The sequence below is a fragment of the Hemiscyllium ocellatum genome, chromosome 9, assembly GCF_020745735.1.
Source record: "Hemiscyllium ocellatum isolate sHemOce1 chromosome 9, sHemOce1.pat.X.cur, whole genome shotgun sequence".
Classification (NCBI taxonomy): Eukaryota; Metazoa; Chordata; class Chondrichthyes; order Orectolobiformes; family Hemiscylliidae; genus Hemiscyllium; species Hemiscyllium ocellatum.
In genome coordinates, this window is record NC_083409.1 from 116,225,877 (window position 1) to 116,463,357 (window position 237,481).

A 237,481-nucleotide genomic window follows, 5' to 3' on the forward strand; every position below is an offset into this window, starting at 1 on the left:
AAGTTTCCTTTTAGAAAAGGAAACTGCCATACTTACCTGGTATGACTCATATGTGACTCAAGATCAACAGCAATGTGGTTGACTTTTAAGTGTTCTTTAAAATGTCCCAGCAAGCCATTCAGTTATATAAACTGAAAATAAGGAATTTAATTGGATGGAGCACCTAGTATTGACCCCGGCCTCAAAAATAATAACAGCAAAACAGCCCTGTTGACCCTGTAAAGTCCTCCTTACGATCATCTGGGGAAGACTACCAAAGTTGGGAGAGTTGTCTCACAGACCAACCAAAAAAACAGTCTGGTACAGTCTGACTCATGGAATCATACATCACCATCACCATCCCTGGCTATGGCTTTTTGACTCTTGAGCCAACGCTGCCTTTGAGTATAATTATGTCCTGTCCTTCATCAGGATAGGTTCAGCAGAGATGGCAGCACATTGGTATATAACTGCGAGGGAGTTGGACCACATGACATCTGGTCAATTATGGGCAAGGAAACCACTTGCTGTTTACCATGTACCATCCTCCATCAGCTGAGGAATCAGTACTTGTCAATTTTGAACAACACTTGGAAAAAGCACCGAGAGTGATAAGTCCAGAATGTACTTTGGTGGGGGATTTCAAATGTCCACCACAAGAGTGGCTCAGCAGCAGCAGCAGCAATAGCAAGACTTACCGAGTTGTCGAGTCCTAAAGGATATAGTGCCTAGTCTGGGATCTGCAGCAGATGAGGGAACCAACAAGAGTGAAAATATAGGTGACCCCATCCTCACCAATCTGTCTGCCACAGATGTATCTGTCCACAACAGCATTGATAAGAGTGACCATTTCACAGCTTTGGAGACAAAATTCCACCTTTACACTGAGATTACCCTCCATTGTGTTGTGTGGCACTATCATCATGCTAAATGGGACAAACTTCTAATAGATCCAGCAATTCAAGACTGGACATACATGAAGTGCTGTAGACCAGTAGCAGTGGCAGAACCATACTCCAACGCAATCTATAATTTCATGGCCCAGCATATCAACCATTTCTGAAGCCAGGTGAACAACCCTGGTTCAATAAAGAATACAGGAGTTTATGCCAGGTGGCACCAAGCACACCTACATTTGAGGTGCCAACCTGGTAAAGCTATCAAACAGGATTACTTGCATGCCTAACTGCATAAGCAATAAGTGGTAGACAAAGTCATCCCACAATCAACAGATCAGATCTAAAATCTACAGTCCTGCCATATCCAGTCAACAATGGTGATGGGATTATTAAACAACACATTGGAGGAGGAAGCTTCACAAATATCCTCATCCTCAATGATGGGTGAGTTTAGCACATCACTGCAAAAGATAAGGTTGAAGCATTTGCAGCGATCTTCAGTATAAGTGCTAAGTGGATGATCTGTCTCCTCCAAAGAGTGCCAGCATCACCTATGCCAACCTTCAGCCGATTTGATTCACTTTGTGACATCACGAAATATCTGAAGAAAATGGATACTGCAAAGGTCTACAGACCCTAACCACATTCCAGCAATAGTGTTGAAACCTTGTATTCCAGAACTTGCCACACTCCTGGCCAGTACTGTTACAACATTTGTATCTACCTGACAATATGGAAAATTGCCCAGGTATATAAAAAGTACATAAAAAGCAGGACAAGTTCAGTCCAGTCAATTACAACCCCACCAGTCTACTTTTGATCATCAGTGAAGCGGTAGAAGGGGTCATCAACAGTGCTATCAAGCAGCATAACCTGCCCAGTGATGCCCAGTTTGAGTTCTGCCAGGGCCATCCTCTCCTGACTTCATTACAACCTTGGTTCAAACATGGTTTAAGGCGGCACGGTGGCACAGTGGTTAGCGCTGCTGCCTCACAGCGCCAGAAACCCGGGTTCAATTCCCACCTCAGGTGACGGACTGTGAGGAGTTTGCACATTCTCCCCGTGTCTGCGTGGGTTTCCTCCGGGTACTCCGGTTTCCTCCCACAATCCAAAGATGTGCAGGTCAGGTGAATTGGCCATGCTAAATTGCCCATAGTATTAGGTAAGGGCCAAATGTAGGGGTATGGGTGGGTTTCGCTTCGGCGGGTCGGTGTGGACTTGTTGGGCCAAAGGGCCTGTTTCCACACTAAGTAATCTAATCTAAAAAAAAATGTGCAAAGAGCTGAATTCTGAAGGTGAGGTGAGAATGACTGCCCTTGAAACAAAGGCCGCATTTGACTGTGTGCAATGTCAAGGAGTCATGGCAAAACCACAGACATTGGGAATCAAGGGATTCTACTGATTGGAATCATACCTATCACTTTGGAAGATGGTTGTAGTCGTTAGAGGTCAGTCATCTAAACTCTGACATCTCTGCAGGACTTTCTAAGAAGGTGTCATAGGCTCAACCATCTTCAGCTATTTCATCAATGACTGTCCCTCCATCATAAGGTCAAAAGTGGGGATGTTCATCCAATGACTGCACAATGTTCAGTACCATTTCCGACTCCTCAGATTACTGAAGCAGTCCATGTCCAAATACAACAACATCTAAACAATACCTAGGCTTGATCTCATAAATGGCAAAATATTTGCCCCCAATATCGGGAAATCGTGGATGCGTTGGTGATTATTTTCCAGAGTTTGATAGATTCGGGGTCGGTTCCTGAGGATTGGAGGGTGGCTAATGTTTTACCACTTTTTAAGAAAGGTGGGAGAGAGAAAGCAGGAAATTATAGACCAGTTAGTCTGACCTCAGTGGTGGGAAAGATGCTGCAGTCTATTATAACGGATGAAATTACAGCACATCTGGATAGTAGTAACAGGATAGAACAGAGTCAGCATGGATTTATGAAGGGGAAATCATGCTTGACTAATCTTCTTGAATTTTTTGAGGATGTAACTCTGAAGATGGATGAAAGAGATCCAGTAGATGTAGTGTACCTGGACTTTCAGAAAGCTTTTGATAAAGTCCCACACAGGAGGTTAGTGAGTAAACTTAGGGCGCATGGTATTGGGGGCAAAGTACTAGATTGGATTGAAAATTGGTTGGCTGATAGGAAACAAAGGGTAGTGATAAACGGCTCCATTTCGGAATGGCAGGCAGTGACCAGTGGGGTACCGCAGGGATCCGTGCTGGGACCGCAGCTTTTTACAATATATGTTAATGATATAGAAGATGGTATCAGCAATAACATTAGCATATTTGCTGATGATGCAAAGCTGGGTGGCAGGGTGAAATGTGATGAGGATATTAGGAGATTACAGGGTGACCTGGACAAGCTAGGTGAGTGGGTAGATGCATGGCAGATGCAGTTTAATGTGGATAAATGTATGGTTATTCACTTTGGTGGCAAGAACAGGAAGGCAGATTACTACCTAAATGGAATTAATTTAGGTAAAGGAGCAGTACAGAGAGCTCTGGGTGTTCTTGTACACCAGTCAATGAAGGTAAGCATGCAGGTAGTGAAGAAGGCTAATAGCATGCTGGCCTTCATAACAAGAGGAATTGAGTACAGAAGCAAAGAGGTGCTTCTGCAGCTATACAGGGCCCTGGTGAGACCACACCTGGAGTACTGTGTGCAGTTCTGGTCTCCCAATTTGAGGAAAGACATTCTGGCTATTGAGGGAGTGCAGCGCAGGTTCACGAGGTCAATTCCTGGAATGGTGGGATTACCTTACACTGAAAGACTGAAGCGACTGGGCTTGTATAGGGTTAGGGTTAGGGTTAACCTGCTGTGCTTTAACCAGCAACACATTTTCAGCTGGGCTTGTATACCCTTGAGTTTAGAAGACTGAGAGGGGATGAAAGGATTGGACACTCTGGCAGCAGGAAACATGCTTCTGCTGATGGGTGAGTGCCGAACCAGAGGACACAGCTTAAAAATACGGGGTAGACCATTTAGGACAGAGATGAGGAGAAACTTCTTCACCCAGAGAGTGGTGGCTGTGTGGAATGCTCTGCCCCAGAGGGCAGTGGAGGCCCAGTCTCTGGATTCATTTAAGAAAGAGTTGGATAGAGCCCTCAAAGATAGTGGAATCAAGGGTTATGGAGATAAGGCAGGAAGTGGATACTGATTAGGAATGATCAGCCATGATCATATTGAATGGCGGTACAGGCTCAAAGGGCTGAATGGCCTACTCCTGCACCTATTGTCTATTTGCAACACTCAAATGCCAGGAATTGACGATCTCCAATAAGAGACATGACATCAACTGCCCCAAGACAGTCAAGTGTTACCATCACCAAATCTTCCATTATCAACATTCGAGGGATTACCATTGACTCAACTAGATTTGCCATATAAATACAGTGGCTACATGAGGAAGTCAGAGGCTAGGAATACTGCAGCGAGTAATTCACCCAACTCCCTGAAGCCTATCATCTAAAGGCACAAATCAGAAGTGTGATGGAATACTCTCTTCTTGCTTGGATGGGTACAGCTCCAACCACACTCAAAAAGCTTGACACTGTCCAGGACAAGCAGCCCACTTGATTGGCACCACTTCTTCCAAATCTTCCACCACTGATGCTCAGTAACAACAATGTGCACTGTAGAAACTCACTGAAGATCCTGAGCCCACATTTTCCAAACCTACAAACTCTGCCACCTGGAAGGACAAGGGCAGCAGATATATGAGAATGCCATCACCCACAAGTTACTCATCATCCTGACTTTGAAACATATCACTGTTCCTTCACTGCCATAAGGTCAGAATCCTGGAGTTCCTTCCAGAATGACATTGTAGGTGCACCCACAGCACATAAACTGCAGCAGTTCAAGAAGGCTGCTTGCCACCAATGTCTCAAGGATAACTTAGGACAGGCAATAGATGCTGATCTAGCCAGTGACACTTACATTCCACAAGTGAATTAAACAAGTGACATAACCACGATGTCATCACCTCCCCCATCAGAGGGGGAGCAAGCTACCTGACGAACGAACAGTGCTCTGAAAGCATGTATTTCCAAACAAACCTGTTGGACTATAACCTAGTGTGTGATTTTCACTACTATAAGACACTATTTAACTCCAACTTCTTTACTAAGTACTTGCCCATCTGCCTAAATATGGCCTAGAGTGAACATACAGGGAGGCAATGGTAGTGTCACTGGACTAGCAATCCAGATCACTGTGTTAATATTCTAGGGACAGAGTTTGAAACCCACTATATTTGAATCCCAGATGGTGAAATTTAAATTCAATAAAATCTGGAATACAGAGCTGGACTCAGGGCAACCATATAACCTGGAAAACCCTGGCTCACTAATGTCTTTAAGCAAAGGAAATCTGTCATCTTTGTTTAGTCTTGCTTGCATATGACTCAAGTTTAACTGTAATACTATAATAATTGGAACAGGAGCAAGCTATTTGGACTCCTGGGCATGGTCCAGCATTCAAAAGGGCAGTGGCTGATCGATAGTCCTAGCATCCACTTTTCTGCCCTGTCTTCATAAATGTTGGTTCCCCTACTGATCAAAAAATCTATATCTCTCAACCTTAAATACACACAAAGACTCTTCCCCACAGTGCTCTGCAGCAAGGAGACGGTAATAGTGGAAGGGTACTTGTCAGCCTGGAGGCCTGTGAGTAGTGGAGTGCCTCAGGAGTCAGTGCTGGCCCATAACTGGTTGTTATTTATATCAATGATTTGGATGAGACATGATTAGTAAATTTGCAGATGACACTAAAATAGCTGTTATTGTGTACAGTGAAGATTGTCAGAAATGTTTTACAACATTTTTACACAGAGGGTGGTAGGCATGTGGATTGAGCTGGCAGCGTAAGTTGTTGAGGGTAGGAAAGGTTTAGAAGTATAGGGGCTAAGTGCAGGAAAATGGGGTTAATGTGGGTGGATATTTTGGTCGACATGGACCAGTTTGGGTCAAAGAGCCTGTCTCTGTGCTGTAGGATTCTATGACTCTAGAAAAAATGCCTCATCTTGGGTCTTAAACTGTTATCCCTTTATTCTAAGACTATATCCTCTGGTCTTAGATTTGCCCATGAGGGGAAATAGTCAGCATTTACCATGTAGATCTCTTAACAATCCTATGTGTCTCAATGAGCTTACATCTCTAACGTGAGTTTTGAGAAGATTTGTACCTCAGGTTGAGGTTCTGGATGTAAGTTTGCTAGAATGTTCATTTTCAGACGCTTTGTCACAATACTAGGTAATATTTTCAGTGAGCCTCCGGACGAAGTACTACTAATGTTTCCTGCTTTCTATTTATATGTTTGGGTTTCTTTGGGTTGGTGATATCATTTCCTGTGGTGATGTCATTTCCTGTTCTTCTTTTCAAGGGGTGGTAAATGGGGTCCAAGTCAATGTGTTTGTTGATAGAGTTTCAGTTAGAATGCCATGCTTCTAGGAATTCTCGTGTGTATCTCTGTTTGGCATGTCCTAGGACAGATGTGTTGACCCAGTCGAAATGGTGTCCTTCCTCATCTGTATGTGCTGATACTAGTGAGAGGGTCATGTCGTTTTGTGGCCAGCTGATGTTTGTGTATCCTGGTGGCTAGTTTTCTGCCTGTTTGTCCACTAAAGAAGAGGAAAACAACAAACTGCCATTCCTAGATGTCACAGTAGAGCAAACAGCCAATGGGGAGCTTCAAACCAGTGTCTACAGTAAAACAACTCATACGGACCAAATATTGAAATACAGAAGCAATCAGCCCAATATTCACAAACAAAGCTGCATCAGAACATTATTTCAATGAGCCAACACACACTGCAGCACTGAGGAACTACGCAGAGCAGAGGAATATCATCTATAAAGTGTATTAACAAAAAGGTACCCAATGAACATAGTCTACCAATTTCTCAGCAAAAAACCCAAACAAGCAGACAAAACACATCCAGGAACCCTAGCCACCCTCCCCTACATCAAAGACATCTCAGAAATGACTGCCAGACAACTCAGACCCCTTGGCATCACGGGAGTCCACAAACCTACCAACACACTAAAACAGCAGTTACTGATCTTGAAAGACCCTATACAGACAACAAGCAAAACTAATGTCAGTTTCAAAAATACTGAGCAAGAACTGTTACAAACACTTCATTGAACAAACAGGGCACAAAGTAGCCATCAGGATACATGAGCATCAACTAGCCACAAAACGACATGACGCTCTCTCACTAGTATCCTTACATACAGATAAGGAAGGACACCACTTCAACCAGGATAAGACATCCTCCCTAGGATAAGCCAAACAAAGATACGCACAAGAATTCCAAGAAGCATGACATTTCAACCGGAACTCTATCAACAAACACATTGATTTGGACCCCATTTACCACCCCCTGAGAAAAAGAACAGGAAATGACATCACCACAGGACATGACCATCACCAACCCAAAGAAACCCAAGCATATAAATAGAAAGCAGGAATTATCAACAGTGCTTTGTCCAGGGGCCCACTGAAGATGTTACCTAGTACGGTGACAAAACGTGGGGAAATGAACCTTCCAGCTCAGCGAGCAAACCTATATCCAGAATACAAGGCATTGGCCAAGTGCTGGAAATCGGCTTAAAATGCACAGATGTTTGGTGACTGGTCCAGACATGATGGGACAGAGGTGCTTTTCCCATTCAGTAATAAATCTATGACTCATTTAATACTTAGGCACCTTACAAACCCAAAAACATGAGAGTAAGTTCTACATTTTCAGAGCATAATCTGTCCTCCCTTTTTGTTATAAATCAACCACCCTCCCCAAGTCGTGTCTTGTTTAAGTCTTGTTGACTCTGCTTTCAACTGAGTGCATCCATTTTCATCACGCCCATTTCACACTTATGGCTCACCTTTACCACCAATAGCACTATCGTTGTCTTTTGCTTTGGGTGACCTCAATCTTTGCCACTCTCTCATTTTCCATCTCCGTTATGAGCATTAAAACCATTACTTTTGAGCCCTTCAGTTCTGAAGAAAAGTCACATTGGACTTGCAACATTAACTTTGTTCACTCCATAGATGCTGCCAAACCTGTTGAGTTTCTCTAGCATTTTCTGTTCTCATGCCTTATGTCTAAGTTCATTTAGAACAGACAAACAAATGCATAGACTTTACATCAAACCTGTTCCTATAGAAGGTTATAACTTGTCAATGCTTTTATTGATTTCCCAGCTCCTTCATCAGAAACTGTAACTAAGCATGTTCCTATATTTGCACACACTTTGTATTTTGATTTGAATGTTTCCCTTTTTTAGTACAGTCTATAGTTGGTATCAACTGATTGTGAAAATCCATCAATTAGTCCTCATTTCTGTCATCATCAGCAGGATATAGGAGAAAGGCCCCACATCGACTCAGCGCTACTCGATCAGTCACCTGTAGGATCTCTTCCAGACGCTGGAAAGAGCCACTGAGCTGTTGCACTTTAGGCATGGAGAATAAATTAATTAAGGGTATGTGAAGTTTACCATCAATCTTACACACTTCCAGCCTTTTACTATCTTTCGGTTTATAAGTTTTATCTCGTTTACTGTCATCAGTTTGTGCAGATCCCCTTTCATTCTGGTTCCAATTCTCAGCCCCTTGCCCCTCATCGTCATAACAAGTGTTAATGATCTGTCTTCTCACACATTCTGCTGCGTAGATAACTTCATTAAGGACAATATCCTGCTGGATTTTCTTATCTTTCAAACTTGGGTAAACAACTTCATATACCTTGGAAATAAAGAAGAGAAATTTGTAAATCAGTATAAAATCTGTAGCAGAATGATACAGTGTTGAATTAATCCAAATTTAAAGAAAGTATTATTCTTTCTGAATGACTGGAATAAATAAAGATTTCTGAAGAGGATCATGAAAAAAAAACTGTTGAAACGAGGTTGTTTCTGCTTGGGAATGGAACTGGGACAGAACAACCTGGGATGGATTAGTGTGAGTCTGATTAGCATGGGAATGAATAACCATGATTGATTATTGGCAAGACTTTTCTTTGCATTTTACGTTATTTTTGACTGCAAACTGAAAGGGGAAAACCCAGGGTTGTGGAAGGAATTGTTGCATTTTAAAAAGCAAGTTACTGAAACACATTATAAGTCATGTTTACACTGCTATTTTGCTCAAGCTGTTTGCAGACAGGCCTGCACTAGCAGATGTTACAATGTGAGATATAGTTATTAACAGGTTGCTGATTAGTTTGTAAAGTTATGACCAATTGTTGTTGCCAAAGGCCACTAGTCTGGCAAGAACTGTCTGTCTCCTGGGTAATGAAACAACTTGTGAGGGTGAATGATACAGGAAGTAGTCTTCCAACATATGCACTGAAAAATGATGCGTCTCTCTCCCTCTCCAGAAAAATACCTAAAAGCCCGAAGTAAGCTAGTTACTTTCTTTCACCACTTGCTGTAAGCTGTGATCTTTAATCAGTAATGAAGAGACTTTGCAGTTAATGTACCAATCACCTGTACATGCTGCAAAGAAATTAAAAGAACCAGAAAAACAGGGATTGTAGAACAGAAATTACTGGTCTAGGTATGAGTTCTAAATTAAAAAAAAGAGAATAAGTAATACATTAAATGAGCTGCAGGCAAAAATTCAAATTGGAGATTACAATATAATAACCATTAATGAGATATGGCTACAGCATGGTTGCGACTAGGAACTAAATATACCGGAGGTTACAGGATGGGCAGGGAAAATGGGAGAGGGAGTGCAGTAGCCTTATTGATTAGAAATAAAATCACTTCAGTGGTGAGGGAGGATATAATGATGAAAAAACATCAGCAACAACCATATGGGTGGAACTGAGGAACAACCAGGGATCTAAAACTGTAATAGGTGTTTCCATTAGGAGCTACTTATTCTCCCAGGCAGAGGTTTAACCATTCCTTGGTCTGCCAAACTGTTTTACTCACACTCTGGGTTCCAGCTCCACCTATCTTTTACTCCTCCCCTCTCCCTACCCCATCTTCAGCATTTATACTAACATTTGCCTGGCCACAATCAATTCTGAACAGGGTCACTGAACATGAAATATTAACTCTGTTTTCTCTCCACAGATGATGACAAACCTGTTGAGTTTCTCCAGTAATTTCTGTTTTTATACCAAGTCTAGTATCACAGAATCATACAGTGGAGAACAAGTCCTTTGGTCCACTGGGTCTGTACAATGGATAAAAAGATTTATATCTACACTATAATAGAATTCCGACCGTATGCAAGCAGGACATTTGACCCACTGAGTCCACACCGCCCCACTGAACAGCAGCCAATCCAGATCCAACTTTCGACTGTATCCCTGTAACCCTGCATTTCCCATGGGTAACCATTTAGCCAACACATCCCTCGACACGATGGACAATTTAGCATGGTCAATCCACCTAACCTGCACATCTGTGGATTCTGGGAGGAAACCCATACAGACACGGGGAGAACGTACAAACTCCATACAGTCATCTGAGGGTGGAAGTGAACCTGATCCCGGGCACTAGTCACACTTTCCCACACTAAGCCCATACTCTTGAATATTTTAATTTCAAGTATGCATTCACATCTTTTTAAAGGTTTTGAGGTTTCCCGCCTTTCAACTCTCCCAGGCACTGCCTCCATTACCCATTGGGTGAAAATATCTTTCCCCAGATACCCTTTAAACCTTTTGCCTTACACTTTAAAATTATATCCCTTTGTCATTAATCTTTCAATGAAAAGTAACAGCTGCTTTCAATTTACCTAGTCCATGGCCCTCAATCTTTGAAAACAGAGTAGGACCAACTGGAGCTTCTCTGCTCTGCCTGATGCTTTTGTTTCTTTGCTTTCTTTTCGCTCTTTTCAGCAGTCCCGGGACGGGGCAGGGTAGGGAAGCAACCCGAGTCCCGGGGGGGTGGTGGTGCAGGGCAATCCTGAGTCCTGGGGTGGGGCAGGGGTAATCCCAAGTCCCAGGGCATAGCAAGGGGGGGGAGGGGTGAAACACAAGTCCCGAGAGGCGCAGGAGGAGACCTGAGGCTGGGGGGGAATCCAGAGTCTCAGGACGAGGTCGTGGGGAACATGAGGTCCAGGACAGGTTGAAACGCAAGTCCCAGCATGGCACCAGAGGTAACCAGAGTCCCAGGGTGGCACGGAGGGGAAACCCCGAGTCCCAGGGTGGCAGCATAAGACATAGGAGTGGAAGCAAGGCCATTCGGCTCATCAAGTCCACTCCACCATTTAATCATGGCTGATGAGCATTTTAATTCCACCTACCAGCACTCTCCCCATAATCCTTAATTCCTTGCAAGACTAAGAATTTACCAATCTCTGCCTTGAAGACACCCAATGTGTCCCGGCCTCCACTGCACCCTGTGGCAATGAATTCCACAAGCCCACCACTCTCTGGCTGAAGAAATGTCTCCTCATTTCTGTTTTAAATTGACCCCCTCTAATTTTAAGGCTGTGCCCACGGGTCCTAGTCTCCCCGGCTAATGGAAGCAACTTCCCAGCATCCACCCTTTCTAAGCCATGCATCATCTTGTAAGTTTCTATTAGATCTCCCTTCAACCTTCTAAACTCTAATGAATACAATCCCAGGATCGTCAGCCATTCATCGTTTGTTAGGCCTGCCATTCCAGGGATCATCCGTGTGAATCTCCGCTGGATATGCTCCAATGCCAGAATGTCCTTCCTGAGGTGTGGGGCCCAAAATTGGACACAGTATTCTAAATGGGGTATAACTAGAGCTTTATAAAGTCTCAGAAGCACATCGCTGCTTTTATATTCCAACAACATTAAGGGCATGGAATGCTTTGTCTGCAATGGTCGTAGATTCGCCAACTTTAAGTACATTTAAATCATCATTGGACAAGCATATGGACGTACATGGAATAGTGTAGGTTAGATGAGCTTCAGATTGGTATGAGAGGTCGGCGCAACATCGAGAACCGAAGGGCCAGTACTGCGCTGTAATGCTCTATGTTTTATTACATTTGCTTTCTTAATCATAAAAGACAATAGGTGCAGGAGGAGGCCATTCGGCCCTTTGAGCCAGCACCACCATTCATCATGATCATGGCTGATCGTCTGCTGATTCCTGAAGAAGGGCTCATGCCCGAAACATCGATTCTCCTGCTCCTTGGATGCTGCCTGACCTGCTGCATTTTTCTAGCAACACATTTTCAGCTCATCCACTGTCAGTAACCTGTTCCTGCATTATTCCCATAACCCTTGATTCCACTATCTTTAAGAGATCTATCCATCTCTTTCCTGAAAGTATCCAGAGACTTGGCCTCCGCTGCCTTCTGGGGCATTGCATTCCATATATCCACCACTCTCTGGATGAAGAAGTTTCTCTGCAACTCTGTTCTAAATGGCCTACCCCTTATTTTTAAACTGTGTTCTCTGGTTCTAGATTCATCCATCGCGGAAACATGCTTCCTGCCTCCAGAGAGTCCAATCCTTTAATAATCTTACATATGAAAATGTGTTGCTGGTTAAAGCACAGCAGGTTAGGCAGCATCCAAGGAACAGGAAATTCGACGTTTCGGGCATAAGCCCTTCATCAGGATGGGCTTATGCCCGAAATGTCGAATTTACTGTTCCTTGGATGCTGCCTAACCTGCTGTGCTTTAACCAGCAACACATTTTCAGCTGTGATCTCCAGCATCTGCAGACCTCATTTTTTACCCGATAATCTTGCGTATCTCAATCAGATCCCCTCTCATCCTTCTGAACCCAAGCCCAGTCACTCTAATCTTTCAACATGTGACAGTCCCGCCATTCCAGGAATTGACCTTGTGAACCCAAGCTGCACTCACTCAATAGCCAGAATATCCTTCCTCAAATTTGGAGACAAAAACTGCACGTCATACCAGGGCCCGCTACAGCTGCAGAAGGACCTCTTTGCTCCCATACTCAATACCTCTTGTTATGAAGGTCAGCATGCCATTAGCTTTCTTCACTGCCTGCTGTACCTGCATGCTTTCTTTCATTGACTGATGTACAAGAATATCTGGATCTCGTTGTACTTCCCTTTACCTAACTTGACTCCATTTAGGTAGTAATCTGCCTTCCTGTTCTTGCCACCAAAGTGGATAACCACACATTTATCCACATTAAACTGCATCTGCCATGCATCCATCCACTCACTTAGCCTGTCCAGGTCACCCTGTATCCTCCTAAAATCCTCCTCGCATTTCACCCTGCCACCCAGCTTTGTGTCATCAGCAAATTTGCTAATATTACTTTTAATATCTTCATTTATATCATTAATGTATATTGTAAACAGCTGCGGTCCAGCACTGAACCTTGTGGTACCCCACTGGTCACCGCCTGACATTCTGAAAGAGACTCTTTGCTTCCTGTCAGTCAGCCAATTTTCAATCCATGTCAGTATTTTGCCCCAATCTTGCTCACTCATCTCCTATGTGGGACTTTATCAAAGGCTTTCTGAAAGTCCAGGTACACTACATCCACTGGCTCTCCCTTGTCCATCTTCAGAGTTATATCCTCAATATAATTCAAATAATCCTCAAAAATTAGTCAAGCACGATTTCCCCTTCGTAAATTCATGCTGACTCTACCTATCCTGTTACTGCTATCCAATTGAGTCATAATTCTATCTTTAATAGTTGACTCCATCTTGGGTGGCATGGTGGCACAGTGGTTAGCACTGCTGCCTCACAGCACCAGAGATCCAAGTTCAATTCCCGCCTCAGGGATTCTCTATGTGGAGTTAGTACATTCTCCCCGTGTCTGCGTGGGTTTCCTCCGGGTGCTCCGGTTTCCTCCCACAATCCAAAAATGTGCAGGTTAGGTGAATTGGCCGTGCTAAATTGCCCGTAGTGTTAGGTGAAAGGGTAAATGTAGGGGAATGGGTCTGGGTGGGTTGTACTTCGGCGGGTCAGTGTGGACTTATTGGGCCGAAGGGTCTGTTTCCACACTGTAACTAATCTAATCTAAGTAATCTAATCTAATCTTTCCCACCACTGACATCAGGCTAACCGGTCTATAATTCCCCGTTTTCACTCTCTCTCCTTTCTCGAAAAGTGGGACAACATTTGCCACCCTTCAATCAGCAGGAACTGATCCTGAATATAGAGAATCCTGGACTAGCACTCCCAGATCCCTGTGTACTTTGGCTTTATGAATTTTCTCACCGTTTAAAAAATAGTCCATGCCTGTACTCTTTTCCAAAGTGCAAGACCTCACACTTCCTCACGTTGAATTTCATCAGCCTGTACCACTCACCTAAACTGTCTAAATATTTTTGCAGCCTCCCCACCTCCTCAGTACTACCTGCCTGTCCACCTAACATTGTATCATTGGCGAACTTCACCAGAATGCCCCCGTCCCTTCATCCAGATCATTAATATATAAAGTGAACAGCTGTGGCCCCAATACTGAACCCTGCGGGACCCATGTCACCAGCTGCCATTCCAGAAAAGAACCTTTTATCCCAACTCTCTGCCTTCTGTCAGACAACCAATCCTCAATCCATGCCAGTAGCTCATCTCGAGCACCATGGGCCCTCACTTTACTCAGCAGCCTCCCGTAAGGCATCTTATCAAAAGCCTTTTGGAAGTTTAGATAGATAACATCCATTTGGGTTTCCCTGGTCTAACCTATTTGTTACTTCTTCAAAGAATTTTAACAGGCTTGTCAGGCACGACTTCCCCTTACTAAATCCATGTTGATTTGTTCTTATCCGAACTTGCATTTCCAAGAATTTAGAAATTACATCCTTAACGATGGATTCTACAATTTTACCTACAACTGAGGTTAGGCTAATCGGCCTATAATTTTCCATCTTATGTCTTGATCCTTTCTTGAATTAGGGGTTACAACAGCGATTTTCCAGTCATCTGGGACTTTCCCTGGGCAGCATGGGGGGGATACCCAAGTCGCGAGGTAGCATGGGATCACCCGAGTCCCAGCATGGCACGGGGGTAAACCAGAGTCCTGGGTGGTATGGGGGGGGAAAACCAGAATCCCTGGGCAGCGTGGGGGGAAAACCCAAATCCTAGCGTGGCACAGGGGGAAACCAGAGTCCCAGGTTGGCACAGGAGTAAAACTGAGTTCTGGGGGATGTTGGGGGAAACCAGAGGACTCAGGGTAGCACAGAGGTAAACCAGAGTCCCAAGGTGGCACAGGGTGATCCCAAGTCCCGTGGTGGCATGTGGTAATCCTGAGTCCCGGGGTGGCACGGAGGGATACCCGAGTGCAGGTGCAGCATGAGGGAAGCGAGTCCAGGTACAGCAGCACCAAGGTAAGTTGTGCTGGGTGCCAGTGAGGAGCAAACTGGAGGCTAGAGAGGAGCAGGACAGTTGTTGGACTTGTTCCAGGCGCAGGTGGCCTGACCATGTGCTGAGCTGCTGCTATTTAAAACTATTTACCAGGCTGTAATATAAATCCTTTAACTCTGTTCTATCTTATTTCTAACTTATTTTTTATTCACTATAATAATGCTACCATCTCTTCTTTTAATCCACTTTTGTATCTAAGATTTGTACCTAGATACTTGTACCTAAGATGGCACCATTAAAGGCAGCTATTGTAAAAAAACTTTTCATTATACCTCTGTACTTCTGTACAAGAGTACGTGACAACAAAGGATATTCTATCCTACATAGTTCTATCAGTATAGCTTGCTGTCTGGTTGGCATCAGACCATGTTCTATAAAACCATTCTTTGAACTCCAACTAAGCGACCTTTACCTCTTATTTTTCCAGTCAATAGGTAGAGTATTACAGAATTGACAAACATGAAATTGTCTGACAAGGCTATGAGCCAGCATCAGATTTAAAGAAGAATCCGAGGAAACAAAGTGATCTCTATAGCTGGGTGACTGCCTCTTCAAATTAAATAGAAAACATAGAGACTGATTTCTCATGACTCACCAGTTTATATAGCTTTTTGGAATGTTTCGTCTCTATTTGAGGTGCTTTTGATAACTGTCTCAGAAATATAGATACTTGAGTGCAGAATCCCAACTGCTCTGTCCCAAGAGGTCCTTTTCCTACACCAGTGAATTCCACTTTATAACCAAATTTATTTCCAATGTTCAAAGACCTGAATGTGAAACAAAGTTTAAATTACATAGAATGCTATTAACAGTTTCCATTTTAAATAGAAGATAGTCTTCAAATGCATTGTAACGCACAAGAACTGAAATTCAGATAACTTGTTGCCATTGACCCTGTGCTCTACTGCCCTGTTCACTGCCACTCGGTAATGAGCCCAGCTGATTTTCTTACTAGACATCAGATCCCAGAGAGAAAGCTGCTTGATGGATCATATTTTGTTTTGTTTCAGTTTTAACAAAGTGGTCTCTCGCTGAACCATAAGTATACAATGCTTCAGATTTGGTTTTAGTAATAAAACAGAAGCTTAACAAAACAACAAGAAATGAAGACATCAAGACATTGGAGCAGAAGTGGGTCACTCCTTCAGAGGTTGCCCAGTGAGTCTATTCTGCCATTGAATAAGATCATGGCATATCTTATAAGTATAATCTTTACTAATGCTGGGCTCTCACTGTCTAAATGATACATGCCATGTTGGTGTTGTGACTCATTTTGCCTCTCAAGCAAATAGGTTTTGGTTAGATGAGCAGAGAGTCTGTGAACATTGCAATTATTTTGGTGAAATCAAGGGCTAAATCAGTCCTATATTATTACCAGATACATGTGTTTGAACATCTGGTTTAGTCCAAATTTTTAATCCTAGTGACTTCTTTGCAGGTAGAGATCACAACACACCACCTTTTGGATGAATGCCTCTGAGAATATACTACTTGCTGAAGACTGCACCGATACTCAAAGTGCTCCAGAAAGTCTTCCAACATATATCAATGTCCTCTTCAACTTTCCAGGAACAATTGAATAATCAAAGATGATGCAACATCTTTAAGTAACACTCCAGGTCCTCAGCTACTTGGAAGGAAGCAAAGGATACCAGAGAGGGTTCAGAAAAGCTTACCAGGATGTTGTTGGGAATGGAGGATTTGAGTTATAAGGACAGGCTGGATAGTCTGGGACTGTTTTCCACTGGACCATACAAGGTAGGGGGTTTATAAAATCATGAAGGGTATAGATAAGGTGTGTTTTCCCTATGATTGGGAATTTCAAGACTAGGGTGCATACTTGTAATGAGAGAGTGGTAAAATTTTAAAGTCATGAAGGACAACTTTATTTACAAAGTGGTTCCTGTGTGGAATGAACTTCCAGAGGAAGTGGTGGATTTGAGTACAGTTACAATGTTTAAAAAAACATTTTGTAGGGGCATGAATAAGAAATGTTTGGAAGGATATGGGCCAAGCGAAGGCCATAGTTTAGTTTGGGATTATGGTCGGCATGGATTGGTTGGACCAAAGGGTCTGTGTTCATGCTGTATGATTCTTAAATATCTGATAATCCTCGTCTCCACTTTGCTATCGTTTTGCCATAACCCTTGATTTCCTTAACGATTAAAAATCAATCTCAGCATTCAATATACTTAATGACCCAGACTAGACAGACCTCTGTGGTAAACACCTCCAGAGTTTTAATATCATCTGACAGAAGAACTCCTCTGTCTTATCTGTCCTCATCTCTGTCTAAACATGATAACCCCTTATTCTGAGATTGTGCCTCTGCTCCTCGACTCTTCCACAAGGGGAAAGAACCTTGTCACACTAACACTATCAAGTCCCCTAATAATTCTTTGTTTCAATAAAGCTGTCTCTCATTCTTCTGAATTCCAATAAGTACAGGCCCACCTGGCTCAAACTCGTCACAAAGCAGTCCTTCTATATTACATATCAGGCTATCGAAACTTCTCTGGACTGCTTCCAACTACAATACATCTTTAATCAGATAAGAGACCCAAACTAAATCACAACATTCCATCTTTGGTCTGACCAGTGCTTTGGGAAAACCTTATGACTTTTACACTCCATTACCTTTGAAATAAAATCTAACATCCTCTGTGCCTTCCCTCTTATACACTGAATTTTAATGCTAGATGTGATTCATGACAAAGACTCCCAAACTTCTCTGTTCCATAGCTTCCTGCTATTTTTGTTCAATTAAATAGTATTCAGCTCCACCATTCGTTTTGCCAAAGTGTGGAATTTCACATTTTCCCACATTATATTCCATTTACCAAGTCTTTGCCTACTCATTTCACCTGTTTATGTCCCTCTGTATCATCTTCACCATTTGACTTCCTCCTTATTTATGTCATCCACAAACTTGACTTTAGTACATTCACTTTCTGAACCCTAACTCAATTAATATACATTGCAAATATTGTGATCCCAACACTGGTCCCTGCAGCACACCACTTGTTATAGGTTGCCATCCTGAAGATTCCCCCCCATTGTCCCAAATCTCTGTCTTTTACTAATTAGCCAATTCTCTACCCAAGCTAATATACTGCCTTTAACACCATGGCATTTATCCTGCTAAGTAGCATCTTTTAAAATGCTTTCTCAAAATCTAAATCTATTACATCCACTGCTTTCTTTTATCTGCTTGAGTCTGTGAGACATGACTTCAATTTCCTGAAGCCATGCTGACTTTGATTAAAGCTGAAAATGTGTTGCTGGAAAAGCGCAGCAGATCAGGCAGCATCCAAGGAGCAGGAGAATCAACGTTTCGGGCATAAGCCCTTCTTCAGGAATCTTTGACTTTGATTAAACCCTATCTCTGCCATTTGATCTTTATGGATGTTAAAATTTTCCCAATAATTGATGTTTAGCTAACTGGCCTACAGCTATTTGCATTTTGTTTCCTTTTCTAAATAGAGGCATTACATTGGCAGGTTTCCAAACGTCTGAGGCTTTCACAGAATTTAAGGATTCCTGGAAGATAAGAGTCATAGAATCATGAAATAATAAATACAGAATTCTATAGTCCTTAAAGAACATAGAGAAAGTAGGAATGAGATCAAACAAGGAGTTAAGAGAGCTAAAAGGAACAGAGTTAAGGGGAATCCCAAGGCAATTTTTACATATCTTAGAAACAAGAGGGTAGCTAAAGAAAGAGTAGGTCTACTCAAAGATAGAGGAGGTGTAGAACTAAAGGAATTGTGTGAGATCCTTAGTATTCACCAAACAGAAGGACATGAAGAATGTTGAGTGAGGGAAAGATGTGTGAGTACTCTCAGGCAAGTCGACATAATGAAACAGGAAGTGTTGGGTGTCTTGAAATGCATTAAGGTAGACAAGTCCCTATGTAAAAACAATGACTGCAGATGCTGGAAACCAGATTCTGGATTAGTGGTGCTGGAAAAGCACAGCAGTTCAGGCAGTATCCGAGGAGCAGTAAAATCGACGTTTCGGGCAAAAGCCCTTTATGGCCGGATGGGATCTATCATCAGATATTGCTGGAGACAAGGGACAAACAGATATATTTGCATCCTCTTTGGCATCAGGTGAGGTTTCAGAGGACTGGAGAATGGTCAATGTTGTTTTCTTTGGTTTAAGAAGGGAAACAGAGATAATCCAAGTAATGTCAGGACAGTGACCCTGAAGACAGTGGTCGGAATGCCATTGGAGTAAATACGGAGAGTCAGGATTTATTCACATTGAGAAGTGAATATACGTTTTAAAGATAGGCAGCAAGGGTTTGTACGGGGAAGGTTGTGTCTTACCAATTTGATTGCTTTTTTTGAGGTGGTGACAAGAATGATTGATGTGGAAAGGTCAGCGGATACGGTCTACATGACTTCACTAAGGCACATGATAAGGTACCTCATGGCAGGTTGGTACAGAAGTTAAACTTGCAAGGAATCAGAGATGAGCCGGCCAGGTGAATACAAAACCTGGTCATAAAACATAGAACAGTACAGCACAGAACAGGCCCTCAAAGTTGCGCTGGCTTGTGCACTAATCTAAGCTCCTCTGCCTACACTATCTCATCATCATCCATGAGCTTATCCAAGGATTGTGTAAATCTCCCTAACGTGGCTGAGTTAACTACAGTGACTGGTAAGGCATTCCACGCCCTTACTCTCTGAGTAAAGAACCTGCATCTGGCGTCTGTCTTAAATCTATCACCCCTCAATTTGTAACGATGACCCAAGGGTTGGAGGTGCCATTGATAGTATCGAGGGCTATTGAAGGCTGCAGCTCGACACAGACGGGATGCAGAGCTGGGCTGAGAAATGGCAGATGGAGTTCAACCTGGATAAATGCGAAATGATGCATTTTGGAAGGTCAAACTCAAATGCTGAAAATAGGATGAAAGACAGGATTCTTGGAAGTGTGGAGGAACAGAGGGATCTGGGTTTGCAAGTACATAGATCCCTCAAAGTTGCCTCCCAAGTGGATAGGGTTATTAAGAAAGCATATGGTGTTTTGGCTTTCATTAACAGGGTGACTGAGTTTAAGAGCCGCGAGGTTTTGCTACAGTTCTACAAGTCCCTGATGAGACCACACTTGGAATATTGTGTCCAGTTCTGGTTGCCCTACTATAGGAAAGATTTTTAGGCTTTGTAGAGAGTGCAAAAAAGGTTTACCAGGATGCTGCCTGAACTTGGAGGGCTTGCCTTATGAAGAAAGGTTGAATAAGCTTCGACTTTTCTCTCTGGAGAGAAGGAGGAAGAGAGGAGATCTGATCAAGGTATACAAGATAATGAGAGGAATAGATAGAGTCAATAGCCAGAGACTTTTCCCCAGGGCAGGATTGACTGGTACGAGGGGTCATAGTTTGAAGATATTAGGAGGAACGTATAGAGGAGACGTCAGTGGTGGTGGAAGCAGAGTCATTAGGAACATGTAAGCGACTGCTGGACATGCACATGGATAGCAGTGAGCTGAAGGGTGTGTAGATTAAGTCATTATATTTTACATTAGGATTAAACCTCGGACAAACATCGTGGGCCTAAGGGCTTGTTCTGTGTCCCCTCATACAAGCTGACGTCATCATCCTAGGAAAAAGACTTTCACTGTCTACCCTAGCTAATAATTTTGTATGTCTCTATCAAATACCCTCTTAGCTTTCTTCTTTCCAATGAGAACAGACCCAAGTCTCTCAGCCTTTCCTCGTAAGACTTCCCTCCAGACCAGACAATATCCTGATAAATCTCCTCTGCACCTTTTCCAATGCTTCCATATCCCGCCTGTAATGGGGCGACCAGACTGTACATAATATTCCAAGTGTGGCCACACTAGTGTTTTGTATAGTTGCAGCATGACAACTGGAATTCAATCCCTCTACCAATAAAACCTAACACACCGTATGTCTTCTTAACAAAACTATCAACCTGGGTGGCAACGTTCAGGGGTCTATGTACATGGACTCCAAAACCCCTCTGCACATCCACACTACCAAAAACCTTTTCATTGACCCAGTATTCTGCCTTCCTGTTATTCTTCCCAAAGTGAAACACCTCACATTTATCTGTATTGAACTCCATGTGCCACCTTTCAGCCCAATTCCATGCCTCTGCATTTACTCCAACAACCTACCAAGTGGAACCTCATCAAAGGCAGCCTTATTAAAGTCCAAGTACATCACATTAAATGCCCTACCCTCATCAACCTGCTTGGTCACCTTCTCAAAAAACTCAATGAGGTTTGTGAGACATGACTGCCCTTGATGAAATCATGTTGACTATCTGAAAACAAATTTTTGCTTGCTAGATGATTATAAATCCTATCTCTTTTAATCCTTTCCCAAATTTTTTGTACAACAGACGTAAGGCTCATTGGTCTACAATTACTTGGGTCATCTCTACTGCCCTTCTTGAACAAGGGCACAACATTTGCAATCCTCCAGTCCTCTCGTACTAACCCTGTAGACAATGATGACTCAAATATCAAAGCCAAAGACTCTACTATCTCCTCCCTCGCTTCCCAAAGAATCCTGCTTGCTGACCTGCTGCTCTGGTCCCCAGCCCCCTGCCACTCTAGTTTAAACCCTCCTAAGTACCACTAGCAAATCTCCTTGCGTGGATACTGGTTCTCCTTCAGTTTAGTTGCAATCTGTCCCTCTTGTTCAGGTCACCCCATATGAAAAGTGATTCCAATGATCCAAGAACCTGAAACGCTGCCACCGGCACCAGCTCCTTACGTACGCATTCATCTGTCCCACCTTTCTATTCCTTGTCTCACTAGTACATGGCACTGGTTGTAACCCAGAGATTACTACCCTTGAGGTCCTGTTCTTCAGGCTCTTTTCTATCTCCCCATACTCACGCTGCAGGATCTTATCCATCTTTGTACCTACGTTGTTAGTGCCAATGCGCATGACGGCCTCTGGCTGCTCACCTCCGCCTTAAGAATTTCGTGCAACCCTGAGACATGCTTGAGCATGGCACTAGGGAGGCAATGCAGCATCCTTGAATCTCGAACACGGCCACAGATATACCTGTCCATGCCCTTAGCTAGCGATTCTCCATCCACAAACACTCGCTTGGATCTTGTCCCAACCTTAGTCAATAGTAGAGCCAGTTGTGATGCCACAGGCCTAACTGCTGCTGCTGTACTCCCCTGAGAGGTATCCCCCAGCAGTATCCAAAATGGTACACCTGTTAGAGAGGGGGATAGCCACAGGAGACTACTGCACTGCCTGCCTGCATTTCCGGGCAGTCATGCAACTACCTGACTGAAGCTGTGGTGTCGGCAAAAGCGAGGATGCAGATGCTGGGAATCAGAGTCTATATTAGGATGGTGGAAGAAATTCACAGCAGGTCAGGCAGCATCCAAGGCGCAAATAGAGGTTTTGGGTAAAAGCCCTTCATCAGGAATGACCACATCCCTGTAACTAGTGTCTGTCACAATCTCTGCCCCCTGTATGCCACTCAGTGTGTCCAACTGCTGCTCCAACTGAACAACGCAATCTGAACGGAGCTGCAGTCGGTCACAATTCCTGCAGATGTAGTCTTCAGGGACACTAGACTGACCTCTGATCTCCCACATCTGGCAGGAAGAGTACACCATTGTCCTAATTGCTACCTCTGTCTCTTTACACTAAGGAACATTGGAGAGTTTTACCTTGTCTGTCTTACTCACTTCAGCCCAGTCTTCACCTAAGGCTGGGAGAAAGTGAGGACTGCAGATGCTGGAGCTCAGAGGCGAGTGTGTAGTGCTGGAACAGCACAGCAGGTCAGGCAGCATCTGAGAAGCAAGAGAATTGACGTTTCGGGCATAAGCCCTTCATCAGGTTATGCCTGAAACTTAGATGTTCCTGCTCCCCGGATGCTGCCTGACCTGCTGTGCTTTTTCAGCACTACACTCTTCACCTAAGCCTGCACTTATACCAAATGGGTACACTGACTGGTCACTTAAATTACAGTGCAATCTTTACACACAGACCAAATATCCTCTCGGCTGCAACAAACTTCCCAACAGACTCTGGGTATGCAGGTCTACAGATCAGTGAAGTTGGCAGCACCAATTAATAAGGTAGTTTAAAAAAGGCCAATTGTGTCATTTGCCTTTCAGACAAATGACACACTATTTCACAGATATTATGGGCAGAAAAAGAATATAGACAGAGTAAATAAAATTCCAAAGACCAAAAGACCAGATTTCAAGGGTGGTTAAATTGTCCCACACTGTTCTTGTTGACTTTTAGCAGAGATCTCACAGTTATTTTGAGTGACCGTCATTTTCTTCACTTTGATAGTTGATCCAGTGGACATAGGTGTTTTGTTTCTTTCTTCTAAGCTGTCATGTTTATTTTGCAATTTTTCTTATACGGAGTGACAGAAAGGTTGAGATGTATATTTTCAGTTTGTGGGCTGTAGATATCTCTAGCTACCATGCACTTATAGCTTTGTCACAAAATGCAGCTCAACTAATCAGGGGAACTACTCTCAGGTAGAATGTGCTTAAAACAATGACCAATTTCCATTCAGCTTATAGTTTCAGTCTCCAAGAAGAGGTCCCAATATGGTCCCTTGCAGAGTCATCAATGTCACATTTGACCAAGTTTAGCATCAAGGAGTCCTAACAAAATTAGAGTCAATAGGAATCAGGGGAAAACTTTCCATTGGTTGGTGTCAAAACTTTGGCACATGAAAAGATGGGTGTGGTTGTTAAAAGGTCAGTCATCCTAGCTCCAGGACATCTCTCCAGGAATTCTTCAGTGTAGTGTGCTAAACACCTTCTGTTGCTTCATGAATGACCTTCCCTCCATCATAAGATTATAAGCAGACTTAATCATTGATAATTGCACAAAGTTCATCTGTTGGGGTGTGGGGAAAAAAAATTGACAAATCACTTTGCAGCTGTATAGAACTTTTGTTCGGTCACATTTAGAATATTGTGTATAGTTCTGGTGGCCACACAAAAAGGACGTGGAGGCTTTGCAGAGGATACAGAAACAGCTAACAAAATGTGACCTGGTTTGCAGCATATTACATATGAGCAGAGATTGGACAAACTTGGCTTGTTTCACTTGAAAATGTGTTGCTGCTTAAAGCACAGCAGGTTAGGCAGCATCCAAGGAATAGGAAATTCGACGTTTCGGGCATAAGCCTTTCATCAGGAATCACTTGAACACAGAAGGATGAGGCGCAACCTAATAGAAGTTTACAAAATTATGAGAGGCATTGTTAGAATGGTTATGGGAGTATTTTTCCCATGATAGAAATGTCAATTACTAGGGGACATAGGTTTAAGGTAAAAGGGAGTAAATTTAACAGAGAAGTGAGACACAAATGTTTTTTTAAACAGAGGATAGTAAGCCCTGGAATGCACTTTCATAGGTGGTAGTGGTTAGCCAGATAAAATAGCAAAGTTTAAGAGGCATCTTAATAGACACATGAATAGACAGCATATAGAGGAATACAGATTGCATAGAGGCGAAAAGGTTTTTAATTTAGAAAGGCATTATGTGCCAATGCAGTATCGGTGGGCCGAAGGGCCTGTTCCTATTCTGTAACGTTCTTTGTCCAGCATCATTCACAGCTTCTCAATTACTGAAACAACACAAGATAACGTGCAACAAAACCTTGACAACATCCAGGCTTGGGTAGAAGTGGAAAATAACATTTACACCACTTAATTACCATGCATTGACCATCCCCAATAAGACAGAATCTAACCATCTGCCCTTGACAATCAATAGCATTATCATTGCTGAGTCCCCTATCAACATCCTGGTGTTTAACCACTGATCATGAATAGAAATGGGCCAACCATTCACGTACTGTGGCTGCAAGAGTAAGTCAGAGGCTAGGCATTCTGTGTTGAGTAACTCACCTCTTACGTCCTCTCTATTTGCAGCTCCAAAAAACACTCAGAAGCTTGATACAAAGCCAGAATTATTTTAAACATTCATGAACTCCACCAGCAATGCACAATGACAGCAATATGTATGATCCACAAGATGGACTGTAGTAACTAAAGCATCCCATGATACCATTTTCCAAACCCTCAATCTCTACCATTCAGTCCAAGGATTGAAAATGCATAAGAATCCACCAACTGCAAGTTCCCTTCAAAATCATGCACCATCTGACTTGGAACCAAGTCACTGTTACTTCATTGTAGCTGGGTCAAAATCCTTGAACTCCTTAACAACATTGCGCGCATCAACATTACATGGACAATAGCAGTCCAAGAAGGCAGCTCACATTCTCCAGGGTAATTAGGGATGGGTAATAACCACCCTCATGTCATGAATAAATAAAACAAAATGAGAATACTGCCACAGAATTGAAGAATTGTAAATTTAAAACAAAAGCAAAATATCATAAATGCTGGAAATTTGAACAATAAGCTAAAAATACTGCAAGTACTGTGCAGGTTAGAGACAGTTTTGTGAAGAGAAAATCAGAATTAATGATTCAGGATTGTAACCATTCACAATAACACATTGTAGTCCAGCTAAAGTTGTGTGGAGGGACTTTCAAAAGACTTTCAAATGAATGTTACATTATAAGCTTATAATGGTATAAATTGATTCAGCCATTGTAAAAGATCCTGAACTCTAAATCAAGGCAGCTTTAATTTTAATTCTTACTCTCCACTGAAATCCAATAAATAGCCCAACCAGACCAAATGACTTCTTGAATTATCTCCTCTATTATTTTCTATTCCATCCAATAGTCATTGGCTTCCTCATTTATTTTGTTTCAAGATCTACATTTAAAGTGACACGCAAATGAAGCAAAGGTGATGTGAGAAAAACACCATTCCGAATAGTGAGTAGTTGGTGTATGGAATGCCTGGAATTGTGATGGAGACAGGTTCAACTGATGCATTCAACATTTTCTTTTATAGGAGTGATGTGCACAGACATGGAAAAAAAGGCAGATTAGCACTAGATAGAACCGGACAAGACAACAGAGCTAGTGTAGGTGCAATCAGTCGAATGCCATCCATCTGCTTTGTAATAATTCTGAAATTCTGTGACTCTCTGATATTTGTATGCCTCTATTTAGCTTGGTTCCCTATTTTATAATCGACAATAGTATGGGATATTTGCAACCCTCTACACTCACCAAGCTTGGAATTCTGCCCTGCTCCACTCAAATTTATGGTCCCAGTGCCTGAATCGCATTATTCCTGGAAGTAAGGGGTTGAAATCTGCATTTGGAGTTGTAATTACAACTACTGCTGGATTCATGTATCCAAACACCACCTCTGAAAATCTCTCAACCTCTGAGATATTTAGGTGTTCTACTCTGAAATGGAAACAGAAAATGAGCAATGTCAGATGAAATGAATTTGACTTTAACATGAATAGTTAAACTGAGAAATATATCTCTTATTCCTTTATAGAAAAAGTGCATATTGCTGGTAAGGTCAGTATTTTGTGCTCATCCCGATTGGCTCTTGCTAAGGTGACAAAATCATAAGACATAAAAGTAGGTGTAGTCCATTCAGTCCTTTGAGTCTGCTCTACCATTCAAAGAAACAGAGAAACTTAGAAAACAGGAATAGGAGTGGGCCATTCGGACCTTCAAAGTGTTTCACAATTCAATATGATCATGGCTGATCTTTCACCTCTGTATCCAGATCCCACTTTCTTTCCATCTCCTTTAATTGCTTTAGCCATCAGAATTGCCTCTCTTTCTGGAAAACATTGAATGTTTTGGCCTCAATTGCTTTCTATGACAGAGAATTCCACAGGCTAACCACATTCTGGGTGAAGAGATTTCTCCTCATCTAGGTTCTAAACTGCCATCCTGTATTCTCAGACTGTGAAGCCAGGTTCTGGACTCACGGTCATCAGGAACATCCTTTCTGCATATATCTTGTCCAGTCCTGTTAGAACTTCATAGGTTTCTAGGAGAACTCCTTCTCATTCTTCTAAACCCAAGTGAATATATTCCTAACGGATCTAGCCACTCTTTATACGTCAGTCATGCCATCTCAGGAATCAGTTTGGTAATCCTTTATCACGTTCAGTTCAATAGGAAAAATATCCTTCCTCAGGTAAGACAAAACATAGAACAATACAGTGCAGAACAGGCCCTTCGGCCCTCGATGTCGCACCAACCTGTGGACTATTCTCAGCTCGCCCCCCTACACCATTCCAAAATCATCCAAGAGCTTATCCAAGGATTGTTTAAATCTCCCTAATGTGGCTGAGTTAAAGACACTAGCAGGTAGGGCATTCCATGCCCTTACCACTCTCTGCGAAAGGAACTTGACTCTGACATCAGTCTTAAATATATCACCCCTCAAGTTGTAGTTATGCCCTCTCGCACAAGCTGATGTCATCATTCCAGGAAAATGTCTTTCTCTGTCTACCCTATCTAATCCTCTGATCATGTATGTCTCTATCAAATCCTCCCTTAGCCTTAGAACATAGAACATTACAGCGCAGTACAGGCCTTTCGGCCCTCGATATTGCACCGACCTGTCATACCAATCTGAAGCCCATCTAACCTACACTATTCCATGTACGTCCATATGCTTGTCCAATGACGACTTAAATGTACTTAAAGTTGGCGAATTTACTACCGTTGCAGGCAAAGCATTCCATACCCTTACTACTCTCTGAGTAAAGAAACTACCTCTGACATCTGTCCTATATCTATCAACCCTCAATTTAAAGCTATGCCCCCTCGTGCTCGCCGTCACCATTTTTGGAAAAAGGCTCTCCCTGTCCACCCTATCTAACCCTCTGATTATCTTATATGTCTCTATTAAGTCACCTCTCAACCTTCTTCTCTCTAACGAAACAGCGTCAAGTCACTCAGCCTGTCCTCGTAAGACCTTCCCTCCATACCAGACAACATCCTAGTAAATCTCCTCTGCATCCTTTCCAAAGCTTCCACATCCTTCTTGTAATGCGGTGACCAGAACTGTACACAATACTCCAAGTGCGGCTGCACCAGAATTTTGTAAAGCTGCAGCATAACCTCATGGTTCTGGAATTTGATCCCTCTATTAATAAAAGCTAAAACACTGTATGCCTTCTTAACAACCCTATCAATCTGGGTGGCAACTTTCAAGGATCTGTGTACCTGGACACTGAGATCTCTCTGCTCATCTACACTACCAAGAATCTTAACATTAGCCCAGTACTTTGCATTCCGGTTACTCCGACCAAAGTGAACCACCTTACACTGGTCTGCTTTAAACTTCATTTGCCACCTCTCAGCCCAGCTCTGCAGCTTATCTATGTCTCTCTGTAACCTATAACATCCTTTGTCACTACCCACCGACCTTAGTGTCGTCTGCAAATTTACTAACCCACCCTTCTATGCCTTCATCCAGGTCATTTATAAAAATGATGAACAGCAGTGGACCCAACACCGACCTTTGTGGTACACTACCGGTAACTGGACTCCAGGATGAACATCTCCCATCAACCACCACCCTCTGTCTTCTTTCAGCAAGCTAATTACTGATCCAAACTGCTGTATCTCCCACAATCCCATTCCTCCGCATTTTGTACAATAGCCTACCGTGGGGAACCTTATCAAACGCCTTGCTGAAATCCATATACACCACATCAACCCGTTTACTCTCATCTACCTGTTTGGTCACCTTCTCAAAGAACTCAATAAGGTTTGTTAGGCACGACCTACCTTTCACAAAACCGTGCTGACTATCCCTCATCGAATTATTCTTTTCTAGATGATTATAAATCTTATCTCTTATAACCTTTTCCAACACTTTACCAACAACTGAAGTAAGGCTCACTAGTCTATAATTACCAGGATTGTCTCTACTCCCCTTCTTGAACAGGGAAATCACATTTGCTATCCTCCAGTCTTCTGGCACTATTCCTGTAGACAATGACGATTTAAAGATCAATGCCAAAGGCTTGGCAATCTCCTCCCTGGCTTCCCAGAGGATCCTAGGATAAATCCCATCCGGCCCAGGGGACTTATCTATTTTCATACTCTGCAGGATTTCTAATACCTCCTCCTTGTGAACCTCAATCCCACCTTCCCTAGTAGCCTGTATCTCAGTATTCTCCTCGACAACATTGTCGTTTTCTAGAGCGAATACTGTTGAAAAATATTCATTTAGTGTTTCCCCTACCTCCTCTGACACACAAATTCCCACTACTATCCTTGATTGGCCCTAATCTTACTCTCGCCATTCTTTTATTCCTTAAATACCTATAGAAAGCCTTAGGGTTTACCCTGATCCTATCCTCCAACAACTTCTCAGGTCTCCTCCTGGCTCTTCTGAGCTCTCTCTTTAGGCCTTTCCTGGCTTCCTTGTAACCCTCAAGTGCCCTCACATCTCATCCTAACATAAGCCTTCTTCTTCCTCTTGACCAGAGATTCCGCTTCCTTTGTAAACAACAGCTCCCACGCTCAACAGCTTCCTCCTGCCCGACAGTTACATACTTATCTAGGACACACAGTAGCTTTTCCTTGAATAAGCTCCACATTTCTAATGTGCCTATCCCCTGCAGTTTCCTTCTCCATTCTATGCTTCCTAAATCTTGCCTAATCGCATCGTAATTGCCTTTCTCCCAGCTGTAACTCTTGCCCAGTGGTATATACCTATCCCTTTCTATCACTGAAGTAAACATAACAGAATTGTGATCGCTATCACCAAAGTGCTCACCTACTTCCAAGTCTAACACCTGGCCGGGCTCATTACCCAGTATCAAATCTAATGTGGCTTCGCCCCTTGTTGGCCTGTCTACATACTATGTCAGGAAGCCCTCCTGCACACACGGGACAAAAACTGACCCATCTATAGTACTCTTACTATTGTGTTCCCAGTCAGAAATGAGAAAAGACCCAAGTCTCTCAGCATTTCAAAACTTCGCACAATACTCCAGAACTGGTATCGCCAAGGCATTGTACAACTGCAGCAAGACATCTCTGATCCTGTACTCGAATTGTTCGTGATGAACAGAGTCATAGAGGTCTATTGCGCATAAAAAGGCCCTTTGGTCAATTAAGTCCCAAGCTATTTTAAACCCATTTTTCAGCACTTGCTTATTGGACTTGTAGAACATAGAACATTTCGGTGCAGTACAGGTTCTTTGGCCCTCAATGTTGCGCCAATCTGTGGAACCAATCTGAAGCTCGTCTAACTTACGCTATTCCATTCTCGTCCATATGCCTATCCAATAACCATTTAAATGCCCTTCAAGTTGTTGAGTCTACTAATGTTGCAGGCAGTGTGTTCCACACCCCTACTGCTCTGAGTAAAGAAACTACCTCTGCCCTATATCTATCACCCCTCAATTTAAAATAATGGCCCTTTGTGCTAGCCATCGCCATCTGAGGAAAAAGGCTCTCACTGTCCAACTTATCTAACCCTCTGATTATCTTATATTGTATGTCTTGGCATTGCAAGTGCACATCTAAATATTTCTTGATTTTTTTTAGGGTTTTGGCCTCTATTTCTATCAGGCAGTTTGCTCCAGATTCCCACTATCCTCTGAATGAAATATTTTTCCTCAATTTCCTCTAAACCTCCTGCCCCTTATGTTAAATACATGCCTCCTGGTCATTGATCCCTTCACCATGGGAGAACAGCCTCTAATCTAAACACCCACGGCAATATAATTTCATATATCTCAATCATGCCTCCCCCCCCACCCCCACCCCCGCCAACAACCTTCTCTGCTCTATCCTATTTCAGACTATCAACGGTTTAGAGGGGACAAATTTTGCATGGTATTCAGGAGAGTTTATAATACCAACTCCCAGAAGGCTTTACAAGTTGCTGGACTTAATTATGGGGAGCAAAGTCAGGCACATATTTGAAGTGGAAGCAGGAGGGCATTTCAGTGATAGCAACAACAACACTATATTTGCTATGAAATATGAAAAAAAGATGGTCTGCAGAAAAGGATTTTGATTTGGGGGCAAGGAAGATTTCATTAAGATTATACATGATGTGGCTAGAGTGGATTAGGAACACCTGATTCTGGGTACATTCACAGCACAACAGTGGGGTAGTCAGATCAACAAGCTCTGCATGCACAGGAACGAGAGACCACATCCGGTGAGAGAGATAGACTGAGTGCGTGAATATATAATTCGGGGATTAGATTAGATTCCCTACTGTATGAAAACAGGCCCTTCGGCCCAACAAGTCCACACCGACCCTCCGAAGAGTAACCCACCTGCACCCATTTCCTTACCCTGTATTTACCCCTGAATAATACACCTAACTCAATGGGCAATTTAGCATGGCCAATTCACCTAGCTAGCACATCATTGCACTGTGGGAGGAAACCGGAGCACCCAGAGAAGACCCACGCAGACACGGGAGAATGTGCAAACTCCACATAGACAGTTACCCGAGGCAGGAATTGAACCCGGGTCCCTGGTGCTGTGAGGCAGAAGTGTTTACCACAGAGTCACCATGCCACCCTACAGATTGCCAATCTGAAAAGAATCCCTTATTCCCACTTGCTATTTCCTACCCATTAGCCATTTCTCTAACCATTCTACTATATTACCTTCAACACCACTGGCTCTTATCTTATGACATCTTTTTGTGAGGTTAAAAACAGCATGGGAATTAGGCGCAGAGGGGAAGAAGTGCTTTTTCCTTGCTTATTTTGGTGTGTAAGGTTTTTTTTGAACAGTATAAACTGAAGCAATTGGTCTGGGGCCCAGTCAAAACAAAAAAAAGTGACATCACAGGAAAATCACAAGTTCATTGGTTGGTAAAAGCTGCTAGTTTGACTCTTACGGTTTACTTTCAGTGTGAAAGTAAATGGGAGAAATGTGAACTAAAAGAGTTGTAGGAACTTTTTTAAGAACAAATTAAGAACTAAGTAAATAAAACAGAGATGCAGGTTCAGGGCAGTGTGCTTCATAGTGACCACATCTGTAGAAAGTTGTTAGCTTAATAAACTCCCGCTAAGAGAACCATGATATTTGCATGGCTGGTTTATGTGGAGATTTGACCTGAGCAGAAAACCTGGTCATCAGGTGTGAGGCACTGTCATTGTTGTTATACGTGGCACAGGTCTGGCCTATTCCCAGAACCGATGCCGCTGCAGTCACCCGGGCCATCTTCCAATTTGTATGGAGGTCAAAGATGGACCGGGTTCGAAGGGACTCGATGTGTAAAGATCTGGCCAACGGGGCAAAAAATACACCCAATGCCCCCACCCTCATCCTGATGGCCACCTTGCCAAGTGTCGCTATTTACTGAGGTTCTACCTGTCCCCAGTGTTGCGATGGATGGGCCTGGCCTCGCTGCCACTGAACTCTCCAAGTAGTTGGACCAGCAAGCGGCAGGTCAGGATAACCCTGAAGGTCGATGCCAGTGGGAACGTCCTCCACCCACTCTCCAGCTTACCCGACATACACAGGGCAGCCGAAAGTGAGCCGAACTTGCGAGAGGTCAGGCCACATGGAGACGGATTGTAAGGTGACCATCTGTCAAAACTGCAAGCAGGAAGGCCACACGATCAAGGAATGTAAAGAGGCCAAGAACTGTAATGTGTGTGGAGAGGCGGGCCTGCCCAAGACGAGGGGCCGCCACCTATGCACAGATAGCCGGAGGTGGCAACATGAGCCGAGAACCGCATAAGACCAGCAAGGTACCACAAAACAGCATGGGAACGGTGTCTGGTGGCACCCAGAAGGAAGGGCAGGCTGGAGCGGAGCAGAAGGCAGACAGCGGGGACGTGCTACAGACGATCCAAGCTCCTTCAAGACGGAGGAAATGGAAGAGGAGGGAACAAAGGAGGCAGAGGATTGGATTACTGTCAAAAACAGGAAGAAGAAACCTTGCCAGGCCCCCAAAGCCACCCAGCAAAAGGTGAAACGACATCTACACGACGAGGATACAGGCAACCCTTCAGATGGTGAGGACAGGCACAAGGAAGGTCGTCCCCAGAGGAAGAGACAGACCGTCACGGGGAAAAAGGAGGGCATCACCGCCCAAACAGGAAGAGATGATCCCTCTGAGAGAACAGGTAAAGACCACCCCCCCACCCAGTGAGAACCAAGAGGTACCCACCGGCCCACAGCTCCAGGTAACTGGGAGTAGCGGTCCTGTGACAGCCCCGCTGTCAGACAGAGAACTGGACTGTACGGACCCTGGGCCCAACCCGAAGACACTAGAGCGGGGAAATGACCCCAGCGTGAAGCAGGACAGCTACCTCAGCCCTGGGAGGGCCAGCACTTTGCTGTCACCACGGGGATGTACACAACTACCCCAGAGAGGCAAGACCAGCAGCAAATGGACACTGCTAACCTCGTAAACTGTTAAAATGGGGATAAAAATTGCCAGTTATCAATGTGCTACACAATGTGTTTTCTACAATGGCTTTCCTGGCCAACGTTAAAGCCAACATCCTGTTTCTGCAGGAGTGTGGGATACCACACCTCAGCAGCTACAGGAGATGGTCGAGCTTGTGGGCCCATGGGCCGTCAAGTTTGGTCGGGGGGCAATGAAACCCGCGCCTCCGGCCTGGATATCCTGTTGTGAGGAGGCAACTTCACCATCTCCGAAGTTAAGGAGGTGGTGGGCGGGCACCTCCTCGTCAATGGCGTCATGTACAGGAATGCTCCCCTGAGACGAATTAATGTGTATGCCCCAAAAACAGGAAGAAGAAACCTTGCCAGGCCCCCAAAGCCACCCAGCAAAAGGTGAAACGACATCTACACGAGTGAATGATTGGTTGTCCTGCAGCAGCTTCCACTGTTGCTGGCTACGTCCAGACCAGTCATTCTGGCCAGAGACTTCAACTGTATCATTGATGCAGATGGACGATCCACCTGGGGGGCCGTGAACTGGACGCCACGTCCAGAGCCCTGATGGAAATTGTCAAAGATGCCAAGCTGCACAACGTCTTCAGCACCCCTGCAGAGTGAGCGCAGTGTAGATACACCTGGTCATGGGCAGACAGGTCTGTCTGCTCAAGGATAGATTACCTGTTTGTGTCCCGAACGCTCTCAGTCAGATCCACCGACGTCAAGCCGGTGTTCTTCTCTGACCACTGCCTCCTGCTGGCCGACTGTCACCTACAGGATGAGCAGTGGGCTGGTAAGGGAACGTGGAAGCTGAACACTAAGCTGTTGACCCCAGGAAACATTGAGGAGCTCAAGAGGGATTACGCAGGTTGGAGAACCGTGAAGCCCCTCTTTGAGTCCCCAGCAGACTGGTGGGAAACAGTCAAAAGGAACATCAAAAGGTTCTTCATCTTCAAAGGTGTTCAGGAGGCGGGAGAGAGGCGGGGAAAACTGTCCCAGCTCCAGGAAAGTATGCAGAATCTGCTCCTGCTGCAGACGATGAGGGTCAATGTCACAGAGGACTTCAAGGAGGTGAAGGGCCAGCAAGCCTTGCTCTTTGCCTTGGAGACCTCCAAGATAATGTTCCGGTCCAGGGTCTGCTCCGTGGAGCAGGGCGAGACGTGCTCACGTTCCTTCTTCCAGAAGGTGCACAAAGAGAGCTCTGTGCTCAGCAGCCTGAAGGAAGAAGATGGCTCGATAACGTCATCTCAGGCTGACATCAGGAGGATCAACAAATCCTTTTATGCCAGTCTGTATGACTCGAAGCCAACCGACAGCACGGCCTCCCAGTCGTTCCTATCCTCTATCACAGAGGTCTTAGACGACAGAACACGGGAGTGGCTGGATCAGCCGCTATCTCTGGATGAGCTGACCAAGGCCCTCGGGTCCTTCGAAAAGAGTAAAACTCCCGGAAGTGACGGCTTACCGGTCGAGCTCTATTCTGCTCTGTGGGATTTAATTGGCCAGGACCTGCTGGAGGTGTATATCAGTATGCTTCTGGCAGATACCATGAGTGAATCCATGAGGAAAGGCATCATCACCCTCATCTACAAACGGAAGGGGGAGAAGGAAGAAATTAGAAATTGGAGATCAATCTCACTATTGAAAGTGGATTACAAAGTTTTGTCAAAAGGTTATCACCGGGTCAGATCTGCTCTGGGGTTGGTGATTCACCCTGACCAAACCTGTGCTGTGCCGGGCAGGAAGATCGCTGAGAGTCTCACACTCCACAGGGATACAATAGCCTACGTGCAGGACAGAGGGTTGGACACCTGCCTCATCAGCCTGGACCAGGAGAAAGCCTTTGACAGGATATCACACAGGTGTATGAGAGATGTTCTCTCCAAAATGGGCTTTGGGGAGGGAATCTGCAAATGGATCAGACTGCTCGACACCAACATTGTCAGTGCAGTCTCAATCAATGGGTGGGAATCAGATGGTTTCCCAGTCAGATCTGGAGTCAGGCAGGGCTGCCCACTCTCTCCTACCTTGTTCGTGTTCTGCATAGAACCATTTGCCGAGTCCATCAGGAAGGATGCGAGCCTGAGAGGGGTGACTATTCCTGGCAGCAGGAGCCTCCAAGTCAAGGTCTCCCTGTACATGGATGACGTCGCCGTTTTCTGCTCAGACCCACTGTCCGTGCACAGACTCATGTGCGTATGTGACCAATTTGAACGGGCCTCGGGGCCAAGGTAAACCGAGGCAAGAGCAAGGCCATGCTCTTCGGGAACTGGGCCGACCAATCCTCAATCCCCTTCACTGTCAGGACTGGTCGCCTGAAGATGCTGGGTATTTGGCATGGGGGGGGGGGGCAGGGCTTGCGCCAAGTCTTGGAGGAGCAAAGTGAGGCAGAAACTGGGCAGATGGAAGCTACGGTCGCTCTCCATCGTGGGAAAAAAACCTGGTCATCAGGTGTGAAGCACTGTCATTGCTGTTATACGTGGCACAGGTCTGACCTATTCACCAGAACTTGTACCGCTGCAGTCACCCGAGCCATCTTCCATTTTATATGGAGATCAAAGATGGACCGGGTCCGAAGGGACTCGATGTATAAAGATCTGGCCAACGGGGGAGAAAACACATCCAATGCCACCCTCACCCTGATGGCCACCTTTGTGTGTGGCTGCATCAAGCTGTGCGTGGATCCCCGGTACGCAAACACCAAGTGTCACTAGGTACTGAGGTTCTACCTGTCCCTGGTGTTGCGAAGGATGGGCCTGGCCTTGCTGCTGTGGAACGCTCCGAGTAGTTGGACCGTTCCGTATCACCTGTCCTTCGTGGAGAAGTTTATGAAGAAAAACACCTTTGACCACAAGTCCATGAGGAAGTGGTCAGCATGTAGTGTCCTTGAGACCCTTCGGGAAAAGGAGAGGGCGGATCTTATCGAGCGGTTCCCTGAGCAGACTGTCAAAGTCATTTGGCAGAATGCCTCATCGCCAGAACTTTCCAACAAGCACCAAGACATGGCTTGGCTGGTGGTGAGAAGGGCTCTGCCTGTGAGATCCTTAATGCACGCCCGGACTCTTTGACGCTCCGCACGCTGCCCTCGAAGTGGCTGCGGGGGGGAACGAGACTGTCACACACTTCCTTTTGGAATGTGCCTCTGCAGAAGAAGTCTGGAGAGGAATACAATGGTGTTTGTCGAGGTTCGTCCCGAGCAGTGCGGGATTCCGTGCTCCACAGTCTGTTGCCCGGGATGCACACCGAGACGAACATCAACTGCGCCTGGAAGATCACCGGTGGCATGGTGGCACAGTGGTTAGCACTGCTGCCTCACAGCACCAGAGACCCGGGTTCAATTCCCGACTCAGGCGACTGACTGTGTGGAGTTTGCACGTTCTCCCCGTGTCTGCGTGGGTTTCCTCTGGGTGCTCCGGTTTCCTCCCACAGTCCAAAGATGTGCGGGTCAGGTGAATTGGCCATGCTAAATTGCCCGTAGTGTTAGGTAAGGGGTAAATGCATGGGTATGGGTGGGTTGCGCTTCGGCGGGTCGGTGTGGACTTGTTGGGCCGAAGGGCCTGTTTCCACACTGTAAGTAATCTAATCTAAAAAAAAACCAATCATCAACTCGGTGAAAGACGCTCTTTGGGCAGTCCGAAACCTGTTGATCTTCCAGCTGAAGGAGTTGACCCCGACTGAGTGTTGCAGACTGGCACATTCCAAGGTCCAGGACTACGTGTTGAGGGACGCGCTGAAGCTTGGGCAGCTGCCGCCAAAGCGCGGTGGGGAAACACCACCGTATAACATCTGCCTGCCTAAGAAGAACAGGGGGCCACCCAGTCATTTGGGCTCTGCTGGCACCTCAGCAGAAGAGCTGGATAGTAAATGTACAGATGTGTATATAGGAAAAATAAATTTCGATGTCTGTATGTAAAGCAATGTAATGTGTGCACAAGAATTGTATAGAGATCCAAATAATTTTATGAATAAAGTATATTTTTGAAATTTAAAAAAAGCTCCATGATGCAAGATTCTGTGCTATTTGGTTTGTTCCCTGGAATGCACACTGAGACAAACATCAACTGCACCTGAAGGACCATCAACTCAGTGAAAAATGCTCTTTGGTCTACCCAAATCCTGTTGGTTCTCCAGAACAAGGAGTTGACCCCAACTGAATGCTGCAGACTGGCACATTCCAAGGTCCCCGACTATGGGCTGAGGGATGCATTAAAGCTTGGGGCAGCTACTGCCAAGGTGCAGTGAGGAAGGACCACTGTCTGAGATCTTCCTCCAGAAGGTGAATGGGGATCAGTTCAGTTGCTAGACCATTCTAGTTCCTTAAACATTTTGTATCATGCAAGATGATAGCAGAGTAAGACATTCAGCTGGAGCTCCTTTGCTCCACCCATTCTTTTTCCTTTCTTTTCCTTCTTTGTTCCCAATAATGACTTTGATTTACCTAGAGGAGAGTGGAGGGACTGGCAAGCCCCAGAGGTGAATCCTGGAGCAGAGGCCAATGAGGGAAATTGAATCCCGGAGCAGAGGCCACCGAGGAGAATAGAGTCCCAGAAAAAAACTTACCTTGGAGCACCTGAGAGCCAGTGCAGAGTAGACTGGACGTTTGGAGTGAAGCGGGGACAGTTGTTGGACTGGAGTCTGGTGTGACCTGCTGTGATTTTCCAGCACTACTCTAATCTTCAGCATCTGCAGTCCTCACTTTTGCCTAATTTCTAGGATAGCAGGACTGATATATGAAGAAAGACTGGATTAATTGGGCTTGTACTCACTGAAATTTAGAAAAATGGGGAGGGATCTCATAGAAGCATACAAAATTCTGTTGGGATTTGACAGACGAGAGGCAGGAAGAATGCACCTGATGTGGGGGAGGTCCAGAACTAGGGGCCACATAAAAATATGGGAAAAGCCATTCAGGACTGAGATGAGGAAGAATCTTGTGTGGAGTTTGCACGTTCCCCCCGTGTCTGCGTGGGTTTCTTCCGGGTGCTCTGGTTTCCTCCCACAGTCACAAAGATGTGCGGGTCAGGTGAATTGGCCATGCTAAATTGCCCACAGTGTTAGGTAAGAGGTAAATGTAGGGGTATGGGTGGATTGTGCTTCGGCAGGTCGTGTGGACTTGTTGGGCCGAAGGGCCTGTTTCCACACTGTAAGTAATCTAATCTAATCAAAGAATTGTGAATCTGTGGAATTCCCTACCACAGAAAAATGCTGGGGCCACTTCGGGAGATATATTCAAGAGGGACATGGACGTAGCCTTGCGGCCAAAGAGATCAAATGATATGGAGAGAAAGTGGAAACGGGACACTGAAATTTTATAATTAGCCATGATCATACTGAATGGTGGTGCAGGCTCAAAGGGCCCAATGGCCTGCTCCCTCACCCATGTTCTATGTTTCCATGTTTTACCTCTCCAAATGCATGTCAATCCTATCCCCCAGAATCCCGTTCAACAACTTACCCAGTACTGATGTCAAACTCACCAATTTATAGTTCCCATGCTTTTCCTTACATCTTTTATGAAATAAAAGTACAACATTAGCCAATCTCCAGTCTTCTGGCACCTCATCTATGACTATAGATGATACTAATATCTGTGCAAGAAGCCCCAAACTTTGGAAAGTTACATTAATAATTTCCTATGAGATGAAAATTTATTAGAGAAGATTCTTAGGGTCAGGATTTACTCACATTTACAAGAATGTATACGTATTACAGATAGGTAGAATGGCTGGCAGCATCTGTAAGGAGAGAAAAGAGCTGACGTTTCAAATCTAACTGACCCTTTGTCAAAGCTTTGACCAATTTTGACAAAGGGTCAGTTAGACTCAAAACATCAGCTCTTTTCTCTCCTTATGAATGCTGCCAGACGTTCTGAGATTTTCCAGTATTTTATCTTTTGGTTTCAGATTCCAGCATCCGCAGTAATTTGCTTTTATCGCTTATTATAAGTAGAATGGCTTTGTGGTTCATAAACCTGAATCATGAGGGAAGGCTGGTAACTGTTGTCTATATGGACTTTAGTAAGACTGTTGACATGGTCTCCTCATAGCAGGCAAATAGAAAAGGTGAAGTCACATGAGCTCTGCAGTGAGCTAGTAAGATGAATACAGAACTGGCTTAGTCACAGAAGACAGAGTAGCAGTGGAAGGATGGGGCTTTTCAGACTATAGATCTGTGATAATGGTGTTCTGCAGGGATCAATACTGGTGCCTGGAATGCAGGTGGCCCGATTAGTAAGTTTGCAGGCAACACAAAGATTGGGGGAGCTGCTGATAGTGAGGGGGAATGCTAAAGGATATAGCATGATATAGATAGGCTAGAGACTAGGGCAGAGAAGTGGCAGAGTTTAATTCAGACAAATGTGAGGTGATGTAGTTTGGAAGATCAAATACAGGAGAGAAGTATACAGTAAATGGCAGAACTCTTAGGAGCATCAAGAGGGATCTTGGCATACAGGTCCATAGTTCCCTGACAGTGGTAGCACAAGTAGCTAAGGTGAACAAGAAGGATTATAGTACACTTGCCTTCATCAGTCAGGGCACAGAGCATAAAAAGTGGCAAGTCCTTTTGTTTACCAGGATGATGCTTGATTTGAAAGTTATTAGCAATGAGAGATTGGAGAAACTTGGTTCGTTTTCACTTGAACATTATAGGATGAGGAGCAACCTGACTGAGTTCACAAAGTTATGAGAGGTATGCATGGAATGGGCAGTTGGAGTCTTTCTCCAGGGTAGAAACATAAGTTATGAAGGGAGATGGATTTGAGGTAAAAGGGGGTATGTTTAAAAAAGATGTCAGAAGCAAGTTTTAGAGAGGCTGGTTAAGTGCCTGAAATGCGCTGACAGAAGTGGTGGCAGAGGAGAATACAATAGTAGTGTTTAAGAGGAATTTTAACAAATATATGAATGGCCAGGGAATAGAAGGATATGCACAGCGTAGAGGAAAAAAAAAGGGTTTTAGTTTAGAAAGGCATCTTGGTGGGCCATAGAGCCTGTTCTTGTGCTGTACAGTTCTTGGTTTCTACCACCAGTTGCTTTACTATGTTGAATAAACCCTAAACGTTTACCAGATTCTCACCATATAACTCACTTATTTTCCTGCAGTGGGTAAAAACCAATTTCTCAAAGCTGAAATGGCAAGAAAAGGCAAAAGCAATGGAACGCCAGTTTCTTTCTTCCTTTAACTTTCTTAATCATTTAACATGGCACTCCATTGGAAGTGTTCAGTCTTCCTAAGTGGGTTAGTTTCATATGTTCCAAACACAAAAGGTCTCACTGATCCCCTCATTGAGGAACTGGGTTTGAGCTAATTGTTCAACTGAAAGCTTTTTTTTTTAAAAATCTGCTTTAGGTGGAAACTACAGAATTTAAACTGTAAATTTCACTTAAATGCCACTTCCAAAATTAAATTTGTAAAGAATCAAAATTTAGATTTTCTTCCCCAGTCAAATTTAGAACTGAGGTGAGGAGAAATATTTTTACACGAGGGGTTGTGAATCTTTTTGGAATTCTCTCCCCAAAGAGTTGTACATTCTATTCTTGAAAATATTTAAGGCTGAGGTGGATATATTTTTGACATAAAAAGAAATACATATTGGAAAAACTCAGCAAATCTAACAGCATCTGTGGAGAGAGAAGCAGAGTTAACATTTTAAGTTCAATTTGATTCTTCTTCAAATCAGAATTTTTTTCTGGATTTCTAAGGAAATCAGTGACTGGAAGAGTGGATGGGGAAATGGAATTGAGGCCCAAGATCTCCACTATCACAGATCATATGGCCTTCTCCTACTCCTATTTCTTATATTCTCATGTTACCATTACCATCCATTTCACAAATTGCTTAAAACTAACCTAATGGCAATCATGTAATTATCTTTAATTGCTGTAAAAGCCCAAGTCATTCACTAAGTCTTTTTATGGAGGGAAATCTGCAATTCTTATCTGGACTGGCCTAAATGTGACTTTAGATCCACAGCAATGTGGTTGGCCCCCACATAGCCAGCTGTTACTAGTGGAGCAGACGTGTAGAGAGATTGCAGATACCTGGAGGAATAATAAAATAGCACTGGTTGGATATTTTAATTTCTATAAGATCATAAGACATAGGAGCAGAAAGTAGGCCATTCAGCCCATCGAGCCTACTCTGCCATTCAATCATGGCTGCTAAGTTTCACAACCCCATTCTCCATGCAACCCTTGATTCCTTGACAAACAAGAACCTATCGATCTCCATCTTAAATATACTCAATGGTCTGCCCTCCACAGTCTTCTGTAGCAGTGAATTCCATAGATTCACCACTCTCTGGCTGAAGAAGTTTCTCCTTATCTCCATTCTAAGGATGTGCTCTCAGGTCCTCGTCTCTCCTACTAATGGAAACATCTTCACAACATCCATTCTGTCCAGGCCATTCAGTATACTGTAAGTTTCAATGAGATTCTCCCCTCATCCTTCTAAACTGCATCGACTATAGACCTACAGTCCTCAGGCATTCCTCAAATTTAAGTTATTCGTTTCTGGGACCATTCTCGTGAACCTCCCTTGAACACATTCTAGGGCCAGTACATCCTAGAATGTGGGGCCCAAAACTGTGCACAATACTCCAAAGGTGGTCTGACCAGAGCCTTATAAAGCCTCAGAAGTACATCCCTGCTTTTATATTCAAGTCCCCTCAAAATAAATGTCAACATTGCATTTGCCTTCCTAACTATTGACTAATCGACTGTGGCATCCACAGTGTAAAAGGCTCTAATAGGGTGGAATTTGTCAAATGTGTGTAAGAAAGTTTCCTAAATCAATACATAGAGGGTTCTGCTTAGGAGGGTGCAACCCTGGACTACTTCTTCAGAAACAAGGGCGGCAAGTGACTGCAGCGTCCGTCGTGGAGTATTTTGGGATCAGTGACCGTGAATCTCCTAGTTCTAACATAGTTATGAATAAAGATAGGACAGGTCCACAGGTTAAGGTGCTAAACTGGAGCACAGCTAATTTTGGGGCTCACACAGGATCTAGTAGACGTCAACTGGGAGAGTCTGTTTGAAGGAAAAGGAATGACTGGCAAATGGGAGGCTTTTAGAAGTGTGATATCAAGAATCCAGTGGTAATATGACTAGTAGGGTGAAGGGAAAAGCAGGCAGGTTTAGAGATCATTGGCTGACAAGGGATATTGAGGCTCTGGTCAGGAAAAGGTAGGCATATATTGGGTTTAGGCTATCGGGCTCAAGTGAATCCCTGGATGATATAAAAAGTGTCAGAGCACACAAGAGGAAAATCAGAAGAGCAAAAAGAGGGTATGAGATGGATCTGATAGATAAGGTTAAAGATAATCCCAAGCGGTTCTATAGCTTTACTGAGGAGAGAATCATGGCTGCAAAGGAAATAAGGGAAGCAAGTAGGGATGTTTTGGACCACATACATATTACCCGAGAGGAGGTGTTTGCAGCCTTAGAGCACTTTGACGAAAACCCAGGGAGATCTTCAGCTGGAAAAAGGAGGACATCAACAATGACAGCTACTGTATGGTTTTGAAATTAAACTAATGTAATTTTAGTAAGTGTTTTATTGGAGCAGTATAGTGTTATAGAGTGGAGGCAGATAATAAGCAGTTAAGAGAAAGGGAGGTTAGAGTTGTGAATAGCTGTTGTTTAATGTTCACTTTTAGAGTTAAAGAATGAGTTGATATTACTTTCCTGAAATAGTGGAATTTGGGAGTTCTCTGTCACTCATATTTTAACAGGTTATGAGACGAAGTGAGTTTTCCAGGCATTTGGTTTAATTAAGAGAAGGGTTCACCGCCGTGTCGCAACAGTCAGCATGGACCGGTTTGGATTGAAGGGCCAGTTTCCATGCAGTATTATTCTATGACTCAACTGCTCTCTGAAGTGGCATAGGCAAGCCACAAAAATCAAAGGACAATGGGGTTGGGCAATAAATGCTGGCCCAGCCAGCAACTCTGAGGTCACACAAATTTAAAACCAAAATTCACACGCACAATTTCCATTTCAGCTGCTAAATAAATGTACTCAAAATGATTAAAACAAGGTATATTTGGCAATTATTCCTTTTAGTTTAAATACTTACAATTCAATGCATGACACAAAGTCACAGTCCAACATGCGAGAGTCTTTTACAGTTGCTGATCCATGATACAAACTCACTGTTAACATGGATGCCCGGGGCTGTAGATAGTCGCATGGAAGGGGAGAGACGCGATACCTACAGGTGAAGTAGTGCAAGGTGAATTTCTCTTATTCATATTTCAGGTATGCAGCGATACTGATGCAGCAAAACTATAAGATAATATCCCATTTTGAAACAAGGTTGTTCTGCGATTACAATTAAACTTTTCTTAAAGAGCTTTCTACCACAGAAAGCTGTAATCGCTTAATTGTTGAATGCATTCAAAGCATAGTTTAATACAATCTGGAGCCAACATTTACCTTTGTGGCTAGGATCAGAGAAAGCTGGCATAATGCAATTTGGTGCCATAGGCAGCTGTGCCATAAAGGTGTTTAGCATATTGGACTAGCCAGGGAACTATAGACCGGTGAGCCTGACGTTGGTGGTGAGCAAGTTGTTGGAGGGAATCCTGAGGGACAGGATGTACACGTTTGGAAAGGCAAGGACGGATGAGGGATTGTTAACATAGCTTTATGCATGGGAAATCATACCTCACCAACTTGATTGAGTTTTGTGAAGAAGTAATGAAGAGGACTGATGAGGGCAGAGTGGTGGAAGTGATTGATATGGATTTCAGTAGGGTGTTTGACAAGGTTCCCCAGGGAGACTGGTTAGCAAAGTTACATCTCATGGAATACAGGGAGAACTAGCATCTGGATACAGAACTGGCTCAAAGGTAGAAGAGAGGTGGTTGTGGAGGGTTGTTTTTTTAGAATGGAGGCCTGTGACCAGTGGAATGCCACAAAGATTGGTGCTGGGTCCACCACTTTTTGTCATTTATATAAACGATTTGGACGTGAGCATAAGAGGTATAGTTAGTAAGTTTGCAGATGACACCAAAATTGGAGGTGTAGTGGACAGCAAAGGTGGTTACCTCAGGTTACAACAGGTTCTTGATCAGATGGGCCAATGGGCTGAGAAGTACTAGACGGAGTTTAATTTAGATAAATTTGAGGTGCTGCATTTTGGGAAAACAAATCTTAGCAGTGCTTATACACTTAATGATAAGGCCCTAGAGAGTGTTGCTGAACAAAGAGACCTTGGAGCGCAGGTTCACATCTCCTTGAATGTGGAATCGCAGGCAGATAGGATAGTGAAGGTGGCATTTGGTATAGAACATAGAAAAGTACAGCACAGAACAGACCCTTTGGCCCACGATGTTGTGCCGAGGTGTAATCCTAATGTAAAATATAATAACTTCACCTACGCACCCCTCAACTCACTGCTATCCATGTGCATGTCCAGCAGTCACTTAAATGTCTCTAATGACTCTGCTTCCACCACCACAGCTGGCAACACATTCCATGCATTCACAACTCTCTGCGTAAATAACCTACCTCTGACGGCTCCTTTATACCTTCCTGCTAATATCTTCAAACTATGACCACTCATACCAGTCAATCCTGCCCTGGGGAAAAGTCTCTGGCTATTGACTCTATCTATTCCCCTCATTATCTTGTTTTTTTAGATTAAATTACTTACAGTGTGGAAACAGGCCCTTCGGCCCAACAAGTCCACACCGACCCGCCGAAGCGCAACCCAACCATACATTTACCCCTTACCTAACACTACGGGCAATTTAGCATGGCCAATTCACCTGACCTGCACATTTTTGAACTGTGGGAGCAAACCGGAGCACCCAGAGGAAACCCATGCAGGCACGGGGAGAACGTGCAAACTCCACACAGTCAGTCGCCTGAGTCAGAAATTGAACCCGGGTCTCTGGCGCTGTGAGGCAGCAGTGCTAACCACTGTGTCACCGTGCCGCCCACTATACCTTGTATACCTTGATCAGGTCTCCTTTCTTCCTCCTCCTCTCCAGAGAGAAAAGTCCAAGCTTATTCAACCTTTCTTCATAAGGCAAGCCCTCCAGTTCAGGCAGCATCCTGGTAAATCTTCTTTGCACTCTCTCCAAAGACTCTGTAGCTTTCCTATAATAGGGCGACCAAACTGTAGATAATATTCCGAGTGTAGTCTCACCAGGGACTTATAGAGCTGTAGCAAAACATCACGACTCTTAAACTCGATCCCTCTGTTGATGAAAGCCAAAACACCATATGCTTTCTTAACAACCCTATCCAGTGGGGGGCAACTTTGAGGGATCTATGTACTTGCATACCCAGATTCCTCTGTTCCTCCACACTGCCAAGAATCCTGTCTTTAATCCTATATTCAGCATTCAAGTTCAACCTTCCAAAAGGCATCACTTTGCATTTATCCAGGTTGAACTCCATCTGCCATTTCTCAGCCCAGCTCTGCATCCTGTCTATGACGCACTACAACCTACAGTAGCCCTCTGTACTATCGATGATACCTCCAACCATTGCATAATCTGCACATTTACTAACTCATCCCTCAATCTCAACCAAATCATTCATAAAAACTACAAAAAGTAGAGGTCCAAGAACAGAGCCGTGCGGGACCACTCAATACTGACCTCCAGGCAGAATACTTTCCATCTACAACCACTCTCTGCCCTCTGTCAGCCAGCCAATTCTGAATCCAGATAGCCAAATCTCCCTGTATCCCATAACGCCTGACTTTATGAACGAGCCTACCATGAGGAACCTTATCAAATGCCTTGCTGAAGTCCATATACACCACATCCACTGCCCTCCGCTTCTTCCTTTCCCGCCGACCCAACCAGTACCCTTCTACTGACACCCTCCTTCGACTGACTGAACTGGTCCTCACTCTGAACACAACTTCTCTTTCCAATCCTTCCTCTTCCTCAAATCAAAGGAGTAGCCATAGGCATCCGCATGGGCCCCAGCTATGCCTGCCTCTTCGTCGGATATGTGGAACAGTCCATCTTCCGCAGCTACACTGGCACCACTCCCCACCTTTTCCTCCGCAACATCGATGACTGTATCGGCGCTTCCTCGTGCTCCCACGAGGAGGTTGAACAGTTCATCCACTTTACTAACACCTTCCATCCCGACCTCAAATTTACCTGGACAATCTCAGACTCCTCCCTCCCCTTCCTAGACCTCTCCATTTCTATCTCAGGCGACCAACTCAACACGGACATTTACTATAAACCAACCGACTCCCACAGCTACCTAGATTACACCTCCTCCCACTCTGCTCCCTGTAAAAACGCCATCCCATATCCCCAACTCCTTCGCCTCTGCCGCATCTGCTCCCAGGAGAACCAATTCCTATACCGAACAACCCAGATGGCCTCCTTCTTCAAAGACCACAATTTCCCCTCAGACGTGGTTGACGATGCTCTCTACCGTATCTCCTCCACTTCCCGTTCCTCCGCCCTTGAACCCTGCCCCTCCAATCGCCACCAGGACAGAACCCCACTGGTCCTCACCTACCACCCCACTAACCTCCAGATATATCGTATCATCCGCCGTCATTTCCGCCACCTCCAAACAGACCCCACCGCCAAGGATATATTTCCCTCCCCTCCCCTATCAGCGTTCCGGAAAGACCACTCCCTCCGCGACTCGTCAGGTCCACACCCCCCACCAACCCAACCTCCACTCCTGGCACCTTCCCCTGCAACCCAAGAAATGCAAAACTTGCGCCCACACCTCCCCCCTCACTTCCCTCCAAGGCCCCAAGGGATCCTTCCACATCCGTCACAAATTCACCAGCACCTCCACACACATCATTTACTGCATCTGCTGCGGCCTCCTCTACATTGGGGAGACAGGCCGCCTACTTGCGGAACGTTTCAGAGAACACCTCTGGGACACCCGGACCAACCAACCCAACTGCTCCGTGGCTGAACACTTTAACTCCCCCTCCCACTTCACCAAGGACATGCAGGTCCTTGGCCTCCTCCATCGCCAGACCATGGCAACACGACGCTTGGAGGAAGAGCATCTCATCTTCTGCCTAGAAACCCTCCAACCATAAGGGATGAATGCAGATTTCTCCAGTTTCCTCATTTCCCCTCCCCCCACCTTATCTCAGTCCCAACCATCGGACTCAGCACCGTCTTGCTGACCTGCAATCTTCTTCCTGACCTCTCTGCCCCCACCCCCTCTCCGGCCTATCACCCTCACCTTAGCCTCCTTCCACCTTGCATTCCCAACGCCCCTCCCCCAAGTCCCTCCTCCCTATCTTTTATCTTAGCCTGCTTGGCACACCTTTCTCATTCCTGAAGAAGGGCTTATGCCTGAAATATCAATTCTCCTGCTCCTTGGATGCTGCCTCACCTGCTGCACTTTTTCAGCAACACATTTTTCACCTCTTCAAAGAACTCAATAAGATTTGTGAGGCATGACCTGCCCCTCACAAAGCCATGCTGACTGCCTTTATTCTCACTATGCTTTGCCAAATACTCAAAGATCCTATCCTTCAGAGTTCTTTCCAAAACTTTGCTGACCAACAGTAAGACTTACTGTTCTGTAATTGCCAGGGATTTCCCTATTACCCATCTTGAAAAGAGGAATAACATTCTCCTCCTTCCAATCCTCTGATACGACTCCCACGGAGGGTGAGGAGGCAAATATCCTCGCCAGTGGTTTAGCAACCTCCTTTCTCGCTTCCCGGAGCACCCTAGGATAAATCTGATCTGGCTCTGGGGACTTAGCAATCTTAATGTTTGCCAACATTTCCAGCACATCAACTTCATCGATATGGTCAAGTCTGTATCCCAGCTCCTCTAAGTTTTCATTCACATTAAGGTCCCTTTTCTTGGTGAAAACCGAAGCAAAAAACTCATTTAGGGCTTCCCCTATCTGCTCAAACTCCACGCACAATTTCCCTCCGCTATCCCTGATCGGCCCTAGCTTCTCCCTGATCATCCTCTTATTCCTCATGCATGAGTAAAATGCCTTTCGGTTCTCCCTAATCCTTCTTGCCAAGCCTTTTTCATGCCCCCTCTTGGCTCTCCTCAGTCCATTTCTGAGTTCCTTTCTAGCTAGCCTGTAATCCTCTAAAGCTGCACTAGATCCTTGCTACCTCTACATTACATAAGCTGTCTTCTTCCTTTTGATGAGAAGCTCCTCTGTTCTCATCATCCAATGTTCCTTAATCTTACCCCTTCTTACCAGCCTCAGAGGAACAAATTTGTGCATCACTCACAATAACTGCTCCTTAAATAGTCTGCACATGTCTGCTGTGCCCTTTCTGTGGAACAATTGCTCCCAGTCTGTACTTCCCAAATTCTGTCTGATAGCGTCATAATTTCCTTTTCCCCAATTAAATATCTTCCCTCGGTAACTGCTCCTTTCCCTCTCCAAGGCTATGGTAAATGTGAGGTAGTTGCGAACAATGTCACCAAACTGTTCTCCCACCACGAGATCTGACACCTGTCCTGGCTCATTGTCGAGCACCGAATCCAAAATGGCCTCTTCCCCTCGTCGGTCCGTCTACATGCTTTTCTTTATCGGTCAGAGTATTGAGTACAGGAGTTGGGAGGTCATGTTGCGGCTGTACAGGACATTGGTTAGGCCACTGTTGGAATATTGCCTGCAATTCTAGTCTCCTTCCTATCGGAAGGATGTTGTGAAACTTGAAAGGATTCAGAAAAGATTTACAAGGATGTTGCCAGGCTTCAAGGACTTGAGCTATAGGGAGAGGTTGGATAGGCTGGGGCTGTTTTCCATGGAGCAGTGGAGGCTGAGGGGTGACCTTATAGAAATTTATAAAATCATGAGAGTATGGATAGGATAAATAGACAAAGTCTTTTCCCTGGGGTCGGGGAATTCAGAACTAGAAGGCACAGGTTTAGGGTGAGAGGAGGAAGATATAAAAGAGACCTAAGGGACAATGTTTTCATGCAGAGGGTGGTACGTGTATGGAATAAGCTTCCAGCCAGAGGAAGTGGTGGAGGCTGGTACAATTACAACATTTAAAAATCATCTGGATGGGTATATGAACAGAAAGGTTTTGGAGTGATATGGGCAGGGTGTTGGCAGATGGGACTAGATTGGGTTGGGATATCTGGTCAGCGTGGACGGGTTAGACTGAAGGGTCTGTTTCCATGCTGTACATATATTATCATTTGAGAATTTGGATTTTAAAGTACAGGTAATATATTTATCCAATTTTAATTTTATGAAAGCAACTTCCTTCAAAGAGGCCAGGAATACATTTGGAACAATGAGCAAAAGATATTATTTTCAAGAAAGTTCACTGATGCCCACTTTGGGTTTTGTAAGACAACACAGCCCTTCACCTTATTATAGCCTTGGTTCAAACATGCACAAAAGAGCTGAATTTCAGAAGCGAAGTGAGATGAGAGTGACAGCGCCTGACATCAAAGCCGCATTCAATGAGTGTGGCTTCAAGAAGCCTCAGCAAAACTGATGTCGATCTTGCTTTTGTGCACCTCCTGTGCAACTATAACCTTATATGCCTTGCTCGGTCTAAACACCCTATGATCTTATGTCCTTGTATGTTAAGATCTGAATGGACCGCTCACAAAACAAAACTTTTCACTCTACTTAGGTACATGTGACTACAATAAATAAATCAAATCTAAAGTTAATTCCATTTCTCTCCACAGATGCTGCCAGATCTGCTGAGCTTCTCCAGCTTAGTGTTTGTTTCATTATTAGTATTTCCTCTCTGCTTCTAATTTCAGCTATCAGTCAACAAATTGTGCACTTTTTTAGTTAGCTTGCATAATTCAAACCTAAGAAGGTAGACAAAGCTTCTTCTAAACAGGTCAAAAGGAATTAACAGAATAACTATTCTAACACGGTGAGAAACGTTCAGATCAGCATTTATCAAAAAGACATTACATCTTTTCCTTCAGCAGTTCTAAGTCAGTATCGACTCCAACAAGAACTTCAATGCAGTTGCAGAATTTTAAACGTGACAGCAGCGTACATTCAGCACATCCCAAATCTGCAACCTGAAAATAATAAAAGATAAAAAGTTCAATAATTAATTGCCCACATTTGGCATTTTACGGAACTGGCAAACCATTAAGTCAATAATTTTACTCAAATTCTCTAAAAGTCAAACTGGAGAGCCTTTCATAATTATTTTGCTACATTATAGGTACTGTATGAATGGAAATTGTTATTACATATGTAATACTAAATTGTTATATCTACATCTGCTTCAGGACCTATCACTTCTTCAACTACTACACAATGGAACAGCGATACAAGATTTGTATCTGCCTGTTAAAAGCTCGCCATTCACAGGCATCAAAGGAACAGTCATTTCCAGTTTGAGTATTTGCTTCTACACAATGAAGTATTAGTTAAAACAGGGACAGGAAAAATAATAAAACATCAACAGATCTGAAATCAAACCAATCGCAGTAATTAAGAGATAGGCATCCTCTAAAGGTTTATCATTCCAACGGCAGATTACTCGGAAAAATATAGATCACATTTTAAAAGGAAATATTGTATTTGAAAAGTGAATTAAATCACATAACCCTGAAGGTGAAAAGTTCAAACCAATTCAGCTCACGTTAGCTATAAAATAATTCTGTGAATGAAGAAGGGAGTGAGATTAATGGGCTGGGCAGGACATGCACAAAAGATTAAATGGTCTCCTGTGCTGAATCATTTTATGACTATTGACAGCAGGAAATGAAAGAAAAACCTCCACTTCTCAATGACATCTCATGGGAGTATGGCTTGCAATACCTCAGAAAGTAATTTGGACAACTGCACTTTTGATTGTTTTTTGGAAGAGTTATCAATATAATCCAGCTTCCCTCTCCACCTCATCCCCTTCTCTTCAAACGTTCCCTTTCAGGTAATCTATTCAATTCCCTTTTGAAACTTTCACTAAATTCAGCATATGCTCTGCTGGACTTAATCTTTAATATTTAGGAGAGAAAATCAAATATCAACTGCACGAAGGGTGCAGATGATTATATTTTTTAGTTCTGTAGGGAATCGAGGGATATAGGGATACTGCAACAAAATACAACTGAGGAATAAGATCAATCACCATCAAATTGAATGGTGGAACAAATGAATGGCCTAAGTATCTTGTTTTTATAATCTCAGGGTCTCTGCTAATCGTAATGGGTATATCAGTTCCTTGTAAAATGTCCTGATGAAAGCTTCAACGTCAAGATAAAAAGCTTCAACAAAATATGCCTTTTCTCAAGCAATAAAAAAATCTGACAAGGCCGGGCAGACTAGATACAGAGAGAATGTTTCTCCCTGACCAGAGGGACCAGAACAAAAGTTCAAGGCTTCAGGATACAGAGTAGGCCATTCTGGACTGAGATGAGGTGAAATTTATTCACACAGAATTAGTGAACCTATGAAATTCTCTGCCTCAGAAAGCTGTAGAGGCCAAGTTATTGGATGTAAACATATATATTGCTAGAGTCTAAAAGTGTCAAGAGTCATTGGGAGAGAGTGGGTGTTGACATTTAGATGATCTGCCGTGATTATGTAGAATAGCGGAGAAGGCTTGAAGAGCCAAATGGCTGCATCCTACTGCTATTTTCTATGCTTCTGTTAAGAAATAGAAAGCATTATTTTTGAAACCACAAAAATACTGGATTTATCCTAGGCTGTTCTGGGAAGCAAGAAAGGAGGTGGCTAAGCCACTGGCGAGGATATTTGCCTCCTCACTCTCCACGGGAGTTGTATCAGAGGATTGGAAAGAAGTTCCTCTTTTCAAGAAGGATAATAGGGAAATCCCTGGCAATTATAGAACAGACAAGTCTTATGTCTTTGGTCAGCAAAGTTTTGGAAGGAATTCTGAGGGATAGAATTTATGACTATTTGGCAAAGTATAGTGTGATGAAAGGGAGTCAGCATGGCTTTGTGAGGGGGCAGGTCATGCCTCACAAATCTTATTGAGTGCTTTGAGGTGATGTCAAGACAGGTCAACGAATGTCAAGCAGTAGATGTGGTGTAAATGGATTTCAGCAAGGCATTTGATAAGGTTCCTCATGGTAGGCTCATTCATAAAGTCAGGAAGTATGGGATACATGGAGATTTGGCTATCTGGATTCAGAATTGTTGTGGTTCTGTTCGCCGAGCTGGAAGTTTTTGTTGCAAACGTTTCGTTCCCTGGCTAGGCGACATCATCAGTGCTTTGGAGCCTCCTGCGAAGCACTTCTTTGATGTTTCTTCCGGTATTTATAGTGGTCTGTCCTTGCCGCTTCCGGGTGTCAGTTTCAGCTGTCCGCTGTAGTGGTTGGTATATTGGGTCCAGGTCGATGTATTTGTTGATGGAGTTTGTGGATGAATGCCATGCCTCTAGGAATTCTCTGGCTGTTCTCTGTCTGGCTTGCCCTATGATAGTAGTGTTTTCCCAGTCGAATTCATGTTGCTTGTTGTCTGCGTGTGTGGCTACTAGGGATAGCTGGTCGTGTCGTTTCGTGGCTAGTTGATGTTCATGTATGCGGATTGTTAGCTGTCTTCCTGTTTGTCCTATATAGTGTTTTGTGCAGTCCTTGCATGGTATTTTGTAAACTACATTAGTTTTGCTCATGTTGGGTATCGGGTCCTTTGTTCTAGTGAGTTGTTGTCTGAGCGTGGCTGTTGGTTTGTGTGCCGTTATGAGTCCTAAGGGTCGCAGTAGTCTGGCTGTCAGTTCTGAAATGCTCCTGATGTATGGTAGTGTGGCTAGTCCTTTTGGTTGTGGCATGTCCTCGTTCCGTGGTCTGTCTCTTAGGCATCTGTTGATAAAGTTGCACGGGTATCCGTTTTTGGCGAATACCTTGTATAGGTGTTCCTCTTCCTCTTTTTGCAGTTCTGGTGTACTGCAGTGTGTTGTGGTCCTTTTTATAGTGTCCTGATGCAGCTTCGTTTGTGTGTGTTGGGGTGGTTACTTTCATAGTTTAGGACTTGGTCTGTGTGTGTTGTTTTCCTGTGTACCCTTGTGGTGAATTCTCCGTTGTGGGTTCTCTGTACTATCACGTCTAGGAATGGGAGTTGGCTATCCTTTTCTTCTTCTCTCGTGAATCGGATTCCTGTGAGTGTGGTGTTGATGACCCGGTGTGTATTTTCTATTTCCGTGTTTTTGATGATTACAAACGTGTCATCGACATATCTGACCCAGAGTTTGGGTTGAATTTGTGGTAGGGCTGTTTGTTCTAACCTTTGCATAACTGCCTCTGCTATGAGTCCCGAGATTGGTGATCCCACGGGTGTTCCGTTGATTTGTTCGTATATCTGGTTGTTGAATGTAAAGTGTATAGTGAGGCACAAGTCCAGTAGTTTAAGTATGCCGTCTTTGTTGATAGGTTCCGCCTCCTGTTTTCTGTTCTGTATGTCCAGTAGGTTGGCTATTGTTTCTCTGGCTAGGGTTTTGTCAATCGAGGTGAACAGTGCCGTTACGTCGAATGAGATCATGGTTTCTTCTTTGTCTATGTATGTATTCCTGATGGCGTCCAAGAATTCCTGTGTTGATTGTATGGAGTGTTTGGATCCGCTGACCAGGTGTTTCAGTTTCTGTTGTAGTTCTTTGGCCAGTTTGTATGATGGTGTCCCTGGTAGTGATACTATGACTATGGGTCTGAGTGGGATGTCTGGTTTGTGTACTTTAGGTAGTACTTTGTGTACTACCTAAAGTACACAAACCAGACATCCCACTCAGACCCATAGTATCACTACCAGGGACACCATCATACAAACTGGCCAAAGAACTACAACAGAACCACATCAACGAGCACCCGAGCTACAAACCTTCGCACAAACCTTGGATCCAGAATTGGCAGGCAGACAGAGAGTGGTTATAGATGGAAAGTATTCTGCCTGGAGGTCAGTGTTGAGTGGGGTCCTGCAGGACTCTGTTACATAGAACATAGAACATTACAATGCAGTACAGGCCCTTCGGCCCTCGATGTTGCGCCAAGCTGTCATTCCAATCTGAAGCCCATCTAACCTACACTATTCTATGTACGTCCATATGCTGGTCCAATGACCACTTAAATGTACTTAAAGTTGGTGAATCTACTACCGTTGCAGGCAAAGCATTCCATACCCTTACTACTCTCTGAGTAAAGAAACTACCTCTGACATCTGTCCTATATCTATCATCCCTCAATTTAAAGCTATGCCCCCTCATGCTTGCCATCACCATACTTGGAAAAAGGCTCTCCCTGTCCACCCTATCTAACCCTCTGATTATCTTTTATGTCTCTATTACGTCACCTCTCAACCTTTTTCTAATGAAAACAGCCTCAAATCCCTCAGCCTTTCCTCGTAAGACTTTCCCCCTCCATACCAAGCAATATCCAAGTAAATCTCCTCTGCATCCTTTCCTAAGCTTCCACATCCTTCTTGTAATGCGGTGACCAGAACTGTACACAATACTCCAAGCGCGGACGCACCAGAGGTTTGTACAGCTGCAGCATAACCTCATGGTTCCGGAACTCGATCCCTCTATTAACAAAAGCTAAAACACTGTATGCCTTCTTAACAACCCTGTCAACCTGGGTGGCAACTTTCAAGGAGCTGTGTACCTGGACACCGAGATCTCTCTGCTCACCTACACTACCAATAATCTTACCATTAACCCAGTACTTTGCATTCCAGTTACTCCGACCAAAGTGAATCGCCTCACACTTATCTGCATTAAACTCCATTTGCTACCTCTCAGCCCAGCTCTGCAGCTTATCTATCTCTCTCTGTAACCTACAATATCCTTCGTCACTATCCACAACTCACCGATCTTAGTGTCGTCTGCAAATTTACTAACCAACTCTTCTATGCCCTCTTCCAGGTCATTTATAAAGATGACGAACAGCAGTGGACCCAACAATGACCCTTGGCGGGTAGGATCAAGGATAACCCCAAGGCCTTTTATGCGTATGTGAGAAACATGAGAATGATGAGAACGAGGGTAGGTCCGATCAACGACAGTAGTGGGAGACTGTGTATTGAGTCGGAAGAGATAGGAGAGGTCTTGAATGAGAGTATTTCTTCAGTATTTACAAATGAGAGGGACCTTATTGTTGAAGAGGAGAGTATGAAACAGACTGGTAAGCTAGATGAGATACTTGTTAGGAAGGAAGATGTGTGGGCATTTTGAAAAACTTGAGGATAGACAAGTCCCCCGGGCCTGACGGGATATATCCTAGGATTATGTGGGAAGCAAGAGAGGAATTTGCAGAGTCATTGGCAATAATCTTTTCGTCTTCACTGTCAACGGGGGTGGTACCAGGAGACTGGAGATTGGTGAATGTTGTGCCCCTGTTAAAAAAAGGGAATAGGGATAACCCTGGGAATTACAGGCCAGTTAGTCTTACTTCGGTGGTAGGCAAAGTAATGGAAAGGGTACTGAGGGATAGGATTTATGACTATCTGGAAAGACACTGCTTGATTAGGGACAGCCAGCAGGGATTTGTGAGGGGTAGGTCTTGCCTTACAAGTCTTATTGAATTCTTTGAGGAGGTGACCAAGCATGTGGATGAGGGTAGAGCAGTGGATGTAGTGTACATGGATTTTAGTAAGGCATTTGATAAGGTTACCCATGTTCGGCTTATGCGGAAAGTCAGGAGGCATGGGATAGTGGAAAATTTGGCCAGTTGGATAGAGAACTGGCTAACCGATCGAAGTCAGAGAGTGGTGATAGATGGTAAATATTCAGCCTGGAGCCCAGTTACAAGTGGAGTTCCGCAGGGATCAGTTCTGGGTCCGCTGCTGTTTGTAATGTTTATTAATGACTTGCAAGAGGGAGTCGAAGGGTGGGTCAGTAAATTTGTAGACGATACGAAGATTGGTGGAGTTGTGGATAGTGAGGAGGGCTGTTGTCAGCTGCAAAGAGACTTAGATACGATGCACAGCTGGGCTGAGGAGCAGCAGATGGAGTTCAACCCTGTCAAGTGTGAGGTTGTCCATTTTGGAAGGACAAAGAAAAATGCGGAATACAGGGTTAACGGTAGGGTTCTTAGTCAGGTGGAGGAACAGAGGGATCTTGGGGTCTATGTTCATAGTTATTTGAAAGTTGCCACTCAGGTGGATATAGCTTGTAAGAAGGCCTATGGTGTATTAGCGTTCATTAGCAGAGGGATTGAATTCAAGAGTCGTGAGGTGATGTTACAGCTATACAGGACCTTGGTAAGGCCACATTTGGAGTACTGTGTGCAGTTCTGGTCACCTCATTTTAGGAAAGATGTGGAAGCTTTGGAGAGGGTGCAGAGGAGATTTACCAGGATGTTGCCTGGAATTGAGAATAGGTCATACGAGGATAGGTTGAGAATGCTCGTCCTTTTCTCATTAGAACGGCGAAGGATGAGGGGTGGCTTGATAGAGGTTTATAAGATGATCAGTGGAATAGATAAAGTAGACAGTCAGAGACTTTTTCCCCGGGTGCAACAGAGTGTTACAAAGGGACATAAATTTAAGGTGAAAGGTGGAAGGTATAGGGGGGGATGTCAGGGGTAGGTTCTTTACCCAGAGAGAGGTGGGGGCATGGAATGCACTGCCTGTGGGAGTGGCAGAGTCAGAATTATTGGTGATCTTTAAGTGGCAATTGGATAGGTACATGGATAGGTGCTGAAGCTAGGACAAATGTTCGGCACAACAAATGTTCTGTGCTGTATTGTTCTATGTTCTACCACTAGTAACTGGACTCCAGGATGAACATTTCCCATCAACCACCACCCTCTGTCTTCTTTCAGCAAGCCAATTACTGATCCAAAATGCTATATCTCCCACAATCCTATTCCTCTGCATTTTGTACAATAGCCTACTGTGGGGAACCTTATCGAACGCGTTGCCGAAATCCATATACACCAAATTTACTCTCATCAACCTGTTTGGTCACCTTCTCAAAGAACTCAATAAGGTTTGTTAGGCACAACCTACCCTTCACAAAACCGTGCCGACTATCCCTAATCAAATTATTCTTTTCTAGATAATTATAAATCCTATCTCTTATAACCTTTTCCAACACTTTACCAACAACTGAAGAAAGGTTTACTGGTCTATAATTAACAGGATTGTCTCTACTCCCCTTCTTGAACAGGGGAACCACATTTGCTATCCTCCAGTCTCCTGGCACTATTTCTGTAGACAATGACGATTTAAAGATTAATGCCAAAGGCTCTGCAATCTCCTCCCTGACTTCCCAGAGGATCCTAGAATAAATCCCATCCGGCCCAAGGGACTTATCTATTTTCACAGACTGCAGGATTTCTAATACCTCTTCCTTGTGAACCTCAATCACACCTGTTCTGGGCCTCTGCTCTTCGTAGCTTTTATAAATGATTTGGATGAGGAGTTGAGGGGTGTGTTAATAAATTTGCAGATGACACAATGGTTGGAAGTGTCATTGATACCATAGAGGGCTTTTGCAGGCTGCAGTGCGACATAGACAGGATGCAGAGCTGGGCTGAGAAATGGCAAATGGACTTCAACCTGGATAAATGCAAAGTGATGCGTTTTGGAAGGTTGAACTTGAATGCTGAATATAGGATTAAAAACAAGATTCTTGGCAGTGTGGAGGAACAGAGGAATCTGGGTATGCAAGTACATAGATCCCTCAAAATTGCCACTCAACTGGATAGGGTTGTAAAGAAAGCATATGGTGTTTTGGCTTTCAATAACAGAAGGATCGAGTTTTCAGAGCTGCAAAGCTTTGCTACAACTCAAAAGTCCCTGGTGAGACCACACTTGGAATATTGTGTCCAGTTCTGTTTGTCCTACTATAGGAAAGATACAGAGGCTTTGGACAGGGTGCAAAGAAGGTTTAGCAGGATGTTGCCTGGACTGGAGCGCTTACCTTATGAAGAAAGGTTGAATAAGCTCAGACTTTTCTCTCTGGATAGAAAGAGGAAGAGAGACCTGATCTAAGTATACAAGATAATGAGTGGAATAGATAGAGTCATTAGCCAGAGACTTTTCCCCAGGGCAAGATTGACTGGTACGAGGATTCATAGTTTGAAGATATTAGGAGGAAGGTATAAAGGAGACATCAGAGGTAGGTTCTTTACACAGAGTTGTAAATGCATGGAATGTGCTGCCAGGTGCGGTGGTGGAAGCACAGTCATTGGGGACAGTTAAGCGACTGATAGAAATGCACATGGATAGCAGTGAGTTGTGTAAGTTAAATTATTATATTTTACATTAGGATTAAACCTCAGCACAACATCGTGGGCCATGGGCCTGTTCTGTGCTGTACTTTTCTATGTTCTAAAGGCCATCTCTGGATTGAGGTCAAATGGACAAAATCCTCTTTGTTCACAGATTGGTGACTCTCAAAAATTACAACCCCATCCATCAACGCTGGAAAGAACATTTCCAATAACTTGTCAATTATGAATTCTCAGTAATAGTCGATACTCTTGGGCTATTCCTAACATCATACAGTAGCATTCAGTTTATTCTTCAATAATTAGTTCATGATTTGGTAACGTAATTATTAAGCATACAAGGTAATTAATAAATATTATATTATATGGTTTAATAACAGTCAAAATAAGACACTCATATTGCACCACATGTGCCAATACCCGTATCTGCATTTAAAATCTGATTGAAGATTTGTAGCTCGGGTATCCGTTGTTGTGGTTCTGTTCGCCGAGCTGTAAGTTTTTGCTGCAAACGTTTCGTTCCCTGGCTAGGGAACATCATCAGTGCTGTTGGAGCCTCGTGTGAAGCGCTGCTTTGATGTTTCTTCCGGTATTTATATTGGTTTGTTCTTGCCGCTTCCGGGTGTCAGTTTCAGCTGCAGTGATTTGTATGTGGGGTCCAGGTCGATGTGTCTATTGATGGATGTTCTTGCCGTTTCCGGGTGTCAGTTTCAGCTGTAGTGGTTTGTATATGGTGTTCAGGTCAATGTGTCTGTTAATGGAGTTTGTGGATGAATGCCATGCTTCTAGGAATTCTCTGGCTGTTCTCTGTCTGGCTTGTCCTATGATAGTGGTGTTTTCCCAGTCAAATTCATGTTGCTGGTTGTCTGAGTGTATGGCTACTAGAGATAGCTGGTCGTGTCGTTTTGTGGCTAGCTGATGTTCATGGATGCAGATTGTTAGCTGTCTTCCTGTTTGTCCTATAACAATCTGCATCCATGAACATCAGCTAGCCACAAAACGACACGACCAGCTATCTCTAGTAGCCATACACTCAGACAACCAGCAACATGAATTTGACTGGGAAAACACCACTATCATAGGACAAGCCAGACAGAGAACAGCCAGAGAATTCCTAGAAGCATGGCATTCATCCACAAACTCCATTAACAGACACATTGACCTGGACACCATATACAAACCACTACAGCTGAAACTGACACCCAGAAACAGCAAGAACATCCATCAACAGACACATCGACCTGGACCCCACATACAAATCACTGCAACTGAAACTGACACCCGGAAGCGGCAAGAACAAACCAATATAAATACCGGAAGAAACATCAAAGCAGCGCTTCACACAAGGCTCCAACAGCACTGATGATGTTCCCTAGCCAGGGAACGAAACGTTTGCAGCAAAAACTTACAGCTCGGCGAACAGAACCACAACAGTATCTGCATTTCTGCTTGACAAGTGAAATATGCCAAATTTCCCTCGCCCAAAGTCAAGTCACGATGTAATGGTTTTTAACAGAACAAATGTTGCAAAGAGGCCCACTGTTACATGTAATGGCTTGATTATAGAACAAATGTGAGGGCACTTTGTAGTTTCATTGTCAAAGTTGGATACAGTTAAGGATTGTTGGAGTAGTTTTTTTAAGGGAAGCATTTTAAAATAAAACGGTCACTTTCTTTTAAAGTACGTAACAGGTCTATGTATAAATATGCTACTTTGGAATTTGGTTCTTTAATGAGTTTTGTTTTGCAATTATGGTACCATATTAGCAATCAAGAAGTTATGAGTTTTAAACCCATCAAAGCCATGAAGGGTGGCAAAATGGCTCGGTGATTAGCACTGCTGCCTCGCAGCACCAGGGACCCGGGTTTGATTCCAGCCTCGGGCGGCTTTCCTCCATAGCACGAGTATAGGAGTTGGGAGGTCATATTGAGGCTGTGCAGGACATTGGTTAGGCCACTTTTGGAATACTGCGTGAAATTCTGGTCTCGTTCCTGTCAGAAGGCAGTTGTGAAACTTGAAAGGTTCAGAAAAGATTTAGAAGAATGCTGCCAGAGTGTGCAGATTTGAACTATAAGGAGAGGATGAATAGGCTGGGACTGTTTTCTCTGGAGCGGAGGCTGAGGGGTGACCTTATAGAGGTTTATAAAATCATGAGGATATTATGGATAGGATAAAAAGACAAGGTCTTTTCCCTTGAATGGAGGAGTCCAGAACTAGAGGGCATAGGTTTAGGGTGAGAGGAGAAAAGTATAAAAGATATCTAAGGGGCAACTTTTTCACGCAGAGGGTGGTGCATGCATGGAATGAGCTGCCAGAAGAAGTGGTGGAGGCTGGTACAATTACAGCATTTAAAAGGCATCTGGATGGCATATGAATGAGAAAGGTTTAGAGGGATATGGATCAACTGCTGGCAAATAGGACAAGATTAAGTTAGGATATCTAGTTGGCATGGACAAGTTGGACTGAAGGGTATGTTTCGGTGCTGTACATCTCTCTGACTCTATGACTGTCAGTGTGGAGTCTGCACATTCTCCCTGCATCTGTGTGGGTGTCCTCTGGGTGCTCCAGTTTCCTCCCGCAGTCCAAAGATGTGCAGGTTAGGTAAATTGGCTATGGTAAATTGCCCATAGTGTTCCAGGATGGGTAGGTTAGGTACCATTAGTCACGGGAAATATTGAGTAAGAGGGTAGGGTAATGGGTCTGAATGTGATACTCTTTGGAGGATCGGTGTGGACTTGTTGGGCCAAATGGCCTGTTTCTACACTGTAGGCATTCTATGATTCAAAACAAATTGCAAAACTAGTTAAATTAGTAAAGGCAGGTACAGTTACAACATTCAAAGACATTTGGACAAGTACGTGAATAGGCAAGGTTTGTAGGTTATGAGCCAAACGCAGGCAAATGGGACGGGTTTAGTTTTGGAAAGCTGGTTGTCATGAACGATTTGGAGTAAAGGGCCTGTTTTCATGCTGTATGGCATGGTGACTATGACTCTATGACTCTGGCTGTAGAAATCGCAGCCATAGAGTTATAGAGAAGGAAACAAACCCTTCGGTCTCACTCTTGCATGCCAACCAGATATCGTAACCTAACCTTGGCCCATATCATAGAACAATACAGCGCAAAGCAGGCCCTTCGGCCCTCAATGTTGCACCAAACTGTGAACTATTCTCAGCTCATCCCCCGACATTATCCCATCATCATCCATGTCTTATCCAAGGCTTGTTTAATGTCCCAAATGTGGCTGAGTTGACTGCATTGGCAGGAAGGGCATTTCATGCCTTTACCACTCTCTGAGTAAAGAACCTAACTCTGATATCTGTCTGAAATTTATCACCCCTCAATTTGTAGTTATGCCACCTCGTACAATCTGACGTCATCATCCTAGGAAAAAGACTTTCTCTGTCTACCCTATCTTATCCTCTGATCATCTTGTATGTCTCTATCAAATTCCCTCTTAGCCACCTTCTTTCCAATTAGAACAGTCCCAAATCTCTCAGCCTTTCCTCATAAGACCTTCCCAGCAAAGCAGGCAACATCCTGGTAAATCTCCTTTGCACCTTTTCCAATGCTTCCACATCCTTCTCAAAATATGGCGACCAGAACTGTTCACAATATTCCAAGTGTGGCCGCACTCGCGTTCTGTACAGTTGCAGCATAATATTGCAGCTGCGGAACTCAATCCCTCCACCAATGAAACCTAACACAACGTATGCCTTCTTAACAGCACTATCAACCTGGGTGGCAACTTTCAGGGATCTATGTACATGGACTTCAAGATCCCTCTGCACATCTACACTACCAAGAATCTTTCTATTGACCCAGTACTCTCTGCCTTCCTGTTATTCTTCCCAAAGTGCATCACCTCACATTTAGCTGCATTGAACTCCATTTGCCACCTCTCAGCCCAATTCTGCAGTTTATCCAAGTCCCCCTGCAACCTGTAACATTCTTCCAAACTGTCCACTACACCACCGACTTTAGTGTCATCTGAAAATTTCTAATCCTACCACCTATGTCTGTGTCTAAGTCATTTATAAAAATGACAAACGGCAGTGGTCCCAAAACAGATCCTTGGGGCACATCACTAGTAACCGGAATCCAGACTGAATATTTTCCATCAACCACCACTCACTGCCTTCTTTCAGAAAGCCAGTTTCTAATCCAAACTGCTAAATCACCTTCAATTCCATGCGTCTGCATGTTCTCCAACAGCCTACCATATGGAATCTTATCAAAGGCTAGGTTATAGTCCAACTGGTTTAACAGAAAGCACTAGCTTTCGGAACACCGCTCCTTCATCAGGTGGTTTGGAGCAGCGCTCCGAAAGCTAGTGCTTCCAATTAAACCTGTTGGACTATAACCTGGTTTGTGAGATTTTTAACTTTGCACACCCCAGTCCAACACTGGCATGTACAAATCTTTATCAAAGGCTTTACTGAAGTCCACGTATACCACGTCAACTGCCCTACCCTCATCTACATGCTTGGTCACCTTCTCAAAAAACTCAGTGAGGTTTGTGAGACATGACCTGCCCTTGATGAAACCATGTTGACTATCTGAAATCAAATTGTCGCTTGCTAGATGATTATAAATCTTATCTCTTATAATCCTTTCCAAAACCTACAACTAAATCAAACACCTGGCCTGGTTCATGACCAAGCACCTGATCCAGTGTGCCCTCCCCTCTTGTCGGCGCCTCAACATATTGTGTCAGGAAACCCTCCTGGACAAAAACTGATCCATCTAACGTACTAGAATTATAGCATTTCCAGTCAAAGTTGGGGGAAGTGAAAGTCCCCCATAATGACCTTCATGTTCCTTTCACTACTACCAGGATTAATGTTGCCAATCCTCTCTTCCACCTCCGTGGAACTCTGTGGAGACCTATAAAAAAACTCCAAGTAATGTGACCTCTCCTCTCCTTTTTCTAACCTCAACCCAAACTGCCTCAGTAGACAAGTCCTCGTCAAAAGTTCTTTCAGCCACCATAACACTATCCTTGGCTAACAAGGCCACACCTCCCCCTCTTTTACTGCTTTGCCTGTTCTTAATAGAGTCATAGAGTCATACTGATGTACAGCATGGGAACAGACCCTTCAGTCTAACCCATCCATGCTGACCAGATATCCCAACCCAATCTAATCCCATCTGCGAGCACATGGCCCATATCCCTCCAAACCCTTCCCATTCATATACCCATCCAAATGCCTCTTAAATGTTGCAATTGTACCAGTCTCCACCACCTCCTCTGGCAGCGCATTCCACACACGTACCTGTGAAAAAGTTGCCCCGTAGGTCTCTTTTATATCTTCCCCCTGTCACCCTAAATCTATGCCTTCTAGTTCTGGACTCCCTGACCCCAGGGAAAAGACTTTGCCTATTTACCCTATCCATGCCCCTCATAATTTTGTAAACTTCTATAAAGGCACCCCTTAGCCTCCAACGCTCCAGAGAAAAGCCCCAGCCTGTTCAGCCTCTCCCTATAGCTCAAATCCTCCAACCCTTGCAACATCTTAGAAAATCTTTTCTGAACCCTTTCATTATTCACAACATCTTTCCGAAAGGAAGGAAACCAGAATTGCACACAATATTCCAACAGTGGCCTAACCAATGTCCTGTACAGCTGCAAAATGACATCCCAACTCTTGGACTCAATACACTGACCGATAAAGGAAAGCATACCAAACTCATCCTTCACTACCCTATCTACCTGCAACTCCACTTTCAAGGAGCTATGAACCTGCACTCCAAGGTCTCTTTGTTCAGCAACACTCCCGAGGACCTTACCATTAAGTGTATAAGTCCTGCTAAGATTTGCTTTCCCAAAATGCAGCACCTCGCATTTATCTGAATTAAACTCCATCTGCCTCCTCCCAGCCCACTGGCTCATCTGGTCAAGATCCTGTTGTAATCTGAGAAAACACTCTTTGCTGTCCACTACACCTCCAATTTTGGTGTCATCTGCAAACTTACTAACTACCTCTTATGCTCGCATCCAAATCATTTATGTAAATGACAAAAAGTAGAGGTACCAGCACCGATCTTTGTGGCACTCCACTGGTCACAGGCCTCCAGTCTGGAAAACAACCCTCCACCATCACCCTCTGTCTTCGACCTTTGAGCCAGTTCTCCTTGTATTCTGTGTCATCTAACCTTGCTAATCAGTCTCCCATGGGGAACCTTGTCGAACGCCTTACTGAAGTCCATATAGATCACATCTACCATTCTGCCCTCATCAATCCTCTTTGTTACTTCCTCAAAAACCTCAATCAATGTATGAGACATGATTTCCCATGCACAAAGGCGTGTTGACTATCCCTAATCAGTTCTTGCCTTTCCAAATACACACACATCCTGTCCCTCAGGGTTCCCTCCAACAGTTTGCCCACCAATGACGTCAGGCTCACTGGTCTATAGTTCCCTTACCACCCTTCTTAAATAGTGGTACTACGTTAGCCAACCTCCAGTCTTCCGGCACCTCACCTGTGACTATCAATGATACAAATATCTCAGCAAGAGGCCCAGCAATCACTTCTCTAGCTTCCCACAGAGTTCTAGGTACACCTGATCAGGCCCTTGGGATTTATCCACTTTTATGCGTTTCATGACATCCAGCACTTCCTCCTCTGTAATATGGACATTTTGGAGAATGTTACCATCTATTTCCCTACAGTCTATATCTTCCACATCCTTTTCCACAGTAAATATTAATGCAAAATACTCGTTTAGTATCTCCCCCATTTTATGTGGCTCCACACACAGACCACCTTGCTGATTTTTGAGGGGTAAAAAGTGAGGTCTGCAGATGCTGGAGATCAGAGCTGAAAATGTGTTGCTGGTTAAAGCGCAGCAGGTCAGGCAGCATCCAAGGACCAGGAAATTTGACGTTTCGGGCATAAGCCCTTCATCAGGGCTTATTTTTGAGGGGTCCTATTCCCCCCTAATTACCCTTTTGTCCTTAATATATTTGTAAAAACTCTTTGGATTCTCCTTAATTCTATTTGCCAAAGCTATCTCATGACCCATTTTTGCCCTCCTGATTTCCCTCTTAAATATACTCCTACTTCCCTTATACTTTTCTAAGGATTCACTCGATCTATCCTGTCTACACCTGACATATGCTTCCTTCTTTTTATTAACCAAACCCTCAATTTCTTTAGTCATCCAGCATTCCCTATACCTCCCAGCCTTCCTTTTCATCCTGACAGGATTATACTTTCTCTGGATTCTCGTTGTCTCATTTCTGAAAGCTTCCCATTTTCCAGCCCTCCCTTTACCTGCGTACATCTGCCCCCAGTCAGCTTTCAAAAGTTCTTGCCTAATACTGTCAAAATTGGCCTTTCTCCGATTTAAAACTTCAACTTTTAGATCTGGTCTATCATTTTCCATCATTGTTTTAAATCTGATAGAATTATGGTGGTTGGCCTGAAAGTGCTCCCCCACTGACACCTCAGTCACCTGCCCTGCCTTATTTCCCAAGAGTAAATCAAGTTTTGCACCTTCTGTAGTAGGTACATCCACATACTGAATCAAAAAATTGTCTTGTACACACTTAACAAATTCCTCTCCACCTAAACCCTTAACACCATGGCAGTCCCAGTCTATGTTTGGAAAGTTAAAATCCCCTCCCATAACCACCCTATTATTCTTACAGATAGCTGAGATCTCCTTACAAGTTTGTTTCTCAATTTCCCTCTGACTATTAGGGGGTCTATAATACACTCCCAATAAGGTTATCATTCCTTTCTTATTTGTCAGTTCCACCCAAATAACTTCCCCGGCTACATTTTCAGAAATATCCTCCCTCAGCACAGCAGTAACGCTATCCCTTATTAAAAATGCCACTCCCCCCTCCTCTCTTGCTTCCCTTTCTACCCTTCCTGTAGCATTTGTATCTTGGAACATTAAGCTGCCAGTCCTGCCCATACCTGAGTCATGTTTCGGTAATTGCTATGATATCCCAGTCCCATGTTCCTAACCATGCCCTGAGTTCATCTGCCTTTCCTGTTCGGTCCCTTACATTGAAATAAATGCAGTTTAATTTATTAGTCCTACCTTGCCCTTGCCTGCCCTGACTGTTTGACTCGCTTCTGTTCTCAACTGTACCAGTCTTAAATTGATCTCTTTCCTCGCTATTTCCCTGGGTCCCACCCTCCCCCCACCTTACTAGTTTAAATCCTCCCGAGCAGCTCTAACAAATTTCCCTGCCAGTATATTAGTCACTTTCCAATTTAGGTGCAATTTCTCCTTCTTGTACAGGTCACTGCTACCCAAAAAGAGATTTCAATGATCGAAAAATGTGAATCCTCCCCCCATACACCAGCTCCTTAGCCATGCATTCATCTGCTCTATCCTCTTATTCCTGCCCTCATTAGCTTGTAGCACCGGGAGTAATCCAGATATTATTACTCTCGAGGACCTTCTTTTTAAATTTCTGCCTAACTCTCTGTAATCTCCCTTCAGAATCTCAACCTTTTCCCTTCCTATGTCGTTGGTTCCAATGTGGACAAAAATCTCTTGCTGGCCCCTCTCCCCCGTGAGAACATTCTGCACCCTCTCCGAGATATCTTGATCCTGGCACCAGGAAAGCAATACACCTTTTTGCTTTTTCGCTGCTGGCCACAGGAACGTCTGTCTGTACCTCGAACTAGAAAATCCCCTAACACAATTGATCTCCTGGAACCCGATGTACCCCGCATTGCATTTGAGCCAGTCTCAATACCAGAAACTTGGCTGTTCGTGCTACGTTCGAAAATCCATCAACTCCTACATTTTCCAAAACAGCATACCTGTTTGAAATGGGTGTAACTAGCTGCCTACGTCTCTTACCTTTCCTGGAGTTACCCATCTATGCGACTGTATCTGAGACTTTCGCCCCTTTCTATAACTGTCATCCATCACATACCTTTGCTGTTGGAAATTCCTTACTGCTTCTAACAGTCTCTCCAACCGATCCATTCGATCTGATAAGATTTGCAGCCAGCAGCATTTATGGCAGATATAATCTGCAATAACCCTTAAACTCCCACATCTGACAAGAAGTACATATCACTCTAATAAAAGCCATTTTTTGCTCCTTCACAAACTACAGACCCAGAAAATAACAACGTCTTATTCTTCTACAAACACTGTCCCAGTTTAAATTAATAGTTATGGCTTATATTTTAAGTTTCATCAAGAGACATATCTCCAAAAACATGTAATCAAGGAAGAACCTACTCTACTCACCGCTGCAGATTCTCTGTAAGCCACACTTAAAACAACGATTAACTTATCTGATTCTGTGCTGTGAACTTTGCCCAACAGTTCCTCCAAGATTAGTTGTGAATTTCACTGTTTGATCATTTTCCCAGATGCACTCCCATGTCCAGTGATACACGAATTCAAACATCAAAGGCAGTAACTGTGCAGGTTCTCTCTCTCTTTCCTGCAATGGCCTCACTATATGCTTCCTTTCTCTGTTCTTTTCAAAACTGCTGTTGTTTTGACTTTTTTTTTCCAAATTTCCAAGACAATGCAACAGCATACGAAACAGTAATTGCTGCTCCTGCAATTCGAGGAAATCACCTCCAGCACCTAAAATACCTCAAAAAAGGAGCAGCTGTTACAGCCAAAAATTTTTCCCACCCTCCAAACCCTGGAACCTGCAACATCCATTCCTCATCCTGCTCTATCCATGACTCCGAAATGGCCACAACATCAAAGTCCCAGGTACCTATCCATGCTGCAAACTCACCTACCTAAAATACTTCTGACACACTTCAAACCTGCTTGCTGTCTGCCAGCACATTCCTGTGACCCTGAAATCCTGTCCCTGTACTTCCTACTCTCACCCTCCTGTGCACTGCAACTGCACCTCAGGTTTCCACCCCCCTACTAAGCTAGTTTAAACCCACCCGAAGAGCACCAGCAAATTTCCCACCCAGGATGTTGGTACCCCTCTGGTTCAAGTGAAGACCGTCCTGGAATATCTGGAATTAAGAGTCTAATGATGACCATGATTCCATTGTTAATTGTCAGGAAAAATCCATCTGATTCACTAATGTCCTTTAGAACATAGGACAGTACAGCACAGTACAGGTCCTTCTACCCACAATGTTGTGCCAAGCATTTACCTTAATCTAAGATCAACCTAACCTGCACACACCTCAATCTACACCCATCCATGTGCTTGTCCAGCAGTCGCTCAAATGTTCCTAAAGTCTCTGACATCTCCCTTATACTTTCCTCCAATCACTTAAAATTATGACCGCTCACGACAGCCATTTCGGCCTTGGGGAAAAGTGTCTGGCTACCTACTCCACACAGCTCTATTCCTGATTAAGGGTTTTTGCCCGAAACGTCGATTTTCCTGCTCCTCGGATGCTGCCTGACCTGCTGTGCTTTTCCAGCACCACTCTAATCTAGATTCCGGCTTCCAGTATCTGCAGTCCTTGTTTTTACCTACCTACTCCACATACGCCTATCAACAACTGTACACATCCATCAAGTCACCTCTCTTCCTTCTTCTTTCCAGTGTGAAAAGCCCTAACTCACTCAACCTCTCTTCATAAGAGAAGTTCTCCAATTCAGGCAGCATCCTGGTAAACGTCTTCTGCAACCCCTCTAAACATAGAATAATACAGCGCAGAACAGGTCCTTCGGCCCTTGATGTTGCGCCGACCTGTGGACTATTCTTAGCTCATCCCCCTACACTATCCCAAAATCATGCATGAGCTTATCCAAGGATTGTTTAAATCTCCGTAATGTGGCTGAGTTGACTACCTTAGCAGATAGGGTATTGCACGCCCTTACCACTCTCTGCATAAAAAAACTTGCCTCTGACATCAGTCTTAAATCTGTCGCCCCTCAATTTGTGGTTATGCCCTCTCGTGCAAGCTGACGTCATCATCCTAGGAAAAAGTCTTTCACTGTCTACCCTATCTAATCCTCTGATCGTCTTGTATGTCTCTATCAAATCCCCCCTTAGCCTTCTTCTTTCCAATGAGAAAAGACCCAAGTCTCTCAGCCTTTCCTCATAAGACCTTCCCTCCAGACCAGGCAACATCCTGGTAAATCTCCTCTGCACCTTTTCCAATGTTTCCACATCTTTTTTGTAATGGGGCGACCAGAACTGTACACAATATTCCAAGTGTGGCCGCACGAGCATCTACATCCTTCCTATGAGGCAACCAGAACTGGGCACAGTATTCCAAGTGTAAGTCTAACCAGTATCTATAGAGCTGCAGCAAAACCTCGCAGATTTTAAACTCAATTCCCCTGTTAATGAAAGCCAAAACATTATTACCTTCTTAATAATCCTATCAACTTCGGTGGCAACTTTGAGGGATCTATGTATATGGACCCCAAGATCCCGCTGCTCCTCCACACTGCCAAGAATCCTGTCTTTATCCTTGTATTCAGCATTCAAATTTGACCTTCCAAAATGAATCACTTCACATTTATCCAGGTTGAACTCCATCTGCCACTTTTGCTCTGCACCCTGTCAATGTGTTGTTGCCTGCAACAGCCCTCAACACTATCTACAACACCACCGACCTTGGTGTCAATGGCAAACCTACTAACCACCCTTTCATTCTTGATCCAAATCATTTATAAAAACTCCAAAGAGCAGAGGTCCAAGAATAGATCCCTGCGGGACACTACTGATCACCAACCTCCAGGCGGAATACTTTCCATCCACTACCACTTACTGTCTTCTTTTGGCCAGCAAATTCTGTATCCAGACAGCCAAATTTCTCTGTATCCCATACCTCTTAACTTTCTGAATGAGGCTATTATGGGGTACCTTATCAAATGGCTTGGAAAGGGTGGACACTAGGAAATTGTTTCCGTTAGGCGAGGAGACTAGGACCCGTAGACACAGCCTTAGAATTAGAGGGGGTCAATTCAGAACAGAAATGCGGAGACCTTTCTTCAGCCAGAGAGTGGTGGGCCTGTGGAATTCATTGCCACGGAGTGCAGTGGAGGCCGGGACGCTAAATGTCTTCAAGGCCGAGATTGATAGATTCTTGTTGTCTCGAGGAATTAAGGGCTACGGGGAGAACACTGGTAAGTGGAGTTGAAATGCCCATCAGCCATGATTGAATGGCGGAGTGGACTCAATGGGCCAAATGGCCTTACTTCCACTCCTATGTCTTATGGTCTTAAATGCCTTACAAAAATCCACATTTACCACATGCACCGTTCAACCTTTGTCAACTTGTCTCGTCGCATCCTCAAAGAACTCAATAAGGCTTGTGAGGCATGACCTGCCCCTCCCAAAGCCATGCTAACTATTTTTTCCAAATACTTATAAATCCTCTCTCTCAGAATCCTTTCCAGTACCTGGCTTACCACAGATGTAAGACTGACTGGTCTGTAATTCCCAGGGATTTTCCAATTCCCTTTCTTGAACAGAGGAACAACATTCGCCTCCCTCCAATCAGCTAGTACTACTCCTGTGGACAGTAAGGATGCAAAGATCATCACCAGAGGTGCAGCAATCTCATTTCTCACTTCCCGTAATAACTTTGGATATATCTGGTCTGGCCCTTAATATCAATCTGTTCAAGTGTATTAACCTGGTCTCTCACTATCAACAAGGTCCATCTCTCTCGTGAACACTTAAACAAAAAACTCATTTAGGGCCTCCCGTACTCTTCAGACTACAGGCACAAGTTCCCTACACTGTCCTTGATCATCCCTACCCTCTTTCTGATCATTCTCTCATTAAACATGATGTGTAGAACGAATTTTGGTTTTCCCTAATTCTTCCCAAGGTTTTGTTGCGCCCCCTCCTAGCTCTCCTCAGTTCATTTTTGAGTTCTTTCCTAATTATCCTGTATTACTGTAAAGCTGTGCCAGATTCTTGCTTTCTCAAACTTAAGTAAGCTTCCTTCTTCCTTTTGACGAGAAGCTCCTCTGCTCTTGTCGTCCAAAGCTCCTTCACCTTACCATTCCTTGCCTGTCTCAGTGGGACAAAGGTATCCAACACTCGCAACAAGTGCTCCTTAAACAGCCTCCACATTTCTGTTGTGCACTTCCCGCAGAACAACTATTCCCAATTTATACTCCACAGCTCCTGTCTAATAGCAGTACAATTTCCCCTCCCCCAAACTGTCTGTTCCTAACCCTTTCATGGCTATGGTAAAGGTGAGGCAGTTGTGGTCACTGTCACTGAAATGCTCTCCCTCAGAGAGATCTGACACCTGGCCTGGTTCGTTGTCTAGCACCAGATCCAATATGGCTTCCCCCATGGTCAGCTTATCTACATATTGAGACAGGAATCCCTCCTGGACATACCTGACAAAATCAACTCCATCCAGACCATTTGCACTAAGATGATTCTAATCAATATTGGGGAAGTTAAAGTAATTCATTACAACAATTGTTACATCTGCAGCTTTCTAACATCTACCGTCCAATCTGTTCTTCCATCTCTCTATTGAGGGATCTGTAGAAAACATCCAATAAAGTGACTGCATCTTTCCTGTTACTGACACCCACTCATAATGACTCAGTAGATAAACCCTCAACAACCTTCTTTTCTGCAGCTGTGATGCACTCTCTCATTAACAATGCTACTCCCCTCCACTTTTTAAAAGACAGCTGCAGCCATTCCTGCCCCTGTGAAATCCATGTCTCTGTTATGGCCACAACATCATAGTTACATGTACTGATCCACGCTCCAAGTTCATCACTTTTATTCCTGACACTCCTTGCATTGAGTCAAGAATAGGGGTGCTGGAAAAGCACAGTTGGTCAGGCAGTATCCGAGGAGAAGGAAACTTGACTTTTCGGACAAAAGCCCTCCATCAGGAATGAGACTGGGAGCCTCCAGGGTGGAGAGATAAATAGGAGGGAGGTGGAGCTGAAGGAAGGTAGCTGAGAGTGCAATAGATGGATGGAGGTTGGGGTGAAGGTGATAGGACAAGAGGAGAGTGGAGCAGATAGGTGGGAAGGAAGATTGACAGATGGGACAGGTCATGAGAATTGTGCTGAGCTGGAAGTTGTAACTAGGGTAAGTTGGGGGGGAGGGGAAATGAGGAAACTGGCGAAGTCCGTATTCTTGCAATGAAACAGACAGACTTTAATCCATCTGTTTGTCCTATAAACTGTGTATCCTTCTTGACAAACTCTCTCCAGTTTATTTCTGCCCATTTAACAACTACTGGTCTCCTCTAACTTGGGGCTCTTGTACCCATCCCCCTGCCAAACTAGTTTAAACTCTCCTGAAATGCTCTAGCAAATCTCCTGCCCAGGACATTGCTGTCTCTCCAGTTTAAGTGCAACCTGTCCTTCATGTGCAGGTCCCACCTTCCCAGAAGGTACTCCAATGATCTATGTACCTGAAGTCCTCCCTCCTGCACCAGCCTTGCAGGCAAGTGTTTAGCTGCACTCGCTCCCAGTTTCTTGGCTCACTAGCACATGACACCAGTAGTAATCCTGAGATTACTAATCTGCTCGTCCTGCTTTTTAGCTTCCAACCTAACACCCTGAAATCACTTTTTAGAGCCTTATCCCTTTTCCTGGCTATGACATTGTTGCCAATGTGCACCACGACATCTGGCTGCTCACCCTCCCCTCGAAGGGAGGAAACAGCCGTCCTTACCTGGTTTGGCCTATGTGACTCCAGACCCACAGCAATGTGGTTCACTCTCAACAATTAGGAATGCGCAATAAATGCTGGCCTAGACAACCATCCCCTCACCCCATGAATAAATTTTCAAAATTATGATGTTATTGCTACTTTGGAGACATGGTTAAAAGAGAGAAAGGATCAGCAACTTCACATTCCAGGATATCACTGTTTTAGATGGGACAGAAAGGGAAACAATAGGGGTGGAGGAGTTGCATTGCTGATTAGGGATCATATGTTGTGGGAGGACATATCAGAGGGATCTTACAGTGAGACAATATGGGTGGAGCTCAGAAATAGAAAGGTGGAATCACAACATTGGGAGTTTTCTATAGACCTCCCAAAAGCCCATGGGACAGGGAAGCAGATATGTAGTCAGATTCTGGAAAGATATGGAAAACGCAGTAGGTCAAACAGGTTTGGACATACCTTGTGGGTAACTTCAACTTTCCTTTAATGTCTGGGGCTCCATTAGAGCCAGAGGCTTGGATACAGAGCAATTTACTAAATGTGCTAGGTCGAGGCAGCTGCAAACGGATGAAGTCCTTGAAGAGCAGAGAAAAGTTAGGACGGAACTTAAACGTGGAATTAGGAAGGCTAAAAGTGGCCATAATATTTAACAAACAGGGTCAAGGAGAATCCCAAGGCTTTTTATATTAGAATAAAGAGGGTAGCAAAGGAAAGAACAGGCACCCTCAAGGACAAAGAAGGGAAATTGTGCATGGAGCCACAGGAAGTGGGAGAGATCCTTAATGAGGACTTTAAATCAGTATTCACCAAGGAGAAGGACATGACTGATGTTGAAGTCAGGGGGGGTGTGCGCGAATACTCTAGAGAATGTCAATACATTGAAGATGGTGTTGTTGGCTATCCTAAATTGCATCAAGGTAGACACGTCCCTTGGGCCAGATGGGATCTATCCCAGGTTACTGAATAAATAGCTGGGGCATTAGCAGATATCTTCACATTCTCTTTGACCACAGGTAAGGTTGCATAGAACTGGAGAATAGCCAATGTCATTTCCTTGCTTAAGAAAGGAAGCATGGATAACCCAGGAAATTATAGACCAGTAAGCCTGACGTTTGTGGTGGGAAAACTCTTGGAGAAGATACTGAGGGACAAAATATATGCACATTTGGAAAAACATTGACCAGGTAGTGACAGGTAACATAGTTTTGTATGGGGAAGGTCATGTCTCACCAACCTGATTAAATTTTTTGAAGAGGCGACTAAGATAATTGATGAGAGAAGTCTGTGGATACAGTTTACATGAACTTTAGTAAAGTATTTGATAAAATCCCACATGGCAGATTAGCACAAAAACTAAAATCACATAGGATTCAGGGAGGGCTGGCTAGATGGATACAAAACTGGCTTGGTCATAGAATATCGACGGTACTGGTGGAAGGGTGCTTTTTTTTTCAGAATGGAGACTGGTAACAAGTGGTGTTCCACAGGAGTCAGTCTTAGGTCCTCTATTGTTTGTAGTGTATTGAATGATCTAGAGGAAAATGCCAGTGATATAATTAGTAAATTTGCAGATCACACAAAGATTACAAATACTGTCGATAATTGCAAAAAGATTCAGCAGGATACAGATAGATTGGCAACTTGGGCAGAAAAATGGCAGATGGAATTTAATCCAGCCAGATGCGAAGTGCTGCATTTTGGAGGATCAAATTTAGATGTGCATTATACTGTAAATGGCAGAACCCCTTGGAATATTAACAGAGAAATCAGGGTATGCAGGCCCATAGTTCCATAAAACTGGCAACACAGGTGGTCAAAGTGATTAAGAAGGCATATGGCTTACTTGCCTTCATCGGCTGGAGCACAGGGTACAACAGTTGAAAAACCATGTTGCAGCTACATAAAACACTTGTTTAGCCGCATTGGAAGTACTATGTGCAGTTTTGGTCACCACACTACCAGCAGTATGTGACAGCTTTGGAAAATGTGCAGAGAAGGTTCAACAGGATGTTGTCTGGTTTTGAGGGCACTAGTTATGAGGAAAGGTTAAAAAGACTAGGATTGTTTTCACTAGAAAAATGGAGGCTGAGAGGAGACCTGACAGAGGTGTCCAAAATTATGAGAGGCATAGTCAGAGACTTTTTCCCAGGGTTAAAGTTTCAATTACAAGGTGCAGGTTGAGAGAGAGAAAGTTTAAGGGAGAAATGCAAGGGAAGTTTTTCACACACTGTGTGGTAGGAGCCTGGAATGCACTGCTATAAGAGGTGGTGGAAGCAGGTACATTGGCAAAGTTTAAAGGCACCAGGATGGTTACATGAACAGGGAGAGATTAAGGGATATGGACTGAATAAGGGCAGACCTTTTTTATAAAGTTGGTTAGAGCATGATGATCGGCACAGCTTGGAGGACCAAACAGCCTGTTCCTGTGCTGTACTTCTCTTTTGTTCTTTGTTCCAGCTATGTCCTGTACACGGAAAGCAGGACAAATCCAACCAGGCCAATTACTACCCCATAAACATACTCCTGATCATTGGTAAAGTGATGGAAGGAATCATCAACAGTGCTCGAAAGTAACCTACAATAACCTACTCAGTATTACTCAATTTGGCTTCCATGAGGCCACAATGGAGAGGGTGGCATAATGTAAAACACTAGATAAGCAATCTAGAGGTGCAGGCCAATGTTCTGGGGATATGAGTTTGAAACCTGCCATGGTAGATGGTAAAATTTGATTTCAATTTTAAAAATCTGGAATATTAGCAACTGTTGATTATTGTAAAAGCCCATTTAGTTCACTAATACCCTTTAGGGAAGGAAATCTGTCCATACCTGTTTGACCTACATGTGATTCCAAACCTACAACAACCTTTAACTAACTGCACTCTTAGGCAATTAGACAAGGGTAATAAACACCGATCCAGCCAGTGATGCCCCAACCCATGAATGATTTTTTTTTTCTTTAAAAATTGAGACCTTTGTGTTTAAATAAAGCATGCTGCATTCACCTAACCAGAATTTATAACAAGTTTAGTCAATATGACTTTTGCATTCTACAACGATAATAAGCAATTCCCACATTATGTGGTCCTCTACTTACTTTCCTTGCCTTATATTTCTCTACAAGTTCAAAGACCAGCTGATGTCTCTGCTTGTACAAAGGTGGGTTGAAGGTTATAGTCTCCATCCTTCTGCTTCTATCAGAGTTTGTTGAAAAACCTGTTTAATCACATTAGCCAAACATCCAAATATAAGTCAGATTCAAGATCAGGCAGTCACTACAGCTACTACGTGTCCTTGATAAGTGTGTAACTCACAGGCAGGGAGAAAGTTGTCGAGCATGGGAGCCGTGATTTACTAAGGACATTGAGTCTCTTGTCAAAAGGAAGAAAGCGACTTAGATTAGGATGAGATGTGAAGGCTCAGTTAGGGCATTTAAGAATTACAAGTTAGCCAGCAAAGACCGAAAGAGAGCTAAGAAGAGCCAGGAGGGCACATGAGATGTCATTGGCAGATGGGATCTAGTACATCGGATGGATCAGTTTTTTGTCTAATGAGTACAGCAAGGTTTCCTGACAAGAGGGGAGACCACATTGGATCTGGTGCTTGGTAATGAACTAGGCCAGTGTTTGATTCAGTGGTAGGTGAGCTCTTTGGAGAGAGTAACCATAATTCAGTTACATTTATGCAAGGTTTGTGAAAGTTTGTAGCTCAGGTAGAGGTTTAGGGTGTAGGTTTGCTCACTGAGCTGTAGGTTTGATATCCAGATGTTTCATTACCTGTCGAGGTAACCTCATCAGTGGTGACCTCCAAGTGAAGCGAAGCTGTTGTCTCCTGCTTTCTATTTATATCTTTCTCCTGGATGAGGTTCCTGGGGTTTGTGGTGATAACATTTCCTGTTTGTTTTCTGAGGGGTTGATAGATGGCATCTAGATCTATGCGTTTGTTTATGGCATTGTGGTTGAAGTGCTAGGTCTCTAGGAATTCTCTGGCATGTCCCAGGATAGATGTGTTGTCCCAGTCGAAATGGAGACTTTTTTCATCAGTGTGTAGGGCTACAAGGGAGAGAGGGTCATGTCTTTTTGTGGCTAGCTGGTGTTCATGTATCCTGGTGCTAACTTTCTTCCTGTTTGTCCTACGTAGTGTTTGTGGCAGTCCTTGTATGGGATTTTGTAAATGAGTTGGTTTTGTCCATGGGTTGTATTGGGTCTTTTGTCATCACAAAACGAAACAAGATAAAAGAGACATTTAACATCATCAACGACACCCTCACAGACATAAGGTTCACCAAGGAGGAAGAAACCAACAACAAACTCGCATTCCTGGACGTCACAGTCGAAAGAAAGGACAACGGAGAACTACAAACCTGCATATACAGAAAACCAACAAACACTGACCAAATACTTAACTACACCAGCAACCATCCCAACACACACAAACAAATCTGTATCAGAACTCTATTCCAACGAGCCACCACACACTGCAGCACAAACTTCAGAAAACAGAGGAAAACCACCTATACAACATATTCAAGAAGAAAGGACACTCAAATAATAGTACGCAGATTCCTCAAGAATCACAACAAGCAGACCAAGCACAGCCAGAAACCCTAACCACCTTACTATACATCAAAGAAGTTTCAGAAATGACAGCCAGACTACTAAGACCCCTCGGAATTCTAGTAGCACACAAACCCACCAACATTCTCAAACAAAAACAAACAAACTTAAAAGACCCAGTACAACCCATGGACAAAACCAACGTCATCTACAAAATTCCATGCAAGGACGGCCACAAACACTACGTAGGACAAACAGGAAGAAAGTTAGCCACCAGGATACACGAACACCAGCTAGCCACAAAAAGACACGACTTTCTCTCCTTCGTAGCCCTACACACGGATGAAAAAAAACCCACCATTTCGACTGGGACAACACATCTATCCTGGGACAGGCTAAGCAAAGACATGCCAGAGAATTCCTAGAAGCCTGGCACTCCAACCACAACGCCATAAACAAACACATAGATCTAGATGCCATCTATCAACCCCTCAGAAAGCGAACAGGAAATGACATCACCACAAACCCCAGGAACCCCATCCAGAAGAAAGATATAAATAGAAAGCAGGAGACAACAGCTTCGCTTCACTTGGAGGTTGCCACTGATGATGTTACCTAGCCAGGTAATGAAAAGACTGGATATCAGACCTACAGCTCAGCGAGCAAACCTACACCCTAAACCCCTCAGTTACATTTAGTTTAGCGATGGAAAGGGAAAGGTACATGCCACAGGTCAAGAGTTATCAATGGGGCAAGGGCAATTATAATGTGTTTAGGCAAGAATTAGAATGCATAGAATGGGGTAGCAAAATGCAGGGGATGCAGACAATGGAAAAGTGGAGCTGGTTTAAGGAACAGATATTGTGTGTCCTTGATAGGTATGTCCCTGTCAGGCAGGGAGGAAGTGATAAGGTACGGGAACCATGGTTCACTACAGAAATTGCATCTCTTGTTAAGCAGAGAAGGATGCTTATGTGTTGATGATGCAAGATAGTTCAGACGAGGCGATGGAGAGTTACAGATCAGCTAGGAAGGATTTAAAGAGAGAGCTAAGAGCAAAGAGAGTTCACGAGCAGTCTTTAGCAAATAGAATAAAGGAGAACCCTAAATCTTTCTATAGATGTATGAGGAATAAAAGGATGACTAGGGTAGGAATAGGGCCAGTCAAAGACAGAAGTGGGAAGTTGAGTGTGGACTCTGTGGAGATCAGACAGCTACCAAATGAACATTTCTCACTCAGGAAAATGAGAATGTCGTAGGTAAAGATATTAGACTAGAAAGGATCGGGGTTAGTTATGAACAGGTGTTATTAATTCTAGAAGGATGAAAGTAGAGAAGTCCACTGGGCCGGATGGGATTTATCCGAGGATTCAATGGGAAGCTAGGGAGGAGATAGCAGAGCCTTTGGCTTTGATATTTGAGTCATCATTATTTACTGGTTTAGTACCAGAGGACTGGAGGATTGCAAATGTTGTTCCCTTGTTCAAGAAGGGCAGTAGAGATGACTCAGGTAATTATCAACCAGTGAGCCTTACTTCTGTTGTAGGAAAGGTTTTGGAAAGGATTGTAAGAGATAAGATTTATAGCCATCTAGCAAGCAACAATTTGATTTCAGATAGTCAACATAGTTTCATTATGGGCATGTTGTGTCTCACAAACTTCATTGAGTTTTTTTGAGAAGGTGACCAAGCATGTAGATGAGGGTAGGGTAGTTGACATGGTATACGTGGACTTCGGTAAAGCCTTTGATAAGGTTCCACATGGTAGGCTGTTGGAGAAAATGCAGAGGCATGGACTGAGGATGATTTAGCAGTTTGGATTAGAAACTGGCTTTCTGAAAGAAGGCAGGAAGTGAGTGTTGTTGGAAAATATTCAGCCTGAAGTCCGGTTACTAGTGGTGTGCCACAAGGATCTGTTTTGGGAGCACTGCTGTTTGTCATTTTTATAAGTGACTTAGACGCAGGCAAAAGTGGATAGATTAGTAAATTTGCTGACGTCAATAAAGTCAGTGGAATAGTGGACAGTTTGGAAGAATGTTACAGGTTGCAGGGGGACTTGGATAAACTGCAGAATTGAGCTGAGAGGTGGGCAAATGGAGTTCAATGCGGCTAAATGTGAGGTGATGCACTTTGGGAAGAATAAATGGAAGGCAGAATACAGGGTAAATGGAAAGATTCTTGGTAATGTGAATGTGCAGAGGGATCTTGGAGTCGGTGTACGTAGATCCCTGAAAGTTGCCACTCAGGTTGATAGTGCTGTTAAGAAGGCATACTTTGTTCCCAAAGAAATCCCCCATCGCAACTTCTACCACCTGTTCTGGCTCGTTCAGCTACTACGAGCAGCTACTACGTGTCCTCGATAATTATGTACCGGTCAGGCATGGTGTAAAGGGCCTTGTGAGGCAGCCGTGGTTTAGTAAGGAATTGGAATCCCTTGTGAAAGGGAAGAAGGCGGCATATGTAAAGATGAGGCGTGAAGGTTCAGTTGGGGCGATTGAGAGTTATAAGGTAGCCAGGAAGGATCTAAAGAGAGAGCTAAGAGAAGCGAGAAGGGGACATGAAAAGTCTTTAGCTGGTAGGATTAGGGAAAACCCAAAGGCTTTCTATAGGTATGTCAGAAATAAAAGGATGACTAGGGTAGGTATCGGTCCAGTCAAGGATAGTAGTGGGAAGTTGTGTGTGGAGGCGGAGGAGATTGGAGAGACACTAAATCAATACTTTTCATCAGTATTCACTCAGGAACAGGACACTGTTGCTGATGTGAATATGGAGTCACAAATGATTAGAATGGATGGCCTGGAAATATGCAGGGAAGTGGTTCTGGGAATATTGGAGAGGATGAAAATAGATAAGTCTCCTGGGCCTGATGGCATTTACCCTAGGATCCTATGGGAAGCTAGGGAGGAGATAGCAGAGCCATTGGCCTGGATTTTTATGTCGTCATTGTCAACGGGAATAGTACCAGAGGACTGGAGGATAGCGAATGTGGTCCCCTTGTTCAAGAAAGGGAGTAGGGATAGCCCTAGTAACTATAGGCCAGTGAGTCTGACTTCGGTGGTGGGCAAAGTCTTAGAGAGAATGGTAAGGGATAAGATTTATGAACATCTGGATAGGAATAACGTGATCAAGGATAGCCAGCATGGTTTTGTGAAGGGCAGGTCGTGCCTCACAAACCTTTTTGAGTTCTTTGAGAAGGTGACCAAGGAAGTGGACGAGGGTAAAGCAGTAGATGTTGTGTATATGGATTTTAGTAAGGCGTTCGATAAGGTTCCCCATGGTAGGCTAATGCTAAAACTACGGATGTATGGCATTGAGGATACATTAGAGGTTTGGATTAGAAATTGGCTGGCTGGAAGGAGACAGAGGGTAGTAGTTGATGGACTATGTTCATCTTGGAGTGCAGTTACTAGCGGTGTACCACAAGGATCTGTTTTGGGACCATTGCTTTTTGTTATCTTTATAAATGATCTAGAGGAAGGGCTTGAAAGCTGGGTAAGCAAGTTTGCGGATGACACAAAAGTCGATGGAGTTGTGGATAGTGAGGAAGGAAGTGGTAGGTTACAGCGGGATATAGATAAGTTGCAGAGCTGGGCAGAAAGGTGGCAAGTGGAATTCAATGTAGCTAAGTGTGAAGTCATTCACTTTGGTAGGAGTAACAAGAGGATGGATTACTGGGCTAATGGTAGGCTACTTGGTAGTGTGGATGAGCAGAGGGATCTTGGTGTCCATGTACACAGATCTCTGAAAGTTGCCACCCAGGTAAATAGTGCTGTGAGGAAGGCATATGGTGTACTGGGCTTTATTGGTAGAGGAATTGAGTTCCGGAGTCCTGAGGTCATGTTGCAACTGTATAAGACTCTGGTGCGGCCTCATCTGGAGTATTGTGTGCAGTTTTGGTCGCCATACTATAGGAAGGATGTGGAGGCATTGGAACGAGTGCAGAGGAGGTTTACCAGGATGTTGCCTGGAATGGTAGGAAAATCTTATGAGGAAAGGCTGAGGCACTTGGGACTGTTCTCATTGGAGAAGAGAAGGTTTAGGGGAGATTTGATAGAGGTGTATAAGATGATTAGGGGTTTAGATAGGGTCGACACTGAGAACCTTTTACCGCTAATGGAGTCAGGTGTTACTAGGGGACACAGCTTTAAATTAAGGGGTGGTAGGTATAGGACAGATGTTAGGGGTAGATTCTTTACACAGCGGGTTGAGAGTTCATGGAATGCCCTGCCAGTAGCAGTGGTGAACTCTCCTTCTTTATGGTCATTTAAGCGGGCATTGGATAGGCATTTGGAAGTTATTGGGCTAGTGTAGGTTAGGTAGGATTCGGTCGGCGCAACATCGAGGGCCGAAGGGCCTGTACTGCGCTGTATCTTTCTATGTTCTATGTTCTATGTTCCCCAGTACCAGGTCCAATATGGCTCCTTCCCTTGTCAGCAATACTAACATACTGCTGTAGAAAACTTTCCTGGATGCTTCTTACAAATTCTGTCCCATTTGTTCTTCTACCTCAAAACTCACTGTTGGGAGGCGTGTAATACAGCCCCAACAGTGTAACTGCACCCTTCTTACTTCTCAGCTCTACCCATTGTGCCTCACTGCCCAAGACCTCCACAATGTGCTCCTTTAGCACAGCCATGATATCGTCCTTGACCAGCAATGCAACTCCACCCCCCCCTTTTACTTCCCTCCTTGTCCTGCCTGAAGCATCTATATCCTGGAACATTTAATTGCCAACCATCATGCCCTTCCTTCAACCAAGTCTCTGTGATTGCAATAACACCACACAATAACATGGGCGGCATGGTGGCTCAGTGGTTAGCACTGCTGCCTCACAGCACCAGTGACCCGGGTTCAATTCCCGCCTCGGACAGCTGTCTGTGTGGAGTTTGCACATTCTCCCAGTGTCTGCGTGGGTTTCCTCTGGGTGCTACAGTTTCCTCCCACAGCCCAAATATGTGCAGGTTAGGTGAGTTGTCCGTACTGTCAGGTGCAAGGGTAAATGTATGGGAATAGGTCTGGGTGGGTTGTTCTTCGGAGGGTCGGTGTGGACTTGGTGGGCCGAAGGGCTTGTTTCCGCGTGGAAGGGAATCTAATCACAGGCATCAATCCAAGCCCTAAGTTCATCTGCCTTACATACTATACTCCTTGCATTAAAGCAGATGCATTTCAGGCCACCAGTTTTTTTTGCGCTCATCTGCTCTCTGTCTACTCTTCCCTTTATTAATGCTACCTTCATGATTCTTACAATCTCCAGTCTCCACCTCGCTGCCTACTTGCTATATCTTCTGGTCCCCAGCCCCCTGCCACGCTAGTTTAACAGTAGCAAAACTCCGCCAAGGACATTGGTTCCGCTCTGGTTCAGATGTAGACCATCCACTTTGTAATAGTCCCACCTTCCCCTGAATCGGTTGCAATGTCCAACATATCTGAACCCCTCCCTCCTACACCATTTCTCAAGCCACGTGTTCATCCTGTCTATTTTTTCATTTCTACGCTGGCTAGCACGTGGCACTGGTAGTAATCCCGAGATCACTACCTTTGAGGTCCTCCTCTTGAACTTTTCTCCTAGCTCCCTGAATTCTTCTTTCAGGATCTCATCTCCTTTTCTACTTACATCGTTGGTGCTTATATGCACCAAGACAACTGGCTGTTTACCCTCCCCTTTTAGAATGCTCTGACCTGACATCCCTGACCTGAGCACCTGGGAGGCAACATACCATCCAGGAATCCTGTTTTTGGCCACAGAACTGTATCTACTCTCCTCACAATAGAATCCCCTATAACTATGGCCCTATGAGTCTTTTTCCCACCCTTCTGAACAGCAGTGCCCGCCACGGTGCCATGATCCTGGCAACTGCTGCCCTCCCCTGGTGAGCCATCTCCCCCAACAGTATCCAAAACGGTATACCTGTTTTGGAGAGACCTGACCGCAGGGTTCACCTGCACTGCGTTCCTACTCTTTTTCTGTCTTTTGGTCACCTGTTCACGGTCTCCCTCAGCAATTCTAACCTGCGGTGTGACCAGTTTACTAAACGTGCTATCTACGACCTCCTCAACATCGCGGATGCTCCACAGTGAGTTCATATGAAGCTCCAGAGCCGTCATGCTGTCAAACAAGGGCTGCAGCTGGACACACTCCTTGCAAGTGTAAGAGTCAGGAATGTCAGACACATCAAGCAAGAGGCACATGCTACAGGTCTGAGGTTCCCTGCCAGTAAGCTTAGCTTAGCTTTATATGAACTAACTAAAACCAAACAATGCACTTAAATATATGAAAAAGAAAGATAAAGAGAAAAGTAAAAGATTAGATTAGATTACTTACAGTGTGGGAACAGGCCCTTCTGCCCAACAAGTTCACACTGACCCGCCGAAGCGCAACCCACCCACACCCCTACATTTACCCTTACCTAACACTACAGGCAATTTAGCATGGCCAATTCACCTGACCTGCACATCTTCGGACTGTGGGAGGAAACCGGAGCACCCGGAGGAAACCCGCGCAGACGCGGGGAGAACATGCAAACTCCACACAGTCAGTCGCCTGAGTCAGGAATTGAACCCGGGTCTGAGGCAGCAGTGCTAACCACTGTGCCCCCGTGCCGCCCACCTTACAGTCTTACCATACAGAGTCTTTTTCTTCCAGTTTGGGGGGGAGGGGGGGGGTGGGGGGGGCAGGGCGGGAGGGAGATACTACATGTGTAGTATCTCGGGTTTAGCCATTGCCCAAATATAAATTAAGCTGTAACCTTCCCGGCAGCCCTTACTTCACTCCACCTTCTTCCCTCACCACTCTGTCAAAATTGTACAGGATTATTATAAAAACTGTCTTCATCCTCAAGTCAAGGAGGAGACTTCTCAACTGCCTGGGCAGACCATCTGTGCTGTTTCAGCTTAGTAAATTTCTCTTCCGTAATATAGCCATACTAATAAACTGTTTGTCAATTTCACTTCGAAATGTGCTTTGTGATCTCTAATGTATTGGGCAAATTTCTCCGACACCAAGGATCCAAGAATCTGAATCTGCCCCATGCACCAGCTCTCAGGCCACACATATCTGCCAAATCCTCCTATTCCTACTGTTGCTAACAGATTGCACTGGAACTAGTCCAGAAATTACAACTATGAGGTCCTGCATTTTAACCTTCTGCCTAGCTCCCTATAATCAGTCCTCAGGATCTAATTCCTTTTTTCTTTCGATACGTACAACAAGCTCTGTCTGCTCACCCTCCCCCTTAAGAATATCATGTAACTGCTCAGAAACATCTTCGATCCTGGCACCAGTAAGGCAAAAAAACATCCTGGAGTACGATCGCAGCCACAGAAATGCCTGTCTGTGCCCCTCTGTCCCATACTACTAACATTCGCTTGGCATTTGCCCAACCTGGACTCTCCAGCTGAGCCAGTCAGGAGGGCACAGGCTTAGCTGCAGTTGTTGAACTCCCCTGAGAGGCTAGCCTCCCGCAAGTTTCCAAAACAGTATACCTGTTTGAGAAGGGAATAGCTACAGGAGAATCCTGCACTACCTGCCTACCTTTCCTGACAGTCACCTACCTACCTAACTAAACCTCCGGTACTGTCACACTCGGAGTATTGTGTACGGTTCTGGTCACCGCATTATAAGAAGGATGTGGAAGCTTTGGAAAGGGTGCAGAGGAAATTTACTAGGATGTTGCCTGGTATGGAAGGAATGTCTTACAAGGAAAGGCTGAGGGCCTTCAGGCTGTTCTCGTTACAGAGAAGAAGGTTGAGAGGTGACATAAAAGAGACATACAAGATAATCAGAGGGTTAGACAGGGTGGACAGGGAGAGCCTTTTTCCAAGTATGGGGACGGCAAACACGAGGAGGCACAACTTTAAAGTGAGGGGAGATAGATATAAGACAGATGTCAGAGGTAACTTTGTTAGTCAGAGAGTAGTAAGGATATGGAATGCTTTGCCTGCAACGGTAGGAGATTCGCCCAGTTTAAGTGCATTAAGTTGTCATTGGACAGGCATATGGACGTACATGGAATAGTGTAGGTGGGATGGGCTTCAGATTAGTATGACAGGGCTGCGCAATATCAAGGGCCAAAGGGCCTGTACTGCACTGTAATGTTCTATGTTCTATATGTTCTATGAACCTGTGGTGTGGCCATATCACTGTAACTAATGTTGATCACACTTTCTGCCCCATTTGCTCCTTAGTGTCTTCAACTGGCTCTCCAATCAAACCATGTAGACTGTGAGGATCTGCATCTTGTTACACTTCTTCAGATATAGTTGTCAGGAACACTAACCAGCTCCTTGATCTCCTACATGTGGCAGATGCACACCACTGCCTAACTGGCATCTTTGCCCTTTCACAGTAAGGCCAAGAACAGAATCATATCTTGCCCTTACCTCATTGCTGATCACCTTGTCATTGAAGCAAAGACCACATTTAAACCACCAGCAGCACTTCCATCGTAAAGCTGCCTTCTGAAAAGGGCCACTCCCGTAGAGGTTGCCTCCCTTTTATTCACTCCTGGGCAACTGCTGGTGACTGAGCTGACTCCTCGCAGAATACTCCTTAGTCACTTCTCAGCAGCGTTCTGTTGCAACTCAGTGCTGCTGCCACCACAGTCCCTCAGAACTGGTTCCCAGAGCTACCACAAGCCCTCGGCTTCTTAATCAGGTGGTGATGGCCTAATGCTATTATCGCTAGACTAATAATCTGGAAACCCAGGTAATGTTCTGAGGAATTTAAGTCCAATAATATCTAGAACAAAAAGTCGAATGATGATCAAGAATCCAGTGCCGATTGATGGAAAAAGCCATCTGGCTCACTAATGCCCTGTAGGCAACAAAACTGGTCTGGTCTACATGACTCTGGGCTCCAGCAATGTCTCTAAATTGCCATTTAGGCAATTAGGGATGGGTAACGAATGCTGGCCTAGCCAACGTCACCCACATGAATCAATGAATGATGAATGAAATATGTGATGATGATGCTTCTTTAAAAAGATTATGTTGTCCTTGGCTTTTGTTTTTCCCCCAGGGAGGTCGTAAAAGTCTAAGTTGGATGGATTTTAGGGCCAAGTTGGTTACAGCTAACAGATACTGCTTCAGGCAAAAGGCTTTCAATTTTTTTTTTAAATTGTACAATGAAAGGGAGTGGCCAGTTCTCCCAGCTCAGTTTTATCTCTGGTTTGGTCTGGCTATTCACTGAAAGCAGTCAGGCAGTTTTGAGGCTGCTGATCCAAGAAACAACTGCATGAAAGAAGCAGGTCCTTGCTGATCATCTCTGACATCTCGTCTGTAGGACCCTGTGTTTGAATTTACCTTTTGTGCCAAGGGGTGTTTATAAGAATTGTGGCAAGTATAAGAATGGCATCATTAAGTGGGGATGGTCTGTTGGATTTTTGGCTAAGTTAAATTAGTCAGTATGCTATTCTCTTTTGTTTGTGTTTCATTCAGCAATCTTATAGATAAAAATTCTATTCTGTTTAAAACTTAGCGATTTGACCAGCTGCATCTCTCCTGAACATCCCTGTTATACTTGCTTAAAACAACTAGCAAAGTTAGGGTCTGGGCTACATTCTTGAACAGTTTTGAGAGGGTCTGGCCTGGTCCATAACAGATTGGGGCTCATCTGGGATTTGTTTTGTAATTCCAAACTGGGATTAGGGTTGTCGGGCTTGAAAGACTTGAAAGTGTCTTTTGTTCCCGGTATTGAATTTGGTTGGTTTAAACAGCGCTTGGGATAGCAATGGCTCTTTCAGTCACCAAACATTTTCTGAAGGTGGAATAAGTGACTTTGGGGGGTTTGCAAAAGGTGATCAAGGCCAAACTACTGGAATTAGCAGACAAACTGAAGTCTCCTTCCGTGAGGAAAAGAGAGATAATTAAAGCAATAGGTCAACATTTAAATTTGCTGGAAACCCCATCAGAATCTTTAGAGATGGCTAAATTTCAATTGAAAATGAAGCAAAAGACAAGGAAAGGAAAACAGAAATGAAACAGTTTGAACTACAATTAAAAGCAGAACAGTGCAGAAAAGAAATTGGCACTTCGACAGGAGTTCAAAAATTCACTTTCTGAAGTAGTGAGAACCACTATGGAAGAGCAGAGAGTCAAAACAGTAAGATTAGCAGCTGAAATGGCTGATGGTTATGAGTTGGTCCATAAATCAAAGTTTGGCTTCCAAAATCAATTTCAATTAGTGAGAGGTAGAATTTGGGGGAAAAAGAGAAATCCTCACCTGGAAAGGGAAAGGTAAGTCTCGGTGAAGATCCGAAGGATAACTTACCACAGGTAAAATGGAAACCCTTGAAGGGGAAACAGAAGTTGAAAAGCTCCATTGTTTTCACTGCAATAAAGTAGGACATGTGAAATCAGAGTTGGTGGGTTAAGAAAAGCACTGGGAAGCCAGGCTATTCCACAAAATACATAGGAGAAAGTGAGGACTGCAGATGCTGGTGTACCAGAGTTGAAAAATGTGGTGCTAGGAAAACACCACAAAATGTGGTGCTAGAAAAAAATGTGGCCCTAGCCCTAATCCTAACTCTCCTTCCAATCCTCCCACTTCCTCCAAACCAAAGGAGTAGCCATGGGCACCCGCATGGGCCCCAGCTATGCCTGGCTCTTTCGTCGGATATGTGGAACAGTCCACCTTCCGCAGCTACACTGGCACCACCTTTTCCTCCGCTACATCGATGATTATATTGGCGCTACCTCACATTTTTCTCACATCACCCTTCCTTTTTTTTGCACATCACTTTAAATCTATGCCCTCTTGTTCTTATGTCTTTTACAAGCAGGACCAGCTTCTCCCTATCCTATCCAGTTTGCTCAAGATTTTGGAAATCTCTATTAAACCTGTTGTGGTTCTGTTCGCCGAGCTGGAAGTTTTTGCTGCAAACGTTTCGTTCCCTGGCTAGGGAACATCATCAGTGCTACTGGAGCCTCCTGTGAAGCGCTGCTGTGATGTTTCTTCCGGTATTTATAGTGGTTTGTTCTTGCCGCTTCCGGGTGTCAGTTTCAGCTGTAGTAGTTTGTATGTGGGGTCCAGGTCGATGTGTCTGTTGATGGATGTTCTTGCCGCTTAAGCGGCAAGAACAAACCACTATAAATACCGGAAGAAACATCACAGCAGCACTTCACAGGAGGGTCCAATAGCACTGATGATGTTCCCTAGCCAGGGAACGAAACGTTTGCAGCAAAAACTTCCAGCTCGGCGAACAGAACCACAACAACGGACACCCGAGCTACAAATCTTCAACCAGACTCTATTAAACCTGCTCTCAGCCTCCTACTCTCAAAGGAAAACGGTCCCAACTTTTATAATCTATGCTCGTAACTTAAGTTTCTTGTTCCTGGAACCTTTTTATAAATTGCTTCTGCATTCTCTCTGATGTTTCACATCTTACCTCGAGACCGGTACCCTCAATCGTATACAGTACTCCAGCTGCAGTCAAACAGGTGTCTTAGACAAATTCAAAATCACCTCATTGCTCAACATCATCAATGCAACTAACTTACCATTACAGGACAGGTCAACCAGAGATACATAAGGTAACTCTTGGAAGGCTGGTTTTCAGGATGATGGATTCAAGATTGCTGACACCATTGAATGTCATGGGGCAGTGGTTCGATTTTCTTTTATTGCAGATGGTCATTACTTGGCATTTGTGAGGTGTGAATGTGACTTGCTGTTTTCAGCCGAAGTCAGGATATTGTCCAGATCTTGTTGCATTTGAACTGCTTCAGTATGAGTTGTCATGAATGGTGCTGAACATTGTGCAACCATTGGCAAATATCCCCTTTTCTGGCCTTATGATGGAACAAAGGCCTTTGGTGAAGCAGCTAAAGATGGTTGAGCTTAGGGCACTATCTTGAAGAACTCTTGCAGAACTGCCCAGAGTTAAAATAACTGATCTCCAACAGAGACAACCATTTTCTCAGTGCCGTGTGTAACTCCAATCAGTGGGGAGTTGCCCACTGTTACCCTCTGCCAGTTTTGCTTGTGCTCCTTGACGCCACACTTGGTCAACTGCAGCCATGATATCAAGGGCTGTCACTCTCACCTCACCTCTGGAATTCAGCTCTTTTGTCCATGTTTGAACAAAGGAGAAAGTGGGGACTGCAGATGCTGGAGAATCAGAGTTGAAAAGTGTGGGAACATTCGTCAGGAAAGTCTGTTTTAACAAAGTCTGAAATGAGGTGAGGAACTAAGTGGCCATGATGAATCCCAAACAGGACGTCATAGAGCAATGCTGAACAGATGCATATTTAGATGTATTTTGTGGTGTTTCCCAGTTTTTATTCAGGGGTATATCTCAGTGTGCAATATGGTTTTTCCCAGCATATTTTGCTGTGTTTCCCATCTTATACTTAAGAGTATTTTCCATTGTATATTTAGACATTTGTCAGTATATATTCTGATGTAAACTAAGGTTTTATCCAGTGCACATGAAGATTATTTCTCAGCATATATTTAGAAGTACATGGAACAATACATCGATGACATCACTTCTGCCCCCATCATGACCACTTTCGCCCCTCAGGAGTCCTCATGCACCACACGTGACATCACTTCTGCCCCCAAAGTCATCGCTGACATCACACGCTCAGAGACTTCCACCCCCCCCCACAATGTTCGCCACCACTTCTGCCCCCACCAACACCACACCACTCATCTGCATTCTGCTGACACGCCCCCCCCCCCCACAGATCCAACTGTCACCATCCCCGCCCCCCAGAATCCTGAGGGGAACATCATCCCTGTTCATGACTCCACCCCTATTTCTCCTACCACCACGCCCACTCCAGTGACAGGCTCTGTCCCACTCCCAGCTCCAGCCCTACCCCAGGTCCTAGCTCCCTGCCCTGCCGAGTTTTCACCATTCCCCCAGATCTCCCCCTTACTGAGGACAAACGATCAGTCCTCAGCAAAGGCCTTAACTTTATCCCCTTCCGTCAACGCATCAATGAATTTAATATGCATCATGATGTTGAACATTTCTTCCGCCGCCTCCACCTCCGAGCTTACTTTCACAATCAGGATTTCCGCTGACCTTCTGAGGACCCCTTCCCCCACCTCCAACACACTCCATCGACCTGGATACCTCTCTCTGGCCTATTACCCACCCTCGACCTCTTCATTTCCAACTACCGCCAAGACATTAATTGCCTCAACCTGTCCAGCCCCCTCCCCCACTCCAACCTCTCACCCTCACAACGCGCAGCCCTCCACTCCCTCTGCTCCAATCCCAACCTCACCATCAAGCCAGCGGATAAAGGGGGTGGAGTGGTAGTTTGGCGCACTGACCTCTACACTGCTGAAGCTAAACACCAACTCGAGGAGACCTCTTCATACCACCCCCTCAACCATGACCCCATCACCAAACCATCATCTCCCAGACCATACAGAACCTCATCACCTCAGCAGCTCTCCCATCCACAGCTTTCAACTTTGTAGTCTGGGAATCCAGCACTGCCTGGTTCCACCTCCTTCCCAAGATCCACAAGCCTGACCACTCTGACTAACCCATTGTCTCAGCATGCTCCTGCCCCACCAAACTCATCTCTACCTACCTCAACACTGTTCTATCCCCCCCAGTCCAGGAACTCCCCACATACGTTCGAGAGACCACCCACGCCCTCCACTTCCTCCAAGACTTCTGTTTCCCAGCCCCCCAATGCCTCATCTTCACTATGGACATCCAAACCCTCTTCACCTCCATTCACCATGACCAGGGCATCCAAGCCCTCCATTTTTTCCTCTTCTGATGTCCCCAACAGTACCATTCCACTGACACTCTCATTCATTTGGCTGAACTGCTCCTCACCCTAAACAATTTCACCTTCGAATCCTCTCACTTCCTCCAGCCCAAAGGGGTCACCATGGGCACCTCTGTGGGACCCAGCTATGCCTGTCTCTTTGTCAGCTATGTAGAACAGTCCACCTTCCGTAGTTACACCAGCACCACTCCCCACCTCTTCCTCAGCTACACTGATGACTGTATCAGCACCACCTTGTGCTCCCGTGAGGAGGTTCAGCACTTCACTAACTTCACAAACACATTCCACCCCAACCTTAAATTCACCTGGATCATCTCTGACACCTCCCTCCCCTTCTTGGACCTCTCCATCTCCACTAATGACGACTGACTTGACAGTGACTTGTTTTTTACAACCACATCGACTCCCACAGCTACCTGGATTACACCTCTTCCCACCCTACCTCCTGCAAAAATGCCATCCTGTATTCTCAATTCCTCCGCCTCCGCCATATCTGCTCCCAGGAGGACCAGTTCCAACACAGAACACACCAGATGACCTCCTTCCTTAGAGATACAATTTCCCTTCCAACGCATCTCATCCACATCCCACACCTTCACCCTCAAACCCCATCCCTCCAACCATAACAAGGACAGAACCCTGCCGGTCCTCACTTTTCACCCTACCAACCTTCACATAAACTGCATCCGCTGACATTTCCGCCACCTCCAAATGGACCCCAATACCAGAGATATATTTTCCTCCCCACCCCTTTCTGCTTTCCACAAAGCCCATTCCCTCCGTGACTACCTGGTTAGGTGCATGACCCCCAACAACCCACCCTCCCATCCTGGCACCTTCCCCTGCCACTGCAGGAATTGCAAAACCTGCGCCCACACCTCCTCCCTCACCTCAATCCAAGGCCCTAAAGGAACCTTCCATATCCATCAAAGTTTCAAGCTCCATTCCTGATGAAGGGCTTTTGCCCAAAACGTCGATTTTCCTGCTCCTCGGATGCTGCCTGACCTGCTGTGCTTTTCCAGCACCACTCTCATCTAAACTCTGGTTTCCAGCATCTGCAGTCCTCACTTTTGCCATAGAACAATACATCAGAGCAACAGGCCTAAAAGGAGAAGCTGCCAGAAAAGCTCAGCAGGTCTGGCAGCATCTGTGAAGGGCAATCAAAGTTAACGTTTCAAGTCCAGTGACCTCAGAACCAGAAAGGGTCATCAGACCTCAAGCATGAACTTTGAATTTTCTTCATGGATGCTGCCAGACCTGCTGAACTTTTCTAGCAACTTGCTTTTGTTTCTGATTTACGGCATCCACAGTTCTTTTGATTCTTATTTTTTATAGAGGAATAGGCCCTTTGGCCCACGATGTTGTGCCGAACATGACGCCAAGTTAAACTAACCCCTTCTGCATACCCATGACCCATATCCTTACATTCCTTCTTTATTCATGTGCTTATTTAAAAGTCCCCATCATATCTGCCTCCACCACCACCCCCAGCAGCATGTTCCAGGCACCTACCACTGTCAATAAACAAACTTGCCCCTCATGTCTCCTTTGGACTTTCCTTCTCTTCCATTAAATGCATGCCCCTTTTTATTAGACATTTCAACTCTGAGAAAAAGGTTCTGACCATCAACCCTTTTTAAAGATGTTTATCAGGGCTGCCCCAGCCTCCACTGGTTCAGATAAAACAACCCAACTCTGTCTAGACTTTCTTTATAGCTCATACCTGCTAATCCAGGCAGCATCCTGGTAAAGCCTGTTCTGCACCCTCTCCACATCATTCCTGTAACGTGGTGACCAGAATTGAACACAACACTCCAAACGTGGCGAAATAAAATTTTTTATAAAGCAACTATGATGTTAAAGAGTTCATTTGCTCTGCTGATATGCAAGAAACTGAATGCCCTGAGGGTAGGGTGTCTTATGGGTGGAATGTGGGAGGTTTATTTTCCCATCCCTTGTCATTGAGAGCCATTTGCATCATCATCTATTCAGAAGTCAGTTGGAACATTGCAATTGAAATTCTGACCGCATCCTATAGTTACAAAACAAATACAATTCACACCAGATCTGACCATGAAGGGATAGAGTCATAGAGATGTACAGCATGGAAACAGACCCTTCGATCTAACCCCACACCGACCAAATATCCCAACTCAATCTAGTCCCACCTACCAGTGCCCGGTTCATATCCTTCCAAAGCCTTTCTATTCATATACCCATCCAAATGCCTTTTAAATGTTGTAATTGTACCAGCCTCCACCACTTCCTTTGGCAGCTCATTTCATACCTATGTGTGAAAATGTTGCCCCTTAGGTCTCTTTTATATCTTTCCCCTCTCACCCTAAACCTATGCCCTCTAGTTCTGGACTCCCCGACCCCAGGGAAAAGATTTTGTCTATTTACCCTATCCATGCCCCTCATAATTTTGTAAACCTCTGTAAGGTCACCCCTCAGCCTCTGAGGCTCCAGGGAAAACAGCCCCAGCCTGTTCAGCCTCTCCCTATAGCTCAAATCCTCCAACCCTAGCAAGATCCTTGTAGATATTTTCTGAACCCTTTCAAGTTTCACAACATCTTTCCAATAGGAAGGAGACCAGAATTGCATGCAATATTCCAGCAGTGGCCTAACTAATGTTGATTCGCATTACATTGGATCTGGAGATGAAGTGGTCACTGCATCATATCTTGAGCAGCATGTGACTGTAGGGAGTGGCCAGAGTACCTGTAAGCATTAGAAACTAACCTGTATAAAGGGGATGTGTTTTCTTTGTTCGGGGCCTCTTTGACTCAACTTTGCACACCTGCGAGGAGGGTTGGGTGGGGGTCACCTAACTTGTACGGGCTTTGATAAACTTTAACTGTTTGTAGAAGTTGGTGTGCGCGAATTGCATCTCGGGATGCGAAACCTCGAGAAAAGAACCTAACACAGCAACATGACATCCTGACTCTTGTACTCAATTCTTCAACCAATAAAAACAAACAAGTCATAAGCCTTCTTTGCTACCCTATTCACTTGAGTGGCCACTTTCAGGGAGGTCTGGAATAGGACACCAAGATTGCTCTGTACATCAATGCTATTAAGGTTCCTGGCATTAATTGTATACTTTCTTTTAACATTTGATCTCCGAAAATGCAATAGCTCACACTTACTCAGATTAAATTCCATCTGCCAATTCCCCACCCATAACTGTAACTGATCCATATCTCGCTGTATCCTTTGACAACCTTCCACACTATCCACAATTCCCACCCTTCCACTACCCTCTTTTTTCCTATGGGCAAGCCAATTCTGTATCTAAACAGCCAAGTCACCATGGATCACATGCATCTTCTTGATAAACCTGTGAGGGACTTTGTTGAAAGCCTTACTAAAATCCAAGTCGACACCATCCACTGCTCCACCATCAACCATCATCATGACCTATTCAAAACAATCAATCAAGTTAGTAAGATATGACTTGTCCTACACAAAGCCATGCTGACTGTCCCTAATTAGGTCATGTATTTCCAAATGCGCATAAATCCTATCCCGAAGAATGCTCTTCAATAGGTTCCCAACCACAGGTGTGAGACTCACCAGTCTATATTTTCCTGGATTGTCCCTATTTCCCTTCTTGAACAGAGGACCAATATTAGCTACTTGCCAGTCCTCAGAGACCTCTCCAGTGGCTGGAGAAGATACAAAGATCTTGGTCAATGCCTCAGCAATCTTTTCTTGGGTGTCTCTCAATAACCTGGTGTAGATACCATCGGGCCCTGATAACATGTTCTTCAAGAGACCTAACACCATTTCTTCCTTGACCTCAAAATGCTGATAGTGCTGGACAGGTTTGACTCACTGAGGCAAGGAAAGGATGGTAGGTTGAACTTTAGGTGACAAGGGATGTGAAACATCTAGAGGAAGAAGGAAGCTTATTTAAGGTCGAGGAAGCAAGGATCAGACAGCGCTTTAAAGAGTTACAAGGTAGTCAGGAGGGAACTGAAGAATGGAGTTGGGACAGCGACAAAGGGGCATGAAAAACCTTAGCATGTAGAATTAAGGAAAACCCTAAGGCATTCTTCACTTATGTGAGGAACAAGATGGCCAGAGTGAGAGTAGGGTCGATCAGGGATAATGAAGGGAACTTGTACCTAGAGTCAGAGGAGGTAAGGGAGGTCCTTAATGAATACTCTGCTTCAGTATTCAGTACTGAGAGGGACCTTGACGTCTCTGAGGACAGCATGAAACAGACTGATATGCTCGAACAGGTTGGTGCTAATAAGGAGGAGGTGTTGAAAATTTTTTTAAAAATAGATAAATCCCCTAGGTCAGAGGATTACTTGGAAAACTATAGTTTGATTAGAGATAGTCATGCCTCACACACCCTATTGAACTCTTTGAGAATGATGTAACAAAACATATTGATGAAGATAGAGAAGTGGATGTGGCGTACATGGATTTTACCAACGCATTTGATAAGGTTCTCCAAGGTAAGCTTATTTAGAAGGTAAGGAGCCATGTACTTACAGGGAAATCTGACCGTCTGCATACAGATTTGGCTGGCCCATAGAAGACAGAGGGTGATGATAGATGGAAAGCATTCAGCCTGGAACTCAGTGAACAGTGATCAGTTCTGCAGGGATCAGTTCTGGGACCTCTGCTCATTGTGATTTGGATAAGTGACTTGGATGAGGAAGTGGAAGTGTGGGTTAGTAAGTTTGCCAATGACACAAAGGTTGGAGGAGTTGTGGGTTGTGTGGAAGGCAGTTGTAGGTTGCAATGGGACATTGACAGGATGCAGAACTAGGCTAATAAGTGGCAGATCGAGTTCAACCTGGAAAAGTGATTCACTTTGGAAGGTCAAATTTGAATGTAGAGTACAAGGTTAAAGGCAGGATTCTTTGCAGAGTGGAGGAACAAAGGGAACTTGGGATCCATGTCCATAGATCCCTCAAAGTTGCTACTCAAGTTGAGAGCATTGTTAAGAAGGCGTATGGTGTCTTGGCTTTTATTAGCAGGTGAAGTGAGTTTAAGAGCAGCAAGGTTATGGTGGAGTTCTATATAGCCTTGGGTCGACCACACTTGGAATAGTGTGTTCAGTTCTGGTCGCCTCATTTTAGGAAAGACGTGGAAGCTTTAGAGAGGATGCAGAGGAAATTTCCCAGGGTGCTACCTGGACTGGAAGAAAGGTTGGGTGAGCTAGGATTTTTTTCATTGGAATAATGGAGGATGAGATAGAGGAATACATGATGCGGCACGGTAGCTCAGTTGTTAGCACTGCTGCCTCACAGGGTCCCAGGTTCGATTCCAACCTTGGGTGACTGTCTGTGTGGAGTTTCACATTCTCCCATCGTCTGCGTGGGTTTCCTTCGGGTGCTCCGATTTCCTCCCACAGCCCAAAGATGTGCAGGTTAGGTGAATTGGCCATGCTAAATTGCCCATACTGTTAGCTGCATTAGTCAGAGGGAAATTGATCCGGGTGGGTTACTCTTCGAAGGGTCGGTGTGGACTTATTGGGCCAAAGGGCCTGTTTCCACACTGTAGGGAATCTAATCTAAAAGATGATGAGAGGCAAAGATAGGGTGAATAACCAGAGACTTATTCCAGTGGTGGAAATGTCTATCACAATGGGACACAATTTTACAGTGATTGGAGGAAGGTTTTGGGGAGAGGACATAGAATAGAATAGACATAGAATCCGTATAGCGTGGAAACAGGTCATTTGGGCCAACAAGCCCACACTGACCTTCCAAAGAGTAACCCACCCAGACCCATTCCCCTCCCCTATTATTCTACATTTACCCCTGACTAATGCACCTAATCTAAACATCCCTGAATACTATGGGCAATTTCACATGGCCAATTCACCTAACTGCACATCTTTGGAATGTGGGAGGAAATCAGAGGACCCGAAGGAAACCCATGCAGGCACAGGGAGAACTACACATAGACAGTCACCCGAGGCTGGAATTGAACATGGTTCCCCGGCGCTGTAAGACAGCAGTACTACCCATGAGCCACTGAGATTTCAGAAGCAAGATTGTTACACACAGTGCCTGGAATGCACTGTCAGCAGTGGTAGTAAAGTCAGATACATTAGGGACAATTAAGCGACTCTTGGACAGGCACATAGAAGATAGTGCAACGAAGGTCATTTAGGTTAGTCTGATCTTAGGGTAGGATAAAAGGCTGGCACAACATTGGGAGCTGAGGGGCCTGTACTGTTGTATGTTCTACATTAATATTGGGGCAGTTAATGTCACCACTCCGACAACCCTGTTGTTTTTGCATCTTACCATAATTTGTGTATATATTTGTTCCCCAATGTCTCAGTGGCTGTTATGGGGGCCTACAGTATAATCCCATGAGAGTGATTGCACTCATGTTATTTTTGAGCTCTACCTGTATTACTTCAGTTGAACAGTAAGGCAATACGGGCAGAGCTCAGAAATAGGAAGCATGCAATAACAATGTTGGGGCTGTACTACAGGTCTCCCAATAACAAACGTGAGATAGAGGTACAAACGTAGAGAGATCATAGAAAGGCATAGGAGCAACAGGGTAGTGATAATAGGAGATTTTAACTTTCCCAACATTGACTGGAAATTCACTTAGTGTTAGAGGATTGGATGGAGCAGAATTTGTAAGGAATATCAGGGGGTTTTCTACAGCAGTATGTAAAGGGAAGGAGCCATACTGGATCGAATGTTGAAGAATGAGCCCAGCCAGGTGGTTGAAGTTTGAGTGGGGGATTACTTTGGGAATAGTGATCACGATTCCATAAGTTTTAGCATATTCATGGACAAAGACGAAAGGGTCCTAAATTGGGGGAAAGGAGTTTTTGAGTACAAGAGTTGGTAGGTCATGTTACAATGAGAGGTTGGAAAGAAAGCGGTTGAGGGGTGACCTGAATGAGGCCTACAAAATCATGACAGTTGTAGACAGGGTAGATAGCAAGAAACATTTTCCCATAGTGGAGGACTCAATTACTAGGGGTTACAAGTTCAAAGTGAGAGGGGAAAAGTTTAGGGGACATATAAGCGGAAAGTTCTTTACGCAGACGGTGGTGGATGCCTGGAATGCATTGCCAAAGGAGGTGGTAAGGGTGGGAATGATAGCGTCATTTAAGATGTATCTAGACAGATACATGAATGGACGGGGAGCAAAGGGATACAGATCCTTAGAAAATGGACAGCAGATTTAGATAGAGGATATGGATGTGCACAGAGTTGGAGGGCCGAAGGGCCTATTCCTGTGCTTTAATGTTTTTTGTTTATTCTTTGGATGAGACCGCCAGTAAAAGCGGCACGGTGGCACAGTGGTTAGCACTGCTGCCTCACAGTGCCAGAGACCCGGGTTCAATTCCTGTCTCAGGCAACTCTCTGTGTTGAGTTTGCACATTTTCCCCGTGTCTGAGTAGGTGTGCTCCGGTTTCCTCCCACAGTCCAAAATGTGCAGGTTAGATGAATTGGCCATGCTAAAGTGACCGTAGTATTAGTTGAAGGGGTAAATATAGAGGAATGGGTCTGGGTGGGTTGCTCTTCGGAGGGTCGGTGTGGACTTGTTAGGCCAAAGGGCCTGTTTCTACACTGTAAGTAATCTAAATATCCCTTTACTCCAGTACACCCTCTGAGTGCAGCTGCGCCATTCTCCCCTGATCAATATAATTCCTTCATCCCTTTCACCTCCCTCTCTGCCTCATTTAAAACATCAAAACCCTAGAATGTTGAGCAGCCAGTTCTGCCCCTCTCAACCAGGTCTCTGTAATGGCCATAATGTCATATTCCCCATGTACTGATGTAGGCTCTAAGCTCATCTGCCTTACCCATAATACTCCTTGTGTTGAAATGAACACGCTTCAGCCATGCAACCTGACTGTGTGCATTAACCTGTCCTTCCTTTCAGACTTTCTGTCATAACATCTACATTGCCCTCAATCTCTCCACTTGCGGATCTGCTGATCTGGTCCCTGCCACTAGTTTAACCTCTCCTGAGTAGCATGAATGATCTTCCCTGTAACGACTTTTGTTCCCTTCCAGTTTAGGTGCAACACCACATCCCCCCCACTCTCCTCCCCCCACCCTACTCTCCCCCCCACAATCCCCCACTCCATTCTACCCACCCATTCCTCCCCAACTCCTCCCCCCCACCCCAGACTTTATTCCTTCATTGCCCAACCACCTGATGAAGCAGCAGTGCTTCGAAAGCTAGTGCTTCTAAATAAACCTGTTGAACTACAACCTGGTGTTGTGTGATTTTTTAAAGATATACACATGGCAATATGATGCTTTGCTATAACAGAAACCTGGCAAAATTGGCAACTTAATATCTCTGGATATAGAATTTTCAGGCGGGATAGAGACATTGACCATAAAAGGAAGGGGAGGTAGCAGTATTGGTTAAAGCGTCAATTATAGTTGTCAGAAGAGAAGATATGGAGTTGTTTGCCGGTTCGCCAAGCCAGTTGATTTTTTTTTGCAAATGTTTCATTCCCCCTTCTGAGTGATATCTTCAGCACTGTGTAGCCTCCGAATGAAGCGAACCGACAACTCCAACCACAACCCGAGCTACAGATCTTCACAAAAACTTTAAAGGGAAGATATTCTAAATGGGTTAACAAATGAGGCTTTATGGGTTGATCTTAGGAATAAAAACAGGGTAATCACACTACTAAGGAGTATATGATATAGATGTACTACAGCTTGCTATGGCAACTGCTCTGCCCAAGACTGCTAGAAATTGTGAATGCAGCCTATTATATCACGAAAACCAGCCTTCCAGCTGTATATCTCTATGACTCTACTGTCTAAACTTCCAGCTGCCTTTGGAAAGCAGCCAACATAATTAATGACTCCTCTCGCCCCAGCTATGTCTTTTCCAACCTCTTTCATTGGGCAGAAGGTACCAGCTTGAAAATACGAAGTAACATATTCAAGAACAGCTTCTTCTCCACTGTTATCAGACTTATGAATGGACTGATGTAAATTTTGCAAAATTGAAAAAAGATTTGACAGATGAGAGCTATACAGGACTGCTAATGGATAAAATCAGTGGCAATCCAGTGGGAGGCACTAAAAGATGGGCACAAAGCAGACATGTCCCGTTCAAAAATAAGAATGGCACTGCCAAATCTAGACTCCCATGGTTGTCTCGAAAAATTCAGGAAGAAGAGCTTATGCCTGAAACATCGATTCTCCTGCTCCTTTGATGCTGCCTGACCTGCTGCGCTTTTCCAGCAACACATTTTTCAGCTCTGATCTCCAGCATCTGCAGTACCCATTTTCTCCTCCGGAGTACAGACAATGCAAGGAACAAGTCAAAAAAGAAATAAGGAAATCAAAGAAAGGGCATGAAAAAATATGAGCAAGCAAAACAAAGAAAACACAATGATATTTTGCCAGTATATAAAAAGCAAAAGGATAGTGAAGGAAAAAGTGAGACCTATCAGAGCTGGAGAACTTATGTGAAGGTGCAGAGGATACGTGAAGAAGCTTAAATGAATTGTGTCTCCGTATTCGCAAAGGAAAGGGATTATGTGGATATGGTAATCAAGAGTATCAGTATTGGACAAAATAATCATAATGAGAAAGGAAGCGTTGGAGGAGTTAGAATCCTTTAAAGTGGTTAAATCGCCAGGGCTGGATGGATTGTTCTCTCGGATGTTGAAAGAAGTCAGGGAACAAATAGCAGATGCTCTGAGGATTATTTTCCAATCATCACTAGACACAGGTGAGGTACCAGAGGACTGAAGAATGCAAATGTGATTCCGATATTTGAAAATGGTACAAAGTGGTGGGTTAGTTGTAGGATCAATTCCAATAGATCAGAGAAATTGTCACTGAGAAAGCATGGACTAGTCAGCATCAGTTAGCACGGCTTTGTTGTGGGAAGGTCATGCTTTACAAACCTGACTGTGTTCTTTGAGGAAGTGAGGAGGAGGAGGACCGACAAGAGTTCTGCAATGGATTTTGGTAAGGCATTTGACAAGGTCTCATGTGGCAGACTGGTCAAAAAAGTAAAAACGCATGGCATATAGGGTAAAGTGTCAAATTTAGTCTAGGCTTGGCTTAGCAACAGCATCTGCAGTCCTCACTTTCTCTTAGTAACAGAGAAGAATGGTTGATGGAGGGCCTTGTGAATGGAATGTTATTGCAAATGGTGGTCCACAGGGCTCAATGTTGGGACCCCTGCTGTTTGTTTGATGCATTAATGATTTGGATTTGAACATGGGGTGGGGACACAACTGGCAAATTTGTAGACAACACAAAAATTGGCCATGTCGTGGATAGTGTTGAGGATAGCTGTAAACTCCAAAATGATCATATGTAGCTTGGTGGTGTGCGCAGCAAATTGGCAGGAGTTCAATTCTGAGAATGTGAGGTAATGCATATAGGGAAGTCAAACAGTAAAAGGGAACATACTATAAACAGGAATATACCAAGAGGGGCAGATGAAGCAAGAAATCCTGTTGTGTAAGTGCCCAGGTCCCTTAAGTTAGCAGTACAGATAGATAAAGTTGTAAAGAAGTTACATTGAATGTTCCCCTTCATTTGCAGAAGTACAGAATACAGAAATAGGGAAAAATGATAAAACTGTGCAAGACACTGGTAAGGCCACAGCTAGTGTATTGTGCACCATTCTGGTTGCCACATTACAGAAGAGACACAATTACTCTGGAAAGCATGTAGAAAAGATTTACTGGAACTGTAGCTACGGGGGGGGGGGGGGGGGGGTAAGGCTGTTTTCCTTGGAATAGAGAAGGCCAAAGGGTAACATGATTGAGTTATATAAAATTTTGAGGACTAGATATAGAATAAACAGGAGGAACCATCTTGGTAGTGAGTTCAAAGGCCAGGAGTAATAGATTCAAGCGAAATGACATAAGAATTAGAGAGGTCCCAAGGAAAAACATTTTTTTAGCAGAGGGTGGTGGGTGTTTGGACTTTGCTGATCGAGGCAGAAACCAGAAACATTTTCAAAAAGGATCTGCATCTAAAGTGCTGTAAAAGCTGCAGGGCTATGGGCCGTGTGGAAGAAGATGGGATTGTAAAGGGCATCTCGGTGTCTATGGGACGGCATGGACGAGATGGGCTGAATGGCCACCTTGTATGCTGTATCATATCTACGGTTCTATAAGTGTTTCTCGGTGTACGCTTCAATATACATTGTTAGTGTTTTTATTCACAACGTATGGGTGTACGCTATGGGGTTCCCGGTGATATCCACAGGTAAGGTGTACGCTGGTGATTCCCAGCGTGTATTTATATTTATATTTACCGTATATTGTCGGTCTGTGGTGGTGCTGCTGATCCCGAGCACAAAACAGCGCACGCGCACTCTAACCCCCGAGGACTTAACGATGACGGTCCGTATGCATCAGACGCCGGTGAACGTCATCGCGTCCCGACGGAAGCCGAGAAGGCAGAGAGCGGCACCGTTGTCGTGAAGTGAAAACAACTCGAAACGTCCGTGGGTGCTGCCTGACCCACTGTGATCTCGAGTATCACCGGAATTTTTCTGAGGCTTAATGGACGCGAAACGATACCTTTGATTTCTACCCACAGATAATACAAGACCTACTGAGCTTCTCTGTCAATTTCTTTTTTTTGTTTCAGGATTTTACTGATTGCTTTAATAGTCTTTGTGAGGGGATTAGTGTCTTTGCTCTCACACTGTCATACTTTAAGGACAATCAGACTACTCCAACAAACAAACAAACCAACTTCAACTCTCTCTCCATTCCCTGAAGGACATGCAAATCCTGGGCCTCCTCCAACACCAAATCCAAGCTACCTGCCAACTGGAGGAAGAATGCCTCACCATCCAGCTCAGGACCCACAACCACAGAGCATTAACATTGACTTCAGTTTCCAAATCTCCCCCTCCCCACCCCCACCTCATCCTAGATCCAACCCTCCAACTCAGCACCATCCTCTTGAACTGTCCTACCTATCCATCTTCCTTCCCACCCATCTGCTGCTCCAACCTCCCCACTAACCTATCATAATTAGCACACCCCTGCCCACCCGCATCCACCTATTGCCTTCCCACCTCCTTACCCCCACCCACACCTTCCCATTTATCTCTCAGCCTCCTCCCCAATCTACATTTCCTGATTAAACACTTATGCCGGAAACGTTGACTCTCCTGCTCCCTGGATGCTGCCTGACCTGATGTGTTTTCTTCCAGCACCACGCTTTTTGACTCTGACTCTCCAGCATTTGCAATCCACACTTTCTCCTAACTACCACACGATGAAAGCAGCTAACAAGTATAAAGGATCCCATACCTATAACCAACAGGATCAACATTATATACAAAATACTATGTGAAGACTGCCAAAAGTACTACATAGGGCAAACAGGAAGGAAATTAGCCACCAGGGTACACAGACACCAACTAACCAGAAAGAGACATGACAACCTATCATTTGTATCCATGCACTCAGACAATTCAACTGGAACAACTGGGAATTATGGTATGATTCGGCTGAATTTAGAATACTGTGGACAGTTCTGGGTGCCACATTACCAAAAGGATGTGGATGCTTTGGAGAGGGTGCAGGGAAGGTTTATGAGGATGTTGCCTGGTATGGAAGGTGCTAGCTATGAAGAGAGGTTGAGTAGGTTTATTTTCACTAGAAAAAAGGAGATGGGGGAGGGGGGGATGCGGGCCTGATTGAGGTTTACAAAATCATGAAGGGTATAGACAGGGTGATAGAAACAAGCTTTTTTCCCAGGGTGAAGGATTCAATAATGAGAGGTCATGCTTTCAAGGTGAAAGGTGGAAAGTTTAAGGGGGGTACACGCGGCAAGTACTTCACACAGGTTGGTGGGCGTTTGGAACACGTTGCCAGCAGAGGTGGTAGAGGCAGGCAAAGTAGATTAATCTAAGATGTGTCTGGACAGATGCACGAGTAGGTGGGGAGCAGAGGGATACAGATGCTTAGACAGTTTAGACAGTACATTTAGATCGGCTCAGGCTTGGAGGGCCGAAGGGCCTGTTCCTGGGCTGTAAATTTTCTTTGTTTGTATTTTTTGTTCAATCCAGAACTCCAGTAACAAACATGTAGAGTAGGACTCCCTATACCAACCTCAAAGAAACAGAACCAGCCACAAAACCGGAAATGACACCACCAAGCCCAGCAGACCCAGTCACATGAATAGAAAACAACATTCTACCGGAGACACACTGATAATGTTACCTACAGTGGTGACGAAACATCTAAGATCAAACTTACCAGCTCAGTGAGCAAGTCAACAACGTGAGTGACAAATCTTCTCGAATATTCAGGAAATCCTTGCTGCAGCATATGAGATAGACAACATTGGCCGAGACATGAGTATCTGCTGTGTGTGTGGTGGTTGGTGTTACAATGTGTGATGGTAGTATCCGTGTCGATGATCTGACACATCTTGCAGAGAGTCATCACTCTTGGGAATTCATAGAGATCAGTCTCTTGAATTACTGTGTATCAACCTCAGGAATTGAGAGATCACCGTCAGGAATTTGATTTATTTATTTATTGTCACATGTTCCTAAGTTCAATGAAAAACTTAGTTTACGAATAGTACAGGCAGACCATAGTAAGCAAGAACATACAGTGACAGAGTAAAAATAAAACTTAGAGGCACACGTTATGTCACACAGAGCCCGCACTAACTAGATCAACATTAGCAAGATCAGCATTATCTGAATGTGGAGGTGATAGATTGTGATCGTGTCATGCGATTTTCAGCATTACTTGAAGTTAGAGAGTTATTTGAATTGAGAAATCATGTTCAGAATTTCTTGTACAGTATATTATCCTCAAGAGTTGACAGAGATAACCCTCGGGAATTTGCTCTGATTGACTAATAGACGGGTCGAGGCGAAAGTGAGGACTGCAGATGCTGCAGATCAGAATCAAGATTCACCATTTGGATACAGAACTGGCTGAAAGGTAGAAGACAGATGGTGGTGGTGGAGGGTTGTTTTTCAGACTGGAGTGTGACCAGTGGAGTGCCACAAGGATTGGTGCTGGGTCCACTACTTGTCATCATTTATACAAATGATTTGAATGTGAGCAGAAGAGGTATAATTAGTAAGTTTGCTGTTAACACCAAAATTGGAGGTGTGGTGAACAGTGAAGAAGGTTACCTTGGAGTAAAATGGGATCTTGATCAGATGGGCCAATGGGGTGAGAAGTGGCAGGTAGAGTTTAATTGAGATAAATGTGAGGTGCTGCATTTTGGGAAAGCAAATCTTAGCAGGACTTGTACACTTAATATAAGGCTCTAGGAAGTGTTGCCGAACAAAGAGACCTTGGAGTGCAGGTTCATAGCTCCTTGAAAGTGGAGTTGCAGGTAGGTAGGATAGTGAAGAAGGTGCTTTCCATTATTGGTCAGAGTACTGAGTACGGGAGTTGGAAGGTCATGTTGCAGATGTACAGGATATTGGTTAGGCCACTGTTGGAATATTGTGTTCAATGCTGGTCTCCTTCCCATTGGAAAGATATTGTGAAACTTGAAAAGGTTCAGAAAAGATTTACAAGGATTTGCCAGGTTTGGAGGATTTGAGCTATAGGGAGAGGCTGAACAGGCTGGGGCTGTTTTCCCTGGAGCATCAGAGGTTGAGGGGTGACCTTATAGAGGTTTATAAAATCAAGAGGGGCATGGATAGGATAAATTTGACAAATTATTTTCCCTGGTATGGGGGAGTCCAGATCTAGAGGGAATCAGTTTTGGGTGCAAGGGGAATGATATTAAAGAGACCTAAGAGGCAACTTTTTTCAGTCAGAGAGTGGTACGTGTATGGAATGAGCCGCCAAAGGAAGTGGTGGAGGCTGGTACAATTGGAACATTTAAAAGGTATCTGGATGGGTATATGAATAGGAAGGGTTTGGAGGGATATGGGCCGGGTGCTGGCAGGTGGGACTAGATTGGGTTGGGATATCTGGTTGGGATGCACAAGTTGGACCGAAGGGTCTGTTTCCATGCTGTACGTCTCCATGACTCTATGGTGCTGGAAAAGCACAGCAGGTTAGGGAGCATCCGAGGAGCAGGAAATTCGGCATTTTGGGCAGGTGCCCTTCATCAGGAATGAGGCTGGAAGCCTCCAGGATAGAGAGATAAGTGGGAAGGGGTGGATTCGGGGAAGGGTACCTTTGCCCTAGCCCCACCTTCTCCCATTTATCTCTCCACCCCGAGGCTTCCACCCTCATTCCTCCGGGAAAGTTGGTTTTCCTGCTCCTGGGATGCTGCCTGACCTGCTGTGCTTTTCCAACAGCACTCTAATCTTTGACAAACGGTCAGTTAGACTCGAAACGTCAGCTCTACAAACGATGCTGCCAGACCTGATGAGATTTTCCAACATTTTCTCCTTTAGTTTCAGATTCTAGCATCCGCAGTAATTTGCTTTTATGCATCTAATCTTAACGGACGGGTCTGCCAATGAAAATACAGAAACTGGGATGGTATTGGGTCTGGTTCTGAGGACGGGTCACTGAACCTGAAACGTTAGCTCTATTTCTCTGCACGGATGCTGCCAGACCTGCTGAGTTTTTCTAGCAATTTCTGTTTTTGTGAAAGGACTAGGAGCCCCTCACTGGGGCGGGGCTTAATGCTTGGTGAGGGAGAGAGTGAGGATCTGTTGCCGAAAGACGGTGATTGATTAGTCTGGCCTGTCGCCGATGGACGGTGATTGATTGATTGGTATGACCTGCCGCCGATAGTCGGTGATTGATTGGTATGGGCTGTCATTTAGTGACGGTGATTGATTAGTATGGCCTGTCTCAGATCACGGTGAGGGGTGGAGTCTGGGTTATAATTGCCCCGCCCACCCGTATCCTATTGGAGCGAGTTGAAGGGACGGTGCGTCAAAACAGCCCTCCCCGAACAGCGGTTGCCATAGTAACCGGCAAATCAACAAGAAGGATAAAGAGCGAGAAGATGGTGGGAAAGCTTATCCTTATCGTGAAGGGCTTTGGGCGCGGAATGGGCAGACCGCTATCTTCCTCAGGATCACGGATCCAGGCTGGCAGCGGGAATGAGAGGCCTGTTGTCATGGTGTCGGGTGGTGGCGGCCCTGCAGTCCCTGTACCTCAGGGGATGGACATTCCCATTCCTTTGGTCTGAGCGATGTAGGGGCAGAGAGGCAGCAACTTAGGCGAGAATCTCTGGAGTAGAGAAGAATGAAAGGCATCAAAATGGGTTTGTGAAAGGGTGCTGACTGGTCGGCACTGAGAATTTGTTTCCCTATGCCAGGAGAATCTGGAACATGGGACACAGTCTCAGGATGATCCCTTCACTCAGAGGATTGTGAACTCCCTATCTCAGAGTGCTGCGGTCAAATGGTGCAGCGGACTGAAATGACCAAATAATGTACTCCACCTCATGTCAAGAAATATGTTCTTGAATGGTTCCCACACAATGTATAGTTGTGCTACACATATAAATAAAGCATGCATTTCAGACTATGAAAGTCTCAAATGTTTTCATTTGCAGCCAGGCTAGAAATAAGGCCCATTAGTATTAAGACGGTCACTCAAAATCCAAGAGGGAGTTCACAAATTTTATTTTTGTTATGACTCATTCAATTTGATTTCCTTACTTGACGAAAGATGTAGTTGCAAAGAGGGACTACAGAGAAGGTTCACTAGATTGATTCCAGAGATGAGAGGTTTGTCTTATGAAGAGAGATTGAGCAGTTTTGGGCTATACTTGCGAGAGTTTAGAAGAATGAGAGGAGAGCTAATTGAACTATACAGGATGTGAAACAGAATTGACTAAGTAGATTTAGAGAAGATGCTTCCTCAGGTGAGACAATTTAATAATCAGATTTGGAATAGAGGTGAGGGTTGTGATTCTGTAGAATTCGCTACCTCAGAAAGCAATGGATACTGGGACTTGAGTAAATTTAGGAGGAGATATATATTTTATTAGTGATGAGCTGAAGGATTATAGAGTGCAAGTAAGAAAGAAAAGTTGAGGCTGAGATGAGCTCAGCCATGATTTTATCAAATGATGGAGGAGGTTCGAAGGGCTGAATCGCTGCTGTTGCTTCTAGTTCTTATGTTCATGGGATGTGACTATCATTGGTAAGACCGACATTTACTGCCTATCCCTAACTACCCTTGAGGAAGGGGGAGATTGTGGAACTTGCTACCACAGGGAATAGTTGCGGTGAATACTATTAACACATTTAAGGGAAAGATGGATAAACATAAGAGAGAAAGGATTTACTGATGATGTGTGATAAAGAGGAATGGGAAGAGTGGAGCATGATGTCTGGATATCATAATTTATGTGAAGCATAATCTTTGGCATAAAACTGTATCATGTGATTGTGAGAAAGTTGCTATTGATTTCTTCTGCTGTCTTTCAGTCAGCATGTGCTCGAACTTGTGGTCCTGAGATTGAGGGCACTTCCTCAACAAGCCTCAGCCATTCACGTCGATATCGGACCAAGGCCTCAAACTCTCAGATCGATGAGACTCTATTTGGGAACCATCGTCAGGTAATTTAAGTTAAGAAGTCTAGTGTAAGTAGTACTATGACTATGCCATGCATACAGATTCAGCAAGATCATGCCCTACATTGTCCTCTTCCTGGAGGAGGTAATATCATAAAAAATAGTATAGGAATAGGTCATTCTGCTATGCCTGTTCAGTAGGACCAAGGTTGATCTGAATGTGACCTGAAATCTGCTTTCCTGACAACCTTCCAGAATCATTGATTTTATTGCAAATCAAAAATCGAACTCAGCTGTGAGCCATCTCAAATGAGAAACACCTTATTCTGAAGATATGACGCAAGTTCCAGAATACTCCCACAAGAGGATACATCCTTTCAGCATTAATTATCAAGCTTCATTAGAATCTTTAATGTTTCAGAGCTGAAAATGGGTTGCTGGTTAAAGCGCAGCAGGTCAGGCAGCATCCAAGGAACAGGAAATTCGACGTTTCGGGCACAAGACATTCATCAGGAATCCTGATGAAGGGCTTGTGCCTGAAACGTCGAATTTCCTGTTCCTTGGATGCTGCCTGACCTGCTGCGCTTTAACCAGCAACACATTTTCAGCTCTGATCTCCAGCATCTGCAGACCTCACTTTTTACTCTTTAATGTCTCAATAAGGTAATTTCTCATTCTTCTGAACATGACCCAGTAATGGGCCCGAGATGCTTAAGGTTTCCTCATTAAACAATGCTTTCGTTGCCAAGAATCAGTCTAGAATTAAGAAGACCAAAACTGTACAGGGTACTCCAGGTACCCTGTTGTTGTTGCAGGACTTCCTACTTTTTATAGGTAAAAACAAGGACTGCAGATGCTGGAAACCAGAGCCTAGATTAGAGTGGTGCTGGAAAAGCACAGCAGGTCAGGCAGCATTCGAGGAACAGGAAAATCAACGTTGCGGGCAAAACCTTTCATCAGGAATAGAGGCAATGTGCCTGCTTCCTACTTTTATACTCAATTGCCTTGTAGTAAAGTCCAACATTCCATTTGCCTTCCTAATTACTTGCTGTACCAACATGATAAGTTTACGTTTCATGTATAGAGAGACAAATTCCTCTGTCCTACTGTCTCTCTCAATTTGCATTATATCCTACTTTTCTATTCTTGTGTCAGCTTTAGATTAGATTACTTATAGTGTGGAAACAGGCCCTTCAGCCCAACAAGTCCACACCGACCCGCCGAAGCGCAACCCACCCATACCCCTACATTTACCCCTTACCTAACACTACGGGCAAGTTAGCATGCCCAATTCACCTGACCCGCACATCTTTGGACTGTGAGAGGAAACCGGAGCACCTGGAGGAAACCCACGCAGACACGGGGAGAACGTGCAAACTCAACACAGTCAGTCGCCTGAGTCGGGAATTGAACCCGGGTCTCAGGCGCTGTGAGGCAGCAGTGCTAACCACTGTGCCACATGCCGCTCAGGTGGTACCATTATTGTCTCTTAATCACAAATTCTTGCCAGGGTATGAGCACGGTCTGGCTTTCATTGTTTGCAGGTAAAGGGACAGCTGGAAAATGGGAAGCCTTCAGAAATGAGATAATGAGAATCCAGAGAAAGTATATTCTGATTAGGGTAAAAGGAAAGGCTGATAGATATAGAGAATACTGGATGACTAAAGAACTTGAAGGTTTGGTTAAGAAAAAGAAGGATGCATATGTCGGGTACAGACAGGGTTGTTTGAGTGAATCCTTAGAAGAGTATAAAGGCAGTAGGAGTATACTTAAGAGAGAAATCCGGAGGGCAGAAAGGGGACATGAGATAACATTGGCAGATAGAATTAAGGAGAATCCAAAGGGTTTTTACAAATACATTAAGGACAAAGGGGTAACTAGGGAGAGAATAACGTCCCTCAAAAATCAACAAGGTTGCCTTTGTGTGGAGCCGCAAAAGATGGGGGAGATACTAAACGAGTACTTTGCATCAGTATTTACTGTGGAAAAGGACATGGAAGATATAGAATGCAGGGAAATAAATGGTGACATCTTGAAAAATGTCCATATTACAGTGGAGGAAGTGCTGGATGTCTTGAAATGCATAAGAGTGGATAAATCCCAGGATCTGATCAGGTGTACCCTGGAAGCTAAAGAAGTAATTGCTGGGCCTCTTCCTGAGATATTTGTATCATCGATAGTCACAGGTGAGGTGATGAAAAACTGGAGGTTGTCTAACGTGGTGCCACTGTTTTTAAAAAAAAGGTGGCAAGGACAAGCCAGAGATCTATAGACAGTGAGCCTGATGTCGGTGGTGGGCAAGTTGTTGGAGGGAATCCTGAGGGACAGAATGTACATGTATTTGGAATGGCAAGGACTGATTAGGAATAGTCACCATGGCTTTGTGAGTGGGAAATCATGTCTCACAAACTTGATTAGTTTTTTGAAGAAGTTACAACAGGGATTAATGAGGGCAGAGTGGTAGATGTGGTCTATATGGACTTCAGTAAGGTGACCGACAAGGTTCCCCATGGGAAACTGGTTAGCAAAGTTAGATCTCATGGAATACAGGGACAACTAGCTATTTGGATACAGAACTGGCTCAAAGATAGAAGACAGGGTGGTGATGGAGGATTGCTTTTCAGACTGGAGGCCTGTGACCAATGGAGTGCCACAAGGATTGGTGCTGGGTCCTGTACGTTTCATCATTTGTACAAATGATTTGGATATGAGCATAAGAGGTATAATTAGCAAGTTTGCAGATAACACCAAACTTGGAGGTGGAGTGGACAGATTACAACGGGATCTTGACCAGATGGGCCAATGGGCTGAGAAGTGGCAAATGGAGTTTAATTAAGATAAATGTGAGGGGCTGCATTTTCGGAAAGCAAATCTTAGCAGGACTTATACACTTAATATAAGGCCCTAGGGAGTGTTGCTGAACAAAGAGACCTTGGAGTGCAGGTTCATAGCTCCTTGAAAATGAAGTCGCAGGTAAATAGGATAGTGAAAAAGATGTTTGGTATGCTTTCCTGTGATGGTCAGAGTATTGAGTACTGGAGTTGGGAAGTCATGTTGCAGCTGTACAGGACATTGGTTAGGCCACTGTTGGAATATTGCATGCAATTCTGGTCAACTTCCTATCGGAAAGATGTTGTGAAACTTGAAAGGGTTCAGAAAAGATTTACAAGGATGTTGCCAGGGTTGGAGGATTTGAGCTACAGGGAGAGGTTGAATAGGCTGGGGCTGTTTTCCCTGGAACGTTGGAGGCTGAGGGTGACCTTACATAGGTTTATAAAATCAAGAGGGGCATGGATAGGATAAATAGACAACATCTTTTCACTGGGGTGGGGGAGTCCAGAACTAGAGGGCATAGGTTTAGTGTGAGAGGGCAAAGATATAAAAGCGACCTAAGGGGCAACATTTTCATGCAAAGGGTGGACATGTATGGAATAAGCTGCCAGAGGAAGTGGTGGAGGCTAGTACAATTGCAACATTTAAAAGGCATCTGGATGGGTATATGAATAGGAAAGGTTTGGAGGGATATGGGCCAAGTGCTGGCAAGTGGGACTAGATTGGGTTGGTATACCTGGTCGGCATGGATAAATTGGATGGAAGGGTCTATTTCTGTGCTGTACCTCTCTATGACTCTATGACAATGGGAGTACGGCAGTGTTGAAGGCGCTGTCTTTCAGATGCAGTGTTAAATCGAATCTACACTTGCTTTTGTAGGTGGTTGTAAAAGATTCCGTGGCACTAATTAGAAGAAGAGCCGGGGAGATATTCCTGGTTTCCTTTCTAATATTGATCCCTCAATCACGATCACAAAAAAAAGTATACAGCGGTCATGAAAAGCATGATATTGAGACTTTTTTTTCCTTTCAACCAAAACAGACATCCTCCCATTTCTCCACATGACACTCCATTTGCTAAAATTGAGTTCTCAGTTAATTGATCAACATTGCTGATTCTTCATATTTTACCACTAATTTGCCTTCCTATCTTTGTACAGTTAATAAGTTTGGATACACTGCATTTGGCACTTCATCCAAGTCAAAAATATAGATTGTTAATAACAAAGAATGGTACAGCAGAGGAACAGGCTGTTCAGCTCACCAAGCATGCACTGAAACATGATACCTTTCTAAACGAAAATCTTTTTGTCTCTACATGGTCTGTATCTCTCTGATCCTTGCCTGTTCATGTATCTGTCTGGATTATCTTAAATGTTCGCAAGTTTTGAGATGATTTGAGTTCAGATTGAGGTTCTGGATGTAGGTTTGCTCGGTGAGCTGGAAGGTTCATCTTCAGACGTTTTGTCACTACTAGGTAACATCTTCAGTGAGACATGCACAAGAATTCCTAGAAACATAGCATTCCAACTGGAACTTTATCAATAAACACTTTGACTTGAACCCCATTTACCACCCCTGAGAAAAAGAACAGGAAATTACATCACCATATGGAATGACATAATCACAGGAAATGACATCACCAATCCAAGAAAACCCAAACATATGAATAGAAAGCAGGAAACACCTGCGATGCTTCGTCCAGAGGCTCACTGAAGATATTACCTAATATGGTGATGCAACGTCTGAAAATGAACCTTCCAGCTCAGCAAGCAAACCAAAAGCAAGTGTGGATTCGGTTTTACACTGCATCTGAAAGACAACATCTTAAATGTTGCTATTGTATCTGCTTCTACTACCTCCTCTGGAAGTGTATTCCAGGCACCTACCACCACTGTGCAAAAGAAAAATGCCTCTCATATCTCTTTTAAACTTTCCCCTTTTGTCTTGAACCTGTGTCCCTGAGTAATTAAAAAGACTCTGACTATCCATTCTATCCATGATTGTCAATTTTGTAAACCTCTAACTGTTTGTCCCGTGGCTTTCGATGTTCAATTACAAATCAACCAAGCTTGTCCAGTCTCTGCCCATAGCTAATGCTCTCCAAACCAGGCAAAACCTTGGTAAACCTTTATTTTATTCTCTCTAAGCCCTCCATAACCTTCTGCTGGCATTGTGACCAAAATTGGACACAATATTCCAAATATGGCCAAATGAAAGTTCTATATAGCTGCAACATGCCAATTTTTATACTCCATGCTCTGACTGATGAAGGCAAGCATACCATACACACTCTTGACTATCTTATCCATTTGTGTTGCCGCTTTCAGGGGACTGTGGACCTGTACAGCTAGATCCTCCTATATATTAAAGCTCCTAAGGTTCTGCCATATACTGCACACTTCCCTCCTGCATTAGACCTCCCAACATGCATGATCTCTCATTTGTCCAGATTAAATTCCATCTGCCATTTCTCTGCCTACCTGTATCCTGCTGTATCCTCTAGCAATCTTCCTCACTATCCACAGCTCCACCAATCATTGTGTTGCCCACATTTATTAATCAGACCACCTACATTTTCTTCCAAATCATTTATAGATATTACAAACATTAGCCCAGCACAGATCCCTGCAGAATACCATTAGTCACAGATCTGGGTAGTTGCTTTATCCGAAACACTACTAAGGAGGTGTCTCCCACCCGTTCTCCTCCTCTAACCAAAAAAAAAATTCTGTGTCCAAATTGGTAAGGTGATTGGTCTCTTTTTTTTTAGTTTTTCAGTAGTCTCATTGGGAATTTAGAATCATAGGAATGGAGGTTAGGGCAGTTGAATGTTCCTCCTGCAGAATGTAGGAGGTAAGGGTCACCAGTAGTACCCCTGCTGACTGCATCTGTGGGAAGTGCACCCAACCCCAGCTCCTTGAAAATCACATTAGGGAACTGGAGCTGGGTTAGATGAACTTTGGATCATTCGGGAGGTGGAGGGGGTTACTGAGAGGAGTTACAGGGAATTAGTCACACCTCCAGTAAAAGAAGAAAATGGATGGGTTACCGTCAGGAGATGGAAAAGGAACTGGCAGACAGTGCAGGGATCCCCTGTGGCTGTTTCCCCTCAACAACAAGTATACCGTTTTGGATTTGTTGGGAGGGGGAATGACTTACCTGAGGTAAGCAATGGGCACAGGTCTCTGGCACAGAGTCTGTCCCTGTTGCTCAGAAGGGAAGGAGAAGAGGAGAAGAGCATTAGTCATGGGGACTGCATGGTTAGGGGGACAGATAGGAGGTTCTGTGGGAACGAGAAAGACACACGGTAGGTGTGTTGCCTCCCAGGTGCCAGGGTTCATGATGTCTCTGATTGTGTTTTTTGGATCTTTAAGGAGGAGGGGGAGCAGCCCCAACTCGTGGTACACATGGGCACCAATGACATAGGTAGGAAGAGAGCTGGGGATTTAAAGCAGAAATTCAGAGAGCTAGGGTGGAAGCTGAGAGTTAGAACAAACAGAGTTGTTATCTCTGGTTTGTTGCTCTTTTCATTTCCTAGTGAAGCAAGGAATAGGGAGCGAGACGCGTTGAACAAGTGGCTACAGGGATGGTGCAGGAGAGAGGGTTTTGGATTCCTGGATAATTGGGGTTGTTTCTAGGGTAGGTGGGACCTCTCCAAACAGGATGGCCTTAACCTGAACCAGAAAGGTACCAATATCGCGGGGAGGGGCGGGGGAGTTTGCTAATGCTCTTCGGGTGGCTTTAAACTAATTCAGCAGCAGCAGGGGGATGGGAAATTAAAATGTAGTTCGAGTATATAGGAGGTTGAGAGTAGTGAGGTCAGAACTAAGATTTCAAGATTGCAAGAAGGCACCGGCAGTGCAAGAATTGGTTTGAAGAGTGTCTACTTCCACGTCAGGAGAATTTGGAATAAGGTGGGTGAACTTGCAGCATGGGTTGGTACCTGGGATTTTGATGTTGTGGCCATTTCAGAGACATGGGTACAACAGGGACAGAGATTGTTATTGCAGGTTCTGGGATTTAGGTATTTCAGTAAGAATAGAGAAAATGGTAAAAGAGAGGGTGGTGTGGTGCTGTTAGTCATAGGCAGTATTACAGTTGCAGAAAGGACGTTTAAGGACTCCTCCACTGAGGTAGTATGGGCTGAGATTAGAAACCGGAAAGGAGAGGTTACCCTGTTGGGAGTTTCAATTGATCTCTAAATAGTTCCAGAGATGCAGAGGGTAGGATATCAAAATGTTCCTCGACAGAAGCGAGAGTAACCGAGTAGTTGTTATGGGAGCCTTCAACGTTCCAAATATTGACTAGGAAAACTATAGTTCAAGTACTTTAAATGGGTCCGTTTTTATCCATTGTGTGCAGGAAGGTTTCCTGACGCAGTATGTAGACAGGCCAACAAGGTGCAAGGACACATTAGGTTTTCGACTGGGTAATGAACCTGGCCAGGTGTTAGATTTGAAAGTAGGTGAGCACTTTGGTGATAGTGACTACAATTCAGTTATGTTTACCTTTGTGATGGAAAGGGATAGGCATGTACCACAGGGCAAGAGTTATAGCTGGGGGAAAGGCAATTACGATACAATTAGGCAAGATTTAGGATGCATAGAGTGGGGCAGGATACTGCAGGGGGTGGGCACATTTGAAATATGGAGCTTATTCAAGGGTGAGCTACTGTGGGTCCTTGATAAGTACGTCAGGCAGAGAAGAAGTGTCGAGCGTGGGAACCATGGTTTACTAAGGAAGTTGAATCTGTCTTCAAGAGGAAGAAGAAGGCTTATGTTAAGATGAGATGTGATGGCTCACTTAAAGCGCTCGAGAGTTACAAGTTAACCAGGAAAGACCTAAGGATAGAGCTAAGAAGAGCCAAGAGGGGACATGAGAAGTCATTGGCAGATAGGATCAAGGAAAACCCTAAGGCTTTCTATAGCTCAATCAGGAATAAAAGAATGACTAGAGTAAGTTTAGGGCCAATCAAGCATAGTAGTGGAAAGCTGTGCAAGGAGTCAGATGAGATGGGGGAAGCGCTAAATGAATACTTTTCGTCAGTATTCACACTAGAAAAAGACAATGTGGTCGAGGAGAATACTGAGATACAGGCTACCAGACTCGATGGGATTAAAGTGCATAAGGAGGAAATGTTAGCTATTCTGGAAAGCATAAAAATAGATAAGTCCCCTGAGCGGGATGGGATTTATCCTAGGATTCTCCAGGAAGCCAAGGAGGAGATTGCCGAGCCTTTGGCTTCGATCTTTATGTCATCATTGTCCAAAGGAATAGTGCCAGAAGACTGGAGCATAGCAAATATTGTTCCCTTGCTCAAGAAGGGGAGTAGAGACAACCCTGGAAGTTATAGACCAGTGAGACTTAGCGGGTTTTCAGAAGATTTGTAGGTAGCGTTGAGGTTCTGGATATAGGTTTGCTCGCTGAGCTGGAAGATTCATTTTCAGACGTTTCATCACCCTACTAGGTAACATCTTCAGTGGGCCTCCAGGCGAAGCATTGCTGATGATTCCTGCTTTCTATTTATATGTTTGGGTTTCTTTGGGTTGGTGATATCATTTCCTGTGATTATGTCATTTCCTATTCTTTTTCTCAGTGGGTGGTAGATGGAGTCTAACTCAATGTGTTTGTTGGAATGCCATGCTTGTAGGAATTCTCATGCATCTCTCTGTTTGGCTTGTCCTAGGATTGATGTGTGGTTCCAGTCAAAGTGGTGTCCTTTCTTATCTGTATGTAATGATACAAGTGAGAGAGAGTCATGGCATTTTGTGGCTAGTTGATGTTCACATATCCTGGTGGCTAGTTTTCTGTGTGTATGTCCAATGTAGTGTTTGTTACAGTTCTTGCACGGTATTTTGTAAATGATACTAGTTTTGCTTGTTGTCTATATTGGGTCTTTCAAGTTCATTAGCAGCTGTTTTAGTGCATTGGTAGGTTTGTGGACTACCATGATGCCAAGGGTTCTGAGTTGTCTGGCAGTCATTTCCGAGATAGCTTTGATGTAGGGGAGAGTGGCTAGGGTTTCTGGATGTGTTTTGTCTGCTTGTTTGGGTTTGTTGCTGAGAAACCCAGCGACACATTAAAACAACAGCTAATGAACTTGAAAGACCCTGTACAGACAAGACTTTCCTGAAGAAGGGCTTATGCCCAAAACATCGAATCTCCTGTTCCTTGGATGCTGCCTGACCTTCCACGCTTTTCCAGCAACACATTTTTCAGCAGGCAAGACTAATGTCATTTACAAAGTACCGTGCAAGAACTGTAACAAACACTACATTGGACATACAGACTAGCCACCAGGATACATGAACATCAACTAGCCACAAAATGCCATGACTCTCTCTCACTTGTATCATTACATACAGATAAGTGTATTAACTTTTATTGGTAGAGGGGTTGAGTTTTGGAGCCATGAGATTATGCTGCAGCTGTACAAAACGCTGATGCAGCCATATTTGGAATATTGCATACAGTTCTGGTCACTGCATTATAGGAAAGATGTAGAAGCTTTGGAAAGTGTTTAGAGGAGATTTACTAGGATGTTGCCTAGTATGGAGGGAAGATCTTACAAGGAAAGGCTGAGGGACTTGAGGCTGTTTTCGTTAGAGAGAAGATTGAGAGGCAACTTAATTGAGACAAATAAGATCATTAGAGGGTTAGATAGGTTGGACAAGTGAGAGCCTTTTTCCTTGGATAGCAAAGGCTAGCACAAGTGGGCATAGCTTTAAATTGAGAGGTGGTAGATGTAGGTCAGATGTCAGAGGTAGTTTCTTTACTCAGAGAGTGGTAGTGGCGTGGAACACACTTCCTGCAATAGTACTAGACTCGCCAACTTTAAGGGCATTTAAATGGTCATTGAATAGGCACATAGACGAGAATGGAATAGAGTAGGTTAGATGGGCTTCAGATTGGTTCCACAGGTTGGCATAACATTCATGGCCGAAGGGTCTGTACTGAGCTGTAATGTTCTACGTTCTAAGGGCTAGCTCCAGTGGGAAGAACACACTTCCACTTTACTGTCTGTCTTCAATGATTGAGCCAGTTTTGGATTCATCTTGAATTCCTGATGAAGGGCTTATGCCCGAAACGTTGAATTTCCTGTTCCTTGAATGCTGCCTGACCTGCTGTGCTTTTCCAGCAACACATTTTCAGCTTGGATTCATCTTACCAGCTTACCACATATCCCATGTGACTTCACCTTTTATATCAGCCCGCCATGAGGGACCTTGTTAAAAGCCTTGTAAACAATATCTACCACCCTGCCCTCATCAATCATCTCTATTATTTTGAGGCATAGAATCATACAGTCATATAGGAAGGAAACAGACTCTTCAGTCCAATGTGCCCACACAAACCAGGCATCCTGATCTGACCTAGTTCCATTTGCCAGCATTTGGCCCATATCCCTCTAAACCCTTCATATTCATATTCCCATCAAGGTTTCTTTTAAATGTAGCTATTGTACCAGCCTCCACCACTTCCTCTGACAGCTCGTACCAGATACACCTCAACCTCTCCATGAAAAGTTACCCCAGGTCCTTTTTAAAATCTATCCTCTCTCTTCTTAAACCTATGTCCTCTAGTTTTGGATTCCCCCTCCTCCCCTGTCCCCCACCCTCGTAAAAAGACCTCCTCCTATCCATGCCCCTTATGATTTTATGAACTTCTATAATGTCACCCCTCAGCCTCCGATGCTCCTGGAAAAAGATGCCCCACCTATTCAGCTTTCATATAACTTAAACCCTGCAGTCCTGGCAACATCCTTGTAAATCTTTCCTGCACCCTGTCAAGTTTAACAACATCCTTTCTATAGGAAGGCTACCAGAATTGTATGCAGAACTCCAAAATTGGCCTCACCAATACAGTGCAACATGACATCCCAACTCTATACTTAAGGTTATGATCAGTGAAGGCAAGCGTACAAAACATTGCCTTCACCACCTTTTCTGTCTGGAACTCAACTTTTGAGAATCCCGCACACCTAGATCTGTTTGTTCGGCAACAATCCCTAGAGCCATACCATTTAATGTCTGAGTCCTGCCCTTTGTTTGTCTTACCAAAATGCAACACCTCATATTTATCTAAATTAAACTGTATCTGCCATTCTTCGGCCCATTGGCCTGTCTGATCAGTCCCATTATACTCTGAGATAGTCTTCGTTACTATCCTCTACACCACCTATTTTGGTGTCATCAGCAAATCTATTAACCATCACTTCCTAAATTCACATCCAAATCATTTGTACAAGTGACTAAAAGCACTGATCCTTGTAGTAGAATGATCACAGGCATCCAGTCCATAAAATATCCCTCTATCACCATCCTCATGTCTCCTACCTTCAAACCAATTTTGTATCCAATTGGTTAGCACCTCCTGGATCCCCTGTGATCTAACCTTACTAACCAGTCTACCATACAGAATCTTGTTAAACACTTTATTGCAGTCCATATAGACAACATCTACCACTCCTCAAAAACTCAATCAAGTTTATGGGACATAACCTCCCCCTCACAAGCACGTGCTGTCTGTCACTAATAAGTATGTATTTTCCACTTGCGAGTAGATCTTGTCCCGAAGAATTTTCTCCAATAATTTCCCTACTACTGATGTAAGACTCCGAGCCATTAATTTCTTAGAATATCCCTGTTGCCCTTCTTAAAAAAAGGAACAACATTAGCTCTTCTCTTATCCTCTGGAACCTCACCAGTGATTAAAGAGTTACAAGGCCCCAGCAATTTTTTCCTTACTTTCCTCAGTACTCTGGGATATATCCCAATCAGGTGCAGGGAACTTGTTTACCTTAATAATTTTCAAAACACCTAACAGGAAGGATATTGTTAAGCTAGAGAGGATTTAGAAGAGGTTTACAAGGATATTGCCAGGTGTGGATGATTTGAGTTATAAAGAACGACTTGTTAGACTGGGACTTCTTTCACTGGAGTGTTAGAGTTTGAGAGATGATCTTAGAGAGATTTATAGAATCGTGAGGGGTATAAATAGAGTTAATTGTAGGCGTCTTTTCCCCAGGAAGTGGGATTTCAAGACTAAGGGGCATACTTTTAAGGTGGGAGGAGAAAGCTTTAAAGGAGACATTTGGGGCATTTTTTTAACACAGAGGGTGGCTCACATTTGGAATGAACTTCCTGAGGAAGTGGTGGATGCAGGCACAGTTATAACCTTTAAAAGACATGTAGATGCATACATGAATAGGAAAGATTTCAAGGACTAGGGGCCAGGACCAGACAAGTGGGACTAGTTTAGTTTGTGATTATGTTTAACACTGACCGATTGGACTGAAAGGTCTGCTTCTTGCTGTTTGACTCTGTGCCCTCCTCCTTTCTTATTTTGATATGCCTTAGAATATCAACATACCCCTCCCCACATTCACTATCCATCATGTCCTTCTCATTAATGAATACCAATGCAAAGTATTTATTAAGGACCTCACCTACTTCCTCTGGTTCCACACATAAATTACCTTCTGTGTCCTTGAGTCGACACACCCTTTTCCTAGCTACCTTCTTGCTCCTTCTATACATATGAAACGCCTTGGGATTTGCCAAGGACATTTTATGACCCCTTTTAGCCCTTCTAACTCCTTGCTTAAGTTTTTTCCTGCTTTCTTTACAGGGCTCTCTGTCTTCAGTTTCTTAAACTGCATGAATGTCTCTCTTTTTTTATTTTTGGCTTAGCTCTCATTTTCTCTTGTTATCCAAGGTTCCCAAATCTTGCCATCGTTATCCTTTATTTTTATAGGAACATGCTGGTCCTGTCTAGCCCTTTAAAAGATTTTCACATACTAGACATGGGTTTACCATCAATCAGCTGCCTCAGTCTATATTCCCCAGTTCCTGCCTAACATGTCGGAGTTAACCTTCCCACAAGTTCACCTGAGGACTACTCATATCCTTATACATAAGTAAATAGTTAAGGCTCCAGAGGTGTTCTCTATAGCTCCATTTATTGCAGTTTACCAATCTGAAAATGATCAGTTAATCCAAGATTCTATTTCTTAGTAGTTAGCTGATCCTGTATCCATGCTGAAACAAAAGCACAAATTGCTGGAGAAACTCAGCAGGTCTGGCAACATCTGTGGGAAGAAAGCTGAGTTAACATTTCGAGTCCAATGACTTTTCACCAGAACTGATCAACATCGGTGCTGATAAAGATATATACCTGAATACCATGAGCTCTTATCTTGTGAGATAACCTTTCATATGACATCTTATTGAAATGCCTCTGGAAGTCTAAATAATCTACATCTACTGGTTTTTCATTATAAGACCATGAGACATAAGAGAAAAGTAGGCGATTCAGCCCATCAAGTCTATAAAGGATCCTCTAGGGAAGTGATTATAGCAAGCTAGAATTTCAAATTCAGTGGGAAAGCAAGACACTGGACTCCTAGTTCGAGCATTCTAGTTTAAAACAAAGGCAATTATTTAAGTATAAGGACAGAATCTGGCCCTGGTGGACTGGAGGGAGGACTAAAAGGTAAGTGATGAGGAGCAGCATATGCTTAAGGAGGCACTCAATTGCTCCTAAGTAAAATAAATTCCAGAAAGGAAGAGAGGTTTGTAAAAATGGGAGAAACATCCATTGCTGAGGAAGGAAGTTATGGGTAATATATGGATAAAGACCACGGCATACCATTTTCAAGTGCAGTTGACAGGCCTGAAGATTGGGAAACTTCTAAAGATCATCAATGGGATACTTAAAAAAAAGTCATTGTAGGAGCAAATGTGAATAATGAAAGAAACCTACCACAAAAATATAAAAATAGATGGAGAGTTTCTTTAAGGAAATAAAAGAGAAAAGAGGTAGCTAAACTGAATATTGGCCCCATGCAGTATGAGATTTGTGAGTTAATACTTGGGAACACAGAAAAGTTAGTGCTATTGAATAAATATTTTGCTTTCATTTTCACAGTGGAGAACATTAGTACCATCCCAATAGCAACAGTTAATGCAGAGGTCATAGAAAAGAAGGAACCTAAACCAATTATTGTCAATAGGGAAAACGTACTAAGCAAACTGTTGGGATAGAAGGCAGAGAAGCCCCCATGGCCTGATAACTGAATGGATACATTAATCATAATATTTCAAAATTCTCTGGATACTGGAAAGATTTCAGGATTGGAAAACACCCTTATTCAAAAAGAGAGTGCAGAGGGTAGGAATCTACAGAGCAGTTTGTTTAACATGTATCATTAGGAAATTATTTGAATCCATTAATAACAGAGCAGTAAAAGGACATTGAGAAAGTCCAAATACAATCCATCGGAGTCAACATGGTTTTATAAAAATTAAATCATGTTTGACCAATTTGCTCCAGTTCTTTGAAGATGTTATGGGGGATCTTGTAGATATACTATATTTGATTGCCAGAAGGCAATTGTTAAGTTAAGATCACATAGAGTTTGGGGTAGTTTATGAGCTTGGATAGAGGATTAGCTGAAATTTGGGACAGATGCATCTTTTTCTGGTTGTCAAGTTATAACTATTGGTGTGCCACTAGTTCAATCCATGGGCCACAACTACCTATAATCTACATTAGTTATTTGAAGGCGGAGTAGAAAGTACTATAGCCAAATTTGCAGATGACACTAAGATAAGTAAGAAAGTAAGCTGCAATGAAGAAATAAGAAATTTTCAAATGAATATAGTTAGATGAACAGAGCTTGTAAGAAGGCCTATGGTGTATTAGCGTTCATCAGCAGAGGGATTGAATTCAAGAGTCATGAGGTGATGTTACAGCTGTACAGGACCTTGGTAAGGCCACATTTGGAATACTGTGTGCAGTTCTGGTCGCCTCATTTTAGGAAAGATGTGGAAGCTTTGGAGAGGGTGCAGAGGAGATTTACCAGGATGTTGCCTGGAATGGAGAATAGATCGTACGAGGATAGGTTGAGAGTGCTAGGTCTTTTCTCATTAGAACGGCGATGGATGAGGAATGACTTGATAAAGGTTTATAAGATGATCAGGGGAATAGATAGAGTAGACAGTCAGAGACTTTTTCCCTGGGTACACAGAGTGTTACAAGGGGACATAAATTTAAGGTGAAGGGTGGAAGGTATGGGGGAATGTCAGGGGTAGGTTCTTTACCCAGAGAGTGGTGGGGGCATGGAATGTGCTGCCTGTGGGAGTGGCAGAGTCAGAATCATTGGTGACCTTTAAGCGGCAATTGGTTAGGTACATGGATAGGTGCTTAAGCTAGGACAAATGTTCAGCACATCGTGGGCCGAAGGGCCTGTTCTGTGCTGTATTGTTCTATGTTCTAGGTGAAGAGGCCAAAATTTGGCAGATGAATTTTAATGTGGGTATGTGTAAGGTTATTTATGTTGGCCAGAGGAATAGAGAGGGAACTTATTATCTAAATGGAGAGACAATTTAGAGAGTTTTGATGCAGATAAATCTGATTTTCCTCACGAGTCTCAGAAATTACAATGGGTAATAAGGAAGGCAAATAGAATTTTGCTTCTTTTGCGAAAGGAATATAGTATAAAAGCAGGGAATTTTTGTTGCAACTGTACAAGGCATTAATGAGACTATACAAGCGATATTGTATACAGCTTTCTTCCTCTTGAGGAAGACTGTAAATGCATCAGAGGCTGTTCAGGGGCGGTCACTTGATTAATCCCAGAAATGAGGGGTTTGTCTAATGATTAGAGTTTGAACAGTTTACGACTGCATTTTTTGGAGTTTGGAAGAATGAGAGGTGATCTAATTGAGGTAACTAAGATGCTAAAGGCGATTGACAAAGTAGCCGTAGGAAGATTGTTGTCGAAGAGTGTGGCACTGGAAAAGCACAGCCGGTCAGACAGCATCTGAGGAGCAGGAGAATCGATGTTTCGAGTACAAGCCCTTCAATGCTCGAAACGTCAATTCTCCTTATCCTCGGATGCTGCCTGACCAGCTCTGCTTTTAAATTAGTATGGCAGGGGGGTGGGAACCTGAGCTGTATACTGGAGGTGAGAGTTGATGCAGATGAGGCAATAGCAGGAGGTAGACCAGCTAATGGGAAGGATTTTCTTGGGAAGGAACAAGGGATGAGTTAAAGTGTGTTTGCTTTAACGCAAGGAGTATGAGGAATAAAAGTGATGAACTTAGCACCAGGTACTGATCCATGCTCTATGATGTTGTGACCATAACAGAGACATGGGTTTCTCAGGGGCAGGAATGGTTGCTGGATGTTCCAGGGTTAAGAGCATTTAAAAAAAATTGGGGGCGGGGGGAAGAGGAGGGGGTGTAGCACTACTAATCAGAGAGCATATCACAGCTACAGAAGCTTCCATTGTCGAGGAAGATCTGCCTACCGAGTCAGTATATGTGGAAATTAGGAACAGCAAGACAGCAGTCACCTCTTTAGGGGTTTATTACAGGCCCCCCAATAGCAGCAGGGAGATTGAAGAAAGCATAGGTCAGCAGATTTTGGAAAAGTGTGGACATAGTAGGGTTGTTGTAATGGGTGACTTTAACTTTCCCAGTATTGATTGGAACCTTCTTCGAGCAGAAGATTTGAATGGAGCTGTTTTTGTAAGGTGTGTTCAGGAGGGTTTTCTAACTCGGTATGTTGACAGGCCGATGAGGGGAGCACCATTCTAGACTTGGTGCTCGGAAACGAGCCGGGGCAGGTATCAGATCTTGTGGTGGGAGAGCATTTTGGTGATAGTGACCACAACTGCCTCACATTCTACATAGCTATGGAGAAGGAGAGGATTATGCAAAACGGGAGGATATTTAATTGGGGAAGAGGAAACTATGATGCAATTAGACATGAGTTAGGAAGCATGGATTGGGAGCAATTGTTCCATGGTAAAGGCACTATTGACATGTGGAGACTGTTTAAGGAACAGTTGTTGCAGGTGATGAATAAATATGTCCCTCTGAGATAGGCAAGAAGTGGTAAGATAAAGGAACCTTGGATGATGAGAGCAGTGGAACTTCTCGTCAAAAGGAAGAAGGTAGCTTACATAAGGTGGAGAAAGCTAGGGTCAAGCTCAGCTCTAGACGATTACAGGCAGGTGAGGAAGGAGCTCAAAAATGGTCTGAGGAGAGCCAGGAGGGGGCACGAGAAAGGCTTGGCAGAACGGATTAGGGAGAACACAAAGGCATTTTACACTTATGTGAGGAATAAGAGAATGGTCAAAGAAAGAGTAGGGCTGATCAAGGATAGCATAGGGAACTTATGTGTGGAGTCTGAGGAGGTAGGGGAAGTCCTAAATGAGTTTTTTGCTTCTGTCTTTACAGAAGAAACAATCTTTGTAGTGAATGAAATCTTTGGAGAGCATGTGTGCATGCTGGAATGGATAGAGATAGAGGAAGCTGGTGTGCTGAAAATTTTGTCAAACATTAAGATTGACAAGTCGCCAGGCCCAGACCAGATTTGTCCTCGGCTGCTTTGGGAAACGAGAAATGCGATTGCTTCGCCACTTGCCAAGATCTTTTCATCCTCGCTCTCCGAGTCGTACCCGAGGATTGGAGAGAGGCAAATGTAATTCCGATCTTCAAGAAAGGAAATAGGGAAATCCCTGGCAATTACAGACCAGTAAGTCTCACGTCTGTCATCTGCAAGGTGTTAGAAAGGATTCTGAGGGATAGGATTTATGACCATCTGGAAGAGCATGGCTTGATTAAGTACAGTCAACACAGCTTTGTGAGGGTCAGGTCATGCCTCACAAACCTTATCGAGTTCTTTGAGGATGTGACTAGAAACATTGATGAGGGTCGAGCTGTGGATGTGGTGTATATGGACTTCAGCAAGGTATTTGATAAGGTTCTCCACAGTAGGCTCATTCAGAAAGTCAGGAGGAAAGGGATTCAGGGGAACTTAGCTGCCTGGATACAGAACTGGCTGGCCAACAGAAGACAGTGAGTGGTAGTAGAAGGAAAATATTCTGCCTGGAAGTCTGTGGTGAGTGGTGTTCCAAGGGTTCTGTCCTTGGGCCTCTACTGTTTGTAATTTTTATTAATGACTTGGATGAGGGGACTGAAGGATGGGTCAGCAGATTTGCAGACGACACAAAGGTTGGATGTGTGGTTGACAGTGTAGAGGGCTGTTGTAGGCTGCAGCGGGACATTGACAGGATGCAGAGATGGGCTGAGAGGTGGCAGATGGAGTTCAACCTGGATAATTGCGAGGTAATGCATTTTGGAAGGTCGAATTTGAAAGCTGAGTACAGGATTAAGGATAAGATTCTTGGCAGTGTGGAGAAACAGAGGGATCTTGGTGTGCAGATACATAGATCCCTTAAAATTGCCACCCAAGTGGACAGGATTGTTAAGAAAGCATATGGTGTTTTGGCTTTCATTAACAGGGGTATTGAGTTTAAGAGTCATGAGATCTTATTGCAGCTCTATAAAACTTTGGTTAGACCACACTTGGAATACTGCGTGCAGTTCTGGTCGCCCTATTATAGGAAAGATGTGGATGCTTTGGAGAGTGTTCAGAGGAGGTTTACCAGGATGCTGCCTGGACTGGAGGGCTTATCTTATGAAGAGAGGTTGACTGAGCTCGGACTTTTTTCGTTGGAGTAAAGGAGGAGGAGAGGGGACCTAATTGAGGTATACAAGATAATGAGAGGCATAGATAGAGTCGATAGCCAGAGACTATTTCCCAGGGCAGAAATGACTAACACAAAGGGTCATAGTTTTAAGCTGGTTGGAGGAAAGTATAGAGGGGATGTCAGAGGCGGGTTCTTTACACAGAGAGTTGTGAGAGCATGGAATGCGTTGCCAGCAGCAGTTGTGGGAGCAAGGTCATTGGGGACATTTAAGACACTGCTGGACATGCATATGGTCACATAAATTTGAGGGTGCATACATGAGGATCAGTGGTCGGCACAACATTGTGGGCTGAAAGGCCTGTTCTGTGCTGTACTTTCTATGTTCTAATCTCCGTCTCTGATCTCCAGCGTACGCAGTCCTCACTTTCTCCCTGTAGAAAAGATGTTTCCTTATGTGCAACAATCTAGAATGAGATGTCACAGTTTTAGAAAAAGGGATAGCTTAATTTAAAACCGAGATGAAGAGAAATTATTTTGCCCCAAAAATCTTGAATCAATGGAATTTACAATCCAGAGTGTGGTGGATGCGGGAACATTGAGTAAATTTAAGGAGGAGATAGACAGATTTTTAATTACTATGGAGTTGAAGTGTTATGGATAGTAGCCAGGAAAATTGGGAGTTGAAACCAAGATAACATTGGACATGATCATATCAAAATGTCAGAACATGCTCGAGGGGCTGAATTGCCTACCCCTGCTCATAGTTGTTATGTTTTGGGACAGAACAAACAAGGCAAGGGAACATGTGATGAATGGCAGGACCCTGGAAGCACCGAGGATCAGAGGAACCTTGATGTGCATGTGTACCAGTCCCTTTAGCAACACAGGCAGATAAAGTGGTTCAGAAGGCAAATTGGATATTTGCCTTTTTTTTGGCTGAGGCATAAAGTTTAAGAACAGAGAGGTTATGTTGGAGCTATGTAAAAGTTGGTGAGGCAATAGCTAGAGTATTGTGTGCAGCTCTGGAATCCACATTCTAAGAGAGGGTGCATAGAAACATAAAAGATAGGAGCAGGAGTAAGCCATTTGACCCCTTGGGCCTGCTCTGCTATTTAAGATGCAAGTGGGTCATCAAGCTTAATACCATAATCTCATCTTCCCCCTATCCCTTTACCCACAAGAGCTATATCTATGGACTTCTTGAAAACTAATCGTCAAGTTTCCCTCCAAACCACTCACCACCTTGACTGGAAACATACCACCGCTCCTTCACAGTCATTGGGTCAAAATCCTGGAATTCCCACCCTACCGACATTGTGGGTCAACCCACAGCAAGTAGACTGCAGTGATTCAAGAAAGCAGCTCACCACCACCTTCTCAAGGGCAAATAGATTAGATTAGATTACTTACAATGTGGAAACAGGCCCTTCGGTCCAACAAGTCCACACCGACCCGCCAAAGCGCAACCCACCCATACCCCTACATTTACCCCTTACCTAACACTGTGGGCAATTTAGAATGGCCAATTCACCTGACCCGCACATCTTTGGACTGTGGGAGGAAACCAGAGCACCCGGAGGAAACCCACGCAGACACGGGGAGAACGTGCAAACTCCACACAGTCAGTTGCCTGAGTAGGGAATTGAACCCGGGTCTCCAGGCGCTGTGAGGCAGCAGTGCTAACCACTGTGCCACCGTGCCGCCCATTGCCACCGTGCCACCCATTGCCACCATGCCGCCCATAGGGATGGGCTAACAATGCTGGCCAGCCAATAAACAAAAAACAAAGAAAATTTACAGCCCAGGAACAGTCCCTTCGGCCCTCCAAGCCTGAGCCGATCCAAATGTACTGTTTAAATCTGTTGGTCAATTCCTAAGCATCTGTATCCCTCTTCTCCCCACCTACTCATGCATTTATCCAGACGCATCTTAAATGAATCTACCGTGCCTGCCTCTACCACCTCTGCTGGCAACGCGTTTCAAACGCCCACCACCTCTGTGTAAAGTACTTGCCGTGTGTATCCCCCTTAAACTTTCCACCTCTCACCTTGAAAGCGTGACCTCTCATTACTGAATCCTTCACCCTGGGAAAAAGCTGGTCTCTATCCACCCTGTCTATACCCTTCATGATTTTATAAGCCTCATCTCCTTTTTTCTAATGAAAAAAATAAACCTGACCTACTCAACCTTTCTTCATAGCTAGCACCTTCGATACCAGGCAACATCCTCGTAAACCTTCTCTGCACACTCGCCAAAGCGTCCACATCCTTTTGGTAATGTGGTGCCCAGAACTGTACACAGAATTCTAAATGCGGCTGAACCAATGTCATGTACAATTTTAACATGACCTGTCAGCTCTTATACTCAATACCCCATCAGACGAAGGCAAGCATACTATATACCTTCTTGACCACTCTATCGATCTGTGCAACAACCTTCAAGGTACAATGGACCTGCACTCTCAGATCTCTCTGCCCATCAACTTTTTCCAAGGCTCTTCCATTCATTGTATAATTTGCTCTTGAATTAGTCTTGCCTAAATGCATCACCTCATATTTGAAAACCATCTGCCACTTTTCTGCCCAACTCTCTAGTCTATCTATATCCTCCTGTATTCTCCGACAGTCCCTTATGCTTTCTGCTACTCCTCCAATCTTCGTGTCATCTGCAAACGTGCTGTTCATACCAACAGTGCTCTTTTCCAGATAGTTTATGTATATTACAAACAGTGGCCCCAACACTGACCTCTGTGGAACACCACTGGTCACCTTTCTCCATTTTGAGAAACTCCCTTCAACTGCTACGCTCGGTCTCTTGGTGCTCATCCAGTTCTTTATCCACCTAGCTAGAACATCCTGCACACCATATGACTTCACTTTCTCCATTAGTCTATCATGGGGAACCTTATCAAACGCCTTACTAAAGTCCATATGAACAGCCCTTCCTTCATCTATCAACTTGGTCACTTGCTCGAAGTTGGTAAGGCAATTAAATTGCATATCACTGATAAGCCCATTCTTTTCTAAATATAAATAGATCCTATCCCTCAGTACCTTCTCCAGCAACTTGGTGTCCGAGTCCCACAAATGAATAAAAAGAAATCAAAATAAATGCCTGGTTAAATGGTCACTCATTCTAATGAAGGTCAATATCATTGTGACTGTACCAGTGATTACGGAACTGGTCTTTTGCAAAATTCACCCTGGACTCCAGCCTTTAAGTTTGCATTGGACCTTGGCCAGTATGAGAACCTATACCAAGGAACCCCTGCAGATCAAGGGTATAACTTTGGCTCCATCTTGAATGAAAAGCTGCTGATTCAGCTACCACTGGGTTGTAGTAAAAGCTCAGGACCAAGATTGATGGGGGCAATATTAGTTGAAAATGATTCAACTAAATTGACTCAACATTTTTCGATTAGAAAATTGCTGCCTGAGTGAAGTCCTAATTAAATACCTGGAAGTTTTTCAGGGAAGTCTAGGGACTACCAAAGGGTCCAAGGCCACTTTACATGTTGACCAAGAAGCAATTCCATGATTTTTCAAGGCTCTACCATTTTTTTTTACATGCAAAAGTAGAGGCAGAAATCTGAAGGTTGGAAAGCAAAGGAATTATAAAACCAGAACAATTTGCAGATTGGGCAGTACTGGTTGTACTGATTGTAAACATCCATGGGTCAGTTTGCCTTTGTGAGGATTTCAAACAAATGGTAACATACTTCTTGCAGCTGGATAAATATCTAGTCCCTTGCATAGAGGACTTCTGTGCAAAACAGGTGGGGAAGGGGGGGTGGCAGCTGTTCTTCATGAAGCTAGACTTGAGCTATGCATATCTGCAATTCCAGTAGGATGAGGATTCCCAGAAGAATGCTACAATTAATATCCAGAAGGGTTTTTACCAATATACGAGACTGCCTTTTGCGGTATCATCCACACGTGCCATTTTCCAGCGAACAATGGAGAACATTTTACAAGGTTTATCCTAGGTTGCCATTTATCTGGATGATGTGCTAATAACTTGGAAGATCAATAAAGTTTACTTAGAGAACTTGGACATAGTGTACATTTTAGGAGGGAAAAATGTGTGTTGCAGGCATCCCAAGTGACTTACTTGGCCTACAGAGTCGACAAGACCAAGTTACGTCAGGGTTACAAATGGGCAAGGGTCTGGTAGGTGGAGTGCAATGTCAGTAAATGTGAAGTCATCCATTTTGGCAAGAATAACAGCAAAATGGACTATTATTTAAATGATGAAAAATTTCAGCACACTGCTATGCAGAGGGAACAGGGTGTCCTTGGACACGAATCACAAAAAGGTGGTTTGTAGGTGCAACAGGTAATTAAAAGGCAAATAGAATGGTGTCCTTCATTGCTGGAGGGATAGGATTTAAAAATGGAGAGGTTACGTTGCAGCTGTATAAGGTGCTGGTGAGGCCACACCTGGAGTACTGTGTACAGTTTTGGTTTCCTTACTTGAGAAAAGGATGAACTAAAATTTAGAAGAAAGTTGGGGAACCTTTAGATTAGATTTCCTACAGTGTGGAAACAGGCCCTTCGGGCCAACCAGTCCACACCGATCCTCTGCAGAGTAACCCACCCAGACCCATTTCCCTCTGACTAATGCGCCTAACACTGTGGGCAATTTAGCATGGCCAACTCACTTGAACTGCACATCTTTGGACTGTGGGAGGAAACTTATGCAGACACAAGGAGAATGTCTGTGTAGAGTTTGCATGGTCACCCAAGGCTAGAATCAAACCTGGGACCCTGGTGCTGTGAGGCAGCCGTGCTAACTGCTAAGCCACCATGCCACCCTTATAGAAACATAAGATAGAAGCAGGGAGGTTGTTTCCACTGACTGATGAAACCAGGACTACTAGGCATATCCTCAAAATAAGGGGGATCAGATTTAGGACTGAGTGGAGGAGGAACTTCTTTGCCAAAAGGTTCATGAAACTGAAATTCCCTGACCAGTGAAACAGTTGAAGCTATCTTGTTGAATGTTTTTAAGACAAAGATAGATAGATTTTTTAAACAGTAAAGGAATGCAGGATTATGGTGAATAGGTGGGTAAGTAGAGCTGAGTCCACGAAAACCTCAACCATGATCTTATTGAATTGGTAAAGCAGGCTTGAAGGGCTGGATGGCCTATTCCTGCTTCTATTTCTTCTGTTCTAATGTTACACCCATTGGAAGATAGTGAGGGCAATCCACTGTGCTCCAAATCCCACATCTTTACCAGGGCTTAGGTTCTTCCTTGGCTTGGTGAATTATTATGAAAAATTCATACATAACTTGGCCTTTATGCTGGCACCTTTATATTTGCTATTGAAAAAGGGTCAGCCTTGGAAATAGTTTCATAGCCAAGATGTAGGCTTTAGGAAAGTGAAGAAGATGCTATCAACAAAAGGTGCTGGCATACTCTAATTCCACACATCACCACAGAAATAACTCCACGATAGCCAGTATTCCATTGCCAAAATCACCCTTTATTTACACATAATTAGTTCATGAGATTGACCAAGCTCAAACAGAGCCAGCTCCTAGAGTGAACAGGATTCTGACAGTCTTGTTTTTTTTTCTCCAAGATCAACAAAAGACCTTTATTGCAATTTGCACAGAACAGCAATTGAATTTGTTCTAAGTTCCTTCTTCCTGGGGGAGATTTCAATCATCCCATGGGAGAGTCAGAAACAATCACAAACCAGGGACTATGTACATAGGTAATACTCCATGCCACACTAACTGCTATCCTCCAGTGAGAGCCTGTCAGAGGTAATCTCCCATACCATTCTCAGGAGCTCCCAGCTGCTTTAGGTTGGTGATGTAGGGCCCATGTTGCTTGATGATCTCAACTTCCTCATCCAAATAGTGAGTCTCCAGGAAGTCATACAGATGAGGATCAGTCTGTGAAGTGGCAAGGTAGTATAGATCCAGCAAATTCTGGTTTACGTTCTTCTCCAGATCCAGGGCAACCTGGATTGCTTGCAGACTGTTACCCCACTCATCACTTGCTGGCTTCTTCAGAACCTGGAGGAGGACTCTGCCTCTATGCTAATACAGTCTTGTTGTTTTTTTTTAAAAGTAACTGTCCCATTGCTATTGCTGCAAATGTGTTGCTGGTCAAAGCACAGCAGGTTAGGCAGCATCTCAGGAATAGAGAATTGGACGTTTCGAGCATAAGCCCTTCATCAGGAATAAGAGAGAGAGAGCCAAGCAGGCTGAGATAAAAGGTAGGGAGGAGGGACTGGGGGAGGGGCGATGGAGGTGGGATAGGTGGAAGGAGGTCAAGGTGAGGGTGATAGGCCGGAGTGGGGTGGGGGCGGAGAGGTCAGGAAGAGGATTGCAGGTTAGGAGGGCGGTGCTGAGTTGAGGGAACCGACTGAGACAAGGTGGGGGGAGGGGGAATGAGGAAGCTGGAGAAATCTGAATTCATACCTTGTGGTTGGAGGGTTCCCAGGCGGAAGATGAGGCGCTCCTCCTCCAGCCGTCGTGTTGTTGTGTTCTGCCGGTGGAGGACCTGCATGTCCTCGGTGGAGTGGGAGGGGGAGTTAAAGTGTTGAGCCACGGGGTGATTGGGTTGGTTGGTTCGGGCGGCCCAGAGGTGTTCTCTGAAGCGTTCCGCAAGTAAGCGGCCTGTCTCACCAATATAGAGGAGGCCACATCGGGTGCAGCGGATGCAATAGATGATGTGTGTGGAGGTACAGGTGAACTTGTGGCGGATATGGAAGGATCCCTTGGGGCCTTGGAGGGAAGTGAGTGTGGAGGTGTGGGCGCAAGTTTCCAAGCAGGGTTAAACATGTGATTGGAGGCCAGGAGACAAGAGAATGGTATCTCACTAACTTCCCCCTTCATTTACTTGATTAGTACTTGACACTGATCCAGCTTGCTCACACCCAGCTCTCAGCAAACTGGATGGCCGACGCTCCTGCTTTTTTTTTAAAAAATCAGGATATCTGGGTTTTTTGTTTTTCCCTTTATTACTCCCCCATTACTGCCTAGCAGCAGTAGTGCTTGCTTTTTCCCCCCAGCACCCATGTCGCTGTGACAGTCTTATTTTATTAAAACAATTACAAAAGTTTACAAAAAAAAGTTAACATTTACAGCTGTATACAACAGCAATTTTACAAGGTAGAGGAGCAGCAAAGCCAGGCCCCAAACCCTACCGTTCAACCAGTTTGCAGAGAGATGAGGACAAACCTCAAATCCCAGTTTCACATGACAAGACAGCAACAATGACATTTATACATTAAAAAGCCAATCCAGTTACATAAATATTGTATGCACTATTCAGACCCAGCAAGCCCCTATTTCTCCCACTTTCTGACCACACTAAGGCAGCCCACACCTAAGCACCTTCCAGTGCTCAATCCACCCCATGCCCCTTCCAGTTCTCTGGTTGCCCTGATACCTTTTGACCTCCTCTAGGACAGCCCACCCCAGTGCCCACTCAGGGTGAGAGCACCAAGGATGGCTATCCACCTTCTGGCTGTCTGCCTCTACATACCATTGGGCTCTCACCCACCCAGATGTGCTGTCCAGCCAGTGGGGCATCCTGACATACCTTCTGGCCATCTTTAGAACAGCCCATCCCCTTCCCTGGGACAACAGAGTGCAGGGTAGTACAAGCCTTCCAGACTTCAGGCTGCCTGTACGTACCCTCTGGTACTTGGCTGCTCTGACACCTTTCAACCACCTCTAGGACAGCCTGTCCCAATTACCCCTTCCCAGGATGACAGCACTCAGAATGGCCTACCCACCATCTGGCTCTCAGGGCAACTGGCATCAGGGTGGCCTACCCACCCTTCAGCTTTCAGGATGACCCAAGAGCCTCCCAGCACAGTAAGACCTGCCAGATCCAGGGACATGCAAGACAGTGCAGGTGATAACCCCAACAAACAATACAGTTAATTACCAAAAAACAGAGTCCTTTCTGGTGCACAGTCCAAATATAGAGTCTTCAAAATATAGAGCCCATTCCCAGGAATGGAGCCCACTCCAGTTTGAGGTGCATTGTCCAAAATGAAGTCCACTCCTGAAAGCAGCAAATGCACACCCCACAGCACACAAGTGGACAGTCTCCATGGATTCCTGGCCCAGCCTTGGAAAATCAGGCCCACTCACAGGAACATAGTACAGGTGCAATTAACTCAGGGGTTTTATCCATTCCTGAAGGCAAGGTCTTCACCCAAACGCCAGGATACAGCAAGTGCTCACCTCTCAGCACACACCCACAGATGTTCAATCTTCAGAGGCCCAGTCCCAGACCTCCCCGCAGGAACAGCTCCTTTGGCAAAATGCATGTCCTCCACTAGGGCTCAGTCCAAACACCAAAAACAGTGAAGACAAAAAACCAAAAGGAAACTAGAGTCCAAGGGCTAAACCCTACCACAAAATTAACATTTCTCATTTTACTTTGAGAAAAAAGGACAAAGTAGCACACAGGCTGTAACCAGCCAGTGAAACAACAACCCCCTAATGAGAACTGAGTTATACTTGAAACACATTATGTGCATCAGGAGTTTAACAATCAGTCCTCACTAAAAGGAATGTCAGTTAACAAACTGGCTAAATAATTCAGCCAGTTCAGTAATCAGGTTTCTCTCTCCAAAAATAAGGAAGCAGAAACCAACAGTAACACACTGACTGTAGCACCAGCCAGCACAGTCAGTCCCCTAAATTGAGAAGACCTCAATCTCCTGTATTCCCCCCCCCCCATTTATAAATTTTATTAAACAAATTACAAAACAATTTACAAAAAACAGTTAACATTTACAGCTGTATACAACAGCAATTTTACAAGGGAGAGCAGCAGCAAAGCCAGGTCCCAAACCCTACCATTCAACCAGTTTACAGGGATTGGAGACAAACCACAAATCCCAGTTTCAAATATAAAAAGACAGCGACAATGACCTTTATACACAAGACATTCCAGTTACATAAAAGTGCAGACAAGACAGACCCAGCAAGCCCCCATTCCTCCCACCTTCCGGCCACTAATGCACCCGCCCCTATGTGCCTTCTGGCTCTCAATCCACCCCATGCCCCTTCCAGTTCAGTCCGCCCTCACCTTTTGACCACCTCTAGGACAGCCCGCCCTAGTACCCACCCAGGGTGACAGCGGTCAGGACAGCCTACCCACCTTCTGGCTTCACTAACCACCCTCAGCACTTTTTAACCACCTCTGGGGCAATCTGTCCTAGTACCTGCCCAGGGTGACAGCACTAAGGACAGCTACCCACCTTCTTGCTCTATGTACCATTGGGCACTCACCCACCCCGATGCACCTCCAGCCAGTGGGCTATCCTGGTATACCTTCCGGCCACCTCTAGGACAGCCCGTCCCCTTCCCTGGGTCAACAGCACGCAGGATAGCCCATCCCTACATGCCTTCTGGCTCTCAGCTGCTCTGACACCTTACCACCTCTAGGACAGCCCATCCCAATTACCTCTTCTTGGAAAGAGTGCTCTGAATGGCCTACCCACCATCTGGCTCTCAGGGCAACTGGCATCAGGGTTGCCTACCCACCCTTAAGCTTTTGGGACAGCCTACCAACCTTCAGGTTCACAGGATGGCCTACCCACCCTCCAACTCACAGGGGGCCAGCTTTCAGGACAACCCATGAGCCTCACAGCAAGGCCTGCCAGATCCAGGCACACACAAGGCAGTGCAGGTGATAGATCCAGGAAACACCACAACACAGTTAATTACTAAAAAAGTCCTTTCTGGTACACAGTCCAAATCTATAATCCATTTCCAGGAAGAGTCCATTCCAGTATACAACGTGCAATGTCAGAAACAGAGTCTGCTCCAAACAGCAGAGTCCGTTGCAAAAAGAGTCCACAACCAAGGGCAGAGTCCACTCCTGAAGGTAGCAAATGCACACCCCCCACACACAGGTGTTCAGTCTCCTTGGAATCCTGGCCCAGTCTTGGAAAACCAGGCCCACTCACAGGAACATAGTATAGGTGCAATTAACTCTCGGGTTTGGTCCACTCATGAAGGAAAGGTCTGCTGCCAAACTCCAGAATACTGCTCACCTGCCAGCACACACACACACAGGTGTTCAATCTTCAGAGGTCCAGTCCCAGGACTAGGCCTCTCCACAGGAACAGCTCCTCTGGTAAAATGTATGTCTTCCACAAGGGCTCAGTCAAAACACCAACAAAACAAAGAAAACTAGAGTCCAAGGGCTAAGCCCTACTACAAGCTTAACATTGTCCTTTTCTCAAAAAGGAGGAGAAAAGAGCCAGCCAGTGAAACAACAACCCCCTAATGAGAACTGAGTTACACTTGAAACACATTATGTGCATCAGGAGTTTAACAATCAGTCCTCACTAAAAGGAATGCGAGTTAACAAACTGGCTAAATAATTCAGCCAGTTCAGTAATCAGATTTCCTCCTCCAAAACAAGAGAGAAGCAGAAACTCACAGTAGCACCAGCCAGCACAGAGTCAATCCCCTAAACTGAGAAGACCTCTGAATCTCCTGTTTATATCTGTCAGCCAGGACTCCCTGATTAGACCAGCTTAACAGTCCTAGTCAGGGAGATCATATTCATTGAGATCCACCTTGCTGACCTCGTTCCAAATGCTGCAGTTTTCACCAATCTTTTTAGATACACTGCAGAAACTTTTACAGTCAGGTTTTATTGTCCTGCAAGCTTGCTCTCATGTTCTGTTTTTGTCTTCTTAAATCCTTTGGTCCTCCTTTGCAAACTTCTGAGCAATTCCCAATCCTCAGGTCTGTTGTTTTGTCTGTTGGTGCTTTTCCAGCACCAGTCTAATCTCTACTGTCGTTTTGTCAAACCAATTTATCATAGTCATAGTCATAGAGATGTACAGCTTGTATGTCTCTTTTTTGCATCTACTGCTATTTCTCACTTCGCTTGTAAACAATGGTTTGGCCACTGTCCTCTTTACGTTCTTGTGCCAAACGTGAATGAACAATGTGTAGAGGAGATTCACCAGGATGTTCTAAAGAAACATCATTGCACTCAAAACTTTAACTCAGTTATCTCTCCACAGTTGCTGCCAGACCTGCTGAGTTAATAGTCACAAATTTGAAAGGCCATAGTTTATTTTTCTGTGCTGTAGATCTCATGACTATATGACATTCAATGGTATCACCATCACAAAAACCCCCACCCTCAAATTTCTGGTATTACTTTTGACCAGAAACTGAACTGGACATGTCATAGAGATGTACAGCACGGAAACAGACCTTTTGTTCCAACACGTCCATGCCGATCAGATATCCTAACCTAATCTAGTCCCATTTGCCAGCACTTGGCCCGTATCCTATCCATATTCCCATCCAGTTCTTTTTAAATGCTGTAATTGTACTAGCCTCCACCACTTCCTGTGGCAGCTCATTCCATACATGCACCGCACTGCGTGAAACATTTGCTCCTTAGGTCCCATTTATATCTTTCCCCTCTTACCCGAAACCTATACCCTCAAGTTCTGGACTCCTACACCCCAGGGAAAAGACCTTGTCTATTTATCCTATCCATGCCCCTCAGGATTATATAAACCTTTGTAAGGTCACCCGTCAGCCTCCGACACTCTATGGAAAACAGCCTGAGCCTATTCAGCCTCTCTGGAGAGCTCAAGTCCTCCAACCCTTGCAACATGCTTGTAAATCTTTTCTGAACCCTTTCAAGTTTCACAACATCCTTCTTTTAGGAAAGAGACCAGAGTTGTATGCAATATTCCAAAAGTTGCCTTACTAATCTTTGGTACAGTTGCAACATGACCTCCCAACTCCTATACTCAATGCTTTGACCAATAAAGGAATGCATACCCAATGCCTTCTTCACTATCCTATCTACTTGCGATTCTACTTTCAAGGAACTATGAGCCTGCACTCCAAGGTCTCTTTGTTCAGCCACACTCCCCAGGACCTTACCAATAAGTGTATAAGTCCTGCTCTGATTTGCTTTTCCAAAATGCAGCAGCTCGCATTTATCTAAATTAAACTCCACCTGCCACTCCTCAGCCCATTGGCCCCTCTTATCAAGATACCATTTTACTCCAAGGTAACCTACTTCACTGTTCACTACACCTCCAATTTTGCTGTCATCTGCAAACTTATGTTCATATCCAAATCATTTATATACATGACATAAAATAGTGGACCCAGCACCGATCCTTGTGGGACATCACTTATCACAGACCGCCAAACTGAAAAGCAACTCACTACCACCACCCTCTGTCTTCTACCTTCGAGCAAGTTTTGTATCCAAATGGATACTTCTCCCTGTATTCCATGAGATCAAACCTTGTTAACCAGTCTCCCATGGGGACCACCTTTCTTAAATAGGAGCACCAGATTAGCCAATCTCCAGTCTTCTGGTACCTCACCTGTGACTTTCAATGATACAAATATCTCAGCAAGGTGCCCAACAATCACTTCCCTAGCTTCCCACAGAGTTCTCAGGTGCACCTGATCAGGTCCTGGGGTCTTATCCACTTTCATGCATTTCAAGACATCCAGCACTTTCTCCTCTGTAATATGGACATTTTTGAAGGAGTCATCATCTATTTCCCCACATTCTATATCTTCTATATCCTTCTCCACCGTAAACTAATTCAAAATCCTCATTTAGTTTCTCCCCCATTTCCTGTGGCTCCACACAAAGGCCACCTTGCTGATCTTTGAGGGACCCTATTCTCTCCCTAATTACCTTTATGTCCTTAATGTATTTATAAAAACCTTTTGGATTCTCCTTAACCCTATTTGCCAAAGCTATCTCATGTCCCCTCTTTGCCCTCCTGATTTCCCTCTTAAGTATACTCCTACTGCCTTTATACTCTTCAAAGGATTCACTCGATCTCTCCTGTCTATACCTGACATATGCTTTCTTCTTTTTCTTAACCAACACTTCAGTTTCTCTAGTCATCCAGCACTCCAGACACCGACCAGGATTTCCTTTCACCTGAACAGGAATATACTGTCTCTGGACTCTTGTTATCTCATTTCTGAAGGCTTCCCATTTCCAAGCCATCCCTTTACCTACGAACATCTGCCTCCAATCAGCTTTTGAAAGTTTGTGCTATCCTTTTCCATCACTATTTTAAAACAAATAGAATTATGGTCGCTGGCCCCAAAGTGTTCCCCCACTGCCACCTCAGTCACCTGCCCTGCCTTATTCCCCAAGAGTAGGTCAAGTTTTGCACCTTCTTTAGTAAGTATTTTCACATCCTGTACTGTGGCTATTAGGGTAGGCCAGAGTACCCCGGCTTTTACTTCCTTCCCTGTCCTGTCTGAAGCGTCTATATGCTAGAGCATTTAGTTGCCAATCATGTCCTTCCTTCAATCCTTGTGATTGTAATAACGTCATACTCCCAGGCACCAATCCAAGCCCTAAGTTCATCTGCCTTACCCACTGTACTCCTTGCATTAAAGTATATGCACTTCAGGCCACCAGTTCTTTTGAGTTCATCTGCTCTCTGTCTACTCTTCCCCTTATTAATGCTAACTTCATGATTCTCACAGTCTTCAGTTTCCACCTCACTGTATACTTGTTTTGTCTTCTGATTCCCAGCCCCCTGCCTCATTAGTTTAAAACCTCCCCAACAGCAGTAGCAAAAATTCCCAGTCTCGTTCAGATGTAGACCGTCCAATTTGTAATAGTCCCACCTTCCCCAGAACTGGTCCCAATGTCCAACAAATGCTCATAATGTTAGTGCATTAGTCGGGGGGAATGGGTCTGGGTGGGTTTCTCTTCGGAGGGTCAGAGTGGACTTGTTGAACCAAATGGACGGTTTCTATACTGTTGGGAATATAATCTAATGAAGTCATGTTGCAGCTGTACAAAACTTTGGTGCAGTCACACTTGGAGTATTGCGTACAGTTCTGGTTTATAGGAAGGATGTAGAAAGAATTCAATGGAGATTTACAAGGATGTTATCTGGTATGGAGGGGAGGTCTGAGGGACTTGAGGCTATTTTTGTTAGACAGAAGAAGGTTGAGAGGTGACTTAATTGAGACATACCAGATAATCAGAGGGTTAGATAGTGTGGACCGTGAGAGCCTTTTTTCTCAGATGGTGATGGGTGAGCACAAGGGGACATAGCTTTAAATTGAGCAGTGAAAGATATAGGACAGATGTCAGAGGTAGCTTCTTTACTCAGGGCATAATAGGGGTGTGGAACAGCCTGCCTGCAACAGTAGTAGACTCGCCAACTTTAAGGAGTATTTAAATGCTCATTGAATAAACATACGGAAGAACTTATAGGCCAGGAAATTTTGGGAAAATGCAGATGTACACAGAACATAGAAAAATACAGCACAGAACAGGCCCTTAGGCCCACGATGTTGTGCCAAGAATTAATCCTAATGTAAAATATAGTAACATATGCACCCCTCAACTCACTGCTATCCGTGTGCATGTTCAGCAGTCACTTAAATGTCCCCAATGACTCTGCTTCCACCACCTCAGCTGGCAACGCATTCCATGCATTCACAACTGTCTACATAAAAGAACCTACCTCTGATGTATCCTTTATACCTTCCTCCTAATACCTTCAAACTATGACTTCTCGTACCAGTCAGTCCTGCCCTGGGGAAAAGTCTCTGGCTATTGACTCTATCTATTCCTCTCATTATTTTGTACACCGTGATCAGGTCTCCTCTCTTCCTCCTTCGCTCCAGAGAGAAAAGACCGAGCTTATTCAACCTTTCTTCATAACGCAAGCTCTCCAGTCCAGGCAGCATCCTGGTAAACCTTCTTTGCACCCTCTCCAAAGCCTGTGATCTTTCTGATAGTAGGGCGATCAGAACTGGACATAATATTATTCCAAGTATGGTCTCACCAGGGACTTATAGAGCAACAGCAAAACCTCGTGGCTCTTAAACTCGATCCCCCTGTTAATGAAAGCCAAAAACATCATATGCTTTCTTAACAACCCTATCCACTTGGTTGGCAACTTTGAGGGATCTATGGACTTGCACACCCAGATCCCTCTGTTCCTCCACACTTACTAATTTACTAATCTCCTCATCCAAGTCATTTATAAAACTACACGGAGTAGAGGCCCAAGAACAGAGCCCTGCAGGACCCTACTCAACGCTGTCTTCCAGGCAGAATACTTTCCATCTACAACTGCTCTCTGCCTTCTGTCAGCCAGCCAATTCTGAATCCAGATAGCCAAATCTCCCTGTATCCCATAATGCCTGACTTTATGAATGAGCCTACCATGGGGAACCCTATCAAATGCCTTGCTGAAATCCATATATACCACATCCACTGCTCAACCGTTGTCGACCTATCTTGACACCTCCTCAAAGAACTCAATAAGATTTGTGAGGCATGACCTGCCCCTCACAAAGCCATGCTGACTGCCTTTAATCACACTATGCTTTGCCAAATAGTCATAAATCCTATCCCTCAGAATTCTTTCCACAACTTTGCTGACCACAGACATGAGACTGACTGGTCTGTAATTTCCAGGGATTTCCCTATTACCCTTCTTTAAAAGTGGAACAACATTCGCCTCCCTCCAATCCTCCAGTACGACTCCCGTGGAGAGTGAGGAGCAAATATCCTCACCAGTGGCTTAGCAACCTCCTTTCTCACTTTCCAGAGCAAGCTAGGATAAATCTGGTCTGGCCCTGGGGACTTATCAGTCTTAATGTTTTCCAACATTTCTAGCACATCATCTTCATCAATCCTGATCTTGTCAAGACTGTATCCCAGCTTCTCTAAGTTTTTGTTTACAACAAGGTCTCTTTCCTTCATGAAAACCGAAGCAGAAAACTCATTTAGGCCTTCCCCTATCTGCTCAGACTCCGCACACAATTTCCCTCCGCTATCCCTGATCAGCCCTACCTTCTCCCTGATCATTCTCTTATTCCTCACATATGAATAAAATGCAGGGTTGTTGTTATGGGTAACTTCAACTTTTCCAATATTGACTGGAACCTCCTTAGTGCAGATAGTTTGGATGGAGCCGTTTTTGTCAAGTGTGTTCAGGAAGGTTTCCTTACTCAGTATGTAAACAGGCCAATGAGGGGAGAAGCCATTTTGGATTTGGTGCTCAGCAATGAGCCAGGAAAGGTGTCAGATCTCAAGGTAGGAGAACACTTCGGTGACAGTGACCACTACTGCCTCACCTTTACCATAGCCTTGAAGAGGGAAAGGAGCAGTTACCAAGGGAAAATATTTAATTGGGGAAATGAAACTCGATGTAGGTTTGCTCGCTGAGCTGGAAGGTTCATTTTCAGACGATTTGTCACCCTACTAGGTAACACCCTCACTGGGCAAAAGTGAGGACTGCAGATGCTGGAAACCAGAGTTTAAATCAAAGTGATGCTGGAAAAGCACAGCAGGTCAGGCAGCATCCAAGGAGCAGGAAAATCGATGTTTTGGGCAATAGAACATCAGGAATAGAACATCTTTAGTGGGCCTCCGAGCAAAGCACTGCTGATGATTCCTGCTTTCTATTTATATATTTGGGTTTCATTGGGTTGATGATGTCATTTCCTGTTCTTTTTCTCAATGGGTGGTAGATGAGGTCTAACTCGATGTCTTTGTTGATAGAGTTCTGGTTGGAATGCCATACTTCTAGGAATTCTCGTGCGTGTCTCTGTTTGGCTTTTCCTAGGGTGGATGTGTTGTCCCAGTCGAAGTGGTATCCTTCCTTATCTGTGTGTAAGGATACTCATGAGAGAGCATCATATCTTTTTGTAGCCAGTTGATGTTCATGTATCGTGGTGGCTAGTTTTCTGCCTGTTTTCCAATGTATTTTGTAAATGGCATTAGTTTTACTTGTTGTCTATATCGGGTCTTTCAAGTTCATTAGCTGTCACAAAAAGATGTGACCCTCTCTCACTAGGACATGCCAAACAGAGACACGCAGGAGAATTCCTAGAAGCATGGCATTCCAACTGAAACTCTATCAAGACATCAAGTTAGACTCCATCTATCACCCGCTGAGAAAAGAACAGGAAATGCCATCACCAGCCCATAGAAACCCAAATATCTAAATAGAAAGCAGGAATCATCAGCAATGCTTCGCCCAGAGGCCCACTGAAGATGGTACCTAGTAGGGTGACGAAATGTCTGGAAATGAACCTGCCAGCTCAGCGAGCAAACCTACAATCAGAACCTCAACCTGAGCTACAAATCTTCTCAAGACTCACTGGGGAAAAGGAAATTATGATGCTATCAAACAGGAGTTGGGACAGATTGGGAGCAATTGTTCCACAGAAAGGGCACAACAGTATGTGGAGACTGTTTCAGGAGCAGTCGTTGTGAGTGATGCACAAATTTGTTCCTTTGAGACAAGCAAGAAGGGGTAAGATCAAGGACCCTTGGACAAGGAGAATAGAGGAAATTCTCATTGAAAGGAAGAAGACAGCTTATTTAAAGTGGAGGAAGCAAGGATCTAGCATAGCTATAGAGGATTGCAGGCTTGCGAGAAAGGAGCTCAGAAATGGACAGAGGAGAGCCAGGAGGGGGCACAAAAAAGGCTTGGCAGGAAGGATTAGGGAGAACCCAAAGGCATTTTACTCATATGTGAGGAATAAGAGAATGATCAGGGAGAAAGTAGGACCAGTCTGGGATAGCGGAGGGAAATTGTGCGTGGAGTCTGAGCAGATAGGGGAAGCCTTAAATGAGTTTTTTGCTTCAGTATTCAGTTAGGGAAGGGACCTTGTTGTGAATGAGAACTTTGAGGAGCTGGGAAACAGGCTTGAACAGATCAACATTGATGAAGTTGATGTGCTCGAAACTTTGGCAAACATTAAGATTGATAAGTCCCCAGAGATAGGCCGGATTTATCCTAGATTGCTCCGGGAAGCAAGAAAGGAGGTGTTAAACCTCTGGCAAAGATCTTTACTTCCTAACTCTCCAAGGGCATTGTACCTGAGGATTGGAGGGAGGCGAATATTGTTCCTCTTTTCAAGCAGGGGAATAGGGAAATCCCTGGCAATTACAGACCAGTCAGTCTCACGTCAGTGGTCAGCAAGGTTTTGAAAAGAATTCTGCGAGATAGGATTCATGACTATTTGGAAAAGCATGGCGTTAAAAGCAGTCAGCATGGCTTTGTGAGAGGCAGGTCATGCTTCACAAATCTTATTGAGTTCTTTGAGGAGGTGTAAAGACAGGTCGACAACGGTAGAGCAGTGGATGTGGTGTATATGGACTTCAGCAAGGCATTTGATAAGGTCGCCCTGGTAGACTCATTCATAAAGTCAGGAGTTATGGGAAACAGGGAGATTTGGCTGCCTGGATTCAGAATTGGTTGGCTGGCAGAAGGCAGAGAGTGATTGTAGATGGAAAGCATTCTGCCTGGAGATCAGTGTTGAATGGTGTCCTGCAGAGCTCTGTTCTTGCGCCTCTGCTCTTTGTAGTTTTTATAAATGACTTGGATGAGGAGGTTGAGGGGTGGGTTAGTAAATTTGCCTATGGCACAAAGGTTGGAGCTACCAACCTTGATAGTATCGAGGTCTATTGCAGGCTGCAGCATAATATAGACAGGATGCAGAGCTGAACTGTGAAATGGCAGATGGAGTTCAACCTGGATAAATGCTAAGTGATGCATTTTGGAAGTTTGAACTTGAATGCTGAATATAGGATTAGAGACAGAATTCTTGGCAGTGTGGAGGAACAGAGGGATCTTGGTGTTCAAATGCACAGATCCCTCAAAGTTGTCACCCACATGGATAGGGTTGTTAAGAAAGCATATGGTGTTTTGGCTTTCATTAACAGGGGAATCGGGCTTAAGAGCTGCAAGCTTTTGCTTCAGCTCTACAAGACCCTGGTGAGACCACACTGTGAATATTGTGTCCAGTTCTGGCCACCCTATTATAGGAAAGGGTGCAAAGGAAGTTTACCAGGATGCTGCCTGGACTGCACGGCTTGTCTTACAAAGATAGATTGACTAAGCTCAGACTTTTCTGTCTGGAGAGAAGGAGAAAGAGACGTGATCTGATTGAAGTATACAAGGTAATGTGAGGCATGGATAGAGTCAATAGCCAGAGACTTTCCCCCACAGTAGGATTGACTGGCACTAGGGGTCATAGTTTTAAGATATTAGGAGGAAGGTCTAGAGGAGAGGTCAGAGATAGGTTCTTTACACAGAGTTGTGAATGCATGGAATGTGTTGCCTGCAGTGGTGGTGGAAGCAGATTCATTAAGGACACTTAAGCAACTGCTAGACATGCACATGGACAGCAGTGAATTGAGGGGTGCGTAGGTTAGGTTATTTTATTTTAGATTAGGAATAATCCTCGGCACAACATCGTGGGCCAAAGGGCCTGTTCTGTGCTATACTTTTCTATGTTCTATGCACTATGAAAATAGAATAGTGTGGGTTAAATTGGTTTCAGATTGGTTCCACATGTTGGCGCAATATCGAGAGCTGAAGGGCCTGTACTGCGCTGTAAAGTTCTATCTATCTTCTACCAGGTTATAATCTTAATAAAGGAGCAGCACTCCAACAGCTTATACTTCCAGATAAACCTGTTGGATTATAACCTAGTGTTACGTGATTTTTAATTTGCTCAGAATCTAACAGACATAAAACAAAAAATATTTATTCATTACAGAGGAGCTTCTTGTCAAGAGGAAGAAGGAAGCTTACTTAAGGTTGAGGAAGCAAGGATCTGACGCAGCTTTAGAGAATTACAAGATAGTTAGGAAATAACTCAAAAATGGCCTGAACAGGGCTAGGAGAGGGCACAATAAAACCTTGGCGGGATGGACTAGGGAAAACCCAAAGGCATTCTGCACGTAGATGAGGAATATAAGAATGATCGGACAGAGGGTAGGGTCGATTAGGAATTGTGGAGGGAACTTGTGGCACAGTAGGAAGAGGTAGGGGAGGCCTTAAATGAGTTTTTGCTTCAGTGTTCTCTGGAGAGGTGGACCTTGTTGATAGTGAGAACACCCTGGGCCAGGTTAATAGAGTTGAACAGATTGATATTAAGAAAGTGGATGTGCTGGACGTTCTGGGAAACATCAAGTCAGGTAAGTCCCAGGACCAGACCAGACATATCCAAGGTTACTGTGGGAAGCGAGGAATGAGATTGCTGCGCTTCTGGCGATGATCTTTGTATCCTCACTCTCCACAAGAGTAGCACCGGTAGATTGGAGAGAAACAAATATTGTTCCTCTGTACAAGAAAGGGAATAGGGAAATCCCTGCAAATTACAGACCAATCAGTCTTATGTCTGTGGTAAGCAAGGTACAGGAAAGGATTCTGAGAGATAGGATTTATGACTATTTGGAAAATCATAGTTTGATTAAACATAGTCAGCATGACTTTGTGAGGGGCAAGTCATGCCTCACAAGCCTTACTGAGTTCTTTGAGGATGTGACAAGAGATAATAAGTGCAGGAGTAGGCCATTCTGCCCTTCGAGCCAGCACCACCATTCATTATGATCATGGCTGATCATCCTCAATCAGTATCCTGTTCCTGCCTTATCCCCATACCCTTGATTCCACTATCCTTAAGAGCTCTATCAAACTCTTTTTTGAAAGTATCCAGAGACTTGGCTTCCACAACCTTCTGGGGCAGAGCATTCCACATACCCACCACTCTCTGGGTGAAGAAGTTTCTCCTCAACTCTGTTCTAAATGGCCTACCCTTTATTTTTAAACTGTGTCCTCTGGTTCGGGACTCCTCATCAGCGGAAATATGCTTCCTGCCTCCAGAGTGTCCAATCCTTTAATAATCTTATAAATCTCAATCAGATCCCTCTCGGCCTTTTAAACTCAAGGGTATACAAGCCCAGTCACTCCAATCTTTCAACATTAGACAGTCCCGCAATTCCGGGAATTGACCTTGTGAACCCACACTGCACTCCCTCAATAGCCAGAATGTCTTTCCTCAAATTTGGAGACCAAAACTGCACAAAATATTCCAGGTGCGGTCTCACCAGGGCCCTGTATAGCTGCAGAAGAACCTCTTTGCTTCTATACTCAATTCCTCTTGTTATGAAGGCCAGCAATCTGTTGGCTTTCTTCACTGCCTGCTGTACCTGCATGCTTGCTTTCATTGACTGATGTACAAGAACACCTGGATCTCGTTGTACTGCCCCTTTACCTAACTTGACTCCATTTAGGTAGTAATCTGCCTTCCTGTTCTTGCCACCAAAGTGGATAACCACACATTTATCCACATTAAACTGCATCTGACATGCATTTGTACACTCACCTAGCCTGTCCAGGTCACCCTGTAATCTCCTAATGTCCTCCTCATATTTCGTCCTGCCACCCAGCTTTGTATCATCAGCAAATTTTCTAATATTACTTTTAATATCTTCATCTATATCATTAATGTATATTGTAAACAGCTGCGGTCTCAGCACTGAACCTTGTGATACTCCAGCGGTCACTGCCTGCCATTCTGAAAGGGACCCATTTATCACTACTCTTTGCTTCCTGTCAGTCAGCCATTTTTCAATCCATGTCAGTATTTTGCCCCCAGTGCCATGTGCCCTAATTTTGCTCTCTCATCTCCTATGTGGGACTTTATCAAAGGCTTTCTGAAAGTCCAGATACACTACATCCACTGGATGTCCCTTGTCCATCTTCAGAATTATATCCTCAAAAACTTCCAGAAGATTAGTCAAGCATGATTTCCCCTTCATAAATCCATGCTGACTCTGACCTATCCTGTTACTGCTATCCAGATGTGTTGTATTTTCCTTCTTTATAATTGACTCTGGCAAGTTGATGAAGATCGAGGAGTGGATGTGGTATATGTGGATTTCAGTAATGCATTTGATAGGTTTCCCTACAGCAGGCTCTTTGAGAAAGTTAGGAGGTATGGGATATAGGGACGTTTGGCTGTCTGGATACAGAATTGGTTAGCCAAAAGAAGACAGCGAGTGGTAGTGGATGAAAAGTATTCCACCTGGAGGTTGGTGACCAGTGGCGTCCTGCTGTTCTTGGGCCTTTGCTCTTTGGAGTTTTTAAAAGTGACTTGGATGAAAAAGTGGAAGGTTGATTGAGTTAGTTTACTGATGACATAAAGGTTGGTGGTATTGTAGACACATTGACAGGATGCTTTGCTGGGCTGAGAAGTGGCAGATGGAGTTCAACCTGGATAAATGCGAAGTGATTCATTTTGGAAGGTCAAATTCAAATGTTGAATACAGGGTTAAAGACTGGATTCTTGGCAGTGTGGAGGAAAGCAGGATCTTGGGGTCCATGTTATAGATCCCTCAAAGTTGCCATCCAAGTTTGTAAGGTGGTTAAGAAGGCGTATTGTGTTTTGGCTTTCATTAAGCCTATTAACCTGGTCCAGGGTGTTATCACCATCAACAAGGTCCATCTTTCTAGTGACTACTGAAGCAAAAACCCATTTAAGGCCTGCCCTACCTCTTCAGACTGCAGCCACAAGTTTTCTCCACAATCCCTGATTGACCCTAAGCTCTCTCTGATCATTATCTTATTCCTCATGTATGTGTAGAACACCTTTGGGTTTTCCCTAGTCCTCCCTGCCAAGGTTTTGTCGTGCCCCCTCCTAGCTCTGTTCAATTCATTTTTGAGTTCTTTCCTAACTACCCTGTAATCTTCTAAAGCTGTGCCAGATCCTTGCTTCCTCAACCTTAAGTAAGCTTTCTTCTTCCTCTTGAGTTTAAGAGCTGCGAGGTTTTGCTGCAGCTGTATAAAACTCTAGTTCAACCACACTTGGAATATTGTGTCCAGTTCTGGTCGTATAATTTTAGGAAGGGTATAGATGCTTTTGAGAGGGTCCAGAGGACATTTACCAGGATGTTGCCTGGATTGGAGAGCTTGTCTTATGAAGAGAGGTTGAGTGAGCCACAGCTTTTCACATTGGAGAGAAGAAGGAAGAGGGGTGACTTGATAGAGGTGTACAAAATAATGAGAGGCATAGATAGAGTGGATAGCCAGAGACTTTTCCCTAGGACAGAAATGGCTGTCATGAGGGGTCATAATTTTAAGGTGATTGGAGGAAGGTATAGGAAAGATGTCAGAGACAGCTTCTTTACGCAGAGAGTGGTGGGTGCGTGGAATGCACTGTGTTGGAGACTTTAGGGACATTAAAGTGACTGCTGGACAAGCACACAGATGGCAGTAAATTGAAGTGTGTGTAGGTCAGGTTGATCTTAGATTAAAATAAATGCTTGGCACAACATCGTGGGCCAAAGAGCCTGTACAGTATTGTATGGTTCTATGCTCTATATCTGACATTTTTTTATTGTCCAATATTGACTCCCTATCCTCAAATTCTGGGAGATTAACATTCACTCTATTTATTCTTTTTTAGATATAATTAAAAACTCCTGCTATCTCTTTTTACGTTTCTAGCTAGCTTTCTCTCATGCTGTAACTTATTTGTTCTGATTAATGTTTTAGTGATTCTCTGTGACTTTCTTGTGTCCAGATCAGTTATCCGAGATGTCACTCATCTTGCACAATCAAATGCTTTTTCTTTAAGTTTGATGCTTATGTGGGAGGTGATGGTCACGTAGTATTATCATTAGATCATTAAGCTGGAGACCCAAGTAATGTCGTGAGGACCCAGGTTCAGATCCTGCCATGGCAGATAGTGGAATTTGAATTTTTTAAAAAATCTGGGAGTAAGAATCTAATAGTGATAATGCAACTGTAGCTGATTGTCAGGAAAATCCCATGTAATTCATTTCTCTCCTTCAGAGAAGGAAATATACCATCCTTGCCCAGTCTGGCCTACACGTGATTCCAGAACCACAGCAAAGAATAAAGAACAAAATTTATATGTAGGTTAAAATCACTCCTAATTCTTACCTGCCCAGACCAGAGCAAATGTAGGCCATTTGGCTGATGAGTGATTGAGATTAGGTGCACATTAAATCACAGGCAGCAGAACGTTGACTGAGGTGAAACATGAGGAGGGTGAAATATGCTAGGTCAGCCAAGAGTGCATGGAAATACCCAAGCTCAGAAGTGAAAAAAGACATGGGTGAGTGAGGGTTTCAGCTGCTATTAAGCTAAGAGAAAGAAAGGTCAGATGGTGTAATGATGGTAATCTTAGTTATGGTGTGGACATGTGGTCGGGCACTCACATTGAGATCAAATATAACATCAACATTTCAAACAGTTTATTTGAGCATCAGACAAGCTTGAAAAGATCCCTTTTGGGGTGGCAAAGTGTGAGTTTGAGGTTAGAACTGCAAAACTCATAGTTCTGGGGATCCAGATTCAATTCTACCATCATGCGACTTTCTGTATCGAGTTTGCACATTGTCCCTGTGTCTCCATGAGTTTCTTTGATGTGTTCCAGTTTCCTCCTGCTATCTGAAAATATGCAGGTTAGGTGGTTGGCTATGCTAAATTGCCCATAGTGTCCAGGGATGTGCAGGCTAGTTGGATTAGCCATCAGAACTGCAAGGTCACAGGGATATGGTAGGGGTCTGGATGGGAATCTCTTCAGAGGATCAGTGTGGACTCGATGGGCCTAATGGCCTGCTTTTACGCTGTCAAGATTCTATGATTTCTATGAAATAAAAAAGACCAAGGACAGACTTCATGGTAGGTACAAGAGGTGACAGTGTGGAACAGGAAAAGAAGACATTGTAAGTGATTCTCTGGCTAAGATCAGATGGCAAAGAATTGAACCAAGTTGAAGCATGTTCCCAACACACCCCCTTTTTCTTGTCACAATCATGCAGGATATTATTTGTCTCTGAGTGTTTTGGTACTGTGGCAGGAGCAGAAACCTAATGGAGGGATTCGATCAAGAGCTACAGTATTGTGTGCAATTCTGGAATCCACATTATAGGAGAGATGTGTTTGCACTGGAGAATGTGCAGAGGAGATTTCCCAGGATGTTGTCTGGACTGGAGAGTTTTAGTTACAAAGAGAGATTGCATTGACCTGTTGTTTTCTTTGGAGTAGAGGAGAATAGGGGAGCACATGACTGAAATGTGTAAAATTATGAAGAGCATAGATATGTAGACAGGAAAGGGCTTTTTCCCTTGATGGATCAATGGTGGGGGATGTAGTTTTAAGATAAGGAGCAAGAGGTTTAGGAGGATGTGATTTTTGTTCACTCAGACGGTGGTAGGAAACTGGAATTCAATGCCTATAAGGGTGATAAAAACAGAAACCCTCATAGCACTTAAGAAGCATTCTGATGTTCATGTGCAAGTGCCAAGGCGTACAAGGCTGGGCGACATATGGGCCAAGTGCTGGCAAATGGGAATGGAATAGTTGGTTGTTTTTGTCTGGCTATGGACTTTTTCTGTGCTATGGACTTCTGTTTCTATATAGCAAACATGGAGTTCTGGCAAAGATGAGTATGGATTGGGAAAGTGCTCTGGCCTGAAACATCGAATTTCCTGTTCCTTGGATGCTGCCTAACCTGCTGTGCTTTAACCAGCAACACATTTTCAGCTCTGGATTGGGAAACACAAGTATGTTTGAGAGCATTGAGTAGGAAGGAAGCATGGAGATATTGTAATATTTTGCAATGCTGAAAAGATCAACAATTAAGTACTGTGGGACAATGGAAAAAGTGAAAGAGGCACATGGGTCCAGAAAGATCCTAGGTTGCACCTCCACTTTGTGGTACTGAGCTTCTCATACAGGTGTGGGAAAACCCACACGCACATTGCCTTTGGGTTGACCCTCAATGATTATGTTCTGCAGAATGTGAAGCAGCAACAGATGATAGATTAATTACTGGCTTTTTATGTCTTTCAGAAATTGGACCCTGCCACCCAAGCTGGTGCAAAATTGGACCCCTGCTCAGATGAGGCACTTGGAAAACTGTTGTATCCCACTTCCAACAACAATAAGCCTAAGGAGAGTATTAGACTTATTACCAAAGACATCATTCGAGACCTGATGCAAGTGATTTCATTCATCTCACATGCAGTGACTCAGTGTGGAGTAGGCAATAAGGGTTAAGGTTCTGAGAGGCTTGTATTTTTCTCGATTTCCATATCATTTTCTGTCTATCTGGCTGATTCTCTCTGTCTATCTCTCTCTCTCTTTCTCTCTAGCTCTATCTTTTTGTCTTACTCACTCACCCTTTCACTCTTAGTATTCCCACAGAGGATCCCTCAGGCAAGACCCTGATCATGAGCCCTGAGGAGTTTGAACGGATCAAGCAGGCTTCCCGAGTGATCAGTGAGGAGGAACGTGAGGTCATGCGTGTGGCGAACAATGCAGAAAGAATGCACGCAGCGGTAGGTCAATGTTGTTGTCTGGGTCAGTATCCCCTTGGGAGTCAATGCCATGTCTCAGGTAAGTGATCCCTTGAGAGTCAATGTGCACTTGCAGCTCAATGTTCACCAGTTGATACATCGCCCCCTTTTCCTGCAAACGACCCTGTTCCCAGATGCCAGCATCCTCACCTCACCCACCTTGTGCTTGTTCAGTGACAGATTTTTATTGAAATGCAAAACTCAGCATTTTGACTTGAACTTGACTGAAAATGATGACTCAAATCAACTAATTCTAATGTGAGCAATTTATAATTTGAGTATTATGAACAGAAAGAATACAGTGGATGCAGGCATGCATTCTCTCCATTTAGTAGATTTAAGAATTCAAAAATTATATTTTATCCTATATACCGTATTTCATTTTGATGAGCAAGCTCAATTTCTTTCCTCCTCTCTCTTTATTTAACCTTCTACTTTGAGATCCCTTAGGCAATAATCTCTAGCCTAATTCTGAGTATCTTGTCTTATTAAGTAAATATCTGTCCTCATATGATAACTGCAGCAGTTGCACTGTCCATACAGTATTAACAAAAATTCATGTTTCAGTCCTTGATCCTTGCTTCACTCTAGAATACATTGACTGTTGTTAGACTAATCAGTAAGGTATCTGTCCATCTCTCTGTCTTCCTCTCTTCCTGTAACTTTCTCACACTCTATCTTTCTCTCTTTTCCTATATATATCTGATCCTCTTTTTTTGTCACTCTCTTTCAATCTCTTTTTCTATCTGTCTCCCTGTTGTCTTGCTTTCTTTCTCTCTCCCAGTACCTTTCTAAGATCATATTCTTAACAAATAGCAGCAAGAGCAGGTCATTCAGCCCATTAACCAGCTCCATCATTCAATTAGATCATGGTTGATCCATTTATAGGCTCAATTCCACTTTGCTGTCTTCTCATCCTATAACCTTTGACTCCCTTGTCCCTTTTTCTATGCTTCTGTCTCTTTCTATGTCTTTCTCCTTTCACTTTATTTTCTGTACCTCTTCAAATTGATCTCTAATGCTCCTTGTCCCATTCTCTCTTTTTATGTCTATTTTTACCTCTCAAGCCTTTCAGTTTTTCTGTCTTTCACTCACGTTGTCCCCCCTCTCTCTTTTCATATCTGTCTTTCTTTCTGTACATCTATCTCCAAATCTCAACTCTTCCCTTCCCTCCCCTCCCCATTGCCCCTGCAGATCTCTCTCTTCATGTTATTTCTTGGCACATTCTTGTTTCAGGAAATGGCTGGCGAACGAAAAAGCTTCATGAGAGCAAAGGAGCTTCAAAGACGTAAGAATGAGAAGCTGAATGAGGTGGAAGAGGCAGCACGGGACAGGGCACTGTACTTGTTGGAAAAAGCAAATGCCTTACGCCTGGAGCAGGAGGATGAGATTAAACAGATCAATGAGGTGAGTGAGAGAGTGTAAGTTGGTTACCTGAGAAACAGAAACGTAAAAACAAAAAGTAGTAGGATTGTTAGTATTATTTGGCCCTTCGAGCCTGTTCTGCCATTCCATATGTTCCTGGCTGATTGTTCAACTCAGGACTCTTTTCCCACTTTCTCCCCATTCTCTTTGATTTCTTTAGCCCAGAGAACCAACCTTACTCCTTATTGAAAACATTCAGTGTTTTGGCTTCAACAGCTTTATCTGGCAGAGAATTTCACAGGCTTACCACTCTCTGGATAAAGAAATGTCTCCTCTTCTCAGTTCTAAATGGCCTACCCCATTCCTAAAACTGGGACCCATGCTTCTGGACTACCCAGTTGTCAGGAACATCCTTCCTGCATTTACCTATCCAGTTTTGTTAGAATTTCATAGGTATCTATGAAATCCTCTCTCATTCTTCTAAATTCCTGTGAATACTGTTGTAACTGATTCAGCATCTCTTCATATATTAGTCCAGCTCCACTCTGATCTAAACTCTGGTTTTAAGCATCTGCAGTCCTCACTTTTGCCTACTAGCTGCATTATCCTTGCCACCCTTCTTAAACAAGGGGACAATATTAGCAATTCTGCAGTGCTTGATTAGATTAGATTAGATTACTTACAGTGTGGAAACAGGCCCTTCGGCCCAACAAGTCCACACCAACCCGCCGAAGCGAAACCCACCCATACCCCTACATTTACCCCTTACCTAACACTACGGGCAATTTAGCATGGCCAATTCACCTGACCCGCACATCTTTGGACTGTGGGAGGAAACCGGAGCACCCGGAGGAAACCCACACAGACACGGGGAGAATGTGCAAACTCCACACAGTCAGTCGCCTGAGTCGGGAATTGAACCCGGGTCTCAGGCGCTGTGAGACAGCAGTGCTAACCACTGTGCCACCGTGCCGAGTGCTCTGGGACCTCACCCACGTTCAAGGATGCTGCAAAGATACCTGTTAAGGTTCCAGCTATTTCCTCTCTTGCTTCCCTCAGTAACCTGGGATAGATCCCATTCAGACCTGGGGACTTGTCCACCTTCATGTATTTTAGAATACCCAACACTTCCTCCCTCCTTATGCTGACTTGACCTAGTGTAATCAAACATCTATCCCAAATCGCAACATCCATCATGTCCCTCTCTTCGGCGAATACTGACGCAAAGTATTCATTAAGAATCTTACCCATTTATCTGACTCCACACCTAACTTTCCTCCTTTGTCCTTGAGTGGGTCAAGTCTTTCCCTAGTTACCCTCTTCCTCCTTATATACAAATAAAAGGCTTTGGGATTTTTCTTCACCCTGTTTGCTAAAGATATTTCATGACCCCTTTTAGCCCTTTTAATTCCTCATTTCAGACTAGTCCTACTTTTTCAATATTCTTCCAAAGCTCCATCTGTTTTCAGTTGCCTCAACCTTATGTATCTCCCTTTTTCCTCTTAGCTAGTCTCACATTTTCACCTGTCACCCATGGTTCCCTAATCTTGTTATTTCCATCCCTCATTTTCAAAGGGTGCAGCAAGACTTGATTGTTCTTGTACACAAGTCATTGAAAGTTAGCATGAAGGTGTAGCAGTCAATGAAGAAGGCAAATGGTATGCTGGCTTTCATAGTGAGAAGATTTGGGTACAGGAGCATGGATAGTTTGCTCCTATTGTACGGATCACATCTGGAGTTTTATATGCAGTTTTGATTTCCTTATCTATGGAAGAATGTTCTGTCGTTGGCAGTACTACAATAAAGATTTACCAGACTGGTGAACTCATTTCCCCTCCCCCCACCTTACCCCAGTTCCAACCTTCAGCTTAGCACTGTCCTCATGACCTGTCCTACCTGCCAATCTCCCTTCCCATCTATCCGCTCCACCCTCCCCTCTGCCCTTTCACCTCCATCTCCATCCCATTCATCTATTATACACTTTGCTACCTTCCCCCACCCTCTTCTCTGACCAATCACCTCCATCCCCACCCACATTCACCTATTGTGCTCTTTGCTACGTTCTCCCCAGCCCCACCGCCCCCAATTTATCTCTCCATCCTGGACGTTCCCTCCTTCAGTTCCTGATGAAGGGCTTTCACATGAGATGTCAATTTTACTGTTCCTCAGATGCTGCCTGACCTGCTGTGCTTTTTCAGCACCACTCTGATCTAATGCAGGTAAAAGTAGACTGGTGAGCCTGACATCAGTGGTAGTAAAGCTTCTGGAGAAGATACTGAGGGATAGGATCTATTTACTTTGGAAGAAAATGGGCTTATCAGTGATAGGCAGCACAGTTTTGTACGGGGAAGGTCATGTCTTACCAAAGTAATAGAAGTCTTTGAGAAAGTGACAAAGTTGATTGATGAGGAAAGGCCTGTATATATCATATACATGGTCTTCAGTCAGGCATTCGATAAGGTTCCCCATGGGAGGCTAATGGAGAAAGTGAAATTGCATGGGGTCCAGGGTGTACTAGCTTGATGGATAAAGAAGTGGCTGGGCAACAGGAGACAGAGTAGTACTGGAAGGCAGTTTCTCAAAAAGGAGAGCTGTGACCAATAGTGTTTCACAGGAATATGTGCTGGGACCACTGTTGTTTGTGATTTACATAAATGATCTGGAGGAAGGTATAGGTGGTCTGATTAGCAAGTTTGCAGATGACATTAAAATTGGTGGAGTAGCAGATAGTAAAGGGGGTTGGTAGAGAATGCAGCAGAATATAGATAAATTGGAGAGTTGGCAGAGAAATGGCAGATGGAGTTCAATCTGGGCAAATGCACAGTAATGCATTTTGGAAGATCCAATTCAAGAGCAAACCATATAATAAAGGGAAAAGACCTGAGGAAAATTGATATATGGAGAGATCTGGATGTTCAGGTCCATTGTATCCTGAAGGTGGAAACACAGCTTGATAGAGTGGTTGAGGAGGCATATGGCATGCTTTCCTTCATCTGACTGGGTATTGCATACAAGAGTTGGCGAGTCAAATTACAGTTGTATAAGACTATGGTTCGGCCACATTTGGAATACTGCATACAGTTCTGGTTGCCACATTGCCAAAAGGATGTGGCTGCTTTGGAGAGGGTGCAGAGGAGGTTCACCAGGATGTTGCCTGGTATGGAGGGTGCCAGCTATGAAGAGAGGTTGAGTAAATTATGATTATTTTAATTAGAAAGACAGATGTTGAGGGGGCTACCTGATTGAGGTCTACAAAATCATGAGAGGTATAGACTGGGTGGATAGCACGAAGCATTTTCCCAGACTGGGGGACTAGGGGTCATGATTTCAAGGTGAGAGGAGGGGGGAACGTTTAAGGAAGATATGCATGGAAATGTCTTTATGCAGAGGCTGGTGGGTGTCTGGAATGCATTGCCAGCGGAAGTGGTAGAGGCGAGTACAGTAGCATCACTTAAGATGTATCTAGACAGATACATGAATGGGCAGGGAGCAGATGGGATACAGATCCTTGGAAAATAGGTGACAGGTTTAGATAAAAGATCTGGATTGGAGCAGGCTTGGTGGGCAGAGGCGCCTGTTCCTCTGCTGTAATTTTCTTTGTTCTTTCTTCTTCCTCTTTCCCAAATCTACTGCCACTCACATGTGCCTTAAGTTGATGCTACCAAAGTTGATAACCTCACATTTGCCCACATTATACTTTATCTGCCATGCACATTCACACCTGATCAACTTGTCTAAATCATACTGAAGCATCTCTGCACCTTCCTCACAATTCACTTCCCCCCCCCACCCAGCTTTGTGTCATCTAAAAACCTGGACATAATGCATTTAATTGACTCATCTAAATCATCAATATTTATTAGAGTCCAATCGCTGACCCCTGAATTATCCTCGTAGTCACTGCCTGACACTCAGAAAGAAGCCAATTTAGTCCTACTCTTGTTCTTGTCTGACAGCCAGTTTTCTACCCATGTCAATACACCATGCCACTTATCCCATATACTTCAGTTTTACTTATGAATTTAAAAATCACACAACAGGTTTATTTGGAAGCACCAGCTTTCAAAGCACTGCTCCTTCATTAGGTAGTTGTGAAGCAGGACCATAAGACCCAATTTATAGCAAAAGATTACACTGTCTTTCATTGAAACCTAGATTGTTGTTAAGTTTTTTCATCTTTTAGGATAGGTTGCAGGTTTCAGTTCATTAATATTTAATCCCAGAACTTCTTTTAAGTCACATTCTCAAAATAACTTAAGGATTTTATAAAAGAAGGTGGCATCTCCCCTCAGACAATGCATTAAAGGTGTGAAGTTAGCATCCATCTATATCCTAGTTTTGAGTCAGACAGGTTCTATTTCCAAAATGAAATTTACAAAATATTACATGGATTGACTGCCTGCATTGACTGCTTGCGGTTTGTGCATTTTCTTCAGCAAAATAGAATGTATCTGCAAATATAATTCTGCAAAAACAAATTCACCCCATAGACCTATGTGTGCGCGTGCAGGAGAGAGAGAGAGAGAGAGAGAGAGTGTGTGTGTGTACATGAAAGAGTGTGTGTTTGTGTGTGTGCAAGCTTGGTAAAGTCAGTGTGATGGTGTATAACCCTGCGAAAGGATGTGTGTATGGGTGTAGGAGTGTATGTGTGTATATGCGAGAGCACGTGTGTATGAAAGATGGTCTGCGTGAATGTGTGAGTGTGAAAGAGTGTGCATGTATGTGCGTGCGCATGCACATGTGTGTGTGTCTGTCTGTCTGTCTATGTGACTGTATGTGAGAGAGAGTGTATAGTGTGGGGTCACCTGTAGTGTGGCATGAACCCAAGGTCCTGTTTGAGGCCATCCAACTTTGGCTACCAGCCTCTGCTCAGCCACTTTGCATTGTTGCCTGACCACCTTGGAGGATGGTTCCCCGAAGATCCAAGGCCGAATGCCCCTGACCATTGACGTGTTCCCCAACTTGGAGGGAACACCCTGCCTGGTGATTGTTGTGTGGTGTGCATTCATCCATTGTCATTGTCTCTGCTTGGTCTAGCCAAGGTAACATGCATCAGGGCATCCTTGCCTGCAGCATATGAGATTGACGACGTTGGCCAAGTCACATGAATACCTGCCACATACATGGTGAGTGGTGTCCCCACGTGTAATGGTGGTATCCGTGTCGACACTGACACATCTTGCAGTAGTTGCCATGATGGTTGTACGGTGTTGTGGTCGATGTTATCCTGAAGGATGGGCAGTTTGCTGTGAACAATCGTCTGTTAAAGGTTTGGCAGTTGTTTAAAGGTGAGAAGTGTAAGCTTATGGAAGATCTTGGCGAGGTGCTCATCCTCATCAGTAATGCAGACTGTGAAAAACATAGTGTAGTTGTTATGAAAATCCAAGCAAACCATATCTGCTGATAATTTTGTTTTTATTAGATTCCCTACAGTGTGCAAACAGGCCCTTTGGCCCAGCAAGTCCACACCGACCCTCCGAAGAGCCACCCACCCATTCCCCAACATTTACCCATGACTAATCCACCTAACACTATGGACAATTTAGCATGGCCAATTCACCTGACCTGCACATCTTTGGACTGTGGGAGGAAACCAGAGGAAACCCACGCAGACACGGGGAGAATGTGCAAACTCCATACAGACAGTTGCCCGAGGCAGGAATTGAACCCAGGTCCCTGGCGCTGTAAGGCTGCAGTGCTAACCACTGAGCCACCATGCCGCCCAAACATCATCAACTTCTCTAGTTACATCTTTGAAAAATCCCAGTTCTTCCAAATTCCACTTGATTTGTCAAGTGTGGGTTCTCTTGCATGAATCTGTGATATCTCTGTCTGATCCTGTCTCATATTTCCCAGTTCTTTACTATTAATTCTTCTATAATAAACTACTGCATTTTACCCACTTCTGAACTTAGGCTAATTTATCTATGATTCCTTTTTTCTGGGATACATTGACTACGCTCCAATCCATAGAAACTGTTCCAGTGTCTATAGAATCTTGAAAGATGGCACCAATGTCCTTAAGTACTCTGGGATGTAGATTGTCAGGGATTTATCAATTGTTAAGTGCATCAATTTCCCTCCCTATTTCCCAAGTAATATTGGTTTCCGCAGTTGTTTTCTCTCACTTGACTCTACATTTCCCAACACTTTTGGCATGTTATTTTGACTGTACAGATTCAATGAAAAGGGCTTCTTCTGTACAGAATGATTCCTTGAAAATATGTAATTAATTCATTTCCATCTCTTTGCTCCCCATCATAACGTTCCCAATTTCTTTACTAGTCTGATTCTCTTCACATTCCTATAGGAAGAAACTTAAGAGGAAGGAAGTTATCACAATGAAACAAATTTGTTTATTCAACTATGCTGACTTCATCAATCTCTCCATCATCTCTGCATTGCATAGATGGATGAGACAGTTGCGTACTTGTAATGAGCAGGTGCACCATTTAGATTAGATTAGATTAGATTAGATTACTTACAGTGTGGAAACAGGCCCTTTCGGCCCAACAAGTCCACACTGACCCGCCGAAGCGGAACCCACCCATACCCCTACATTTACCCCTTACCTAACACTAGGCAATGGTGAAGAAGATATTCGGCACGCTTGTCTGCATTGGTCAGTGCATTGAGTTTAGGAATTGGGACATGGTGTTGTGGCTGTACAGGAAATTAGTGAGCTAACATTTGAAATACTGCATTCAATTCTGGTCTCCCTGCTATAGGAAATATGTTAAATTTGAAAGGGTCCAGAAATGATTCACAAAGATGTTGCTGGAATTGGAGGGTTTGAGCTATAGGGAGAGGCTGAATAGGCTGGGGCTGTTTTTCCCCCAGCGCCAGATGGTGACTTTTTGAGGTTTAAAAAACCATGAGGAGTATGGATATGGTGTACAGCCAAGGGCTTTTTCCCAGAGTAAAACTTGGGGAAAACTTTCAAACTTCACACTGGCAGTCACCCAAAGCTGGAATTAAACCTGAGTCCCTGGTGCTGTGAGACAGCAGTGCTAACCACTGAGCTACTATGCCACTCCTAATATAGGAGACTCTAACTGTCCTCGAGCCACTCAGTTCAGGTCATGGTCAGATAAAAGTTTGGAATTAAAAATCTAATGATGACCATGAAAGCATTGTCAATTGTCAGGACAAACCTCTCTGGTTCACTTATGTACTTTAAAGAAGGAAAATGTGGTTGACTCTCAATTACCATGACAAATACCATGGGATGGACAATAAACGCTGGCCTAGCCAGTGATACCCACTTTTTTATAAAGTTGAAATCTGAAACTAAATGAAGTGGTATTTATGAAGGATAGACAAATAGGAAAATGAGAGTGTGAGGAATGAGTTGACAATGACAGATTAGGAAATTTCATAAAAACAGTTGCAGAGGATAGACAATGGCTAGTTTTTGAGGAATGTGTGTATGAATTACAACAATTACTAATTCCTATCCGATGCAAAAATAAAAATATGGTTCAGTCTTACAAAAGAAATTAAGGATAGTCTTCAATCCTAAGAAAAAGGATATAAAATTACCACCAAAAGCAGGAATGACAAGGACTGGGGAGCAGGTTAGGATTTAGCGAGAGAGTACATAAATAATGATCAAGAGAGGAAAAACAATGATTAAACTTGCAGGGAATATGGGCAGTGTTGATTCTAGCGTTGTATGGCTGTCTGTGGAGTTTGCACATCCTCCCTGTGTCTGTGTGGGTTTCTGCCGGATGCCACAGTTTCTTTCCACAGTCCAAAAATGTGTAGTTTAGATGGGTTAGCCTTGGTAAATGGTGGAGCTGCGTGGGATCTCTTTAGAGGGTCAGTACAGACTTGATGAATCAAATGGCATAGAACATAGAAAAATACAGCGCAGTACAGGCCCTCTGGCCCTCGATGTTGCGCCGACCCAAGCCCACCTAACCTACACTAGCCCACTATCCTCCATATGCCTATCCAATGTCTGTTTAAATACCCATATAGAGGGAGAGTCCACCACTGCTACTGGCAGGGCATTCCATGAACTCACGACTCTCTGAGTAAAGAATCTACCCCAAACATCTGTCCTATACCTACCTCCCCTTAATATAAAGCTATGCCCCCTTGTAATACCTGACTCCATACGTGGAAAAAGGTTCTCATTGTCAACCCTATCTAAACCCCTAATCATCTTGTACACCTCTATCAAGTCACCCCTAAACCTTCTTTTCTGCAATGAAAACAACCCCAAGTGCCTCAGCCTTTCCTCATACGAGTTTTCTACCATACGAGGCAACATCCTGGTTCCAGTGCCTCCACATCCTTCCTATAGTATGGCTACCAAAACTGCATGCAATACTCCAGATGCGGCCGCACCAGAGTCTTATCCACTGCAACATGACCTCAGGACTCCGGAACTCAATTCTTCACCAATAAAAGCCAGTACACCATATGCCTTCGTCACAGCACTATTTACCTGGGTGGCAACTTTCAGAGATCTGTGTACATGTACACCAAGGTCCCTCTGCTCATCCACACTGCCAAGTATCCAACCATTAGCCCAGTACCCCATCTTCTTGTTACTCTTACCAAAGTGAATCACTTCACACTTACCTACATTGAACTCCATTTGCCACCTTTCTGCCCAGCTCTGCAGCTTATCCATATCCCGCTGTAACCTACCACATCCTTCCTCACTGTCAACAACTCCACCGACTTTCGCATCATCCACAAACTTGCTCACCCAACTTTCTAGCCCCTCCTCCCGGTCATTTATAAAAATGGCAAACAGCAATGGTCCCAAAACAGATCCTTGCGGAGCACCACTAGTAACTGCACTCCAAGATGAACCTTTACCATCAACTACTACCCTCTGTCTTCTTCCACCCAGCCAATTCCTAATCCAAACCTCTAATGCCATATCTCCATATTTTTTGCAGTAGCCTACCATGGGGAACCTTATCAAATGCCTTACTAAAATCCATATAAACCCCATCTACTGCTTTACCCTCATCCACCTCCTTAGTCACTTTCTCAAAGAATTCAATAAGGTTTGTGAGGCACGACCTGCCCTTCACAAAACCATGCTGACTATCCTTGATCACATTATTCCTATCCAGATGTTCATAAATCCTATCCCTTACAATTCTCTCTAAGACTTTGCCCACAACAGAAGTGAGACTCACCGACCTATAGTTACTAGGATTATCCCCACTCCCATTCTTGAACAAGGGAACCACATTTGCTATCCTCCAGTCTTCTGGCACTATTCCTGTAGACAACGAGGACATAAAAGTCAAGGCCAATGGCTCTGCAATCTCCTCCCTTGCTTCCCAGACAACCCTAGGATAAATGCCATCAGGCCCAGGGGACTTATCTATTTTCACCCTTTCCAGAATTTCCAACACCTCTTCCCTACATACCTCAAAGCCATCCACTCTAATTAATTGTGACTCAATATTCACATCGGCAACAATGTCCTGTTCCTGAGTAAATACTGACAAAAAGTATTCATTCAGTGTCTCCCCAATCTCTTCGGCCTCCACGCGCATCCTTGACTGGACCTTTTCCTACCCTGGTCATTCTTTTATTCCTTATATAACTATAGAAAGCCTTTGGGTTTTCCCTAATCCTATCAACCAAGGGCTTTTCATGTCCCCTCCTTGCTGCTCTTAGCTCTCTCTTTAGATCCTTCCTGGCTACCTTATAACTCTCAAACACCTCAATTGAACCTTCACGCCTCATCTTCACATGGGCCACCCTCTTCCCTTTAACAAGGGATTCCAATTCCTTATTAAACCATGGCTCCCTCACACGACCCTTTCCTCACTGCCTGACAGGTACATACTTATCAAGGTCACTCAATATATCGATTGTGCCCTTCCCTTGAAGCCTACTTTTCCAAGCCACGCATCCTAAGTCATGCCTCACCGCATCATAATTTCCCTGCCCCCAGCTATAACTCTTGCCCTGCAGTACACACTTAACCCTCTCCATCACTAGAGTAAAAGTCACCGAATTGTGGTCACTGTCCCCAAAGTGCTCACCTACCTCCAATTCTAACACCTGGCCTGGTTTGTTACCCAGAACCAAATCCAGTATGGCCTCACCTCTTGTTGGCCTGTCTACATATTGTGTCAGGAAACCCTCCTGCACACATTGGACAAACACCGACCCATCTAACATACTCGAGCTATAGCTTTCCCAGTCAATATCTGGAAAGTTAAAGTCCCCCATAACAACCACCCTATTACTTTCACTCTTCTCCTGAATCATCCTCACAATCCTTTCTTCTACGTCTCTAGGACGATTAGGAGGCCTGTAGAAAACTCCTAACAGAGTGACCTCACCTTTCCTATTTCTAACCTCAGCCCAAACTACCTCAGATGGCGAGTCTTCATCCATCGTCCTTTCTACCGCTGTAATACTATCCTTGACAAGCAATGCCACACCTCCCCCTCTTTTACGCCCACCTCTGACCCTACTAAAACATTTAAACCCTGGAACCTGCAACAACCAATCCTGTCCCTGTTCTACCTATGTCTCCGTAATAGCCACAACATCGAAATCCCAGGTACCAACCCATGCCTCAAGTTCACCTACCTTATTTCGTATACTTCTCGCATTGAAGTATGCACACTTCAAGCCACCTTCCTGTTTACAGGCACCCTCCTTCGAGATTGATGCCATGTTCCTAACCTCCCTACACTCAAGGTCCTGCTCCCTAAAGCTACAGTCTAGGTTCCCATGCCCCTGCAGAGTTAGTTTAAAGCCCCCCAAAGAGCACTAGCAAACCTCCCCCCAAGGATACTGGTGCCCCTCAGGTTCAGGTGTAGACCATCCTGTTTATAGAGGTCCCACCTTCCCCAGAAAGAACCCCAGTTATCCAGATACCGGAATCCCTCCCTCCTGCACCATCCCTGTAGCCACGCATTTAACTGTTCTCTCTCCCTATTCCTCGACTCTCTATCACATGGCACGTGTAACAAACCAGAGACAACTCTGTTTGTTCTAACTCTGAGCTTCCAACCTAGCTCCCTGAAAGCCTGCCTAACATCCTCATCCCTCTTCCTACTTATGTCATTGGTGCTAATGTGGACCACGACTTCGGGCTGCTCCCCCTCCCCCTTAAGGACCCGGAAAACACGATCAGAGACGTCACGTACCCTTGCACCTGGGAGGCAATATACCAATCGTGTATCTCTCTCCCCCCCGCAAAACCGCCTATCTGTGCCCCGAATTATCGAGTCCCCAATAACTATTGCTCTGCTCTTCTCCACCCTTCCCTTCTGAGCAACGGGGACAGGCTCCATACCAGATGCCTGAACCCCATTGCTTACCCCTGGTAAGTTGTCCCCCCCACGTATCCAAAACGGTATACTTGTTCTTGAGAGGAACGATCTCAGGTGGTCCCTGCACTGGCTGCTTCCTCCCAGTCCCCCTCACTGTCACCCATCTATCTGCAATCTTTGGAGTTACTCCTTCCCTAAATCTCCGATCTATGACCCCCTCTGCCTCCCGAATGATCCTAAGTTCATCCAACTCCAGCTCCAGTTCCCTAACACGGTCTTGGAGGAGCTGGTGATGGATGTACTTCCTGTAAGTGTAATCAGCAGGGACGACCATGGCATCCCTCACCTCAAACATGTTGCAAGAGGAACATTGCACTGCCTTCACTGCCATCCCCCTAAAAGTAACCTTTAAAAAAACCAGGTCTAAAGTATAGAACAAGCAAAATGCAGCACTTACCTGCTTACCACAATGGGTCTTATTATTAGATTAAAGGAGGAGGGCGGGTGGGAGGCACTACCCCTGTAGTGCCTCGGGTTCCTCTCCTGCGGGCCTTTATAGGAAAAATCTACCCAGGTAAGCTTGCATTACACCACCTTCCAAGTCCGCTCTGTGCTTTTTTAAAAAAAACTTTTAAATTTAAACCGTTAAAAAACATAACTTTTATATAGAACATATTACAAATACAGTGCAGAGCAGGCCCTTCGGCCCTCGATGTTGCGCCAACCTGTGAACTATTCTCAGCTCGTACTCCTACATTATCCCAAAATCATCCATGTGCTTATCTAAGGATTGTCTAAATCTCCTTAATGTGGCTGAGTTGACTGCGTTAGTAGGTAGGGCATTCCACGCCCTTACCACTCTCTGCCTAAAGAACCTGCCTCTGACATCTGTCTTAAATCTATCACCCCTCAATTTGTAGTTATGCCCCTCGTACACGCTGACATCATCATCCTAGGGAAAAGACTTTCACTGTCTACCCTATCTAATCCTCTGATCATCTTGTATGTCTCTATCAAATCCCCCCTCAGTGTTCTTCTCTCCAATGAGAACAGACCCAAGTCTGTCAGCCTTTCCTCATAAGACCTTCCCTCCAGACCAGGCAACATCCTGGTAAATCTCCTCTGCACCTTTTCCCATGCTTCCACATCCTTCCCGAAATATGGCGACCAGAACTGTACACAATATTCCAAATGTGGCCGCACCAGCATTTTGTATATTTACAGCATGATACTGCTGCTCTGGAACTCAATCCCTGTACCAATGAAAACGAACACACCATATGCATTTTTAATAGCACTATCTACCTTGATGGCAATTTTCAAGGATCTATGTACATGACCTTCAAGATCCCTCTGCACACCCACACTACCAACAATCTTTCCATCGACCCAGTACTCTGCCTTCCTGTTATTCTTCCCAAAGTGCATCATCTCACATTTAGTTGCATTGGACTCCATTTGCCACCTCTCAGTCCAATTCTGCAGATTACCCAAGACCCCCTGCAAACTGTCACATTCTTCCACACTATCCACTGCCCCACCGACCTTCGTGTCATCTGCAAATGTACTAATCCATCCATCTATGCCTGCGTCTAAGTCATTTATAAAAATAACAAACAGCAGTGGTCCCAAAACAGACCCTTGTGGCACACCACTAGTAACTGGACTCCAGGCTGAATATTTTCCATCAACCACCACTTGCTGCCTTCTTTCAGAAAGCCAGTTTCTAATCCAAACTGCAAAATCACCCTCAATTCCATGCCTCTGCATTTTCTCCAACAGCCTACCACGTGGAACCTTATCAAAGGCTTTACTGAAGTCCATGTATACCACGTCAACTGCCCTACCCTCATCTACATGCTTGGTCACCTTCTCACAAAACTCAATGTGTTTACTATAGGCCCCCTAATAGCAGCAGAGATGTGGAGAAACAGATTGGGAAACAGATTTTGGAAAGGTGCAGAAGCCACAGGGTAGTAGTCATGGGCGAATTCAACTTCCCAAATATTGATTGGAAGCTCTTTAGATCAAGTAGATTGGACGGGGCGGTGTTTGTGCAGTGTGTCCAGGAAGCTTTTCTAACTCAGTATGTAGATTGTCCGACCAGAGGGGAGGCCATATTGGATTTGGTACTCGGTAACGAACCGGGACAAGTGATGGGCTTGTTAGTGGGTGAGCATTTTGGTGATGGTGACCACAATTCTGTGACTTTCACCTTGGTTATGGAGAGAGATAGGTGCGTGCAACAGAGTAGTTTTAAAATTGGGGGAAGGGTAAATACGATGCTGCAAGACAGGATCTGAAGAGCATAAGTTGGGAGCATAGGCTGTCAGGGAAGGATGTCATTGAAATGTGGAACTTTTTCAAGGAACAGATACGATGTGTCCTTGATATGTATGTACCTGTCAGGCAGGAAAGAGATGGTCGTGTGAGGGAACCTTGGTTGACGAGGGAGGTTGAATGTCTAGTAAAGAGGAAAAAGGAGGCTTACATAAGGTTGTGGAAACAAGATTCAGACAGAGCGTTGGAGGGATACAGGATAGTCAGGAGGGAGCTGAAGAAAGGGATTAGGAGAGTCAAGAGAGGGCATGAAAAATCTTTGGCAGGTAGGATCAAGGATAACCCCAAGGTCTTTTATGCGTATGTAAGAAACATGAGAATGACGAGAATGCGGGTAGGTCCGATCAAGGACAGTAGTGGGAGACTGTGTATTGAGTCGGAAGAGATAGGAGAGGTCTTGAATGAGTATATTTCTTCAGTATTTACAAATGAGAGGGACCGTATTGTTGAAGAGGAGAGTATGAAATGGACTGGTAAGCTAGAGGAGATACTTGTTAGGAAGGAAGGGCATTTTGAAAAACTTGAGGTTAGACAGGTCCCCCGGGCCTGACAGGATATGTCCTAAGATTATGTGGGAAGCAAGAGAGGAAATTGCAGAGCCGTTGGCAATGATCTTTTTGTCTTCACTGTCAACGGGGGTGGTATCAGAGGACTGGAGAGTGGCGAATGTTGTGCCCCTGTTCAAAAAAGGGAATAGGTATAACCCCAGGAATTACAGGCCAGTTAGTCTTACTTCGGTGGTAGGCAAAGTAATGCAAAGGGTACTGAGGGATAGGATTTAAGAGTATCTGGAAAGACACTGCTTGATTAGGGACAGCCAGCACTGATTTGTGAGGGGTAGGTCTTGCCTTACAAGTCTTATTGAATTCTTTGAGGAGGAGACCAAGCACGTGGATGAGGGTAGAGCAGTGGATATAGTGTACATGGATTTTAGTAAGGCATTTGATAAGGTTACCCATGTTCGGCTTATGCGGAAAGTCAGGAGGCATGGGGTGGTGGGAAATTTGGCCAGTTGGATAGAGAACTGGCTAACCGATCGAAGTCAGAGAGTGGTGGTAGATGGTAAATATTCAGCCTGGAGCCCAGTTACAAGTGGAGTTCCGCAGGGATCAGTTCTGGGTCCTCTGCTGTTTGTAATTTTTATTAATGACTTGGAAGAGGGAATCGAAGGGTGGGTCAGTAAATTTGCAGACGATACGAAGATTGGTGGAGTTGTGGATAGTGAGGAGGGCTGTTGTCAGCTGCAAAGGGACTCAGATATGATGCAGAGCTGGGCTGAGGAGTGACAGATGGAATTCAACCCTGTCAAGTGTGAGGTTGTCCATTTTGGAAGGACAAATAAGAATGCGGAATACAGGGTTAAGGGTAGGGTTCTTAGTAAGGTGGAGGAGCAGAGGGATCTTGGGGTCTATGTTCATAGCTCTTTGAAAGTTGCCACTCAGATGGATATAGCTTGTAAGAAGGCCTTTGATGTATTAGCATTCATTAGCAGAGGGATTGAATTCAAGAGTCGTAAGGTGATGTTGCAGCTGTACAGGACCTTGGTAAGGCCACATTTGGAGTACTGTGTGCAGTTCTGGTCGCCTCACTTTAGGAAAGATGTGGAAGCTTTGGAGAAGATGCAGAGGAGATTTACCAGGATGTTGCCTGGAATGGAGAATAGGTCCTACCAGGATAGGTTGAGAGTGCTAGGCCTTTCTCATTGGAACGGCGAAGAATGAGGGGTGACTTGATAGAGGTTTATAAGATGATCAGGGGAATAGATAGAGTAGACAGTCAGAGACTTTTTCCCCGGGTACAACAGAGTGTTACAAGGGACATAAATTTAAGGTGAAGGGTGGAAGGTATAGGGGGGATGTCAGGGGTAGGTTCTTTACCCAGAGAGTGGTGGGGGCATGGAATGCGCTGCCTGTGGGAGTAGCAGAGTCAGAATCATTGGTGACCTTTAAGCGGCAATTGGATAGGTACGTGGATAGGTGCTTAAGCTAGGACAAATGTTTGGCACAACATTGTGGGCCAAAGGGCCTGTTCTGTGCTGTATTGTTCTATTTTCTATGTTCAGTGAGGTTTGTGAGACACGACCTGTCCCTGACAAAACCATGTTGACTATCTGAAATCAAATTGTTGCTTGCTGGATGATTATAAATCTACTCTCTCATAATCCTTTCCAAAACCTTTCCTACAACAGAAGTAAGGCTCACTGGTCTATAATTACCTGGGTCATCTCTACTGCCCTTCTTGAATAAGGGCACAACATTTGCAATCCTCCAGTCCTCTGGGACCAAACGTGTAGACTCAAATATCGAAGCCAAAGGCTCTGCTATCTCCTCCCTAGCTTCCCAGATAATCCTCAGATAAATCCCATCTGGCCCAGAGGACTTGTCTACTTTCACTCCTTCTAGAATTGATAACACCTGTTCATGACAAACCTTGATCCTTTCTAGTCTAATATCTCGTACCTCATTCTTCTCCTCAACAATATTCTCATTTTCCTGAGTGAAAACAGACGAGAAATGTTCATTTAGCACCTCTCCGATCTCCACAGGGTCCACACTCAACTTCCCACTTCTGTCTTTGATTGGCCCTATTACTACCCTACTCATTCTTTTATTCCTCACATACCTATAGAAAGCTGTAGGGTTCTCCTTTATTCTATTTGCTAAAGTCTGCTTGTATCCTCTCTTTGCTCTTCTTAACTCTCTCTTTAAATCCTTCCTAGCTGATCTGTAACTCTCCATCGCCTCATCTGAACTATCTTGCATCATCAGCACTTAAGCATCCTTCTCTGCTTAACAAGAGATGCAATTCCTATAGTGAACCATGGTTCCCGTACCTTATCAGTTCCTCCCTGCCTGACAAGGATATACCTATCAAGGACACGCAATATCTGTTCCTTAAACCAGCTCCACATTTCCATTGTCTGCATCTCCTGCATTTTGCTACCCCATTCTATGCATCCTAATTCTTGCCTAATCGCCGTTGCACCAATGATAACTCTTGACCTGTGGCATGTACCTATCCCTTTCCATCGCTAAACTAAACATAACTGAATTATGGTCACTATCTCCAAAATGCTCACCTACCACTAATCAAACATCTGGCCTGGATTATTACCAAGCACCAGATCCAGTGTGGCCTCCCTCTTGCCAGCCCTTCGACATACTGTGTCAGGAAACCCTCCTGTACACCTTGGACAAAAACCATCTGACGTACTGGAGTTATAGCATTTCCAGTCAACGTTGGGGAAGTTAAAGTACCTCATAATGACCATCCTGTTACTTTCACTCCTATCCAGAATAATTTTGCTAATCCTCTCTTCCACCTCCCTAGAACTCTGCGGAGTCCTATAAAAAACTCCAAGCAGTATGACCTCTCCTCTCCTGTTTCTAACCTCAGCCCACACTACCTCAGTAGACGAGTCCTCAACAAATGTTTTCTCAGCCACCGTTATACTGTCCTTGACTAACAAGGCTACGCTTCCCCCTCTTTTACCATCTTGACTGTTCTTAATGAAAGATCTAAACCCTGGAACCTGCAACATCCATTCCTCACCCTGCTCTGTCCATGTCTCTGAAATGGGCACAACATCGAAGTCCCAGGTACCTATCCATGCTGCAAGCTCACCTACCTTGGATCAAAACTTGTGGCGTTGAAGTAAACAGACTTCAAACCACTTCGCCGTCTGCCATCACATTCCTGTGACCCTGAAATCCTGTCCCTGTCCTTCCTACTCTCATCCTCCTGTGCACTGCAACTACACCTCCAGTTCCCATCCCCCTGCTGAGCTAGTTTAAACCCACCTGAATAGCACCAGCAAATTTCCCACCCAGGATATTAGTACCCCTCTGGTTCAATTGAAGACCGTCCTGTTTGTACAAGTCCCACCTTCCCCAGAATGAGCCCCAATTATCCAAGAACCTGAAACCCTCCCTCCAGCACCACCCTTGCAGCCACGTATTTAGCTGATATGTCTCCCTATTCCTTGCCTTGCTATCACGTGGCATGGGTACCAAACCAGAGATAACAACTCTGTTTGTTCTAGCTCTCAGCTTCCACCCTAACTCCCTGAAGCCCTGCCTTACACCCCTATCCTTCTGCATGGATTCTATGATCCTAATGTAAAAACTGAATATAAAAGCTCATATAAATATGTGAAGAAAAAGAGTTAGTAAAGTCAAATGATTTCCTTTACAGTCACAAGCTGGAGAAATCATAAGGGTCAAGAAAGAAATGTACAAAATTGAACACATTTTGGTTCTGTCTTCATAAAACATGACATAAATAATACTCAGGACAGACATGGAGTAAACATTTCATCATTCAGAGAGTGAAAAGTGAGGTCTGCAGATGCTGGAGATCAGAGCTGAAAATGTGGTGCTGGTTAAAGCACAGCAGATTAGGCAGCATCCAAGGAACAGGAAATTCGACGTTTCGGGCCAGAGCCCTTCATCAGGATGACCCGAAACGTCGAATTTCCTGTTCCTTGGATGCTGCCTAACCTGCTGTGCTTTAACCAGCAACACATTTTCAGCATCATTCAGAGGGTGGTCAACCACCACGGAAGGTTGTAGAGATAGGTCACTGAGTGTATTTCAGAAAAAGATTGTTTATTTGTCGGTACCAATGGCATCAGAGGTATACGGAGAAGGATCTGCCATGATCATATTGAATGGTGGAGCAGGTTCGAAGGGCTAAATGGCCTACTTCTGCCCTTAGTTTCTATGTTTCTATGTCATAAAGAAAATTTACAGCTTAGAACAGGCCCTTCGTCCTTCCAAACCTGAGCCAATTCAAATCTACAGTCTGCACCTGATGCTCAATTCCTAAGCATCTGTATCCCTCTGGTCCCCAACTACTCATGCATCTGCCCAGACGCATCTTAAATGAATTTACTGTGCCTGCCTCTACTACTTCTGCTGGCAACGCGTTCCAAACTCCCACCACCTTCTGTGTAAAGTACTTGCCACGCGTATCCCCCTTAAACTTTTCACCTCTCACCTTGAAAGCATGAACTCTCATTATTGAATCTTTCACCATAGGAAAAAGCTTATCTATATCTACCCTGTCTATACCCTTCATGACTTTGTAAACCTCAATCAGATCCCCCGTCAATCTCCTTTTCTCTAATGAAAACAAACCTAACCTACTCAACCTCTCTTCACAGCAAGCACATTCAATACCAGGCAACATCCTCGTAAATCTTCTCGGCACTCTCTCCACAGTGTCCACATTCTTTTGGCAATGTGGCAACCAGAACTGTACACAGTATTCTAAATGCACCTGTGCAGCCACCTTCAGGTTACAATGGACCTGAACTCCCAGATCTCTCTGCTCATCCATTTTTCCCAAGGCTCTTCCGTTTACAGTGTAGTTCGCTCTCGAATTAGACCTTCCAAAATGCTTCACCTCACATTTGCCTGGATTGAATTCCATCTGCCACTTCTCCCCCAACTCTCCAGTCTATCTATATCCTCCTGTATTCTTTGACAGTCCCCTATGCTTTTTGCTACTCCACCAATCTTTGTGTCATCTGCAAATTTGCAGATCATACCAACAGTGCCCTCTTCCAGATCATTTATATATATCACAAACAACAGCGGCCCCACTGGAACACCACTGGGTCACCTTTCTCCATTTCAAGAAACTCCCTTCAACTACTACTCTCTGTTTCCTGATGCTCAACCAGTTCTTTGTTCACCTCAACCAGTTCTTTGTTATGGGCGGCACGGTGGCACAGTGGTTAGCACTGCTGCCTCACAGCGCCTGTAGACCCGGGTTCAATTCCCGACTCAGGCGACTGACTGTGTGGAGTTTGCACGTTCTCCCCGTGTCTGCGTGGGTTTCCTCCGGGTGCTCCGGTTTCCTCCCACAGTCACAAAGATGTGCGGGTCAGGTGAATTGGCCGAGCTAAATTGCCCATAGTGTTAGGTAAGGGGTAAATGTAGGGGTATGGGTGGATTGCGCTTCGGCGGGTCGGTGTGGACTTGTTGGGCCGAAGGGCCTGTTTCCACACTGTAAGTCTAATCTAATCTAGTCTAACTAGAATACCCTGCACACCATGTGATTTACTTTCTCCATTAGCTTACCATGGGGAACCTAATCAAACACCTTTCTAAAGTCCATGCACATGACATCAACTGCTCTTCCTTCATCTATCAACTTGGTCACTTCTTCAAAGAACTCTATTAAGTTGGTAAGGCACGATCTCCCCTGCACAAAACCATGTTGCCTATCACTGATAAGCCCATTCTTTTCTAAATATAAATAGATTTTATCCCTCAGTACCTTCTCCAGCAACTTTCCCACCACTGACATCAGGCTCACTGGTCTGTAGTTACCCATAATATCCCTACTACCCTTCTTGTACAGGGGACAACATGAGCAACCCTCCAGTCCTCTGGCACCTCACCTGTGTTTAAGGATGCCATGAAGATATCTTTCAGTGCACCAGCTATTTCTTCTCTCACCTCCCTGAGCAACCTGAGATAAATCTCATCTGGTCCTGGGGATTTGTCCACCTTAATAACCTCTAGCCTACCCAACATATCTTCCCTATTTATGTCAACATGATCCAGATTATTCAAACTTCTATTTCTAATCTCAGCATCATCATGTCCCTCACCTCAATGAACACTGCTGCAAAGTAAAGTCATGTGTCTTAAGTGGCTGTTTAGCTTGCTGATTCTTGTATATGTAACAAGGATTGAAACTGGCTGATGTGGTGCTTAATCGCATTGCTCATGTTTGCCCCGTAGAGCACTTACTTTGCCTTCAGAATAGACTCAATTTGTTGATGGTTTTTTACAGAATGGTCAGTTTTGTTTCACCCCTGAGGGAATTCCTGTATTTCTTTCATGCAAGATGCCATTTTGGACAATCATTTCATCTTTGCATCCATGATGCTTTTTTGTAGCAACAGGCATGCTCTTGATGGTTTCAGGCCATATTGTCATTACTATGTTCTGTTGCACTTGCAGAGTTTAATCTTGTTGCTTGATTTAAGCAAGACGCTTGGCTTTCACATTCAGTATTTCTGCTGAGTTGATGACTTCCAGAGCATGTCATTCTGTTTCTCCATATGGATTGCAGTAGCTCTTAATAGCATTCCAGAAATTTCTTTTTTATATGTTCACGGGACATGGGTTTTGCTGGTCAGGCCAGCTTTTATTGCCCATTCATATTTGCGCTAGAGAAGATGTTGATAAGTTAGTTTCTTGAATTGAAGCTGTCCATGTGGTATATGGACACCCACAGGGCTTTAGGAAGGAGATTCCAGGATTCTGATACAGCTACTGTGAAGGAACAGCGACATTGTTCTAAGTCAGGATAGTGAGATGCTTGGAGGGAAACAAGCAGGTTTTAATGTACCCCTGTATTTCCTAACCTTGTCCTTCTAAGAAGTAGAGGTCATGGTCTTCTGGAGGTGATATCTAAGGAGCCTTAATAGATAGTATACACTGCTGCTGCTAAGCAGGGAGTGAATGTTTATGGATGTGGTGGCCAGTAATTAGACTGTTTTGTATTGGATAGTGTCAAGTTTCTTGAGTAATGTTTGAACTGCACTCATCTAGGTAAGTAGCGAGTATTCCACCAAACTCCTGACTTGTGTTTTATTGGGTGGACAGGCATTGAGGAGATAGGAACTGTCAAGAATTCACAGACTCTGGTCTGTTCTTTTATCAGCTGTATTTATATGGCTGATCCTATTCAGTTTCTATATTCCTGATGAAGGGCTTATGCTCGAAACGTCGAATTCTCTATTCCTGAGATGCTGCCTAACCTGCTGTGCTTTGACCAGCAACACATTTGCAGCTGTGATCTCCAGCATCTGCAGACCTCATTTTTTACTCTAAATAATGGTAACTGAGTGATAATGCCATAAATATTGGCCTTGCTAGCAATGTGCACATCCCATGAATGAATGAAAAATTACTGTGGCTTCAAGAGCGAGTCAGAGGCTGGGAATTCATCTGTGAATCACCTCCTGCCCCCCCAAAACTGTCCGCTACCTATAAGATACTGAGTCAGGACTGTATTTGAATTCCCCCATTTGCTTTGATAAATGAGATTGAAGATGTTCCAACACCTTCCAGGACAAAGCCACTCACTTGATCGTCAGCTTAAACATTCACTCTCCCCCCCCGCCACCAACAACCAATGCACAGTCGCAATAGTATGCACAATAAAAGACACAATGCATCAACTTGCCATCTACTCTTGGAGAATCTCATTCCATCATTATTACCACTTAATAGGACAAGGACGGCAGAGGCTTAGAACACCATTACCAACAGGCTTTCCTCCTGGCTATATGCTGTTTTGACTTGAAGGTATATTTCATTTCCTCCGCTATCATGGGGTCATATAGAACAGGCACTAGAGAAGTACCTGCAATACATGGACTGTAACCTTTCAAGAAGGTGACTCACCAGCATCTCTTTCAGGACAGTTAGGGATTGGTGATATATCTTGACCTTAGTAATAATGCTCACATTTCATGAAAGAATTTTAAAAAGTTTGATCAGACACTGTCAAGAAGATATTCTATTCATGGTCTTTAATTTCTATAGACCATCACAGATGCAAGGTGTCATGCAATCCGGGATGCCCAGATTCTGGAGAAAGAGCAAATTGAGAAGGAAATGATGGAGGAGGAAAAACGACTGGATAAGATGATGGAGGTGGATCGTCAGAAAGCCATCAAGATGCAGGATGAGCTTGAACGTTTAAGGAAAGAAAATGGGCTGAGGTAAGAGAAAAAGAGGGAAGAGGAGGGGGACATGAATTTAGAAATCTAGACAGAAGATGAGATTTGAATTCAGAGAGAGATTGAGAGGAGGATAAATGGGTAAAGAATGGAACAGAGGGAAGCAAGAAAGAGTTGGTGAGAGATTGAGTGAAAAATGAAGTGAGATATAGATATACAGATAGAATAAATCAGGGAGGGAGAGATGCAGAGCAAGCACAAGAAAGAGATGCAGATATGGAGATGACGACTGAGGACTGAGGAATGTGAGAAAGAGAGAGAAGAGGGACAAAAAAGGACTGATTAAGACAGGGAGCGAGACAAAAGGTAGGGAGCATAACAAACAAAGGAAACAACAAAAAAAAAGAGTGATCAAGACAGAGAGGGGTGCAAGATAGAGGGTCAGAGTGAGAGACAAAAAGAGAAACAGGCAGAGCAGAGTAGAGATACGTACAACAAGTAAGAGAAAGAGGTAGTGGGATGAAGACAGAGAATGGTTATGGCCTGAAATGGAATGAGAGGGGACAAGGAAACAGAGAGAGAGAAAGAGACGTGGAGACAGAGAGAGAGAAGAAGATAAAGAAAGAAGCTGGAAAAGAGAGGGGAGGAAGAGATTAGGATTGGATCTAATTTTGCCCTCTGCTATCTCAGGGCTAAAGCTCACATCATTCAGCAGATTGAGGAGAGGGAACAAGAACGGATGTTGCAACAAGAACATAAAGCACTGCAGGCTGTGGAGAGAGTTCAGGCAATGGAGAGAATGCAACAGGAAGATCTGGAGGTGAGAGAAAGCAAAAGTAAGAGAATGACAACATGAGAGTAAGGGACGACGAGTGAGAAAAAGGGAGAGACCACAAAGAAAGAGAGAGAGTGAGACTTTGAGTGAGAGAGTGAGCGTGAGAGACCACATGCAAGAGAGAGTGAGAAGATAGAAGAATGAGAAGGTGAGAAATCATGAGGGAGAGACTATAAGTGAGTCACTCCAAGCAGAAGAAAATGCGAGGGCAGGAGAAGGTGAGAGGCAGCAGAGTGAAAAAATAATAGACATGAATGAAAATGAGAAACCATGAGTGAGACTGCAAATTTGTGAATGAGAGAAAGAGTGAGAAGTGAAACTAAGTGTTAGAGTGAGAGGAAGAACAAGAGATCAAGAGAGAAAGCGTGCAGAGTAACATGAGAACTTAAAAAAGAACAAGAATGAAAGTGAGTGAATGAATGAGATTGAAGGTGAGAGGGTGAGACTGTTGAAACCTTTCATCCTTCTAACTCTTCCACTCTCCTCTTCTTGCTCCACCCCAACACCTTTAACCTACTACAATCTCTCATCGCCTCCTCTGCCTCTTTCCCATTTTCATATGAACTTCAATTCCATTCTCTCATTCTCCTCCTATTGTAATGTCCCTGTCCTCCCATTTTGATTTCTTCCCAACATTCCCTCTCCTCCCTTCTCTTCCCCTACTTCAGTCTCCCCAGTACACCCCATCATCACCATGTATTGTTCTCACCCCTCCCATCGAGGGCAAGACTGCTCCATTTCTGTTTTCAGCAGCAGCAGCTCGAAGGGTGGGAGCTTATACCAGGGGCCTGCCGGGAACAGTGAATCACTGGTTTGAGCGTTTATATTTGAAATCAGAAAGCAGAGCTTTCTGGGAAAGGATGGACTTCTTTTTCTTTCCGTCCAGCTATATAGGTCAGTGCAAGGTTGCGAAGGTAAGCCAGTGTTTTCTAAACCCAAGACCCTACCATTGTAGGGCCTCCCACCCAACCACTTCCTCTAACCTTAAAGACCAGGGACGCATCAGGTAAGTGTCTCTTTTCTTACTTTGTGATAAGGGGACTAGCAGGGATGGCAGTGCAGGGAGAGGATTGTTCCTCCTGCTTGGAGGGACGTTATTAGTGTCCCATCCAAGTACATCTGCAGGAAGTGCACCCAACTCTCGCTCCTCGAAGACTGTGTTAGGGAACTGGAGCAGGAGCTGGATGAACTTCTGATCATTCGGGAGACAGAGGCTGTGATAGATAAGAGTTACAAGGATGTAGTTACTCCTAGACATGAAGAAAGCTGGGCGACTATTCGAAGGGGGAGAAAGCAATTAGTGGAGGGATCCTCTGTGGTTGTTCCCCTGAAAAACATGTATACTGTTTTGGATACTGTTGAGGGGGACGACTTACCAGGGGTATACAGTGGGGCCCAGATCTCTGGCACAGACCCTGTCCCTGTTACACAGAAGGGAAGGAGGGAAAAGAGGAGAATGTTAGTCACTGGGGACTCAGTAGTTAGAGGGTCAGACTGAAGGTGCATTGGGAGTGAACGAGAACCACAGTTGAAGTGTTGCTTCCCAGGTGTCAGGGTCCATGATGTCTCAGATCGTATCTTTGGGGTCCTGAATGGAGAGAGTGGCCAGCCTCAACTCGTGATCCACCTAGGTACCAATGACATAGGCAGAAAGAGGGATAGGGATGTAAGGCAGGATTTCAGGGAGCTAGGGTGGAAGCTGTGAGCTAGAACAAAGTTGTTATCTCTGGTTTGTTACCTGTGCCACGTGATAATGAGGCAAGGAATAGGGAGAGACATTGGCTGAACACGTGGCTGCAAGGATGGTGCAGGAGGGAGGGTTTCAGGTACTTGGATAATTGGGGCTCATTCTGGGGAAGGTGGGACCTGTACAAAGAGGATGGTCTTCACTTGAACCAGAGGGGTACCAACATCCTGGGTGGGAAATTTGCTGGTGCTCTTCGAGTGGGTTTAAACTTGCTCAGCAGGGGGATGGGAACCTAAGGTGTAATTGCAGTGTACAGGAGGATGAGAGTAGGGAGGACAAGGACAGGATTTCACGGTCACAGGAATGTGCTGGCAGGCAGCAAGCTGGTTTGAAGTGTTTACTGCAACGCCAGAAGTATTTTAAATAGGGTAGGTGAGTTTGCAGCATGGATAGGTACCTGGGATTTTGATGTTGTGGCCATTTCAGAGGCATGGATAGAGCAGGGTGAGGAATGGATGTTGAGGTTCCAGGATTTAGATCTTTCATTAAGAACAGATGACACCAAAATTGGAGGTGTAGTGGACAGCGAAGAGGGTTACCTCAGATTACAACAAGATCTGGACCAGATGGGCCAATGGGCTGAAAAGTGGCAGATGGAGTTTAATTCAGATAAATGCGAGGTGCTGCAGTTTGAGAAAGCAAATCTTAGCAGGACTTATACACTGAATGGTAGGGTCATGGGGGTGTTGCTGAACAAAGAGACCTTGGAGTGCAGGTTCATAGCTCCTTGAAAGTGGAGTCGCAGGTAGATAGGATAGTAAAGGCAGCGTTTGATATGTTTCCTTTATTGGTCAGAGTATTGAGTCCAGGAGTTGGGAGGTCATGTTGCGGCTGTACAGGACATTGGTTAGGCCACTGTTGGAATATTGCATGCAGTTGTGGTCTCCTTCCTATCGGAAAGATGTTGTGAAACTTGAAAGGGTTCAGAAAAGATTTACAAGGATGTTGCCAGGGTTGGAGGATTTGAACTATAGGGAGAGACTGAACAGGCTGGGGCTGTTTTTCCTGGAGTGTCGGAGGCTGAGGGGAGACCATATAGAGGTTTACAAAATTATGAGGGGCATGGATAGGATAAATAGACAAAGTCTTTTCCCTGGGGTCGGGGAGTCCAAAACTAGAGGCCATAGGTTTAGGGTGAGAGGAGAAAGATATAAAAGAGACCTAAGGGGCAACTTTTTCACGCAGAGGATGGTGCATATATGGAATGAGCTGGTAGAGGAAGTGGTGGAGGCTGGTACAATTGCAACATTTAAGAGGTATTTGGGTGGGTATATGAATAGGAAGGGTTTGGAGGGATATGGGCTAGGTGCTGGCAGTAGGACTAGATTGGGTTGGGATATCTGGTGGGGCATGGACGGGTTGGACCAAAGGGTCTGTTTCCATGCTGTACATCTCTATGACTCTATAACAGGAAAGGTGGCAAAAGAGGGGGAGGTGTGGCCTTGTTAGTCAAGGACAGTATAACAGTGGATGAAAGAACTTTTGAGGAGGACTCATCTACTGAGGTAGTGTGGCCTGAGGTTAGAAACAGGAGAGGAGAGGTCACACTGCTGTGAGTTTTTATAGGCCTCCACAGAGATCCACAAAGGTGGAAGAGAGGATTGTCAAAATTATTCTGAGTAGGAGTGAAAAGACCAGGGTGGTCATTATGGGGGACTTTAACTTCCCCAACATTGACTGGAAATGCTATAACTCTAGCATGTCAGATGGATCAGTTTTTGTCCAATGTGTACAGAAGGGTTTCCTGATGCAATATGTCAAAGGGCTGACAAGAGGGAAGGCCACACTGGATCTGGTGCTTGGTAATGAACTCGGCCAGGTGTTTGATTCAGTGGTAGGTGAGCACTTTGAAGAGAGTGACCATAATTCAGTTATGTAGATAAAAACAATGACTGCAGATGCTGGAAACCAGATTCTGGATTAGTGGTGCTGAAAAAGCACAACAGTTCAGGCAGCATCCGAGGAACAGTAAAATCAATGTTTCGGGCAAAAGCCCTTCATCAGGAATAAAGGCAGAGAGCCTGAAGGGTGGAGAGATAAGCTAGAGGAGGGTGCGGGTGGGGGGAAAGTAGCATAGAGTACAATAGGTGAGTGGGGGAGTGGATGAAGGTGATAGGTCAAGGAGGAGGGTGGAGTGGATAGGTGGAAAAGAAGATAGGCAGGTGGGACAAGTCATGGGGACAGTGCTGAGCTGGAAGCTTGGAACTAGAGTGAGGTGGGGTAAGGGGAAATGCGGAAGCTGTTGAAGTCCACATTGATGCTCTGGGGTTGAAGTGTTCCGAGGCAGAAGATGAGACGTTCTTCCTCCAGGCGTCTGGTGGTGAGGGAGTGGCGGTGAAGGAGGCCCAGGACCTCCATGTCCTCAGCAGAGTGGCAGGGGGTGTTGAAATGTTGGGCCACAGGGCGGTGTGGTTGATTGGTGCGGGTGTCCCGGAGATGTTCCCTAAAGCGCTCTTCTAGGAGGCGCCCAGTCTCCCTAATGTAGAGGAGACCACATCGGAAGCAACGGATACAATAAATGATATTAGTGGATGTGTAGGTAAAACTTTGATGGATGCGGAAGGCTCCTTTAGGGTGAGGGAGAGAGGGAGGAGGTGTGGGCGCAGGTTTTACAGTTCCTGCGGTGGCAGGGGAAGGTGCCAGGATGGGAGGGTGGGTTGTAGGAGGGCATGGACCTGACCAGGTAGTCACGGAGGGAACGGTCTTTGTGGAAGGCGGAAAGAGGTGGGGAGGGAAATATATCCCTGGTGGTGGGTCTTTTTGGAGGTGGCGGAAATGTGGGCAGATGATTTGGTTTATGCGAAGGTTGGTAGGGTGGAAGGTGAGCACCAGGGGCGTTCTGTCCTTGTTATGATTGGAGGGGTGGGGTCTGAGGGCGGAGGTGCGGGATGTGGATGAGATGCGTTGGAGGGCATCTTTAACCACGTGGGAAGAGAAATTGTGGTCTCTAAAGAAGGAGGCCATTTGGTGTGTTCTGTGTTGGAACTGGTCCTCCTGGGAGCAGATACGGCAGAGGCAGAGGAATTGGGAATACGGGATGGCATTTTTGCAGGAGGTAGGGTGGGAAGAGGTGTAATCTAGGTAGCTGTGGGAGTCGGTGGGTTTGTAAAAAATGTCAGTGTCAAGTCGGTCGTCATTAATGAAGATGGAGAGGTCTAGGAAGGGGAGGGAGGTGTCAGAGATGGTCCAGGTAAATTTAAGGTCAGCGTGGAATGTGTTGGTGAAGTTGATGAATTGCTCAACCTCCTCGTGAGAGCACGAGGTGGCGCCAATGCAGTCACCAATGTAGCGGAGAAAGAGTTTGGGAGTGGTGCCGGTGTAATTACGGAAGATCGACCGTTCTACGTAGCCAACAAATAGACAGGCATAGCTGGGGCCCATACGTGTGCCCATGATTACCCCTTTGTTCTGGAGGAAGTGGGAGGATTCGAAGAAGAAATTGTTAATCTGGAGGAAGTGGGAAGATTCGACCCATGCCCTCCACCTCCTCCAAGACTTCCCTTTCCCCGGTCCCCAACGCCTCATCTTCAGCATGGATATCCAATCCCACTACACCTCCATCGGCCATGATCAGGGCCTCCAAGCCCTCCTTTTTTTCTCTCCCGACGTCCCCAATAGTACCCTTACACTGACACTCTCATTCGTTTGGCCGAACTGGTCCTCACCCTTAACAATTTCTCCACCTATCCACTCCACCCTCCTTCTTGACCTATCACCTTCATCCACTGCCCCACTCACCTATTGTACTCTATGCTACTTTCTCCCCACCCCCACCCTCCTCTAGCTTATCTCTCCACCCTTCAGGCTCTCTGCCTTTATTTCTGATGAAGGGCTTTTGCCCGAAACATCGATTTTACTGCTCCTCGGATGCTGCCTGAACTGCTGTGCTCTTCCAGCACCACTAATCTATAATTCAGTTATGTTTAGTTTAGCGATGAAAAGAGATAGGTACATGCCACAGGTCAAGAGTTATTGATGGGGCAAGGGCAATTATAATGTGATTAGGCATGAAATAGGATGCATAGAATGGGGTAGCAAAATGCAGGGGATGCAGACAATGGAAATGTGGAGCTGATTTCAGGCACAGATATTGCGTGTCCTTGATAGATATGTCCCTGTCAGGCAGGAAGTGATAAGGTAACAGAACCATGGTTTGCTCCAGAAATTGAACGGAAGAAGGAGGCTCATGTGTTGATGAGGCAATCTTATAGAGGTTTACAAAAGTATGAGGGGCATGGATAGAATAAATAGACAAAGTCATTTCCCTGGGGTCGGGGAGTCCAGAACTAGAGGGCATAGGTTTAGGGTGAGAGGGGAAAGATATAAAAGAGACCTAAGAGGCAACTTTTTCACGCAGAGGGTGGATGGAATGAGCTGCCAGAGGAAGTGGTGGAGGCTGGTACAAGTGCAACATTTAAGAGGTATTTGGATGGGTGTATGAATAGGAAGGGTTTGGAGGGATATGGGCCGGATGCTGGCAGGTGGGACTAGATTGGGTTGGGATATCTGGTTGGCATGGACGAGTTGGACCGAAGGATCTGTGTCCATGCTGTACATCTCTATGACTATGACTTGATGACATGAGACGATGGAAAGTTGCAGATCAGCTAGGAAGGATTTAAAGAGAGAGTTAAGAAGAGCAAAGAGATGACACGAGCAGTCTTTAGCAAATAAATAAAGGAGAACCCTAAAGCTTTCTATAGGTATGTGAAGAATAAAAGGATGACTACGGTAGGAATAGGGCCAATCAAAGACAAGTGGGAAGTTAAGTGTGGACCCTGTGAAGATCGGAGAGGTGCTAAACGAACATTTCTCATCAGTTTTCACTCAAGAAAAGGAGAATATTGTAGAGGAGAAGAATGAGATACGAGATATTAGACTAGAAAAGATCAAGGTTAGTTATGAACTGGTGTTATCAAGTCTAGAAGGATGACAAGGTGACAAGACCCCTGGGCCAGATGGGGTTTATCTGAGGATTCTCTGGGAAGCTAGGGAGGAGGTAGCAGAGCCTTTGGTTTTGATATTTGCATTGTCATTGTCGACAGGTTTAGTACCAGAGGACTGGAGGATTGCAAATGTGCCCTTGTTCAAGAAGGGCAGCAGAGTAGACCCAGATAAATGTAGACCAGTGAGCCTTACCTCTGTTGTAGGAAAGGTTTTGGAAAAGATTATAAGAGATAAGATTTATAATCATCTGGCAAGCATTAATTTGATTTCAGATAGTCAACATGGTTTCATCCAGGGCAGGTCGTGTCTCACAAACCTCATTGAGTTTTTTGAGAAGGTGACCAAGCATGTAGATGAGGGTAGGGCAGTGGTTGTGGTATACATGGACTTCAGTAAAGCCTTTGATAAGGTTCCACAGAGTAGGCTGTTGGAGAAAATGCAGACAGCATGGGACTGAGGATTATTTAGCAGTTTGAATTAGAAATTGGCTTTCTGAAAGAAGGCAACGAGTGATGGTTGATGGAAAATATTCAGCCTGGAGTTTGATTACTAGTGGTGTGCCACAAGGATCTGTTTTGGGACCACTGCTGTTTGTCAACTTTATAAATGACTTAGACGCAGGCATAGGTGGATGGATTAGTAAATTTACAAACGACACTAAAGTTGGTGGATTAGTGGACAATTTGGAAGAATGTTACAGGTTGCAGAGGGACCTGGATAAACTGCAGAATTGGACTGAGAGATGGCAAATGGTGTTCAGTGCAGCTAAATGTGAGGTGATGCACTTTGGGAAGAATGACAGGAAGGCAGAATACTGGGACAATGGACAGATTGTTAGTAGTGTGGATGTGCAGAGGGATCTTGGAGTCCATGTACATAGATCCCTGAAAGTTGCCACCCAGGTTGATAGTGCTGTTAAGAAGGTATACGGTGTGTTAGGTTTCATTGGTAGAGGGATTGAGTTCCGGAGCTGCAATATCATGCTGCAAGTATACAAAACGTTAGCGCAGCCACACTTGGACTATTGTGTACAGTTCTGGTCGCCATATTTCGGGAAGGATGTGGAAGCATTAGAAAAGGTGCAGAGGAGATTTACCAGGATGTTGCCTGGTCTGGAGGGAAGGTCTTATGACAAAAGGCTGAGAGACTTAGGACTGTTCTCATTGGAAAGAAGAAGGCTAAGGGGGGATTTGATAGAGACATACTAGATGATCAGAGGATTAGATAGGGTGGACAGTGAAAGTCTTTTTCCTAGGATAATGATGTCAGCGTGTACAAGGGGGCATAACTACAAATTGAGGGGTGATAGATTTAAGACAGATATCAGAAGAAGGTTCTTTACTCAGAGATGGTAAGGGCATGGAATGCCCTACCTGACAATGTAGTTAACTCAGCCACATTAGGGAGATCTGAATAATCCTTGGATAAACCTCATGGAGGATGATGGGATGGTATAGGGGGACGAGCTGAAAATAGTTCACAGGTCGGTGCAACATCGAGGTCCAAAGGGCCTGTTCTGCGCTGTATTGTTCTATGTTCAATGTGTCCACCCGCTTCCCTCTCACTCCTCTTCTTCTCCTTCTTCCCTTCTCCTCTCCAACTCCCCAGCTCAACACTCCCCTTCTTCCATCCTGTCCTTTTTACTTCATCTCTCACTCTATCTCCTTTCTCCTTTCTCGCTTCATCCCTCCCACACCCTGTCCTCTTTTCCTGCCTCCCTCTCATTATGTTCCTTCGCTCCTCCACCTCATTTTGTTCCTTCTTAGTCACCGCCTCCAACTCTGCCCCTTCAGTTCTCCCTTTTCCTCTCCCTATGTCTGCCTCTGCCAATCCTTTTCCTCTTCCCTAATCTCTTCTTTGTCCCCTTCCATCTTCCATTCCTTCTCTACTGTCATCTCTTCACATTTTCACTTCCTTTTCCCTTTCTTTTGCCATTGTGCACCCTCCATACACACCCTCTTCTCCCATAACCTCATTAATTCATACCTCCTTTATCCCCTTAGAAAAATGTTCTTTTCACACCATTCACTCCTTCTTTTCTCACTTCACTATTGGCTTCCATCAAACAGATCCTCCCTCTTCAAAAGAAAAAATGCTGGAAAACCTCAGCAGGTCTGGCAGCATCTGTAAGAAGATAAAAGAGCTGACGTTTCGAGTCTAACTGACTCTTTGTCAAAGGAGGATATTTGGATCCTTCCTCTCTCCTCTACCTCAATAACCTCTCCATCCCTCTTTCTCAAAAACAGAATTTTCAAAATAAACGTCAGCAACAAAGAAGGAGACACCAGGAGATCAAGGAATCTAATGAACAAGTTCAGAAGCATCGAGAGCTGATGCAACAGCTAGACCAACAGGCCAATCAGAAAATACGGGAATTCCAGGATGCCAAGATGGTAAAAGGCCAAGGCAATGGGACAAAGAGTTGGGGATATTGGTCATGAGAAAGAGAGTGTTGGAGAGGGATGGTGGGACAGGAATCGTTTAGGTTACAGAAGCAGGCCATTTGTCTCGATAAGTCAGTAGAGCAACAGTACCAATAGCTCTGCAAGCTAATTTTCTTCCAAGAGCCCATTCTATACCCTTCAGAAATGGTTCATTATGTTATAGAGTCATACAGTACAGTCCAACCAGTCCATGCCGAACGTAATCCCAAACTAAACTAGTCGCACCTGCCTGCCCCTTGCCCATATCCCTCCAAGGCTTTCCTATTCATGCATCTCACCAATTATCTTTTAAAAGTTGTACTTGTACTCACATCCATCACTTCCTCAGGAAGTTCATTCCACCCACAAACCATTGTCTGTGTAAAACGTTTGCCTTATGTCTTTTCTAAAATCTCCCTCCTCTCACCTTAAAAATGTACCCTCTAGTCCTGAAATCCCCCATCCTAGGGAAAACGCAACTACCGTTAACTCTATCTATATATCTAATTATTTTAGGAACTTCTATCAGGTCGCCTCTTAACTTCCTATACTCCAGTGAAAAAAATCTCAGCCTACCCAGCCTTACTTTTTAACTCAAACCTTCTATACCTGGCAACATCCTGGTAAATCTCTTCTGAACCTTCTCCAGCTTGATAGTATCCTTCCTATAACAGGGGAACCAGGATTGGACACAGGACTCCAGAAGAAGCATCACCAATGTCCTATACAACCTCAACATGACTTCTCAACTCCTATACTGAAAGAACTGAGCAATGAAGGCAAGCTTGCCAAATGCCTTTTTAATCATCCTGTCTATATGTGCCGCAAATTTCAAAGGATTATGTACCTGCACCTCTAGGTCCCTCTGTTCTACAACACTACCCAATGCCCTACTTTAATCATATAAGTCCCATCCTTGTTTGTTGTACCAAATTGCAATACCTCACGTTTATCCAGATTGAACTCCATCTGCCATTTTTCAGTCCATGAACCAATTTGATCCCTTTGTAATCTTGGAAAACCTTCTTTGCTGTCTATTATGTCACCAATTTTGGTGTCACTGCAAACTTACTAACCATGCCTGCTTTATTCTCATCCAAATTATTTATATAAATGACAAACAAAAGAGGACCTAGAACCAATCCCTGGGGAGCACCATTGGTCACAGGCCTCCAATCCGAAAAACAAGCTTCTGTCATTACTCTCTGTCTCCTGTTAAACCAATTATGTATTCAATTGGCAAACTTACTCCGAATCCCATGTGACCTAACTTTACTAATTAGTCTATCTTGTGGAACCTTATCAAAGGCTTTACTAAAATCCAAATAAGTAATGTCTACTGCTGTGCCATGATCAATCCTTTTGGTAACATCTTCAAAAAACTCAATCACATTTGTGAGATATGATTTTCCTCACACAAAACCATGCTGACTCTCCCTAATCAATTTTTGCTTCTCTAAATGTCCATAAGTCCTCTCTTTTATAATCACCTCTAACAATTTACCTATAATCAGTCATGAGCTATAGGTCTATAGTTCCTGATTTCTCTTTACAACCTTTCTTAAACAAAAATACAACATTAGCCTCCCTTCCGTCATCAAGTATCTCACCAGTAGTTATAGATGGTGCAAATATTTCTGCAAGGGGCCTCATAATTTCCTCCCTTACTTCCCACAATATTCTGGGATACATTCAATCAGGTCCTGGAGATTTATCCATCTTTATATTCTCTAAGATCTCTCGAACTTCCTCTTAGATAATGTGAACTGTTTTTAAAACATCAAAGTTCATTTCTGTGTGTCCTCTAGACTCCATTTCTTTCACCACAGTAAAAACTGACACAAAATATTCATTTAGTATCTCTCCCAACTCCCGGGGTTCAACGCAAAGACAATCTCCTTGATCTTTAAGAGGCCCTACCCTCTCTCTAGTTACCTTTTTGTTCTTAATGTATTTGTAGAGTCTCTTCGGATTATCCCTGACCTTATCTCCAATACTACCTCATACCCCTCTTTGCCTTCTTGATTTCTCTCAAGAATGCCCCAACACTTTTTATATTGATTAAGAGATTCAATTGAACCAAGTTGTCGATACCTAAAATAAGATTCTCTTTTATTCTTGACTAGAATCTCAATATCTTTATTCATCCATTGTTCCTTAATCTTACCAGCCTTAACCTTCACACTAACTTGAAAAAAAAATGCCTCTGAATTCTTCAAATCCTATACACTCTGGAACAGTTCTTACAAATAAGAGGGTAGCTGATGTAACCCCTCTATTTAAAAAGGGAAGCAAAGAGAAAGTCGGGAATTATACATCAGTCAGCCTGATATGGGTGTTTGGGAAAATGCTAGAGTCATGATAAAATAATTAATAGTTGTACATTTGAAAAACAGTGGAAGGATCAGAGTCAGCATAGATTTACGAAAGAGAAATAATGTTGACAAATCTACTGGAGTTCTTCAAGGATGTATCTAGTAGAGTTGATAAAGGGAGACCAGTGGATATGGTTTATTTGGATTTTCAGAAGGCTTTTGACCAAGTCACAGACAAGACTTTAAAATGGAAAATTAATGTGAATGGCATTGAGGTAGTTTATTGAGATGGATGCAAAACTGGTTGGCAGACAGTGTAGGGAACTAAATGTAATATTTCAAAATTTGCAGATGACACAAAGTTGAGTGGGAAGGTGAGGTGTGAGAAGGGGGCAGAGTAACTCCAGTGTGATTTGGAAAGGCTGAGTAGCAAAATGCAAGGTAAATGCAATATAATGTAGATAAATGTGAGGTTATCCATGTTGATAGGAAAAACAAGAAAACAGATTATTATTTGCATTTGCTGTAAATTGAGAGAAGGGAATGTGCAACTAGACTTGGTGCCCAAAAGGCAAGCATGCAAGTGCAGCAGGTAATAAAGAAGCCAAATGTTATGTTGACCTTCATAATGAGAGAATTCAAGTACAGAGCAGGGATGTCTTGCTGCCATTATACATGACTTAGTAAGGCTATACTTGGAAAATTGCATGCAGTTCTTGTCTCTTTGTCTGGAAGGATGTTTTTGCTATAAAGGAGTGCACTAGAGGTTTACAAGACTGATTCCTGCGATGGCCAGACTATCATATGAAGAGAGGTTGAATCAGTTAGAATTATAATCACTGGAGTTCAGAAGAATGAGGTGGGATCTCACAGAAACTTATAAAATTCTAACAGGACTAGACAGGATAATGCAAGATGGATATTTCCTATGCTGGGAAGTCCAGAACCAAGAGTCACAATCGAAGGTTGTGGGTAAATTATTTAGTTTGAGACTAAGAAAAATTTCTTCACAGAGTGGTGAGCCTGTGGAATTTATTGCCACAGGAAGCAGTTCAAGCCAAAGCATTGAATGTTTTTCAAGACATAATTGTTGAGATGGATGATCATCCATGATTGTAATGAATGGTGGAGCAGGCTCAAAAGGCTGAATAGTCTACTCTCATTCCTATTTTCTGTATTCCTACGAGAGAAAAAGGGAGGCATAGAGGGGTAGAGAGCACGAGCAACACAGACATTGGCTGGGATGAATAGAGAGAATTTTACTCAGTAGCCAGCTATTTCATGTTTGTATGTTTCTTCCTAGAAAAGAGAAGCTGAAATTGAGGAGCAGCAGAATCGCTTGAAGCGGGAGAAGGCAATTGAAGTGGCTCGATTGCAGGCCTTGCAAGAACGGTCTCATGATCATAAAGCAGAACAGGTTAGTTTAGAGATACTCATCTGTGGGAGAGAGCTGAGAGACATCAACCAGTGCACAGAAAGCTTCCCGATGGAGAGCAACTGAGACAAGCCAATCAATGTGCAGAGATGAGGTAAGAGTGTTTACTTTGGTATAAAGGCAGCATTTGACCAAGTGTGGCACTAAGGAGCCTGCACAAACCTATGTAATACAGCCCAGAATCAGCCCATTTGCCAACTGAGTCTGTACCAATCCTTATTTAGCCTTCCTACTTATTGCCTATATGTGGTTTCTATCCCTCTGCTAGCCTCCCATTAATGTGACTATCAAGATACATCTTAAATGTTGCTAACATGCCTGCTTCCACCACCTACACTGGCAGTCCATTCCAGGCATTCACCACCTTCTGTGAGAAAAAGTTTTTGTGCACTTCTCCCTTTTCTCCTTCTCACCCTGAACCTGTGCCCTTTTGTAGTTGCCCTTTCCACACTGGAAACAAACCTCTGACTCTCCACCCTAGCTATGCAAAGAACAAGAACAAAGAATAATACAGCATAGAAGCAGGCCCTTTGGCCTTCCAAGCCTGCACCAACAAATTTTGCCCTACTGTAATAAAATTGTCTTCACTTAGAGGATCCATATTCCTCTATTCCCTTTTTATTCATGTATTCATCCAGGTGTTTCTTGTATGCTGCTATTGTGTCTGCTTCCACCACCTACCTGGCAATGCGTTCCAGGCACTCACCACCCTTTGTGTGAAAAATCTGCCTCGCACATCTCTTTCAAACTTCCCCCCTCACACTTTGAATCCATGTCCCCTAATAATTGATCTCTCCACCCTGGGAAAAAGCCTCATACTATCCATGCCATTCACAATCTTATAAACCTCTGTCAGGTCACCCATCAACCTCCTGTGATCCAGTGAAAACAAACCCAATCTTTCTTCATAGCTAAAATTCCCCATACCGGGAAACATTCTGGTAAACCTTTTCTGTACCCTCTCCAAAACATCCATATCCTTCTGGTATAGTGGTGACCAGAACTGTGCACAATATGGTAAAAACAAGGACTGCAGATACTGGAAACCAGAGTCTAGATTAGAGTGGTGCTGGAAAAGCGCGGCAGGTCAGGCAGCATCTGAAGAGCAGGAAAATCAACATTTCTGGCAAAAGCCCTTCATCAGGAATCTAGACTATGTACACAATATGCTGAAAATGTGTTGCTGGAAAAGCACAGCAGGTCAGGCAGCATCCAAGGAACAGGAAATTCCTGTTCCTTGGATGCTGCCTGACCTGCTGTGCTTTTCCAGCAACACATTTTCAGCTCTGATCTCCAGCATCAGCAGACCTCACTTTCTCCTATGTACACAATATTCCAAGTGTGGCCTAACTAAAGTTTTATAAAACTGCAGCATAATTTGTCTATCCTTATACTCAATGCTCCTTCCAAAGAAGGTAAACATGCCATAAGTCTTTTTTACCACCTTATCTACCTGCCCTTCCACCTTTCAGTGATCTGTGGACTTGCACACCCAGACCCCTCTGTAAATCAATAGTCCTATTGGTTCTGCCATTCACTGTATAATTTAACATGTACTTGACCTTCCAAAATGCATCAAATCACACTTGTCCAGATTAAACTGCAAATCCATTTTCCTGCCCATGCTTCCAACTGATCCATATCCTGCTGTATCTTCTGACAGTCCTCCTCACTGTCCGCAACTCCAGCTAGCTTTGTATCATCCATCAACTTGCTAATTCGACCGTCTACAATTTCCTCGAAATCATTCATGTAGATCATGAACAGCAGAGGAGCACCACTAGTCACACCCTTTCATTTTGAAAAGCATCCTTCCACCACTACCCTCCGTCTCCTATGACTAAGCCAGTTCTGCACCCACCTTGCCAGCTCACCCCGATACCATGTGATTTCACCTTTTGTACTAAGCTCTTATGAGGGACCTTGTCAAAGGCTTTATTGAAGTTCATGTTGACAACATCAACCACATTTCCCTCATCAATCATTTTCACGACTTCCTCAAACGACTCGATCAATTTGGTGAGAGACAACCTTCCCAACTCAAATCCATGGTGTCTATTGCTAATAAGGGCATTTGCTTCTGAATCCATAAAGATTTAGAATATTTTCCAATAATTTCCCTACCACCAATGTGAGACTCACAGGCCTGTAATTTCCAGGATTATCCCTGTTACCCTTCTTAAACAACGCCTTTCATAATTTTGTAGACCTCTATCAGGTTGCCCTTCAACCTCCATCTTTCCAGTGAAAAAAGTCTGAGTTAAACCAACCTCTCCTGATAACTAAAACCATGCAGACTAGGGAACAACATCCTGGAAAACCATCTCTGCGAGGTATTCAAAGCAACCACATCCTTCTGGTTGTGTAGTGACCAGAACTACATGCAATATTTCAAATGGGGCATAACTGAAGTTTTGTACAGCTGTACCATAACTTGCCAATTTTTGTATTAGATGCCCTGACTGAAGAAGGCAAGCATGCCGTGTGCCTTCTTAACTATCTTATCTACTTGTGTTGCCATTTTCAGGGATCTGTTGACCTGCATGCTCAGACCCCTCTGTATGTCAGTATTACTAAGGATTCTGCCATTTATTGTATAATTTACACCTGAATTTGATCTTACAAAATGCATTACCTTGCATTTGTCCGGATTAACTCCATCTACCCTTTTGCCGCCCAAATTCATAATCTATCCATATCTCCCTGTATCTTTTGACAGTCCTCACTACCTGCAACTCTGCCAATTTTGGTGTCATCCTCAGGCTTACTAATCAAACCACCTATATTTTCCTCCAGATCATTTTATTCGGGGTGGGATAAATTTTGCAGTGGGTGACTCGCTCGTCCAATTTAGAAGAACAGTATATCACGCCACACAAATCTCGAGTTATTGACTGTTTATTCATGAGCTCACAGGGAGAGACGAGTCAACCGAATGGTCACAAGTCACTCCAATGAGATACAGAGAGTTGCATGATTATATAAGTTTCACGTCTGTCGTCTGCAAGGTGTTAGAAAGGATTCTGAGGGATAGGATTTCTGACCATCTGGAAGAGCATGGCTCGATTAAATGCAATCAACACGGCTTTGTGAGGGACAGGTCATGCCTCACAAACCTTATCGAGTTCTTTGAGGATGTGACTAGAAAGGTTGATGAGGGTCGAGCTGTGGATATGGTGTATTTGGACTTCAGCAAGGCATTTGATAAGGTTCGAGGAGAAAGTGAGGTCTGCAGATGCTGGAGATCAGAGCCGAAAATGCGCCGCTGGAAAAGCGCAGCGGATCAGGCAGCATCCAAGGAACAGGAGATTCGACGTTTCGGGCATAAGCCCTTCTTCAGGAAGGTTCCCCATTTGATAAGGTTCCCCATGGTAGGCTCATTCAGAAAGTCAGGAGGATTGGGATTCAGGGGAACATAGCTGTCTGGATACAGAATTGGCTGGCCAACAGAAGATAGCGAGTGGTAGTAGAAGGAAAATATTCTGCCTGGAAGTCTGTGGTGAATGGTGTTCCACAGGGCTCTGTCCTTGGGCCTCTACTGTTTGTAATTTTTATTAATGACTTGGATGAGGGGATTGAAGAATGGGTCAGCAAGTTTGCAGATGACACAAAGGTTGGAGGTGTCGTTGACAGTATAGAGGGCTGTTGTAGGCTGCAGCGGGACATTGACAGGATGCAGAGATGGGCTGAGAGGTGGCAGATGGAGTTCAACCTGGACAAATGCGAGGTGATGCAATTTAGAAGGTTGAATTTGAAAGCTGAGTACAGGTTTAAGGATAAGATTCTTGGCAGTGTGGAGGAACAGAGGGATCTTGGTGTGCAGGTACATAGATCCCTTAAAATGGCCACACAAGTGGACAGGGTTGTTAAGAAAGCATATGGTGATTTGGCTTTCATTAACAGGGGTATTGAGTTTAAGAGTCGTGAGATCTTGTTGCAGCTCTATAAAACTTTGGTTAGACCGCATTTGGAATACTGCGTCCAGTTCTGGTCGCCCTATTATAAGAAAGATGTGGATGCTTTGGAGAGGGTTCAGAGGAGGTTTACCAGGATGCTGCCTGGACTGGAGGGCTTATCTTATGAGGAGAGGTTGACTGAGCTCGGACTTTTTTCATTGGAGAAAAGGAGGAGAAGAGGGGACCTAATTGAGGTATACAAGATAATGAGAGGCATAGATAGAGTCGATAGCCAGAGACTATTTCCCAGGCAGAAATGACTAACACGAGGGGTTATAGTTTTAAGCTGGTTGGAGGAAAGTATAGAGGGGATGGCAGAGGCGGGTTCTTTACACAGAGAGTTGTGAGAGCATGGAATGCGTTGCCAGCAGCAGTTGTGGAGGCAGGGTCATTGGGGACATTTAAGAGACTCCTGGACATGCGTATGGTCACATAAATTTGAGGGTGCATACATGAGGATCAGTGGTCGGAACAACATCGTGGGCTGAAGGGCCTGTTCTGTGCTGTACTGTTCTATGTTCTATGTTCTGTGTTCTATAAGTTACAATCATTTAACAATTAGCAAACTGTTAATTGCAGTATAATGAGCAAGTAGGCACTTTGACCAGTCACTAGACTCAGTCACATAGTGTCTGGACTTTGCTAGTTAGTAGCTGATAAGCAAGTGTTAGAATACAGTAAGTTCTTGTAAAAGAAGAACCCTCCCATGCTGGGAAAGAATTCATTATCTGGTATTAATACATCTGCAAGATTAGCCACCTCACTGAGCCTGGGAATGTATAAGCTTAGCTGAAAATGTGTTGCTGGTTAAAGCGCAGCAGGTCAGGCAGCATCCAAGGAACAGGAAATTTGACGTTTCGGGCATAAGCCCTTATGGCCAAAACGTTGAATTTCCTGTTCCTTGGATGCTGCCTGACCTGCTGCGCTTTAACCAGCAACACATTTTCAGCTCTGATCGCCAGCATCTGCAGACCTCACTTTTTACTCAAATGTATAAGCTTAGCAAGCTGACACTATTACGAGATTCAAAATGGTTTCCAGGCTTTTAATATGTAACAAGATGGCTGCTTTGGATCTCAACAAGTATCCCACAATTGTTTCCTTTCTCTTTTCACCAAGTCAGGAGGGCAGTTCAGAAGAGCCGGCAAAAGGAGGGACCTAGCTGGATGCAGGGAGGTTGTTGGACAGTGGGGATTTAGAGTCGTCCAGGTAACTGTCAGAGTCAGGGTCACCACGATCGAGAGAGTAGGAGTCAATGCAATCATCTACTGGTGGGGGAACATCAGAAACAGAAAGCCATAGAAGCTGGGAAGAAAGAGGGATATTCGGCATCTGTAGGGAGCTGAAACAGATACAACAGTGTTTCAGAAAAATAATAATATGGGAGAGAAAAACAAAAACAGCAATGAGAACACAAGATCCTGGAGGAGTGTTGAAGCCCAAGAACCAAGCAAACCACCTATCCAAGTCCAAAGATCCCAACAGGGGATCGTGTCATGTAGGGAGGAAGCCGCATTGCAAATATGGGCGGCAATGTTAATAATGTTCTCACTGGAGTCATGGATGTAGAGCCGATAAGGGCACAAGTGTCTCCCTTCTCAGCTAATAGGAAGTCAAGGGCCATGCGATTTTGTAGAGCCACAGCGCGGACAGTGACCATCTCTGCATTGAAAATGTCAAAAGCCAAAAATGTGGCATTGGCAATCTCTTCCACATTGGTGGCGATCCTCCAAACCTAAACCTCCAGTTGAAGGGTGGCACAGGGAGGAGAAAAGATAGTTCGGTGGTGTTGAAAGGTAGGGAGAGATCTCCTTTCATGGGGCAATGAAGCCTTGAAAGGTAAAGTGTGGGGCTGGTAAAGGAAAGGGACAACATATTCTAAATAGCAGGTGCCAGTCCAGGAGACAGGCAGCCAGGAGTAGGACTTTTGGCCACAAATGAAATAAGTGCCATTGAAAGCTAAAAAAGTGATTGCATTGGATACCAATCCAAAATGTGGTAAAAGAGGAATTGATGGCAGTCTTGTTGGGAACAGTGAGAATAAGTACGCTGCTGTCCACAGTGGATTGGAAATCAGATACGGAAAGAAGGGTGGAGTGATGGCATTTACTGAACCCAGCTCGCCATCCTAAAGAATGTTTGCTCTTAATACAAATACTTCCTAGGGGTGTAGTCGTGGCTGTGATATTGATGAGGAACAGGGACAGACAAGTGCATGAAAAAATTGTAACGAGACTGGAACCATAGAACATAGAAATGTACAGCACAGAACAGACCCTTTGACCCATGATGTTGTGCCGAAGTTTAATCCTAATATAAAATATAATAACCTAACCTACACACCCCTCAACTCATGGCTATCCATGTGCATGTTCAGCAGTCGCTTAAATATCCCCAATGGCTTCACTTCCACCACCTCAACTGGCAATGCATTCCATGCATTCACAACTCTCTGCATAAAGAACCTACCTCTGATGTCTCCTTTATATCTTCCTGCAAATATCTTCAATCTATGACTTCTTGTACCAGCCAGTCCTGCCCTGGGGAAAAGTCTCTGGCTATTGACTCTATCTATTCCTGTCATTATTTTGTACACCTCGCTGTCACTACATGACTGAGAATGTACAACCTTGAAATGTGTCCATCTGATATCCTGCTAATCGCTAGTGGAGGTGGGAGTTATCCCCATAAGAGGATGGGGCACCTATCAGCTGCAGGAAAGTAGGAGGGATGTGAAAAGTTGTTACAGCAGCAGAACGGCCTTTGTGTGGCCACCATTCAGCCATTTCAGACTCATTAAAAGGTATGGCTCTCAATGGAAAGGAATGTGTGTGCAAACCCAGCAGCTAGATATGCACCGTTTGTGCATAAAGATATGTCATAGAAGAAAGGGGTTGAAATGCAATTCTTTCTTGTTAGAGTCTACTAGATTATACAGAGGACCCCAGCCAGATAAAAGCAACATCAGAAAAATAAGCAAAAGCAACATTAAAACTGTAATAGCAATCATTATGAGCTATCTGCTTTGCAGGTAACTGTGCAGAATTCAACTGGTGTTCCCCTTGGGATAACGCCCTCTTGCACTGCATGGCGTGAGTCCACAAGTCAAACTTGGCCAGTGGCTTAGAATTATTGTTCTGAAGGCAAATAAGACAGTGTGACGACAAAGCACAAGCAACAGTCGTGAATCCGGGGGCATACCAAAACATGTGACAACATGGCACACACGCCCCGCTAGCCAACATGGCCAACTCTATGAGTGGCCAGGACTAGGACATGTTGATGAGACTTAGGGCAGGTGATGCGGTCATCAGGATGTGTAAGAAGACGAAGGGATTCAGATTCTGTGGTACATAAACGGGTCCAAAGAATTTGTTCAGATTGAGGGGCTGCCTGTTAAGCATTACGAATGCCCTCCAAAATGGGAAACTGATGTATCTTAAGAGTATGCAAAGCCTGCATATGTGGATTAGTGGCAGTCACACAAGCGGCCCTATCAGCAAAAGTATTGCCACAGGTGACATTATCTTCAGCAGTTGTGTGAGCAATGCATTTAATGACAACTATAGCCAAAGGAAGGAGAATGGCTTCCAAAAGATTATTAATAAGATGACCATGTTGTAAGGGTTTACCTGAAGAAGTGATGAAGCCCTTATTCTTTCAGGGTGTGCTAAATCATGCAACACTTCCAAAAGCGAAGCAGGAATCAGTATAAATGTTAACAGATTTTCCAGTAGCTAAAATGCATGCCCATGTAAGAGCAAAGAGCTCAGCTGCTTGTGCAGAAGTACTGTTAGGAAACACTGCAGATACAAGGACCTCAGAAGGCATGCAGACATCATGGCCTGCCAGTGTCATGTGATCAGAAGGCCAAAAAAGGAGCCATCAATAAAAAGGACCATTTCAGGATTATCCAGAGGGGTTTCAGAAAGAGCTGGGTGAGAGTTAACAACATTATGGACAACGTATAAATAATCATGGTCAGGTATCCCTGAGGGGTTGATACTAGGAAGGAGAGCAGCAGGATTCAAAGCCACGGCATGGCGCAAAGTAAGATTAGACAGGGAGAATAAAATGACCTAATAGCCCGTATACCTAGAAGCAGTAAAATGCTGGGTAGCTTGTAGAGTTCAGCCACAGGGAAACTGAATGTGGATCAAAAACCAAAAATCAGAAACTGATCCAGCACAAGGTGGGGGTAGACTTTTCAACCATTACCAAGGCAGTCGCCACAGCTCGCAAACACAATGGCATTCGCCTTACAATAGGTGGCAAAATAAAAAGCTACAAGACACCTGAGATTCCCATTCATTTGTGTCAGGATTTCAGAAGTATATCCCTCCCATTCAGCAACATAAAGTTGAAATGGCTGTGAATAATCTGGAAGACCCAAAGCAGGTGAGAGCTCAGTATAGATTTCAACTGTTCAAAAACCTTTATCATTTCAGAGGTCCACTGTAGTTTCGATGGCTTCTTAGTGAAGACACCTCTCTCAAAGGTGCATCAATCTCACGAAGATCTAGAATCCACTGCTGGCAGTAATTCACCACCACAGAAATGACATAAGTTCAGTGCGTGTTGCAAGAGGAGGGAGACTCATGATAGAATTTAGGCAATCGGGAGAGAGGGTCCTAGTACCCTGCGATATTGTGAAACCCAAGTAATGAACAGTGGGTTGGCAGAGCCGCACCTTATCAGCAGAAACCTTGTGGCTATCCTTTGCCAGGTACTGAAGCAGGGCAACAGTATCTTGTACGCAGGCATCGGAAGAAGCAAAGGCAATGAGTAAATCATCGGTGCATTGAACAAGGACACTTGCAAGGCATGTGGAGGATTTCAAGAGTACACTGAACAGCTGAAGCATAAACAGTGGGGCTCTCCATGTGACCTTGGGGAAGCCGAGTCCACATATATTGGCAGCCACCGAAAGTACAGCCAAAAAGGTACTGACTATCGGGGACAATTTAATGGAGAAAAGGGCTGAGCAGAGGTCAGCTACTGAAAAGCAAATGGTGGAGGCAGGGACTTTAGTGAGAATAGCATTCGTGTCAGGCACTACAGGGGAGCTAGGAACAACAACAGCGTTGGTAGCACATAGATCCTGCATGAACCTCCACCTGTCAGTTTTGCCAGGTTTTGGCACCAACAGAATAGGGATATTGCAGGGGCTCTGTGTAGGAACAAGGAAGCCCTGTTCCTGAAGGGAAACAATAACAGGCCTGATCCCTTTGGTAGCAGCAGTTGTGAGTGAATACTGACTGACCAATGGTAGGGGAGCGCTAGCCTTTAAAGTAACAGTATGTGGAGGGGCAGAAATGACCAAACTGGCATAGTTAGGAAGGAGCACCCATAGCACAGGAGGCAAATAATCTAAAAGCTGTGGGTGATCGTAGGAGAACACAACCGAGGGATCCAATGTAGTAAAGGTCATTTTAACAAGAAAAGCAGGTAGGCGCAAGCAGCAATGCAAAATGATGACGAATCACTGGGAACAAGGGGACCGAACAGGGAAGTGAATGAAGATGCGCATACATAGAAGTTAAATCATTAAGTGCCCAGGAGCTTTTAAGGACAATGGGAATAAAAGGAGACATAGTAGAGCGGAAAAACTGAGATTGCAGAGTCGAAAGGGAACCATCATCAGAAAAGCCCTGGTGCCCAATACAATAAAGACCAATGAAAGCAATATCAAAAACCATATTCAGCTGAGAGTCAGCAAGTGCAGAGTATGATGGGTCGGGAGTGCAGAGTCAGGCAGCGGTGCAATGAAAATCCCTAAAGGGATGGCCTGTCAAAGGATCCAACACAGAAAAGAAACGTGAGGGGACGAAGGGGCGACTCGCAGTTGTGGAACGAGGAAGTGTAGAAATGAGCAAGTCGGTTCAGTGGCACAGCACCAGGCGCCAAGTGGGAGTAATGGTGGGGGCTCAGTCATGGTTGCACATAGCACAGCGTAGCATGACTTGGGTATCTCTAAGATGGGACCTTAGGGGAACAATGAATGGAAGCGTTCAGTTTGCATAGGGTCTCACGACTCAGCAAGGCAACCAGACAGGAGGGTGAAATGATCGCTGAGTCGGGAACTGTGACATGTCCAACAATAATAGGGAAAGTATCAGAGAGAGGCTCAATTAAAATAATACCGGAGATACCGACAATACAGACAGATTCGGAACTGAGGGGTAGATCAACAGAGGAAGGTGCAGAAGAATGAGTGGCCCCTGAATCCACCAAAACTGGAACAGAGCGGTTGACACCTCCACTGTCATAATAGGATTTTCAAATGGGACCAGGAGAAGCGTATCTAAGTGGCCTGCTGCACCCCCCCTCGCCATGGCAGCCCTAAGCCTTAGAGGAACAGGGGAACGTCATAAGGCTGATGTTGACGTTGTGGAACAAAGATGGGCTGCAGGGGCGCAAACCGCCATGAGGAAACTGCATGGCAGTTTCACTCCCAGTGCCTGTACTCACCCACAAGACCTACATTTGATTACTCGTTTGTCAGTGCCGGATAACCCTGTGATTGAGAGGGGAAATAATCTAATCGAGGATAAGCCTCTTTATCACTTTTAGAGTCAAAAAGACCAAGAGTGTCCATGTTATTTAGTTAGTGAGTTTTGAGAAGATTTGTAGCTCAGGTTGAGGTTCTGGATGTGAGTTTGCTCGCTGAGCTGTCAGGTTCATTTTCAGATGTTTCGTCACCATACGAGGTAACGTCTTCAGTGGGCCTCCGGACAAAGCACTGCTGATGATTCCTGCTTTCTATTTATATGTTTGAGTTTCTTTGGGTTGGTGATGTCATTTCCTGTGGTGATGTCATTTCCTGTTCTTTTGCTCAGGGGGTAGTAAATGGGGTCTAAGTCAATGTGTTTGTTGATAGAGTTCTGATTGGAATGCCATGCTTTTAGAAATTCTCGTGCGTGTCTCTGTTTGGCTTGTCCTAGGATGTTGTCCCAGTTGAAGTGGTGTCCTTCCTTATTTATATGTAAGGATACTAGTGAGAGAGAGTCATGTCGTTTTGTGGCTAGTTGATGTTCATGTATCCTGGTGGCTAGTTTTCTGCCTGTTTGTCCAATGTAGTGTTTATGACTATCACTTGTTTCCCTCCAAACAATGTCGGCTAATGTACCCGGTGGTACCCGCGGTTCTCCGACCTCATTCTTGCACTTCACATTATTTGCTGTGGCACTGCTGAGTCCTTTGTGAAAGTTCCAGGTGTTGTGGCCCGCCCTTCACAGCAGGATGAGGTAACTTCATCCCTGGAGGAAGCCCGTCACCATTGATCTTGGAAAGTTGCAATCCCATTGATCTATATGAAATGTTTGGTTAAACAAAGCAGTTAGTCAAATCCTTTTCCTGTCCGGGAGCAGCAAGAGACAGAGCAGAGATGACATTGGGACCAGGAAGTTGCCGGGAAGGTAAGTGAACAGTATATATTTGGACAGTGGCTAAACTGGAGGTACGACACGTGTAGTATCTCCTTCCCGCCCTCTTGCCCTCCTCCTGTAACCAGAAGAAAAGGTAAGGATTTTTTCTTTTCTTTTATATATTTAAATGCATTGTTTGGTATTAGTTAGTTGAGTTAAAAGTAAGGCTTACAATGGCAAGGGACCTCAGACCCATGGCACATGCCCCTTGCTTGATGTGGGAGCTCAGGGACGTGGCTGACACCCCTGACTTTTACACTTGTAAGACGTATGTCCAGCTGCAGCTCTTGTTTGAGCGCATGATGTCTCTGGAGCTTCGGATGGACTCATTGTGGAGCGTCCACAATGCTGAGGAGGTCGTGGATAGCACTTTTAGTGAATTAGTCACACTGCAGATTAGAATTACTGAGGGAGACAGTGCGTGGATGACCAAAAGGCAGAGAAAGAGTAGGAAGGCTGTGCAGGTATCCCCTGTGATCATCTCCCTTCAAAACAGGTATACTGTTTTGGATGCTGTTGGGGGAGATGACTCAATTATTAGCAAGAGCAAAGAAAGGAGCTTTATTCTTAATCCTGCAGGATTGACTCATTACACTAAGCCAGATGCCTCAATGTAAGGAGTACTGAGCATTGTTCAGACACTTGCCTTATACTGTTTCTTATCTCGCTGTCAAGGGCAGAGACTGGGAGAGCTCAAGTTGTTATCCTCTCATCTCCTGGTCCTAGACATAACAGTTCTTCAGCTTTCACTGAGTTTAACTATCACAAGGTCGAGTTGAATGTTTACAGAATTCAAACAGAGATAAGCTAATTGCAAACCTTCATCAAGCATCTTTTACAAAGCTCAGTACAGTATTGAATTGAAGAAAAGCATTCTCTTCTAAATTTCACAGTAAATGGATAATTTTCCATTACAGTGGCTGAGTTAACTGTATTGGCAGGCAGGGCATTCCACACCTTTACCACTCTCTAGTGAAGAACTTGCCTCTAACATCTATCTTCAATCTATCACTCCTCAATTTGCAGCTATGCTCCTTTGTATAAGCAGATGTCATCATCCTCGGAAAAAAGATTTTCACTGTTCATCCTATCTAATCATCTTGTATGTCTCCCTTAAATTCCCTCTTAGCCTTCTTCTTTCCAATGAGAACAGACCCAAGTCTCTCAGCCTTTCCTCATAAGAGGTTCCTTCCAGACCAGGCAACATCCTGGTAAATCTCCTCTGCACCTTTTCCAATGCTTCCACATCCTTCCTGTAATGGGATATCCAGAACCGTACCAATACTCCAAGTGCGGCCACACTAGTGTTTTGTATAGTTGCAGCATAATATTGCAGCTCTGGAACTCAATCCCTCTACCAATAAAACCTAACACACTGTATGTTTTCTTAATAGCACTATCCACCTGGGTGGCAACTTTCAGGGATCTATGTACATGGACTATGATCCCAAGATCTCTCTGCACATCCACACCAACAAGAATTTTTCCATTGACCCAATACTCTGCCTTCCTGTTATTCTTCCCAAAGTGAACCACCTCACATTTAGCTGCATTGAACTCCATTTGCCACCTCTCAGCCCAATTCTGCAGTTTATCCAGGTCCCCCTGCAACCTGCAACATTCTTCCAAACTGTCCACCACTCCACCGACGTTAGTATCATCTGCAAACTTACTAACCCATCCACTTATGCCTGTGTCCAGATGGACAAATCCCCAGGACCGGATGGGATCTATCACTGGTTGCTCAGGGAGGCGAGAGAAGAAATAGCTGGGGCCCTGACAGATATCTTTGTAGCATCCTTAAACACAGGTGAATTGCCTGAAGACTGAAGAGTTTATAATGTTGTCCCCCTGTACAAGAAGGGTAGTAGGGATATTCTGGGTAACTACACACCAGTGAGCCTGACTTCAGTGGTGGGAAAGTTGCTGGAGAAGGTACTGAGGGATAAAATCTATTTATATTGGGAAGAGAATGGGCTTATCAGTGATAGGCAACATTGTTTTGTGCAGGGGAGATCGTGCCTTACCAACTTAGTAGAGTTCTTTGAGGAAGTCACCAAGTTGATAGATGAAGGAAGGGCTGTTGATGTCATATACATGGACTATAGTAAAGTGTTTGATAAAGTTCCCCATGGTAAATTAATGGAGAAAGTGAAGTCACATGGTGTGCAGGATATTCTAGCTAGGTGAATAAAGAACTGGTTGAATGACAGGAGACAGAGAGCAGTAGTTGAATTGGAGAAAGGTGACCAGTGGTGTTCCACAGGGATCAGTGCTGGGGCCACTGTTGTTTGTAATATACATAAATGATCTGGAAGAGGACACTGTTGGTATGATCTGCAAGTTTGCAAATGACACGAAAATTGGTGGAGAAGCAGAAAGCATAGTGGACTGTCAAAGAATACAGGAGAATCTAGATAGACTGGAGTTGGGTGGAGAAGTGGCAGATGGAGTTCAGTCCAGGCAAATGTGAGGTGATGCATTTTGGAAGGTCTAATTCGAGAGCGAACTATACTGTAAACGGAAGAACCTTGGGAAAAGTTGATGGGAGTTCAGGTCCATTGTACCCTGAGGTGGCTGCAGAGGTGGATAGAGTGGTCAAGAAGGCATATAGTATGCTTGCTTCCATTGGATGGGATATTGAGTAAAAGAGCTGGCAGGTCATGTTAAAATTGTAAAAAACTTCATTCGGGTGCATTTAGAATACTGTGTACAGTTCTGGTCGCCACATTACCAAAAGGATTAGATTAGATTAGACTTACAGTGTGGAAACAGGCCCTTCGGCCTAACAAGTCCACACCGACCCGCAGAAGCGCAACCCACCCAGACCCCTACATTTACCCCTACCTAACACTACGGGCAATTTAGCATGGCCAATTCACCTGACCCGCACATCTTTGGACTGTGGGAGGAAACCGGAGCACCCGGAGGAAACCCACGCAGACACGGGGAGAACGTGCAAACTCCACACAGTCAGTCGCCTGAGTCGGGAATTGAACCCGGGTCTCAGGCGCTGTGAGGCAGCAGTGCTAACCACTGTGCCACCGTGCCGCCCCAAATGGACATTTTGGAGAGGGTACAGAGAAGGTTTACGAGGATGTTGCCTGGTATGGAAGGAGCTAGCTATGAAGAGAAGTTGAGTAGATTAGGATTGTTTTTATTTTAAAACAGGCAATTGAGGAGCAACCTCATTGAGCTGTACAAAATCATGAAGGGTATAGACAGGGTGGATACAGGTAAGCTTTTTCCTAGGGTGAGGGATTCAGTAACGAATGGTCACGCATTCAAGGTGAGAGGAGAGAAGTTTAAGGGAGATACCTGTGGAAAGTACTTTACACAGAGGATGGTAGGTGCCTGGAAAGCGTTACCAGCAGAGGTAGTAGAGGCAGGCACAGTAGATTCATTTAAGGTGTGTCTGGACAGATACATGAGTAGATGGGGAGCAGAGGGATACAGATGTTTAGGAATTGGGCGATAGGTTTAGACAGTGGATTTGGATCAGCACAGGCCTGGAGGGCGGAAGGGCCTGTTCCTGGGCTGTAAATTTTCTTTGTTCTTTGTCTTCTTTTTTGTAAGACAAAGCAACAAAGCAAAATACAGAAAACAATAGAGAAGCAGAGACAGAGACACCAGAACTCGGGATCCCAGCCAACATCTCAAGGTGAATGCTGCCAAATTAATCACAGAGTCCAACGTGGTCTCTTTCAGCCCAATCTTGCCTCAGCGTATCACAACAGCCGGTAAATACAAGGGAAACCAGCTCCCGACTCCTGCTTTTTAGCTCAGGGAGGAACTGCTGCAAACTGCCGGGGGAATTTGGAGAAGTCTCCAAACACAACCTTTCTTACCGCAGTGCCTCGCTAGCAGCTCAAGGTGTCAATACACAATCCTTAAGGATCAAAATCAAAACTGCCGGCGTCCATAACCACAGCGCAATCCTATCCACTCCGGCTCGCAGCTGAAGCAAACACCGCCAGTGGTGAAAACAAATCTCCCGTCTTGTCGCAAAAAAATACAAATCCACCGACTCAGCGAGGTTGCACAAAATAGGGACAAAATTGAGAAAAGTCCAGAAAACTTTGCGAAATCGAAGTCCTGAACAGCTCCATCAGCAATTGGGGATGGGATACATTATAGACAATAGACAATAGGTGCAGGAGTAGGCCATTCTGCCTTTTGAGCCAGCACCACCATTCATTATGATCATGGCTGATCATTCCTAATCAGTATCCTGTTCCTGCCTTATCCCCATAATCCTTGATTCCACTATCCTTAAGAGCTCTATCCAACTCTTTCTTGAAAGTATCCAGAGACTTGGCCTCCACAGCCTTCTGGGGTAGAGCATTCCATACACCCACCACTCTCTGGGTGAAATAGTTGCTCTCAATTCTGTTCTAAATGGCCAACCCTTTATTTTTAAACTGTGTCCTCTGGTTCAGGACTCCCCCAGCAGTGGAAACATGCTTCCAGCCTCCAAAGTGTCCAATCCTTTAATAATCTTATACATCTCGATCAGATTTCCTCTCAGCCTTCTAAACTCAAGCATATACAAGCCCAGTTGCTCCAATTTTTCAACGTAAGATAGTCCCACCATTCCAGGAATTGACCTCGTGGACCTACGCTGCACTCCCTCAATAGCCAGAATGTCTTTCCTCAAATTTGGAGACCAGAACTGTGCACAATATTCCAGGTGCAGTCTCACCAGGGCCCTGTACAGCTGCAGAAGGACCTCTTTGCTTCTATACTCAATCCGTCTTGTTATGAAAGCTAGCATGCTATTAGCTTTCTTCACTGCCTGCTGTACCTGCATGCTTGCTTTCATTGACTGATGTACAAGAACACCTGGATCTCATTGTACTGCGCCTTTACCTAACTTGACTCCATTTAGGTAGTAATCTGCCTTCCTGTTCTTGCCACCAAAGTGGATAACCACACATTTATCCACATTAAACTGCATCTGCCATGCATCCGTCCACTCACCTAGCCTGTCCAGGTCACCCTGTAATCTCCTAACATCCTCCTCACATTTCACCCTGCCACCCAGCTTTGTGTCGTCAGCAAATTTTCTAATATTACTTTTAATACCTTCATCTATCTATATCATTAATATATATTGTAAAAAGCTGCGGTCCCAGCACTGATCCCTGCGGCACACCACTGGTCACCGCCTGCCATTCCAAAAGGGAGCCAGTAGTTTCCTGTCAGCCAACCAATTTTCAATCCATGTCAGTATTTTGCCCCTAATACCATGTGCCCTAATTGTGCTCACTTACCTCCTATGGGGGACTTTATCAAAGGCTTTCTGAAAGTCCAGGTGCACTACATCCACTGGATCTCTCTTGTCCATCTTCAGAATTACATTAGATTAGATTAGATTACTTACAGTGTGGAAACAGGCCCTTCGGCCCAACAAGTCCACACCAACCCGCCGAAGCGCAACCCACCCATACCCCTACATTTACCCCTTACCTAACACTACGGGCAATTTAGTATGGCCAATTCGCCTGACCCGCACATCTTTGGACTGTGGGAGGAAACCGGAGCACCCGGAGGAAATCCATGCAGACACGGGGAGAACGTGCAAACTCCACACAGTCAGTCGCCTGAGGCGGGAATTGAACCCGGTTCTCTGGCACTGTGATGGAGCAGTGCTAACCACTGTGCCACCGTGCCACCCACAAAAAAATTATCAAAAAATTCCAGAAGATTAGTCAAGCATGATTTCCCCTTCATAAATCCATGCTGACTCTGACCTATTCTGTTACTGTTACTGTTATCCAGATGTGTTGTAATCTTGTCCTTTATAATTGACTCCAGCACTTTTCCCACCACTGCAGTCAGACTAACTGGTTGAGGATTATTCCAAACCTAAAATAAAATAATTTAACCATGTGCATGTCCAGCAGTCACTTAAATGTCCCTAATGACTCTGCTTCCACCACCACCGCTGGCAACGCAGTCCATGTATTCACAACTCTGCATAAAGAACCCACCTCTGATGTCTTGTCTAAACTTTCCTCCTAATAAACCAGATATCCTAAATAAATCTAGTTCTATTTGGCCATATCCCTCCAAACCCTTCCTATAAAGGGGCTGCATGGTGTCTCAGTGGGTAGTACTGCAGCCTCGCAGCGTTAGGGTCCCAGGCTCAATCCCCACTTCGGGCAACTGTCTGTTTGGAGTTTGCACATTCTCCCCGTGTCTGTGGGTTTCCTCCGAGTGCTACAGTTTCCTCCCATAGTCCAAAGATATGCTAAATTGCCCATAGTGTGAGGTGCATTAGTCGAGGCAAATGTAGGGGAATGGGTCTGGGTGGGTTGCTCTCCGGAGGGTCCGTGTGGACTTGTTGGGCCAAAGGGCCTGTTTCCATATTGTAAGGAATCTAATCTAATATCTTAAAATGATAACCCCACGTGCCAGTCAATCTGCCCTGGAGAAAAGTCTCTGGCTATTGACTCTATCCAAGCCTCTCATTACCTTGTATACCTTAATCAGAACACCTCTCTTCCTCCTTGTCTCCAGAGAGAAAAGTCCAAGCTTAGTCAACCTCTCTTCGTAATACAAGCCCTCCAGTCCTGGCAGCATCCAGGTAAACCTTCTTTGCACCCTGTCCAAAGCCTTAGTATCTTTCCTACAATATGGTGTCCAGAACTGGACACAATATTCCAAGTGTGGTCACATCAGAGTCTTATACAGCTGTAGCAAAACCTTGTGGCTCTTAAACTCGATCCCCCTGTTAATGAAGGCCAAAACACCGTATCCTCCCACAGGGCAACTGTCTGTTTGGAGTTTGCACATTCTCCCTGTGTCTGCGTGGGTTTCCTCCGGGTGCTCCGGTTTCCTCCCACAGTCCAAAGATGTGCAGGTTAGGTGAATTGGCCATGCTAACTTTCCCATAGGTGCAGGGATAAATGTAGAGGAATGGGTCTGGGTGGGTTGCTCTTGAGAGGGTCAGTGTGGACTTGTTGGGCTGAAGGGCCTGTTTCCACACTGTAGGGAATCTAATCTAAAACAACCTATCCACGTTGGTGGCAACTTTGAGGGATCTATGCACTTGAACACCAAGATCCCTCTGTCCCTCCACACTACCAAGAATCCTGTCTTTAATCCTATATTCAGCATTCAAGTTCGACCTTCCAAAATGCATCTCTTCGTATTTATCCAGGTTGAACTCCATCTGCCATTTCTCAGTCCAGCTCCACATCCTGTCTATGTCACGTTACAGCCTGCAACAGTCCTCAATACTATCAATGGTACCTCCAACATTTGTGTCATCGGCAAATTTATTAACCCACCCCTCAACCTCCTCATCTAAGTCATTTGTAAAAGCTACAAAGAGCAGAGGCCCAAGAACAGAGCCCTGTGGGTCACCACTCAACACTGATCTCCAGACAGAATACTTTCCGTCTACACCCACTCTGCCTTCTGTCAGCCAACCAATTCTGAATCCAAACAGCCAAATCTCCCTGTATCTCATATCTCCTGACTTTACAAATGAGCCTACCAGGGGGACCTTATCAAATGCCTTGCTGAAGTCCACATACACCACATCCACTGTCAAATTTTGTTGACCCATCTCATCACCTCCTCAAAGAACTCAATAAGATTTGTGAGGCATGACCTGCCCCTCACAAAGCCATGCTGTTTGCCTTTAACCACGCTATGCTTTTCCAAATAGTCATGAATCCTATCCCTCAGAATTCTTTCCAAAACCTTGCTGACTACAGGCGTGAGAGTGACTGGTCTGTAATTGCCAGGGATTTCCCTATTCCCCTTCTTGAAAAGAGGAACAACATTCACCTCCCTCCAGTCCTCAGGTATGGCTCCCCTGGAGAGTGAGGAAGCAAAAATCTTTGCCAGAGGCTTAGCAACCTCCTTTCTCGCTTCCCAGAGCAACCTAGGATAAATCTGGTCTGGCCTTGGGAACTTACCAATCTTAATGTTTGCCAAAATTTACAACACATCAACTTCATCAATCTTGATCTGTTCAAGCCTGTTTCGCAGCTGCTCGAAGTTCTCAATCACAACAAGGTCTCTTTCCTTAGCGAAAACCGAAGCAAAAAACTCATTTAGGGCTTTCCCTATCTGCTCAGACTCCATGCACAAATTCCCAACACTACCCCTGATCATTCTCTAATTCTTCACGTATGAGTAAAATGCCTTTGGGTTCTCCCTAATTCTTCCTGCCAAGCCCTTTTTTGTGCCCCTTCCTGGCTCTCCTCAGTCCAATTCTAAGCTCTTTTCTAATAAGTCTGTAATCCTCTAAATCTGTGGTTCTTCCACCTTACATAAGCTGCCATCTTCCTTTTGACGAGAATCTCCTTTGGTCTTGTCATCCAAGGTTTGTTATTCTTACCCCTATCCACTCCACCCTCCTCTCTGACCTATCACCTCCATCCCCACCCCCATTCACCTCTCGTACTCTATACTACTTTCTCCCCACCCCCACCCCCCTCTCATTTATCTCTCCACTCTGCAGGCACCCTGCCTCTATTCCTGATGAAGGGCTTTTGCCCGAAATGTCAATTTTCCTGCTTCTCGGATGCTGCCTGACCTGCTGTGCTTTTCCAGTACTACTCTAATCTAGGAGCAGGAATAGGCCATTCAAGCCTGCTGTGCATTCAATATGATCACAGCTGATCATCTCAGTATCATGTTTCCACTTTCTCCCCATATACTTTGATCCTTTTAATCCCAAGTTCAATTGAAAATATTCAATATTTTGTCTTCAACTACTTTCAATTGGAGAAAATTCCACCATTCTCTGGGTGAAGAAATTTCAGCTCATCTCAGTCCTAAAACCCTACCCTTACATCTTTAAACTGTGAGCCCTAGTCCTGGACTCCTCAGTCTTCAAGAATAGCTTCCTGCATTTATCTTGTCTAGTCCTATTGGAATTCTTCCAAATTGTAATGAATATAGTCCTATTTGACACAATCTTTATTTGTGTATCAGTCCTGCCATCCCAGGAAGTGTTCTGGTATACCTTCATTGTACTTCCTCCTTAGCCAGAACATCCTTTTTCAAATAAGGAAACCAAAACTCCACACAATACTCTAGGTGTGGTCTCACAATGGCCTTGAACAATTGCAGCAAGACATCCCAATGCTCCCTACAAGTTGACTCTTAATCTTTATTTTCCCCCTCTTAATCAATCCCTTTCTCCTCCTTTTGCTGAAATTTAAACTTCTCCCAATCCTCAGGTCTCATGCTCCTGTACTTGAATCCTCTTGCTATGAAAGTCATCATAGCATTTGCCTCCTTTACGGCCTGCTGTACCTGCATGCATATTTTTGCAGACTGGTGTGCAAGGGCATCTATGTCTTCGTGCCTTCCCCAATTAATTGCCTGTCATATAATAAGCCGCGTTCCTGTTTTTTAGATTAGATTAGACTTACAGTGTGGAAACAGGCCCTTCGGCCCAACAAGTCCACACCGACCCGCCGAAGCGCAACCCACCCATACCCCTACATTTACCCCTTACCTAACACTACGGGCAATTTAGCTTGGCCAATTCACCTGACCCGCACATCTTTGGACTGTGGGAGGAAACCGGAGCACCCGGAGGAAACCCACGCAGACACGGGGAGAACGTGCAAACTCCACTAGTGGGCGGCACGGTGGCACAGTGGTTAGCACTGCTGCCTCATAGCGCCTGTAGACCCGGGTTCAATTCCCGACTCAGGCGACTGACTGTGTGGAGTTTGCACGTTCTCCCCGTGTCTGCGTGGGTTTCCTCCGGGTGCTCCGGTTTCCTCCCACAGTCACAAAGATGTGCGGGTCAGGTGAATTGGCCATGCTAAATTGCCCGTAGTGTTAGGTAAGGGGTAAATGTAGGGGTATGGGTGGGTTGCGCTTCGGCGGGTCGGTGTGGACTTGTTGGGCCGAAGGGCCTGTTTCCACACTGTAAGTCTAATCTAAGTCTAATCTAATCCACACAGTCAGTCGCCTGAGTCGGGAATTGAACCCGGGTCTACAGGCGCTGTGAGGCAGCAGTGCTAACCACTGTGCCACCGTGCCGTTCTTGCTCGCAAAGTAGATGTTCTCACATTTATCAGTTTTATTCTTCATCTACTATGCATTTGTCCACTGACTCGACTTGTCCAAATCACACTGAAGCATTTCTGCATCATCCTCACAGTTCATCCTTCCACCCTGTTTTGTGGCATATGCAAACTTGGCCATGTTCAAATGCAATAGGATCTGGACAATATCCAGACAAGTGGCAAGTAACACTTGCACCACACAAATGCCAGGCAATGACCATCTCCAATAAAAGATAAACTGAACACCACCTCTTGACATTCAATACCATCACTGAGTCCCCTGGGAGTTAGAATTGAACATAAACTCAACTGAACTCACAATATAAATACAGCAGTTACAAGAGCAGGTCAGAGGCTAGGAATACAGTAGCATGTAGCTCACCATCTATAAGGCTTAAGTCATGGAGTCATAGAGATATACAGCATGGAAATATCCTTTGATCCAACTCGTCCATGCTGACTAGATATCCTAACCTAATCTAGTCCCATTTGCCAGCACTTGGCCCATATCCCTCTAAACCCTTCCTCCATCCAGATGCCTTTTAAATGCTGCAATTGTACCAGCCTCCACCACTTCCTCTGGCAGCTCATACCCATACATGCGCCACCCTGTGCATGAAAAAGTTGCCCCTTGGATCCCTTTTATATCTTTCCCATCTCACCCTAAACCTATGCTCTCTAGTTCTGGATTCCCCAACCCCAGGTAAAAGACTTTGTCTATTTATCCTAATCATTCCTCTCATGATTTTGTAAACCTCTATCAGGTCACCCCTCTGCCTCTGTCATTCCAGGGAAAACAGCCTCAGCCTTTTCAGCCTCTCCCTATAGCTCAAGTCCTCAAATCCTGGCAACATCCTTGTAAATCTTTTCTGAACCATTCACGTTTCACAACATCCTTCCGATAGGAAGGAGACCAGAATTGCACGCTATATTTCAAAAGTGGCCTAACCAATATCCCGTACAGCCGCAACATGACCTCCCAACTTCTATACTCAATGCTCTGACCAATAAAGGAAAGCATACCAAACGTCAATGCTCCCCACTTGCCTGGAAGAGTGTACCTCCAAAAACACTCGGGAGCGGCACGGTGGCACAGTGGTTAGCACTGCTGCCTCACAACGCCAGAGACCCTAGTTCAATTCCCGCCTCAGGTGACTCTCTGTGTGGAGTTTGCACATTCTCCCCGTGTCTGCGTGGGTTTCCTCCGGGTGCTCCGGTTTCCTCTCACAATCCAAAAGTGTGCAGGTTAGGTGAATTAGCCATGCTTAATTGCCCATAGTGTTAGGTGAAGGGGTAAATGTAGGGGAATGGGTCTGGGTGGGTTACGCTTTGGCGAGTCAGTGTAGACTTGTTGGGCCGAAAGGCCTATTTCCACACTGTAAGTAATCTAATCTAAAAAAAAGCTTGACATCTTCCAGGACACACTTGATTGGGAGCACACCCACAAACATGCACTCCCTCCATTACTGGCAGTCAGTAGCAGCAGTGTGTACTGTATTAGGTGTACTGTAGAAATTCTCCAGATTTCCTTATTACACCTTCAAATCCCACAGCCACTTCCAATTAGAAGAATAAGCACAGCAGATACATGGGAGCACCACCACCTGCAAGTTCCCTGTATTCTGTCTGTTAGCTGAACATTAATCCATGGTCAGCACATTACATACTATCCAAATGCTGTATCTTTTTCTAACCAGTTTCCTGTGGGAGATTTCATCAAAATCCTTTTGGAAATCTAAGTGTGCTATATCTGTCAACTCTCCTTTACCAACTTTATAACATCCTCAAAAAGCCCTAACACCTTGCTTAGATATGATTTCTCTTTCACAAATCTATGCTGATTATGCCCAATCAGATTATAATCTGCCAGGTGTCTGTTTATCTCATCCTTTATAATAAGTTCCAGCATTGTCCCCAGTACTGATGTAAGGTTAACAAGTTTCTAGTTCCCCTTTTCCTTCTCTCCTGCTCCTTTCTTGTGGCATTTACTTCCAAGACTGTATAGAACTTTGGAAGATGATAACCAATGTATCAACACGCAATAGCCACTTTATTCAACTTTCTGGGATGAAGGCCATTACATATTTTGGATTTATCAAGCCCCATTAATATTACTACTAATATTAATTTCCTCCAGCTTCTCATTCTTCCTAGTTGCTTGGATCTTCTAATTTTTGGAAATTGCTTGTATCTTCAAGTTGAAAACAGACAGAAAATAATATTTTAGCTTCTGTGCCAGTTCTTCATTCCCCATCATAGATCCTCCTGACTCTCTCTTTAATGGACTCACATCCGGTTTAGCCAAATGTTTCTTTTTTACATTCTTAGATAATGTTTTACAATCTTTTTTGTTGCTTTTTTGTTAGATTGCATTCATGTGTACATCCTCTTTCCTTATCAGTTTTGTAGTCCTACTTTATGTTCCATATAGCTCCAAATCCTCAGAGTTGCTGCTATTTCTGAAAAATATAAAAGTCTTTTCCTTAACTCCTATGACATCCTGAGTTTCCTCTGTTGGTCACAGTTGACTGACCTTTCAGTTTTTGGACCTTAAAAGAATGTTTGGTTGTTGCAAATCATCAATATGTCTTAAAGTCATGCCTTTTAATGTATTTTTTCCAATCCACTCCAGCCAATTTATGCCTTACGCTTTCATATTTTTCTCATGTAAATCTTTACTTCAGATTGAATTTCCTCACTTTTAAACAAAATGTGAAATTCTATAAAATGTAGTCATTCATTGCTAAAGATTATTTTGTAACTAAATTGTTAATTAACCATTCGTCATTACTCAATACTAGCTCTAAAATAGCATGTCTTCCAATTAGCTTCTTTAAGTACTGCTACAGAAAACCATGCCCAATACACTGCGGAAACTTGTCCTCCACAGCTTTAGTGCCGAATTGGTTTGGGCTGTCTATGTGCTCCCTAATGTACTCAAGCACTCCGTTACTATCAATATTACTACCCTTTCTTTCCTTCTTGTCTGTCCTTCCTAAACATTAAATATCCTTGTATATTCAGTTCCCAGTTCTAATCACCAGGCAGCTATGATTTTACAGTAGCAAATATATCATATTTATTTGTATCTCTATTTGTGTCTTTAAATTATTTATCTTGTTGCAAATGTTGTGTGCTTTCAGGTAGAGTGCCCTTGAATTTTCCACGTTTGATATCTTTTTGACTTCAGTCTGAAGCTTACTTGATGTTCAGTTTTATTTGTCCTATCTCCCTGTCTCCTAAGTATCTTTTTAACTTTCTTTTACCAGCTTGACTTCCTTCCAGTTTGGGTTCTCTCTCAGGTTTAATCTCCTTGAGCAGTTGGTATAAATCCACCCCAACAGTTGTAGCAAATCTCCATGAGTTTTGAGTGCCAAACCCATTAAGTTGTAGCCCCATTTAGTTTGTACAGGTTCCGCCTGCCCCAGAACCAATGCAAATTCTTTAGAAATCTGATGCTCTCCTTCCTATGCCTGCTGTCACACAACAAATGTGAACAATGAATTCTTCTATTCTTATGCATACTAGCATGTGGCACTAGGAATGATCCTCAGATTACTGCTTCTGGAATCCCATTTTTTAATTTCCATCCTTCCTAACTTTCTGAGATTTTTCTTCAGGACCTCATACTCTTCTATTTATGTCATTAGTACCAATGTGGGCATGATGTCTAGCTGGCCTCCCTCCTTCAGAAGGATATTGGATGACTGCTTTATGCCACCATTGACACTGGCACCAAGGAGGCAGCACATCATCTTGGAGTCATGTTTGCTGCTACAAAAACTCTTGTCTGATCCTCTGACTGTGGAATCTCATATGACTATTGCCATTATATTCTTTGCTCCTTCCCTGTACAGTTGGGTCATCCATGGTGTATTGGGCTTGGCTCTGGCTGCACTTCCCTGAGCGACTATTGTTTTCAGTAGCTTCCAAAATGGAATACCGATTAGCATGCAAAGTTGACTTAATTGTTTACTGCAGAGAAAAGGTCAGTTCCTCCTTCCATTTTAGCAATCTAATTGCTTTTGGGCAAACATTCACACCCATAATTTGTTCGGCTACTTGAGAACCAGGTATATATTTGTTGACAGGTAAAGAGCTGTTGTCTTCAACAAGTGGTCACCACTGGACAGGCTACTCAGCTACTTATTTTTAGACAAACTTTATTTTGTGCATACCCTCTAGCTCCTGTAGTCCTTTCCTCACTGCTTGTATATGCAAATGGACAAACAGCATTTACAATGAGTGTCAGCTAACTGCTATTAAAAAGTGCAGCAATCCTTTCTTCAATCTTTGATTTTAAAAACAGTCCATTTTCCTATATCAGTTCACAATCAAAAATACAGCAAAATCAAAACATAGCGAATAGGACCAGGAGTGGTCTATACAGCTCTTTGAACCTGTTCTGCTATTCAGTCTGATTTTAGCTGGTCATCCTACTCAGAACCCTGTACTCATTTTTATGCCATATCTACTGAACTATATCTAACTCTTTCTTGAAAGCATTCAGAGTCAGGGTGGAAATGTCTGTCTGAGAGAAATAGAGAGCCTTTAGATACTAGTCTGTGTATTGGTGTCCCCCTGAGAGACAATTGTGACACACCGTTACGTGAACAAATCCACACTGAGACACTCTCTCAGCTTTTGTTTCCCTTATTCTCTCTTTCGTAGGATGCTCTACGGGCAAAAAGAAGCCAGGAAGCTGCAGAACGGGAATGGCGCAGGAAGGAATTAGAGGACGAGCGGAAAAAAGCAGAGGTAACAGCAATGCTGAAGAAGTCTCGCTCAGATCAAATTCGGCACAAGCAGCGTTTCCTGGCTGTGCAGGCAACTAAGGAACGACAGGAATTCGAGAGAGTCCTCAAGTAGGTCACTCAAGGCCCTAGAATTCAAATGCAATCCAGGTCATGCATTTTCTTTACCATGTATCAGATGCATCCTGCAATATTACAGTAATTGATTTACAGAACTTAAGCATGTTGAAAAAATGATGCATTTTGTCAAAGCTTTATATTGTACTTATCAAGACATGATCAAGGATATACATTTGAGGGGGAACAAATTTTATACTTAATGAGAAGAAAGTGCTAATGTTGGCAAGTGAAATCTGATCAATAGAAACGATGCCGTGTAGAATGTACCAATTATATGATGACTGGCAGTTAACTTCCAAGTTATGTTTAAATTTAAATCAGGTGTTTAAGGTGTTGCCATTTTGAATGGATAAGGGAATAGCTGCCGTCTGTTTTGTTCATTGGAACAGATGTGATGTGTGTACATGTTCTTCCTATTTGCAAAGAACAGCGATCTGTGTATCAAAATAGCTTCCAGTACATGCAAGTGCCTTCCACAACAAGCCAAAATGACAATCCTAAATTAATCTTAAGAATCATTCATAGTTGCACAATTGCAGAATCACAGCTTACTGTGCTTTGTGTTTTGCAAACACGGGCTACTTGTAAGGTATATCATTCATCCCTTGCCCATTGCAAACAGTTGAAGGTACATGCAATTCAATACAGTCTGTTAGTCTTTGTGACGTAAACCCCTAACATTGCATTGACACCATATCAGACACCATGTCCTTGCAACAGGCAAGGCACTGACTGTGCCCAAACTGCTTGCAAAACTCACATCACAGAATATAATCTTGAACAAATGAGCACTGGTGAACTAGCAGGGAAAATAGGGTGGATATCCACATCAATGTCCCTCTCATTCTCTGAACTGAAGTGACAATAAATTACTATTCTATATCCTTGCCTTATTTGTTCTCCCAAAATATATCATTTCACATTTTTCAAGAATAAATTCTATTTGCCCAACCCATCCATGTCAGGCTGTAGTCTAGGGCATTCCTCCTCATAATTTACTATGTCACCAATTTACATGTCATCTACAAACTTACTGAGCAAACCTCCTACATTTGGATTGAAACAATGAAGACAGAGTCGCATACAAGAGTTTTAGCATTAGGCAAAGGTAATTGTATAGGTCTGAAGAAGGAGTTAGCCTAGGTGGATTTGGCAAAAATATTAAAGGGAGGACAGTTGAAGAACAGTGGCAAATGCTCAGGGAAATACTAAAAATGAAATGAAAATAAGCGAAGATGAACTTTGAAAGAAAACGAGCATAAAACATAAGCCCTGACACCAAAAGCTTCTGTAAGTATATAAAAGAGAAGTGAAAGTATATGTTGGCCCTCTAGAGGATGAAAATGGCTAGGTAATAATGGGAAACTCAGAAATGGCAGAGGCACAAACCAATACTATGTCTCTGTTTTCATTGTGGAGGATGATAATTTCTTCCCAAACACTGCAATTACTACAGCGAGACTTGGTGAAATTACTGTAACATAGGAAAAGATATTAAGAAAATTGATGTTTTCAATTAAGTCAGATAAGTTCCTGGGGCCTGATGACCAACACCCTATGATATTAAAGCAAAATAGTGGAAGCATTGGTTATGATTTTCCAAAATTTCCTGGATTCTGGAAAGGTGCCAGTGGATTGGAAACATGCTGATGTGACATCCTTATTCAAAAAAGGAGATAGACAAAAAGTGGAAAGTATAGACCAGTTATTTTGACCTCTGTAATGGGGAAGTTGCTGGAGTTGACCATAAAGGAGGAGATAACTGACCACTTGGAAAAATGGAACTCAATTCACCAGTGTCAGCACAGTTTCATGCTTGACAAACTTGCTGGAGTTCTTTTAAGATGTAATCAGCAAGGTAGGTAATGAGGATCTGGTGGATGTGGTATATCTAGACTTTGAGAAGGCATTTGACATAGTGCCTCAGAAAATACTGATCCTGAAGGTTAGATCCCAGAGGGTTAAAGGTTGAATATTGGCTTGGATAGAGGATTGGCCGATTGATAGAAAGCAGAGAGTTGGGATAAATGGGTTCTCCTCTGGATGGTGAACTGTAACTAGTGGGGTGCCGCAGAATTCAGCTCTCGGACCTCAATTATTTGCAATCTATGTAATTGATCTGCAAACAGGACAGAATGTAACAGCAAAATTCGCAAATGATGCTATAATAGTGAGAAAGCAGGCAATGATGAGGAAATAGTTTACAGATCAATATTGACAGGCTGGGTGAAATGTCTGGAATCTTGTAGATGGAGTTTAACGTGGATAACATTAAGCTATTATTGAGAAAATAATAAAAACTCAGGTTCTAGATATGAATGTAGGAACATAAAAATTAGGAGCACTTTGAGTCCACTTCGTAATTTAACAATTTGAAGGTGCTGGTGCTGGACTGAGGTATACAAGTTAAAAATCACACAACACCACTTTATAGTCCAACAGGTTTAATTGAAAGCACTAGTTTTCGGAGCGCTGACAACCTGAGTTGGACTGAAAGGTCATTGTCCATCTCTATGACTCTATGACTGGCGATTAAGTTCCCTTGTTTAAGAAAGGAAGAAAGCATACTCCAGGAAATTATAAGCTGGTGAGCCTGACATCTGTGGTGGGGAAGCCTTTGGAGAAGATACTGAAGGGCAAGATATATGCACATTGGAAGAAAATGGGCTAGTCAGTGATATGCAGCATAGTTTTGTAGAGGGAAGGTCATGTTTCACTAACCTGATCAAATTTTTTGAAGAGGTGACAAAGATAATTGATGTCAGAAGGGCTGTAGACGAACTTTAGTAAGGCATTTGATAAAGTTCCACATGGCAACTTAGTACAAAAACTCAAATCACATGAAACTTGGAGAGGACTGGTTAGATGGACACAAAACTGGCTTGGTCAAAGAAGAAAAGGGTAGTGGTGAAAGGGTGTTTTTCGGAATGGAGACAGGTAACTAGGGTGTTCCACAGGGTTCGGTCTTAGGTCCTCTGTTGTTTGTAGTGCATAAATGATCTGGAGGAAAATGTGTAGTAAGTTTACAGATGACACAAAGTTTGGTGGAGTTGCTGACAATGCTGACAATTGTGAAAGGATACAAGATGCAGATACATTGGCAACGTGGGTACAGAAATGGCAGATGGAGTTTAGTCCAGACAAATGTGAGGTGATGCATTTTGGAGGATCGAATTTAGGTGGGCATTGTATTATAAATGGCAGAACCCTTAGGAACATTAGCATACAGATGGATTTAGGTGTGCATATCCACAGTTCCCTAAAAGTGACAATACTGTTGGCCAAGGTGATTCAGAAAGTATATGGCATGCTTGCCTTCATCAGCCTGGGTGTGGAATACAAGAGTTGGCAAACCATGTTGCAGTTTTATAAAACCCTTCTCAGGCCACATTTGGGGCATTGTGTGCAGTTTTAGTCATCATATTACCAGAAAGACATAGAAGCTTTGACAAGCGTGCAGAGAAAGTTCACCAGGATGTTGCTTGGTCTCAAGGGCATTTGCAATGAGGAAAGGTTAAAAAGGCTCCATTGTTTTCCTTGGAAAGATGGCAGCTGAAGGGGACCTGATAGAGGTCTACAAAATATAGAGATATAAATAGGGTGGATAGTTAGAGGTTTTTATTTTCTCAGGGTTGAAGCTTCAATTAAGAGGGCATAGGTTCAAGATGAGGAGGGAAAGTTTAAGGGCTATGTGCAAGGGAAGTTTTTCACACGGAGTGGTAGGAGCATGGAACACACTGTCAGAAGAGGTGGTGGAAGTAAGCGCATTGGCAACATTTAAGAAGTATCTGGATGGTTACATGAATTCAGAGGGAATAGATGGATAAGCACCAAATAAGCACAGAAAGTTTGTTTTTTGGTTTAGTTAGGGCATGATGATCACACAGGCTTGTAGAGCTGAAGGGTCTGTTCCTGTGCTGTATTTCTGTTTTGTCCTTGTTCTTTTATATTAATAGAAGACAGAAACCAAAAAAGAAATTTCTGAAGAAACTAGCAGCATCTCTGGAAAGAAAGCAGTGTTAACCTTTGAAGACAGCTGACTCTTCATCAGAATTGAATAAAAGACAAAGTTAGGAAAAGAGGCAAGGAGAGGGCATTTTCATGCTGACATCCTGTTTTTTGAAGGAGTAACAAAGAGGATTGATGAGGGCAGAGCAGTAGATGTGATCTATATGGACTTCAGTAAGGCGTTCGACAAGGTTCCCCATGGGAGACTGATTAGCAAGATTAGATCTCATGGGATACAGGGAGAACTAACCATTTGGATACAGAACTGGCTCAAAGGTAGAAGACAGAGGGTGGTGGTGGAAGGTTGTTTTTCAGACTGGAGGCCTGTGACCAGTGGAGTGCCACAAGGATCAGTGCTGGATCCTCTACTTTTTGTCATTTACATAAATGATTTGGATGCGAGCATAAGAGGGAGAGTTAGTAAGTTTACAGATGACACCAAAATTGGAGGTGTAGTGGACAGCAAAAAGAGTTACCTCAGATTACAACAGGATCTGGACCAGATGGGCCAATGGGCTGAGAAGTGGCAGATGGAGTTTAATTCAGATAAATGCGAGGTGCTGCATTTTGGGAAAGTAAATCTTAGCAGGACTTAAGTACTTAATGGTAAGGTCCTAGGGAGTGTTGCTGAACAAAGAAACCTTGGAGTGCAGGTTCATAGCTCCTTGAAAGTGGAGTCGCAGGTAGATAGGATAATGAAGGCAGCATTTGGTATGCTTTCCTTTATTGGTCAGAGTATTGAATACCGGAGTCGGGAGGTCATATTGCGGCTTGCAGGACATTGGTTAGGCCACTGTTGGAAAATTGCGTGCAATTTTGATCTTCTTCCTATTGGAAAGGTGTTGTGAAACTTGAAAGGGTTCAGAAAAGATTGACAAGGATGTTGCCAGGGTTGGAGGATTTGAGCTATAGGGAGAGGCTGAACAGGCTGGGGCTGTTTTTCCTGGAGCATCAGAGGCTGAGGGGTGATAGATGCAAAGCCAAATTATCAAGATGACACAAACAATCTGCAATAGATTGAGATCAGTTAAGGGAGTAGTCAAAATCCTGCCAGATGGAATATAATGTGAGAAATATGAGTTTATGCATTTTGGCCAGAAGAATACAGGAGCTACATAGTATTTAAGGAAGACAACAAAAAGCTTCAGAACAGAGTAAGTTGTGAGTCTCTTGTGCATGAATCACAAAAAGTTAGTATCCAAATTCATGGGCAGCACGGTGGCACAGTGGTTAGCACTGCTGCCTCACAGCGCCAGAGACCCGGGTTCAATTCCCGCCTCAGGCGACTCTGTGTGTGGAATTTGCACAATCTCCCCGTGTCTGCATGGGTTTCCTCCCACAATCCAAAAACGTACAGGTTAGGTGAATTGGCTATGCTAAATTGCCTGTAGTGTTAGCTGAAGGGGTAAATGTAGTGCTGTGAAGAAGGCATATGGTGTACTGGGCTTTATTGGTAGAGGAATTGAGTTCCAGAGTCCTGAGGTCATGTTGCAGTTGTATAAGACTCTGTTGCGGCCTCATCTGGAGTATTGTGTGCAGTTTTGGTCGCCATACTATAGGAAGGATGTGGAGGCATTGGAACGAGTGCAGAGGAGGTTTACCAGAATGTTGCCTGGCATGGTAGGAAGATCGTATGAGGAAAGGCTGAGGCACTTGGGGCTGTTCTCATTGGAGAAAAGAAGGTTTAGGGGAGATTTGATAGAGGTGTACAAGATGATTAGGGGTTTAGATAGGGTAGACACTGAGAACCTTTTTCCGCTAATGGAATCAGCTGTTACTAGGGGACACAGCTTTAAATTAAGGGGTGGTAGGTATAGGACAGATGTTAGGGGTAGATTCTTTACTCAGCGGGTTGTGAGTTCATGGAATGCCCTGCCAGTAGCAGTGGTGAACTCTCCCTCTTTATGGTCATTCAAGCGGGCATTGGATAAGCATATGGAGGTTATTGGGCTAGTGTAGGTTAGGTAGGCTTTGGTCGGCGCAACATCGAGGGCCGAAGGGCCTGTACTGCGCTGTATTTTTCTATGTTCTATGTTCTATGTAGGAGTATGGATCTGGGTGGTATACGCTTCAGCGGGTCGGTGTGGACTTGTTGGGCCGAAGGGCCTATTTCCACACTGTAAGTAATCTAATCTAATCTAAAACCATGTTCAGTGGGTAATGAGTAAGGTAAATGGAATTTTGGGATTTATTTCAAAAGAAATGAAAAATAAAATTAGGGAGGATTTATTAAAACTACATGATACTTGTCAGACCACATTTGGAATTCTGTGAATAGTTTTTAGCCCCTTATCTAATGAAAGATATACTAGCAATGGGGCCAGTCCAAAGAAGGTTCACTTGGCTGAGACCAAGTATGGAGAGAATCATATGAGTAATATTGAGCAGATTAGGCCTATACACATTGGACTATAGAAGAATGAAAGGTGACCTTATCAAAGCATCAAAATTATTAGAGGATTTGTCAAGGTGGATGCAGAGAGATCGTGGGAGAGTCTAGAACCAGAGGAGGACCTCAGAATGAGGTGTACACTTAAGACAGAAATGCGGAGGAATTTCTTCTCTCAGAGGATTGTGTATCTGTGGAATTCTTTACCATTGCGTGCTTCTGTGACTGAGACATAAAATATATTCATATTTGAGATATAAAGGTTTTTAATCTGTAAGGGAATCAAGGATATGTGGAAAGAGCAGAAAAGTGGATTAAAGGGTTATCATACAGATCTCATTTAATGACAAATCAGACTCAATGGACTAAATGACCTACTTCTGTGCCCATGTTTTATTATCTCATGAATGACTTGGATGAGGAGGTTGAGGGGTGAGCTAGTACACTTGTAGTTGACACAAAGGTTGGAGGTACTGTTGATAGTATTGAGGGCTATTGCAGGCTGCAGCGCAATATAGACAGGATGCAGAGGTGGGCTGAGAAATTGCAGATGGAGTTCAACCTGGATAAATGCGAAGTGATGCATTTTGGAAGGTCTAACATGAATGCTAAATAAAGGATTAAAGACAGGATTCTTGGCAGTGTAGAGGAACAGAGGGATTTTGGTGTTCAATTGCGTAAGTCCCTCAAAGTTGCCATCCAAGTTGATAGGGTTGTTAAAAAACATATGGTCTTTTGGCTTTCATTAACAGGGGGATTGAGTTTAAGAGCTGCAAGATTTGCTGCAATATTGTGTCCAGTTCTGGTCGTCCTACTATAGGAAAGGTACGGAGGCTTTGGAGAGGGTGCAAAGAAGATTTACCAGGATGCTGCCTGGACTGGAGGGCTTGCCTTATAAAGAGAGATTGACTAAGCTCGGACTTTTCTGTCTGGAGAGAAGGAAGAAGAGAGATGACCTAATAGCGGTATGCAAGTTAATGAGAGGCATGGATAGAGTCAATAGCCAGAGACATTTCCCCAGAGCAGGACTGACTGGCATGAGGAGTCATAGTTTTAAGATATTAGCAGGAACGTATAGAGGAGAGGTCAGAGATAGATTCTTTAGGCAGAGAGTTGTGAATGCATGGAATGTGGTGCCAGTGGTGGTGGTGGAAGCAGAGTCATTAGGGACATTTAAGCGACCACTGCAAATGCACATGGACAGCAGTGAATTGAGGGGTGCGTAGGTTAAGTTATTTTATTTTACATTAGGATTAATCCTCAACACAACATCGTGGGCCAAAGGGTCTGTTCTGTGCTGTACTTTTCTATGTTCTATGTAAAGTCCATGGAGTGATAGACCATATGGAAGAATGTTACTGGTTGCAGGGAGACTTGGATAAACTGTAGAATTGGGCTGAGGTGGCAAATGAAATTCAATGCAATAAATGTGAGATAATTCACTTTGGGAAGAATAACAGGAAGGTAGAATACTCAGTCAATGGAAAGATTCTTGATAGTGTAGATATGCAGAGGGATCTTGGTGTCCATGTACATAGATCCCTGAAAGTTGCCACCCAGGTTGATATTGCTGTTAGGAAGGCATACAGTGTATTAGGTTTTGTTGGTCAAGGGATTGAGTTCCAGAGCTGTAATGTCATGCTGCAACTATACAAAACATTAGTGCACCCTCACTTGGAATATTGTATACAGTTCTGGACACCCCATTAAAAGAAGAATGTGGAAGCATTGGAAAAGGTGCAGAGGAGATTTACCAGGATGTCGCCTGGTCTGGAGCGAAGGTTTTATGAGGAGGGGCTGAGGGACTAAAGTCTGTCCTCATTGGAGAGGAGAAGGCTAAGAGGCAATTTAGTAGAGACATACAAAATGATCAGAAGATTACATAGGGTGGACAGTGAGAGTATTTTTCCTAGGATGATGACATCGGCTTGTACAAAGGGGCATAGCTGCAAATTGAGGGGTGATAGATTAAAGACAGATGTCAGAGGCAGGTTCTTTATTCAGACATTGGTAAGGGTGTGGAATGCCCTGCCTAATGTGGTAGTTAACACAGCCACATTAGGGGGATTTAAACAATCCTGGGCTAAGCATATGGATGATGATGGGATAGTGTAGGAGCTTAGATTAGTTCACAGTTTGATGCAACTTTGAGGGCTAAAGGGCCTGTTCTGTACTGAATTGTTCTATGTTCTGAGGAGCAAGTGGATAACTAGAGAACAAATCTACCAGCTCAGCAAACAAACTTACAACCTGATATCAGAAAATGTTCGTGGTCGTTTGAGGTCAGTCGTCTCAGCTCCAGAACATCTTTGCAGGTATTGCTGAGAGTCATGTCCCCAGCTGAAGCATCTTCAGGTGCTTCAACAATGACCTACCCTCTATTATTAGGTCAGAAAAGAGGATATTTACCAATGACTGCAGCAATGAGCACGACTCCCACAGATACTGAAGCAGCTTTTGCTCAAATGCAATAAAATCTGGACAATATCCAGGATCCAGCTAAAAAGTAGGAGAAAGTGAGGACTGCAGATTTTGGAGGTCAGAGTCAAGAGTGTGATGCTGGAAAAGCACAGCCGGTCAGGCAACATCCGAGGCTGGTCTGACCCTGGGGACTTGACAATTTTAATGTTTGCCCAAAATTTCCAGTACATCAACTTCATCAATCTTGATCTGTTCAAGCCTGTATCCCAGCTCCTCAAAGTTCTCATTCACATCAAGGTCCCTTTCCTTAGTAAAAACGGAAGCAAAAATCTCATTTAAGGCTTCCCCCATCTGCTCAGATTTCATGCACAAGTTCCCTACGCTATCCCTGACTAGCCCTACCTTCTCCCTGATCATTCTCTTGTTCCTCACATATGAGCAAAATACCTTTGGGTTCTCCTTAATCCTTCCTGCCAAGCTTTTCTCGTGCCCCCTCCTGGCTGTCCTCAATCCATGTCTGTGCTCCTTTCTAGCAAGCCTGTAATTCTCTAAAGCTGTGCTAGATCCTTGTTTCCTACACCTTATGTAAGCTGTCTTCTTCCTTTTGACGAGAATTTCCTCTGTTCTTGTCATGCAAAACTCCTTAATCTTAACCCTTCTTACCTGTCTCAGAGGGACAAATTTGGACATCACTCACAATATCTGCTCCTTAAATATATACTTGAATATATTGACCAAGGTTCCCTATGGAGAAGAGAATTCCACAGACTAACAGCCCTCTGACAAGAAATTCCTCCTCCATTCCTTAAATGAGAAATACCATTTTTTTTTAAATCATGCCCCCTGGTTTTGTGGACTTTTCTTTACTATTGGTTGCTTTCCCATCAGTTAATTTTCTCATAAATTATTGTTTCAGGCATCTCTGTGAGTGAGTGAGACTCTCATGATATGGAGCTACATGAACTAGGCAGTACTAAGAGGGTTTCATAGCATGTCCACAAATCACCTATTCCCATCCTATTTCTAATTGGTTAACAGGTTCTGAAGTTGGGGCAGTTATTAGATGCAAGTAACTTTTCTCTACAATATAGAGAAAGAAATCGAGGTGAGAGATTGTTTTGGGATTCACTGTACCTAATGTGATTGAAATTGCAGAGTACAGAAAGAACAGATCGAGAAGGAGAAGAAAGAGGAGGAGGACAGGAGATATGGCAGGACCAAGTATGCCAATGACCTAAGGGAGCAGATCAGAGAGAGGGAGCAGAAGCATATTGCGGAGCGGGCAGCTTTCTTTGAGGAAGGAAAGCGTTTGAAAGAGGAAGCTTATCAACGACGGCTCCGTCTTGATCAAATCAAGCGCAAGAAGCTAGAAGAACTCAGGTCAGTTCCATTGGGATTTTGTACAATGATTGTGAATGAGGAAGAGTTGATATCATTTGGGATCATGTACAGTAAGTATGAATCTACTGGGATTGTATACAATACGAGTCAATGAGGAAGTGTTGGTATGCTATTGAATTTTACTTTTTATTTAGTATGTTCATGGGATGTGGGCATCAATGAACATTTATCTCACTAATTCTCCACGAGAAGGTGAGCCAGAATACTTACCACTGGAATTGTGTAGAGAGGGAGTGAATTGGAACTAGCTTGGGTTCCTTTTGGATTCCGTAGTGAGAGTGAATGGGAAGTGCTTGGTTGTGCAGAGGAAAGAAGCTGGAAGCTGTATTTACTCTGTGCGTAAATTGGTGGTGCTCTAATCCTAAATCAACCTCAGTCTCAATCTCTGTAACACATTTTCCATTTTCCTCCTTGTATTTCAGGTCTGTCGGTCTTCCAGAGAAGTATTGCCGAGAGATTGAGCGAAGATTGGCTGCTGTCACAGCTTAGGAGCAAATCCTAACAATGGCTACGTTTGAAGATTATCTGTTACAATTGTACTGTGGTCTTCAGTATCTATAAAGAATAAATTAAACATGATTTAACTCATTATCACTGTCAAACTTAGTTTTGTAATATACTTTTACACATTACTTCATTTAGGCAAGAACTTTACACAGATGGTGGTGAGCGTTTAGAACGCGTTGCCAGCAGAGGTGGTAGAGGCAGGCACGGTAGATTCATTTAAGATGCGTCTGGACAGATGCATGAGTAGGTGGGGAGCAGAGGGTTACAAATGCTTAGGAATTGACCGACAGGTTTAGACAGTACATTTGGATCAGCTCAGGCTTGTAGGGCCGATGTAAATTTTCTTTGTTCTAGAACAAAAGAAAAGCATAATACCAGAACCAGCCTTTCAGCTCTCCAACCCTAGTTAGAGAGCTCCTCACTTCAAATTATTCAACACTTAGCACAATCTGAACCCTAGCTCCTCAGTCCTCAATCCCAAGCCTGAACTTGATTCTCATCCATTCATCCCAATCCTCTCAATCCTAACTCTCAACTCTTCACCCCAAATCCTAAACCCTTTTACTCAACCTCAGTGCATCACTTCAACATCTCACCTGTTGCTGCTCATAATCTACTTTAGGATATCTTGAGTACAGATTTGTGATTGTTTATTCAAGCAAAATGCAGGGAGATTGTATCGAAAAGCTAACAGGTATAAAAATTCCAAGGAGTAGAGAAAAAAGCAATACTTTTATAAGATCTTTTTGCCACAATGGCATCTTATTGTCCAAGTTCCAACTTTGTTTCTAGACACATAAAAAGCAGATGTCCATTCTAAATCATAAGCTAGTGTCACTAATGTCTACTTCACCCAGTCAAGGGTCACTTTATCTTATTGTGGCGTGTTTTCCCATTCCTTATCAATGTCTGTTACCTCCCTGTCTCTAAATCCCTCCTGACTCTAAGATCTCCCTGGAATGTTTTTGTTAACATTTAATTTATTTTTACAAGATTTGCCTATAGATTCCTGCTGATACTAATTTCTAGGGTGCACAAGATTCATCTCAAAGAAGGTTCATCTGGAGAAGTCTTTACTTTTTCCCTCCTTAACCCTTGCTCTCCAATTTGCTCTAACACACACCATCTCCTCATCCTTAAACCCTTAACTCTGACTCCTTACCCTACCCTCAATTCCTTTTTCAATACCAAACCCAACCTTCCGCTCTCAATTATTCAATCCCTAACTTCCCCAACCCAAATTTTATCCTCAACTCATAGATCCTTACACCACAGAAACAGACCCTTTGGTCTAACCAGTCTATGCAGATCATGACACCAAGCTAAACTAGTCCTACCTGCCTACACTTAGCCCATATCCCACCAAATATTTCTTATTTATGTACTTATCTAAATGTCTGTCACAAAGCTGGTCCTTTTTCTCAAAGTTACTGTGCCCTTGATATTTTTTCAGAGAGGTTGTGAAACAGCCCTGGTTCCAAAACAACTGAGTTGGTGCAGAAATGAATGGTTTATTGGGGCCCTTTTTGTTTACAGATAAACAGATAATACCTCAGGCCAAAAGCTTTCACATTTTAGAAATAGTTTTTATAATGAAAGGGGATGATGGCCAATCCTGGCAGCTGAGGTTTTTTTGGTTCAGTTGCAGCAAGGGATGTGGATAAGCTGCTGGACTTCTCTCTCTCCTTGCAAACTGTAAGTTGCCTGTGCCATGTTTTACTGTTTGGGCTAAGAGATGTGTGTGTTTTTGGAACACCGTCATTAAGTTGGGTTTGGATAGGATAAGGTATCAGGTACTTTTTTGTGTTTCTGTAATTTTGTAAGTGAATTTTGTTTGTTTGAACTTGCTAATTTACACTGGGAATATCCACTGGACTACTTGTTAAAAGAGGTTTTGAGGGGTCTGGCCTAGTCCATAACAGATTAGGGGATGCTTCGCGAGATATAAACAATGAGTGGTAGGTGTTAGAGTCTTTCATTTCGGGTGTTGATTTGGTTGGTTTACACATAGCTCGGATAGCAATGGCTCTTTCAGTCACCAAGGAGTTTCTGGAGTTACAAGAAATGCCCTTGGGGGTATTACAAAAGGCAAATAAGACCCAGCTACGGGAAATAATGGACAAGCTGGAGTTGAATTTACCACCTAATGTGAGGAAAGATGCGATGATTTCAGCAGTAACTCAGTATTTAAATTTGCTGGAAACACCATCAGGATCTGTAGAAATGGCAAGAATTCAGTTGCAAATAAAGCAGCTAGAGTTAGAGGCGAAAGAGAAGGAAAGGGCAGCTGAAATGAAACAGTTTGAGTTACTATTAAAATCAGAAGAAAACAAAGGGCCTTAGCAGAAGAGAAAGACAAAGAGAGATAAAGGTTGAAAGTAAGCTTAATGTAGAAGAGCAGAGACTTAAAGCGACAGGGTTAGCAGTCAAAGTGGCGGATGACTATCAGTTAGTTCATAAACCACGATTTGACTTCCTGAATCAATTTCAGTCCATGACGGATAGAAATTGGGGCAAAAAGAAATTGTCATGTAGAAAGAGAAAGATAGATCATAAAGAGACCTTACCACAGGGTAAAAAGGAAACCCTTGAGGGGGACAAAGAGGTTAAAAAGCTCCAGTGTTTTCATTCTAATAAAGTAGGCCACATGAAATCACAGTGTGGGTGGGCTAGGAAAAGCACAGAAAAGCCAGATGTGGGAAGGCAGGATATGCTTGGAGTTTTGTTGAAATGGTAATAGAAAGCACAGTAGAAGGTAGAAAGCTACAGCTGATCAAAGGTTGGTTAAGGAGGAAGTGCCAGATCTGCTTAAAAAAATACCTACAAGGGTAAAATTTATTCACATAGGCCAGGAGTAGCAGGTAAAGAGGTTACAATATTAAGGGACACAGGAACCTCTCAGTCTGTGATACTGAAGGATGAGGAAGTATGTAGTCCTGCAGGACTATTACCAGAAAAGGTACTGGTAACAGGAATTCGTGGTGAGACAAAAAGCACTCGATGATATAAAGTGAGGTTAGAGTGTCCAGAAAAGAGTGAAGAATTTGCAGTAGGAGTACTAGACAAACTTTCAGCTCCAGGATTACAGTTTGTCATTGCAAATGATATACCTGATTCACTGGTAGGTATGCTACCTACTCTAGTTGAAAAACCAGTAGAGACTAAAGCAACTGAAGCAATGCAGGATTCTTATCTGGGAATCTTCCCTGAATGTGTATTAATAAAATCACAGAGTCACAAGCTGAAGCAGGAAAGATCAAAGGGCACAGATAAGGAAGCTGAAGTGGCATTACAGAGACTGTGGTCAGTCATTCAAGTGGGACACAACAGGAGCAAATAAAGATACATGCAAGTATCTTTAACTCTGCTGAGCTCATTGAGTTATAGCAGAAAGATGAAAATTTAAAGCAGTTATATCAAAAGGCATACACAGTAAATGAGTCTGAATGTATCCCTGTTTGTTATTACCTGAAAAATGATGTCTTAATGAGACAATGGAGACCATCACATATTCAAGATGATGGGAAATGGGCAGAGATTCATCAAATTGTATTGCCAATGGGGTATAGAGAGGAGGTGTTGCAAATGGCGCATGAACTACCACTTGGAGGTCATATAGGAGTGAAGAAAACACAAGGTAAAATACAAAGACATTTTTACTGGCCTGGACTGCACAAGAATGCAGTTGAATTTTGCCAGACACGTCGTACATGTCAGGTAATTGGAAAACCACAGGCAGTAATAAAACCTGCACCTTTCATGCCTATTCCAGCTTTTGAGGAACCTTTTACCAGAATCTTAATCGATTGTGTAGGTCCCCTACCTCAAACAAAAAGTGGGAATCGGCATTTGTTAATAATAGTAGATGTATCGACGAGATTTCCAGAGGCTGTTCCATTACGCGTTATCACAGCTAAAAGGATTGTAGAGGAAATACACAAATTTTTTATTAGATATGGACTACCAATAGAGATGCAGTCAGATCAAGGGTCAAACTTTACATCCAAACTGTTCAAGGAAGTTATAGACACCTTACGCATAAACCAATTCAAATCTACTGCGTACCATCCAGAATCACAGGGAGCGCTAGGAAAATGGCATCAAACACTAAAGACCATGTTGAGGGCTTATAGTCAGGATTATCAAGATAATTAGATAAAGAAATTCTGTTTGTGCTTTTTGTGATCAGAGATGCAGCAAATGAATCAACAAAATTCAGTCAATTTGAATTAGTTTTTAGGCATGAAATGAGAGGATCATTAAAATTGATTAAAGAGAAAATAGTAAGTCAGAATTCAGGAACCACACCTTTGGATTATGTGTCAAATTTTAGAGAACAATTAATAGAGCTGGAGAGTTGACTGGACAGCATTTAAAAATATCACTGCATACAATGAAACAGGAAGCAGATCAGAAATCAAAAATTCGCAATTTTGCTATCAGGGATAATGTATTGGTGTTACTTCCAATAATAGGTGAACCTTTAAAAGCAAGGTTTAGTGGACCTTATCCAATCAAAAGGAAATTGAGTGAGGTGAACTACTTAATAAGGACTCCAGACAGGAAGAAATCTCACAGAGTGTGTCATGTGAATATGCTCAAAAGGTATTTTGGCAGAGAAGGAAAGGAAAACAAGAACGTCTTAATGATTACAGCACAGAAGGAAGAACCAAGTTCAAACAATTCTGAATTGGACTTTGCTCAAAGTAAATTGGACAATGAGGAAGTTGTCAAAAATTGGGATAAATTATTGGGTTACCTTCCTGAGAAAAATGTAACTGACCTGAAAGAGTTATTACTATCACATGGGGATATATGTGGAAATAAACTGGGAAGTATGAACCTAATTGTGCATGATGTAGTTATAGGAGATGTTGTTCCGATTAAGCAACAATCTTGTAGGCATAACATTGTAAGGTTGGCACAAGTTTAGAAGGAGGTAGAACGCATGCTCCAAGATGGCAAAATCAATGTGAGTTACGGTGACTGGTGCTCAGCCATAGCCATGCTGCCAAAGCAAGATGGTACCCAATGGTTATGTGTGGACTATCGCAAAGTCAATGCGGGTACAAAGACTGATATACATCCAATTCCATGATTGGAAGACTATGTTGAAAAGGTGGGACGAGAAACTTACATTTCTAAGTTGGACTTGCTCAGAATTACTGTCAGGTGCCCCTATCAAAAAGAGCAAAGGCAATTTCAGCTTTCATAATGCCAAATGGACTGTATCAATTTAAAGTCATGCCATTTGATATGATAAAGCGCTTTTTCAGAGACTAACTAAAATGGTTATTGCTGGATTACCCAACTGTGTTGTGTACATTGATGACTTGGTGATTTTTAGTCACTCATGGAAGGAACATTTATAACATTTATCAAACTTGTTTGATCGATTTCAGAAGGCAGGGTTTGTGGTAAACCTAGCTAAAAATGAATTTGCCAAAGTGCAAGTCACCTTCCTGGCCATGTTATTGGACATGGCCAAATGGTCCCACGGGATGCGAAAACAAAAATTATTGGGGAAATTCCCACACAATCAACAAAAAGAGCAGTACTACAGTTCCTGATATTGAGTGGATTTTAGCAGTGTGGCAGCTCCACTCATTGAAAGAAAAACAAGAAGTTTCATTGGGCAGCAGACTGTCAAAAGGCATTTCACAGTTTGAAAACTGTGCCAACCACTGCCCTGGTATTACCCACACCTGATTTCACAAAGCCTTTCAAGGTGGTATTGATGCTAGCAATGTGGATGTCAATGCTGTGTTCCTGCAGGAAGATGACGAGAAGATGGAAAGACCAATTAGGTATTTCTCCGGGAAATTGAATGTTCATCAGCAAGAGTCTAGATTAGAGTGGTGCTGGATAAGCACAGCAGGTCAGGCAGCATCCGAGGAGCAGGAAAATCGATATTTCGGGCAAAAGCCCTTCGTCAGGAATAGAGGCAGGGTGCCTGCAGAGTGGAGAGATAAATGAGAGGGGGGTCTCATGGCACCGGTAACAAACCTGAGAACGCTACTGTACTTGTCCTGCTCTTCAGCTTCCATCCTAGTTCTCAGTAATCACTTTTCAGATCCTCAATCCCTTTCCTGGCTATATCATTGGTGCCAAAATGTACGACGATTTCTGGCTGCTCACCGTCTCCCGGACCCTGGCAAGGGGAGGCAACATACCTTCCGGGAGTCCCGTTCCTGACCACAAAACCTCCTGTCAATCCGTCTGACTATTGAGTCCCCTACCACTAGCGCTTTTCTATTTCCATCACCACCCCCCCAACCCGCCTTCCCTTCTGAGCACAGTGCCAGGCTCAGTGCCAGAGACCTGACAACTATGGCTTTCCCCTGATTGGCTGTCCCCACCAGCAGTATCCAAAATGAAATTATTATTGCTGAGGGGAATGGCCTCAGGAGATCCCTACTCTCTCTATCGGTTCCCTTTCCTCCCCCGATTATAACCCAGCTGTCCTTATCCTATGACTGAGGAGTGACCACCTCCCTGTACATCCTCTCAATTTTCCCCGCAGCTTCACGGATGATCCGCAGATCATCCAACTCTAGCTCCCGCTACTTAACTCGGTTTCTGCAGATGTGGCCAGTGGAGACATGTGTTGTGTCTCTCACCTGTCACATTCTGCAGGAGGAATATGCAACTGCCCTAACATCCATATCTGCTACTCTGAAAGCCCACACAGAACTAAACAAGGAAGAAAACAAAAAAGAGAAAACCTGAAAAACTTATTGAGTCTATAGACTCTTATTAAGGTTAAAGAAGATGGGTAGGAGGGAAGCCGTACGGTGTAGGGCCTTGGCTTTAGATTGCACCCATTTAAAAAACAATCATTTACCTTCACAGCTGGCTCCTCTTCTGCTCTCTGCTCCCGCCACCTGCACACTTGTGTAGAGAACGTAATCTATATGTGTGTCTTAGAGTACTAATCATTTTTTAAAGGGGTTTTTAAAATGAAGACATCTTTGGATATTGATGGTTCATTTTTTTAAAGGCAGAAGATGTCACAAAGCTAAAACTTTTTCTCAAAGTTACTGTGTCCTTGATCTTTTTCAGAGGATTCCTAAGAAAGCCCAGGTTCCAAAATGGCTGAGTTGGTACAGAGATAATGGTTTATTGGGGCCCTTTTTGTTTACCCCTAAACAAATGTTACCTTAGGCCAAAGGCTTTCATGTTTTATAATTAACTTGTATAATGAAAGAAGAGTGGCCAGCTCTGGCAGCTGAGGAGTTTTTGGTTCAGTTGCAGCAAGGGACACGTGAAACAAGGACTTCTCTTTCTCCTTGCAAACTGTAAGTTGCCTGTGCCATGTTTTACTGTTCGTGCTAAGGATGTGTGTGCTTTTGGTATACCATCATTAAGTTGGGTTTGGATAGGATAAGTTATCGGATATTCTATTTCCTGTTCTTTGTGTTTCTTTCTGTAATTTTGTAAATAAATTTTGTTTTTTTAAAACCTGACAGTCAAACCTGCTAATCTACACCAGGAATGTCCACTATCCACCTAGCTAAACAAATAGTAAAGTTACGGTCTGGGCTACCTGCTTAAAGGTTTCCCCTTACCTGTCTCTCGGCAGAGCAGGTAAGGGCTGTTTGGCAGTGTCTCTTTGTAGATGCGGTTACGTTTTTTTAACGGTTTAAATGTAAAAGTTTTTTTTTAAAAAGCGCGGAGCGGACCCGGAAGCTGGTGTAGCGCAAGCTTACCTGGGTAGGTTTTTCCAATAAAGGCGCGCAGGAGAGGAACCCGAGGCACTGCAGGGGTAGTCCTCCCACCGCCCTCCTCCTCTAACCTAATAATAAGACCCGTGTGGTAAGCAGGTAAATGCTGCATTTTGCTTGTTCTATACTTTAGACCTAGTTTTTTTTAAAAGGTTACTTTTAGAGGGATGGCAGTGAAGGCAGTGCAATGTTCCTCTTGCAACACGTTTGAGGTGAGGGATGCCATAGTCATCCCTGCTGATTACACTTGCAGGAAGTGCACCCATCTCCAGCTCCTCCAAGACCGTGTTAGGGAACTGGAGCTGGAGTTGGATGAACTTAGGATCATTCAGGAGGCAGAGGGGGTCATAGGTTGGAGCTTTAGTTAAATAGTAACTCCAAAGATTACAGACAGATGGGTGACAGTGAGGGGGACTGGGAGGAAGTAGCCAGTGCAGGGACCCCCTGCGGTCGTTCCTCTCAAGAACAAATATAATTGTGGGGTGGACAACTTACCAGGGGTAAGCAATGGGGTTCAGGCCTCTGGCACGGAGCCTGTCCCCGTTGCTCAGAAGGGAAGGGTGGAGAAGAGCAGAGCAATAGTTATTGGGGACTCGATAGTTCGGGGCACAGATAGGCGGTTTTTGCGGGGGGGGAGAGAGATACACGATTGGTATATTGCCTCCCAGGTGCAAGGGTACGTGACGTCTCTGATCGTGTTTGCCGGGTCCTTAAGGGGGAAGGGGAGCAGCCCGAAGTCGTGGTCCACATTAGCACCAATGACATAAGTAGGAAGAGGGATAAGGATGTTAGGCAGGCTTTCAGGGAGCTAGATTGGAAGCTCAGAGTTAGAACAAACAGAGTTGTTGTCTCTGGTTTGTTACACGTGCCATGTGATAGAGAGTCGAGGAATAGGGAGAGAGAACAATTAAATGTGTGACTACAGGGATGGTGCAGGAGGGAGAGATTCCGGTATCTGGATAACTGGGGTTCTTTCTGGGGAAGGTGGGACCTCTATAAACAGGATGGTCTACACCTGAACCTGAGGGGCACCAGTATCCTTTGGGGGAGGTTTGCTAGTGCTCTTTCGGGGGTTTAAACTAACTCTGCAGGGGCATGGGAACCTGGACTGTAGCTTTAGGGTGCAGGACCTTGAGTGTAGGGAGGTTAGGAACATGGCATCGATCTCGAAGGAGGGTGCCTGTAAACAGGAAGGTGGCTTGAAGTGTGCATACTTCAATGCGAGAAGTATACGAAATAAGGTAGGTGAACTTGCAGCGTGGGTTGGTACCTGGGATTTCGATGTTGTGGCTATTACGGAGACACGGGTAGAACAGGGACAGGATTGGTTGTTGCAGGTTCCAGGGTTTAAATGTTTTAGTAGGGTCAGAGGTGGGCGTAAAAGAGGGGGAGGTGTGGCATTGCTTGTCAAGGATAGTATTACAGCGGTGGAAAGGACGATGGATAAAGACTCGCCATCAGAGGTAGTTTGGGCTGAGGTTAGAAATAGGAAAGGTGAGGTCACTCTGTTAGGAGTTTTCTACAGGCCTCCTAATCGTTCTAGAGACGTAGAAGAAAGGATTGTGAGGATGATTCAGGAGAAGAGTGAAAGTAATAGGGTGGTTGTTATGGGGGACTTTAACTTTCCAGATATTGACTGGGAAAGCTATAGCTCGAGTATGTTAGATGGGTCGGTGTTTGTCCAATGTGTGCAGGAGGGTTTCCTGACACAATATGTAGACAGGCCAACAAGAGGTGAGGCCATACTGGATTTGGTTCTGGGTAACAAACCAGGCCAGGTGTTAGAATTGGAGGTAGGTGAGCACTTTGGGGACAGTGAGCACAATTCGGTGACTTTTACTCTAGTGATGGAGAGGGGTAAGTGTGCACTGCAGGTCAAGGGTTTTAGCTGGGG

At 44.0% G+C, this 237,481-nt stretch overlaps 2 protein-coding genes across 2 annotated transcripts; one reads left to right on the plus strand and one right to left on the minus strand.

The window, feature by feature from the left end:
- Positions 1 to 8,108: 8,108 nt before the first annotated feature.
- Positions 8,109 to 102,799, minus strand: henmt1 (HEN methyltransferase 1). Its single transcript, XM_060830034.1, has 8 exons — positions 102,766 to 102,799; positions 88,016 to 88,075; positions 76,291 to 76,409; positions 50,372 to 50,484; positions 43,563 to 43,697; positions 26,340 to 26,522; positions 15,800 to 15,971; positions 8,109 to 8,650 (listed from the first exon to the last, which is right to left on the minus strand). The coding sequence occupies exons 2-8, from the start codon at positions 88,065 to 88,067 to the stop codon at positions 8,234 to 8,236; spliced, it is 1,191 nt and encodes a 396-aa protein (XP_060686017.1). The 5' UTR covers positions 88,068 to 88,075; positions 102,766 to 102,799; the 3' UTR covers positions 8,109 to 8,233.
- Positions 102,800 to 107,370: 4,571 nt separating this feature from the next.
- Positions 107,371 to 227,863, plus strand: LOC132818881 (cilia- and flagella-associated protein 45-like). Its single transcript, XM_060830035.1, has 12 exons — positions 107,371 to 107,420; positions 108,853 to 108,984; positions 152,945 to 153,090; positions 153,288 to 153,432; positions 154,687 to 154,857; positions 176,996 to 177,174; positions 177,823 to 177,952; positions 186,908 to 187,054; positions 190,703 to 190,816; positions 216,935 to 217,128; positions 227,111 to 227,335; positions 227,779 to 227,863. Exons 1-12 carry the CDS (start codon positions 107,418 to 107,420, stop codon positions 227,843 to 227,845), a joined length of 1,653 nt encoding a protein of 550 aa, XP_060686018.1. The 5' UTR covers positions 107,371 to 107,417; the 3' UTR covers positions 227,846 to 227,863.
- The last annotated feature ends 9,618 nt before the right edge of the window (positions 227,864 to 237,481 follow it).

What these genes read in the sequence shown, in the direction of transcription:
- LOC132818881 (XM_060830035.1), top strand. An exon ending in TATTTGGGAACCATCGTCAG is followed by an intron (nt 108,985 to 152,944) that starts GTAATTTAAGTT and finishes TATGTCTTTCAG; the next exon opens with AAATTGGACCCTGCCACCCA. An exon ending in GACATCATTCGAGACCTGAT is followed by an intron (nt 153,091 to 153,287) that starts GCAAGTGATTTC and finishes TTTCACTCTTAG; the next exon opens with TATTCCCACAGAGGATCCCT.
- henmt1 (XM_060830034.1), bottom strand. Translation starts at nt 88,067, where the DNA reads ATGGAGCTTTTCAACTTCTGTTTCCCCTTCAAGGGTTTCCATTTTACC. An exon ending in AGAAATATAAGGCAAGGAAA is followed by an intron (nt 50,485 to 76,290) that starts GTAAGTAGAGGA and finishes TATTATTTTCAG; the next exon opens with GTTGCAGATTTGGGATGTGC. An exon ending in CCAAAAAGCTATATAAACTG is followed by an intron (nt 8,651 to 15,799) that starts GTGAGTCATGAG and finishes TTTATTTCCAAG; the next exon opens with GTATATGAAGTTGTTTACCC.